The 288,358-nt window shown below is 43.2% G+C and overlaps 2 protein-coding genes and 1 pseudogene across 4 annotated transcripts; all 3 read right to left on the reverse strand.

Annotated features, from left to right (window-relative positions):
- Positions 1-29,547: 29,547 nt before the first annotated feature.
- On the reverse strand, positions 29,548-226,355 carry BCL2 (BCL2 apoptosis regulator). Of its 3 annotated transcripts, XM_003914452.4 has the most exons (3): positions 225,489-226,355; positions 224,400-225,267; positions 29,548-34,966 (listed from the first exon to the last, which is right to left on the reverse strand). In XM_003914452.4, the coding sequence occupies exons 2-3, from the start codon at positions 224,979-224,981 to the stop codon at positions 34,832-34,834; spliced, it is 717 nt and encodes a 238-aa protein (XP_003914501.1). In that variant the 5' UTR covers positions 224,982-225,267; positions 225,489-226,355; the 3' UTR covers positions 29,548-34,831. The 3 variants fall into 3 exon arrangements, with proteins under 3 accessions (XP_003914501.1, XP_031514749.1, XP_017807318.1); XM_031658889.1 differs by lacking the exons at positions 29,548-34,966; positions 225,489-226,355 and adding an exon at positions 46,557-55,010 and having other exon boundaries at positions 224,400-225,072; XM_017951829.3 differs by lacking the exon at positions 29,548-34,966 and having other exon boundaries at positions 220,104-225,267; positions 225,489-225,697.
- On the reverse strand, positions 99,584-99,662 carry LOC116271553 (annotated as a pseudogene).
- Positions 226,356-236,857: 10,502 nt separating the features above from the next.
- KDSR (3-ketodihydrosphingosine reductase) lies at positions 236,858-272,817 on the reverse strand. The gene is made up of 10 exons (XM_003914453.5): positions 272,551-272,817; positions 268,973-269,062; positions 265,969-266,025; positions 261,836-261,901; positions 261,542-261,637; positions 256,329-256,520; positions 249,907-249,990; positions 244,244-244,327; positions 240,320-240,421; positions 236,858-237,275 (listed from the first exon to the last, which is right to left on the reverse strand). Exons 1-10 carry the CDS (start codon positions 272,656-272,658, stop codon positions 237,156-237,158), a joined length of 999 nt encoding a protein of 332 aa, XP_003914502.1. The 5' UTR covers positions 272,659-272,817; the 3' UTR covers positions 236,858-237,155.
- Between the last annotated feature and the right edge of the window lie 15,541 nt (positions 272,818-288,358).

Consider the following 288,358-nt stretch of genomic DNA (forward strand, 5'->3'; position numbering starts at 1 on the left):
AAAAGACTCCCAAAAAAGTCTCCAGTGAAAGAGGTTATACCTATTTATTTTCATTCTGACACTTGCTGATTGAGAGAGCTCTTGACTGATGTTTGATAGCAGGAAACTGCCTACCCAGAAGAAAATAGGTTACCTGCTTGGGAAAAGAAAGCTCTAGAAAATCAAACGTTTTTAGTTCTTTTGGTTGTCTTTTGCTTTTTGTTGTTGTTGTTTGTTTTATAGCATTTCTAATCCAGTTTTTTATACTTCTTATAGAAGATTATTTTTCTTGATAGAAAATAATAGAAGTTCTGTTGTTGTTGTTGTTTGTGATGGAGTCTTTCTCTCTCACTCTGTCGCCCAGGCTGGAGTGCAGTGGTGCCAGTATCAGCTCACTGCAGCCTCCGCCTCCTGGGTTCAAGCCATTTTCCTGCCTCAGCTTCCCGGGTAGTTGGGATTGCAGGCACGTGCCACCATGCCCAGCTAATTTTTGTATTTTTAATAGAAACGGAGTTTCACCATGTTGACCAGTCTGTTCTCAAACTCCTGACCTCAGGCGATCTGCCCGCCTCGGCCTCCCAAAGTGTTAGAATTATAGGCGTGAGCCACCATGCCCGGCTATAGGAATCACTTTTAGAAAGAGAGAAAAACACATCAATTTAAAAGGAAGTGTATTGTCCATGTATCTCTACTTGTAATGGGTGAAGAGTTGGAAATTTGGTAAATAAGCCCAGGTTCCATGCAGCTTCTGTGACCAGTTGTCCCCTTTGACAGGCACCGGAACCCTTATTTGGATGTCATGGAGATGCGGCGAGAAGCTCATGGTTTATCTTTAACACCAGTGATTTACACTAAGAATTTACTTTGGGCATTTCAGTGATGTCTTGTGGAGCCTGAACCAGGCTATCAAAAATAAATATGTAACAGTATTTTCCTGCAAGGAATACTGACGTACTTAAAATAAGGCATCCTTGGCAGGCAGTGTGAAGTCAGAGAGCTCCTGCCTTCAGCCCATGGTTCCAATTAATACGCTTCCCATAGCATCATAGCTGCAACCTTGAGGATTTCTATCTCCCACCTGGACTAATAAATTGATCTCTTAGAAACAAGCTGTGAGCACAATTTTAAATTTAAATACTGTGTCTCTCAGATTGCTGTGCTTTCAGTCACGATATTAGCTCAAATGAAGGATGCACTGAATTGAATATCTGGATATGTTGGCGGAAGCCTTCAGCCTAATCAAAAAATTTATAGGCAGACAAATTTGCTCGGGAGCCAGACATCTTCTCTAAATCTAGACATGCAAGTCATTTAACCACTGATCTACAGTGTCCCTGAGCTTCCTCGAGGTCAATTAGAGGACCTTATCCATTTAGTTCAGCTTCATGACTTTAACAAATGATTTGCTGTTTTTTTTTTCTTGGTTACCAGAAGCTAATAAAAACTTCACGGAGATTTAGAGACAACTAATGACATCAGGAGCGTTGGCTGCCATGCCTACCTGCTCTAGTTCTCATTGGGAAATTCCCCATGCTCAGCTGTGAAAGAACAGAAAGGAAACCAATCAGGGGACGGGGATATTGATATCTAGCCTACACGGATGGAGAAGACATAGAAAGATATGGAGAATGACATCACAAAACCTTCAATGCCTTCCAGTCCACAGGCAGGCGGTCACTCACAGGTGCAATAACCTTTCGGGCTCTGCCTCTGAAAACATTCAGTGAAAACTGGTGACTTGGTTCATTTTTCAGGCAAAGAAATAAAGGCACAGGTTGAAAATAGACAGAGCTATAAAGCTTTAAGAGTGGCAGCTTTCTGTCCAAATTCCAACTAAAATAGTTATCCGATCTCTCTCTCTTTTTTTAAAGGCAGCAGGAGAACATAGATCCAAAATTCTGTGTAATCCACTCAACTAAGACTGCAACAACAACAAACAGTTTATGTTATTCTTGGCAGAGCTCAGATCTCAGGTGACATCAAAGGTGACTACATAGATATATATACAATGAAGTCAGCTTATAATTCACTTCTGTGAGATTTACAAATTTAAACTGCTTAGGGCTTACAGGTTTCTGAGAGACAGAGAATGCCACCAACAAGTGGATAGATGGCAGATGACACATGCAAGCCCCAAAGTGCTAATTTCCTGAATATACAAAGAGCACTTACAAGTTAATCAAAAGACAAATCAATGAAATAATGGGCTCTTGCCTATGTTACAAATATTTTCATCTGGTATGACATTTCCTCTTTGATTTCATTATTTTTGTGATTTTCATAGGCTTGTATTTTATGTGGTCAAATCTCTATGTCTTTCTATCGCTTGTATGTTTAGAAGGACGTTCCTCCTTCTGAAGTACACATATTTGATTTTGGATTTGAGAGGGCATTCATTTCTGATCCATCTATAAAGTTTTTGGTGTGTGGTTAATGGTAAAAATAGACTCACATTTTCCTAAATAATTAGCCAGTTGTTCCAGCTCCATTTATTGAGTGGTCCTTCCTTTCCCAACTGATGTGCGGTGTAACCTTTATCGTATATTAAATACTCACGTGTGCTAAAAATAAAAAGTCATTTCAGTTGAGTGCCGTGAGTTAATCCAAGGAGTTTGCAGAGGTGGCGTTTGCAGCATGAGGATGTCCTTCCTTTCCACTCCTCCCCAGAGACTGAAAACAGAGGGAAGGAAGCCAGGGAAACGTTAAACAAGGTCTGCTGCTCTGGATAATGTCTATGAGGGAAAAAAACGCCGGCTGAGATTTTATGATTTAAAGACTATTATGCTGCTTAAAGAACTAACTCTGCAAGAATAACAATAGCTGCTATTTATTGGGCGCTTGCTCTATGCCAGACACTGTTCCCAGCGGCCCCACCATGGCGTCACTCCATGCTTACGACCTAACCCTAACCCACGCTATGGACACTTTTATCATCGCCCCGATTTTGGACATGAGGAAACTGAGACGCTGAGACACCGTGTCCCTTACCCCACAGTCATTCAGAAGAACGGCCACCGCAAATGTGGCTAAGCCAGCCAGTCAACAAGAGCGCTGGGATTGTTACCTTCTTCAAAACAATACCTCTCAGCAAAGCCATCAGATGTCAGCCAACACACCAAGGAAGGTCCCTGCAGATGGAACACAGGGAGGCAGATGTTACCTCATGGGAGTGGCCCCAGAACGTAAAGGAGTCAAGCGCAGCAAATTCTAAGGTTCAGAGAAATGGACCACTGTCAATTTCCAGGAACTCATTTCGCCCTGTCTTTTCACATTCATGTTTCTCCTTTCCAGGAAAGCCAAGGAAAAGACTTTTCATCCAACTGGCTTAGGAGGCAAGACAGAAACCTTTTCCTCATAAGATCCTATCACAGCTGGGCTAATTCTGTACCTAAATCTTTGGAGATGAGTGGCCTCTGGGTGTTTTCATTATTTATAATTAATTGTTCATTTATCAGACATTTATGGAGTGTCTCAATGGGCAGCGAGGTGTGAGGCACGGGGATGTGGTAAAGCCCTCAAGCCTTCTGCCTTCACGCAGCATCCATTTGGGGGGATGCACCCCCACCCCAAGGCTGGGGTGTGTGCTGTGGTGTCACAGGAAGTGCTGCCTTTCTCGAATGGGGCTGTGTTTACACAGGGCCGGGAGAACCAGATGCTGAACTGGGGTCAGGCTTCAGGAGTCCTGGCTTTTGGGACCACCTTGACACTTCCTGTCTTCACAGCCATCATCCTATTTCAGGATTCTTATCCCCAAAACAGGAATATTAACACAGCTCCGCCTGTCTCTGCAGGTCATCACGAGCAAGCACCCAGTGCGTGTGAAAGCGTCTTGAGTGTGGGAGTTGCTGTATAGATGCAGAGTTTTACTACTGAAAGGAGGAATACTACTGTTGATTTGTTTTTGTTTCTCGGTTGTTGTGTGTGTGTTTTGTTGTTGTTGTTGTTGTTTTACCATCATGGTCCTACGTGGCTGGTTTGCCGGCCCAGCCTCAATGGCCAGTTGGCTCCAAGTCAGAAGACATGATCTCCTCCCCAGCTCTCCTTGCCATTGTTTAAAGCTCCTCCTGAGGAATGGGCTGCCTTGGTGTTTTGTCAGTTCAAACCACATCCTGCCTGTTTCCACTTTCCATAAGACAGCTCGCAACACCGGTGGTTTTCAGATGTGGCCAGCCTCTTGGTGAAGTGATAGCAGAGGCCTTGTTCACAGAAGTGAAAATAATTCCCCCCACGGTTAGCACATCAGGTGTGGGCATCGAGTGTACCCCGCCCCCCACTTGATCCCAATCCCTGGTTGGGTTTGGGAGTGGATGGCTGCCCAGCCTCCTGGTGCTGTCTTGACCCACAGCCTTCTCTGGGATGAGGACTAAGCCAGAGGCAGCAGGGACAGAGGTGTCTCAGGCTGTCCAGGCCTGGCCTGAATCCCACGACAGCAAGGGCGTGGCCTGCAGAGGTTGGAAACGACCACAGTGGCCTTCTAGTCACTTTACAGATGAGAAAACTGAGTCCAGGGAGAGCTGGTCAGTTGCAGGCGGTGCCTGGACTGGCACCTGGGTCTCTGGGCTCCAGGTTCAAGTTTATTCTAAGCAGACCGGTTGTACCCATCTCTGTAATTGAATGACTTGTTGGCATCAACAGAACTGGTAACTGGGTTTGGTCCTGGTGACCAAGGGGTACATCTCCCAGCTGGAAGCTGTTTGCTAAGAGCAAGGGTATGGCCCGCACTGGGCTACCAAACAACAGAGCAAGCCCACGCTCAGGGCGTCAGCAAGCAGGGATATGAAATAAAACAAACCTTTTGAAAGAATTCAACACTTGAAGGAGAAAAAGAGGAGGAGGTGAAGGAGGGCAGAAGGAAAGTCGGAAGCAGCAGCAGCGAGTCATCATGAGAAAATCAGAGCTTTGTGGGATTTTAAAACTTGTGGTTTGGAAACATTTTTATTATTTAGTTGTACGAGGGCAGACACCACCATCTTTTAAATGTTCACAGGAGGCCAAAGTATGCGAGAGCCGCGGCCTAAAGCGGGGCTGTGGGCAGAGCCAGACCTGGGCCTTCAGAGTCCGGGGGAAGGGCTCAGGACCGGGCTGGGCAGCACGTGTCCCGAGTGTGTCACCCATGGCCCCACGATGTCCAGTGGGCAGACCAGGTCAGCAGGCACATGGCCCTCTATCTCTACTCCCTTCTGGGACGGTCTGGGAGGCTAAGGTAGCCCTGACCATAGAAAACATGGATTTTCTAAAACTTCTTCCCTGGTGACTTCTGCCCTTGAACAATGCTTATCTATCACAAGGTTGAAGGCTCTCCTTATCTTTCAAGGGTATGAGGTGGCCTGTAAATGCTTCACTTATTAACTCAGCTCTGATTCTCCCTGGGAAGCTAAGGGCTGAGTGAAACTCTAACGAGGGCATGTGGACAGCTTGTGGTGCCCTGTAGCTCCGCACCGTGGGCCTGCAGGTGCACGGCCAGTCCCATGGCCTCCAGAGGAGCAGCGCAAACCCTTAGCCTGGGTGGGGAAGGAGCACAACGCCAACAGAACTACTGCTGGAACGGGCCCCTGTGAATCAGCAGCACCTGGAAGCGCCCCATCCCAGGCCTGTCCCAGCCCGGCGTCTGAGCTAATTACAGCTCCGTTGTGGGGAGAGTCACCCGTGTCAGTTTAACTGACAGCCCAGATAAGAGGTACTGGGCTGAGTCTCACAGGTTGCACAACAAACCACTCTGCCAACTGAGGGCAGAGACAAGACTTTTTCAGTCCCTACGGTCAGAAACGAATTTCCTGGATGGCTGTCTTCTCCATCTCCTCTCCACGTCTTATTTTTAGTTTTCAAGTTGGTCTGAATTAGTCTTTGACTTGTTGGGGGTGGGGTGGGGGGACGATGATGGGTGATTTTCTCCCTCACTCATTTAAGCATCAGCCTGGTATCTGGTATCTGGCCGGTGCCTTCCTTTCGTGGTTCAAGATGTGTCCAGGGCTGTTGTATCTCATTGACCAGGGTTGGGCGCCCATAAAGCCAAGGCCACCAGCTCCACTGTGATGAGCAGATGAGCTTGGCCATGTGGCAAACTGAATTTAGTGCTGCAGCATGTTCAGTGGATTCATGAAGCCTTCTGCTCATTCAAGAAGGGATGTTCTCCCTGACTGCTACATCCCCAAACTCACACCAAACAGCTTGCCAATCGGGTGCCCCCAGCCCCGCACTACGAAGTTCTCCCCATAGAAGATCAATCAGCCTTCCTCTCCTTTGGGCTCCACCTGCACCCCTCACTCCAACACCATCTGCCCATGCCGTCCTGTGCAGTTGCTGTCCATTTATTCCATCTCCATTATAGTGTCTGCCTGAACAGCAAATATGAGGCTTCACAGAAGCATCGAAGATCTAAAAAGCATTTGTAACTGACTATAAGCGAATTCACATGAGGCCTCGGGTGGCACACGAGCCTCTGGCACTTTCGTCTCACCCATGGAGGCATTGTAGATCTCAAGGCAGCATCAGGACCATCCAGGGCAGGTGGCAACAATTTTCTTTCAAAATTCCAGGGTAGCTTAAACCAAGGCTGTAAGTGAATTGATAAGCCTCAGGTTCAAGACCAGAAAAAAAGAATAGGAGAGGAAAGTGACCCTCAAATGTCCAAGAAAATGAGAGAAGGCAAGAGAGAGAAGAGGGAGGGGAGGGTGGCAGGCCACCCACAGTTTGCACAGGTGCCATCTCCAGAGCCATGGTGTGCTGTACCCGAGGATGCAGCTCCTGGGCACAGCAGACCCGACCCTCCTGAACCAGGGGATCAGCAGCACGGGCCACCGAAGTGCAGCTCTCTCCAAGCTCTGGGCTTGAGGGCACTGAGTGGAGGGGAATGACTAGCTCGGAGGACCCGAGGCTTCCGGCTCTCTGCTCCTCCAGGCTCAGCTGTGAGTGCAGACACAAGCTCTGGGAGGCCGAGGACTTCATGACTGGGCTTACTCCCAGCAGGGCAAGCAGGGTCCTGGGGCCTGAGCCCCTGGCAATCTGCCACTGCTGTCTTAGACACCATGAAGGAAGCTCCACGAAACACCAAGTCCCTAACAAAATGGGATTTGACGATTCTGTGGCACATTCAAGGCGTTAAAGCTCCAACCTGAATAAAGGCTGTGCAACCACATAATGCTGCCAACAGAGCCTCTGTGAAGCGCATGGGTGTGTGAGCTTAGCTCCGAACCCACATTCTCCTGGCGTGGTGGAGGGTCTCATCCTACCTCCCAGTCCCTCCTGGGGGACCCCCAGGAGCTAACCAGTGTCTGGAACGGCCTGGCTTTGGGTCTTCATCACGGCTATAACCTCTCTCCCTGGACCATCTGATTCCTGTTCTGAGCTGAGCTTCCAGCCCTAAGGGGTGGGGAGGCGGAGCTCACCCTTTTTTCCCTCCCGGTGAAGCCGCCTTCCTGCGTGCTAATGTTTTACCCTGGCTGAATTTAAACAGATGTGGTCAAGGATGGCGGGTCCCCAACGTGACCTCCCTGGCTCTGCTATGCATGCCTAATCCCCGTCCCCCAATCGATCACTCCCTGGTCTCCCCGCTTCTCCCCTCTCCTGTGCGACCACCAGTTGCTCACCAATAATTCGAAACTGCCTTTTTGACAGAGAAAATGAGCGTCAGCTGTTTACCTACCGTGCCTGATTCTAAGAATTAAAGTGAAAAAAAAGTTAAGAGACTGAATGTTGATCACGACAGAGTTCACTGGGAACGAAATGAGATTCCTGGAAATGTACTCTTCACCCTGGAGCTGGTTAGGAAGGAGATCGAGACCATCCTGGCTAACATGGTGAAACCCCGTCTCTACTAAAAGTACAAAAAAAAAATCAGCCGGGCGTGGTGGCGGCGCCTGTAGCCCCAGCTCCTCGGGAGGCTGAGGCAGGAGAATGACGTGAACCCGGGAGGCGGAGCTTGCAGTGAGGCCACATCGTGCCACTGCACTCCAGCCTGGGCGATGGAGCAGAGACTCCATCTCAGAAAGGAAGAAAAAGAAAACAAACACAGGCCAGGCGCAGTGGCTGACACCTGTAATCCCAGCACTTTGGGAGGCCGAGGCCGGCGGATCACTTGAGGTCGGGAGTTCGAGACCAGCCTGGCCAACACAGTGAAACCCCGTCTCTACTAAAAATGCAAAAATTAGCCGGGAGTGGTGACAAACGCCTGTAATCCCAGCTACTCAGGAGGTTGAGGCATGAGAATTGCTTGAACCCAGGATGTGGAGGTTGCAATGAGCTGAGATCATGCCACTGCACTCCAGACTGGGTGACAGAGCAAGACTCTGTCTCCAAAAAAGAAAAAAAAAGAAAAGAAAAAGAAAACAAACATTTCTCCTGGTCTGCTTCTCCATCCTCCATCATGGCTCTGAGGCTCCCAGGTCACCAGTGGGAGCTTTCCCAGTTGGGCCTGCCTGGGAATCCACAGCCATTGTCATTTGCTGCCAGCGAGTAGATGAACATCTGCTGAGTAAGAAGCTCCTCCTGGGACGTGGAGGTGGAGGCAGGGAATCCCCTCCTTGCTAAGGAGCTGAGCCATAATGAAGAGGTGCTGATGGACAGACAGGAATCCCCACCCTTCTTGGTTCAGCACTCCAACGTGAAGAGGTTGAAAGGAGGATGGTGTCACAGATTGAAATGGAAACTTGGTAGGGGACATGTGATGTGTGTGGTATGATGTGTGTGGTGTGTGTGTGTGGTGTGTGTGTGTGGTGTGATGTGTGGTGGTGTGTGTGTGTGATGTGTGGTGTGTGGTGTGATGTGTGGTGTGTGTGTGGTGTGATTTGTGGTATGATGTGTGGTGTGGTGTGTGTGTGTGGTGCGTGTGTGATGTGTGGGGTGTGGTATGATGTGTGGTGTGATGTGTAGTGTGTGTGTGATGTGTGGTGTGTGGTACGATGTGTGTGTGGTGTGATGTGTGGTGTGTGTGTGTGATGAGTGGTGTGTGGTATGATGTGTGTGTGGTATGATGTGTGTGTGGTATGATGTGTGGTGTGTGTGATGTGTGGTGTGTGGTGTGATGTGTGGTGTGTGTGCAGTTGTGTGGTGTGGTTTATAGTGTGGCGTGTAGTGGGGTGTGTGTGTGGTGTGTGTGGTATGATGTGTGGTGTGGTGTGGTGTGGTGTGCGTGTGGTGTGATGTGTGGTTTGGTGTGTGTGTGGCGTGATGTGTGGTGTGTGGGTGTGTGGTGTAGGGCGTGGTGTGCGGTGCATGTGTGATGGGGTGTGTGCGCGTGTGTGTGTGTGTGGTGTGATGTATCGTGTCAGGTGTAGTAGGTGTGGTGTCTGTGTGTGTGTGGTGTGTATGGTGTGTTGTGGTGTGGTGTGTGTGTGGTGTGTGGTGGTGTCTGTGTGTGTGTGTGTGGTGTGTGGTGTGTGTGTGTGGTGTGTGGTGTGTGTGTGGTGTTTGTGTGATGTGGCGTATGTGTGTGTATGGTGTGTGTGTGTGTGTTGTGTTGTGGTGTGTGATGTGATGTGTGTGTGGTGCGGTGTCTGTATGATGTGTGTGGTGTGGTGTAGTGTGATGTGGGTTGTGGTGTGTTGCGGTGTGGTGGTGTGTGTGTGGTTTGTTGTGGTGTGCTGTGTGTGTTGTGTGTGTGTATGGGAGTGTGTATGAGTGTGGTGTGGTTGGTGTTTTGTGGTGTGGTCTGTGTGTGTAGTGGCATGGTATGTGTGATTCGTGTGGTGTGTGGTGTGTGTGTGTGGTTTGTGATGTGGTGTGTGTGTGTGTGGTGTGGTGTGATGTGTGTATGGTGTGTGTGATGTGGTATGTTGTGTGTGTGGTGTGGCGTGTGTGTGTATGGTGTGTTGTGTGTGTGGTGTGGCGTGTGTGTGTGTATGGTGTGTTGTGTGTGTGTGGTGTGGCGTGTGTGTGTATGGTGTGTTGTGTGTGTGTGTTGTGTGTGGTGTGGCGTGTGTGTAAGGTGTGTTGTGGTGTGTTGTGATGTATATGTGTGGTGTGTTGTGGTATGGGGTGTGTGTGTGCAGTGCATGTGGTGTGTTTGTGTGTGTGTGTGGTGTGTGGAGTTGTGTATGGGGGTGTGTGTGGGGATGTGTGTGTATATGTGTGGGTGTGTGTGTGGTGTGTGCATGGGCTGGAAAAGACAAGATTCCTGACATGAAGACTGGGGAAGCCTCTGGCTGCTGTGACCGACCCTCAGCTGGGGGCAGCCTTCTCTGCTGCAGGGCGGAGGGAGGTAGGCAAGGATGCCGAGGCTCAGCTTCAAAAGGGGAGGATTCCCTGGAGTTGCGGACGCCTTTAGTTGGGAGAAGCAGGTGGAATGTGGGGGTCACTCCTTGCTTTCTGGAAACCCCAGATGTCCCCTGGGGTGGGCTTTCTGGAAAGCTTCCCCTGGCTGTTTTCTCTCCACACACCTCCCCTGCTGCTGTCTCCTTCTCCCCACAGCTGTAGCGGAGCAGGCTGAGTGCTTATTTCAGTCCCCTGTACCTGGCTCCTACAGTTAAGGGCCCTTCCAGAACAGGTTTTTCCCAAAGTCCCAGAGAAAGTGCTCACCAAGTGCGTGTTGATGATGAACTCCCAAATCAACGTGTGGAGTTTCCTTCTGGTATTTGGGATTTTTTTTTTTAAAAAAGAGCACATCTTTGAGTTTTTCTCTCTTCTCTATAATATGCCACAAGGTGAGGTTTCAAAGGTTATAGCAAATTGAGAACTAAAAATGTTTGAAGGAGCCAAGAGGAAAAGACTCCAGGTTCATCCTAATGTGAATATACAAGCAGGCCTCGTCTCATCTGAATAGAGCACAGACCTATGGGACCACGCAGAGTGAGGGGATGAGACCCCTGCACTCAAGACTTTGCAGTCCTATTGGGGACCAGATGGAAAACGTTATGGAACATGTGGAGACAGAGGAAAACCAAGCCCATGCCTGCAGGAGAAGTGCAGGCCAGGGGAGAGCTGCGCCGGGATTTTCAGGGAAGGATTCGTGCGGGCAGTGGGAACGAGTTGGGCCCCAGAGGATGAGTGAGGCCTAGGTAGGGGGGAAGAAATCCTGGAAGCTGGTATGAGTGTGCGTCTGAAGCGGGGTTTGCCGGAGATGTTTGGCTCTGAAGGAGAAGGATGGCCACTTGTTGAGCTTCCCATGTGACAGGCCCTGCAATGATGTGTGTTAACCCGCCCCACGCTTACCACAGCCCTGAGTCGGGTCCCATCATGTTCATTTTGCAGATGATAAAACCAAGGTTCAGAAAGGCTTGAGTCATGCGGTCCAGAAGGAAAAGCAATGGGACTCAAATTCATGTTGGCTTCCAAAGCCCCTGCTCTCAGTCCTACCTCTCAGGACCCACCTGGGGGAAGACGGGAGTGTGGTGTTGAGTGGAAACAATATGGCTGCCCAGAGAGGGTGAAGTGTCAATATGGGAGATACAAGAGAGGGCAGAAAATTCCATCCTTACCTCAGGAGGCCGTAGAGAGTCGTGGTAGGTCTTTGGCTATGGGAGGGATGTGGAGAAAGGGGTGTTTGGAACAAATGAGTTGGTCTGGGTTTCCCGGAAGATGCCAGAGGGCAGGGAAACCACCCAGCAGTGGGCAACATGGCCCTGGCTCAAGGTGGGGGACGGCAGGAGAGGAGAGAATGGAGCAGACAGACATCTGCCTGAGTGGTCCATAGTACGTTAGTCAGTGTCCCATAAAAAAGAAGGCCTACGGGTGGTGAAATTTGGAGTGTTCCGGGTTGAACAGAGTAATAGAGTCATTGCTCTATTGTGGAACTACTACTTCTTCTTCTTCTTCTTCTTCTTCTTCTTCTTCTTCTTCTTCTTCTTCTTCCTCCTCCTCCTCCTCCTCCTCCTCCTTCTTCTCCTTCTTCTTCTCCTCCTTCTTCTCCTTCTTATTCTTCTTCCTCTTCTTCTTCTTCTTCTTTTTTTTTTTTTTTTAAGATGGAGTTTCGCTCTTGTTGCCCAGGCTGGAGTGCAATGGTGTGATCTCGGCTCACTGCAAGCTCCGCCTCTCAGGTTCAAGCAATTCTCCTGCCTCAGTCTCCCGGGTAGCTAGGACTACAGGCGCGTGCCACCACACCCGGCTAATTTTTGTGTATTTTTAGTAGATATGGAGTTTCACCATGTTGGCCAGGCTGGTCTTAGACTCCTGACCTCAAGCAATCTGCCTGCCTTGGCCTCCCAAAGTGCTGGGATTACAGGCGTGAGCCACCATGCCTGGCCTACTGTGGAACTTTTCATAGCCTTTGATATGCTGATACGACTGCAGGGAGGAAATGTAATCTGCAGTGTTTCTCAGACTCATTTGACCATGAAACCCAGTTTCTGCCAAGTGCCCCCTGCAGTTGGCGTTCCACACAACACTCTTTGAGAAACACTGTGGTGTCTGGTTGCCCTTATGTCACCGGTAATGTGGGTGATACGCTAACTTGGAACTTTGGGTACAGAGCCCAGGCTCTTGTTTCACTGACCTACTGAGTTTTCTTGCTTGCTTTGTTTTCTGAACCTTGCTTTAACCTTCCCCAGCAACTGGGATCTCTTCCCCAGAGTGTGCTGCTGAGGGGACCTTGGAACAACGCACCTGCTCGCATTGTGCCAGGCCTGCAGGCAGGAGTGGACTCAGCTTGCCAATGGCCCTTCTCTATCCTTGCTGAGGACAGTGATGGGCTTATCCTGCTTGGCAGCTCTGGCCAGGCCTGGAAGACCTACACTCAAGTATGGGTAGTTACAACTCAGCCATCCAGAATGCCTGAAGAACATTCTGTCCCAGGGAAGACACCAACAGGGACATCGGAACAGCCTGGGGGTCATGGCCAGATCACAGTAAAAATGACAACGTGACTGGCTTGCTACAGAAAGGAATTGAGAATAAGAGGTCTCTCGGACTCCATCCAGGGGGTGTTAGTTACAAAGAAACCAGAAGAACCACCTTAGAAGGTTTCACTGGTGGGGCAGTTTTGAGCCCTCAGGGACTGCCAGATGGTAAGAGTGGAGAGTGTTTAGGAAGAAACTCTTATCTGTCGGCGTAGCTACCAGCTACATGCATGTCTCCACTGAGGACACAAGGACCAGACTCCAGAGACAATTCAGCAGGTTGGGAGTCTAGAGACCAGAACTTCTACAACCAGCCCAGACACCAATGGGCTGGCTGACCTCAGGGCAAATCACTTTATGTGGTTTCCTCCTTTGGGGGGGGGGAAAAAAAAAAGAGAGAGAGAGAGACAGAGAAAGAGAGAGAGATAAAATCTGATCTACCTCTTAGAGGTTCAGGGTGGTTTCTGTTTTGCTTTTTGTGAGGAGCAACTCATAAAAATGATACCAAACTCCTCTGAAAATAAATACAGGCTCTATGCATTTCTAGCAATAATAGCAAGTATTCTCCTTGGGATTGTGGCTCAATTTACCATGATAAAATCACTGGTAAATTTCTAAAAAGTCACCTCTTTGTGCACATACCTGCTCTTAGAAAATGGTTTTCTGTTAGGGAGAAATTAAAGGACACTCGGAGTTACTCATTCGGGAGTTTATGTTTTTCCTTCCCCCCACTGAATAGCTCTCTGGAGAGGTTTCCATTTTGGTCATATTTCAGAAATGACTGAATGTCAGATTCTGTACTCTCACTCACTGAGAACGAATTTAGAAAAAATAATGAGATTAGCAGATAAGTAAACAAACATATTAATTGAGGCTCAAATTGTAGAAGTACTTCGGGCAGTATGGAATTACATGTTTCCATATTCTTTGTGAGTCTGCGTGAAACCAAAACCCAGCAGGTTATATTAAACATAATCACCTAACTCCATGGGGCCCGGGAGGAATTTTTAATGTGGCAATTGAAAGGCGTGTGATTGTGCAAAACACAATGGCACAAATGAGTGTTCCTGTTGCTTTCATTTCTTTCAGAAAGGGAATTAGCTCTGGAGGAGCGCAGAAGAGTACCACATTTCAGACCTCCCTCCCACCCCAAACAGGAGAACCACCCTGTTGGACCTCACTGATCCATTGAAGGTGGATATGAGTCCTATCTGGAATGAGGTCTTAGTACAGGTTTTATGTTGTGAGAACCCAGCCCCTGGCTCCCAGGAGTGCTTCTACGTTAAAAACTTCATTGCATTCATTTTTTTGTTGGTGGTGGTGTTTGATACATATTTCGTAGACTCCCATCTTAAAAGCTTTCTGATTGATTGGCGGCAGAGAGCCAGTTCCCTTATCTAACAGGACTAAGTCCCCGCTTTCTCCGTAGGGGCCAAGTCATCGATGTCTGCAGCTATCTGCAGTTAGACCAAGAACATCCAAAAAGGCTGAACAGAAGGTGGAAGAGGCTGCTCTGTTCTTTCTGGTCTGATGTCATGCCTTTAGTTAGTTGCGCCTGATAAGTGCTTCAGCCTTTCTCCTTTGGAGCCTAAGTGGTCTTGCAGGTGTGTGGTTTACCGGGTACTGCAGCCTTCCCTTCTGCATCCAGCTGGCAGTGTCTGAGAGGAGTAGCTCTCCGCAGTAGGATAACTATACACCGGGATCCCAAGGCCTGCTCAGCCCTAGGGTATTCACCTCTACCTCTCCATTGTATTTATATTGACAAGGAACCCCTTGGAGTTGTCCCGTCCAATACATAGCCACTAGCCACACGTGGCTATTTAAATTTAGATTGAGTTAAATTAATTTTTTTCTCAGTCATTTCAGCCACATTTCAAGTACTCAATAGCCACACTGTTTTAGGTGGCTACTGTATCAGAGAGTGAAGGTGCAGAATACTGCTGTCATTGCAGAAGTTCTATTGGATGGTGCTGCTTCAGAGATCACCCAGCCAATGCCTTGATTTTTCTAGAATTTTAAGAAACGGAGACCCGTAAAGGTTAAATGACTTTTCCAAGAATATCCAGGAATGTATAATAATATGTTTCCTGGCCATTTTGGAATTCTTGTAGGAGGAAGATGTTCTTTATTTAAGTCTTGATTTTTGAAAGAAATGTTCCACTTCAAATATAATTTAATTTTTACAAGTAAGATAATGTAATATAGCAATGGTCTTGAACTATAAAAACACTGGATCCATTTTGGAGAGGTTCACCATGGTATATTCAATACTATCTAAGCGATTTTCTTATCTTTAGTGGCCAATGAAAATTTACAAGAGCGAAGTCTAGATTAGTTTTTGGAGACCAAGAAACATTGGTGTACTTACTCCCTACCTGGGAGTGTGCTATTAGTACAGTTATTCTCCTAAAGACTCTTGGAAACCTGAGATCAGTTATACAAGAAAGCCAAAGGGCCAGCTGTGCCCTGGAGGCATAGGAATCGTTATTATAACGTCCACAGTCAGTTGGCAGCATTGGTCAGATGCAGGGTGAGAGGACAGTGATACAGGCTCAGCACGACATGTGTTTCCAGAACATACTTCATAAACACTGAGCCTCCCTTACAGCCAAGACAGACAATAAGTGTCTCTGTCACTCAACTGTGTCCAGGATTTACACAGTGCCTCATGCAAGGTCTCACTGCGGGCCAGAACTCACAGAGGTTGGGAGGGCTGAAGCCTTGCTCCATTGCAGAAATCAAGCACAAAGAGCCACTGAGTGTTAAAGTTGGGGGAATTCAGCACTTGAGGACTCAAAAAAGGTCCTCCCATAGAAGGGGCCCAAAAAGTTCCTCTGAGAGTCACATTTCTTGCTAAACTTCTTTGTATACAATTTGTCGCTATGGAGAGAGATCAAAGGGAATTCTAGGCAATTGTTTTCAGTTACTAACTAAATGAAATTGATCTGCAATTATTCTAACAGGTAACTGAACCATGGTACAGAGAGAACATAAAAGAAAGAATCTGGGCTTGCTGTGGTCTTTATTAATTTCATCTTTATTATGAATACCTCTGCTATGTTCTTCTAAGCCCCCACCCCCACCATATGCGATAAGGAGATAGAAAAGAGAGCAGCATAGTGTCTACCATTGGCACAATGGGTTGTGTTTCTCTGACTTTGGGGCCTTGACTTGTTGGAGAGGACATCACGAAATACTTGTGTCCACCATGGATGTGAATTTATTGAACAGACCCTGGGAACTGGGGCAGCAGAAGAAGCTCTGGTGACTGTTTGGGGTAAATTTTGTGACAGGAGGCTAGCATGCCAGAATAGGAAACCAACTTGTAAGGATGCAGAAGACAAGACACTAGGTCCAGACGAGTCAGGGAGTCAGGGAGCACCAATCAAATGACACACATCTGGGCGAGTCAAATTCAGGGCCCAGAAGATCAGAAAATTAGCAAACTCAACACTGGTATGCTGCTCTCTTTTGTAATTCTACCCCATATGAGTAAGCAACAGCTCCTTGAATTTTCTGACAGTCAAGAGGGAGGGTTGTGGAAGGACAGAAGATGGGCTTCATAGTGGTTCCAAGAATATCTTCCACCTCTTGGGATGGGCCTTTCTCCCACCTGGGACTCAGCCTGGAGATGTGTGTGCAGCTTCCTTGATGGGGCTGCTGATTCACAGAACCCTAACCATTCAGGGACTGGTAAATTTCCCTTTCTTGGGAATAATTCTTGGTCAAACCAGGTATTCTTCCTTACTCTTGACCTATTTGAGGAGGAAATGGGGACAGGAACATGCAGCAGGTATTATCCCTGTATATTTGAGAAGAGAGCTAGGGAAGAATTTTGAGAGATTCGGAGTGGGGGTGAGGGCAAGATGAAATGAGACTGGAGAAAATTGCTGAGCTGTGGCTGTGTAATTGGAGGAGGCTAAGCCTTGCAGAGAGGCACTTCTGGGCACCAGACCTTCTCTTCTGCAGATGACCATCTCCCTGAAGGCTGGAGCTTCTGGGTCAAGATGGCAAGGATGGCTGGGAGCTGCCTGCACCAGCTGTTGGTGGTGGGGATCCACATGCCTGGGTGATATGGTCTGGCTGTGCCCCCACGCAAATCTCATCTTGAATTATAATCCCCATGTGTCGCAGAAGGGACCCAGTGGGAGGTAATTGAATCATGGGAGTGGTTTCCCCCATGCTTTTCTCGTGATAGTGAGTTCTCTTGAGATCTGATGGTTTTATAATCATCTGGCATTACCCCTGCTGGCACTCATTCTGTCTCCTGCCACCCTGTGAAGAGGTGCCTTCTGCCATGATTGTAAGTTTCCTGAGGCCTCCCCAGCCATGTGGAACTGTAAGTCAATTAAACCTTCTCTCTTTATAAATTAGCAGCATTAATTTAGACAGACTAATACACTGGGGAAGGGTAGGGTGAAAGTTAGACTTTACCTACATGGCACCATGCTGAGTTTGGTTTCAAGGGCCAAACTGGTGAACTCAGAAAGGGAAGCCTGATGTAGCTGGAAAAGTCAAACCTCAACTCCACTACTACTAGCTATGAGGCTTTGTGAAAGTAAATTAACCACTCTGAACCTCAGTCTCTTTATCTGTGGTGGTAGGCTGAATAATGACTCCTCCAAAGATGTCCACATCCAAATGTTCTGAAGCTTGTGAATATGTTAACTTACATGGTGAAATAGACTTGGCAGATGTGATTTAGTTAAGGATCTTGAGATGGGGGGAGAATTATGGATTGTCTGGGTGGGCCCAACCTAATCATAGAGTTGTTGTAAGAGAGAGGCAGGAGCATCAGACTGAGAGTGAGAAAAGCAAAGGCTAGAGTGATGGGAGGAAGGGTCACCACCTAGGGAATGTTGGGGGGCCTTTAGAAGCTGGAAAAGGCAAGGATACAATTCACCCCTAGGGCTTCCAGAAGGGATGCAGCTCTGCCTGCAACTTGATTTTAGTCCAGTGCGACCTATCCAATGCAAAATCAAGGTACTCATCTCATAAGGCTGTTGCCACAGGTTAAAGGAGACAATGTATCTGAAGCACTTAGCATAGTGTCTGCCACACACTAGGTGCTGGGTAAAAGGTAGATGATTTTATACTTTGTTTTTAGAAATTATATGATCTGAGCCAGGGTTGGATCCCATCTGACATAAAGCCCAACCACTACATTATAGTCAAAACAACTTGTAGCGGTTGGAAGTAGATGCAGCTCTTCCAAAGAGTCTGTGGTAAGACATTTTAGGATTGCTGGAAGCCAAGGAGATGCTTCCAAATTCTTTATCTCAGAAAGCTTTTGGGACCCCAGCATCCCCTTTGGATAACCTGTTGCATCATCAGGCCTCCAGACATGAGGCCGAATTCCTGCATCCGAGTTCTGCACATCTTGGTGGCTTTTGCAGGACTGCATGTGCTCTTGAGGCACTCTCTCATATAATGTGGCAGTGGAGACAAAAAATGTCACCAAGGTGTGGCTATGGAGTGGGAGAGGAGGACTTAGAGGATGTCATTAGCAAATTGCTGGGTGGCTGCCAGGGTATTGCAGAAGTCTGGTGACTTCATCTGATAATTTGCTGATCATTCAAGTTTATTCCTTTCTAGGTTCCTGTCATCCTCACTGGCTTTGTTTTGCAGCTGAGAGACTGAATATACAAATGGGCAATGGCCAGATCAGATATAAAAATAGAATTCAGACCCACAGTCTACAGCACCCAGCCCAGGAAACCAGCTCATGACCTACTGTTACCAGCCCAGGAAGCAGGTCTGCTGCAGATCAGACTCGCACAAGTCAGATCACTGTCTATAGTAACAATCCACGAAGCCAGACAATAACCTCTGCACGATGCCCCCAAATGGCCAGGAGTTAATTAATAATGGACAGCTTCCTTGATTTTCTTCCCTGATTCCAATGTAGGACCAACCAGAGAAAGTCAAATATGCACCTCTAATTATTTATATAGGATGTCATGCTTCTAGTTAGCCCACCTCCATGTAGGTGCCTCCACCCTATGCCAACAACCTCCCATCAGGGTGAGCTTGAAGCCTTCCCTCTTTGCCATTTAAAGCTTTCCCACTTATCTGCCTGCCTTTGATTCTCTGCCAAAATGTAAAAGATAGTGGCTGACTCCCTTGGTGTATATATAGCAAGCTCTGAATAAATAGCCTTGGCTTCTCTCATTTGGTTGGTCTGCATTTATTTCCACATGCCATACAACTAGCACGTGTGAATTTGGAGGTAAGAACATGTTCTACACTCTTGGACCAAGACAAATTTCGTCTCACGTGATTGGATCAGAGGGACAACACTGTGGCCTCGTGAAGCCCCAAAGCCTTCTTGGTTCCTGTCTTTGTGGAGTGCGGGTGACTTCTCTAGGAGCAGGAGATGACTGTGATGAAATAGTGACTAAGTTCTATTTGAATTTGAATTAGTTATGGCACAAATGGGTGGAACAGAAAAGAAGTAATTAGTAAAGACAAATGGGAAAAGTCCAAAATTAGAATTTTGTTTTTAATAACTCTTGGGAGAGAACAAATTAGGAATGAAGACAACATATTTCCCCATTTTCTGGCACACAGATCTCATTTTAAAGAAAACAATGAGGGCGTAAGTTTTAAGTGGTGTCATAGGGAATGTTAGAAGCTAATGTTACTAATCTAAAAACTATTACTGCAAGGAAATATCCAGGTGGTTATGGGGCAAAGATATTGCAGGAACTCTCTGCAGACATCTCAAATTGTTGGGCTTTGAAAAAAAGGTCCACATGTGATGCTCTCTGTAGTGTCATTGTCAAGATCATAACTAAGTTTATTGCAAGCCATTATCAAGATGCATTCTCATGTTGTGTACCTGGCCCCAAGGACCACAGTTGATTATTATCTTGAGGGGTCGTTTATTATTCCCTCTTTCTTTGTAAATAAAAATGACAAGCCAAAGCTTGGTAGTGGCTGAGAAAATTGTTGACATGTAATTACAGGAATTTGCTTCTTTGATTCAGGTTCTTTCTTTGAATCTTTACACTGTCTGCGTAGCTATTGTGGATTTATTATTTTCTGTAGCTGCACAGAAAATAATGTTTTAATGGTTTTGCATAATACATCATATTATTTTCCATTCTATGCGGCATGAAAACTCTTTCACATTCATCTTTGATCTCCCTGACTCCACCATCCCATGAGGCTGGTAGAATATGGTGGGACAAGTGTCGCAACCCATTGAACTGTTGAGGATCAAAGATGCAAAGAGGCCACATGCTTTACCCAAAGTCTTACACTCAGCAAGCCAGAATTCGAACCCTGACCTGATATCAAGAGTTTACTCCCTGTCAAGAGGACTTGCAGTCCTTCCACTGGACACGTTTCAGATTTAGTTTCCCCTTTGAACTGATAACAACTGTTTCAAAAGTAAGAATCTTTCTGGATTAAGCTTGAAAAAGGAGAGTTGAGGGAGCTGGAGAAGATGTTTTCCTGTTTTAACAACTTAATTAGCAATTATGGGGTGAGGTGGGGAGCAGCAGGGCCTGAAGAGGAAGGCGTTTTGCAGACACATCACTTGTGCATGAGATGTCAAATATCTGTACACAGGGTCTGTTCCGGTGCTATGGTCCAGCATGGTGGCCACCAGCCACATGTGGCTCATGAGCACTTGAAATGTGACTCACTCACTCTGAGATGTGCGGCCACTGTCACATTCCATATTGACTTCAAAGCCTTAGTATGAAAAAAACCAAACAAATAGCCTATTGTGGTGTTATGATAGGGACTGGTTTTCCTCCATGGTTCCTGGCTTGTGACTTCCATAGCCCTTGTTACAGTATTTTGTTATGATGTTGGGTATGTTAAATCTGACATACTTCTGCCCCCTTTCACCTGCCCCAGGGCAGGACTCTACTGCTTTCCTGATTGAGGTTTAGTTTTTTGTTTTTTTTCCCAAGCTTAATTCACTTTATTTTTCTTGTACAGAAACCCTATGTTGTAGCCACAGCTGGAGCCTGGGTCCACTGCAAGGAGACTCCGTGCAGCTGATTGAGGTTCTTAAGACCTTCCCATGAGTCGTTCCTACCCTATGCCCTGGGGAAAGGAATGCCGACGTCATGAAGCTTCCATAAAATCCCAGTGCACAGGGTTCAAGGAGCCTCCAAACAGCTGAACATGCTAAGGTTGCTGGAGGGTGGCACCGAGGGAGGGCGTAGAAGCTCCACACCCTGTCCCCCATCCCTCAGCCCATGTGTCTCTTCATCTGTATCCTTTGCAATATCTTTTACAATAAACCAGTAAACAGAAGTAAGTATTTCCCTGAGCTCTGTGAGCTGCTCCAGCAAATTCACAGAAGCCAAAGAGGGGGCTCTGGGGACCCCAACTTGAAGCTTGTTGGTCAGCAGTTCCAAAGGCCTGGACTTCCGACTGCTGTGGTTGGGGGCAGTCTTGGGTACTGAGCCCTCAACCTGTGGGATCTGACACTGTCTCTGGTAGAGAGTGTTGGAACTGAATCAGAGGACACCGAGCTAGTGTCCCCTGCTTGGTGTGTGGGGAAAAATCCCCATACATTTGGTCACAGAAGTCTTCTGTGTTGATGATTGTTGCGGTATGACAGTAGAGGAAAGACACTGTTCGAGAGTTTTCCCCACATGCCTATCTCAAAATTTTTGTATTATATGTTAATATGATAAATTGGGTTTAATAAAATATATTTAACAAATAATTTCATGGGGTTATTGAAAAATTTTTTAAATGTGGCTACTAACAAATTAAAAATTACATACGCTGGCCAGGTACAATGGCTCATGCCTGTAATCCTAGCACTTTGGGAGGCTGAGGCAGACAGATTGCCTGAGTTCAGGGGTTCAAGACCACCTGGGTAACATGGTGAAACCCTGTCTCTACTAAATATACAAACACTATCCCAGCATGGTGGCATGCACCTGTAGTCCCAGCTACTTGGGAGGCTGAGGCAGGAGAATTGCTTGATCCCAGGAGGCAGAGGTTGCAGTGAGCCGAGATCATGCCACTGCACACCAGCCTGGGTGGCAGAGAGAGACTCCGTCTGAAAAAAAAAGGAAAATTACATATGTGGCTCACATCTGTGGCTCACCTTTAATTTCTGCTGTGTAGTGCTGTTCCAGAGGTTTACCCTTTGTATGTGACAGTCACTTGGTAGGTGAGGGTGAGGCCAGGAGTCCAGCTATGGCTCAAATAGGACAGAGACACTTGCAGTAGAGGGCGGAAAGAAAGACGCTCGTCCACCCTGCTTTCCCCTGGGAATGGGGTTCTCGTTATGCAAGAACATTAAAGAAGAGGCAAGAGCTCCATGTGGCAATTTCAGTGGAAGCATATTCACTTCTGAAACCTAGTTTCTTTCCTAAACTCCACCCAAGGCAAAATGGATTATTGCTTCCTGGAAATCGAACCAGGGGACTTTAAAGTGTTTCATATTAAAAACAGAAAAGCCCAAGAAGGAGAAAAATAATTACATTTCTAAAAGCTCTTAGAACAAATGCTTGCTTGTGAGAAATAACTTTTCTATAAATATTTTATTCCTCTTTTTTTCCCCTTTTGTCCTCCAGCTGAGAGGTTCCACATGGATATAGGAGATGATGTTCCCCTTGGGAGCGAAGATCAAAGCCCCCCCTGGGCTGCTTGCTGCTGAGTTTTTATTCAGAATAATCTTTGTGGCTTCTACCCCAACCCGCCTGCAGGGCTCTGCGATGAAGTGAGCTCAAAACTGTGGAAAAACAAAGAATATGGAGAAAAATCCATTGCTCCTTAGCATCCAAACTGGTGTTCCAAACACAAAGATCCAAGGCTTGGCTGGAGAAAGAGAGAAGGAGGGGGAGGGAGAGAGAGAGAGAGAGAGAGAGAGAGAGAGAGAGAGAGAAATGTTTATGGTTTACCCATGGGAACCCGGACTGGGTCTTAATAATTTATAAAGCCTAGAGCCCAGCTCACACCGACCCTCTGCATGAAGCTCAACATGTATTTGTCAAATGGCTGGATCCATTCATCAACCCACAAAATGAGCACTGCATGAGCTGAGGTGCCCACAGTGTTGAAGCTGGAAACCTGAGGAAATGATGATACCAGCAAGAGGAAGGGGAATCTGAGGAAGGACCTAGTCTTGGGAGTAGATTGTAAATTTGATTTGGCCCATAGTTGGCCTTAGATAATACGATAGTCAAGATCCAGTGTCCATGGACAGCAGGTGGCTGAAAAAGAGGACTTAAGGTTGACTGTGATGATCAGCAGCATAGAGTCCATTCTCGCCTAGGGAAACATGATTATATTTGGTGTTTTAAAGAGATGTTGCTATGTGAGATAGGTCCAAATGGAGGAACTAGGATGGTGTAGGGCTGACACTGTGGCTGGAACATTTGGCTTCATAGAGCAATGCCTATAAGGATATATTTTGCTGTCATTGCATTTGATGGCCTCACATGTAGCAGTAGTAGACTTGTCCTGTGTCACTGCTGATGGATAATTCTCCATGGATCTCTTATGTTTCTGTCCATGTTGTAAGTAAGGCGCCGATTGCTCTGTTCTGGACTCTTTTCAAAAATACATATATAGCGAACAGCCTTGGAACACAGAGATAATGTCTCCTTCCAGAACAAATGGCAGACATGCTTACTGCCCAATACAGAAGATTCAAGCTCCCTAAATTCACACTTCTCCTATATTATGACTCATTGTTTCTGTCCTATCCATATTTTCCTGAGAGAATTGGGGCTTGGGGACCCCACTTAAATATGATGATAACTCTGGCAACGGCAGTTACTGTGAGTAATCTGACCCCAGGAGCGTTACGTTTTCAACCAGCATCCATAAAATTGTGGCAGACCGACTTATTCACTTGCAAGTGGGGAAAAGCTCAGGCCTTTCAGAGTTTTTGACAGTCACCCTCTGAGATTCTTATTGTGGGGTCCATGGAGGAGCCATAGGAGATTCTGAAAGGAGTCTGTAATTAAAGTCAAGTCACCTGCTATACGCGGTGAGAGAAAAGAACAGGGCCTGACTGCTTTGGGCTGTGGCTTTGATTGTGGATGTGGGCTCAGATAGCTGTGATTCAGGATACAGACAGACAGACAGAAAAAAAACTAATGACAAGTATGGTAAGGTGTGCAATGAGCTGCCGTTTTTTAATGCAAAATAACAAAAAGGAATTTTTGCATATGTTTGCAACAAAAAGAATACAAATAGGCACAGATATTTACAGAAGATATAGAGAAAGAAGCCTCAGCTCTTCCTTTTGCCTTTATTCAGCAAATTATGAAGTGCAAAAAGATAAAAAGAAGACATTATAGTCTGTGTTTGATGGAGAGCTATTTGGAGAGCAGCACAGGGTTCTATTTTTGGCCTTGACCTGTTTTGTAATTTTATCAAGGACGTAGACAAAGGTGTAGAAGGCTGTCTTATCCGGTCTGTAGATGACACAAATTTGGAGGGCTAATGAGAGAGAGGTAAGAATCGAGACTCAGAATGTTCACCTGGCTTGGCATGCAGGGCAGAGACCAAGAAAATGAAATTTTACAGAGGTGTTAAGACTCAAGTTTGTGCTAAAAGAAATCAATTGTGTAAGTTTTCACAGGCATCCTAGTGATTCATGAAAAAAAAAAAAAAAGAGCTGGGGTTAATGTCAATCTCAGCGTAACAGACAACAATACAGAACACTGGCTAAAACATGAATGTGGCTCTGATCTGTATCACTAAGATGTGGCTTCCGGGCCAGGAAGGGAGTAGCCCCAAAGCACTTGGACAGGACAGTTGCTGACCAGGGAATTGTATTCATTTGGTGTCATCTTCAACATCTAAAGGGATGTTGAAAAATTAAGTGGGGGCAAGTAGGATGATGCAGGCTTGTAAATGGCTGGGACATAGAGTGTGAAGGAGCAAAACCCATTGGGAGATATTTGACTGTCTTTGCATTTGCTGTTTTGACAGCTTCAGGTGTTTGTGAACCGCCTGTCGAAGACGGTGGCATCACAAAATAGAAAGAGGCTGGATTCCCCAGTCACTTCCTGGATGAGAGGTGCTCAGGAAGAGTTTCCCAACCTACATCAGATTATGGCATGAGCATACATCTCTTTGTTGAGGTACTTATATTTGGAGGTTTATTTGTTATTGCAGCCTAATTAAGCCTACCTTAACTAATGTATCTCTCTTAGCCTCATTTTCTACATTGGTACAATGAGGATAATAACATCTACTTCATGAGATTCCTGTGAGATTCAAATAAGATGATGACACAATAATCATAATAGAAGGCTTGCTACTTCCTTAGACATCCTTCTCTTTTTAAATTTTTATTTATTTATTTATTTATTTTTGTAGAGATAGGGTCTAACTATGTTGCCCAGACTGGTCTCAAACTCCTGAGCTCAACTGATCCTCCCTCCTTGGCCCCCCAAAGTGCTGGGGTTACAGGCATGAGCCACCACACCCAGCCCTCTTTTTGTGCTGGTTCCTTTGTGAAAGTTCTGCTGTTGGAAGTGCTCCAGGACCCTACCCTCACCTGTTCTCTCCTTCCGCAGGAAACGTCATGCAAATTCATGTCTATATACTATCCATATGCTGATGACTGATCGAAGTTCTATATCGAGATTGAGACCCCTACTATCTATTCAAGAGGAGATGCTGAATATTCACTTAGACATGAGTTTAGCACTCAGGACAGATACAGGACAGAGTTATCAACTGACAAGAGTTTTCTCTTGATTCTCCTCCACCAGATCTGATCCTCACTCACCTCACTTTCTCAATCCTTTTCTAATTCAATAAATGACACCACTATCCACTCAGTTGTTTAGGCAAAAAACCCAGCAGTCATCCTTGAACTCACCAGGGCAGATGGACCATGCTTTTCCAAGGAAGGTCCCCTGAGAGTGGTGTTTGTAGCCAAAGAGACATATGTGGGAAAGTAGAGAAGCTAATCAACTTTAAACATTAAAAAATAGCACCTAAAATTAAAAGGGGGGAGAGGGGTAAAAAATGTAAATTTGTGGAGTAAAAGAAGCAATGTCAAATTTCTGTTACAAGAAAACTTGTTTCTGTGTTTTCTATGTAGATGGTGTTTGAGTGTTAAACCATTGTGAGACTTAGATTCCCATTGTATACATTTAGTTTGTACACATTTGCATACCATTGAATAGTTTTTTGTGTATGTATCTCTTCCAGAAAGAATTGCTGAATGGCCAAATTGGCCCAGAAATGGTCCTGTCTGGCAGATCCTCCATTCTCAGTATGAGGTTGCCAGGGACCTGAGACGCAGTCCTCCACTTGGTGGCAGTGTGTGGTGGGACACCAAAAAAGGGTCACTAAATCCATTACCTTCTCTCCTCTTCCAGTAAACGTGGGATTGTAGAGGGTTTTGAGGGTAGAGTCCTGGAGCACTTAAACAGCAGAACTTTCACAAAGGAAAGTTCTGGGCTTTCCTTTGGGCTTGTGGGCTGAGCGCAGTGGCTCATGCCTATGTTGATAGGAATCGCAACCAGATTTGTTTTATATCACTTTAAAAATGTATACAATGGACGCTAAGTACCACAATGGTTTGATAGCTGAAAACCATCTACATAAAAAATACAAGTTCTTTTTTAACACTTGGAAATTTGGCACTTTCACTTCTCAAATTCACATTTTCACCCCCATTTTATCCCAGATGAGATTTCTTAAAGTTAACATTTAAAATTGATTAGCTTTTCATACTTTTCTACAGCAAAGATTAAGCCTATGCATTTAAATGCATTTTAGTGACCTTAAGGCTTTACTTTTTGTTCCCAGATCGAGTAATTATTACAATTATTATTCTTATCCAATTACTTGTTTCCTTGGTGCTGACAGAAAGATTAATTTAAATAAAATACCCTGCCGGGTAGTATCTGCTTTTCAGTTTCCAGTGAAGTCCAGAGGAGTGCCTGAAGGGGCTTCCGGGAAGGGGTCTTCTGATGAATCAGCCGATGTGCCACCCCAACTTGACAGAAGACCCCCTTGTCAGCAGTTTGAAAGGTGTATACCATGCTTGCACATGTGTGATGGTTCATTTTTAAAATTTAAATAGTTGCTAAGGATATAATTTCCAAAGTACTGTTTAATAGTATAAGAAAGAAAATTGTTCCCAAACTGTCTGCGGCAGAACTTTTTCGCATGATGTCATTTGTAACCCCTTCCGCGAAGCAATTATGATTCCTGATAAAATGCTTGGGTAATTTCCGGATAGACTGTAATGGGATTAAGAACTGCTGAGAAGTCAGGGTCTCCACTCAGCTATCTTAAGCCATGTCAACCAGTCTTGAGCTGTTCTTCTGTTGTGGTGCCATTTCTTTTTTTTCCTGTTTGTGTCTCTTCCAAAAAAGAATCACTGAATTGGCTGGCTTGCTGGGAGCCTCTTCTTTTGAGGCCAGTCTGAAATAGAATTCTGACACATGCTAATAACAAGTTTGTCTGACAAGTTATTTTAAGAATTCACATTTTAAAAATAAATTTGTTACATCATTTTAAAATGATACCCATTAGAATTGAAATACCGTAGTGGCATGATACTCAATACCCTACATGAAAAATATAGGAGTTACTTTTTGACACTTGGACATTTTACATTTCATTATCTTCTCCTCAAATTCATAATTCTGCCTCTCATCTTATCCTAATATGATACTTCTTACAACTAAATTTACAACTTACAATTTCTTAAAATTGATTTACCTCGGAATCTTCTATAGCAAATCTATAAATTTTTGTGACCATAAGGCTTTTTGTGTTCCTGAGTTGAGTATACGGTTACCATTACCCAACTCATAAAAACGCACAAATATATTACAATTTTGACAAATAATTATTAAGTATAAAATTTAAATTTTATTGGAAATAAACCTCTTAAAAGAGATGGGACTAGTTTATTCCCTCTCTCCTCTATCCCCAGGAAGACACATACCCATAAATAAAAACTACATAATGCTAGAAAGTGAGTCTATTCTTGTTTTATATCTTTATGGATATAAGCTCTGAGGAGGGCTGTTCATATAACAACTACATGAGACTGGAAACAGTTTTGTTATAGTGACATTATTCAACTCTTTGAATTTCTGGTATATTCAAAAATCACATTAAAAAAATCTATCGGCTGTCTTCACTAGAAACTCTTTCAACTTTGTTGAAAGTAAAGAATTGGAAAACCAGTTTCCAAAAGGATTTGCTCCCCAGTCATTACAGTCCAATATAGTCCCAGGATTTCAAATAATGCCTTTTGGTAACCCAAGAATTCTAACACTCCAGGGCTATGCCCAGTAGTGTGTAGGTAAATTTACTCTCTTGGGAAAAAAGAAAAAGGCAAAGAAAAGAAAGCCCTGCTTTATAGCTTTTTTTCGTTTACATGGTGTAAAGGCTTCCACCACAGGCAATTTCTTTTTTTCTTTTCTTTTTCTTTTTTTTTTTTCTTTGAGTCCGAGTCTTGCTCTGTCACCCAGGCTGGAGTGCAATGGCGCGAACTTGGCTCACTACAATCTCTGCCTCCCGGGTTCAAGCAATTCTGCCTCAGTCTCCCAAGTAGCTGGGATTACAGGCGCCCACCATCACACCCTGCTAATTTTTGTATTTTTAGTAGAGACAGCGTTTCACCATGTTGGCCAGGCTGGTCTCAAACTCTTGGCCTCACGATCTGCCTGCCTTGGCCTCCCAAAGTGCTGGGATTACAGGCATGAGCCACCGCACCCGGCCACCACGGCCAATTTCAAGCCGCTAACCTGACCTCACTGACACATGCTTGGGAAGACAGGCGCACAGTCAGCTCTCAGGGCCAGTATGAGGCACTCACTACTGCAGGGTATCACAGTTAGGTTCAGACAGAGGGAGGAGTGTGCCCCTCTTCTGAGAAGTGTGACAGATGAGTGTGAAAGGGGAGAGTGAGGAGAGTTAGTCTGATCTCAGGGGTGTGCTCACAGAAATCGGTTTATGAAAGAGTACCCATAGGTGTTGAGAACATTGATTCTTCTAAACATCCCATGCCTGGGTACTCCTTGGGAAGGCTGTGCCACCATGGTTCCATGTGCAGCAATTTGGAAGCTACCGATTCAGAGGATGGAGTATGGACCTTGGAGTCAGCCACACCAGGGCTCAAATCCTGCCTCTGTAATTTATGATGATTGAGAACTTGGGCATGTTTTTTCAACGTCTTGAGTCTCAGTTATCTCCCACAAAACACAAGAGGCCAATACCTACCTTGCAAGGTTTGTGAGCAAAAGGTAGTATGCATACGGTGTTGTATCCAGCAGGTGCTCAACAGATGAATGTTACTATCAGAGTCCTTTTAACTGAGTCTAATTGATGAGACTTGAAGGGTTGAGGATTTGGGTATCAGAACCTGAACCCAGTGAGAAACATCAGATCCCTTGCCACTTAGGGTTTACGTGCTCCAAAGCAAGTAGCTGCTTTGGTTCCATCTAAAAATGTTGACTTCAAAATAGAACTTTCAGCTTGTTTCCCTCCTTTTCATACACATTTCATCTTATAAAATGCAGAGGCTGGGATCTTTGGTCTATATGGAAGAACACACTCAACAGCAACAGTAGCTCTCCCAGGGAGTAGAACTCAAGACTGGTCTATCTTGGACCTAACCAGGAGGGTTATTACCAAGAAACAAGAGTCTCCTTCTAAGGTGGTTTCGCCTGTAAGGCAATCCCTTAGCCTGGTCCCTGAGGGCTTCATTAGAGTGGGGTCCTGGTGATTTTACTGGCTTGTTAAGAAGGCTTTTCAAAGTCTTGTGTAATGATGATGAATGGCAGGGCGAAATCATGTTAACACATTATAAACAATTCCAGGGCACAACCAGTATCTCACACTGTACTTTATTTTTCTTCACAATATTAACTAGACAGACAAGGAAAGTTTAATGGCAATGTGACTTTTTCCAACAACACAAACAAAGTGCCATTATAGCTAATGGTGGCCAACTGGAGACTTACTTTACCTTAACCGTGTAAAGCATCCTTACCATATATTTTTGTGTGTACAGTGTTGCAGGAAATCAGCCACCCCTTAAAAGTATCAATCTTAAAAAGAGCCATGGAAGGTAAAAGTATGAAAATCTTGATAACAAAGGTTTTCAATACAAAAACACTTATTGTATACTTATTTTTATTTAAAACAAAAAGAACCCCAGTAACTCAAAACAAAAGCAAACCTTGGTTGAAAACTTAAGAAGGTATAATAAACAAAACCACCAAAAGAAAGCTTCCCCAAAAGAAATGCAATCCACTATCACTCTTGCAAATTCTACCTTGGAGGGAAAAACTTAATGAAATGAGCTATCTGGAGGGCCCACGGCAGATTTTCCAAAAGGTTTAGGTGCATGGAATTACTCAGTGTCTATACTACAGTCCTATTTATTAATAGTCTCAGAATTTTTTTGATTAAGCGAGCCTTTCCATCCTCCACCAGTGTTCCTGTCTTCTGTGCTGAGCTTGGTATGCAGAATAACCTTGTTGTCGATAGGATGTTGGCTTGAAGTTATTTTTCTCGGTCAGTCCAGATGAACTGGTACAGTACCATTCATGCTCCATCTGGTTTTCTTTGCATCCAGTGAGATGCATATTTCATGGTTGTCCAAGGTCATGGTTGTCCAAAGACATGGAACAGAATGATTCACTGGGTAAGACTAAAGGGCTTGTATTATCTCTTTCCAATTCAGTTTCACATTGCTTAATTTTATTAAAATTTTTTTCTGTATTGTACATAATAAACATTTAGAAACAGATGTCCCTACCAACCAGAAGGTTGTCATTAAATATCCTGTTAGTTAAAACTGCACATTTATTGTTTAAATACCCATTAGACATATCCAGCTTGAAATTTATACCATTGCACTGCCAAATGGAGCTGCACTTTGAGCCGTGCTGATGTCTCTGGAATCTAAATGTCGTACCACAAACTTCAAAATGTTTCTCATTTGTCACATAAGGTTCTTCGCAGAGGCATCACATCGACCCCAATACAGGTCCTTCATACCCCTAGCTCTGGTTATTCTGAAAACTTCCAACTCCCTGATCCAAACTTGGGAATGTTTTAGTCATTTAAAAATTCTTCCTCCTTCCCACCCCTCCAACAAATGTCCTTTGTCCCATAATAATTAAAAAAAAAAAATCCCTGAAAGATCCAAATTGAATAACAATAAAGATCTGATTGGAACCTTCATAAGCTTGACAATGTAGAATTGTATTTCTTAAAAAGTGTGTAACCACATTTGTCTGGGCTGCAAAAGACACCACAGAATAAGATCAGAATAGAATTTCAACTGACTCCCTAATTTCCTTAGAATGGCTTGTATTTCAAGCCTTTCCTGTTTTTCTCTGATAGACTAGGTGTACATTACTAACTATAAGTGATAAGAACGTCTAAAAACAGCCACTGCCTTAAAAGTACAATTGGAATGAGAGTTTAAGTTCACATTTATAAATTATTTGTCTTAGGGTAAGTTTAATTACAAATAGACACTATTTGCAATTCTGTTCACTCAATAGATCCTGGAGGTGAAAGCTAGACATGTGTCGGAACTGTCCTAGTTACTTACATTTAATCTTGATTATTATAACTCCTCTCAATTTATAATCACTTCCTAATTTTTCCCACTGGGTCAGAGCTACATCTTTAGATGATAAGCATTTACTAATAAAACAAAGATCACATATAAATGGAAGGCCACATCTGAACACAGAGAGGTAAGTGAGCTGTGGAGAGAATGGTGGCTTCTTGTTTGAACTAAATCAAGGTGCTTCCTTAATTCTGTGACTTTAATCCAAATCTTAAGCCTGCCATGCCCCTGCAAAATCTTCAGAGATGACCCGATGGCCATAGACCCTGTCAGCTGTCGTTCCGGCCTTTCTTTCGGAGTATTTGTGCAGCAAGGGACTGGGAGGGCCGAGGAGGTTCTCGGATGTTCTTCTCCTCTTGGGGCTTTTTTTAGAGCCCTTGACCCCAATTTGGAAAGTGCGTATATTCTATTTAACTCTGACCCTGGCCAGTGTAAAGAGGAGTACATAAAGAGGACTGCTTTTTCATTCATAAAGAGCAGTTAAGATGCAGATGTGAATCCCTCTTCAGCACAAAATAGGGATGGTTTTCTGTTGCCCGACTGCAAAATAATTAGATATAATGGAAAAAAAAAAAAAAAAAGACTAGTTGAGGCTTTTATATACATTCATTGCTTCTAACATGTTTTTAACAATAAGGAAAATGCAACATCAACTACTCTTAGAGCAAGTGCAGCCACAATACTGTACAGTTCTGGGGCCAAGCGGCTGGGTACATTTACTGTTAAACCAGGTCACAAAACTCCACAGCAAAAGGCAGCCAGCCAGCAATTAACCCCCATGACCTCTTAATATATATACATTTTTCAAATACTCTGTGAATCCCATTTGAACAACAATAAAAGACAAAAAAACAGGCTTTATATTAAAAAACGTCCATATTCTTCATTGTTACTTCTAAAGCAGCTTGGAGGATCTTACCACGTGGAGCATACTGCAAACTGACTCCATTAAAATGGTTTTGGCAGGATAGCAGCACAGGATTGGATATTCCATATTCATCACTTTGACAATGTAAACCTTTCATAAAATAATATTTTGCTTAAAAATTAGAATCATTCAAAGGTCTGATCATTCTGTTCCCTGAGGCCCGCCGGGGAGGTCTGGCTTCATACCACAGGTTTCCTGCTTTCTTGGTGGAGCGTAAGCACCACTGCATTTCAGGAAGACCCTGAAGGACAGCCACAAGACAGCCCCCACGGAAGGAGGGCAGGGCTCTGGGTGGGTCTGTGTTGAAACAGGCCACGTAAAGCAACTCTCTAAAGGTCAAACCACCATAGATTTTAATCCGCTGGTCATTCCCCATCTGGATTTTTAACTGAATGAATCTCAGGGGTTTAACCAAACATGCATGTAATCCTGAATAACATGAATTAAATGCGGAATTGCCCAGGGATGAATAAACCTTCAAGAAACAAGGTCAAAGGGACAACAGATATATCTGTCACAATAAACAATTCTGTTGACGTGGAAATGCACATGACTTGGTTGAAACAATGCTCCTCAGTGGCCAGTGACATCCAGGTTTTTCTTAGGTAGCTGAGACTCAGGGCTTCTCACCTTCTCAGAAACGCTTTTGAAGAATCAAGAGACAAAAATCCCAAACAGAAAATGATCACTTCTGCTCACAAATAGTGTATAGGCCATAACTAAATGCAATTTTTAAAAAAAATAAACGCTGAGATGCATGTATTTTTTTAAAGCAGCTTTCGAAATATCAACCACAGCATTAAACACTGAACAGAGTACATTCCAAAGTTAATACAGATAAATGATATATAATGCAATAATGCCACAGAGTTATTCCATCAATGTCTCAAGGCTGATTCTAAACTGGAAGAAAAAAACACAACAAACACTTTCTAGTTTATTTGCTGAAGATGTCACTTCTTTTGTTACTTCTTTATAGTTTCCCACCATTGATTGTTTTTAAGTGCCCCAGGATGTACAGATAATCCCCATATTCCACACCTGGAACTTTTTTTTTTTCTGTCAGGTTTTCAAATAAAACCAAACTACAGTGACAAGATAATGTTTTACATGTAATTCCATAGACATAGGTCAATGAATCCATGACACCTTACTTCAATGCTTCCTTTAGGATTTAAGACCCTCTCCAAAGTCATTTAAAGCCTTGCTTTAAACTGTACAGGTGGGCCACAGCCACACAGCCAACGTGCCATGTGCTACGGCCAAAATGGGCCATGGCCGTTGCCTCTCCTCACGTGCCCAGCCTTCACCGTGTCCCTCTGCTAGGAAGGGCCCAGGGCCTCTGTTCCTTCTCTCTACAGTGATACATGTCTTAAGAAGGGTTGTGGCTCCCATGCTCCACGTGAAAATGGGCCTAGCTGGAGGGCCCCAGGGTGACAGGCCCAGCCGCACCCCTCTATTGCTCTTTGTTGACAGTGGAATTCTGAGCTCCGTCAGCTTCCAGACATTCGGAGACGACACTGCCCTGTTGATCATCCCTGGAGGAGGCCAGTGAGGGCCCAGGCTCAGTTTCAGGACCAGGCCTCCAAGCTGGGATGCAGGCAGGTTCTGCGGACTTCGGTCTCCTAAAAGCAGGCACTTGTGGCGGCCTGATGCTCTGGGTAACTCTAGCCTTCCTGATGCCGAAGTCACCGAAATGTTTACTTCCTCAAGTTCCAGAGGATTATGTTCCTACTCAGACAGAGCCAGTATTGGGATCTGGGGGGTGCGTATCCAAAATATAAGAATATACACAATCAGGGCTTAAGGTACTGGATGATACTGTATAAATTGCTAAAATGCTTCTCGGCACAATTGGTAGCTTAAAAAAATACTTTCCTATGATTTAAGGGCATTTTTCCCATCGCTGTCCTTCGGTGTGGAAATCTCAGTGGGTACCAGGTCCATCTGAAGTTCCCAAATCTTTTCCTCCCACCAGGAATGCGTCATGTGAGTCATATGCAAAGAGTCTCTTCTTCAGACCAGGGAGGCATGGACTTCCCCCCAGGAACCCTCCCTCTGTTAATATCACAGCCCCCAGGGCAAAGACATACAAGTGAATGAGCACCTTCTTCCCAGCCTCCAGCAGCCAGAAAGCCAGCTTCCCCAACGATCAGGTCCTTTTTCCGTACATCTGCTCTTCAAATGGTGAGTTAGTCCGGCCAACAACACAGAAAGCGAATCTGTGTTTACAGGCACAGCACATCCAGGTGGAGCCGCACGAAGCAGTGCTTGGCAATTAGTGGTCGGATTTCCAAAGACAGGAGTTTTGATGGGACTGTCTTAAATAAATAAATCTTTTTTTCTTAATAATGTAAAAAATAAATGATATTTCCCTTTGGCAGTAAATAGCTGATTCGACATTTTGCCTGAAAATTGTTTTGTGTGTGTGTGTGTGTGTGTGTCTGTCTGTCTGTGTGTGTGTATGTTTATATGTGTGTTATTTTTTCTTAAACAGCCTGCAGCTTTGTTTCATGGTACATCATTGACAATGCATATCATTTCTACTGCTTTAGTGAACCTTTTGCATATTTGTTTGGGGCAGGCGTGTTGACTTCACTTGTGGCCCAGATAGGCACCCAGGGTGATGCAAGCTCCCACCAGGGCCAAACTGAGCAGAGTCTTCAGAGACAGCCAGGAGAAATCAAACAGAGGCCGCATGCTGGGGCCGTACAGTTCCACAAAGGCGTCCTGCAGTTGGGGTAGAGGAGGAAAGAAAAAGAAAGAGTATTAGAAAGAGAGCAGAGAATGCCACCCCACAGAAAAAAAGGTATCCTGCCAGGGCAGCCTGGGCACCTTCAGAAGGGCAAGAGGGGAAAAGGCAAACGCTCTTTGGAGGCCATGATTCAGAAACCACTGTTTTCATTAATTCAAGACATATTTATTGAGAACCTATTTACATGCCAGGCATCTTAGAGATACAGCAGTGCATAAAATAGACTAAAAGTTCCTACTTCACGAAGCTTCCATCTAGTGGAACAGTATAGACAGCAATCAATATAATTTATCACATGGTGTAGGAGAGAGTGCTAAGGGCCGAGGAGAAAAACAGCAGAGGCAGTTAGAAAATATTAGAGGTTCTGCAGTTTTAGCTAGCACGCCCATCCACAAAAGTAATAAAATGTAGCAATGATGATGACTGTCACACTCTTTGATTGAGTGTTGACGTCTTATCAAATGTCTGACATACATTATTTTAGTCTTCGTACCAAACTTTTTTTTTTTCTTTAAGAGCTAGAGTCTTGCTCTGTTGCCCAGGCTGCAGTGCAGTCGTGCAATCATGACCCACGGCAGTCTTGAACTGTTGGGCTCAAGAGCGATCCTCCTGCCTCTGCCTCCTGACTACCTAGGATTATAATGCTTGGCTAATTTTTAAAATTTTTTGTAGAGATGGGGTCTTACTATGCTTCCCAGGCTGGTCTTGAACTCCTGGGCTCCAGTGATTCTCCTGCCTCAGCCTCCCAAAGTTCTGGGATTAAAGTTGTGAGCTATCTGATCCAGCTAATTCTTTGTACCAATGTTACTAAGTTATTTTATTTGTTTCTGTCTAAAGACGAAAAAGCTGAGAATCACAGGGAATAAGAGACTTTTCTAACAAATGGCACAGCCAGGCTTTGAACCCAGATAGAAACCAGCACCCTTCTCTCTGCTGATGCCCTGGCATGGCTAACGGCAGCTCTGTGAGAGCATTTGGTCCACCGAGGGCTCAGTCGGTGGAGGGGCCAGGGCGGCCTCGACTGGTGCAGTGCCAGCCTCTAAGGTCAAGGTTCTCCCAGGGAAAGGGAGCCGTCGGAGGGTTTCTCTTGGGGGTGGCTAGACTGAACGACCACACTCAAATTGTGGATCTCACAAGGCATGAGATCAGGGGTGTGTCACTGGACGTGCAGGTCCGAGAGACAAAGAGGGTGTCTCCCTTCCATTCCTATCTCTCCATCTCAAGTCAGGTCTGTAGTGTTGTAGCAGAGTCCACCCTTTGGATCAGCTTGGATTGGGCAAATCACTGGTTGATCATTTCCTCGATTTGGGGGAGATTACGTTTCACATTTGGGTCCAATGAGTATTTGGACAACTTTCCGAATGAATATTTGAATATATACATCAGTAAAGGAATTCTTTTTAGTTCTGATTTATTCAGGTATGAAGAAAACAAGAATAGTTCCACATTATTCCCAACAACCCTGACTCAAAGCACCCAATTTTATTACAGGAAACAGTAACGTACCATGACCCTGGGCATCGCTGTTGGGAGGGGCTCCAACAGTGCACGGAGGGGTTCCCTTTCTCTGGGGCAAGGGCTGTAGTAGTGGGACCAGGGATTCTCTTTGTCTCCCCCGTGCTGGGCATGGTCTTGGTGCACTGTAGGTGCGTAGTAAATGTTTGTTCACTTAAGTTTTCTGAATACAATCATCAGTTTACATTCTGTCTTTGGCTTAATGCTTTGCCCAGATGCTTATTAATCTGTGTGGAATTACTCCTTCTATATGTAACGGCCTCAGAGAATCCTGAGGTAGTCTTGATGAGGGTTTAAGACATTGTTAGGGGAACTTTCTGCATTATTAAATATAGATTTATGCAATTATTTTCATGATATATAATATGTGCCATACTTTAAAAAATTCATTTTTACAGTGTTTAAAACTTTTGCTATTATAAACGATATCATGATATATTTTTGTACATCAATTCTTGTCTATTTGTTCAGTTGCTTTTTTGAAATAAACTCCTAGAAGTGACCTCAATTGACCAGTCATCAGTATTGCTTCCAGAAATCATGAAGGGCTTGCCTTGAGCCATCCTCACTCTCTCATGGGTTGCCCTCCAACCAATGCCACCTTTTACAAAAGGCAGGCACGGATTTAGGGCGCGGGTCACACTGAGGGTGATCCTGCCCCCCAGGGGACATTTGGCAATGTTTGGAAGCATTTTTAGTGGTCGTGATTTGGGGTGAGGGTGCTACTGGTATCTAGTGGGCAGAGGCCAGGGACGCTGTTCAACAGCCCACAACGCACAGGGCAGCCCCCCAGGGCTAACAGGGCCGAGGCTGAGAAACCCTAGTTGACAAGAGGCTCTCTAATCACAGACCATAGAAGAACAGATGACCCATCCAGTGTGTCAACAGTGTTGGTCAAATCAGCCCAATCAGCGAGCCCAGACCAGCGACTGCTCACCCAGCAGGCCTTCTGCATCTTTGGAGGTCCTTGGTTCACTTTTACCAGGAGAGGGCGCAAGGGCTTTCTTCTTCTTTTTAAATATCTATTGTTAAACGTTTCTAAATTTCAGTGTCAGAAAAGAGAGGCAATAGACGTACATAAAATGTGTAGTTAGAGCTCTTAGCACAGAGCTGAGGCACAATCATGATTGTCTGCCAAGATGCGCACCCCTCTCTATAAGCAGGGATCAGTGGGGCAGGAAGGAGTCAGGGCTTCTCCGCAAGCCAGAGAAACTCTGCCTCTTTCAGGGAGCAACCCAAGATGTCACAGACACGGCCTCAAATATCAACTAGTCTTCCCATCCATGCTTCTCTCTCTGAGGGATGGGTGGGCTGAAACCCGCAACACCACAGCCAAAAACACCCCGAATTTCTCAGGGCACTGGCAATAGGTTGTCTGCAATTGGGCCTGACATTGAGAAGGTCAGTGGCCGGAAACCCTTTAGTCACCAACAGAGTTTTGTGTGGCAAAATCTGAACCGGACTAAGCCCCTGATCATTTGTCCTCTCTGGACCTGAAACCATCCCGGGAAACCGGAGGATGCAGGGACACACTCCAGCTGGCATTTTCTCCCAGTTGGGCCTGGCACACAGTGCTGGAGAGCAGAAGAAATGCTGTCCCAAATATCCCCACCTCCTCAGAGCTGGAATAATTCCCTCTCACTACCCTCACCCCCACACAAATAACAGTGCTTCTCATGAACCTAACAGGCCATTTCTGACATGCATGACACAGAACAATGTCATTTCTAGAGTGAGATGAGCTAAACTAGCAGCTCTTGGCCCAAAGCCTCAGCACAGAGGTGCCGTTGCCATCCCAGGGGGTTAAGAAGGGCATGGGACTTGGAGGAGGAGTCTGGGTGAATCCTGGCTTTGATATTTTATTAGTTTATAACCTTGAGCAGATAACCCAACCCCGAGCCTCATTTACTTCATCCATAGCTGTAAAATTCATTATTGTGAAGATTAACGTAGGTCACTCAAAGCCATTTGTAAATTGGATACAGATTGTGAGCTCATGGAAGAACAAACACCTTGCTCTTGTCTGTCCTCTTGCAGACCTGCTCCGCACCTACTCAACCTGCCCTTCCCCCAGGAGGTTCTGCTGAGCCTGCCATTTTACAGAAGCAATTTCCTGGCACTCTCTTAGCTTTCAGATCTGAGGATAGTCCGTAATTTCTATAGGAATTATGAATTAAAATGTACACATCCCGTGTTCCGGTCGAAGATGGGAAGTGATAATACAACGCCTACCTATCTATCCTTCTTTATACATTATTAATCAGATTGTAGGGCTACAGGGCAAGTCATTTAACCCCCTGGAGGTTGGATCTGGCCTCTAAACTTTGCCCTTCTACAATTCCAAAGTGCAAAGGAGACCCTGTGGCTTTGGGACTAAATGTCCTGAAAGCTTCTTTCGTAGAAAGTCTTCTTGCTTTTTCAAACATTCTGATTAGGGCGATTTCCGAAGTCTGTTTGAACAGTCTGTCATTATTTGTTTAAGTATGAAAGCTGTTTTAAATAAACACATGCTCATTTTATGTATTAAAAGCAACAAAGAGGGAAAAAGAAAACCTGGGTCGTCATGTGATTCGGACAAAATCCCAGTCTATATATTTAGGAAGCTCTGTGTCCCTTGCTCATGTCAGGACTGGCAAGGGCTTACCCGACTTCACCGATCACAGGTTCACATGGAAAGGCTCGCACCGGCTCCTCCCATGAGGGGGAGGTGGGCAGGGCCTCAGCTCTGGTGGCTCTATGCACAACGGCTTCTCCATGAATTTCCAATTCAGAGGCCACAGAGGATCTGAGTTCCACCCAGGGCTGGCCCAAGGGGACAGGATGGCCAAACGCCCAGCCCCAACCTTGCTGCAGGGTTGAAACCAGGCCAGGTAGGTATGGATGGGAACAGACCAGGGTCAAGACTCCTAAACCCAGCAAAGTTGTCCTCGCCCCTCCAGGCCATGGAGCACTCCCACCTGGGAGGTAGCCACCCTCCAACATTTTCCTTTTCCCTTCAGAACCTTCAATAATTTCTTTTTTCTTTTTTTTTTTTTTTGAGATGGAGTCTAGCTCTGTCACTCAGGCGGGAGTGTAGTGGCTCCCAGATTCAAGCAATTCTTCCGCCTCAGCCTCCCGTGTAACTGGGACTACAGGCACCCTCCACTATGCCCAGCTAATTTTTGTATTTTTAGTAGAGAAAGGGTTTCATGTTGGCCAGGCTGGTCTCAAACTCCTGGACTCAAGTGATCCTCCTGCCTCCGCCTCGCAAAGTGCTGGGATTACAGGCGTGAGCCACTGTGCCCGGTCCACTTCAAGAAATTTCATGTAAACCTACTTCCAAAGAAAATGAGATTTATTATTATTATTTTTTTAAACATCAGATTGTGAAGAATGGAAGAGAATGTTAATTGTAAGTGCTGAAAAGAATGGCATGCAGTTGGGGATATGGGCGGGGGTCCCAAAACAACCCTTATGCCCAGGTAAAGGTAAACATGGAGACCTTTTGAATTCGGTAATGCATATTAAAAGGCTTTAAAAAAGCTTTTGTTAGTAATTTCACTTCCAGTTATTTCTTTTGGAAAAATAATAAAGTGCACAGATTATTTATAATAGCATAAACCTGGAAACAAATGTCTGAAAATAGATGACTGACAGCGTGCCCACGTGATGGAATGCTGTTCAGCACTAAAAGTCATACCCTATAGTTATTGGCAAGAAATTGTGTTCCTAACGTCATACCGAGTAGAGCAGGACAAAACGGTAAGCAAAACATGATTCCACTTCTGTAAAAACCTAACATATACATGTGTGTGTTTACATACAGAAAAAAATAATATAAAGGAAAACGCCAAGATGTTAACAGTGATTATCTCTGAAGGCAGAAGTAGGCACGAGGACATGGCATTTATGAGGCTATTCTGATTTTTTTCCTTAGCTGTCTTTTCTAATTCAATACAAACATGTTTATTACTATTTATGAAATATACTTTAATATATACTACATATAATAATGTTACATTCTAAGTGCTTGCTTAATCTGAAAAAAATTCCAGACTCCATAATTTGACAGACAAAAATGCTGGGAGATGATGCCTAGTAGTGGGGAGACATGGGCTCCCAGGCAGCAGCCATGACCTAGAACCATGCAACAGGCCCCCGGTTAAGTGAGGGCCTCCTTAGACCCTGGCCCAGAAGAACTCTCAAGAATTTTGCCCAGGAGACCAAAGCCTGCAATAATAGGTTCAGGCCCTGAGCTCAGTGTGTGTTCTTGCCTCTCTATATACTGGGGAAATTTAATATGGCTTGGCTGGCTATAAGCAAATTAGAAATTCAGCTACATTCTACAATCTTTGAGCTGACTATGCATGCAGACGTTATACAACCAAAGAGAATTCTAAGGGAGAAAAGCCATCCTGTCCCCAAAGAGCTTACACTCTAGAGAGAGGTAATGCCTCTATGTGCACATTTGAACTAAACTAAATCAATGGGTGCCGCCATTTTGTATCCTGCAGACTGCAGAGTCTCATCAGCAGTAAGAAGAAAGTAAAAAGAAAATCAGACCGTGCCAATGGGAAATCAAACACAGCTATCAAATGCCTTTGATATTTTCTATTTTTCATGACTTTATACTTTTGTCTCCACGGGGACTTCTAGGGATCTCTTCCCTCACGACAACTTTAGGGTTAGGGAGAAAAAAGGAAAGGGAGAATCACTGTAACAGAAGGCTTTGAGCTGGGAGGAACCTCCAAGTATGTTCAGGTTCCCTGAATTGGTTTAATAATGTCTAATAAGGATATTGGCTCTTTTTTTAAATAGGTGAGGTGAGTGAAATTTTGACAGGTAAAGCAAATTCCTTACAGTGTGTATTCATAAGGAAATTCGTGGTGGACAGGAGCATGAAGGCTGGGTTTCACCTGCCTCCTGCACTTCACAGGTTAGAACACTGGCAAGCAGCTAGTTCTTCTCTCTGCCCAGGGAACCTCCTCCCTGCCTCCCTCAACTTGCTTCCTCCCATCCCGACCTTCCTCTCTGCCCTAATTTGGACTCCAGCCCACAACAAGTCTCATTTGGGCTTCCAAGTGTTGCTGAAGAAAGTCACCCAACCTTGCAGGCAGGTGCTGCTGGAAATTGATGGTCTCTAAACTCAGTGAGTTCTGACACCACCTAGGAATTCTTTACTCTTTGTCAGATCTTTTCTGTTCCTTTTGATGACTGTTCCCAACAGCCACCACTTGTCTCACATGTCTTCCTCACCTTTTAGCAGCGAATGCCACCTTTTACTTCTCTGAGAAAATTGGGATCATTGGGCAAGAATTACCACAGCTTTCCACCCTGGCCCATGCACAAATGTCCATTTCTGCCTGTCCTTCCCTGCTCCTCTCCACCCTTCGCCCTGATTCTACCATCTCCCATTGCTTCAGGAACCTTCCTCTGTCAATTGTCCCTGCTCTCAACTACAATTTCAACCGCATCCTTCCTTTCTGGCCTCAGGTATCCTCAAAATGTCCGTGCTGATGTGTGCTCCACCCTAACCATTATCTTCTCTGTCTCTGCCCTCCTAGACAAGCTGCCAACCCACACTCATTGACTCACTTCCCACCCACATTTGAACTCACTCAGTCTGGCTTCTTCCTATATTGTGCCTCTGAAACCACCTCCACAAATACCACCAATACCCTCCATGTGGCTAAATTCACTGGTTGTGAGGTTGTATCTTACTAGGTGCTCTGATGCCCCAGACACCAAGACCACTGAGGGTCTTCTGTGACTCTGCTCTCTTTGGGCTTTCTCCTTCCTCCTGAAGAAATTCCTCTCTGTCTCCCTCATGGGCACCTCCGCCATGGCCTATTCTGATAAGTTCTCGGTGCTGCCCATCAGGCTTCTGTCTGGATATTTTCTTTTCTCTCTGTGGCCAATCTCTGTCACTCTCTTGGTCTTAATACCACCCCTATGATAATGTCCCTAACATCTTTATATCCAGTCTCACTTTCTCCCCTAACTGCCAAATACTTATTCCAATTGCTTTCTAAGACATCCCCTAAGGAGTTCGATCAACCTGCCCCAAACTGAAGCTATCATCACTCCCTCCATCAAGCCTCCCTCTCTTCCTGTCTTCAACCTGGCTATGGCATCAAGTAAACCTACAGCCTGAGAGTCTCCTAGATGTTTTTCTCTTCCTCATGCCCCACATTCATTCATCAGTAAATCCCATGGCCATAGGTTAAGTTCCCTCAGAAGCAGACCCTAAGACAAAGATTCGAGTTCAAGTGGTTTATTTGGGAGATGATGCTAGGAACTCTAAGGGGAGCAGGGAAGGGAGAGAAAAAAGGAAAAGACCCAAGCGTAAGTTACCTTATCAAGCAAGTTATTGCTACTGGCAAACAGAGCTTACTCCTGCCAGGGAAATCTGAGGGCTAGTGTAGACCATGCATCTCTTGTTAACCCATTGAAGGGCTAGGGAGCTGGGGTATTTATACACCAACTCCTGCTATTCATTGGTTGAAGGTTGCTCCTATGGAATGTCAATACCCCAGCACTCCTAGCTGGTCATGTCACAGGTGAAGTACCCATCAAGGAAATAGATGCAGATGCCATATCTCTTATAGCTGGAGGTCAAGTTAGTGAGCACTAAAGTGGTAAGGGCCAGGGGACAGGACAGAACAGGGCAGTAGATGCAATGCCGATTTTACCACCTGAACACTTCTCTCTCCCTTTACCTTCTCTCCCCAGGATCTCTGCTGTGATTTCCAATCTGATCTCTCTGCCTTGGTCTGAGTCTTGTGGTCTGCCTATAAACCTCTTCCATGTACTGCAGCCAGAGTGACCCATTCAGAATCAAGTCTGTTGCTTCCATGCTTAAGTCTAAGGTTCCCAATGCCCTGGCTCCAACCTAGTCCTCCTGCTCAGCTTGTCACTCTTAAGTCAACTTTGGTTCATTCAGAGATTCAGCTCAATCATTTTCTGCAAGCAACTTTCTCCAAATCCCTAGGTTGAACTAAATAATCCTTGGCTGTTCCCTGTTCACAGTATTATACGAAGATCATCTGTTTACATGTCTGCCTTCCCCATTCAACTATTAGCACCTGGAGGTGCAGGACCATGTTTTATTTATCTTTGGATCTCTGGAGAATGTGTCTGTCATATATTAGGAACTCAACAAATGTTTGTGGAGCTGAAATAAACTGATTGGTTTTACTATACGGCAGATTTTTCAAACATCCTAATAGATAATATTTTTTTTAAAAAGGGAGTATTCAGAGGCCTGATAAAGGACTGGCTTAGATAAAATTCAAGGTGTTTTTGTTTGTTTTTTTCCCCCCCAGCAGCAGCCTCTAGTGTCTTCCCCCCAGGGACTGATGTTTAGTCAGTTCCCAAGGACACAGAGGGATCTGATTGGTCAGTGCTGGTCAGTGACCCTGCTATATTGGTTACTAAAAATTATCACCCCCCACTTACAGGTGCTTGATTTTCCAAGAAAGGGAGTAGCATTTTCCAAACTCATTTGGCCACTAACTCCTCTGTCAGGGAGACTGCTGCTGTGTTTGGAGTATTAGGAAGACAAACTTTGACAAGTGCTGCCTAAGAGGGTGAAAGGACAATAGCAGGGCGCTGGCAAGAGGGGCAGCACTGGTGCCTGTGGTGCAGGGCAGGGGAGATGACCAGAGGTCAAAGGCTGTTTCTGGACATCTATGCAAACATAGAGACCACTGAGTGTGTCCTGATCCTAGATTCCACCAAGAGGGCTGGAGACTCACTGGCAATACTATCTGTGACTACTGCAGCCGCACAGAGTCTATGACATGCAACCGTCAGGTGAGAGAGGATGCCAGGAGAAAGAGAAAGGACATGAAGGAGGAAGTGGGGTAGACAGACACTCGTCTTGCAGAGAGAGACCTCTCCACAAAGTCAAGCAAGATTCTCCTGACACCAGAGTTGGCTCAGAGCAAAAGGGGGAGCAAGCCACCCTGGCCGCTGGGAGTGGTGGCCGGCAGAGCACACGCAAGGAAGTGAGGACTTTTTTCTACCTGAAAAAAGCAGCTGGTGAGGAAGTGACTCCATTTCCCCCCTTATCATAGGCTTGGCAGGATTTCCTCCACAGCTACATTGTGCTGAATGAGTCTAGAGGGTTCCGTCTGCAGAGCAGCGTGGCTTTGGCAGCTGCAGGCTTGCTTCTGTCCTCTGTGACTCTTCCTCCCGCACCCTCCCTTTACTCCCAAAATATTGTTTCCGGGTTTGAGGGAAAAGGAAGGGGAAAAAAATAACCCTTGAGCATATAACTGAAGGACACACAGCTGCCTGGGCCGGAGATGGCGAAGAGGCACGGGAGCGTGAGAAGCACAAGGATTTGCCTTCCTCTGGGCTGGCGGGCTGGCGAGGGCTACTCCCCAAAGCCATCTCCAGTGCCTGGGGGTTGATCTTGGAGGAACTCTGGGTCCAGGGGGAGGGGCTGGTTGAATCATGAGCCAATGACATACATGAAACCTAATCTCCGCGTCATTTGGATGTAACTAGAAACCTGCTGGAGACATGGCAGGAGATGAAAAACCCAAACAAAACAAAAACAAAACTTGCCCGCTTACCACAGTTGGTCCAGGGAAGTTCTGGTGTATTCTGTTATGCAAATTTAGCTAAGAATGCAAATCAGGCAGGGGCCCTCAGGAGTTGGGGAGGCTGAAAAATGAGAAGCGCAAATGGGTGCTTCCTTTCTCCAGCATTATTTTCACAGTTTGAAAATAATGTGCAAAGATGGCTTATGCCATGGGCCAGGGCAGAGGAAGCTTGGCCCCAACCACCTGCTAATGGAGACTTGAGCCGGAGCTAGCTATTCCAGAGATGGACCTCAGAGGATTCCTTAGTTTAATTACCTTCTGGGCTGGGGCAGAAGGTAGTATCTGAAGGGAAGCACAGAGCCAAGTTCCCTGCTGCCGTACTAGCTATGCAAATACGGCAGGGCACCTGTGGGCTCATGTCCCTCCTGCAAGAAGGTGTGGTCAGTCCAGTAATTCAAAAGACGTACTTCTGAAATGGGTGAAGAAATGCATTTATAGCAAAAAGTGCTAAAAATATGTTAATAGTTATGCTATTTGGTTCACCAGGTTCATGTAATAAATCATAACAAGAGAGACTAAAGGCCGTATCTATATGACCTTGAAATCTCATCTTCAGCGGGCTTATTCGTTCAGTAACCAAACATATTTTTGTAAGGTGTTGAATATTTAGCTTAAAGCTAAACAAGACACACACCCTGCCCTATAGTAACTGCTCGGTAATATTCCCAGTGGCTTCCATGGGCCTGAGAATTTTCTCAGTACTGAATTCAAAGCACTTTGTGTCTGTAGGCCCATTTGCCCAGCAGTGGCCTTGCCAGGAGAGAAGAGGCACATGCTCCTGTCCTCATTTTAAGGCACACCTGAAGAGGCTCTAAAGAAAGGGCCTATATACACACAGGCCTCAGTCACCTGCTTTCCAGTGTTTTGGCTTTAAAACAATGTTTCTTCATTTTTCTTCCTACCTTCCTCATTCCATTACCTTCTTTTGGCTGGAGCTTCTGAGGGCCCTGCCTATTTTGGTGCTCAGCCCTCTCTTGTTTTGGGCTTATGCTACTTCACTGTTTGCGGGGGAAGTGATACTTCCCCCCCAAACATAAAGTGACAAACTTAACACTTTATGACATTGTGTTGAACATGAAAATATGTCCAGCAAAAAACTTAATTATTATAACTCAACAATAAAAACCTAACTAGCTAAATTTTTAAAAAGGCCAAAGGATTCTGGTAGACATTTTACCAAAGAAGGTACACAAATGGCCAGTAAGTGCATGAAAAGATGCTCACTATCGTTAGTCATTAGGGAAATGCAAATCGAAACCACAAGGAGAGATCACTTCACATCCACTAGAGCAGCTCTAATTTTAAAAATAGATAATAACAAGTGTTGGCGAGGATGTTGAGAAATTGAAACCCTTGCACATTGCTGGTGGGAATGTAAAATGGTGCAGCCATTGTGGGAAAACAGTTTGCTGATTCCTCAAAAAGTTAAACAGAGTCACCACATGACCCAGCAATTCAACTCCTAGTACACCCAAAGGAATTGAAAGTGCATGTTCATAGAAAACTTGTACACAAATGTTCACATCAGCATTATTCATAATAGCCAAAAGTGGAAATGGCCCAAATATCCACTAACTGATGAACACATAAACAAAATGTGGTCTACCCACACAATGGAATCTTACAACTCAGCCAAAAAGAGGAGTGAAGCATTGACACATGCAACAACATGGATGACCCTCAAAAACATGAGGCCAAGTGAAGGATCCAGGCACAAAAGGCCACCCACCGTATGATTCCATTGATACGCGATGTCCAAAATAGGCAAGGCCATAAAGACAAAAAGTAGATTAGACGTTCCCAGGAGATGGGGAGTCTAGGGAGTCACTGCTAATGGGTACTGGGCCTCTTTTTGGAGTGATGGAAAAGTTCTGGAATTAGCTAATGGTGATGGTTATATAACCTTTTGAATATCAATGCGCTGATCACTTTAAATGGAATTTTATGGCATGTGAACTATATCCCAATAAAAGAACTTAATTATATTCCTTACACGACATGAAGAGGGACTAAACTATTTTTATACCATATGGAATCCCACAGAAGTACTGGCTTGTGATGGATCCTCTGCTCACAAGTGTATGAGGAATGGGAGTCTGCTGGTTAGAAAATGTGCACCACTGTCATTCTCCAAAAGAAAAAAAGGAAGAACTGTAGTAGGAGGTGGCGTGGCTTGTGTTCTGGATGAGAAGTTAGGGGTCGGATGTATGAGCAGCAATCAAGGCGCTCCTCCTTGTAAGGTGAGCAGCTCACGTCACCCCTGGGTCCTTCAATTTTCCTCATCTGAAAACTCCACCGTAGCGAACCTCTAAGAAGTCTCTCTCAGCTCTACCATCTGGGCTTACCTAGTTAGTGACCTTATTCTTCACCCTTTCCCGTGCATCCTTGAGGATGCGACTTGGGTTCTGTTGGTGCGTGCCAGAGCTATGTTACTGTAACTGTTGCCGAGGATCTCCTGCTTCCTCTCTGTGTGGTCCATCTCTTCCATCCGCCACTTCTCCACTGCTCTTCTCCCCACCTGGCCTCAGATCCTCCTGCTGTGAGTTAGGAGGAGGTCTTTCTTGGCATAGCAATCAATCTGCTGTGACCTCTGATGTGCCTCTGTGCTTCCAATCTCTTTGCTTTTATGAGCATAATCCAGGTTATTTGTCCCATACCCCAACCCCCATATGCCCACAAAGCCCTCTGCCTCTCATGCCAATTTTAATTAGAACTGGTGACATCAGTGTGGCTCAAAGTAGGGAGCAGGTGGGAAGCTCTGCTTATCCTCAATACCGAACAGGACTCTCCACTGCCTGATACGGGCTGGGGATTCCATGGGCAGACTGGCGTTTGGAATAGATCCACCAACTGTTCTTTCTTGGGATCTGGAGCCACAGGTGTGGCTCTCCTCCCCACCCCACGCCACTGTCCATACCTGTCTCTGTATGTGAGCAGAAAATAATCACCGTGGGCTCCACAGGGATTAGCCACAGGCAAATATGCTCTACTTGGAGGTTATGATTTGGGCCAAGTGTGCTGTGTCCCCTGTGCCTGCCATGTGACTCATGAACATGGGGCATGGCCCAGGCTGCCTCCCTCTATTTTTGTCACTGCAAGAGTTAATTCATGAAAATATGCCAAAAATGGGAACTGAAAGCAGATGCTTGTTAAGTTCTGCAGCTTGGCCTAATCGCTGTCATCAGGACGTCGCTGCTGGGGGCAGTGAGGGGAGGGAGTCCTTCATTTATTAAACGTGGAGGGCCAGAGTTGGGGGCCAAATGTTTGGTTCTCACTTGTTTAAATCAGTAAGTGTTGACTGAGGCTGGTGGTAGGGGGAGTACAAAGAACCTGCATGTCCTAATAGGAACTTGCTGAAAGTGGCCTCAGACCTGGAGGAGGGTACGTAGAAGAAAAAGAGCAAAGCAGACTAGGCTGGAGGAGGCGGCATCCTCAGCCAGCTGGGCACTGCCAGCCTCTAGCCCTGCCTTGTCTGGCGCTTGTTTTTCAGGACTGGTTAAGAAATCAGCCTGGGCATCTTTTTCTGGAAGCGCCACACTGCATTGGCTCCAGGCAGCCCTGATGACCAACCGCGGGCCCAGACATCTGTCGAGGACCAGATGCACCACGGGTGATGCTGGTTCTGTTGTTCTTGGTTTGGGGCAGGTAAGTCACAAATGGCTGAACCTTCACAGCCTGCTCACATCCCACTCAAAAGCACCCCAACGTATAATAGTCTTATTCGGATCCCAGCTCGCCAGTTCTGCTCAATGGGTCATTCTGTGACTGTCAAAGCGACTGCGATGATCCTCTGAGAAGCCCATGGGAGAGGCTTCTTATCCACACCATCAATCTACCGATCAGTAAGAGAAGAACAATTATATCCTCTGTGCTCTGGGGGACAAGGGGAGCTGACGGATGGTGGTGAACTCCTCAGTGAGCTCCATATGGGCATGCTAAGGAAAATCTGCTTTCATTTTGTAGTTTATGATTTAGTTCAGTTCACCTGGAAAGACTCAACATGAATAAAACCAGATGCATTTCAAGGAACACTGCTTGGCTCCTTGACAATCCTCTTCCTTCCTCATCAGACAGTCTTCCTGTGCCCAGGGAAGACAGCAGACCTCTCTATCACAAGGAAAATGCAGCCTCTGTCAGTGGTAGCAGCTGTTAGAACCAGGACAGGTAAACGGCGGGCCAGGTCAGCCTGTGGTTCTGGATCCTGGCTCATTAACACATGGACAAGACATGCCGGCGTGGCCTCTCGTATGAATAGCTGTTTACGGTGAAGGACCTCTGACAGTACGCTTTCTGTTGCAAGGATACTGCTGTATATAGAACTAGAGAGAGAAGCAAAAACAGAAACTCAGAGAGAGAAACGGGAGACACAGAGACCCAGAAAGACAAAGAGAAAGAGAAAAAGAGAAGCTGAAAGCAATCATGGATGAGTTTTCAGTGAGTGGAGGGGCTGAAACATCTTCCATCAGCACAACCTCCAGGGGCACAGTTGACAGCTGGCTGACCTGACCCAAGGACACGCTCTCACAGTGAAGCCAGTGAAGCCGGCCTGCTGGGGGCAGGAGCAAGGTCAGAACACTACACGTGCCCACTGTACAAGGCCTGTCAGCGTTGTCGGCAGTGGGCACTTAACACGAGAAAAGTCGTGCCCCTGGGAGATCCACTTTCAAGGCAACTGTCACTTCCTGTCAAACGCTCAGGACGGGTCACACACATTTGCAGCTTGCAGTGGTGAGCCTGGGGACCCTGCCTGCAGAAGGGATGCAAGTATGTGCTGGCTGGATTGCAAATGGGATTTGAACTGTGCTACGGGGCCTTCATACACTGACTATTCCTCAGGCAAAAGGGCAGAGCCAGAACATTCCAGGTGGGACTGGCAGCTGAGTGGTCAGTGGCCATGCCTACGCACGTGCAGCATCCGCAGAACCTTGCCGCCATTGCAGAAACCTTGGAGCGAGTTGGCTCAGGTTGCATTCAGGGATGCGAACATTTACTGGCCATCTGCGTTGCACCCAGTATTGTGCGGAGCGCTGCAAGGGAGATAGTGAGCTTGACTCTGCATGACAAAGAGCTCCTTAAGTTAGGAATGATGTCATACTCATCACTCAAATCAGGTACTCAGTAAAACCCTCTTCCAATGGGATGACTCAGAGATGTTCACACCTAACATCGTAAGAATAAGCTCAGGTTTGGGCTGGTGAAGGCTTCCAGAGAAATTTTAGGTCGAGCAAATTGCTATTTCCACTGAGGAAACCCCTTGGCCAATCTTGGATACATAGGCAACATGTTTTTCATAGTATAATTGGTGCTAACTTTGGATGGCTCTTTCTAGCTCTTTCTTTTCTCTAGCTTTGATCTATCCTTTGGACATATCTGAATTGAGCAATCCAACCATAGGCGAACCACTTTAAAAAGTATTTATTTAGCATCTACTTCTGGCCAGGCACTAAATCTGGGATGAGGAGAGATATTTAACCGTGGTGCCAAAGCCCATTAAGGTGACTTTTATAAACAACTCTAGACAGAAGAGACTGCCATCAGAAAGGTCACACAACTTGCTCAAAGTCACACAGCTCATTGCAGCAAAGCTGGGGTTCGAATCCGGGACTATGTGACTGCCAGGCATGTACCTTTTCAACTACATTTTGCTCCTCCCAAAGGAAGCAGAAAAGACATACAAGATCCAGCTCCGGCTCCCCCGAGCAATAAATATGAGAGGCAAAACAGGAAGTCCCGAGGAGTGACAGGGAAGGCTCAAGAAATGTACCAAGAGTTTTTAAGATGCGCTGGGAGGCGGACAGAAAGTGAGACAGGAGTTGAGCCCTCAGGACTTCGAATAAAAGCAAGAAAATCGAGGATGGTGTTTCAGGGCAAGGAAGTGGCGTGGGAGTTTGGGGCTACCCTGGCGGGTCCTAAAGCAAGCCGGTGTATGTGGGCAGGGGTGAATCAGAGTGAATGGGGCCGCATCAACAGAAAGAAGACCCTGTGACCATGGAGAAACCACCAGTCACAGGACCTTCCCCATCCCCCCCACCTCCACCCGCCCTGGGCACTGGGCAAGGCTGGATCCCATGGGAACGTGTGCGACACACTCTGGAAGCCCCTGACTGTGGTCCGGCCCTGTTGCTGGGGCTGCACGTGCCATCTCAAGAGTATTTTAAAATGTTGTATGATATAGACTCAAATCCCCAAAGAGAAATTCTTTCCATAATATTCAGGAAAAGCCCTCCTATTTACAGGGCTACTTCACAGGGAATTCTAGAATGTGAAAGAGAATAAAATTTCCTTGAGTCACAAAAACAAATCCAACTTGAGGCCTAATTTAGAATATTAAAATATGTGACCCCAGAGCTTCCACAGTGGCAACTGGATTTTGATCCTTTCAAGGGATCAGCTCAACTATTCTTGCTGGATCAAAAGCGGTTGTGTCTGCAACATGCATGAACAAGAGTGGCTCCCACACCATGGACAGAGCACAAGCCCTCAAAGAAGAGACCCAGGGGAATGGTGGGGGTGCTTCCCTGGTCACTAGCCCCACTGTCCAAGAGATCTAGGAGGATGGGGGGGCTTCCCTGGCCACTAGACCCACTGCCCAAGAGACCCAGGAGGATGGGGGGCCGCTTCCCTGGGCCACTAGACCCACTGCCCAAGAGACCCAGGAGGATGCGGGGGGCTTCCCTGGGCCACCTGCCCCACTGCCCTGATGCCTGCTCCTTGCATGGTCTCTCTCCTCCTGGAGGCACCCTTTGTGACTCCTAATGACTGGAAACAGTTTTTCTCTACTCACTTAAATTTTTAAAATTTTCATAATTTAACAAAGGCAGAGACCTTTAAATTCCTAGGAACCTACCCACCAAGTGTTTTACATGAACCTAGCTATGCTCACCAAGCATTTAATCCTTTAATGTTCGATGTGTTACTGGAAGGCCAGAAGTTTGTGAGGCGAGTTTGTGATTGTTGCAGTCAGATCCAACAAGCTAAACACTTTCTTTCAGCATTTTGGCAGTTGCATGCTGAGAGGGAATGTGGTCAGTGCAACATCTCTAATACACCACATTAAAGATGAACAAACAAAAAAGCAGAATCACACCATCCATCACGCACAGTGGCTATAAGCTCAGCTCTGTCCTCAGCAGACAGGATGCCCAAAACCTTGCTCAGACAGCGAGGAGTTGGTGGGAGACAAAAAAAAAGGCTGGACATGGCCCAGATCCCCGAGATCCCCCAAACCTGGCTCCCCTGCCTTCACTATAACTCAGACAGGACACCTGTCCTAGCTCCGAAATCCCTTTTCCCTGCCAAAATTCCCTTTATTTTTTTTCCTCCTTCTCTTTGTCCTTTGCTTTCCTGTTCCCTCCTTGTCTTACATTTTATCAGCTGAAGTTCATTCCTCAGCTCCGATCCCCACAACCCGTTCTCCATTTGCCTATTGAATTCTAGGACAGAAAACTCAGAGCCTGAGTTTCCTGGAAGACACTAATTCCCCACTCCCTCGGATACATAGAGAAATAAGTGTTGGCTGAGTGGAACAAGTGAGACCTCTGCAGCTGCGGCCAGGGCTTGGCCATAGTTGCGAGGGACCTTCCAGCCCGCCTTCTGGCGGAAGGACCCGGGTCGTGGACACTGATGTGGAAATGGGGGCTGTCCCTGAGCCCCCCAAGAAATGGAGCGAGGTAACTCGAGGCACTGTGGTTACCATTTAACTGTGGAAGTCTGACAGGACGCCAGGCCTGTGATCCACGCTGAAGTCAGCCAGGGGCCTGCTCCACAAGCCTCCTTTAACCCTTGTGGAGTTAAATGCTGGCATTGTGGTTATGGGACAACTGGAGAGGGATTTGTGTTGGATAAATGAGCAGAATAAAAACGTCTAAATTTCATCTTTTCTTTGTGTGTTTTCACCTCTGCCAAATTCTTGGAATTCTTATGTCTTACAACTTTATGTGCTTTTCATTTCCGTTTGAACCTGAAACATCATTTAAATGTCTTTGGAGGTAATCCTAACCTACTGAAACACCCTGAGAAACTGCGAAAAAAGTATTAGGATTATTCCACACACACGCCTGGTGGGTTTTAGGAAGTTTTTGATCCCCAGGCATAAGTTCATGGTTGATGGAATACAGATTCAAACAGGTTTGTTTTACTAACTCGGTACACCACTTGAAAAAGGTGATTTTATTAAGGGTAATTTTAAATGCGAAAAAAATAACTTCACTGCCATCACGTCTACAATACCTTTTGGCGAGAAAGCAAGAATTCGGAGGTTTTAATGTTTGGCAATGGAACACATCCTTTGGAGCGCAGGAGTCCCAGCAGAGCTCAACCCCTGGCTCTGAAGCTCATCACGTTATCCTAGATTTATAACCAGATAAGCTGGTCTGTTCTGATGTCTTTGGTTCTATCACAAGCCACACAATGGCAAGCTGTGGGGTCTGAGTGTCGACGCGCCCTTTCTCAGTTCCTCCACTTGTGGTCCAGGGATTCACCTCTCCTGGCTTTGAGAGCCTCATTTGTAACAGAAAAAGATGCCCCGTGGTCCTCTAAAGGCCCTTGGTGACACTCAAGTGACATCACTTTTAGATTCTGGGACTCCGTTTTATGTTTGTGCATCAAAAGCACGGAGGATGAAAAAGGTCTGATACAGTTGGGGCACTGGGAGAAACAGGTGCCTGCAGCCCTGCTGGCTTGCATTCAAAGTCGCAATGTGCCATCACATTTATTACCGGTGCAAATAGAGGCTTGAACCCTAGAGGGGGTTTTACTAGAAGAAGCCGGGACGTGACCTGCTGCAATATAGAAGCTAGGAATGTTCTTGATATTCTAGACATCAAAAGAAACACAAGCCAAAATCTTCATGGCACCAGACATTAGAATCCCAGGCAGGGTTTCTAAAGTCCCAACTATTCCTGCTTAAGAATCCACCCAATAGCTATTCCGACAGCTCAAATGGCATGAAAGCCATATTCCAATAACACTGAGATGATTTTATGAAAAATTAAGGGATGTCTTCTCTGGATGTGTCCTACTTCTCAGCCATAAACAATATCCATTATTTATGGTAACTTTTGATGATAAGTTAATACCCCAACTTAAGGAGTTTATGGTTTTCATCCCTATTCCTCGGGCAACGGAATCATACATCACGCAAGATGAGTGTGTTATTCCCTTTTGACGCCCCCAGGAGATATTTCTTATATCTCCCAGAATACCCTCTTGAACCAAAAGTTTCCACATTTAAGTCATTTCTCAGAATGTTTCCTTCTCCATGCCCGACCCCTCCCTGCTTGGAAAATGCACAGAAAATCCATCAGTCATTTTTGGGTTATCAGACTGTGACAAATTTGTTTTTCAAGCTTCAGAAGATTGCTAAACTGGGCTTTCCCCCCCACCATTTCAGATAACTCAAAACTGGTTTGGATCCGTGACATCAACCTTGGCATGTATGAAGAACGAGGAATGAGGACTTTGCCTTGTTTGGAACCAAAGAGAAGAATATCCATTTTCTCTCTCTCTCTCTTTTCCATTTTTATTAAGTCAGTATTTTTTCCTTTTAGCCAGATGATGTACACTTTTAACATTCCAGGAAAAAAAGTGTCAGTGATATGCAAGTCATAATAAAAGAAAATCAAAAGAAATGCAATTACAAAGGACAGGGAACTGTATCATTTTTAATATAAAATGCCCAGAGGAAAATCTAATTTAAAAAATTACCAGCACCATATAAATGAGAAGAGAATATAAGAAAACATTTGTTATTTTAAAAATTAGCTTAATCCTTAATGTTTCTGGCTCTTAGACGTTCATCTTTATTTTTAAAGGCCAAAAATGGTCTTTCGGTGCTGATCAGGAGTAAACCTCTCAATGATGCAATGAGATACTGTGAAGTGGCAACGAATTTCCGTGGCCTCTGGCCTGCTGCCTGGAATGTAATAGGGGGAAAAAAACCAAAACGGTTGTTAAATAAAAACAGTGAACAAACAGTGAGGATGAAATAATAACCTTCTCATTCTCATTATTATAGAGGTATCTATTACAAACAAAAACAAATATTCACATGGCACGCTGTTGTTAAGAAAGTGCTTCCGTATATATCATCTGGTGTGGTCCTCCCAATAAGCCACAGAGAAGTTATTAGTGCTGTCACCCCTCTTTCACAGATGATCAAGAATACGTAACTTTTCCAAGGACACCTAGTTAATCAATGATGAAACCAGAACTCAAACCCAGAATTCTGTCATAAAATATTCTGCCTTTCTACTCAATCACGTGACTCCCTAAATGTAGCTGCGACTCCCAGCTAAAGGGCCTTTCCGGAACCACTAAGTCATAAGTGTGCATGGAGCAGCGACGTGCTTATGCTGACACCTCTATCTCTTTGATAACGTTTACATGATGAGAAAAGAACCAAGCTCATTTATGTCAGAAGTCCACAATGTTTTTGGCACCAGAGATGTGTTTTGTGGAGGACAATTTTTCCACGAATGGGGTGGGGGATCATTTCAGGATGAAACTGTTCCAACACAGATTATCAGGCATTTGGTTTCCATAAGGAGCGCACAACCTAGATCCCTCGTGTGCACAGTTCACAATAGGGTTTGTGCTCCTAGGAAAACCTAATGTCGCCACTGGTCTGACAGGAGCCGGAGCTCAGGCAGTGATGCTCGTGAGCTGCTCACCTCCTGCTGTGCGGCCCGGTTCCTAACAGGCCACAGACCCATACCGGTCCCGGGCTGTACGTATAAGTTGTAACTGCTGGCTTGTGCCAGACAATTTTCGCTTGTTCTGTCTCTGTTTCTCTTCTAGCCCAGGGAGATGTCATTCTGCTACCCTCAACCCATGTGAGGGGAAGCTGAAACTATTCATGTATTTACAGGGAGAGTCCAAATAACCATGCAGTAACCCAGCCTTCCTTTCTAACTCTTTGCTTGATGGAATCACCAATTTTCATTTCAGGCCTGAAAAATAACACTGTTATGACAGTGACCGGCAGAGGATTAACAGTGAAGAAGAGAGGAGATGTCACCAATAATACTGATTTCTAACCCTTTCTCTAGTTTTTGCTTGGACCAAACACAGTGCTTAACTATACGGCTCTCTACAGAAAGGTTTCTCCTGACATGAGGCGTTTATTTATTTATTTATTTATTTTGAGACAGAGTCTCCCTCTGTCAGTTACCCAGGCTGGAGTGCAGTGGTGCCATCTTGGCTCACTGCAGCCTCTGCCTCCTGGGTTCAAGCAATTCTCCTGCCTCAGTCTTCCTGAATGGCTGGGATTATAGGCACCCACCACCACGCCTGGCTAATGTTTGTATTTTTTTGTAGAGATGGGGTTTCACCATGTTGGCCAGGCTGGCCTCAAACTCCTGACATCAAGTGATCCTCCTGACTCGGCCTCCCATAGTGCTAGGATTACAGGCGTGAGCCACCGCGCCCGGCCTGACATGAGGCTTTTAGGTACAGAAAGAGAAGTTTCCTTTGTCCAGATGCAATTTTCCCCCATTTTGCTTGGGTCAGCCTGAAAATGAAAGAGAGTGATCTGGTGGCAAGACGGCTAAGATTTCTCTTCTCTTCTTCAGCAACACCCAGCTCAAGAGTGGACACCAGTGAATGCATTCTGCTCCTATCATCAATCGCTGTGGGCCCAGGAGGGCTGGAAGAAAAGCAGAAAAATCACTTTTTTGCTCAGCGGGCATTGTGATGGTTTTTCTTCTTTTATTGCTATGTGTATCTTCTCCTGTTTTTCTTTCCCTCTGCATCTGAGGTTACCATTCCCCACTTTCTCTCCACATTTTCTGGGCTCCCTCCAGTTTTCTCTGGAGCGACATTCCCCTTCCTCTGTGAAACCATCACCTCTATGTATTTCCTGTGTCCCACGAGCCTGCCACAAGTTCTAGAATTAGACTCTGCTCAGCCTTCCCGTGAGCTGTTTTAGTCTGATATTCCAGCAGTCTCCACGTAGGAAAAAAGAAGTCGATTTAAATATGAATTCCTCTAAAGCTGAAGCTTAGCTAACACATTCTGGAGACCTTCTGGCAGAAAAATGTCCAGAAATATTGGACTGTAACATAAGATCTGACGCTTAAGAATGAGTTATCAGGTTTGGGGGTGAGAGGGGGTATTGGGTCTCCAACCTCCACTGGGCTGGTCCTGTCATATTTTTCTAGCATGACAGGCAACACTCTTCAAAGGTTACTAAACCGTGCCTCCACTGAGAAGGAAAATGGGGCTCTTCACACTGAGCTCTCTGTGTACCTTCAACAAATGACTTCTGAAGTCATCTTGGTCTCCTCTTCTACAATGCAATCAGGGGCATTCCCTGCTTCTCTTTAATCTCTCTAATTACTAAAAGAAAATTTTCCCCTCCTTGTGTTTTTTTTTTTCTATAAATTGGCCTCATAGATTGGTCAAATTTATCTGTCCAGATTTCCCCCCAAAATTCCCTTCTCCACACTGACTGCGGTGACCCTAAGCTGCTTTTTTGCCTATTGCCAGGCTACCTCCCCCAACACCAATCTACCCTGCAACTGACTAACATCTAACCCAGCAGAAATTACTGGGCATCTGTAACATGACTGGCATGATCAAAACCCTGGGGTGGATTCAGAGAAAAATGCAACTATTCCTCTCCTCTATGAGGTCAGGAGCAAGCAATACAAGCAAGAATGTCCTGGTGGCAGACGGGGTGGCCATGAGGGTTCAGAGGGTTCAGACAAGGGAGAGTTCACTCTGGCAAGCCCCCCATCACAGATGAGGGGCTGGGGGCGAGGGGAGGGAACAGCACAGGCTAGAGGGGGAGGATAAAGGTGTGCATAGGGAATGCTAATGGCTTGGCCTGACTTTGTGGGTTTCAAAACACAATCTCATGGAAAAGATAATTGAAATGAAAATCAGAGCTTATTAATTTTCTGTAGGCCCAACCCAATTTCTCATAGTTCTCAGTCATGTGGGTACATGCTAGTTTCCTTGGCAGCCTAAGATAAAGCTCTTAATGTGATGTGAGTCCCTTAGAGATTAGTATTATTATAAATATAAATGTTCAAACACAAGCAAGTTGAAACCAAATGCCCCCCAAACACTGGCTTTCTGTTATATGAAGGTTTCCAGTGGTGCACTGAACCCTTGGATAAATGAGCTAGAAAACAGAGTTAAATGGGCTCATTGGCTAAATCTCATGGCCAGCCTCCTTTGCTGGAGGGAAGAAGGAAACTTAGTAGCTGCTCCCTACCTATTTAATCTACAGCAGTTGGCAGGACAGTTTTGGATGACAATCAGAGAAATACTCTCAGAACTTCAAGTAGGGGATTGAGTCGGGGATCCAAGACCCTGATCAAAACAGAGGGTCTTTACTCAAAGCCAACCTGCAAACATCTTGTTCTTACTGCTTTGTATGACTTCCAAGAGACTCACTAACAACTAGTCATAAATAGACATCAAGGAGTTTGTTTATCTAACTAAGAGAAAACAATGTTTGAGTTCTTTAGAAACATGCATTTGACACCACACCAATGTGCTGCTCTGGGAGCAGAATCAGAGCCTGCTTCCTTGGGGCTGGTGTTTTGATGTGGTCATTATTTGCTCAGCAGAGCCTCTACTTGGCAACACCTCGTTTGCCCAATTCTAGGTATTTGAAATTTTAAAAACATATCTCTTTTAAGAAAATTCTAAAATGAAAGAGTTTTTTTAAAATTAATTTGTAAATACCTTCCCCAAAGTTATTCTAAAATGCCTGAGACTTTAAAGAACCATACCTAAGTCAAGTCTGGTGAGGGCAAACAGACATGACAATGACCAAATCTATTCTTTAATTTTCTAACATTTGTGTACAAAGCCAAACAATCAACATACATACCGAGTGCTACTCCGAAATCTTCTTGCAACTAAAAAATAAAGGGCCAACCAAGTATTCCCAGGAGGCAAAACAAGCACATGTGCTTGTCCTCAGTGCCTACTAGAGCCTCCTTTTCTCCTGGAAGACGTGATGGCTTGGGTTGGGTGAAATTTTACACCACCTATGATAGGATGCCGGGTTGATCAGGTGATAATGCTTCACCATATCTTCAATTTTTGTATTTTCCACCTATTTGATAATGGGTCCTTCAGCAGAGACGACAAGACGCGAGTATACCCACATAACCTCAGCTCAGATTTCTGACAGCCTCCAGCTTGCTTGCATGAATATCCACTGCCTGCCCACTCTCTCTCATCTGAGAAAACTATTTGACTCAGCCTTTGCCTCTGCCTCTCACTTTTCACCCTCTCCAGAATGCTCACATCTCACCCATGCTAGTAGCATTGGAGAGGAAAGAGCACAAACATTAGAATCAGACAGATCTGTGCTTGAACCATAACTCTGCAAATTACTAGCTTCGTCAGTGAGTTGAACGAGTTATCGGTTCTCCTCTCCTTCTCTGCAATGCTTAAATCTAACTCATGTTGGATGAGTTCTTTAACTTCTCTGAGCCTAAATTTATGAATTCATAAAACAGAGAAAATAAAAGGCTGTAGTTGTAGAGTGGTCAGGAGGATGAAATGACTTCTGTGAAGTGCCTGGCAGCAAAGGGGCTAAGATGCAGTCATGACTCCCTCTCATTCCTCTCTCAGTTTTTCATTGAACTGTCAGAGATGGCAATTTTCCTTTCCTAGGTACCTTCTTTATTTACAAGGAGCTTACAGGAAATGCATACATGAAAAAGAGTTGTGTGAAACCTTTGAAGCCAGTAAAGCCCTTTTTGCAGAGTCTATAATTTTTAATTTTAGGATCTTATTTTCTAACATTATTAGTCAAGGTAAGTTCTTAAAGAAAAAAATTCAAACGAAACTCAATACCTGTATACTATTAGCTATGGGCCTGGAAGTAGAGTTCTGGAGTTAGCAGAAGGGATTTCTTGAAATCACCAGGGCAGAGCGGCCAGCCAAATCCTGAGACTCATCAAGGCAGGATTTCCTACCCAACAGCAAGCACATCAGACCTTGTACTAAGCCATGAGGTCCCCACTTGGAATGCTCCATCCAGAATTCTCTACACAGACCCGGCTACTCCAAAAAGCCAATGGTGGGTCCAGAGGGGGGCAGCTGAAACAGGGCAAAGTAGGTTTCTAGAAGACAATGATGACTCTGGGAAGGGCAGGCCTGAATGTGGATTTTGGGACATTCATGAAGTCTTAATAGTATAGAAAGGATTAAGCTATAACCCTATTGTGGAGCCTTTAGGCTGATGATTCTTGAATCTCTTTCGAGCCTCAAACCCTAGTTTGCAACCAAATAGATCTGCATAGCCATCAGGTACATCAAACTCAACACAGCACAAAGGGAACTGATTACGCCTTCCCAAAATCTGCCTCTAAGGGTCCAATCAGCCCCCTTGACAGCCCTCAGCCTACATCCTAGCGGAAAAACTGGGGTGATCCTCAGCTCCTCCCTCTTCTCTTCCTATGGACACACCATCACTGTCATCCCCACCTTACATAAGTCTCTTAGGATGTCTCCTCTTTCCGATCTTACTGAAACCACTTCTGTTCACCCCACTGCATGGCTTACCTAGACAGTGGCAAGGAGCTCCGAACTGATCTTCCCTCATCTTGCCCCATTCGGCTTCCCTCTGGAGTATTCCCAGTGGGTCTGCTAGACCCACAAAGCAGTTGCATCCCTCTCTCTTATCCAAATGCCCTGAGTGGCTCCTGTTATCCACAGGATAACTCACACCTCCAGCCTCCCCTCTCCCCACACCCACCGCTTGCCTTGAACTCCATGTGATTACTGGCAGCATCAGCTACAGCCTCGTTCCTCTACAGATCCCGGCTCACATGCATCCTCAGGCTGGGATGCCACTCTGCCTCTTGCACACCTCTCCACACTCAGCTCAAATACCACCTCCTCTGTGAAGCCTTTCTTGACCAAGCCCCCACCTCCCCATCACGCCCTTTTCTTATTCTGCCCCCTCAAGGCTCACCAGTGAACTCACTGCCACGTGTCTCTCTCCTCCTTTGGGGCACTGGCTACCTTTTCTTCATCTCGGTTTTCCCAGGTTCTGATAGTGCCTGGCACCTCGTAAAAGCTCTGTGCATGTTTGCAGAATGAATGAATAAACACATGGAAATGAAAACTATTTAAACAGGTCCATAAAGATTGTGTCATGCTCAAGGAAGATGGATTCATTACACATCTCAAAAGAACCTCAGGACCTTCTGGGACTGGGATGGCAACACCGTGTGGGGTAAGGAGCCTAGAACGTTCAGTTATGTTCTCAAGTCTTCACAGCTTCACCTTGCCCAAGATACCTAACGTCTCTGAGCCTCTATTTATTCATCTGTAAAAATAAGAGGACGCTACAGCATCAACCACACAGGCTGGGGTGAGAATGACATGGGTTCATGATGCCAAATGTCCGGTGGAGGTCGGCACAGAGTGGGCAGAGGGGGCAAATAGCAGTGTCCTTTGTCCCCAATCAGCAGAACTGAGCTGAACATGAGACTCTGAGAAAGGCTCAGGACAGCAGGGCCACAGCAGATCTCCTGGCCTCCAGGGACAGTCAACTTGAGGAGGCGACAAATCCTCATTTGCAAAGGTGAGAAACTGTACAGCAAGTCAACAGTATCGGATGAGTCATGAGACAGGACGTGATTGATGTCAGGTGGGCGTGGAATGTGCTGTGCATTGAGTGGGGAGGGCCCTTAGTGGCAGGTGAGCTTGGTGGAAGAAGGAGGGTCTCAGAGGGTCCAGCTGCTGGGATGGAGGCCACAGGGGCCCAGGAGTGCAGGGGAGGCGTAGTGAAGCCTGGGGTTGTTGCCTTTAGGCCGCTCTGCTGCTCTCTGCTTCCCCCTGTTGGCATGGGAGGGAAGAGCAGGGTTGTTGGGCTGAGATGGACGTTAGAGCCAGCAGGTGAGAAGAGGCTGGGAGGAACTGGCAATGCAGCCACCAGGAAGGAGCAGGTGGTGGAGTGGGGAAGAGAGAGGGAGGGCTGCTTGGCCCGATGCCAGGCACTCTGCCAATTGCAGGCCCTGCAGATCTTGCCCCGAGCTCAGGGTCACCTTGAACCCTCTCCTCCTTTCTTTCTCCAGAGTGCTTGTCACACTCTCTCCCTTCCTGGGGCCCTCACGTTCTCCTTGGAGGTCAGAGGTGCATCCTCCCTCTCCCAGGACCCTCCCCCCACTCCCCAGGCCAGTGTGGACCATTGGCATGACCAAGGTGAGGGGCACTTGGTGTTCTTGGGACTCTTGTTCTTTTTCTTGCTTGAGGGCATTTCTCAAGTAAGACCAGAGACCATTTTAGCCCTGAGTGTCCCAGTTAATATTCATGAGGCTTGCTGAGAAGCGGGGGGAAAAAAAAAAAAGGCTTGGAGGGCATCAGACAGGGTGGCTGAGGGGTGGGGGGGTTCAAAGAGGAGAAGAAAGCAAGAGCCAACACAGAGTCTTACCCAGCAATAGCGTGGAAGGGAGTGGCAGCCCATTGTCCCTTAGGAAAATAAACTGCAAATAACTTTCCCCGTTTGTGTCAATCTAGTGCTTTCAACTTACAAACTATTAGTAGGCTTTAGAACTTAGATCACATTCTGGGTCAGGTAATTCTTTGTTGTGGGGAGGACGGGCTGCCCTGTGCACTCGAGGATGTTTAGCAGCTTCTCTGGACTCTGCCCACGACATGCCAGCGGAAACCCTTGTCTAGTGTGACAACCAGAAATGTCTCCAGACCGAGCCAAATATCCCCTGGAAGGCAAAGTTGTCCCCATGGAGAACCACTGCCACAGATTATTGTGAGGTGCTACCCAAATGCCCAACACTTGTACTGGCCCCCTCCAATCTCGCCCTCATCTGAGCACTGCAAGAACGGCCCAGGCTGGCGTCCACCTCCCCCGTCCACCTGATGTTTACGTAAACAGAAACAGAAGCTTCTTTCCGAAGCCAAGGAATCTCCTCCCAAGTCTAGACGTGATGGAGAGGGGAGGGCTGCCTCTTACTCTGCTCAGTAACTGCAACCCCATGGACTTCATAACGGCCAAGGGGACTCCACACCCAAAGCCCTCATTCCCCAGTTTCCTGGGCAACCAGGGATCCAGGTAGAAGCGCTTGCCCAGGAGGCGTCTCTCTGGTGGAGGAGTAAACCTTGGAGAATTTGCCCTCCATTTTCTTCCCTCACTGTCTTCTCCATTTGTTTCTCCCAGGAGCTGGCTGGTGAGTAGCCACCACAGCTACTCATGTGAACATGAATCTGGGGCCACCCTCTTTCAAATTTCAACAGCAAGTCCTAAACAAGAAAGCCTTTGCACAAATAAACAATTAAGTTAATTGTGGGTCTGACAAATATTTTGTTTTCCCGAGGAATTAAGTATGCATTTGGGGTTAGGCTTCCGGGCTGAGCCTCTGTCTAAAAAACCAGAAGGCAAGAAACTGAAGGAATATGGTCAAAGTCCCTTATTTTAAAATCAAGGACACTGAGTCCCGGAGAAGCGTTCCGGGCCTGTCAGCCCCGAAAACAGGACCAGCGTAATCATGGTACCTTGTTCCAAGTGAAGTTACCTAATGCTCCCTTCCCATCCAAGCAAGGATTTGGAATATGCCACCCAGGAAGGTGGTCCCGAAGGGGGTCCTCAGAGGATGCATCACTAAGTATTTCTGTACCCCAGGAGGTGGCTTATTTCATGGAAACCCGTTACCTGGGGCTGTTCATAGAACCGTGCACGCGGCAGTTGAAAAGGGGCACCTACGCCTTGCTCTGTGACATTGTTTTCAGTGAAAATTAGCGTTCGCTGTTTTCAGCGTTAACCTTAAAACTCCAGCTGGCTTTATCTCCTCTCACTTATTATAATTGTAACGCAGTACACTGTGTAAAGGTCACACCTGTGTTTATACGCCATATGCCATCAAAATACCATGAAGAGAACACTATGTGGTCTCTATCAGAAGATCAAAAAAGAAGGGGCGAAAAGCAGGCCTTCCTCCTAATTCAGGGCCTTTCAGTCCTTCCCAAACACTGAAATAGGCCCATGTGCACCACTGCTACCGCAGGAGTTTATGTCTAGGCCAAGTGCTTGCTGTTTATTGACAGAGAAACAAATACCGCCCAGCACCTGTCCGGTTTCAGAGTGACGAGGGAGTTTCCAATCTGGATCTGAGAAAACTTTTACACTGTACCCAAACATTCTTTTTCTTTTCTTTTCTTCTTTTTTTTTTTTTTTTTTTCTGAAGCCAAAATTAGAACAAAAACAAACATATACAGAGTTCAGCGTAGCAGGAAAAAGAAACTCAGCTCAAGACATTTCATAAGAAAAGTTCCAAGTCCACCTACACTCACCTGGCCTGGAACCCTGGGATTCATTTGATTGAGGAGGGTCACAAGCTGTACCCCAGAGGCTCAGGACGCACCACTCTCCTTAGGGGCACCCCCGGTAGGAAGACCCTCCTGGTTTCCCAAGCTGGAGGAGCAGACTGAAAGGATGTTTGGGGAGTGAGGAAGTAATAGGGGAGTGGATGGAGAAGGTATTTTGTTGTCTAACCTAGTGGTACCTTGAGGTGTATTAATGAGTAATATTCATGCACCTTCTCCTTCTGCCAAGGCAGAAATAACCGGATACTTTTTACCTGGTGGTCGAGTGACCCGGCCCTACCAGGGACTTCGCTAATTAGCATAGTCTGTCATAGCCTGGCCTTGGGACTGGCTGTCACATGCTCTCCTCCATATTAGCCGTCGGTTGCTCTGGACCCTCCGAGACCCCCAGGCAGCCTGCCAGCCAGTGAGCAGAAAAAGCTGCCTCCTCACTGGGGCCCCTTCCTCAGAGGCCCCTGGCGAAGCTGTGCTGGCCCTGTTTACGCAGTGGACACAAGCCTGTTCCAGCCCCAGAATCCAAGGTCTAAGTTGTCTTCAATAAGGTATCGCCTGAAACCACGTGGGATAAAAAGCTTCTTCCTTTAAAATAACCTTCAAGGAAGCCAGGCTATTACTGGAACTGATCATCTACAATGACACACAAAATGCCAATAGAAATTTATAGTGCCGCCCATCTACCCACCATTTAGGCACTGGTGAGTCATTAATTCATGTGAGGTGTATCAGTTTATAAAATATGCTAGATAAGTTAATTATTTAAAATCATGTGAGTATAGATTTATGCTCAGGTTATCTACTTTAAAAAAAGGATCTCTATTGGGCTGTTTTTCCAAAGCAGTGCAATTCACGTTACCCCCCGCCCATCCCACTGCCTCCAGCCCCTGCCCTAGAGAGCTGCTGAAGGATAGTGGGGCCTGACAAGAGGCAGGGCTGGGCACACTGAGTGTCACCAAAATCACAAAAACACAACTGAAAGAGAACTGTTCTTAAATACTCATGTACCATAAAAGGGGAATTTCCAGAAGTCTCTGATATTAGCAATTTGCCCTTCCATTCCCTTCCTCTCTAGTTTCAAGATGAGATGACGACAAAAAGACGACTAGTGAGAAAAAGCATGAAACTCCATCTACAAACATGCAAACCGACACAGAGCAAACGTGCAGGAATTTCCACACCCGGTCTTCTGATTTGCCTTGAAAAGGGGGAAAGAGAGAGAAAGGAAGCGTACCTTCGCCTCCACTAAGACATCAACACTAACTCTGTTTTCTTCATTTCATGTGAACATCACTGCATCTGGAGTCCATGTTTTATTTTTCCTGTTAGGCAAAAGCAATTTTTCCAAAGTAAAAGTTCTGAAACGGATGTTTCTTAGAAGCAGTGGTAACTGGGAATTTTCTCAAAACTAGTACAAGTATGAATGTTTCTCCTTTTACTTTCCATTTTTACAAATGCATTTAGGGCCAAATGCACTGGCTAATTTTGACAGAATGTTCCAGAGACAGGAGAAGCAGTCCATCTCAGTGAGTGAGTGGACATTTATTAGGCATTCACTGTTCACAGGCCTGGGATATTAGGTATCGTGGGGGTGTTGTATTCAGGAAATAGAAGTCAAAATCCAATTGAATAGGGAAATGAGCCAAACAGAAATGGACACAAAGACACCAAAAACACCTACAAAAATACAGACGAATGTGCAGAATCAGCTGGAGTTTCTCTGAGCTGAGCTGAATCTGCTCACCTTGCAAAGATTTCCCCGCACAGTGGGGGCTGCCCACGCACACACATTTCTTAGTTTCTGCTGGCCAACTCCAATCGTTTTCAGTGGGGTCATTTACATGGTGTCCACTTTTTCTGGTTCCCAGACTCAGCCCACTTTATTGTCTTAAGAGTTTTCATTCTCAGTATCATTTACATACAACAAAATGAATATATCACGTGTACAGTTTTAGGAATATTGACGAAGGCATACACCCCTTTAACTCACTCCCCTATTGAGATCTGCAGCATTTCCAACCTCCCAGAAAGAACCCTTGGAGCCACTTTGTTTTTAAATTATTTGCATCTGAATGTTTTTGAGTGGAGATTATCAAAGCCAAATGTGTGGGAAGAAAGCCTAATCATTAATCATCTACTACAAATACAGGTAGTGAAGGTTTTGAAGATGGTGCGTGAGCCTGCACAGACAAGTCTGCGGGTTGGGTCCTGCTACGAGATGCCAAAGGGGCTTTTTAGGGACAGGCACATGGGCCCCTCTCAGCAGCCCTGTCGGCACTTAGATATGCAACTAAGACCGAGCGGGTTTCTTTTCTGGTTTTGTTCTTTAGGCATCAGAGTTTACATGTTTAGAAAGAGGGAAGTTGAGGCTGAATAGTCAAATCCACCATATTCTCATAGGGGCAAATGCTCTCTGATTAGGAGGGCTCAACCACGGTGCAGAGTCCCGTCTTCCAAAATTCTGTTTCAACACGGAGAGGAGTTCACATGACCAGGCAAATTAGAGATTTTCTTAGCGTTTCCTGTTTCCCAGATTTCAGAGGAGCCCTTCAGGGAATGTCTGGCCCAGGGTAGCACATTCAGGATGAGGGAAAAATGGTTATTTTTGGGTCTCTCCAACCATCACATTCCTCCATGCCTCCACTTGGGCACTCTGTTGTTCTAGTGACCTGTGGGAGGGATGGGGTTGGGGCTGGGAGAAAAACATGGCCACATCGCTTCCTTTGGGGTGGGGGTAAGGGTACCCCTGCTCCAGGGGTCCTAAACTCCTCACTAGCCCTTCTGCCAGAGAGGGACCAGAGGTGGAAGACCTGCCGGAATGAGTGCCAGGCAGCTCTGGACTTCTGGGTATTCATTTCTCATAAAAGGCTGCAATATTTCCCGGACAGCATTCTATGTCTTCAAGGCAAAAACAATTCAAAATGTCCCAAAACATTATGGAGGAAGGAGTTTTTCATTTTTTTTTAAATCACTTTACCAAAATGGTACCCTGAGGTGATCCTGTCTTCAATCTCCCAGCAATCAAAACAATGTGGTTGAAAAGTTGACAGCTTTCAACCCTTGAAAAGGTCACCTCCCTGCCTCACACCCTCTTGTAAGTATTAAGAGCATAACGGATATTTTGAGTCACATGTATTGTTCTTTGTTCATTTGCATTTGGTGAAATCCCCCCTTGGACCAATTTAGTAAGCAGTGCCTTGGGCTTCCTTGGTGATTGTTCTCTTGTCTTCTGTATATTTTTTCCTGTGAAAAAAATTTAGACTCGACCAATGACATGAAGTTGCAGCCTCTGTCACTGATGCTTTCCTTTGCTCAGGTGATCTTTCCATTTTGCTTGGGACAGAATTCCTTTTCCTTTGCAATGAATGAAGACCTTCGAGGCTCAGCTGAGGCCCTTGTACTCCAAGGCTTTCTGAAAGCTCCCTTGCCCCTCCCCATCTGACCTTCTGTTGGACTGACATACTTCTCCATATTTCAGCCTCAGATGGCTTGGTGTTCACCACTGGACTGTGTTATTGAAAGACTAGCTAGACGGAAATGTATCCTAAACACCACCAAGCCCCAGCACAGGGGTTCCCATCAACAAAAAGCCTCACCTCCAAATACATTGCTCAGGACGCAGGGCCCCGTCTTCCCCCCTGACGCACTACACACCACGTCAGCTGTCATGGGAGGTCTGAGCGCTTTATGAAGCTGCCTGCTTTCTCTCTCACCTCCATGTGTAAGCCAAGCACTCTGGCTTTCAGAAACATATTTCTTTCTCTATGAGTAATTTAAAAGTGACTCATCCTCAGCCTCACCAGCCGGTCCACGTGACCTGCAGTGCTGGTTGAGTGTTATCTATAGATGTGTAAACCAAAGCAGTTCTTAGAACACAGACCCCCCCTCCCACGTGCTGTTCATTTCCCTTTGCTACACAGGGAGGGAACAATGTCAGACAGGAGTGGCCAGGGACTGCCCGCTCCACACTCAAACCTGGAACGTGTCCGTTAGAGGAAACAAAGGCCATCTCCCGGTGACAGAAAAGAAGAGATAGGCAAAAGGCCTAATATATTTATTTTAGTATTAGCAGACCATCAAGAAGCTCTGAGAAAACTCCACAAAAATTGAAGACGATGATGACCCATGCAAACGAAAAACTGCTCGAGGTTCTTTTTCTGAGCCAGTAGAAATTTAGACCTCGTGAAGCAGAGATGACACCCACACCCACCCCAACCAAAACCCCACCAAGACGTCTTCATTGCTCAATCAGAAACACATTCCTGGGATCTGCTGTGGTTTGCCTTGGTAACTCACATATATGAACATGTTTTATTTCTTCAACTTGCCTTTATTCCTCCATCACCAAAGAACGGTGTCAGGCCCAGCTCGGGGACACTGCTGTTGCAGGCAGGCACGCGGGTGATACAGCTGGCCAGCATTCTAGATCGTGTTTCTTACCTCTTTCTCACTTCCTATTTTCTATTAAACCAAATCTGAACTCATTTGCCTGCTTTGTAAAGACCTTCAGAATCCAGCCACTGTCGTCTGATTTTCTAGCACCGTCTATGCTCTTGGCACAATTTATCCTTGGCTACCACCAGGGCAGCATCCTCACTGCCCCTCCAAGGAAGACACTAACGCCTTCATTTCCATGCTTTCACCCTCCCCAACCCCCAAACTCTGCCTTCCTTCCTTCTTTCCTTCCCTCCTTCCTTCCTTCTTTTCGTCCCTCCTTCCTTCCCTGCCTCCTTCCCTCCTTCCTTCCTTTAAATTGAGATAGTTTTGCTCTGTCACTCAGGCTGGAGTGCAGTGGCAATCACGGTTCACTTCAGCCTTGAATTCCCAGGCTCAAGTGATCCTCTTGCCTCAACCTCCTGAGTAGCTGGGACTATAGGCATGTGCCACTAGGTCTGGCTAGTTTTTGTAGAGATGGGGTCTGGCTATGTTGCCAAGGCTGGTCTTGAACTCCTGGGTTCAAGTCATTGGTCCACCTTGGCCTCCCAAAGTGCTGGGATTACAGGTGTGAGTCACCATGTTTGGCCACCCTTCCTTACCATTCTCTATATCTTTGCCTTCTGGGAGCACTCTTACCTTCATCACCCAAATCTTAACCCATTCTTCCAGCTCGGCTCATCCTACCTGAAAACCTCCTTACCTTCCTCACCTGACCATTCAAACTGTCACTAATGTCTACATCTCCTAAACTTCTCCAATAGTTCATCATATCTGCTCTTCAGTTTTGTTTTGCTACCTAATATATCACTTCTTACATTTTCCAATATTGTTTGATTGCAAGTTCTTTTGGGAGGGGTATCACATATTTCACTCCTACTGGTCCCACAGTGCCAAGCCCTATAACAGCAGATGAAGCAACCTTCAGATTGAAACAAATATTATTTTATTATTGCCAAAAAGGTGTAATAGGCAAGGTCTTACTAAACTTTTGACCGGCTGTTAAATCTGATTGCATGTTACCTGAAAGAGAAACTTTACTTTTTATCCTAGTAGGAAGTTATGTGGAGAGGAACAATGTATTGGATATTCAACAAAATGGAAAAAACACACAATAATAGTCATTTATATAGCACTATGAAATATCCATTCATCTTAAACTTCATACTGACTTAAAAAAGTAGGCACTATTATTATACCCATTTCACACATGAGGAGATCAAATTATCGGAGGGAAGTTGTCCAAAGTCACATAGTGGCTAAGCTAGACTCAAACTCAGGCAATCTGGCTTCAGGGTCTGTGCTCTTAGTGGCCGTGCCATATTCCTGTTAATAGGTGTGTGCTTTTATATGGTCTTTTTCAATGAAGCAAAGAGGAGCTTATCTTCTGCACGGATACCATGTCACAGATATGTGTACTAAATCCATCATGACTTAAGTCCAGTGTAAAGAAAACTGATGGTGAGATGTCATCTTCCAGGGAAGCTTCAAAAAGAAGTATGGTGGATAAATAGAGTATGGAGCTGAATAAATAGAGTTTTTTTCGAAATGAATGAAGTAAAATCTTCCGGTCTGCCCTCAGGACCCTGTGATATGGTACCACCCTTCCATGCTCTGTAGAAATAACAGATTTGAACCTCTGGGCAATCTTTAGGCAGGTTTGCTCCAGAAAAATATTACTACATACCCAAGAGAATCTTCCCAAATCCTACTTTCTCAACGTAAACTCAATACAACTCAAATCACAGCTGCCATTAGATTTGCTTACAAATTTCAAGTATGATCTGGCAGCCCCACACATGGTATGCCTGAGAACTCCAGATTAGGTACAAGAAGAAAACCTCATCCTGGTGGTCAAATCACGGCAGGAAGTGATGCCACTGACAATTATTCCTGTATTAGCAGTTGCTTAAGTACCATGAGGCTTTTAGGGGGAAAGACTGGGAGGCAGTGGTTGGAAATGAAGCCCATTATTAATGTAGTCAAGCTCTTCAGCTGGATTCAATAAAACAAAAAGCCCTGCCCAGACCAGTGTCTGTAGTAGAAGATGCTAAAGAGCTGTTTTTTAAAAATCTGGTTTTATTGAATCCAGGCTTCATACACAGCACTCCTTCTTCCTGAATGGCTGAAAAATCATTCCATGCATTTGAAACCACTGGAGGAGAAATGGACTTAAGCCATGGCAAGAAAGCACCATTAGATTTAAGGAGTGAACTTCAGTGTTTAAGGTGATGGAAACCTTGGTAGCCCTGTAGATAGATTTTCAAGAAAGACTGTGAAATCCTCAACTCAATTAATAGAAGAATATTTCTATTAATTCAATTCAGGTTCAAAATTATTATTGGGCGCCTACCCTGTGCCAGCCCCCATGTGGTGCCCTGCAAGGCTCTGAGGATACCAAGATGAGTAAACACTACCACTGTTTAGGAGGAATTTACAACCCGAGGGAGGAAACAGGAGCTCAGGGCTGAGGAGCATGGGGGGGAAGTGTCTTGGTTTGGGTGAACCTCATTGGGTGTGACTCTTGGTCTCTGTCCCTCTGTCTTGGGCTTGCTGCTATCACTTTTCACGGCTCTGGCTCTGTCTTCATTGTTCTCCGACTGCCTTGTCTCCATCTTCCAGGCCCCTAGCTGCAGACCTCCTTGGTTTGGCGAGCCGCAGGCATCTTCCGTGTTTATCCCTCCAACCACATCCCTGGCCAACGGCTGCTTCTGCTTCCATATCCTGCTCAGCAGGCTCATCCACACTCATCAGGAATCCCGGAGAGACCTCTCCTATCCCAAACCTCTCTCAGGCTAAATGGCTGCACAATCGGAAGAGGAGCTGCGGAGAAATGGATTCCTTGGGGGTGAAAGCCTCAGGCCTAGGTGTTATACAGTCACCTGTGCAACAAACATTTATGGAACGCAAAGGGCCCAGACACTGGCGGGAGACAAAAAGAGATTGAGCAAGACTCTGTCCTTAAGGACCTTAGGATCTAGAGAAGGCAGGGTGGGGTGGGGGGTGGGGGTGGGGGGGAGATCTAAGCCAGAGGGGATGTCCAAATAACAAACAAACTATATGACAATGTTGAAAACAGAGTTCACTCCCAGGGTAGGTCTAATTGAGCCAGACAGTCATTGTCGAAAATCACATGCCCCAAAAGGGAAGAGTTCTTGTGCGGGATCGCTTTAAAGCTGTGCCGTCTGCCTTGAAGCAAGTCCACTGTAATTTTGTTAAACAAGGGTCCTTCATCCAATACTGGTTATGGTCAGGGTTGCAGGCCCACAGGACACAAAGCCCAGCCCTCAGTATGAGGACCAGCTGCTGGCACTGGCTTCCTCGGAGGGGGACTGTGGGCCTGGCGGGGACTCAGGGCTTTATAGACTGCCCAGTCCCATGCCCCAGAGAAAGGTGGTTGGCAGGGAGAAGAGTGACACCAGGAAGTGCTAAGGAGAAAGACAAGGCAGCTCCCAGAGCGGGCAGAAGGATCCACTGTGGAGGAGGAGAAACTGGACCAACCTTGGAATGGGCCTTGGAAGACGAGAGGATTTGGACTGGGGATGTAAGGCAGGGAGTCAAACCAGCTCCAGGACCCCAGACAGGGCAGGGACGGCGTCCCTGGACCCTGGATGGTGCGCATATCCTGACTGGGGAACGAGGATGCCTGCAAAAGCCACGCTGTCACTGGCTAGGAGGCCACCCTGCAGTTGACCGCGCCAGCTCTCACTGGCCAAGCCCCTATAATATCATGATCAGATCATGGAAAATGTATACATATTAACAGGGAACCCTGGTGAAATACATTTTTTGCAAATTATTTCGGAAACAAATAGTATAATAATGAACTGGTGTGCCTTAGAACAGTGTTAAATGGGAGTGAGTATTAACACATCTCTCAAACACTGGGCAGATGCTATCACTGTATTGACTTGGAGTGTGACAGCTTACCGAGGGGATATGGGGTATCACATAGGTTAAGTTTGGTTAGTAAAACATTAATGATTGCAGCATTAGAAATGATGCATTCCTGACAAGGGACACTATCGTCTTATACGGGTTTCTTTATCATATTGGTTGACTGGTATTACCTTCCTCACCTCCTTCTTTCCTTTTGTCCTTCCTTCCACGGAGCATTGACCAGGTGCTAGGCACTGGGCTAGACGCTGAGACTACACAGCAGAATGAGATGTAATCCCTGCCTTATGGTCTCACACTCCAGCCAGGGAGACCAACAGCTAACAAATTCTAATGTTGCAACATGAGAAGGTGCTGGAGTAGAGGGATGTGGAAAAGGTGATGGGAGCACGAAGGAAGGTGGCTTCTGTTTCGAGTGGGTTTTAACAGACCTCCTTTGGTGTATAATTCTATAATAAATATGTCTCATTGCTAGGGGGTTGGCTGTCTCTTACAGTCACCTATTTCCTCTCTTTCTCACCCTCCTTCATTCATCTATCTACCTCCCTTTCTCTTTCATCTATCTATTCATCTATCATGAATATCATCTATTCATTTACCTACTTCTTTTTCTCTTTCTCTCCACCCAACATCCATCATCCATCCATCTAGCCTTCCGGGACATTTTAAATATATTACTTTTCTCTCTAAGTCAGATTTCTCTTCTTGTTATAGGAAAAGCCTACCTACCAAGGATCATTTTGCTAAACTGAAGGCTAACAAAGGAGATTTAGAATTCCTTCTCTGGGCGCATTTAAAAACAGGACTGGGGCCAGGTGTGAGGGCTCATGACTATCATCCTAGTGCTTTGGGAGGCCGAGGCAGGAGGATCACTTGAGCCGAAGAGTTTGAAACCAGCCTGGGCAACATAGCAAGACCTCCATCTCCACAAAAATATTAAGAATTAGCCGAACGTTGGCTGGGTGTGGTGGTTCATGCCCATAATCCCAGCATTTGGGGAGGCCAAAGTGGATGGATTATAAGGTCAAGAGATCAAGACTATCCTGGCCAACATGGTGAAACCTTGTCTCTACTAAAAATACAAAAAATTAGCCGGGCGTGGTGGCAGGCGCCTGTAGTCCCGGCTACTCAGGAGGATGAGGCAGGAGAATCGTTTGAACCCGGGAGGTGGAGGTTGCAGTGAGCCGAGATCACGCCACTGCACTCCAGCCTGGGTGACAGAGTGAGAAAAGAAAAAAAAGAATTAGCAGGACTGAGGCAGGAGGATCACTTAAGCCCAGAAGTTTGTGGCTGCAGTGACCGATGATCATGCCACCACACTCCAGCCTGGACAAGAGAGTAGGGCCCTTTCTCTAAACAACAACAACAACAACAACAACAACAAAAACAACAACAAAAACATGATTGTTGTCATCTGGTTGGGATGGGCAGGTGGTTCGGGCCTACTGGAGAATGTGTCAAGAGTGCCCATGCCTCCTTGCTCCATCCATTGCCAATGTACTAAGGATCATTTTGCCAAAGTGAAGTCTGACAAAGGAGGTTTAGAATTCCTTCTCTGCACACATTTAAAAACAGGACTGGGGCCAGGTGTGATGGCTCATGGGCAGGAGGATCACTTGAGCCCATGAGCTTGAGACAAGCCTGGGCAACATAGCAAGACCTCCATGTCTACAAAACAATTAAAAATGTCCTAAGTCCCCTTGGACCACCAGCAGTTGCCACCTGTCAACACTGGAACTGACCGCCCAGGCCAAATGCTGAGGTGGGGATGGAGGCCCTGGAGAACACATGTCCATAGTCTCCAAGGTCACTCTTTGCTGGCTGCAGTTCTAACAGGGACTGATGACTCTGCATGGAGAGTCACAGGAGGCTTATCATCATCCATAGTTGACATCCACAGCCAGACATCCACAAGATGCTCAAACTCAGAATGTTATGCAGCTAGCATTTTCCAGTGCCTAATGCTTCTGAGCTGTTTCCAACTGGAGGGAAATGTGGACTGCTCTGTTTATTGGTATATCTGGCCTCTGTTGCCTAAATTTCCAAAGATTCCCTCATCTTCTGTGAAGTATAAAGTCCTCGTGGAATTCCAGGGCTTTTTAGGTGGTCTGCATGTTGTAGGAAGAGAAAAGGTAACCTGAGGGTGGGATCTAGAAACACTGCAATTTCCCTACTGGAATCCAAAGCGGGGAGCCATTCTCAACAACTAACTAGCAACATTACCCAATGTTTTCCTCAGTGACTTTAACAAGGACTCATGTCATCCAGAGCCATATTATGACTTGGGGTCTTAACTGTATTTGATGAAAGCTGCTTATTGGCCTAACGACATTGAATAAACAGGCAAAATTCCCAGGCTCTGGCTGACTCTCCTGAAGTATCTCCAGCCTTGATTCTGAGAATCTAACACGGGCTTCCCAGCACTACAGGCACAGGTGGTGACACTTATTCCCTAATCGATTCCATGGAGGGCTTCTTTTGGGCGGCCAGAAGCAACAGGCCCTTGTTTTCTAAATATAACATGCTTAAAACAGTGACGGGCACAGGGTATAAGTGTGAGCTCTCATACTAATGAATGAATAAATCATTGAACTAAGCAACACCAAGCAGACAAGGCAGCATCTAGAAACTTGTGTTTTCAATGTGCTACAATAATATAGCAATGAGCTTGGAATGGTGCCTTGTGCATAGTCAGTGTTCAACGTTAGCAACTCATAATATGGACATCTGGGCCCCACTTTTGCTTTGAACTGTTTTATATGACCTTGACTTAATCCATCCAAAGCTCAGCTACGTTACATTTTGCTTCCTTTCTTCTATCTTTGGTGCTCAAGGGGAAAAGACCCAACCCCAGGTCAGAGAAAGTCCTCCACTAACACCGGGAGATGCAAGTCATATTCAGTATATGACCAGTGGTTGGGCCCCACTTTGGAGTTCTTCTCCCATTTCATTGTCCTTCTGTAAAATATCCTTTTATCTCCTCTTTATATGTACTCAAGTCTTCAAATCATGGGGCCATCTGCGCTCTTTAAAACTTTCATTCAGTTGTACTTCTATTTTGCACATAAGGAAACACAAGTACAAATGATAATGTGCAAAGCAGGTATGAAATTAATCAGGCTTGTCATGGACCGTCACTGGGCTCACAAGCTGCAGGTCACACATGGGTGACTGTCAACAGTTGGCTGGACACTGATAGAGAGTGACACCAATTGAGTGTCTTCTTCCAAAAACTAAGAATCAGGTAGAAGCCAACGTTTTCTTAGGTATTCTTAGTAAATAGACATTTTTGAGCAGATTAGAAAAGGAATGATTTATTTTTGAAATAATGCTAGTAAAATGCATAAATTCAGCTTTTATGAGATTTTCTTACTGTTAGAATGTTTTCTTCTATTCTGAATTCAAAGTGAGCTTTTAAAATGTCTAAAACCCATGCTTTGCCTAAGTATTCAAGCCATGTGTGATACGTGTCCATCATTGGACAATGGTCAGAGTTTACCAGTATAATTTTCAAGTTTCAGTCCCTGTGCCAAGTTAATGGATTTAAGAAAAAAACAAAAACCAACACCTTAATTTCTAAGATCTGGCCTTTTAACCTTTTAGGAAATGAAAGGATATAAATAGCCTGCCGATATATCTCATAGTGTGTCTACCCTGCAATTCCACTAGCACGGTGTGAATGAGCCTGATTCACGGCTGCAGTGAGGGAGGTTAGGAGATCCTGATAAACTCAGATAACATGGAAAGAAAATGCTTAGCAACTGGTGGCCCAGGAGCATTCAGAAGGCTTGCAAGGGCAAAGCACTTATAATCATGAAATGAGAAGGGATGTTACTGACAATAACCAACTGATTGATAACGTCTAGTTATAATAGAGTCTAGTTAAGTGCATTCACAAAACAGCTATATGATGCAACAGGTAAAATGAAACTTTGAAAGAAAGCTAGTCCATATATGGTAAATATGCTCAAGCTCTAAGAGATAAAAATAATAAATATGGCCAGGCACATGGCTCATGCCTGTAATCCCAGCACTTGGGAGGCCAAAGCTGGAGGATCCCTTGAGCCTTGGGGTTTGAAACTAGCTTAGGTGACACAGCAAGACCTTGTCTCTACAAAAAATTAAAAGAAAAAAATTAGCTGGGTGTGGTGGCACAGGCCTATAGTCCCAGATACTCATGAGGCCCAGGCAGAAGAATCGCTTGAGCCCAGGGGCTTGAGGCTGCAGTGAACTATGATCACACCACTGCACTCCAGCCTGGGTGACAAAGCGAGACCCTATTTCTAATACATACATACATACATAAATACATACACAAATTAGATAGAATATCAAATACATTTATTATATATCAGACTTAGATTTCAACTCTGACCTGTAATTGGGCTAATCCCTATAAGGCACAGGATGATTCTGACTCCCACAATTCAGAGCATGTTGAGCTTAGCACGGTCTTATGTATTAATAGTTTAAAAACACAGTGAATGAACACGATCCTAATGAACTTCGCCTGGTAATTACTTTTCACATCCTTTCATTCACTTACTCACTTGCTGCACAGCTACTATCTGCTCACTGGTGAGTATTATTCCTCACTTATCTGTCTATTGAGCAAAAACAACGCAGACACTAAACACTCTGATGCTGCGTGGCCCTGAAGAACTGGCGAGATGGATCTGACTTTTTCATCAGAATATGATTATTTTCCCATTTGAGTCTTTGGGGACTCAACAATCATGCCCTGAGAGTAGGCATCAAAATGGTAAACAACAAATTCCCATCGAAATGACCAACTCTACCTGAAAATGTAAAAGGATTCAATGAGGTCATGAAGGCAGAAAAGTCATGGTGCACTAACGGATCTCAAGTCCGCATTCACTCCTCCTCTAGGTCAGCTTTTTCTTCACTTGCCCCCCATGGTCCGCATTCCCATTGACTGACTCTACACAGGATGTCTATAAATAGTAATTAAAAACTGAAAAAAGACATCATATTGTTTAACTTGAAATAACCTCTCACAAACACAAAATGTTTAGCTCCAATAGAGAAGCTGTGATCAATTCTCCTTTTTGTTTTATTCCAGAAAGAAACTGGCACATGTAAGATGAAGAAAAATTCTGTTTCCAACATATATTTTGCCAGACTCACCGTTAAAATACACACAAGCCAAAAACACCAACTCTACCTGAACATTCTGGGTGTTGTTTAAACATGTTTGTTTTCTTAGTGAAGCTAAAAATGTTTTTCCCTGGTGTTTTTGAAGAGACATTTAGACTAAAATAAAAATAAAAATAAATGACATGTTTAAAAAGTTATAGTCATCAGACCTGGAGCAGAATTCAGAAAGTGGATGGAGGAAGTGAATTTTAAGACCTGTGCAGCAGTTTTCCTATTTTGGTTGCTCTAAATAGACATGGAAAAACAAATCGAAAGAAAAAAGCCCGTCTCTCTCCACCCTGTACAAATGAGGAATAAAAAACTGATTCCTCATCTGGAGTTAAGCTTAGGAACAGATTAATGTATGTCCATGCAATATTTTTTCTGTTATTATAGATCAAATGCTATTACTATGAACTCTAACAGGACAAGACCTCTTGTTCGTATCAGACTTCTTATCATTTGGTATATTCTAGACATGACTAAGCTTAAAAATCTTAGTGGGATGGAAACCACAAAGAAATATTTATTGTAGAATACTGACTATAATCAAATTTGACTTGCAGTTTCCTTTTAAGTGAGAAAAACACAATAAGAATTTCAGTATAGAAAGGATTTCCTCACTTGGATAATTAGCAGGAGGCCCATGGCTTTGGAAAATCTCTGAAAATATTAGGCTAAGTGTCTTGTGTTTGTGAATTTTTCTGGAGAGAGGGTACATAGCTGTAATTTAATTATCAAAGGATGCACACACACATCTATAATACTATATGTATGTATGACTATATGTATGTAGGACTATATATCTATAATACTATATGTATGTATGACTATATATATATGTAGACACATATACATATATTTACTCATTTAATTCTTAAAACCTCTAAATGAGTACTCTTTTGTTCCTCCTTTTACAGATAATAAATAAACAAAGATTACCTGCTTCCTAGGTTAGCACTTGTTTCACTTAATGCAAAGGGACCCAGCCAAGACTATGAACCCAAAACATTACTCAGTGAGAAACACGATTGAAACTCAGACTTTCTAGTATGCGTGGATGGGTGGATGAATGGATAGTCTCGGGTCTTTTATTGTTTTTTTTTTTCTTCTCTGCTCTTTTTTTTCTGACATATGTGGATGGCTCTCCTGTCAATTTACGACCTAGTCTAACATTAAACACCAACTCATACTTGTCTTTTCTGAGACCCAAGTAAAAAACGGTACATTCATTTTCTGTTATGAAGAGCATAAAGAGGCCAGGGCACGGTGGCTCATGCCTGTAATCCCAGCACTTTGGGAGGCCAAGGTGGGTGTATCACCTGAGGTCAGGAGTTCGAGACCAGCCTGGCCAACATGGTGAAACTCTGTCTCTACTAAAAATACCAAAACTAGCCAGGTGTTATGGCAGGCGCCTATAATCCCAGCTACTTGGGGGTCTGAGGCAGGAGAATTGCTTGAACCCAGGAGGCGGAGGTTGCAATGAGCCGAGATCACACCATCGCACTCCAGCCTGGGGAACAAGAGCGAGACTTTGTCTCAAAAAAAAAAAAAAAAGAAAAAAAGAAGAGAAAAAAAATAAGCATAAAGAGGTTCTACAGTCTTCCCTAATCTCTCTGTCATCACCACCAAAACACTAAATTTTGTGGAATCCCATTAAGAACTATATAGCATACTCCTAAAAACACATTTCTGCCATTTTCACCTATGATGTCACACTGGCCCACAAATCCAAGTTGACGGGTATCTGTCTTGACATTGTTTAGAAGTCTACCACATTTTGTCAAAAATCACCTTCTTCAAATATTATCTTCATTCACAAGGCCCCACCCGAACAGCTCTTCAGTCCTTCTTCAAAGCTTGGATAAAGTTCATTCCCTGGAACTTTGAGCAACCAAATCACTAGCACTCATGAAAAAATACTGGAAAAGAAAGCTCGGCCCTAAACACTGAAGAACTTCTTTGTTGACCCTCAAAAGATACAGGCAGATTTGAAGATTGTTCATTTGTCAATTGATTTTAAAAATTATGAAACATAATTGAAGTTAAATTATGAAACATAATTGAAGTTAGATTTGGGAAATGGAACTAGCCAAATGCTATAGTCGAATTAGCTAACCATGTGTTGTACTGCCTAGAGACTTCCACATATATTATTTCCAAGAGTCATATTCAAAATATTTCACAACCAGCATAGTGTGCACCTAGGCCAATCAGACCAGGCTTCGGTCAGCTGTAAGCAGCCAGTACAGCTGTGCGGCACATCCCAGGTGAATTCCAGCTCTCTTAGTTCACATAAGGTCCCTATTGGTGCTAAACCTGTTTTACCAATGGATTTAAGAAGAAACCCAAAGCGTGAAAATTCAGGCTCCAGGAAGTTAAGGGGTGGCCTGGACCAATCAGCTGATAAATGATAGAGAGGAGATTCGAAGTCAGATTTCCCGACCCTTGCTCTCTCCTCCTCCCACTACACAGGTGCCCAAAAATAGTCTCAGGGAGACAAGGTTGTCTGGAGCTCCATGCCACATCACACAGCAAAGCTATTGGGACTACTCAGGAGACAATCTATTTAGACACCTTCTTAAGAGTATCAGGAGCCTACGGGACGGGCATCCTCTGATCTCCAGCTTTCTACAGGGCTCGCACCTCTCTCAATAGTTTCACTGTAATCTCTGCTGCCTGTGACATGGGAGGCAGTCACACTGGAGACGTGACTTGTTATGATGGAAGGATATGTGACTTGGGATGATGGGAAAGTGGGTGAAAATTGTGGCTGGCATTTTCAAGCAAAGGGGAATCTAAAACATGATCTCAGCTTGAACTCCCACAGCGTGGTCTGGTTGCCTGCTTCCCCAGACGAGCTGTTCTGTTTGCTCTGGTCAGTACTTGGCATGGTCTATTGAAAGAATTTTCCTTTATTAGCACGGGGAGCAGTGGCAGGATGGAAATGAGTGTTTTGAGAATGCTTGAGATAAAATCACTTGCAGACTATTCAGTATTTTCTATAATGATGAGACCTAACCTAAGAAATTGGTCTGTCTCTCATTCTCTGGCCACTCCTTTCTGACCCTAGAGACCCAATGGGCCTGGGGAGGGCAGCCTAGGACGCCGATGTGGGTGGTCAGGCACCTGGGGACCAGGGTTCCAAAACCTTCCTCCTGTCGGCTCCCAATAGGGTGTTTGTCTGCCTACAGCGTGTCCAGAGCAGAGTCAGTGCCTGTTCAGGGACTGCTTGCTGATGGAATGAGCGAGTGAATGAGTGAGAGAAAGAATGAATAAATGAAATAGTGAATAAGTCAGTGAATAAAAGAGTGAGTGGGTGGTAGTAGTGGGTAAATGGGCAAGGGCATTAATAGCCTTTTCTTTCTTTTTTTACAATTGATATATACATATTTATAGAGTACATGTGATATTTTGATACATGCATACAATACCTAACAAATCAGAGTGTTTAGGATACTCATCTCCTCAAACATTTATCATTTCTTTGTGTTGGGAACATTTAACATCTTCTCTTCCAGCTATTTTGAAATATATAATAAATTGCTAACTATAGTCAACTTACTGTGCTATCAAACACTAGAACTTCTTCCTTCATCTAACTGTAGGTTTGTTCCCATTAAGCAACCTCTCTTTATCACCTCCCAACCCTTCCCAAAGAACTTGATGTTTTTCTTCTTTTCTTTTTTTTTATTTTTTGAGACAGGGTCTCACTTCTGTCATCTGGGCTGGAGTGCAGTGGTACAATCACAGCTCACTGCAGCCTCGACTTCCTGGGCTCAGGTGATTCTCTCACCTCAGCCTCCCGAGTAGCTGGGACCACAGGTGCACACCCCCATGCCCAGGTAATTTTTGTATTTTTTAGTAGAGACAGGGTTTTGCCATGTTGACCAGGCTGGTCTCAAACTCTTGGGCTCAAGTAATTCACCGGCTTCCACAGGCAAGAGTCACTGCACCCTGACAACATTTTTCAAAAGTAAAAAATACATTAAAAAACAATAGTCTTTATTGGATTGCCGAGTCCCCTCTGACAGGATGTACCAAATGCGCTTTTCCTGGGGACAAGGCTCGAAGAGTTCACTATTCAGCCATACCTTTGCACATTTTACAAAATCCACCTCTACCAAGGATGCCTCTCCACAAAATGAGGAGTAGCACAAACACCACCTAAGAAACCAGGCCTGACCCAGGGCCTCTGATGCTGGGGCAGGTTCCTCGCGTGCTAATATCCCAGGGGGTCCTGTTGCAGTTCTCTGAAGACCGGCTGTGAACTTTCCAACTTCGGCTGAGCCCCAGCATCCTCCTCACACCACTTACCCTCCTTGCCCCTCCCTGGCGCGTTTAGACGACGGGAATCGTTGCTCACATTTTAAATGGGCTGGCTACTTCTCCAGTGTCGAGGCACCTACCACAAGGTGTGACACATCAATATTTCTTGATGAGTAGCAAAGTTATTCTGGCAAATTGGACTTTTCCCCTGAAATGTTTTGGCTTTTACATTTTTAGTGCTGGGTCAAGAAACAGCCCCCAAGAAGAAGGGATGGAGATAGGGGGTAGGACCCCGCCTGAAGCTTCCAAGCTGACTCTGTTTGTAGTCACTTAATTCACTGGGGAGGGCTGGATCTTCCTCCCTGTAGTGGACTCTCTGCTCCTCCAGAAAGTGCAGGGGTGGAGAATTAACTCAGCCCCCCTCCTCCCAACAAAAGCGCCACCAGGTCAGCCTGCTTGGGGGTACATGCACACCTCCAAAAGGACTGCTGCAGCCACTTCCCTAAGCTCACAATCCCAGTGTGAGCTCAGGGCCCAGACTCGTGGCCTCTGGTGTTCCAGTCGTGAGCCAAGTCCCCTGAGCAAGAGGCCTCACGATAAATCAGTCGGAGCCTGGGGGCCATGAAAGCATTGGTTATGGCAGAAACTACCAGCTCGTCACCGTTTATGCTGCTTTGCTTAAAAATGACACCGCGTAAGGGATTTTGCCAATTCCCAGCCTCGGGAGAACACCCACCACCTGGACGTGGTCCGCCGCCGAACAGGAAAGCACTCCGAGATGCCAAGAGACTAAAAGGCTCGTAACTGTTGTTTAGAAATGAAAATGGCCCTAAATTATAACCAGAGATGGAAACACGTCTCAGGGGAGGGCGGGGCACTCTGTAATCGAGCCTCCCATGCGCAAGGCGGATACAAACGGTTTATGGATGTGGGCGAAGGTTCTCAAAGCAAAGAATGTCCATTTCCATCAGATTAAAATACAGTTTGGGAAAACAATTACCTGCCTGAGATCCTGGGAAAGTAAAACTTCCTGGTTTCTTTGCCAGGAAGAACGACTGTAAAACAAGGGCTGAGAATCTTCCAAACAAGATTTTAGAATTTTATCCAAACAGCTGCAGTTCACCTTTGAGGAACCCCAGACCCACTTGGGTCTGATGGATGTTGCAACACCAAGTTTGAGGTCTCCCCAGCCTGGTGCCAAGAGTGGGCCCCAGGGGACAAACAGAGAACAGTTGCTCTCTTAATCGGAGCAGAAAACAAAACTCCCTCCCCTTCCCACCCCCAACCTCCCTGCTTTGTTGTGAAATTGTCACTGCGCCTTTGAGGAGTGATTAAAATCCCAGCCATGACCAATTTAAAGGGCAGGTTCCCAGGCGGGGAAGGGAAAGGGGTTCAAGGCAAAAAAAAAAAAAAAAAAAAAAAAAAAGTCAGTTGCAGTGCGTTTATGGAGGATTTGGGGATCACAAAAGTCATGGGACTTGACTCAATTAAAATTAATGGAAAAGCACCAACATGCAATTTAAAAAATAATAATAAAATAAAGCAGTAAGGATATTTCTGGCTTGTTCTTTACTTCCATTCTTGAGCCTGCTTGGGAATCTTGGAGCAGACTTCCTGAAGCACAGCATGGGTGCCCAATGGCTGTTTTTACCTATTTTCCTGCCCTTCACACACAAAGATTCTGCAGTGGAGAGTGGGAATGAATGGTCCACCCACCCCTGAACATTTCCTGTGAGTTGGGAATGTGCTCAGCAAGGCTGCTGGAGTGGAAGGAAAAGCAAAGGTGTCTGAGTTCTTTAGGCATGGGCAGAAAAGAAGAGAGAGTTTGAGACAGGCTGAGAGAAAGCTGCTCCTATTGGCAGCATTGCCAGATTCGCAGACACACCGTACATTCCATCTCTCGAAAAGGCCATCCTGGGTCCCTCCAGGGCCCCTGGGGCTCTCATCTCATCCCAAATATTTGGAACTGTCTGTGCCTGCCATAATACACGTGAGTCCCTTCCCATGTTTTCTCCCGGTGCTATTTGTAAAGGTGAGGAAAGGAAATGATACCAAAGGAGTTCTAATCCCATGGGCTTGGTTCCCAGAAAGCCCTGTATGTTGGGGTGCGGAAGGCAGGTAAGGAGGCGAAGGTTCCCAACTCCACTTAGGGGAGGGAGCACATCTCAGCAAAGGACTCGATCTTTACCCAGCCTGAATCTTACCTGCAGTCCTTGGATGGACACTCACATTGACGAAGTCAAGAGATTCTGATCAAGCCCTCTCATCCTCATTCCTACGATGGGGATGATAATAGCACCTAACTCGCCAGTTAGAGTTCTTATGAAGATGAAATGAGTTGCCAGGTATTAGAGTGTTTAGAGTGCAGCATAGCACACAGTAGTTCAACAGATGCTCAATTTCATTACTGTTGTAAGTGTCCTTATTCTCTGATTGATCATTCATTTAGCTTTCCCTTTTCTCATTCAATGAGACTTCTGCGGTATTGTGATGAATGTCTTATATCTATCCCTTCATTCATGAAAGACCTCAGAGCCCCCACTTACAGAAGCACACAGCCATCTATGCAATCGATCAATTAAACACCATGCTTCACCTGATCAGGAAACCCTTATATTTCGGCATCATTCCTTCTTCCCTTTCCTTTTTCTCCCTTCTTCTCCCTTCCAAATCCACTACACATTCCCAGCTGATATTTTATTAACCCCTGACGGGTTATGGAAAATGTGTTTTAGCCGTAGAAACATCGATGTCCTATAGTAAAGTTGCTTTTCTGAATCAGACATCAGCTCCCTAGCCAAATGGGGAAGAGCAGGGAAGGGAGATATTAAAATCCTTTGCCAAAGTAGAAGCTCTTGGTGTTGCTAGGAAGTCTTGTTCTTCAGCAAAAACTGCAGCAGGAATCCCTTCTCCTCCTTTGTGAAACGGAAAACAAACGGCTTGCTCTGACTCCCCGGCTCTATAGGGGCTGCTGGGCAGCACTGCTTCCCCTGGAGAGAGAAGGGGGAGGCAGAGGCTGTCCGCCCACCCCACCCCAGACTGCCTACCCCACCCCAGGCTTAATCTCCATGGCGTTTTCCACTTTCCCAGGCTGACCACGGCAACGTGAATGCTTTGCTGCCAGCCAGCTGAGTACTGCCCTTGGTGAGAACTCTGCCTCGGAGAAGCAGGGGGCACTGAAACTGCACTGTAGGATAGGGGGTCTCCAGTCAATGCTCCTAGACGCCCTGCTAGTGATGGGGCTCTCAAACCTCCCTCACCAAGGTCCCTTGGCCCTCCAGCTCCCAGGCCTCCCAGGGCTCCTATGGTAGCTGCTCCTATGGGCACACACATCCCTTTTCCTAATATAGTTACAACAAAAACAATAAGCAGTAAATCCACCAAGGGTCCTGTGGGCTCCCACAGACCAACATTCTCACAATGCCCAGTGGAAACGTGTCAGTGTGCAGACCCTTTGATTCATTGTGATCCAAGGGGCTTTTCATGCCTTTAAAAACAAATATGAATGCGGAGAAGGTGCTTTGTTTCACTATGCCCTCTCATGGCTCACGATGGAGGCCCCAAACGTAAAGATTTCAGGTCAAGCAAGTGCAACATGCAAGAGAGACCAGCCATTTTTACCTCTGCCACCAGAAATGAAAAAGCGTTTTCTCCTTGTTTGGCTGGAGGTTACTAATTTGGAGGATGCCAGTTTTAGAGTTTGTCTCAGTTTGACTTGTAAATGAAAGGTGGAACCTAGCCAAAATTACCCCCTTGTGGCTGCTGGCCCTGGCATGCCTCACACACCCCTGTTTTCTATGTTGAGTTGGGACAGTCACTGATATCATTAGAAAGAGCAACTGGGAGGTGTAAAACAAGCCTTGGAAGGCAGTAAAGCTCTGTCAGCAGCCCAGAATCTCTCTCTCTCAGCTTTGCGATTTGGCCCTTCACCTGTAGAGAGGATCCCAAGCATTGGTCATCAGAATCATCCAGGGCGCTTGGGAAAAATGCAGACGCCAGGGCCCGTCAGTGAGCCCGGACCTCTGGGTTTCTTATTAGCTCTCCTAAAACAACATTTCAGAACCACTGCCTTTCAGCACAGCAGAGAGAACGAAGTGATGGGAAGGGTTGGTAAAATTTTATTGAAATAGAGTTGTGGATTTCTTCTAAGGTCTATCATCATTTAAGCTTCCCTTGCAGAATGTCGGACATGGGTCCAACTTCACCATCATCCTATCAAATCCACATGACAACCTGCAAGTACAATTTGACGTCCTTGTTTTGTGGATGAAGAAACAGAAAGCTCAGAGACGCTCCAGTGAACTCTGAATCTGGAAATCCACGGCTAGGAAGCAGTCCATCTGATGGGAAGGGCAGATGCATGCAGGTTCCACAGAAGAAGCCCTGCCTCCTCTTCTGAGCCTCTCTTGGTTCCTCACGTCCAAGTCCAGGGTCAGGGATGGGGCAGGCACATGGTCCTTTTGCTGGAGATCTCCAGGCACCTGCTGGGGGCACCACCTTACTTCACCATTTCTGGCCAGCCCTTCATTTCTTCCTTCTCCCTGGTTCCATTCTTCTCCCCTTATCTTGCTCTGCCTTCCTCCTTCCTCCTTTCTCCTTTCCCAGAGAGCAGGCAGTTAGTCTCAATCTTGCAAACACAGAGAAATCACTTGGAGAGCACTGGGTCTTACCCTTAGGGAGTATGGTAGAATTGGTTTGGGGTGTGGCTTGGACACCAGAATTTTTAAATACTCCAGGCTGATTCTAGTGGACAGCCAAGGTTGGAAGCTGTTCCCTATTCAGAGCTGTCAGCCACAGCCTGCACAATCAGGAGATTCACCTGGACATGTTCAGGCTGAAGAGGGTCTGGCCACCAGCCCACAGTTTGAAACAGGGCCCTATGAAGAAGCCCCAGGTGGTCCCAGTGCCAGTCCAGCCACATCTGTGCTGAGAAAACACAGAGCTACCACCAGCTGACCGCATGGAGCGAGGATTCTAGCACCTGATGGACAAAGTACGACCTTGGCTGGCCTCTGCAGAGGAGGGACTGTGGAAAAACACATGCCGCTCCCTTGAGACCGGGGGATGTCCACGGGGTGGGTGACAGGAAGAAGAGAGAGCAGCTACCACAGCCACCCTGCATATTAAACAGCCTGAAACAAGGGGTGGCTGTGCAAACTCCATTCTCCTGCCATAAATTAGACCATAAAACAGGCTTCACTGGCCCATTCTGCAAATCAACTCTGCAGTTTTATTACACACACAAACATGCATACCACATGTAGGCCAAAAAAATTTTGCATAGAGCTCTGCTTTGCACCAATCTCTTTAAGGAAATTTTACAGACAGTAAATAAAACCTCATGTCCCTACCTGGGGTATTTGCCTGAAGATAAGAGCAACTCATTGCAAAAGGACTCCTGCTGTAAGACAGACTGTAGCCCATCGGGGAGAGCAGGATGGAAACAGAGGCTTCCTGAAATATGTGAAGGGTTCTGCCAACCGTTGAAGCCCCGGTACTACCTGGAGCCCTCAGCACTGAGCCGGGCATGCATAGGTCACTGATGAATCTCTGTCAATGCACAAATGAGCAAACGCATGTCACACTGGTGGTGGGGCTCAGACCCACCCCTTGCTACAGACAAGGAAGTGCTGGGGAAGGAAAACAAACACAAAACCTTCCACCTGAAGTCAGATCAGCCGGCAGATGAGCGTGCAGAAGGGGTAACAGCAGCTCATGGAAGGCAAGCCACCAGAGAGGGCAGGAAATGACCGCTCTGGACACCTCCCCCTTGGCTGTGGGCTAGCAGTGAGGGAGAGAAAGAAGAGGGCAGGGGTCTGCTCCCCCAGCGCCCCAGGTGAGGAAAATGCCCCCGACCCCCACCCAGGAGTGGGTGTTGTGGCTCACATCACAGAAGGCTTCACGGAAGCTGAGCTATTATGGCAAAGAGGGTGAGGTGGGGCACAGAACTGTTTGGGACACAGGGCTTGCTCTCCCCATGGGCATGGGACAGCTGTTCCTCAGGAGAGACAGCTGCAGATGGGGCCCCCACACTTGGCCATCAGCTTAGCTGTGCCCATGGGTACCTCAGAGGGCCAAAGCAGCCTCTAGACGAGAGAAAATTCAAAGACCACAAGAAGTAAACCAGCTCTGAAAAAGGCGACTGAAGACAAGGGCTGGCGATGGAATCATTCCATGTGTGGCAGGAGTTCAGAAGAAAGGAAACTCACGCCATCGCCTTCTGCGTGGGGCGGGGGCGGGGGGCTTGAACAGATGTGTCTGAGAATTGTATATGGACATCTGTAATCACACAGTTTCCATAGTAAACATTTGCCTGGAGAGAATTCTTTCGCTCTCTTCTTTTTCCCATCTCTTGTGTACATTAAACAGTGCAATTTATGTTAGCAAGAATAACCACACTCCTCTCTCACTGCCCTTCTTTGAGTGTATGTTAAGGCAGCACTCCATTCTGCTGTGGAAGGAGCCTGCATGGGGCCCTGCTCTCAAACATCCCATCCCCAGGACCACAGTGGCACAGACACATGACACAGCAGAAGAGAAAAAGGCCCCGCAAAGAAACAGAATGGTCCCAATCCTGAAATGTTTGATTACAACTCAACTGAGTACCTGCGGGAGACAGAGATACCAATCAGAGCAGGGACTCATCAGCTGCTGGTTGAGAGGCCAACGCTGGCCTTGGCCAAGGATAGACAGCCTTAACAAACTACCTGAGGAGACCTTGGGAATGCACGTGTGGCTTCAGTTTGACACCGACCCACTCTTCTAACTTCCTGTGTTCAGATTCTGCGCTCACCAAGCTGCCTCTGCAGCACATCTGGCTTCCTAGGAGAACCTGCCTGCAGAGAGAGCATGGGCTGGCCAGGAAAGCATGAATATTCATCTGAAATGTTCTCATTACAGATGAATACACTGGCATTCTTGTTTGAATACCTAGACAGTTGGTTTTTAATGGGTGTCAGCCCCTAAGAGATGGATCTGGCCTTTGAGGGGTGACCAGATCAGGTCTTCAAGCATGCCAGGAGGAAGTCAACAGAGCTCTGCTTTGCACCGCTCTCTTTAGGGAAATTTTGCAGACCGTAAATAAAACCTGGTATCCCCATCTGGGACCTTTGCCTGAAGATAAGTGCAACTCATTGCAAAAGGATTCCTGCTGTAATACAGACTGTAGCCCATCAGGGGAGAGCAGGATGGAAGCAGAGGCTTCCTGAAATATCTGAAGGCTTCTGCAAACTGTTGAAGCCCCCAGACCGGGATGAATTCAGCAAGTAATGCCATCCTTGAAGGCGCCTTGAGGGTCATACTCTTAGTCTTCCTCTGGTGACACCCCAATAAGTTGCTGAAAGTCTTCCTTGGCCACGTCTTGAATTTGTACCCTTCTTCTTGAATGTAGACTGTAGACTCAGAAACAACCCTGAGTTTTCCAGGGTTTGGATGTCTGAACATGATCAATGTGGCCCCAGAAGCAGTGGGCGTCTTGGCTCCACTCCTTGGTGACACTGCCAACTTCACAGCTGATAATCACTCCCAATCTGCTGAATCCTCTGGTCCTGCCCAATTCTGATCCAATCAGACTGAAAGCCAGGCAAGAAAGGCTAACCAGAGGGAGTTATGAGAGATGCTCGCTCTCAAACAACACAGGCTTTGGTTGGGGAGACATAACATATACATGAAATGGCCAAACATATTCAGTGTCACAAATGAAAATATAGTCCACACTGGTCAAGAAGTGAGTAGGCCAGAATTGGGTGGCATTAATCTTGAAAGGCTTTCTGAAGGAAATATTTCTATGGAAAAGCCGTGTCGCGATAAAAGGACAGGTCTTCAAGTCAAATCATTGGGTTCTAATGTCTGACTGTGATTTCACAAAGTATGGGCAAGGCTAGGTGAGTGGGGTAGGAACAAAGTGCTTGACACACAGAGATGCTACAAAAAAGTGTCCTTAAAAATATCCCTGCAAGGGAAAGGATGAGAAGAGACAGGAAGAAGAAAATCTTCAGCGGTTCCTTCAGGACTAGCTGCTTTCCATATGGTATCTCATTTGATTCTCCTCACAGTCACACTGTGAGATGTTTATTATCCTTTGCATCTTACAAAGAAGAAACCAAAGGTCAAGGTTAAGTAACTTATCTAAAGTCATTCTGCTGGTCTGTGGCAGAGTCTAGGTAGTAAACCCTCACTCTGTGTCAGGCATTATTCTAAATGTTTTATTTGTATTAATTATTTTGGCTTCACAACCCTACGAGGTAGGTACTATCCTTAACCCCACTTACTAATGAGGAAACTGAGGCACAGAGAGGTTAAGTAACTTGCCCATAGTCAACACAGCTAGTAAGTAACAGAGCCAGGACTTGAACCCAGGCAATCTGGGTCCTGAGTTTGGAAGCTAACCATTTTACTACCTTTTTCCATTACATATGCCATACTTCCTCTCTTTGAAGAATATTTATAAACAGACAAAACTGTCAAAACAGCTTGGAGCTTTAGGATGAATATTTTAAATATTATAAATCCCTCGCTCGTAGGGGAGTGGTTGTTTGATACGGTTTCTGCTGATCACTCAGTAATCTATCCAAGACACTGTTGTGCACAGACTATTTTGGTTTCAGTTAATATACAGCACCATATAAACATTGACTCAACTGGAGAGCCTGAACAATAAATTATCACTAGCTCAAGTGCTAAAATAGCACTTGCTTTTCTCTGTGCCTGAGCATGCTATCTATTTATACTTTGCTTACTTCTGTGGAGTCCAAACTGCTTTATGCACATTTCATCATTGCTATACTTACATGGATTTATTGTCTTTATTATACACATGTGACTAATGTACCACACAACGCTTAATATTTACTATAGGAATCTCAGTTTTCAACTAGCTTTTTAATCTATGGGTATTACTGCCTGCCTTTAATTTATAATTAGTGGAAGTTTGCTAACAATAAAAACCATAGCATTTTACTGTTTATATTTTAGCTCAATTCATTTTGTATATGATATGACCATTCTTGTTCTTGAGTATGAACCATATATTATTTTCTGGCCTTTCTTTACAATTCCATTTATGGCTGACCTTGAACCAGCATAGATCTGTGATTTTACTTTCCAGAGTCCAATACGTGTATTTTTCTTTTGTTCATGTTGATATCTGCATTGGCACACGTGAATTTCCAAATTTGGTCTTCACCTTTTCAGTTCTCATAGGCAAAAAATAAATTTGGGTGATGCAATAGTCAGTAAAGAACTCCAAAACAAAGCTTTTCTTGACTAGCTGGAGGATATATGGAAATCCCTAACTGTGGTGTATATAAACTGTAAACCCAAGTTTATACATTGTCAGGAGTTAATAGAACTTAAGACTTAGTAGCATGCTTTAGCACTAGATGCATAAAGAGAAATGAAGAAAAAATTGTCATTTGGTGTTTTCGTCTTGACAAATAAAAATAGCCAACTGCTTAGCCCACGGCTGGGGCATTCTGTTTTCCTTTGTCTTCTTTTCATGTGAATATCCATCTTCATTATTGAAAACAGAAACTCCAACCTTAAGCATTTCCCTGTTTTTGCAAAAAGGATATTTTACCAACAGTCCCTTTGAAGAACAGGAAGTTATCGTTTCATTCTACACAAGTCCCTACAGTTTTCATCTTGCCCTGATGTGTCATCTGCCAGTGTAACTTTAGGAAAGTGAGACAGATATGGCCAGATATGAGAGATTTTTAAAAGTCACAGTGTCAACAATGGTGTTATAGGGGGAGTGTTTAGTAACAGAGCCCTTTATTCTAGGAATGTTTTTGTACCCTGGTAATCCTGATATGATAAGGCTTTAACAAGGTCAACTAACTAACCTGTAGTCAATATCCTCATTCAAGAGAGGTCAGATGCTTGGAGACTCACAGCTGTACAGATGTACTGTGTGCCCTTTTATCTCTCCCTTCTGCACATGACGTTCTCTCTACCTAGATAAATGGGCACCTCTACCTCTATGATTTCTCTTTCAGGACTCCCGGTAGTTATCATTTCCTCTAAAAAGCCTACCCTAAAACCGAGTTGGATATCTGTTTTGTGGGCACAGCCCCCTACACCCACCCCACTTATCTTAATGGGTTGAAAATACCAGGACAAACTTCAGGTAAAGACCATGCCCCAGTAAATAGCTGAATAAAGAACAGGTGAAGGGAGTCAGAAAAGCAAGAAAGGGAGACAGAGGCTTGGAAGGGTCTTCCTAGTATTGTTGTTGTTACTTCAACATGGCCACCCTGGGGGTACCCGTGGAGCTGTGGAAATCTCTAAAATCGAAACCCGGCCAGGCTTAGAATTAGTTTGACGAATACAGATTACGTTACTTGAATGTTTTCAAATGCAGATTTTGCTTTTTCATTTTTCTTTGCTCTTTATCTCATTAAAATAAACAATGGTATGGCATTCCCATTTGAACCAGGTCCAGCCCTGAAAGCTGGAGCAGTCTTCAGATGGCATGCTCCACTTGGCCCCTGCTCACAGGGCTGGCGTTCAGACCATGGAAATATCAGCAGAATCGAATGCACTTGGGCAGTTTCCATACACTTTTTAAGCATACGATCAAAGTTAAGACAAATGGGAAACACAGAATAATTAATAACAATGGTGAGTGGAAAATGCTAGCAAGCCATAATAATCCAAAGCATGGTTTCTATCTCTTTTTAAACAGCTATCTGTTTTACCCACAAAAGACTTTCTGAAAAATGAATTCACCAGCACCATGTCTAAGGCAGAATGACATATGGAAATAGTACAGTCTTTGGCGTTAGACCTGAGTTTCAGTGCTAGCTCTGAAACTTAATTGCTGGCTGCATGGCTTTAGCAGGTTCCTTAATATGGCAGAACCTCTGCTTCCTCATCATCTTTCACAATTTTGTGAGGTTTCGAGAAAATATAAGCACAAGTGTTTAGCACATCATAGGGGTTCAATAATGGATGACTAGTGCCATCACCATTATCTTCAACACTACTGAAGAAACAGTAAAATCATCAGTTTGGAAATTATGAATGACCCTAAACTGAACTGGAGCTTAATTATATAGGTGATAGAAATAAAAGTTGGAATAAGCAAATTAGAACATAAACTGGAAAATATTTAACAAATGTAAGAAAGCAAACTTTTGAATAATTTAATTATACTCATTTTACTATAAATATGTATATATCAACAAATTTTAATTTGTATTACTTTGTAATAATTATTAATCTCAATTTATAATACTCATAATCGTTAAATTATATATTAGCTGAACGGTATATCATATATCCTTCCAGAAAGCTATGAATATACATGCATTTGTATGTGTATCTAATTTTTTTCTCATCAATAAAATCATATTATCCATACAGTCTTCCACCGTTTCCCTCTACAATAAATCTCAGACATTTTACAATGTGAGTTCATATATATCCATCACCTTTCTTAATAGCAACATTTCATAATATCAATTTACCAATTTAGCTAGTGCCCCCCACAGACATTTCTTTTTTTCCTCGTTTTTTTTTTTTTTTTTTTTGGCTGCAAAATTAAAATACATGATGCTGTAATCCTTATACATAGGTAGAAAGAACGTGTGGAAGTGGAATTACCGAGTCAAAGGCTATGTAAACTTAGCATTTTCAAAATTAAGGTCAAAGTGCTCTCCAAAAACTTTACAAGAATTTACCGTCTCATGAACAGCATATTTTAAAAAAAGAAAAGAAAAGAAAAACAGCCTAGGCTTTTTTACACTTGCTTCTCCCAACTCTCTCTGTCTAGCCTTGTCCCAGGGCAGAAGGTACAATCCAGTCATACTAATAACTGATTTAATGGGTCCCCATTCAGTATTTAGCCATAATTCATGAGAGTTCCTTGTAGTTATCTTCTGTTGTTGCTTAGTTTAAAAACATAAACAATGCTGGAAGTCAAAAAGTTCCTGCTTGTCCTAGGTTAGGAATATGAAGTTCCTCTAGTTGAAGGGTTCTTAACTATGTAGGAAGAGCTCCCCCACCCCTAAAAGAAAAAAGCAAAATAAAACAAACCAATCCCAGATAAACAGAGTCAAGTCATCTTGTATGTACTGAATGTTTTTCTGTGTTAGGCTCAGCACTAGGAAGCTTTTCATATATTATCTCATTTTAGGGTCTATGTATTTTTGAGGAAACCCCTCAGATGGCCGAATTATACCTGGGAAAACAAGAAGTGGTGTACCACCCCCGACCCACCGCATCCAATGAAGTGCTGCTTTCAATCAGCAAAAACAGGCCATCCCACCATCAGCCAGAAATCCCTACTAAGGGCCATTTCTGAAATCACTGACGTTCTCCGTGCGACTCTGAGGCTTGGTGAGATCTTTAAGTGTCTTCTAAGTCATTAGAAGAGATAAATATGGATTCAGTATAGTTGCGGTGTCAAGTATATTTTGTTGTATTTGAATTCTATAAAACTCTGTTGTGGAGAAGTGGCCTACTGGATACTCCCAGATTAAATAGAATGTTGAACTAACTAGAATACCTCACTCTTCTAACTGCCTGGGGTTTTACTGCACTTAAGATAAACTGGGATTTACCATAGTACTCAGTCCTGATCTTGGCATCCTAATTCTTTTCTTCACTTCACTGTCACTGTCACAATGAACGAAAGAATAGATGTCCCCTCTCCCAGGATTAAAAAAAAAAATGTGAAAAAGAATAATTTCCCCTCATTGTCCCTAAAAAGAATCCCACGTAAGACTGTTGAATCCACCCTAAATAATAATCTCCAAATTAACAATTACCACCCTGAGATGAGAGCAAAGAAAGAATTGGATTGGAATGCAGAGCTTAACAAAATGATCCCATGCCACAGGACATTCTCTGTGATTTGCTAATACAAATGATAGCCCATTCTTTATTTAAAACATATTTTCTAAAGTCAGGTTTTTGAAACTTAATCTACATCTTCTCTCTAAATTAGTAAGATCCCAAGTACAAAGGAATGTCCCAAGAAGTATCAGAAGCTGGACACCAATAGTATTGTGAGACGTAAGTCAACATTTGAAGTCCACATTTCACTTTCAGACGGCAGGAACACAACTGCCACCCAGCCCATGCTCCCTGCAAGGGAAGAAGGGATTCTCCTTTCTCCTTTCCTGAGGGTCAAGCCCCTAGAGATTGTTCTCAACCGTAGAAACCATGGGCCTTCCCCAGTAAGTAAAAGTCTTATTTTACTTTATTTATTTATTTTTTAAAATTTTACTTTAAGTTCTGGGATATGCGTGCAGAATGCACAGGTTTGTGACATAGGTAAACATGTGCCATGGTGGTTTACTGCACCTATCAACCCATCACCTAGGTATTAAGCCCCGCATGCATTGGCTATTTGTCCTGATGCTCTCCCTCCCCTCGTCCACCCTCAACGGGCCCCAGTGCGTTGTTCCCCTCCCTGTGTCCATGTGTTCTCATTGCTCAGCTCTCATTTATAAGTGAGAACATGCAGTGTTTGGTTTTCTGTTCCTGTGTTAGTTTGCTGAGGATGATGGCTTCCAGCTTCATCTATGTCCCTGCAAAGGACATGATTTTATTCCTTTTTATGGCTGCATAGTATTCCATGATGTACATGTACCACATTTTCTTTATCCAGTCTATCATTGATGGGCATTTGGGTTGGCTCCATGTCTTTGCTATTGTGAATAGTGCCGCAATAAACATACATGTACATGTATCTTTATAATAGAATGACTTATATGCCTTTGGGTATATACCCAGTAATGGGATTGATGGCTCAAATGGTATTTCTGGTTCTAGATCCTTGAGGAATCGCTATACTGTCTTCTACAATGGTTCAACTAATTTACATTCCCACCAACAGTGTAAAAGCGTTCCTATTTCTCCACAGCCTCGCCAGCATCTGCTGTTTTTTGAAAAAGTCTTTATTTTATTTATTTTTATTTTAGTAACTATACTAACTTGGTCTTCTAAGGACAGACCCATCTTCAACTGAATTCCACTTTTGAGGCAGAAAAAAGTTTGTGAGGTTCCAGTATATTCAAAAACAGGTCATTTGTATTCAATAGTGTCACTAACCTACTCATATGAAGAAACACTGTGTGTATGAAATACATCATACTTTATTTAAGTAGCTGAGGTGGATTTCTGGTGAAATCACTCATTGTGGGCATCCATGCATAAGCAGCTGCTTACTGCAGAAGTTAAGCCAGCCTTGGAGTTCAGGATAAGCCTTAAAGGTTTCTGATGTGTTAAGTGGAGATTCTGAAATCTGTGCCAGAGACTAGGTTTTAGGCTGGTGCATTTGCAAATCATTGGAAAAAGCAGTGCATGTGAATCCCCTCAGGACATACTGTTGTGTGTGATTAATTAATCTCTGACTAATCAGAAATAGCTAAGTGTTGAGGCTGAAATATGAAATTTAAAAAGAAAATTGGCCTAGTCTTCATTTCTTTTGCATTATTAAAAATAACCTACAAATACGTTTGTTATATTTAAATCACCTACAGCCGGAGTGCCTCCTTCCTTCATCTGACAAACTATTCATGGAACTACTACGTGCAGGATGCTCACCTAGGGCTTGGGAGCATTGTCGGGACTATGACAGGCATGGTCCCTGCTTTCATGGATCTGAAAGAACAAACAAGCACAGCATTGACTGTATAGAAATATTCAGAGAATTAAAGTAGGGTGATAGGAGAGGGAAGGATTGGGTGTTTCGGGGGAGCCTCTCGAAGGAAGTGACATTTAAGCTGAGATTTGAAAGGCAAGAAGGAGCCAGCCCTGGGAAAGTTAGGGGTAGTACAATGTAGGCAGAAGTCACAAGTAGTGGAAGATCCCAAGGAGGGAGCAACCTGATGTGTTTGGAGGATCAGGAAGTCAGTTTGAGTGGCCCATGAGCAATGGGGCAGTGTGCAATTGGTGAGAGCTGAGGCTTGAGAATCAGTGTGAAGGCAATGTAAGATTTTGGAAATCAGCTCGAGAGCCTGGATATTATTCTAGGATGACAGGAAGTATTTGGGGTGATAAGACAAGCTAAAAAGCATGGCCCATACAAGTCTTCCACAAAGACCCCAAACTAGAGAGATGGCCAACAAGATGGCAGGTGTCCTAAGGTGCACATCTATCCCTTGGTGCCCCTCACCCAAAGAGCCAGTTTCTGGAAAGCACTGATGGCAGCTGGTTGCTTAGAAAGACATCACCAGGGGATACCACGGCTGCAGCACCTGCCATTGCATCAGCACCAACCTGGTCAAGACCTACATCAGCAAGATCTCCTCCTTCACCCCTGCCCCAGCATCCAGACTTAATCCAGCTTCTCACTCCCCTCCTGAAATGCTTCCCTGTCTACTTCCGCATTTTCAATACACGAAAGGGTTTTGTCCCCAAGCACTGACAGATTCCATAATTCTGTGTAACTAATTTTGGTCACAAAAATGTTCAATATCTTTGAAATTCTGAATGCGTTTCATCAAGGAAACAAGGGTAATCAATTCTACAGCCATACTTGTTTCATGTATGAAGAGAAAAACTCCCAAATAACACCCCGTGATGAAATGTCACACTCAACCATTAAAGACCTATTTTTAGCAAAATCAACCACTAAGTTCTCAGCCAAATGAAAGGTCATGTGTTATCTGAGAAGCACATGTTACTGTAGTCATCAAATTGCTAATCTGGGGTCAGGTATTCCAGGGAAGATGCTTGTTATGAAACTAGAGTGTACTATAGTGATTACTGCTATTCAGAAATGTAGATAAATCTACATAAATGATAAGGAGAATATGAACTTAACAACTGCATTTCAAGTGATGTTTTAAACAAGTCCATTAAAGTGACATTTGTGTGTGCATGTGTGTGAGTGTGTGTGTTAAGAACACTTAACATGAGATTTGCTTATTCTTTATTATTTATTCCTGTTGAAGAGCAGCTCCCCATTTCTCTCTTCCCCTAGTCCCTGGCAACCACCACCGTGTTCTCAGCTTCTGTGAATTTGGCTACTGTAGATACTCATATAAGTGGAATCATGCAGTATTTGTCCTTCTGTGACTGGTTTATTTCACTGAGCATGATGTCCTCAAGACTCATCCATGTAGTTGCATATGAAAATATTCTTAAGGTGGAGTAATACATATGTGTGTGTGTATGTATGTGTATGTAATATATATATGTGTGTGTGTGTATATATGTATATATACACATATATGTCAGTCTTTTCAATACCATGCTAGATGTGATATCATTTTAGAACCATATATTTGATATATGGACCACCATACTGAAACCTCAGGGCACATTTTCACCCACTAATGATATATATCAAGGAGTGGCATTTCACAGATGAATGGATAAGGAAAATGTGGTGTGTATGTGTGTGTGTGTATATGTATATATGTGCATATATATGTATATGTATGTATATATGTGTATATATGTATATGTGTATGTGTATATATGTATATGTATGTGTGTATGTGTGTGTATATGTATATACATATATACATATATACACACACACACATACGCACCACATTTTCCTTATCCATTCATCTGTGAAATGCCATTCCTTGATATATATCATTAGTGGGCAAAATGCCCTGAGGTTTCAGTATGGTGGTCCATATATCAAATATATGGTTCTAAAATGATATCATCACATCTAGCATGGTATTGAAAAGACTGACATAGATTTATTTCCTCACTAGTATGACCTTAAGCAAGATATATTATATTCCTAAATCTAGGTTCTTCATCTGTAAAAAGTAAAAATAATCATATTCATCTTTCACAGGGTTGCTGCGATGATTCAATGAGATAAACCACACAACACAGCACATGACATAGTCACTGATACTCAATACATATGAGATCCCTTTTCCTTTAGCTCTCTGCTCCCACGGTAATCCAAATTTTGGGCAAGCTAACAGTTTTTCTTTTTTGATACAGTTATTAGCACCATCCAATCCCATATAAACCACAAACAGGCTGGAATTTTTGTCTATTTGTTTGATGCTGAAGCAGAAAAGGGTCTGCCAGATGGTAGGTGCTCAATAAATAGCCATTGAACGAAATGAATGAATGGGAAGTTACAGTGGAACGAGGCTGAATGTGAAGGTCAGTCAAATATCTTAGCGGAATTATTGGGTATGTTTTTAATGGAAGAGATACATTTTTAAATTTTCTTTTCTTTTCTTTTCTTTTTTTTTGCAATGGAGTCTCACTCTGTCATCCAGGCTGGAGTGCAGTGGCACGATCTCGGCTCACTGCAACCTCTGTCCCACAGGATTCAAGCAATTCTCCTGCCTCAGCCTCCCTAGTAGCTGAGATTACAGGTGTGCGCTACCATGCCCAGCTAATTTTTGTATTTTTAGTAGAGACGGGATTTCGCCATGTTGGCCAGGCTGTGATACTATAGTAATTACTATGGCATACTCTATACTATAGCACAGAGGTTGAGGTTGGCACATCTCACATATGACTGTGAATACCCAATCATTATGCTTATGAACTACAAAAAAAATCAGCAGATAACTTATAAGTGCAGCCATGTTACAAAATAATTAAGTATAAAAACTATCTGATAAAGAGAGCAGTGATCCCACTAAATACTGTGATATTTTAACCACAAACAAAGCATTAATGGGAAAAGTCTGATCCCAAGGGCTCCTGGATCAGCAGTAGGTCAGTGATACCCAGGAGAGCAGGAACCATGGTGTATAAGGCTTGCCTTGGACTCAGCTTCAGGCCATCTGAGAGTTGGCCTGGAGGTCCTGGTAACCTGCAAGGTCACCTCTACAGAAGAGCCATTAGTGACAGGTATCGCCTCTCCAGGTCTTCCAGCTTATTTTCCCATGATAGTGCAGTGATACATCATGTTAGAAGTATGATTCGAGAATTATGTAGTCACATGGAGGGGATGTACCCAACATCAGAGTGGATGGAAATCGACCAGAGTGACCCCAGAACATCAAGAAAACATCACAATGGGGACAGAAACCTCCCTTACTCAGAAACCTGGGGATTGGGAGCTAACTCTGCCACCAACAAGCTGTGTGGCTTTGGGTAAGTCACTGAATCTTTCTCCAGCAGGCCTTGGTTTCATCATCTGTCAGTCATCAGTACTGGCCTGTTTCATCTCTATCTCCTCACTTCAGAAGTCCCATGCCTGGACTATGGTGGCCCTGGCTGGTATCCCTTCCCATGCCTTGCTGTTTTGAAAAAGTCACATGTGTAGAAACCACAGATGGTAGTAGGGGGAGACAGTACGGAAGAAAAAGTCACTCCTTCACCTTCTTTTAAAGTACCATGGTCACAATTGTTCACATCTGGCATGCTTCAATAGCAATCACTTGCCGGGTTCAAAAACCTTGAACCATGAAAGTGAAAGAAGGAACTTTATCTTCAAAAGGAAAATTAAAGACCTGGAGAGGACCACTTGGGACCTTTCTATTACACCTAGATAATGGCAGGTATTATTACTCTATGCAACAGTATTATGAATAGACTAACACATACCCTTAGGCTGTAAAATAGTGCTTTAGGATATAACATGTTGATTCAGATACAAAATAAAATACTGTTTGTATTGTAGGCTTTTAATGAAAAGTCTAAAAACGCACCTATTTAACAAACCTCTATTTTTATAGGGCCTGCCTAAAAAAGCCTGCTTTTAAAAAAATCTAACTATGGGTGGTCTCGCACCTAGAAGTGGCACAAGAATCCTTTGTCAGACGATGTGTCTTAATTTTTGCTATGGAAAATGTGGTCACCATAATTATAGCCCAGAGAAAATAAAAGGTTTTTAAAATTCCGTGCAGGAGGGAAATAAGAGTTTGTTAGCATTCAATAAAACTATAATTTAACCAGCTTTTAGGTACAGAGGAATCAGCAGTTAAATTACAGCACTGGACAATTCTCTATTTTACCTTGTGGCTGTTTGTTGAAGTGTCTTATTTCCTCTTGGAGACCTAAGCTCCTTGGGAACAAACGCCAAGTTACCTATATCCCTGTAACCTCTACCAGACCTGGTACATAGTTTGTTTTTTTTGTGTTCAATGAACCACAAAGAATCTTTCAAGAAAAATCACTTGAGAAATATTTCAGAGTAAGAGGAAATCGATGTATAACTTGTTTAAGAACTATTTTCTTAGGCTTAAAGATATTTCAAATACACACTTTAAAAGGTTCATTTATGGAAAAAGTTCATTTGTGCAGGCTCCGAAATGAGATTTAGCCAAGAAAAGCATCAATACTAATTAAGTATTGATAAAGGAGGAGGGGGGAGTTTAGCTAGGTAACTTAGTCACTTGGTTACTAAAACCTTCTTCTCGATGGAAAGAAACCATTAGAGATTGAGCTACTCATATTGAAGGAGGAGCTATAATGTAATCGTTTCTCTCTATATATGGTCTTTTTTTTCTGGCTTTGAAATAATAGGATCAAAGGCAAATGAGCCTATTGAAAATTAATGCGAGCTGAACGCTGCGTGCTGTTAATATGCTCACTTAACTCAGGCAGCAGAAAGAACTGTGTGGCCCTTTATCATATGGGATAAAATACAAAAGCCTTTATATACAATTTTTGTTTGTCAATTAAAAATAAATAAAGGCCGGGCGTGGTGGCTCAAGCCTGTAATCCCAGCACTTTGGGAGGCCGAGACGGGCGGATCACGAGGTCAGGAGATCGAGACCATCCTGGCGAACACAGTGAAACCCCGTCTCTACTAAAAAAAAAATACAAAAAACTAGCCGGGCGTGGTGGCGGGCGCCTGTAGTCGCGGCTACTCGAGAGGCTGAGGCAGGAGAATGGCGTAAAACCGGGAGGCGGAGCTCACAGTGAGCTGAGATCCGGCCACTGCACTCCAGCCTGGGCGGCAGAGCGAGACTCCATCTCAAAAAAAAAACTAAATAAAAAATTTTAAAACTTTTTTTAATGAAAGCTTTCCAGGAAGGCTGGACGCAGAGAAGGACCTGAAGTTTCCTGCACCTGGAGGCATCATAGTTACGTTTTTCTCAGTTGGATTTCCTATATTTCTTAGATTTCTTAACTCCACCGTGCCACTGACTTTCCCTCTAACCATGAATATGCATCAGAGATTCCAATATTTTAGCATCTGAACTCCATCTTCCTAACGGCGTCTCACCACCAGAAGTGGACAAAAAAGGTCTTCTTCAAATCTGTCTTCTTCACATGTTTTGATTTCTTGAAACAGAAATAGGATGGTGATAAACACGGGTGAGAGAAAATAATGTTTTCCTGAAATAGGTAAGAAAGTTACGGCTTGTTGACATGTGGCTCCCAAACACACACGGGTGGAAATCCATTTGAATGTGCACCTAAGGGCTTGGGTTTGTGTAAGGATGCTGACATGTGTGGCCTTCAGAGTCCAACCCGGCTAAGCGCCCCCTGCCACTTCCTAGCTGTGTGACCACTGACAGATCGTTCACTTTCTTTGAGCTGCTGTCTCCTGGCCTGAAAATGGAGCAAATGCTCGTACCTTCTAGAGGTGTTCAGGGCTCAGACAGTGCAAGTCACAAGCTTATAGCAGCACCGTGTCTGTCATGTGGTAAGAACCCACTACGTGGTGGCTATTTCTGGTGTCATCTTCTGCAGCAATGTGTCCTGCTTGAATTGTGCAGAATGCAATCAAATGCCAGACTCTTCTTGCATTTTCAGTGACAATCCTCTGGTGACAGCTACCTCAGGGACGGTGTCTGCGAGGCACCAGTCACTCCTACAGTTGGCTCCCCCACGTCCACATCTGCTCAATCAGGGGGACGGTCACAACAGGAACAGAAAAGGGAAGGGAGAAAGGAAAGGAGGGAGGGAGGAAGGTAGAGAAGGGAGGAAGAAAGGAAGAAGGAAGGAAGTGAGGGAGGAGGAAGCCTTCATAAGATGATGTAATATTCAATTTCCCATCCTCATTCTTTGCCAATCATCACCAAATATTTTGAATTCAAATGAAAAGCATGTTAGTCAGACATTGAGGGGTGAACCCGCTCCCTGTGAGAGAGCAAATGGGAATAGAAAAGAAATATAAAACAAGCAGAGACTCCAGTTAAACTGGCCCATCTTCCTCAGTCTAGTGTGGGATTTTCTCCATTGAAAATTTCTGTTTTTTAATATTGTATCATAAGGTGGATTTTATTTGAGCTTTTCAGGTTATTTGGTCTTTCTTTTGTAATAAAGTAGTTTATTTGTTTTCACAACAAAGCAGAGTGGCTTCCGGTTGAGGAAGGAGAGAACCGTGAGGTGAAAAAAGATGGTTTTGCATGACTTTGCTATGCCCCTGTACAGATACAGAGATACACACACACAGACATACACACACACACACACACACAGAGACACACACACACACACAAAAGACATATGCAGACAGATACACACACACACAGAGACACACATACAAACACACGCTGACACAGAGACACACACAAACATACTGACACAGACACACACACTGAAAGAGACACACACACACAATATGCCAGACACAGAGGATACACACATTACATGACACAAGAGACAATAATAATATATACACATTGACACAGAGACACATACACAGGCACACACTGACACACACAGAGACAGACACACACAGGCATACACAGACACACACAGACACACAGACACACACACAGACATACGCGAGACAGACACACACAGAGGCACACATACAGACACACACTGACAAAAAGACACACACAAACACACACACACAGAGACACACATACACAGACACACACAGACACAGAGACACACACACAGGCACACACACTGACACACACACACACTGCATGTCATCACAGAGCACCTGACACACAGAAACAGAGACACACACAGAGACACACACTGACAGACACAGACACACACAAAACACACACACTACACAACACATGCACACATAGAGACACACAAATGCACACACACACAACATACACAGAGACCCATGCACAGGCACTACAGACACAGAGACACAGACACACATGAATTAGCCACATACTCACAATACTAATACTGTATCACACACAAATAATAATTTCACTAGCACAAACACATGCACACAGAGACACACAAATGCACACACACAACACACACAGACACATGCACAGACACACACAGAGACATGCACAGACATACAGTACACAACATGCACACACAAAGACACACAGGCATACAGACAGAGAGACACACAACACACACAGACACATGCACAGACACACACACACACACAGCTATAAACATACAAACACTACACAACATAGGCACACACACAGAGACACACACAGACAAAGTACACAGACACCAAGAGACACACACAGACACACACATGCACAGACCCAGACACACGGAGATAGCACACAACACATGCACAACACACACACAGATACATACAGACACAACATAGACACATGGCCAAATACTTATGCCACACAGACATACACCAGGCACACACATACACGCAGACACTTGTACACAGATCACACACATGCATACCATATGCACACATGACACTGGCACAGAAACACACGGAGATGACACGGACATAAACACACAGACGCACACGTGTACACCATAGCGGGGCTCATCCCACTTCTGTGCTGTGAATAGCAGAATCTCTTATCTCCTTTTTCAATCAAGAAACCCTGACATTTCCAACCACCACACATGGGGTAAATATGCTAGTACAGACCAAAACCATAACAAACAAAACAACGCACACACACGCGCACACACACGAAGGATCTTTTCAAGCAAGCTGGTCTCTCATGAACTTTTCAAGGCTCAGCTCGTAACCTTAGCTCCAGACGTACACCTCTGACTTTCCGACGTGTTCCTGTTTTGTTTGTTTGGGTTTATTTGCCTTCGTTCTGCAGGAAGCCTCACAGATATGACAGGGTGATTTAATTCTGCACAAACCTTGCCTCCCTCAATTCTTAGAATGAAGATAGATACCACTACCGGTATTCTTAGAGTTAGACTTAACACAGCCTCCCACACCAAACAGAGTGAAGCAGAACCCACATTTCATTGGAATCCTTACTTTTAGGTATTTGCAGGTTTTTCTTTATGACACAGGAAACCAAATATGAGGTACCACTGCAGATAGTCATAAATGGGCTTCGAAAATGTTCCCAGTGGCTGGCAGAACAATAATTGATTTCTATCCCAAAAGGGGCACTACATCTGACCCCTTACACTTTGTAAAGGAAAGGAAGATTCTAGACACTCTTTTGTCAGGTGTCAAAATTTATTCATGACAACAGATTGTCAAAGCCATCATTGGAGGGTCTGGCAAAAGTTTCTCCCTACACTTCCAGGTATAAGACAGTCAAGAGCCAAAACTGATAGAGTTGGCAGTGGGCCATGGGATGAGAAAACAAATCAAGCTTTATTTTTTGTTTTGTTTCCTTTTAGAGCCAGGGTCTTGCTCTGTCACTCAGGCTAGAGTGCAGTGGTGCAAGCACAGCTCAACACGGGTGGGAGAAAACTCGTCAACTCCTGGGAAAAGTGATTCTCCCACCTCAGTTTCCCAAATAGTTGGGACCACAGGCGTGTGCCAGCATGCCCGGTTAATTTTTTAATATTTTTATAGAGATGGGGTCTCACTAGGTTGCCTAACCTGGTCTTGAACTCCCGGGCCCAAGTGATCCTCCTACCTCAGCCTTCCAAAGTGCTGGGACACAGGCATGAGCCACTGTGCCTGGGCCAAACTGAGTTTTGAATGAAGGGGTGGCATTCCGATGGAGCTAATGAATCCGCTGCACCCTCAGCTCCAGCAGGCACGGGATGTTTGAAACAAGCCAGGCATTCCCTGCACCAAATGGGCAATGTGCAGGCAGCATTACAGAACAGAGGTCAAGTGACAGGCTGGGGGGTCCACTGTCTTGATGATTTCTGCTCCTGCCGCTACGCTGATATCCAGTTTACATAGAGACCACTCTCAACTGCAGGCTGAATTGTCCCCACCAAGCTATCTGCACCTTGAGCATATAACAAACCATTGTGAGAAAAGTCAAATTTTTTTCACCCAATTCTGACATTTAAGACTTTCTGTAAGTCGGCCAAAATGTCTTAAGACCCAAATTCCTGAAAGTCTTTCAAAAGAAGTTAGTCAATTCATCCTCATAACCCTCCCTTTTCCCACCGCCCCCAATAGAAGGTACCTGGGGAGAATCTCCTTTGGTTAATATATAAGTAAATTAAGGAGATGACTTTCCATGATTTTACGGAACCACTGACTCTTAAATAAATCTCTTTAAAAAAGAAATAAATGTGTCTTTATAGTAGAAGGATTTATGCACATGTATATTTATTTATTGCAGCACTATTCACAATAGCAATGACCTGGAACCAACCAAAATGTCCATCAGTAATAGACTGGATAAAGAAAACGTGGCACATATGCATCATGGAATACTATGCAGCCATAAAAAAGGATGAGTTCATGTCCTTTGCAGGGACATGGATGAAAATGGAAACCATCATTCTCAGCAAACTAACACAGGAACAGAAAACCACACACCACATGTTCTCACTCATAAGTAGGAGTTGAACAATGAGAACAACATGAACATAGGGAGGGGAACATCACACACTGTGACCTGTTGGGGGGTGGGGGGCTGGGGAGGGGTAATATTAGGAGAAATACCTAATGTATGTGATGGGTTGATGGGTGCGGCAAACCACCATGGCACGTGTATACCTACGTAACAAAACTGCACGTTCTGCACGTGTACCCCATAAATTAAAGTATAATAATAATAATAATAATAAATTATACAATGACAAAAGGGAAATAAATGTATTCCTTTGGCTAGGCACAGTGGCTCATGCCTGTAATCCCAGCACTTGGGGAGGCCAAAGCAGGCGGATCACTTGAGGTCAGGAGTTCGCGACCAGCCTGGCGAACATGATGAAACCCTGTCTCTACTAAAAATACAAAAATTAGCTAGGCATGGTGGCACACGCCTGTAATCCCAGCTACTTGGGTGGTTGCGGCAGGAGAATCACTTGAACTCGGGAGGCAGAGGTTGCAGTGAGACGAGATTGGGCCACTGCACTCCAGCCTGGGCGACAGAGCAAGACTTGGTCTCAAAAAAAAAAAAATTATTCCTACATTCACATATCACTTGTTAGAATACTGGCAGCACAATTTTATGACAACTACTTTACTAAGATTTAGAAGACCTGGTCTGACTCAGAACAACTGAGGCCACTTACCTGACCTGTCTGTACCTCTGTTAACTCATTCCTAAAATGGTGAGGCCTGGACAAGATGGTTTGTAAGATAATTTTCAGCTCTAGCATTTTGCGACTATATATTTATGCAGATTCTACTTGTAAAAGACACGCTGTTAGATGCCACAGAGACAAACATGCAAAGACATGATCTGCACCTCGTTCTGTTGACAGTGTCATTGCTTGGCTGTATTTCCAAACTTCCATCATAGGCTACTTTGATTAGGCATCAAATTTCTATCTTTCTTTAAATGTATGCCTCTCTTTGATGTTTAGAGGTTCTTAGACAGATGGGGATCAGTACCACATGCACAGGCTTTGCTTAAACATCTTTCTATTGACCTTCACTCTGTGTGTCTTGTGCGGCCATGGTGTTCTTGGCACCCAACACCATCACGGGCTCTCTCAACAAGGACTATGTTGGGCTGCCCTGCTATGTCTTGGGAATTCTGTAATATAGCTTAATTCTTGCCCCCCAAGTGGATTCCTTCTCCTCTCTTCTCCCTCAAGAACAAGCGTCCTGGCCCGCAGCCTGCAGCCTGGGGACTGGCGACCTGTTTGAAAATCTGTGCATGTCGGACCTGTCAGCATCCAGGCTGGGGAAAGCAGGCTGCCCTTGAGCAGAACAGCTTTGCTAATCAATCACGCTTCAGGAAAGTGGGTGGTTTGTATGTGAGGCCCACTTTGCCAGGACCAACCCCCTTACAAAAACGTCTGAGTGCGAATTAAAAGAAAGAAAACAGTCTACCTTCCACGTCCACTGCAGGAGGGCCAGACAAGGTTTTATTTAAAAACAACTCCTCTTTTCTGAAGTCTGAAAGCAAGACCCTGGGTTTAAAGAGAATTCCTCCGTCAAGATTTACTAGAGGCTATGATCAGGAGGCGGAGCTCTCAACCTGGACGCCAATGACATGTGTAAAACAAGAGAAAACTTCGGGGAGGTTCCCCACCTATTCAGAAATTAGAAATGAACTACTTACATATTTTTAAAAAGAGCCTTCTGAGATGATATCATATATGATTGTGATTGTGCTAGCAAAGCAATTAGCAAGTTGAGCAAATGTATATCATCTGAAGTTAGGCCAGATATAAGATACAAGTCCCTACTAGTAAGAGGCGATTAACAGGACGACGCCAAGTTTATTGTTACAGGGCTGGGTATATATTCTGGCTATTACTTATTAGTTGGGGCAAGATAGGTAACTTCTCTAAGCCTTTAAATACATTCATACACACACACACAAACACACACACACACATAATGGGGCCAATTATACTTTCAACTCATAGAATTCTTCTGAGAATTAAGTGAGATACTAATAGCAAACTAAGTGTTTCTATGCTGTAAACACAACAGAAATGTAAAGTATTGTTATAACAGGCATACTTGTATTTCTTCAAATAATGTACACATGTTACTTTACTCTAAATTATTTGATTGCTAGTCTAACTTTCATCTTTTTTGTTATTTTAGGAATGAGTTTCTAATTAATTCAGTTTATATGCATTTCCTATCTAAAATCTTTTCACATTTTCAAAGCTCCTGCACAAGTGACAGAAAAACACAAGCTTAAAATATCTAGAGAAACAGCACCACAGAAATAGAATAGATAGATAATTTAGAAGGCATTTGCCCTCTACCCAGCACCCCACTTCTGGTAGTTACCCTGCTCACATATGAACTGACTTAGATACAAGATTATCTATTGGAGCATTATCTGCAATACCAAAAGACTGGAAATAAACAGAAGTCCATCAACAGGGGCTGGTTAATTACTCCATGGGTAGTAAATAGTCACATAATGACATCCAATGAATTTCTCATCCTGAAATTCCTTCCACATTGACTCTGGGCTTGGCCCCATGACTTGCTTTTGCCAATGGAACATTAACCAATGGGATGCAAGTAGAAGCTTAATAAAACCTCCACAGCAGGGCCAACCCCTCTCTGTTTCTGGGACCCAGTCACCATATGAAGCAGCTGGGGCTAGTTTACTCCAGGCATACATTCCAACTGAGGTCAGACTCTCCCAACAACCTGCGAGTGAGGCCATCTTAGACCATCTAGCCCCAAATAATCACATCCATATGAGCAAATCCAGGCAAAAGCATCAGTAAAAAAACCCTTGGCAGATCCCAGGCCAAATAGTTCAACCATAGAGTTATGACGAATAAAGGGTTGTTGTTTTAAGCCACTATGTTATGGAGTAATTTGTTATGCAGCTAACTGATAATGGACACACCCTGCTATCTCCAAAACAATGCAATACTAGGAAGTATTATACTGCCTAGGAAAAAAGGAAAAGGATGCATTCTATGTACTGACATGGGGTGGTAAGATCTTAAGATATACTGCGAAATTAACAGGGCAAACAGTATGCTGCCTTTTGGGTAAGAAAGGCAAAATTTTAAAACGTGTATATATTTTATTGTGCATGGAGGGGCACTGGATATATACTCAAGAAATTAACAGACAATGGTTCCTTATTCCAATGGAGGAGCGAGTAGTGAATTGGGTAGATGTGGATGGAGGTGCTAGCGAGACTTACCAATAAACACCTTTCTAAACTATTTCAGTTTAGGAACCATGTGACTAATACCTATTCAAATAATCATTTTCAAAAAGGGAAAAATAAAGCTAATACAAGATAGAAATGACAAATCTTGAAAAAGTTGAATTTCAAACTGATGATTATAATTCTGCTATGCAACCATCCTTCATCAAGAACAGCCTTCCTTTGAACTGGAATAATCCTTTCTTTGTAACACATATGATTATTTGTACACCTGTTATCTTCCCTGCTAGATTGTAAGTGCTTTAAAAGCAGGGACCATATCTTATGCATCTTTGTCTCTTCAGCAAGTGGCAAGCATCTTGCCGGGCACAGAGGAAGACCTTGCTCAATAAGTGTGTGTTGAGTCAAAAAAATAAACAAAAACATTCAGACCTCACTAAAAGTGTCTATTGTTAATGCTGGTGAGTTCAATAAAATCTTCAACAGCCTAGCTTCCATCTGTACACATCCTCCGCACACCATCTTTCAGGAAAAGGGTGAGCATTCCTCATGATCTGGGCTCACGAATGTACTCTGAACTACTGCGGAGAGTATATACAAAAGCTAAATTCGAACGCTACGAAAAGAAAAATGCAAAACAGCCTCCTCTATTAAAAAACAACAACAACATTTGACTAGAGGGGATCTAGAAAAAGGAAAAGAAAAGAAGAAGGATCTTTTATTATTTCTCATAAGTAACACATTTGACTACTGTGGCTGGAATAAGAAACCCCGCTCCCACCCACTGCTTGCAAAGCAAACTAAGCCACCCGAATAAATGGATCATGGGGACACAGAGGCAGAAAACTCCCGGCCCCACCCCCAGGCCTCCGGAGAAATTGACACTCAAGCCATGGTGGAGAGATTTTCTGTTATGAGTTCAGCATTTCTAGGAAAGAGGAGACCACAGGCTTTCTCTGTAGCCCATTTCAAGAGTCTAACAGCTCTCACTGGAAATCTTCACTTCCTTTGAACTTATACCTTCCTGCTGTGCCTCAGGCCCCTCCCTCTTCTATGAGAGTTCTTGTCTCCACGTCTGATCCCCATGAAAGTGTAGGCATTTAAGGAGGAGGTCTGGGTCCCCTTCACGGTGGTGTCCACACCTCTCCCAGGGGGATGTGCTCGGTAAGTGTGCATGCAGCACCATCTCAGCCCTGTACATCCTGGACCGCACCAACAAACAGCACCACACAGCCTGGGGACCACGTCTGGATTCACAGGCAGACGATAAATGCCATGGGCAATACCCAAGCATTAAATAATTAAAGTTCCCTCCAAGGATACACATAAGTAAGAGTGGAAGCAAAGGAAGTGCACACGCTTGTCTCCAGAAAGACAGGGCATGCAGCCTTCTCCCCAGGATCTCTCCTCATCTTCGCTTCTCTTTCTCACATCAAATAATGCCAATTCTTTAACTTTCCTAGGTTCCATTTCCCCATGCTTTGATCAGTTTCACTGTCTTCTGCAAGGCTGCATTTCCCTAACTAGGGTGGTGGGAGATAATCCACATTTGGAGCCTCTGTGAGCCAGCTAAGGTGGAGAGCTGAGACTGACCCTCCAGAATCCAAGTGTGCCTTCACCACACAGAACAACAAGCATCGTCGATGCCCCTAGTAAGTGCCAGGTGTTGGGTTAGCTGCTGTTGGAGATATAAAAGGTGGAGACATCATCTCTGCCACTTAAGGAGAGTGACACTGATCGGACAGGATTTAAAGAAGAGGACTTTGGCGTGGGTGGGAAGAGCAGAGGGGGAGGGTTGGGGCAGGGGCACGACCTTGGGACCAGAGTAGGTGGAGGCAGTGGGGCGGGGAGGAGGAAAAGAAGGAAGGAAGAGGTTGGTCAGAGGAAGCCCAAAAGTGGATTCCAGGACACACAGTAAAAAGGGGAGGACAACTTAAAGACCAGATGTGGGGGTCTGGGGAGAAGGTAAGCTTGTACAGCTGCTGACAGAGGCTGACAGAGGCAGAGAGGGCTCGTGGTGAGCTGACTGAATTCAGGGTAAACTAGAGATTTCACGCTTCACCTCAGATGAGGAAATAGGACTGGGAATACAGTTTTATGATTGAAGCCATGACAGAAGAGCCTTTCCAAAGGAGCACGGCGGAGGAGAGGACTGGAGAAGAGGCGCGGAGGCCGCCAAGTGTTGCAGGTGCAGGCGGCAGGAGGGAGCCCAGGATGCAGGCAGAGCGAGCCTTGGTCCGTGAGCCCCAAGGCCGATGGGCACTGGGTCATCCAATTCATTTGTGTACAGATCCACAAAACTGTGCATGACTGTGGCCCTCAGTAAGTGCTATATAAATGCTTCATAAGTGTTTGTTGAAGAAAGTTGAAATATAGTAGTCAGAAGAGTGAGAGGGAAACCAGCAACAGAGCCTTGTAAGTCTAAGAAAAAGAATTCAAAGATAGTCAAGAGCTAATATTGCACAGGGAATTACAGCATTTCCTGAAGATCAAGGGCAACTCTGATTGTTCCAGACTGCCTGGGAGCACCAGAGGACTGGGTGGGGGCAGGAGTCAGTTCACCTAGAACTTCTGCCTCCAGTGTACTGGGTCCGCATGGACCACCAGGGCTGACACTGCCTTACTTAATATGGGGGTGGGGGAAGTCCCTGGGATACATAATGGTCTCAATTTAAATTCTGTGCTGTTTTTATTTTGGCTGTGTAATTTGGAAACTTCAAATAAAAGCCTGAAAGGAAACTTAGACTATTTAAGCTTACACAGACTCTATTAATGCTATATGGTTATTCTACCCTTGATTTTGGAAGAAGGAGAAACTGGCTTGGGAATACACTTTTCTAAAAAAAAAAATACTATTTAAAAATATGAAAGTTTATTTAACATCTAAGGAAAGGTACTTAATTAGAGGGACACTTAACAAGAAGAATTGAGGATCTAAGTAAACAGTCCCCATCTGCTCCTGGTCCTACCACCTGGAGATTACTTCCTCTTCTCCTCTGATAGATTTTAGCCAACCAATTTTGTTTTATTTGTGCAAGTTGAGAGGCCACCTGTTGTGGAATATACTTCCACATCAAACAAAGTGAACATTTTCTATTTCTGCGCTTCCCATATGATTTTTAAAACAAAAAGCACTCACTTTCACCTTACACAGATTTAAGAAATGCTGACTCTGATGAACAGGTATAAACAAGGCAATCTTTTGTTTAGGAAAATTGTTAAAGACCTACCCATAGAAAGACATGCCTTGCGCTGCACCCCCCACCCCCGCCCCCGCCCAGTTCCCTGACGCTGGGGAATTAATCTATCCACACGTTTTTGCTCATTTCCCTGGCTGTTACCAGCTGAAGTGAAGAAAAGACATTTTACAAGGGGACATGGTATATTTGTGCTAAAACAGGCACCACACAAATCCAGAGAAAGGAGTCAGCAGAGGGAACAGCGTGGATAAAGGCAAAGATGACAAGGGGGTAAGTGTTTCATGTTGGGGGATGGTGTATCTAGGGGCTGGGGGGAGTGGGGTACAGTGTATTGGGTTGAGGATTTATAGCCAGGAAAACTGGAAATAAAGAGGAAGGAGACTTTGTGAAGGGCTTTAACTGTCGGGCTAAGGAAAGCTGGATTGTTCCTAACAACTGGACACCAGTGGAAGTTCACAGTCAGGGAATATCATTGTCATAGAGGCGCTTTGGATATAATTGGAATAATACTGCGGCTGTAGGCAGCTCTGGGTCAGGGGTTGGGAGGGACAAGCCTCCAGGAATCCATTGCAGCAGTGTGGGCCCTGCCACGTTGTCCTGAACAAAGTGCCATGGGGATGGACGCAAACATGGAGCGAAAACTCCAGAGATCACCTGACCTCCATGTGCCGCTGCTCTGACTGCTGGACCACGGTGATGTTTGGGGTCTCCTGGAACTAGTGTCAGCTTAGAGCCAGTCACCAGCAGTCCCCAAAAGGTCTGATTATTTCCTTTTCCCCAGTTCATAGTCACCCTGGCAAAAGGCTATAGGTCCCTTTAGGGAAGGCTGGGAGAAAGAGCAACAGTATTAATTCTTGGCAGTGTGGTAGGGTCCTTCCTCAAGGAGACCTGCCTCCTGTTCATTCAAGGACTTCAGGGTCAGTAAATCAGTGCGAATGTGGGAATTGATTGAGGGGCCGTGACTCTCTGTTTTCAGGGAGCAAGTTGGGCTTTCGTTCCCTTCACCTAGAACTCCTCCGCTTATACAGACCAAGTAAGGATTGAGCAGATGTCCGCCTATGTCACTTCTAGGAACGTCATGAGGACAGGGTTGGAAATGGAGGAAATGAAGTGTTAGTCAGTGCATGGATACAAAGAAAGTGAGATGGATATAAAAGAAAGTGAGATGATGGAACCGATTACGACTAAGATGTGGGGGGCCAGGACTAGGGGTTCCCATTGGCAGGTGGTCTCCTAACTGGCAATGTTAGGGAGAGGTGTATAAATCCTCAATCCAATACACTGTTAGTGGGGAAGGAGGAGGCAGAGCTTGGTTTGAAATGGTGGGGGATTCTCCAAGGTGACATGGACATACGGAATGGAAATGGGAGACATGTCAGGCCTGGATTAAAACTGGAAGGATTAGAGAGAGTAGATGAGATCACCGAGACAGAGGAAACAGAGCGAGGAAGCTAAGCCCTAGGCTGGGGCAAATGTCTGAATTTATCGGAGTGGGGGAAGAGAGAGAAAAGCTGGCATGTTGGACAGAGACCGCTGGTCACCAAGACAGAAGGAAGAATCAGGATCAAGAGGGTCTAGTATTTAAAGAGAGACATTTCCAACTGCTACAGAAAAGTAAAATGTTACGGCTCCGGACATCTGCTGAAATTGGTGCATGATCCCCTCAAAGACAGTGTTTCCTTAAAAACCTGGGAACAGAAGAGCCCCTGGCGTGGTGGAGGGTGGCAGTAGGGACAGTCGGGAGTGAAGCTGTGAGGTCAGGAAGAAACCATCCAGCTTGAAGAAGCTAAAGACATGGGGAAGAGACACAGTGGCAGACCAAAGGAGCAGCCAAGTTAAAGCCAACCTTTTTCTAGGATTTGGGGGTCCTAAGCACACTTGTGGGCAGTGAACGTGTTGGAAGGGTCTGGACTGTTCAGGTGGAGAACAGGCGGTACAAGGGACAAAAAGTAAATGTCCAGATGGAGATTAGCAGAGGCCTTGGGGGTGAAAGACCTCAGGGATCACCCCTGTGGTTATCATCTTAGTGGGGGCTAGTGTGGACTTCAGGCCCAAGGAAGAATAATATTTTATTCTTTACAAAATAGTGCATGAGAGATTTGCTCTAAGTCTTTATAATCTTATTATTGGCTTCAAATTTCAATCCCATATTATACTTTCCAAGTATATTTTGTTAAAATTTTCTTAACTCATAATATTCCAATCAGCAATGAGTTTCTATCCACATGTCTATGAGCACATATATTAATTTAAAAATCTGCATTGCTCTTGTATGAATGAAATATAAAGAAACTGAACTTCTAACGAATGAAAGGCACTGAATGAAAAGATAATATTTTATCTGAGTTTCAGTTCAGTCATATGTCTGAGAATGAGCTTATCTAGCCCATAAGCCTTCTGCTTTCCTTTCAGTTCTTTTTTTCCACTGCCATTCATAGGTTTTTTAAAGATCTTTCCATTCACTTCTGCAGGACTCTGCTAAATAATGCTGGTTGCTTGCAGCTTAGCCCTACCCTGGAGATGTGGCTCCTCCTGGCATTCCTGGTGACCCACACTTTGGACTCCACTCACCACCTCATTGTTCTCTGACCCACTTCTGACTTCTCCAGCTCTTCTCTTTATTTCCTTTCACCTAAGCCCAAATAGCAAGTCTCATGCTCAAATGCTTCTTTGACTTCGCTTTCCACCCTGAATCTGTCCATTTGTCCTTTTGCAGCTTTTATTTCTTCACATCTTTTTTTTTTTTTTTTTTTTTTTTTTTTTTGAGACAGAGTCTCCCTCTGTCACCCAGGCTGGAGTGCAGTGGTGCAATCTCGGCTCACTGCAACCTCCACCTCCTGGGTTCCAGCGATTCTCATATATCAGTCTCCCGAGTAGCTGGGACTACAGGTGTGCACCACCACACTCAGCTAATTTTTGTATTTTCAGTAGGGATGGGGTTTCACTATGTTGGCCAGGCTGGTCTCAAACTCCTGACCTTAAGTGATCTGCCTGTCTCGGCCTCTCAAGGTGCTGGGATTCCAGGCGTGACCCACCGCGCCTGGCCATATTTCTTTCCATATTTCCAAAGCCTGCAGAAATCTGCCACTTGAAAGAGGTTGGTCTTGTTTTCTCCCGACTCAAATCTCCCCCTGGTTTTCTGAGCTCACAAAAATCTCTATGTGATATTTTTTTATTTGCAGTTTTAAGTTATCCATATATTTTTAAGTCTTCACCTTTAAACCTTCACTAAATTCCCTTTGCAGGTGCACTGTCATTTTGGTAACGCAATAATGTCTGCAGTTTATTTTGGTGCATGGGGGGCTCTGGCTTCAATTTAGTCCTTCAGACACATACAGTGAAATAAATGGGTACTTGACGATAGTATGTGTTGTTGCTATGTAGTTCTTTTGCTCCTGAATGGCAAATATCATTGCACTTGGCATTGTCCTACCGTAGCTGCAAACTCTGTCTCACCACAGCTAACGCCAGTGCAGAGGAGCCATGCAATGCAAAGGTCCCCTGTGGCAGCACCAGCATGAAGCTCCTCAATCATGAAAATCAGGGAACACGTCATTGATGACTGTCCTGGTCCCGGCACAGGTTTTATCAAAATGCAATCAGGTTTCACCAGAAATGCAAACATGTGACTCCTTTTTTCTCTGAGGGAGGATGGTGTTCACGGATGCAGTGGTAGCATATGACGTTTTCAGTTGCCCCTAACTATGTGGCCAAATACTCCATTTAGGCCGTGTGTGGTGGCTCACGCCTGTAATCCCAGCATTTTGGGAGGCTGAGGCAGGCGAATCACAAGGTCAGGAGTTCGAGACCATCCTGGCCAACATGGTGAAATCTCGTCTCTACTAAAAATACAAAAATTAGCCAGGTGTGGTGGTGCACACCTGTAGTCCCAGCTACTCAGGAGGCTGAGGCAGGAGAATTGCTTGAACCCAGGAGGCGGAGGTTGCAGTGAGCCGCGAGCATGCGACTGCACTCCAGCCTGGGCAACAGAGCGAGACTCCATCTCAAACAAACAGATAAACAAAACAACAACAACAACAAAAACTCCATTTAGTAGCTTTGAAAATTCCAAGTTTCCTTTAAAGAAAGGAGGTAAGGCAGGAAATTATGATGCATTTAACAGCCACATGAAGTAGACGGTCTCATTTTAGAGATCAGAAAACCAAGGGTAAAGAGTGAGTCTCACAATAGGTGGCCACAAGCCACAATGGGAACTTAGGGGGCTTAGGTCAGGATTCCAAGCTTTCTCAAATACAAGTTGCTACCCTGGCTGGGTGAGATGGCTCACAACTGTAATCCCAGCACTTTGGGAGGCCCAGGCAGGCGGATCACGAGGTCAGGAGTTCGAGACCAGCCTGGCCAACATGGTGAAATCCTGTCTCTACTAAAAATATAAAACATTAGCCAGGCAGAGTGGTGCACGCCTGTTGTCCCAGTTACTCAGGAGGCTAAGACAGGAGAATCACTTGAACCTGGAAGGTGGAGGTTGCAGTGAGCCGAGATCGCATGACTGCACTCCAGCCTGGGCAACGGAGTGGGACTCTGTTTCAAAAAAAAAAAAAAAAAAAGGTTGCTACCTTTACACAAAGGATGAAAAAGTAGGAAAGGGACTGCAGGAAAGGAATGTGAGAGAGGAAAACCACAAAGAAATTTCAAATTTGTGAATACACCTTTCCCCTAAGTCATGTGCTGTTCGTGATTAGGACTAAGTGCTGAATCCAGAAGGGACCTCAATTCTTAGGAGCAGAGGAGGACAGAGGCAGGCAGGTAGGCCGATTCCTGCGGGTTCTCTGTTACTTTTGCTCCGTGAACCTCCCATTTATAGGTTGGTTTCAGATTCTCCAATAAAAATATATGTTAAAACTGTAAAAACAATAAAACATGCAAATCTCTTCCATTTGCAGGGCAATTGTTACCATGCAGGTGTTCTTCTTGGCAAGTATTCAAACGTCACCAGCATCACATGCTTAGTATTATTTTAGTCAATATGATTTGTGTCAAAATTGCCTGAATTCGGTGATTGTTGGATCTCATTATCACCAATATAGGTCCTCACACCACACCCCTCACTGCTGATGAACTCACAAGAAAGACTTCATACTTTAAGAACTAGTATTTTCTTAGAAAAGGAAGAATAAAAGCAGTTCTCAGTAAAAGATAAACCACAGAGCAACTGGGTTCAGATGAGTTGTACACATTAAACCACACACACACACACACACACACACACACACACACACACTGAAAATGATGTTGAGGCTCTGTCTAATCCACAAATGTGAGTAAGTTCATAATTTAGGAGTTAAAACGAGAATCCTACTCATGACTTTTCCTGGCATGCATTGAAGAATGATGAAATCACACTCCAGATTACCCCATTTGTTCTCCTGACAGCTCTGTGGATCATTATCATATAGAGGCCCTTTGCTTGGGGAGACCATGACCACTGGACGTTCTTTCTCAGAGTGGGCTGGTCAGAGTTCTCTCTGTGGCAGAATCTATGGGGCCCACCTCAACGCACAGGGAAGCCCCAGGCCCTCAGGGACCTCTAGGTCCCAAAAGAGTGTCAGATAAAGAAATTAAAAGGGGACTGGGAGAAGCACTCTGTTAAATAGAAAGCCTATCCACAGAAAACTTAGGGATGAACAGAGCTACGACGGGCTGATGATCTTGAAGTTGCAGCCAAAATGATGAGGCCACGTGGGCTTGCTGGCCAAGAAATGCGATCTCAAGAGTGGGCCATGGCTGTGAAGCCCAAGCCTTTTTGTGACAAAGCTAAGAAATACAGGAGACATGGAAGGCAGAGGGGCCGGACAGACAAGGAAGACGGGAAGCAAGAAGGACAGGAAGTGCCAGCAGACACCAGCAGCAGGGACGACTGCAGAAAGTGTCAGACTGTCCCTGAATTGGAGGAGGGCTCCCAGTGAGGAGGGAAAAGGAACTGGACTATGCCACCGCCTCTGTAGGGGAGGTGAGACAAACGTCCCATGCAGCTCGGAAGATGGCCTGGAAGGCCCAACACTTCCACCTGCTTCCTGAATCCTGACACCGCCACACACACAGTTATTTTTAAAGTGTTTAAAATATAAACCACGTTCATGGGAACTTGAAGTCAGGTCTCACCTTGACATCCATCCATCTGCGTATTTTCAAGGTTGACTCAAATGTTGAAAAGTCACCGGTGATGTGTTGTACCATTTGAGCTTTTGACAAAAACTATAAAGACGCAAATTAAACCAAGAGGGAAATTTCTAGCTGCCACACTAACCAAGAACTGTCGGGTAATTAAAAAAAAAAAAAAGTCATCCTAAAAATAAAATTACATTTCAGGCCGTAAGGCTCATTTCTTTTCTTTTTTTGTTTTAATTTTTTTTTAAAAACCATACGCTCACTCTGTCACCCAGGCTGAAGTGGAGTGGCACGATCTTGGCTCATTGCAACCTCCGCCTCCCGGTTTCAAGTGATTCTCATGCCTCAGTCTCCCGAGTAGCTGGGACTACAGGCATGTGCCACCACACCCAGCTTATTTTTGTAGTTTTAGTAGAAACGGGGTTTCACCATGTTGGCCAGGCTGGTCTCAAACTCCTGACCTCAAGTGATCCACCCGCCTCTGCCTCCCAAAATGCTGGGATTACAGGCATGAGCCACTGTGCCTGGCCTCCTAAGGCTCATTTCTATAAATAATACTTCCCCAGAACCCAACTCTAGTAAGTGATAATCATCTCTTAATTAATTCTCTTTTATATATATTATTGTGATGGTCATATTATTGCCCTATATTTGTCTTGATGTTTTGGATTTCAAATGGACAAAGCATCCCATCCTCTCTTGCAATTGAGGCATCATCCCTTGGCAGGATACAGAAAGACTTGCTGGTAGAATTATGAATCGTCATGCCATTTAGAAAGCAATCTGGAAATGTCTATTCCAATCTAAAGATCTATTCTTTTCTTAATCAAGTCATCTCATGTCCCGTAAGCACAGGGATGTTTATTACAGCATTATTTGTCATAGCTACATTCAATAATTCATGCTACAGTCAATCAAGGAATAGTATGCAGTCATGAAAAAACAAAAGAGGGATTTCAACAATCTAACACCATTAAGGGAGAAAAAGAAAGAGGCATAAAGGGACATATGATATGATCTGATTTTTATAAAAACAATTACAACATATATCTGTGACTACAAAGCACTTGGCACAATCGTAGAAGCATAAAGTATGGAAGGACACAGACAAGGCTGATACCACTGGCAATCTGGAAGAGAGGAATTAGAGTGGAAGGAGGGAAGGGAACGAGAGGAAAAAAAATAAATAAGTGAAAAATGAAAGAAAGTGTCCATGATAAGAACTACATGGGTGCTCCTGTCTCATTTATGGGAAATCATGTGTGTGAAGGTGACATAAACACATGGTGGTGAGATGGTCCCCAAAATATCAACAGCTTTTATTTCAGGGTGGTGAGATTTTTTTTAACAGGGTGAAATGTTTTCAAAAATAATTTTTACTTTATTTTCCTTACAGGTATTATTGGAAATATGTACCCACATGAATTATTTACATAATCAGAAAAAAATTCATTGAGAGGGAAATATGAAAAGTCTTATGCCAGGCAATGTATGTCCCCAGAGGAGACGCAAGCAGGGAGATGAGGTTGTAAAGTTAATTTAGAACCTGACTAGGAAGGTTCTAAGTGCTAGGCAAAGACGGGAGCGTATCAACGTGTTAACAATAGGGCTGTGGTTTTGTTTGTTTGTTTTTGGTGGTGGGTTGTGAGTGATTTTTTTTTTCTTCTGTTCGCTTTTCTCTGTTTTCCGGATTTTTCTGCAAAAATCCTATCTTGCTTTTGTAACCAGAACAAAAGTATTATGTAAAAAAATAACGCAGTGGAAGTGGAAGTGGACAATCATCAAAGTGATGTTTTAGGATATTAATCTGCACTGACCCCCAGCAAAGGAAATGAAAATCCATTTATGAATCAGTAACGTCAGGTGAGTCAATAAGGGCCCCAAATAAAGAAGAAACAGTGAACACTGAAAGGAAAATAGGAGGCCTTAAATGTTTTCTGAAAAAAAAAAAAAAAAAAAGAATTGAGTGAAACTCTGCTTAGGAAGAACTGCTAAGGCTCAGTGGCCCTCTGTAAAGTTTATACTGATGTCGTAAAAACACACTCAACCAAATGTCAAAGCTGGTTGATAGGATCCAAAAATTACAGAGAACTATAATTGCTTTAGAGACTGGCTTATTTTTACCATCAAGTCCTTAAGTACAGCTACATCTTGGAACCCACATCAAGGAAAGGTACAATATCAAGGGAAAAGACAGTAGAAGTGGTAGAAAATACAGACGTGGAAGACAATGTGCTAAGATGATATGAAAAGTCTTCCTCTGCACAGGACAGATGTGCATCACTGAAAGCACTGCCTCAAAGAAACACTGGGATTTTGTACAAATAAAAAGATTCCAATGTGATTCTGGCTTGATTCATTTTGCAGTGTAGTCAACATAACAAATCTACAATCCATGTTAGGATAAATTAATTTAAGAGTTTCTATTCAATTGTGGTTTGCCTTCTTCTAACAGTTGGCACATTCTGAGAACTGCCTTTTGTTAGACACATTCGGGGGAGGATGGTGGCATCACGTTGAAGAAGGCAGCAGCAGGAGGCTTCCAAAAGAACCTCCCAGTTTCAAGATTCTCTGACTCAAGATGAGACGCCATGCCAACCACCAGATTTTATGCTTTCTCTCTCTCAGATGCTCCAACTGAGGTAGTTTACTAAATAAACTGTGTTTATGTTCTCTAGCGTTCCTGAAGCAGATGTAATATAACTGAAGGCAAACAATTTTAGTAATGCAATTCATGCATTGCCATCTAAACACCACGTCATCATGAAACTGAAATGTTTACCAAATAATCTAAGCCCAAGACAAAGAAACCGAAAGGCATTCTGTAAGGCAAAGTACCAGCCAGTACTTCCAATAAAAGAATTTATTGAGAGTTATCCTGGAGTGGCTTGTCAGAAAAAGTCAATGTAACTTGGTTTCTAATCACAAAAAGGACTGTCTTGCTGTTATTCCCAATGGTCAGGAAAAAAATGAGGAGAAATTGAGTTGGTTTTCATAGAGTAGTAGGGTTTTCCTAACAAGAGTTTCAGGATAGGCTGGTCAGAAGGTAAGCAATGTTCTCCTTCCAATGATCCCCAATAGTTCACCCACATTTCCCCAAAGCGTCCAATCTTGTCTTGACAACCTGGCAAGTGCTGACCACCAGATGACAGTCCTTCTCCTTATGATCCTGTGAAATAAAAGTGACTATCCTTTGAGTTCAGTCCCAGCTTTTCCACTAACTGGCCACATGTCTGTGGGCAAGTGGCTTCATCAGTGTTGAGCTTCAGTTTCCTTAAGTAAAATGCTAAGGTTAGACAAAGTGATCTTTAGAAACCTTTTGATCTCTGGCAATCCATGACCCTTTACAATCAATTCCAGGTTTTGTTTACTATGTTCTAGGTTTAACACAAAATCAGACATAAGTGTTCACTTTTAGCAAAATGGCAAACAACTGGTTGGTCCTACAGGTTCATTTGTACTACAAAGATGTGAAATTCCCAAGAAAATGTCACAGAGTTGAGTTCAGAAAAATAGAAGAATGAAAAAAAGGAAAGAAGGGAGGGATAGAGGGAGGGATAAAAAGATAGGCCCGAGAACATGCAGAAACCGCCTCCAAGGTCAGTCAGCATCCTTCTCTTTCTCTGCATGGGTGGTGTGTTTGCTTCTGTCTTCCTTCTTGCCTTCACAGCTTCTACTCCCATAATTCTCAGCAGGGCCTTTTCATCAACACAATTCTCTCTCTTTCTTCAAATGTGGCTCAAGCTCATGTCTTTTCTGTCTGACACCAGCAAGTTCTGATCTTCTATTCTTTCTGAGTCCTCTCTTGGTGTGCCAACTAACTAACAAGCAAGGCTATTGGTAGGAACAGCCCAGGAACAATGCCCACCGGATCTCCTAACACCCTCAATATCTCTCCCTATTAGGGTACAGTAGGGAGGTAGAGAAGGGAAAAGCTCCTTCTTCCCTTTCTTTTTTTTTTCTTTTGTTCCTTCCCTTTTTCTTTCAATTTGATGTTTACTGAATATTTTCTTTGTAAAAAAGCACTGTTCAAGTTCTTGCATATTATTTCATCTTGTCCTTCCCCCATTCCATTCCATCCATCCACTCCATCTATCCATCCATTCCATCCCCATCCATCCATCCATCCATCCATTCATTCCATCCATTCCATCCTTCCATCCATCTTCCATTCCATCCACTCATCCCCCATCCATCCATCCATCCTCCATTCCATCCTCCCTTCCATCCATCCATCCATTCCACCATCCATCCATCCCTCCATCCATCCATCTATCCATCCATCCCTCCCTCCTTCCATTCCACCCATCCATCCTCCATCCATCCATCCCATCCTTCCTCATCCATTCCATCTATCCACTCATCCATCCACTCATCCATCCTCCTCCACTGATCCAGCCCCGTCCCCATCCACCATCCATCCATTCCATCCATCCCTCATCCATCCATCCCTTCCCCATCCCCTCCATCCATCCTCCATCTCCACTCCATCCATCCACTCCATTCCATCCATCCATCCATCCATTCATCCATCCTCCACTCATCCCCATCCACTCATCCCCTTCCCTCATCCCCACTCTGTCCCTTGAGGTTGTGTTTGGTTGTTCTCTCCACCTTGGCCCTTCCTTCAATCAACTGCCAATTCTGAATCTCATTTCTGGCTCCTTTTTCTTCTCCTGCCTTTATATCTCTCCTGAACACCAAAGCCTGTTCTTAACCGGTCTCCCTGCAACCAGGTTCTCATTCTAAAGCATGAGTTGATTGATATCACTGCACTCATCCAACACTTTATGTGACTCCATTTTCTACATAACATAACCTGAGTTCTGTCATTTGACATTAAAGGACTTCTACCTTCCCCAACCCAACATCATTAAATCTTATCTTCTGAACATACCAGGCTTTTTCTGATTCTCCAAATATGCCATGCAATTTTACTCTTGCAGGTTTTTGTTTGTGCTGTTCCTACCATGCGGAACAGCCTTCTCTCACCTCAGTCCTAGAGAAAAATCTTATTTTTCAAACCTAGCTCAAGTGCTACCTCATTCCTCCAAGTCAAAAGTGATTGTCCTTTCTCCTGAACTCTCTAAATTTTAGGGTTTATGGTTCCAAAGTTGCCTGTAGGGCATAAAGTTCTGGAGGGCAGGGATCATCTCTATTTTTCTTTGCATTCCAACACCATGTATCTACCACAGCAGCACTTTTTTTTTTTTTTTTTTTGAGACGGAGCCTCGCTCTGTCGCCCAGGGTGAATACAGTGGCGCAATCTCAGCTCACTGCAACCTCTGCCTCCTGGGTTCAAGCGATTCTCCTGCCTCAGCCTCCTCACAGCAGCACTTTTTAAGCGTAAGCAGAAACGAAGTTGCTAACTCTGATAATTAATTTACCAGCCACCATTGTCTTCCAAGTGTGCCTTTGAATTTAACATCTACAAGCACTGATGAAGGGCCTACTATGTACAAAGCACTCTGGCAGGAGATGCGGAGGCAAGTGAGCTCAGGAGCAATGATGTTTATAATGAGCCATTTTAAAGACCTACCACACCTCACTATGCTAGGCCACCGAATATACCATTACCATGAACACACAGTCCAGTTTGGGGATCATCAATCTTTCACAAGCCTGCTTTCCTCACTGAATATACTAGCGGTAAAATCCATATGTTTCAAAGTGCATCCAAGAAAAGTAGGCTCAGAACTCCAGAAACTGGGGCCTCTATTTCCTTCCAGAAGACAGAGTGGTCCATAAAGAAGAATGAAGGCATTTGTTACTCAGCAGTTCTAATCTTCAAATCTACAATCTAGTTTAGCTTCAGTTATAACGAGCATTTGGAACCATGGAAGTAGCTGAGGAAACAAGAATGTCTGGAAAAACTAAAAATTTTATGACCGTAAAGTTGGGCTCGTGGATGAAAACGTTTGTAAGTGATGCTAATTTTTTGTTGGAAAGACTGGTATCAAGAGCAGCTGTGTAAATACTTCTGAAGAGCTCAAGGTGATCTAGAACATAAGGTGACCATCTGTCCCAGCATGTTAGGGAAAGTCCCAATTTACACCTGCTGTCCCTGCACAATTATTATCATTGCACCCTTTCACCCTTTCATTCCAGCTTGAATGAAAAATTTTACAACCACTGTATCAACGCTATTGTCAGACACCAGTAATTTCTCCATACAACACTGGTGGTTTGCATAGGTCTACCAGGGAGCAGAGAAATGGGGCAGAATCCAGGCTTCCTGACACCAAACTCAGGCTCTATCTAAACATACTTCCTCTAGGTTTTTTCATCATCAACTCATCCACAGGAAAACTCTTTGGAAAATGGTAAAGATATAAAAGTCATGGTTTCTGCAAGCTAGCACTTACAATCTTGGGGAGATAAAGCACATACATATTCAACAATTAAAGAGGATCAGATGAATTCATTATATGACGCTAAAGACATGGCTCAAATGACAATTTCAAAAGGAGCTAGAAAAGGTGAAAAAACCCTTTAAGAGCTTCAGACTGCAGGGAAGATTTCTGGTAAGTGATGGATCCTGAAAGAGGTCTGCAAGAAGAAAAAAAAAGGCATTTTTCTTTGAAAAAATAAAGGTAGAAAAACAAACAAAACCGGCACAGGAATAAGCCACTTAGATAATTCTCCAAGCATTATTACTCTCTATTCAAGAAGAGAAAAACAAAACAGCAAGTCAAGGCAAACACAAATGGTATATGTGGCTTTTCCAAACTGTCTCAGTGACTTAAGGCTCAATAAGCATCGGATCTTGGTGTCTTGACAGCCTGGCAAGTGCCAATTGCCAGATGTTCCTCCTTGTGATGCTGTGAGATAACAGTGACCACCCTTTGAGTTCAGTCCCACCTTTTCCACTAACTGGCCACGTGTCTGTGGGCAAGTGGTTTTATCACTGTTGAGCCTCAGTTTCCTTAAGTAAAATGCTAGGGTTGGACAAAGTGATCTTTAAATGCCTTTTGATCTCTGGCAATCCATGACCCTTTACAACCAATTCCAGGTTTGTTTAGTATGTTCTAGGTTTAACACAAAATTAGATGTGAGTGTTCATTTTCAGCAAAATGGCAAACAACAGGTTAATTCTATGGGTCCCTTCCCACTACAAGGATGTGAAATTCCCAAGAAAATATCACAGAGTTTGGGGGGAAGAAAGGGAAAAAAGGAAGGAAAAGGGGGATAGAGGGAGGGAGAGAAACAGCGGCCCCAGAAATAAAGAGAAACACTGAAGCCAGAGCTCTTATGAAAGGCTGACTCCACAGTGCCCGAGGAAGTTTCAGACTCTCGCAAATGCCCCTGAAGCCCTGGGAATAGCGGTGAGATTATAATGCCCATGCAGGGATATGACCTTGGTCTGGCATGAGGTAGTGGGGCCAGAACTGAGCCCCCTTCCTAAATCTCAAAGCCTCAAAAAGGGGGATTAAAGCACTCTGCCCACTGGCTCAGAGATAAAGGGCAGAAAATTCCCTTGTATCCCTAGCTCAGGACACCTTTGGGAAATCAGAACCTTAAGCACAAACCACTTTCAGTGGTAAGATTAGAATTTATACTACCTGTGTATCTGAGTAGGGGAATCCCATGACGACAAATTAATACAAACACAGTTCTAGGATCATTGAAAGTCCTTAGATCTCCAGAAAAGACAAACATATGTCCACTATGTAGAAACAATTTCACAACTCAAGACTCACAAGATTCCTATAGAAAAGAGGCCGGTGTGGTGGCACATGCCTATAATCCCAGCATTTTTGGAGGCTGAGGCAGGTGGATCATTTGAGGTCAGGAGTTCAAAACCAGCCTGGCCAACAAGGCGAAATCCCATTTTGATACAAAAATTAGCCAGGCATAGTGGCACGTGCCTGTAGTTTCAGCTACTAGGGAGACCGAGGCAGGAGTAATACCTGAACGTGGGAGGCAGAGGTTTCAGTGAGCTGAGATTGCGCCACTGCACTCCAACCTGGGCAACCAATTGAGACTCCACCTCAAAAAAAAAAAAAAAGAAAAAAAGAAAAAGGAAAAAGAAAGGAAGGAAGGAAGGAAGGAAGGAAGGAAGGAAGGAGAAAGAAAGGGAAAGAAATCTCTGAAGTTGAACTGCCAATACCACCGCCCAACACACACACAAATAAACTGCCATGAGGCGCACTGATAAAGGGGAAAAAAAAAAAACCACTTTAAATCCTAAGAACTGGAAAAATACAACAATCTCAAATGCAGTACAAAATAAGATTGTTTAAAAATATTATAGTGATAAAAGAAAGACTAAAAGCCACAAGGAGAAAATTAGGATTACATGAAAAAGAAGAGACTAAGCAGATTAGAAAAAGTAACGTAGAACTCCTAGTAATCACTCAATGGAAAGGTTAGCCAATAGAGTAACACAAAACAGGCCATCAGCGAACAGGAAGACAGCTTTGAGAAAATTAAACCAAAATGTAACACAGGACTTCCAAGCAAAAATGGAGAATTGAACACACTGTATCTAATAAGGCTTTCACCTGAAATGTCACTGTAACTAGGGAAGATGACCTTTTAAAAGACATAAACCCACCAGGAGAATAGGAGAGGAGATTTTAAACACCTTTTGATCTCTGGCAATCCATGACCCTTTACAACCAATTCCAGGTTTGTTTAGTATGTTGTAGGTTTAACAAGTAACAAGATTTTAGAAATAACAGTAATAAGATTTTAGAAGATGGAAAGCAGATGGACAAGCCATGATAGAATTAACAAAGGAAGCTGAATCCTCGGTGAGGAGCAGGAAAGTTAGGAACAGCCAGTGGTTCCTCAAAAGGCTCAGGAACGGATAGCACCGGTTGACCTGGAACTGTGAGGAAGGGAGACGAGTCACTAAAATAAGAATGGGGAAGGGCGCGGTGGCTCACGCCTGTAATCCCAGCACTTTGGGAAGCTGAGGCAGGCAGATCACGAGGTCAGGAGATCAAGACCATCCTGGCTAACTAACAAAAAATTAGCAGAGCGTGGTGGTGGGCGCCTGTGGTCCCAGCTACTCGGGAGGCTGAGGCACAGAAATGGCGTGAAGCTGGGAGGAGGAGCTTGCAGTGAGCCGAGATCGTGCCACTGCACTCCAGCCTGGGCGACAAAGTGAGACACTGTTAAAAAAAAAAAAAAAAAAGAAGAAGAAGAATGGGAGGGAAACTGTTTAAGAATCAGTTAGATCCCTGGATTCTTTCCTTGAATCCACCCTGCTAGGCAGCAACCTCAATCCCAACTGCTACTACTGGAGGTTTGAACTCTGGGAGAGGATTTTGGGATTGGGAGATGCCACACACCAAACAAAAGAAAACATGCATGCTGAAGGCTGAACCCTTCAGTCTCATTCCTCATCTCAGTTCCCAGCCTGGGACAGGCAGGGCCACATCTTGCAGGCGGGAGTTTGGAAGAGTGTTCTCTGGAGAATCTGACCATTCCCTGGTTTCCCCATTAGGAGACTTTAGGAGTTGGCATTAGGAGTTCTCCAGCCTATGGCAGAAACATTTTATTCTACAGTGATGCTCAGAGTTGACAAGTCCCTCACGCATCCTCAGAGCTGTCAATACATGTGTTATTCATTCTTAAATATGGTCAGTCAGGACTGCCCGACATGCAAGGGAAGTCTCTATGTGAAAGAGTTTAAAACAAACAGACTGAAAAAGACAACATGGAGGAGACAGAGACCATGAGAGGCAAAGACAATTTCAGAAAAGAAAAAAAAAAATACAGAAAACTAAGAGAATGACACACATCCTGAAAACAGAACAGAATGCTTAAAAAACTATTTATAGATGAAAAGAGGAAACTTGAAATGGTAACAGAAATGAACCCAATAGATGGGTTGGAAATTGAAGTTAAAGAAATTGTCCAAAAAGAGTGAAAAAAGATAAAGAGATGGAAAACAGGAGAGAAAAAAAATATGAGAAAATCACAAAACTGTCCAGGAAGTACAACACCCAAATAATAGAAGTTCTGGAAAGAAAGAGCAGCTTACAGAGAGAAGCACAGATTTGACAGATTGAAAGAACGCAATGATCACTGAGTACAACAGGTGAAAACAGACCCACAGTTGGAAGTCATTGTGAAATTCAGAATACAGGGGGACAGGAAAAATCATAGAGGTTCCAGGGGAAAAGATAAACAAGGTAAGGCACAGAACATCAAGAATCAGAACAGTGGCTGCTTTCTGACTGCAACATTGGGAGACTGCATGCAATAAAGCAATGTCTTCAAACTTCTGGGGAAAACTGATTGTTAACCTAGATTTTCCTGTACAAGACAGACAATTCATCAAGTGACACAGCAGAATGAAGACAATTTCAGACATGTGAAGTGTGAACGTGTCTCTCAGGGATCCATTTTCCATAGGCAACCGTAAGCTGGGAGCCACAGAAATGAGAGAGTGTAAAGGGAGTTTTATGAGAACCAACACAGGACCACAAGAGAGGGATGATGGCACTAAAGTGAGATACCCCAGAATAATGACTGGGTCAGCCACAGGAACCAGTCATCCAGACAGGACCAGCAGACCAAGAGCAACGCATATGAAGGCTGTCACCACTGCACCAGGTTTTAATTCTGGTGGCTGCTGGAGGGTGTGCTTCCTCAAACAATGGAGTAAAACAAGAGAGAGAATCCAACACAGAAGAAAAGGCAAAGGAAAGTTCTAGAATAACAGTGAAGACAAATCCCAGGATGTCAGCTATGTAGCAGGTCTAGAGAGAAGTCTAGATAGAAGGAAAATGTAAGTCTCCATTAGAGATGTCACCAAGAAAAGAAGGAGAACTGACAGATTACTAAGGTGATCAGCTTTGTGGAAAAAGGTACTATGAGCCTATGGAAGATAGAGGAAAAATCTGTATCAGGTACAAAGATCAATTAAGGACATGAAAAAAAAAAAAAAAGACAGATGTTAACTTCATTGTTGAAGGTTTAGCTGTTAGTACCATTTATTTTGACAAAATAGTGAAAACACTGGGGACTGATTTACCCCCAAATTGTAATATAACTACACTGGGAGAAAGAGGGGAGAGGAAGCAGTGGATATGATCATATCAGACAGCTAACTTTTTATCTACTATAATAGAAGGTTAAGATATACATAAAATTGATGAAACAAAAGATAACAGTATATACATTATTTAGAAATGTGGAGATATATATATGCTAGAAGAAAAAGCTAAAATATACAAAGTGATATTCTTTGAGAACAGGGACTGGGGGAAGTAAAGTGGCATTGAATTGGCTTCCACAGAAATTAAGGAACCAGCACATAAGTAAATATGCACAAGGATGTTTATGGCCACAATGTTTGCGGTGATGAAGCAGGATTATTTCCCTGACCCTTCATGGGTGGGAACTGGAATGCATGGGGGCTGGAACTTGCTGGCCACTCTGGCACTGGCAGAGGTAAACTCCACTCATGTAGACATGCGGCGCTCCACCCCTCACGGGAGGTGCAGCATGCAGGTGAGTAGATGCAGGAGCCAAGTGAGTGCTTTTTGGGTGCTGGCAGGAGCGAATTTCATACCAGCCCCACAGCAGCATCTGGAGCAGTGCCCGCAACCCCTGAAGCCCCAGAGGACATGTTACAGTACTCTTCTAGCTCTGCCATCCATGGATGGCTTAAGTGTTAACAGCTCGTTGGGGGGGTCAGTGTGACAGCCTTTTGCACCTGCACTTTGGCACCCAAGTTCTTGTCCAGTGTCCAGGAGAAATAAGGTCGCACGAACAAAATGAAGACAGTAAATGCAGAGAATTTCACTGCCAATGAAAGTGGCTCTCAGTAGGAAGGGGAGCTGAAAAGGGGATGGGGATGGAAGGTAATCTTCCCCTGAAGTCCAGCCATCCCTGGCCAAACTCCTCTCTGAAGCTTCACCGTCAAACTATCCCTCTGAACTCAAGCCACTTCTCTCCAGTGTCCAACTGTAGTCTTCAACATCCAGCTGCTTCTCCTCTCTGTGCCAGTGGAGCCAGGGATGTTTCATGGGCTCAGGATGGGAGGCAGGGCAGGCCGTGGGTGGTTTTGGAAAAGGTAACATTCGAGTGGGAAAACAGGGATGTAAGTTCTCACTTTGGACCATGGTATCAGGCTTTTCGGCTTGAGGGTGGGGCCCTCACCGGGACCCACCCTCTTCTGCCCAGAATTTCCCTGTCTCTTGTCCCTATCAGTGACATAAAACTGAAAACAATCTGAATGCTCATTCATAGGGAGAAGGTTGAATAAACTATAATATAGCCATATCATGGAATTTTACTTAGCTATTTTTAAAAATGAATTAAATTTGTATCCATTTATCTGGAGATTATTCTTCATATGCTATCAAGAGAGAAAAACAAGTTGTAAAAAATTACATGCTGTACGATTGGATTTTTTTTTTTTTTGCGAACAGTAACAAAACACCCTTATTTAATATATATGAATATATATGTGCATGTGTCTATATGAGCTTGGAGAAACATGTAGAAGAATGCATACCAAATGTTAACATTTGTTACCTTGGAGGTACAGGAATAAAAAAAGGTAGGGAGATGTTAAGGAAAAAAATAGAACACAAAAAAGAGACACATGAGAAATCTGAAAAACACATTAAGAGACATGAAAAAGAGAATAACAAGGTCCAATATACATATAAAAGAGGACTCAGATAAATAGAGGACTGAGGAGAGAAAATATTCAGAGACTAGGACAAAATTTTTCAGAATTGGTGAATGTTAGGAATTCTTACTCTTGAATCCCAAGCATGATTGTGATGAAAGTGCAGATCATCAAAGATAAAAACAAACAAACAAAAATTTTAAAGCAATATGGGGGGGAGAGAGAGAGAGAGAGAGAGAGAACCCTCTAAATAAATGACAGCCTGAAGCAGACTACACCTTATCAATTACAAAAATCAAAATGTAATGAAATAATATGCTCAAATGCTGTAGATATCTATGTAGAATTCTATTCTTAGAGAAATTATTATTCAAGACCAAGAGTGAATTAAAGATACTTTCAGTCAGAGACTGAGATACTTTAATATTCCCAAATCCTTAATGAAATAGCTACTCAAGGATGTACTTCAGTAAGAAGGAATTTGAACTGGGACTACAGGTGCATGCCATGCCTGGCTAATTTTTTGTAATTTTGGTAGAGATGTGGTTTCACCATATTGCCCAGGCCGGTCTCAAACTCCTGGACTCAAGCAATCTGCCTGCCTCTGCCTCTCAAAGTGCTCAGATTACAGGTGTTAGCCACCATGGCCAGCTCTCAAATATAATTTTTAATGTTTGAGGGTAACAACTGTCAAAACAATAGGACAAAATGTATACATTACAAATCAATGGAAAACAGTATTAGAAAAAGTCAAGTAATTCAGTGTGAGGCAGAAGAAGAAAAAACAAGTAAAGAAGTAGCATGGTATACAGAAAACATTCAGGCTCCTGGTGAATTCCAAATATATGAGTAATCATAATAAATAGAAATGACTTTAACCTGTTAAAAGACAGAAAACCTCACACTGGATTTTTTAAAACTCCAGCTCTTTACAAGAAAGAAGCCTAAAACATAATGTCACCACAAGGAATAACATAAAGAAGGAGAAAGCAATACCATAGGGAAATGCTCACAAGAACTTGGTACAGTCATTAGACTAATCAGCTTGGGCTGTCATACCAAAATGCCACAGACCAGGTGTCTTAAACAGCAGAATTTTATTTCGCACAGTCCTGGAGGCTGGTAAGTCCAAAATCAAGGTGCTGGCTGATTTCATTTCTGGTGAGGGCTCTCTTTTTGGCCTATAGATGGCCACCTTCTTGCTGTGTCCTCACATGGTCTTTCCTCAGGTGTACATACAGAAAGAGAAATCTCTTCCTTCTTTCTCTTAAAAGATCACTACTGCCATTGTGAGGGCCCTGCTGTTCTGACCTAATGACATGGGAAGAGAACACTCCACCCAACAAGTAGAGAATACACAGTAGAGAATGTAACTTTAATTACTTCCCAAAGGCCCCATCTCCAAATATTATCGCATTAGAGGTTGGAGCCTCTACGTATGAATTTTGGCGGGACACAAACATTCAGTTTATATACGTAATATAAATATCAGGTGGCTCCTTCAGGTCTCTGCTCAAGTGTCACCTAATCCAAGAGCTGCCCACGACTACATGATACAGAACAGCATAACTTTATACCTCCCAGCATAACTTTATCCACCTCACCTCGCCTTATTTTTCTTTATAGCACTATACCACCTGACAAATTATATATTTTGTTTGTTTATTGTGTGTGATCTCCAAATAAAATATAAGATCTGTCAGATCCAAGAGAGTAGGGACTTTCTCATTTGTTCACTACAGTATCTCCAGTGTTTAGGACATTCCTTAAAAACAATAAATGTTCAATAAATGCTTATTTTAATTGAATCGGTGAATGAATAAATGAATGGATCTGATAAAACAGATTTTACAGCCAAAAGCATTTTTTTTTTCTTTTTTGAGACAGAGTCTTGCTCTGTCACCTAGGCTCAAGTGCAGTGGCAAGATCTCCGCTTACTGCAACCTCTGCCTCCCGAGCTCAAGTAATTCTTGTGCTTCAGCCTCTCGAGTAACTGGGACTACAGGCGTGCGCCACCAGGCTCAACTAATTTTTTGTATTTTTAGTGGAGATGGGGTTTCATCATGTTGGTGAGGCTGGTCTCTAACTCCTGACCTTGAGTGATCTGCCCTCCTCGGCCTCCCAAAGTGCTGGGATTATAGGCATGAGCCACCGTGCCCGGCCTACAGCTAAAAGCATTTTGAGGGATGAAGAGGATCACTTGTTAATACGAAGATATATTCACGAGAATCCCTTTGTATGCCTCATGATGCAGTGTCAAATATTTACAGCAAAAATGGAATTAACTACAAGAAAGTAACAATTCAAAATTACAGTGGGAGATTTTATTTATTTATTTATATTTTACTTTTTTCATGTCTCTATTAAATTTAATACATTAAAAATAGAAAAAATCATTTTACATGTATTCAATTTATTATTCTAGAAATTGAGGTATTCAGTGAAAATGTCAAAAACATGCAAGAAAATAGAATACAGGAAAGTGGTATTTAGGTGGTGTGATTGTGTGCCTTTGCATTTAGAATGAAGTCCTCTGTTATTAACTGATACATTTGAGTATTTTTCCCCCAAAATCTCCTATTGAAATATAATCCCCAATGCTGAAGGAGGAAGTGACTGGATCATGGGTGTGGATTTCTCATGAATGGTTTAGCACTATCCACTTGGTGTTTTCTTTGTGGTAGTGAGTTCTCATGACAGCTAGTTGTTTCATAGTGTTTGGTACCTTCCCCCTCTCCTCTCTCTTACTCCTTCTCTGGCTACGTGATGTGCCTGCACCCACTTTGCCTTCTGCTATAAGAAAAGCTCCCTGAGGCTTTCCCAGAAGCTGAGCAGATTCTGGCATCATGATTGTACAGCCTGCAGAACCATAAGCCAATTAAACCTCTTTTCTTTATAAATTACCCAGTCTCAGGTGTTCCTCTACAGAAATGCAAGAATGGCCTAACACAGCAGGGCAGGGTAGTTCATGCCTGTAATCCCAGCACTTCGGGAGTCCGAGGCGGGTGGATCACCTGAGGTTAGGGGTTTGAGACCAGCCTGGCCAACATGATGAAACCCCATCTCTACTAAAAATACAAAACAATTTAGCCAGGCATGGTGGTGCACACCTGTAATCCCAGCTACTTGGGAGGCAGAGGCAGGAGAATCATTTGAACCCGGGAGGTGGAGGTTGTAGTGAGCCGAGATTGAACCATTGCACTCCAGCCTGGGCAACAAGAGTGAAACTCCATCTCAAAAAAAAAAAAGAATGACCTAACACATTGACAAAGTTCGCATGTTAAGCCTGGGTTTTACCACTTGCCTTTCACCCTCCTCTCGCCAGTAGGTTTTGGTCATGCAAAATGTTCTTCTTTTAATTTCTCTGCACCTTGCACCTATTTTTCCTCTGCTTAGCTGCACAATCCCCTGAACCCCTCCAGGTTTTCTTGGCCTACCTACTCCTGTTTAGCTAAAATGTCACATCCATGAGGGTCTTATTTATCCTCCTGCAAGGATGGGTGCCTTGGATATCCTATTTCACTTACCACATTTGTGATTTCTTAACACATATGATCTGCCAGAAGCATATAGTGGGAGATTTTAGTACACATCTCTATGAAATTGACAGTTCAAGTTTTTGTTTAAAAAAGGAAAAAGATTTAATATTGAAATAAGGCATTATACAAGCTTCAGCTAATGACATGGGAAGAGAATTCTCCACCCAATAAATAGAGAATGCACATGAAATGTTTATAAAAATTGAACAGGTTCCAGGCCACAGAACAAATAACAAATTTCAAAGAACTGCTATCACACAGACCACATTCTTCAACTAAAATACAATAAAAAAATTGAGATAGATAAAACCACAGTCCCTAAACCCAAGTACATTTTGAAATTTCAGAAGCACACTGCTAAATTATTAATATGAAATCAAAATGAAAGTAAAAAATATTTAGAACTGAACTGAAGCCCTAAATTTCAGTTGAAGAAAATGTTTAGCATTGAATTTAATATTAGTAAACAAGAAAAATTTTAAGAAAGTTAGAGAAAGGGCAAAAATGTAAACTCAAAAACAACAGAAGAAAATTCTTTTTCCACACATGGTTAAAGTAGTAGGAAGGCAATAATAAAGACAACAAATCAATAGAATCTAAACAGAAACAATAGTGAATAGAAACAAAATAGAGGCTGATTCTTTAAAAAGACTAATAAAATAGGTAAATATTTGATAAGATTGAGCAAGGAAAAAGAAAGAGCACAAATAAACACTATTAGGCATAAAATGGGTCATAACTAAATAGAGTAAAGATTTTAAAGCATGAGAATTCTTTTCTCTATTTTAAAGAAATAAATCTAAAAACAGATGAAATGGAAAACCTTTTAGAAAAACACGTTACCAAAGTTGACACACAAAAATATGGAAAAAAAACAAAGACTCCTGAATGTATTTTAGTTCAGTCTAAACCTACATTGTAGAAAAACACTAAGACAATACAAAAAAGGCAAGTATTGGTCAATCTCAGTTAAAGTATCAATGCAAAAAATCTAAAATAAAATATTAGCAAACATTCCCGCAGTATAGTGTGTGCACAAATATATAGTATTTCTTTAATATACATATTTGAGATTATATATATATCAAAATATCATAATTATCACACAATAAATACATGGAATGTGTGTGAGATGACCCTGTAGGTTTTGTTCCAGAAGCTCAAGTAAGAGTCAACGTTAGAAAATCTTAATGTAATTCCCTACATTGGCAAAGTAGGAAAGAAAAACCATATAATCATCTCAATAAATGCAGAAAAAGCATTTAATAAATTTAACCCCCACTCACAATTAAAAAAAAAATACCTAGCATTTTAAAGGAATATTTCCTTTAATATCAGCAACTAGATAAATATGTCTTCTCTCTCATCATTCCATTCATTATTGTATGAGATACCTTGCTGATGTAATAAAACAAGAAAAAGGAGTAAGAGAATCAGAATTAGAAATGAAGAGGGAATATGCGGCATTATTTGCAAATGATAAGATTGTCTACATAGAGAATCCATGAGAAACTGAACAATTACAAACAATAAGAGGGTTTGGCAGGGACACTGGAGACTGGAGACAAGATTAATATACAAACATCCATGGCATCAGTAACAACCAATTAGAAAATGTAATTTTCAGGGCCGGGTGCGGTGGCTCAAGCCTGTAATCCCAGCACTTTGGGAGGCCAAGACGGGCGGATCACGAGGTCAGGAGATCAAGACCATCCTGGCTAACACGGTGAAACTCCATCACTACTAAAAAATACAAAAAAACTAGCCAGGTGAGGTGGCAGGCGCCTGTAGTCCCAGCTACTCGGGAGGCTGAGGCAGGAGAATGGCCTAAACCCGGGAGGCAGAGCTTGCAGTGAGCTGAGATCTGGCCACTGCACTCCAGCCTGGGTGACAGAGCGAGACTCTGTCTCAAAAAAAAAAAAAAAAAGAAAAGAAAATGTAATTTTCATAAGATGTCATTAGCAATAGAGATCTTACACCCGTGTGGTACCTAGGAATAAATCTAAAGACAGAGGTGCAAGGCCTATATGAAAAAAAATTATAAAACTTCATTGAAAGTCATAAGACCTAAATAAACAGATATATCTCATGCTCAAGAGTGAGAAGATTCCACAATTTCAACATCAATTCCCCCAAAATTAATATATAAATTGAATGAAATTCATATAAAAATCCCAGAAAGGTTTTCTTCATGGATATTTGTAACTGGTTTTAAAATTGTGGTCCAAAAGCAGCCACGATAACTTTGAAAAAGAATAATATGGAGACTTGTCCTACCAGATATCAAGACATATACAGTATATTTAATCATGCCGTAAAATTAAGACACTATAGTATTGGTGTAAATATAGATAACTAGACTAATGCAATAGAGAGAGCCCCACACATGTGGGAATTTGGTATGTGACAGAGATAGCATTACAAACGATGGGGAAAAAACTAAACTAATAGGTGGTTTGGGGACAACTGTTATCCATATGAAGAAAAAAAAATAGATCACTAACTCACACTATATCCAAAAATGAATTCCAAGAGAATTACAGCTAACTTTAAAACATTTAGAAAAAAAATGTTTTTTAGACACTATTTTTATGGTCTTAAGCTAGGGACTGACAAAAAAATACAAATCGTAAAGTAAAAAAAAAAAAAAAAGAAAGAAAGAAAAGAAAAGAAGAAGAGAAAATTGAGAAATTTGATTTTAAACATTCTGTGATGAAGGATGCCAAAAAACAATGTTTAAAGGCAATAAATAGGCTTGGAGAGAGAAGATTTTTTTAAGTATTCATAATATTTAGTGAACACTTAGTACTCTATAAGGAAAAAACAATCCACTACAAAAAAATGAGCAAAGTCTAGAGTCAGGTAATACAAAGAGAGAAAGAAAAAAAAAAAAAACAAATGATGAAAACCCATAAGAAAAACCAACACTAAACACATAACCTCATAAGTAATCAGAGAATTATAAATCAAGACAATTAAATACCTTTTCAATCCATCAGATCAGCAAATTTTAAAAGCCTGATAATATCAAGAGTGGGAGAAGATGCAGAACAATAAGAATCGTACACATTGTTGCTGAAAGTGTAAACTGAGAGCAATTTGGTAACACCTACCAACCTTTATGATGTTTGTACCCCAAGACCCAGTAATTCCACTTCTGCTTCTGTGTCTTTGAAAAGCTCAACAAATCCACATGGAAACAAGTCCAGAGAGGGTCACAATAGAACTGTTTATAAAATGACAAACTGGAAACATTAGTTAGGGAGTGGATATATTATGATCTATTTATAGAAAGAAATTGGTTTATGTCTGAGTCTGTTCAGGCTGCTATAACACAAATACCATAGACTGGGTGACTTACGTAACATTTATCTTTCAGTTCTGAAGGATGGAATCCAAGATCAAGGAGCCAGCAGATGTGGTGGTGGGGACCCACTTCCTGATTCATAGAGGACCTTCTCACTGTGCCCTCATACAGGGAAGGGGTAAGAGAGCTCCGGGGGGGTCTCTTTTAGAAGGGCACTAACCCCACTCATGAGGACTCTACCCTTGTGACCTAATCACCTCCAAAATCCTACCTCCTAATAGCATCAATATTTGGGATTAGGATTTCAGCGTATGAATTTTGCAGGGAAAGAAACATTCAGCCTATAACAATATAACAGTTAAAGGAGCTAGCTCTACATACATTAATTAGGATAAAGCTCAGAAACATAACTTCGAGTGATAAAGCAAGTTGCAGAAAGAGGGGGTACTGATAACATTACCATTCGTTTTTTAAACCTGCAAAATGACACTAGTTATTGTTTATGACAGTGGTCCCCAACCTTTCTGGCACTCGTTTAATGGCAGACAGTTTTTCCACAGATGGGGGTGGGGGATGGTTTCAGGACGACTCAAGCACATTACATTTATCACTAGATTCTCATAAGGAGCAAGCAACCAAGATCCCTTGGGTGCACAGTTCACAATAGGGTTGCGCTCCTATGAGAATCTAATGCCATGGCTGATCTGACAGGAGGTGGGGCTCAGGTGGTCATGCTGGCTCTCCTGCAGTTCACCTCCTGGGGTGCTGCCAGGTTCCCAACAGGCCACGGACCTGTACCGGTCCATGGCCTGGGGGCTGGGGACCCCTGGCTTATGACACATAATCACATAGCAAAATGCGACAGAACAACGCAACTTCGAAAGAGTGTTTACTGCTGGGAAAGCTGTGGAAGAATGCAGTCAGTTTGGGGTCACAAAAGAGGCTTCAACTACAACATTTTCGGTTAAAAATATTTTTTAAATGTGGCTAATGTCACTATTTATTAAATCTGAGTTGTGGGTACCTGATTGTTTGCTATATTATTCTCTGTAATTTTTTGTATTTTAAATATTAAATAGTTCATAATTTTTTAAGTTATAGTTTAAAAGGGTATACATGATCTTTTTCTGCACATTTCCCCAACATTTTTTTCTTTTTCTTTTTAAATTTTATTTTATTTTATTTTAAGTTCTGGGATACATTTGTAGCACATGCAGGTTAGTAACATAGGTAAACGTGTGCCATGGTGGTTTGCTGCACCTATCAACCCATCACCTAGGTATTAAGCTCCGCATGTATTAGCTATTTATTCTGATACTCTCCCTCCTCCTGCCCCCTCCAACAGGCCCCAGTGTGTGCTGTTTCCCTCCCTGCATCCATGTGTTTTCATTGTTCAGCTCCCACTTGTAAGTGAAAACATGCGGTATTTGGTTTTCTGTTCCCGTGTTAGTTTGCTGAGGGTAATGGCTTCCAGTTCCATCCATGTCCCTGCAAAGGACATGATCTCATTCCTTTTAATGGCTGCATAGTATTCCATGGTGTATATGTATCACATTTCCTTTATCTAGTCTATCACTGATCACTTCCCCAACATTTCAATCTAGGTATACAGTTGTGTCAGCAGTCTGGGACTGGAGGAACAGTCCTTGTTCCAGCACTACCACACTGTGTGACTCTGAGCAAATCACTGAACCTCTCTGGAACTCAGCATGCTCATCTGTAAAATGGAGATGCTCACAGTAGCTATGTCTTAGAGGCAGTAGTTAATAGCATGGGCTCTGGAATTAGATCTGGACTTGATCCTCAGCTCTACTACTTACCAGCTGTGAGACTTTAGTCAATTTACGTAAACTTTCTAAGATGCATTATCCTCATCTAAAACTGTGAACAGAGATAGCATCTAGCTCACAGATCTGTTATGAGAATAAAAAAAAAAAAGGAATAATGAAAATCTCTTAGCAGACCATCATCAACAAAATAAAATTACAAAACCAAGAGAAGATATTTGCCATGTGTATAATGGACAAGGGAGTGGTGTCAAGCATACATTACATACTCCAATAAGTCAATAAAGAAACAATGGACCAATAGAAAAATGGGCCAAGGAAAGAAAGAGATAACTCATGGAGGAAATCCCGACTATTCAGTATGCAAATGAAAAGATGCCCAACCTCACTGGTAATCAGGAAATTGCAATCGAAACCTGAAACAACTATCAGATTGGCAAAGGAAAAAAAAAATTTAAATGACTCTAACAAGCATTGAAGAGAATACTGAGCATTAGGAATTCTCAGACCCTGCTCCTGAGAAGGGTCTTGCACTTTGGAGAGCAATTTGGCAACATCCAGGGAAGACGATGTGCTAATTCATCACTGTGCTACTGGCATATCCAAGAAAAACTACCAGGCATGGTGTGCAAAGAACATATCAAAAAGCTAGACACACCAGTAGCATTCTTCCAAAGGACATATTAAAAGTTAGAAATAACTTAAAGTCCTTCATCTGACACACTACAACACAGCATGGAAAATGTATAGAGGTACATGTTTTGCAACAGACAAATCTTACAAATATAATGTAGAACACAAACTCCATGATATCCTTTAGATAAAGTTTAAATGCATTTAAATGTGTATATATAGTTTAAGGATACACACATGTGAAAGATAAAACCATGCATGGTGATAATGAGCATCAAACATCACATTCAAATTGATGACTGTGATGTTCAGGGAAGGAAAAAGTGGGTGGAAATGGGGAAAATCTATCTCTTTTTTACAAAAAAGAACAAGGACATGACAAAATAGTGGTGAATGCACATTTGTACACAATTTCATTCTCTGCATTTTCTGTTTGCTTGAGATCTTCATAATAAAAAAAAATACTGTGCTTTGTACATTTATAAGATGATATGATTTGGCTGTGTCTCCACCCAAATCTCACCTTGAATTATAGCTCCCATAATCCCCATGTATCATGGGAGAGACCTGGTGGGAGGTAACTGAATCATGGAGGTGGGTTTTTCCCGTGTTGTTCTCGTGATATTGAATAAGTCTCATAAGATCTGATGGTTTTATAAAGGGGAGTTCCCCTGCACACGTTCTTTTACCTGCCGTCATGTAAGACGTGCTTTGCTCCTCCTTCACCTTCCACGGATTGTGAGGCCTCCCCAGCCATGTGGAATGTGAGTCCATTAAAACTTTTTCTTTACAAATTACCCAGTCTCGGGTATTTCTTCATAGCAGTATGAAAACAGACTAATGCATAACCTGTCAATAAATATTTGTTTTTAGGAGCCCCCTAAAGTAGGCAGGACAGTGTTAATATTATCATTTAACAGATAATAGAGGTGCAGGACAAAAAGCTGACAGAGTGGGCTCGCGGTCTATTGTCCCAGGGCTCAACGCCCTACCCTTGTCATTATGATGTTCATTCCACTCATTTAGTTATTTACTTAATACAGGGAACTGGAACTTGACGCAACTTAGGGCAGGCGGGTGAAGAAGACAACCTCTTCCTTTCTGGAACAAGCCACAGTTTGAGGAACGACAATGACAGAACTCGATAAAAAGGGAAGAAGCCAGACTGCTCCGGTCATCTGATGGCTCTTCAATGAATCTGTAATTCACTCATGGAGGACCTGACCATTCACTGTGCATCTGCCGAGGAGGAGGAAGGGGCCGGAGGAAGTGAGAACCACGGCCTCGGTTCCAGCATCATTTCGTCTTTCCAGCCCCCTATCCAAATTAAGAACGGGGCGCTGCACTGCGTTCAGGGGCATTAGCTCTGAGATCCTGTCCGAGACAGGTCCCTTTTCTGCTCTGGGCTCTTGTTTAAAACTGAGGAGTAGGCTCCCATCTCCAGGCCAGTGAAATTCTAGGCTCTCCTTTCTGTTTTTCAGGATTTTTTCTTTTCTTTTCTTTTAAAATCCGAAACGGGAGCTTCCGCATTTACTATTTGCACGTGGTTTTGAGGCTCACTCCTGGCCACATCACAGCTATGTTCTCTCTCCTCTGGTAAATACATAAAATACCTAGCAACAGTTCCTGGTGTATGCTGGTCCCCAGAAATGCCGCTGCCCGGCCCCCACCCCACCTCTGCACCACGTCCCCTCTTACAGCCTGGGGACTGTGGCATGGAGGCCGAGAGAGGGCCGTTTTAACGAAGAAGCAAGACACATGCGCCATCCCATCCAAGGAGTAAACATGCGAGGGGGAGGTGGGCGTGGCCTCGATCAATCACATCCCCTGAAGCGGCACCACTTGCACATTGTACGCTGGAAATAAGAAAGAATTTCCTGGCTGTAGGAATTGTTAAATAATAGGGCGGATGACCAAGGGAGGTTCCGGAATCTCCTCTAGAGATCTTTAAAAATGCGATACGAGATCGCATGTCTGAGATGATTTTTTGCAGTCCTGGCTAGAGACAGATGGACTAGGTGCCTTAACGGGCCTGACCCTCCTCCCAAGGCATATGATTCTGTCTTTTGCTTTCTCTTACCCTTAGCAATATCCTCTGTGCCTCCTTTATATGTTCATCCCCCGGTGAAGCTCACTTACTGCCATCCCTCAGGCTGGTTTTCACCCAATCCCTAGCCTCCTCACACCTTTCCTTGTTATTTTATGGAAAGCTGGTCAAAGGTCAGAGTTGCCCAACTCCCCACACATAGTTTGGTGGTAGCATCTAATACCTAGACAAAACACGGCAAGGATTCCAATTCCAGCATATTGAAGCTTAAACACCAAATCTGGATGGAAACAGAGAATTAGCTGTTGCTAACAACCCATTGTAAATGAAAATATGATCCCGGTAATTGATTTTAAATAGTTTTTTTTTTTTAAAGAATCCTTGGCCGCATTTCATCAAGAATACAGAGTTTCAAAAGCGTTCATTCCAGGGTTGGATTTTTTTTTTTTTTTTCCTCTTTCTTCTGGCTTAAACCCCAAATGGCCAAGATCCCAGTCTGAATAAACAGTGTGGGTGGTGACTTTTCTGTGAGGCCCAGTAGAGGATGCAATCACTTTCTTATTCAGTTCAGCATTAAATCATGTGAAACTAGCCTGATTACTCCACACAACTTTTACTCCGTAATGGAGGGTAACACAACATGTATTCTTTCTCTGCTTCTCAGGGAGAAAGAAATGAATTCTCCTAACTGCGAGTGTTTAATTATGTATAAAGTTCGTTGACCTCACAGGCGGCTGTCAGATGATCTTGCTAAGGCCTGTGAACGGCATCCCAGGAATGCAGTGATGTGGGCAGAAACCAAGTGAGTTCATGCCACCGAATGCTTTAAATGGGACCGAATCAGCAGCCGTCCAGAAAGACTCCAGCGAAAACAGAACTTTTGGATAATCAGTAATTTAATCTCACCTAAGCATTTTGAGGCCTTCAAAAGTGATTGTTATAAATCAGAAACTCAGGAAAAATCCCATAGGGATAGGGCCCATAACGATGGGGTGAAGTAATTTTGTTTGCTGGTTATTGCCACAGCTGGCTGGAAATGTATGTATTTGCAATGTTCTGTCCCCGTTTTAGAGGTAATGCTTTCTGACTTCCTGCTACTGACATTAAAAGAAAATGATGAAGCAATCCCATTCATAAATACACAGTGGGGCCTGAAGGAGTGTGCAGAGTCTAGGTTTATTTACACAGTTTTGATACAATGCAGCCTCCACATGTGTATGCAGTAACTATACCTACTTGTCAGTAAATGCCCTGAAATGTGTTCATCCTACGCAGAGGGCTGGGTTCTCCTCTTTGGGCTAAGGGAGTGGAAGGGTACCAGCAAGATGAGCTTATGGATTGCGTGTTCTCTTTTGTCTCTACCTGGAACATCCCCATCTGTCTATTGTGAAAGGACCAGGAAACGCTGGGAGACTGGCTGGTAAGGAGAGAGCAGAGCCCCTGGAGAGCTGTGGGATGGCTAACTGCAGGAACCCTGCTACTCCGGCCAGGGGAGAGGCGGGGCCACGTGAAATAGGTGGGCTTGGTGCTTCCCATAACATTTAAATTACCTGATTGGCAGTCCAATATTATGTTCCTTCAGTAGCTTTCTCACCAAACACACACTTTATCCATCCAAATATTATGCTTTCGGCTGGTAAAACTTCACAGGGTTGTATTCTAAAACAAAACTCTGCTGCATTCACGCTGGTACCTTTATTGTTATGAGTATAAAGAAAGGGAGGCTGGAATTTAGCCAATAACTTTGACACCCTGCTGGAAGCAAAATGGAAGGGGCCTCCCTTGAGCATCTCTTAGACTAACCTGAAAGTCTTGAATGTTTTTCCAAATCAGCCACCTAGGTTTTGAGTGCACGGTGTCTGTCTGCATCCAATTCGAGTTAATTCAATAGACATTTGGAAAACACAAATAATGGACAAGGCAATTCTGGTGACACAAAAATCAGGTCAGGTGCAGTGACTCATGCCTGTAATCACAGCCCTTTGGGAGGCCGAGGTAGGCGGATCACCTGAGGTCAGGAGTTCAAGACCAGCCTGGCCAACATGGTGAAACCCCATCTCTACAAAAATAAAAAATTAGCCAGGCATGGTGGCGCATACCTGTAATTCCAGCTACTTGGGAGGCTAAGGCAGGAGAATCCTTTGAATCTGAGAGGTGGAGGTTGCAGTGAGCTGAGATCATGCCATTGCACTCCAGCCTGGGAGACAGAGACTCCGTCTCAAAAAAAAAAAAAAAAAAAAATCAAAACGGCATGAACTCTTTATCAGGTCACATTAATCCCAACTGGGAGGAGCTGGGTAGTTTTCATGCATGGAATCTTCCCAGGGTTGGGGGCTAAACCCTTAAAGGGGTTCAACAGGCCAAAGGGAAACGGGAACTCACCAAAATCTCAGTTCACACTCTCATGCATTCTGGAGAAGAAGGAGATAGAATAGTCGCTGAGTCCTGCTATTTCATAGCTAGGGTTCTATAATTTTATCTTGATTTTTTTTGTTTGTTTGTTTTAAGACAGGGTCTCGCTGTGTCTCCCAGGCTGGAGTGCAGTGGCACAAACTTGGCTCACTACAATCTCTCCCTCCTGAGCTCAAGCAATCCTCCCACCTCAGACTCCCAAGTAGCTGGGACTACAGACGTGCCACCATGCTTGGTTAATTTTTGTATTTCTTGGTAGAGATGGGGTCTTGCCATCTTGCCCAGGCTGGTCTTGAATTCCTGGACTCAAGTGATCCATCCAACTTGGCCTCCCAAAGTGCTGGGATTACCGTTGTGAGCCACTGCACCCAGCCTATCTTGTTTTTATAGTCCACTTGATATTTGAGGGTTTCCCACAAGAGCCTTTCTTTAAGACCCATAGCATTTAATATTACACTGTGAAGTGAAAAATCAGTAAAAAAGAAAAGGAATTCCTTCTGTCTTCCCACCCTGAAAAAGGAAGCCTTCCTTCAAATCTTCAAAAATTTTCTGTAAATATGATCATCCCCATAGTTACAGGGGAAGTATGCTTCTAGATAAAGGAATCTGGACACAAAGTAATATCCTAAATCACTTCCACCCTTTGGATACTACAATTTATAAAATTCCATGAAGGAAATTAGCCTGATTTCTCATGAAGTTCCCTATTGGGAAATCACTGTGTGCCACAGTTACGGAAGCAATATCTTTGTGCATTTCCCAATTCCCTGCCTTTGTCGGAGGCTCTCATCATCTCTGAACTATCACAACAATTTAGCTATTTCGCGTCTGTAGTATGTGCTGCATTCTGCCTGGTCAGATGTAAAGATGAATACATTACTTGTCTCTGTTATTTGAGTACATAACTTGTCTCTGTTACATTATAAGTTCTTGGAAATTAGAGACTGATGTAGTTATCTTTACATACCCCAGTGTCATTAACAGGGTTGGTGTCCATTAAAAGAATGAACACATGAGTCAGTAAATAAATACCATGAAAATGTCTATAGCATGGGTTGGAAAATGTTTTCAGTGAAAAACCAGATAGTAAATATCTTAAGCCATATGGTCTCTATCATAATTACTCAACTCTGATGTTGCAGTGTGAAAGCAGACATAGACAATACATAGCAAATGGGCGTGGCTATGTTCCAATAAAACTTTATTTACAAAAGCACGTGGTGAGCAAGATTTGGCCCACAGGCCATAGCTTTCTAACTCCTGATCTTTGGTGATTATCTTTGCTGTAAACCTCAGTATATTCTTTATGCTTTTACATAGCACTTGTTATTTTCAATAATGAGATAAAGTACAGAAAACATAAATGTTAAAGGGTTGTTTTGGAACTCTATAGCAATAAATTCACTTAAAAACAAACCACAAAGCACGCATGGAAATTAGCTGTCCCATCAAGTATATTTCATGGTCACCTATTTTGTATATTGTATTCCTTTAAAAGAAAAAATTCTCATCCCAAGAAATAAGGGTAGTAGTTTTGCCATTTATGTCATCATGACTGAGATAACTTGATATGATAAGATCTCAGAGTTATTGAGTGAAGGGTCTGGTGCTAGGTCATGCTGAACTTGACACTCTCCTAGGAAAGGGGAAGAAATGTTCCCCCATCCTGCTGTCCAGCAGATCATCTGGTCTCTAATTTTACTGCTAAAATCCTTCCCAAGGTTATTAATGCAGAAGATACTCCTTTTTCTTGATAACCCTCTGGAAAATATCCAGCTAGAAAAGCACAACAGAATCTCAAAAGCTCAGCAAACACACAGAAAAGTCAAGAGTAACTACGAGTAACTACGAGAATTTGATGAAAACAAGATGTCCCAGCCTGCCACCGTGGCCTGATTTGAGGATGCCTCGCCCGTCATTACTCTTGCCTTGCTATCAGGTCACCTTTCATATAAAATACAATTTTAAAAAGGAGTTGGATTTGAATTGTGGTCGACACAAACAGGATGCAAAGTCCTAGGTCAATTGCTTGGTTTGGAACAAACTCAACTAGTCCTTTTCGCGGTATGAGAAAATATACAACAAACAATGTACCAATGGGCACCCCGGCTGACATTTTCTGAGATGGGTTACTCCGAGGTGTGGATCTTCAAACTACATCAGCCATCCACAGGTTGTGATGAAACAGTTCTACAGATTTCTTCTAAGAAGGGAAAAAAAATGAAATTTGAGTCTTTCCATTATGCCAAGCTTCTCCTCAACACCAGACCAAGTAATGGGATGAATTCTGTGCCTTAAGAAAATGAGAAAACTGGAAGGTGCCATGAGGCAGTCAAAAGATCTGAGCTCACATCTACCACATTCAACCCATGTGACACGAGGCAGATTATCTGACTTTAATGTCACTTGATGTCCTAATTTTCAATGCAGGGCTGGGATATACACATTATTGAGGAGAAATCAGAGAACACCTAATATAGAGCCCAATTTATTGCAACAAACCCTGAGACCCTATAGTGTGCCGGTGTTGCAGAGTGGAAAATGGCTGTCAGGGATTCTAAGCATAGAGTAGGTGAGCATTCCATGGGGAGACCATCGCATATTGCTTTTTTTGCAACACTCCAGTGCCCAACTATCCTGCGTTTCTCTCTTCTGTTTATTGAATTTCCTCCCCTGCCAGTTCACCACAATCCCTTATTACCAGTCCCTCCTCATTAAAACATCCCCCCTCCTCCCTGCCACAAAACAAGGAGGACATTCTCATCATTCTCCAGAACAGGGCTGTAGCAAACAACTTCATGTATGTAAAGTGGTACGATTTATACCAACTTAATTCATATTAGATAAAATTTCAAATTGCTGAAAATGCATGCGGCAATGGCACACAGGAATCTTACTGCAGTCTTGGTTTGGGGTAAGATGTATAAAAATAAAGACAAGAGTTTGAAAGAGGGATCAGGTGGAGAGGATAGTGAAAGGGAATGGAGAGGCACCGGAATATTGTGAAATGCCCCAAAAGGTTGTTTACAGTAATTTAGGACAAATTCCTACACCTCAGTTACGGTAGTCTTCAAGTAACATGGATTGAGTAAGGTATGTTCTTCAAGGTGAAAATCACTGAATATGAAGTGCAAATTCATCAGCATCTGCACTATTCACAATAGCAAAGACACAGAACCAACCTCAATGCCCATCAGTGATAGACTGGATAAAGAAAATTTGGTACATATACACCATGGAATGAATACTTACTATACAGCCATAAAAAAGAATGAGATCGTGTCTTTTGCAGGAACATGGATGGAGCTGGAGGCCATTATCCTGAGTAAACTAACATCAGGAACAGAAAACCAAATACTGCATACTCTTACTTATAAGTGGGAGGTAACTGATGAGAACATATGGACACATACAGGGGAAAAACACACACTGGGATCTATCAGAGTGTAAGGGTGGGAGGAGGGAGAGGATCAGGAAAAGTAACTAATGGGTACTGGGCTTAATACCTGGGTGACAAAATAATCTGTACAACAAAGCGGCAGGACACAAGTTTATCTATGTAACAAACCTGCACATGTGCCTCTGAACTTAAAATAAAAGTTAAATTTAAAAATAAAAATTAACATAAAAATGTTCACCAGCATCCCACTGTGAAGTCTGTGTAGGGAGGAGGGGTAATGTCCCAGGGTGAGGGCTGAAACTCTTTGCTCATAATCCGCTCCTGCTCCCACCCTGGGGAATCGAGCACGGCAATCTGTAGAGAACAGCTGATCTCCATTTTCTTTAAAATAGCCTCTTAAGCTGTGTTTACAGAACACAAACCAATGGCTCAAGAGAAAAAATATGAGTAGATCAAGGGACTAATATGACAAATTTTCAAATCAATCTACCATCGAGATAGATGCTCTTAATGTCCTCTGAGGCTTCATGAGAACAGTATCTGCTCCTCTCTGCTGGCTTTCAACTTCATTATTACTGAAAACTTCTACTTGAAATACAAAATATTGGAAGAGTCACTCTCAAGATTTCTAGAAGTTTCGTGGCCGGGTGCAGTGGCTCACGCCTGTAATCCCAACACTTTGAGAGACTGAGGCGGGTGGATCACTTGAGGTCAGGAGTTTGAGACCAGCCTGTCCAACATAGTGAGACCTTGTCTCTATTAAAAATACAAAAATTAGGCCGGGCACGGTGGCTCACACTTGTAATCCCAACACTTTGGGAGGCCGAGGTGGGTGGATCATGAGGGGAGGAATTCAAGATCAGCCTGGCCAAGATGGTGAAACCCAGTCTCTACTAAAAATACAAAAATTAGCTGGGCGCGGTGGCGGGCACCTGTAATCCCAGCTACTTGGGAAGCTGAGGCAGGAGAATCACTTGAACCCGGGAGGTGGAGGTTGCAGTGAGCCGAGATCACGCCACTGCACTGCAGCCTGGGCCACAGAGCAAGACTCCGTCTCAACAACAACAACAACAAATATAAAAATTAGCCAGGCATGGTGGCGGGCGCCTGTAATCCCTGCTACTCAGGAGGTTGAGGCAGGAGAATCACTTGAATCTAGGAGGCGGACGTTGCAGTGAGCCAAGATCATGCAGCTTCACTCCAGCCTGAGTGACAGAGCAAGACTGTCAAAAAAATTTTTTTTCCAGAAGTTTCGTTTGGCAGAGTAAATGGATTCCCCTTATCAGTGTGTCTAGAATAATCCAGGTAAAATGTTACTGCAACCAATTATTTTAAAGTTAACTTCTCTGGTGTGCTACTTCAGCATTGAGAAACAGGACCAGATGAGTTCATTTCATCCACCCTGGGCAGCATTCCGGGCAGAGCAAACAGAAAATCTCAAGGAAAGAAAGAAACTTTCAGACCCTGCTTTGGGCCTCTTTGGATTCCTTTTTTAAGCATTACAAGATTGGTCCTAGGCCACAGATGCAGTTTTTGGATGTCAGATCCACCAGACAGATGTTTTCCCTTAAAGCTGTTGTCTCTCTCTCAATCTGTTTATAGCGTGTTTCCATTTCAGCCTGCACCTTACTTAAGTTCTCACTGCTAACTGCATGTCCTAAAGGTTTCTTGCCTCCACACACAAAGGGCTATTTTTCTATCATGTGTTCTGTTTTCCATAAGGAATGCACCCACTCTTCAGGTAACCTGTTAACCCATTATTGGTGTATCTGCTTCCTGAGTTATCTGCGAGAAACGTGGCAAACGCTCCATATATATATTATTAATCTCCCAAGTTGTGTGGTGCCAGAAAGAGTTTTCTTCTTAGAAATAAACTATTCAGGCCACATGACTGGCCTTAGCTTCTTAAACCAATTGAGCATCCACTGATGGACTCTCAGAATGTGGTCAGGGTTACGTATTCAAACCTGTGTTTTTTGGTTCTGAGCTTGTAGACGGTCTTCATATAAGTCAGACCAAGGAACTCCATTTCTATATCAAATAAGCAGATTCTCAGTGCCAATAGATTTCAATAGATTTCAAAGACTCATCCACCTTCTCTCACTATAGATTTTTCCAGAATATGATTCAGACTAAAAGCAGGACAGCATCTGCTGCCATTTCTCATACATAAAAGTATAGGGAGACAAGGGAATTTCTTGGTAGGGATGGAATACCCCTGTGTCCCGATGGCGGTGGTGGTTACAGGAATCTGGACATGGGGTGAAATACACGCACACATACACACCAGTGAAGATAAACCATGGTGAAATCTGTATAAGGCCTGGACTAATACTAACGTCAGTTTCCTGGTATTGATAATGTAATGCTATGTACATGATACCATTTACTATTGTTATGCAAGATGTTACCATTCAGGAAGCTGGATGAAGAGTACATGGGCCCACTCTGTACTATTTTTGCAACTTCCTGCAAGTCTATAATTATTGCAAAATAAAAGTTTTTAAAGTTCTATGAGAAAGTTACTTTAGAAAGGCAGTAGCTTGCCCAACTTAGCCTGACTGAATTTGAAGCTCTAAACTGCTTCTCTCTTCTACTCACAGCATTTTTAAGTATTTTCCACAACTTTCCTCTAAGAAATGGAGTCTGCCGACTTTCTAATCTGTGAAAGGTAGCCTCTGTCAATATCAGAGCTCTAGAGAGTGGGTGGGGTGGGATCAACAGGTTTTTGAAAGGCTCACACTGGGTTCACCAGCATCCTGCATTACAACGAGCATTCTAACAAAACAGCATCTTTCAGCCGTTTTGTGGATGTTCCCAATGACCTAGAGATTTAAAGAGGCATCGGGTCATAGTCCCAAGTGGCAAACATATACATGAAGCCATTCAGTAAGGAACAGAAATGGGAGAGGAGTCCGTTTGTTCTTCCTTCTGTCTCCAAGTTTTTCCTCAGGACTTCTCAGGGCTGGCTCCTCATCTTACAGGTCTCAAGCCAAAGCAACAGGTCCCGCGAAACTCATATTTAAACTAGCCTTCCCGCTGTATTAGTCCGTGTTCACGCTGCTGGTAAAGATATACCCGAGACTGTGTAATTTACAAAGAAAATTGTAAATCACAATCATGGTGGAAGGCGAAAGACATGGCGGCAGACAAGAGAAAATAACAGAACTTGTGCAGGCAAACTCCCCTTTATAAAACCATCAGGTCTCATGAGACTTACTCATTATCGCGAGAACAGCCCAGGAAAGACTGGCCCCCATGATTCAATTACGTCCTACCTGGTCCCTCCCATGACACATGGGAATTGTGGGAGCTACAGTTCAAGATGAAATTTGGGTGAGGAGGCAGCCAAATCGTATCACTGCCCTCCCCAGTTACACCCTACATTATCCATTTTGTGGTCTGCCACATCCTTATTTTTCAGTTTTACTTATTTATTGCCCATGTGGCACCATGAGAAGTGTGTCCCTTTGCTCAAACTGTGTCCCCAGCACCTAGGAAAGTGTGCTATTTGTTGACTGAAAGACTGAAGAAATGAATGAAACATTCCTAAAGCCATGGCCCATTCTTAGACGATGGTGATTGTCAAACATGCAGGTCATTGTTAAATGACACACAGCCTCAATTAATGATCACCTAGGCTAGTTTATGTAGGTAATGATTATTTTTATGTTTGGCTAAGAGAATAAACAAGACAAATTTGAGTGATGTCTTCAACACTAGTAGCTGAGCTCAAGTGCTATGGGGAATCCCAATGAAAAACCATGATTCCTGTTGAATTTTCTGACTGGGCTAAAAAGAGATCAATAGGTAAGTAGATAAATGGGGAGATAGGAATGAACATATACTCAAGTACACATACACATGCACATTTTTTCCTCTTTGAAGATGCAACAGGATTTTTTTTTTTTTCTTTTTTGAGACGAAGTTTTACTCTGTTGCCCAGGCTGCAGTGCAGTGATGTGATCTTGGCTCACTGCAACCTCCACCTTCCAGGTTCAAGCAATTCTCCTGCCTAAGCCTCCGAGTAGCTGGGATTATAGGTGCCCGCCACCACGCCCAGCTAATTCTGTATTTCTAGTAGAGACAGGATTTTGCCATGTTGGCCAGGCTGGTCTTGAACTCCTGACCTCGGGTGATCCACCCACCTCGGCTTCCCAAAGTACTGGGATTACAAGTGTGAACCACTGTGCCCGGCCACAATAGGATCTTGGTACTTCCTTTATCCTTGCAAGTCAACCTGCAATAAATGGAAATCCTCTACTAGGGGAAGAACCAGAAAAACATCAGGGAGATAGGATTTCTGGGCATAGGTAGGCAGAGAACTAGGGAGAAGGAGCTCCCTGTTGTGGCTGGTGGAGAGTGTCCTGAATGGTGTCATCACCTCCACTGTCTGGACTCACAAGGTCGTGAGAGGTCAGGAGTGAGGGATACCCTGTCACCAAGCCACCATTCCAGTGCCAAACTGGCCTCCCCATCACATCACATCAATGTTTAAAAGAGGAGAGGCTTCAGATAATCTACCATGCCCAAAGTGTTGTAAGAAAACTTAGAGGGTTATGTTTGTAGACAAAGTGAAATATTTATTTTTAAATTACTAACCTTACATGCATCTGCTTTAGCAAGGAAAAAAAAATTCCCCCAAAAGACTCCTTCAAAATCACGGGAATAAGAAAAAAAGAGGCCAATGACCCCATAACTTTAAAAGTATGCATGGTGCCAAGCAGCCCAAAAGTTAGCCTTCTGATACCAGAGTCAGCATGTGCTGACTGACTCCCCTTCATTTCACGCTTCTCTTAAAAGAAAACAGGCTGGATTGTTTCAGTAAATAACAAAAGGTCAGAGAAATGCTACTCACAACATGAGCAAAATAACTGCTCAATCTGCCAAAATGTTTCCAAAGGCCTAACAGGCAGAAAAATCCAGTGGCGAAATAATCCACGGATCTGACCGGTGAGAAAAGGTCCTTCCCAGTAAAATCTGCCATCAGGTCTCTGGCTCGTCTTTCATCAATGAGAAATAAAAACAAACTACGTCGTCAGGTTCCACCAACATGGAGATGCCATGTCCTTCACAGTAAAGCAAGGTTGTCTACTACATAGTTTTTAGACTTCTTGCCTTAGATTATATTTTGACTTTAAGGCCAAGTGTAGAAATGGTGGTCAAATAACTATGTACTCAAAAACAAAGTCCGAAGAGTCCATTTTGTAAAATCTCCTCCTGAATGAAACTTCCTATTGGTTTACCTCCTATGTTTATTTCATCTGCAGAATTTCTCTGTGGTGAACTGGTTGCTAATACCATTATAAGAGCTTCAGAGAGAGACAGAGAATAAGCACATCCAAGACAGAAGTCAGAACTCTGCACCCTGGGGATACTGCCTCAACTGAATCTGCATCAATAATTCGGTGGGATGTTGTCTCCCCCAAGGCATCCCTGCTATTGGCCATGTAGACAATGCCACCACTAATGGCTTATTGCCAGCCTTGTTGCAGAGACGGGATCTTACCCATCTCTGCCCTCCACAGGACCTTGTGAGGTCAGTGCTCAGCACATTCATTGGGTTGAGTCAATGCCCCCATATCGTACCTCATTCTTGGTTTAAAACCACAGAGCAGCATTTCACAGAGTATTTTCCATGACATACTGGTCCTGTAAGATGCTACTTGGGTGCAACGTAATTCTGATTCCATGAAGAAATAAGCTTTAGAAATGCTTCCTACTATGACTACATTCCCCAGTTTCAGAATCATCATGCATATGGGCATATTAAAGAATCAGAGAAGTCCTGCAGGAAAGAAACCTGGTGAAGTTAGCATTTCCCAAATGCTTTTCAGAAACCTTTTTTTCAATTAACATCTATTCCCATCCTCAGCAACCAGTGTTTTGGAGAGAGCATCCTAGGGAACATTACCTCGAAATAGTTTCTAATTCATGTCTAATCATATTTAATGTGTCACTAAGTCCAACTGGTTCTTCCTTCACCATATATGATTGTGGTCAGTCCTGTCCATTTAACACCCTACTGTTAAGCTCCTAGTCTGTAACTTAATGCTTCATAGTATCATAGCATCACAGAAGGATAGATCTGGAAGTGCTTTAGAAATAATCATAAAGTAAAGGTCAACTGGCCAAGTGTGGTGGCTCACACCTATAATCCCAGCACTCTGGGAGGCCAAGGCAGGTGGATCACTTGAGGTCAGGAGTTCAAGACCAGCCTTGCCAACATGGTGAAACCCAGTCTCTACTAAAAATGCCAAAAACATTACCTGGGCATGGTGATGCGTGATGTAGCCCCAGCTACTTGGGAGGCTGAGGCAGGAGAATCGCTTGAACCCAGGACGCGGAGGTTGCAGTGAGCTGAGATGCACCACTGCACTCTAGCCTGGGTGATGGAGTAAGACTCCATCTCAAAAAAAAAAAAAAAAAAAAAAAAGTCAAGCTCTAAATTTAACAGAGGAGTTAACCAACACCCCCAAGGTGAAGGGACATGCCTAAGATATCACAACACGACATGTTTGATTCACTGAAAACAATGGTAGTTTCAGGCACTACTCTACCTCCCTGTCTACTCGGTGGACAGGAATCAGAGCAGCAGCCCTCCAGTGTGTGAGGAAAGGGAAGCCAGTGCTGTGGAGCACCCACCGAATGCCACACCGCACACTTGCACATACATCCTCTCACTTCAACTCAGCAACAACTCTGCAGGGCGGGTATTTTACAGACCAGGAAGCCCAAGACCACACAGTAAGCAAGTAGCTGTGCCAGGATCTGAGCCAAGAACAGTTTGACTCCAAAACATATACTCCTGCTAGTGTATTATAGTCCCTCTCGACAAGGAGGCCCTCGATAAAAGCACACTGAATCACACAGTAAACTAGGAACTGCACATCTGAAGTTGGTGGCTGCAACTACTACCGCTACTGCAAAGGAGAACATATAGTGAGTCTTTGGTTTTCCATCAAAATAGCCTATCATTTGTGAATGTAGGAAAGAGTGAATTTTTACCATTCATGAAAAATGAATTAAGTTAATGAAGTCAGAAAAACTAATTGAGAGTACTACTGAATACCACAAATAATATACCTGCAAACTTTTACAGGACCATTTAATGTTAAGGTTTGTTGGCTTCTCTGTCAAGTCATTTTTGATGGTTGGTTATTTTTCATAAAATCTACAATGGGCACAAGCCCAGTTAATATGATGACGATGATGATGGTTTCATTGTATACACAAGAACATACACTATTCAAAGCTGTTGAAGTATTAATGGAGAATGGAAACTTTCTCCAGGGATAGTCAATTGATAAACTCTAAGAGTACCCTTTTTCATATTCATCTTTCCATAATCCATATTTAAAAATTCAAACTTCTTTATTTGCATCTTTTGAGGTACTTTGAATACTGTTAAGTGATTTTTCTTCCCATTTACTAGGAGAATAGATGTCTTATGAAGAATTTCTGAAACAAACATGTGGTCCATAAGTCCAAGTAAAATATTTTAAAAAACAGCAACAAACAACCAATAAACAGCAAATAATAATGGTCACAAATCCATGAATAATCAAATTTAGTAAAATATTGACATGCAAGGATTTTTATTGCTTATCACAATCACTAACATGCAACCCAGCTTATGGATACCACGGAGTTCCAATATTGGTGGGTGGGGACATTTTTAATTTTAGTATTTAAAAGTTGTAGGGGAGAGAGAAATGGCTTCCCTCCACCACTCTGGGTTTCTTGGCTGGGCTATGAATTGACATAAGACAAAATAACAGAAGGAAACCCCATATTTAATAATGTAAGTGCACATGGGAGTCCCACAAAATACGAGACTTGAAGTAGGTTCAGATGGTTGAAGCTCATTTAGCATCCTGAGCTATGGAAAGGAATAGGGACTTGGGGCTTCTGGGGATGGTGGGGACACAAGCTGTGGGTTGATGAGGGGAGGCTCTGTATGGTGGGTCAAGGGTGTCTTGTTATGCAGAGAAAGTCCCTCAGGTACTAGAAATTATATTGGAACAGTACTCGGAAAAGGAGGTGATAGTCTGGGGTGGCATGTCCTGAGCCCCTACAAAGTCAACCATGACTGTGTAACCTTAAGAAAAAGAGTGACTAACACTAAGGAAGGTTATTTATTTTTTCTTTTTTTTTTAGACATAGTTTATCTCTTGTTGCCCAGGCTGGAGTGCAATGGCATGATCTTGGCTCACTATAAACTCCACCTTCCGGGTTCAAGCGATTCTCCTGCCTCAGCCTCCCGAGTAGCTGGGATTACAAGCTCCTGCCACCACGCCCAGCTAATGTTTGTGTTTTTAGTAGAGATGGGGTTTCACCATGTTGGCCAGGCTGGTCTCAAACTCCTGACCTCAGGTGATCTACCCATGTCAGCCTCCCAAAGTGCTGGGATTACAGGCGTGAGCCACTGCACCCAGCCCAAATATTATATCTGATTGCCAAGACAACATTTTTATTCAATCTTAAGTATGCAACTTTAGCATTAAAGTATGCAAAGAAGCCACAAGGATAGATTTATGCCTCTACCAATCTTTTAGTCCTCAAATATAAGTAATCCTAATATTCCTAATATCTTTAAAAAGACACTAATGATATCTTCATTCACTAAGATTATTAGATATAGTGAAGTGAATATTTACAAGAAAACAGAACCTGTTAAAACTTGAACATTCGTGTCACATCTTATTGACAGAAAATTCACTTTTGAAAGTCAATTAGAAACAGCACCTCTTGGAGTTTTCTTTCCTCACTTTCTGCATATATCCTCATATCTTAGTGGGAGAGCTCCTACCAAAAAATAGTATTTTACTTCTTTCCATACCTATTGATATGGTTTGGCTGTGTCCCCACCCAAATCTCATTTTGAATTGTAACTCCCACAATTCCCCATGTTGTGGGAGGAACCTGGTGGGAGGTGACTGAATTATGGGGGTGGGTCTTTCCACACTGTTCTCATGATAATGAATGAATCTCACAAGATGTGATGGTTTTAAAAATGGGAGTTCCCTGCACAAGTTCTCTCTTTGCCTGCCACCATCCACATAAGACGTGACTTGCTCCTCTTCTCTTGTCTGCCACCATGTGAGACGTGCCTTTCACCATCCACTGTGATTGTGAGGCCTCCCCAGCCATGTGGAACTGTATGTCCAATAAATCTCTTTCTTCTGTAAATTGTCCAGTCTCAGGTATGTCTTTATGAGCAGCGTGAAAACAGACTGATACACTATGTTAATTTGATGGGGTCAGTTCTGCATTGGTTGTGCATAGGAGCAACCCTGCACAGAGAAACAGATCAGGTCTGGAACTAGAATAGAGTAGGTAGCAAGCAGAAAGTAGAAGGAAGAGCAAGCAAAATAAATAGGTTCCTAGCATCTGCTATTTCCTGATTTTTAAAAAGTGAATGCACAGACAACAGACACCAACTCTGTACACAAAAACACACTTTAATGTTAACTAGAATTATTCCTCGGATGCACACAGTTTGCGTTTGTTTGTGCATGGTGTAGCTGCTGCTTACAGAGTGTTTATTACATACCTGGCACTGTTCTAAGCAGTTAACTCATAAACGCATTTAAAGTTCACAGCAGCCCTATGAGGAAAATGCTGTAATACGTGGCACTTAACAGATAAGCAGAAGGAGCTCCAGAAAAGCCTGGGTAGAAAAGGGCAGAGCAGAGGTTTGAATCCAGGCAGACCAGCGCCAGTCCATACTGCTCACACCTGACACTATACTGACCGCCTATGAAGTCTGCTGTGCTTACTCTGCTGACATGCTTGGAAAAGAAACATATTCTAAGTAGTTAATAATCAATCATTTCCCATATAAAAATATATTGCAGCATTCAGAAAAGGGTTAAAATATTCTGTAATCCTACCACTATATCACATAGCTGGGGTAGCCTAATCACCAGAGAGACTTTATGAAAGAGGTTTCTGAGTCCTATTTCAAAACATCAGTGACTAGGGCAAAACCCCTCCCTAAACCTAAGCCGTTTACAGTATAAATTTGGGAAGGAAACTATTTGAGATGGCCGTTGGAGATTTCTACTAGAACAATTTGATTATTTCTTTTACAGTCTACATATGAATAATTGAATCATTTAATTGCAGAAGTTAAAAGACTTGTCTGTGTTTAGAAAAATGAGATTTTTATTTGGGATTCCCCAGTATATTAGAAAGATGATTCTCAGTAAATTGTGGGCAAGAAGGAAATAATATACATATTTGTGGCTATGAGAGCTAACCAGAAAAAAAAAAAAAGAAAAAGAAAGAAAGAAACTCTCGGACTCGCACAGTTCCAAAAACTGCTGAATGTTTTCTTTTTGTTTTTTTTTTTTTCCCACCCTACTAAGCATTTCTCTCTTATCGAGGAGGACTCATTTCCCACCTGTGTCTTTTACGTTCTTGAAATACATATAAAGTTGGTGTTTATTTTCTACCCACTGAAATCTTGTTCAAGTTATTCTTTCTTTGGTCTCTACTTTCAGAATCACAACTTGTTTTGAAAACGTTAGCATGAGAGAAGGCTTCTTTTTATGTACCACAAACTCTCAACTATTTAGAATGTTTGCTCAGGAGGTAAAGAGATGCCTGGTGGCTTTCCTGCTTTATAACAATGGTCATGTATATAACATGACTGGACAAAACCAAAAATGTGCTTAGACAGAGTTCCTTCTTCCTGGACGGGCAAGGTGGCTCACGTCTGTAATCCCAACACTTTGGGAGGCTGAGGCGGGTGGAATACTTGAGGTCAGGAGTTTGAGACCAGCCTGGGTGGCATAGTGAAACCCCGTCGTTGCTAAAATACCAAAAAAAAAAAAAAAAGCTGGGGGTGATGGTGCACTCCTGTGATCTCAGCTACCTGGGAGGCTGAGGTGGGAGGATCGCTTGAACCAGGGAGGCAGAGGTTGCAGTGAGCCGAAATCGTGCCACTGCACTCAAGCCTGGGCAACAGAGCGAGACCTTGCGTTAAAAAAAAAAAAAAGAATTCCTTCTTCTTCTTCTGATGAGTGCTTCTCATCACAATTATCAATGCCAGTTTTTTATAGCCCAATGTTATTTGAAACGTCCAAATGCTTGTGTTATAAATTAATACATGTATTTAAAATATGGGTTACAGAAAAAATACCATATGTAGTGGTCCAGACCTTTGAGTTGTACTGTCCTTGTTCTTCACACGGAGTATTAGATTTCAACTGAAATGAAGATCATATCTTCAAGTAGATTGCCAGAAGGCACCATACTGGAAGCTCACGGGTAGTGCACTCCGTTCAATGAGGGCAGAAAGACAGTGACGTATGAGGTCTTCCAAAGGTGACATGGAATGCAGGCAGAGAAGAAATGTGGAGCAGAAAGAATGCAAAGCTGCAAAACACAGGCCCTGTCTGTACCTGGATCTGGTCCTTGGATTGCAGAGCCTGCTGTTGTGTGCGTAGACCTGGCAAGTGTATGGTTGCAAGTTTGATTCTGATGAAGGGCATTTAGAAGAATCAAAGGATGAAAGACAATAGAAAGGAGTTAACATCATGATGTCCATTTTACTGACGGCACGGCTGAGGTCCAAAAGAGTTAAGTGACACAGAGCTAGAGCAGAATAAGGCCAGCACTTGTCACCTTCTCTAGTTCCATAATTCATAACTTTTCTGTAGTATGTGTTCCTAGTCACCAGTAAAATGGGATGACAGTGTGGACAGCTTGATCCAAACCATTACTTCTGATAAACACGTCAAACTCAGGGATGCTGCTGGTTCAGAGCTGCTTCCTCCTCTCTGGGGACTGGCCTATGTCCCAGGGGCTCAAACGTATCACTACCTTTTTATCCTTACAATGAAACCTTGAGGGACACGACTGTCTACACTTCTAATTGGAAAGCATATCTGATTCATTCAAACGTTCAAAAATTGAAGTGGCCTAGAGTGGAATCCTAAAAGTTGAGAGTATGGACTCAGGGAGATGCCGTTCATTAGCCAGGATAAGCGATGTGGTTTGAAAGGACTGGACTTCCTTTTCTCACTTTGCAATTGACCTGCTGACTAAACTTGGGCTACTCACTTCTTAACCTCGGTGTGTCTTGGATTTCTCCTGTGCAAAAAACATGGGAAGACAATATCTACCCGCCTCTCAGGGAGGTTGTGAGGAGGACCTCATTGATGTTTTAAACCACATGGTCCTAGGAAGGTGCTATACATTGCTATCGTTAAAATCACCTGTGGTTGGCTGCAGCCACACCCACACAAACATTTCTTAACAAAAAAAAAAAAAAAAGGAAATTAATTTTCTTCTTATTTGAAAGGATTTCACAAAACTTCCTATTAAAGCATTAACATTTTGAAAACTGAATTCAATTCAATGTGACAAGGGTATGACTGATAATGGTGATAACCCAATCTTAATCCCAATCTCTTCTTCCTTAAGCAGAGAAAAGATTTTACCTAATGGTTGATTAATCAGATATAGTTGATGGGATACATATAGTCAATAATATACCATTTTAGACTTAGTTTAGTCAGAGAAGATTAGAAAAGTGGTGTTATTGTGCATTGGTTAAATGCTTAAGTTTTACCAGTTATATTACCTCAAGCTGGTAAAATATATATGGGCAGACAACTTTACGGAAATAAATTATTATTACTTGAGACCGAGGCTTGCTCTGTCACCCAGGCTCAAGTACAGTGGTGTGATCTCAGCTCACTGCAACCTCCACCTTCCGGATTCAAGCGATTCTTCTGCCACAGCTTCCTAAGTAACTGGGACTACAGATGTGTACCACCACACCCGGCTAATTTTTGTGTTTTTAGTACAGATGGGGTTCCACCATGTTGGCCAGGCAGGTCTCGAACTTCTGACCTTGAGTGATCCACCCACCTTGGCCTCCCAAAGTGCTGGGATTACAGGCATAAGCCACCATGCCCAGCCAACTTTATGGAAATAAATTAAGAGAATGAAAGTGTGACTTACTCAAGGGCTACATATATAAAGGTGACAGATCTATACGTATCTACTTAAATTCATGCCCAACACCGCACATGTTGAGCATGAATTTGTGAGCTAGCTCAGCTTACAAATGGCTAAGACTAGGGGCATGTAGCAAGGAGTCTGGGGGTCTACTTACAGTTTGTGGTCACAAAATAGGGCGATCCAACCCTCCCACTCCACACAAAGCCTGCCCGCTTCTCCTGCACATCTTCCATACCAGGTCCTAATGAATCAACCTAACCATCTACAGAGTAAGCAGAGTCATTAACAGTATGTTCTCCTCTATTAAAACCAGATACATGGCCACTAAACAAGGTTGATCTAGGACAACCTCCATCCAGAATGTTTTCACCAGTCTATGCCAACGGGAAAAATTAGGGAAAGTAATGAGTTCTTTGAAAGTTAAATTCATTCAAAATTTTTAAAATTGTGTAACTTATTCCAAGGTTATGTCCTTACTATTTTGTTTTTCATATTAAATGTTCTTATTTTACCAGGGAGAGTAAATAATAGCTGATTTATTAATATCCCATTCTGGCAAAATAAAAAGTTAGCATCTCTGTATTGGTCTTTAAAAAAAAAAGAAAAGAAAAGCATTGAAATCCAAAGGTTAGATAGCACTACCTTAGAATGACTTACCTGTTGCTAAAAACTCAGAGAGAGACCCATGTGGCTACTGTGTCATCTGATCGAACATTTCATAAGATGCAAAGCCTCATTTCAATATGCAATGCCAAAGGACATCAAGAAAAACGAATAAACGGTTTCCCAATTCAGAGCGAGCAAAGTATGCTGCCATCTAAAATCAAATAAATGTAGATTCTAAAGTACTATACAAACAGAAATTATGCTGTCATTTTTCAAATGGTAGGAAGTATTTTAATTAAAACCCAGAGGGCATGCAAAGGTATAATAATCCAGGAGTCACGATAACACGGAATGAAAACACTGCTTATTGGTTTTCAACTTTCAGATCCTATCAATACAAGCTGTAGCCAAATATCCATTCTTCATCTGAGGACAAATGACAGAGGATTTAACCATTCCGGGAACTGAAAAGAACACGGATGGCATCAAGCTTGGCTCTAGCTGACAGAGGCTCACAGGTAGAAGACAGGAGCCGAAAGAGTCAATGCTTTCATTTTTTAAATGAGTAATTAAGTGATGCTCTTTATGGTCAACAGAATGAGAAATGAGGTTTCCAAGAATTTGTTTGAGAATTAAACAGTGTCCTTTAAGCGGAGGGACGGAGCATGGAGAGGGAAGAGGTCTGAGAGAAGACACAGATGAGGCGCTGAATCAGGGAGAGAAACCCCATTGACTATAAAAGGAAGGCAATGATGTCAAATGTTTATAAACTGAGAAAGTGTAGTGTTACGGGTTGAATTATGTCCCCTCAAAAGATAGGTTCAAGTCCTCAGTACCTGTAAATGTGACTTAATTTGGAAACAGGGTCTTCGTAAATGTAATCAAGTTAAGAGGAGGTCATTAGGTTGGGCTCTAACCCAATAGGACTGTGTCCTTATAGGCAGAGGAAAATGCCATGTGAGGAGGGACACACAGGGACACAGAGGGCAAGCCAAGGACCGATGGCACCGCCAGGAGCTGGAAGAGGTGGGGGGGATCCTCCTGAGCCTTCAGAACGAGTGTGGCCATGCTGGCACCTTGATTACAGACTTCCAGCCCTCAGAACTGTGAGATAATAAATTTCTATTGTTTTAAGCCACCCAGTTTATGGCATTTTGGCATAGCAGCCCTAGAAAACTAGTACAAATGGTATGCATATATTATTTAAAGATATGGTCGTAACCACCCAAAGAACTTTCAACAAAGCTGGGAGCATTCAAAGGTGTTTCCTCTGGAAAGTGGGACCAAGGAAGGACAGGACCCAGGCAGGGCTGTTATTTTTTATTAATAGCCTTCCGTGTTATTTTGGTTTTTTAACCACACACGTGTCACTCTGATCATTTTTTTTTTAAAGTATAAAATAGCTATGTGATGTTATCAGAACAAAACCTGGCCAGCTTTCTTCATAGTGGATGACAAACTCTGAGGATTGATGGTCGCCTCCTCCACTTGTTCTCCGGCGTTGCCCTCTGGCCCCCCAGATCCCTAGACACAGTCTCCGGTTTCAGGGGGAGCAGAGCCGAGCTGAGAGGGCATCGGCCTGGACCTCAAAGTTGCCTAAATGTCTGGGCACGTGTATGCTCACGTGCCTACCATCTCCATCTCAAAATCAAACACAAATTATTTTTGGACTTTTTACGGGTTTGCATCATTGATGATGGTGATTTTCTCTATTGACTTGGATGATTAAGAACCGACTACAATGAAAACAGAGAACAGTGGTGAGCTTGTCACTGGCTTCCTTTGTAGATAAAAATGCAAAACAATGCCTGACAAAGATTTCAGTAATTAGGTTACACATGATCAGAAAACCTCACAATAGAGCTTCACCACAAACATTTGTTCATCACATTTTATTGAGCCCATAAAAAGAAATTCTAAGTGCTCCCCATGGCCCAGATGGAGGATCTTCGCTCTGTGGTGCAGGCTGTGACTTCCCTGGCCATCAGAAGTCCCATGCCCTTTGCTCACTCTAAGAAGAATGTTCACATTGAGCCCTGCAGCTTGTAATGTGGCAAAATGGTGCTGTCACCTCCCACATGAACAGGGCTATTGATGACTGTGGGGGCCTAGTGCAAAGGCACCAGCCCCCATCCCAGAAAGAATGCAGGGCAGCGTGTAAGCATCCCAAGCATGGCCCTGAGAGAAAAACAGAATGCAAAAGGCAAACACAGTTTGCATGCATGCAGGGCTTCACTGAGGTCTATTTGTACCCGGCTCCCCGTGGCAGCTGGGGAGCACCTTGCCGTTGGTTGGCACTGATGCAGTGCCAGGTGGGTGAAAACGGAATGAAATGTCTAACAGCTATCATGTGGATGAACACGCAGGAAGCAGAACAAAGGAGCAGCATTTTATCAGCAGCAGAATCCTGATTGCAGTCATTGCCCAAGGGGAAACCGTTTGCTTTTATTTTCATCCTGGCCTTCAGTTTCCCTGGGTAACACCTTCCAGCCATCCCAGTGGTTACCTTACCCACCTACGTGGTTATCAGACATCTAGACTCAGCCAGGTGTTTTCCCATTCCATATTGCAGCGGGCAAGGTCACCTCGGAATGGACTTCCAAAGGCAGGTAGGAATTACACCAATGAGAAAGCAAGTCACAATTCAAATACTCACTGTATGTGGGAATCTATATTGAATAGAAAGAATAAAGTGACTCCATTTTTATTCCGTGAACTCTCCCTTCCAGACCTCATACAGAAGAGAGTCGTGGATCCATTTAAGACTGACTACATTCAGTTGCACACATCTGCTTTCTAATTGTCTCAGTTACCATTCTCCACAGCTGGCCTTTTCTCCGTTTTTGCTTTTAAAACATCACCTCTCAACATATTGTGAGGAAGACCAAACCCTTAGACTCAGATGTTCCAGAAACCTGATCTATTAGTTGTGTTTTGAACACGTCTGGCTACTTTTCATCTACTTTTTTTTTTTTCTTGGTCACATGAACACTGCTGTAAACAAATTCTGTAGTTTGAATTATGATATCCATCAGAAAAGCCTAACAACATTATAGCCTTCACTACAATGCATAAGCACGAAATACCTAATTTTTCTCATTCCATACATACACACACATGCATGCACACGTACACGCACATAGAGAGCAATGTATCGTTTGAAAACGGAGGCAGAGTTCCCTAGTAACATAACCAAAAACATGGCAATACCTTTTGGATCTCCAAATTCTGGATTTATTATGTAAATTGTTTGAGGCTCATGATTGAAGGCTTCAAGATCTCATTTTATCAAAAAAGATCTTAGCAGTTACTGGTCCATACAACTTTCTCTGACAGCAGGGTACGTCTGCAAGGAGCTGCCCTGTCCATGAGCCAGGCACACCCTGGTCGGCAGGGGCAGATGATAGCACAGACAGCAAAGGACCAACCGGGCCAGAATGGTGCCTTAATCCCTAGGAATAAACATAACCCAACTTCTTAAGGGTCAGGTTCGTTACTAATGAGGCTCTGCGTTATGAAACAAACTCACGAGAGAAAGGTGATATCTGGCCAATTGATTTTAAAAATGAAAAAAAAAAAAAATAGACAAAGTGGCCCATGTCTTCTCTTATTCTCCTGGCAGATAATGGGGGTAGATGAAGTGGGAGAAGTAAGAGGAACAATAACTCCTTCAAAAAGTAGAAATAAAATGAAAAAGAAAAACAAACGAGCTGGATCAGGAAAAAAAATAGGGCAAAACAAGCCGAAACGATCTTTAGATAAGAACAGTATTACATAAAACAGCACCCACAACATGTTAAAGCCACCCTGCAGTACAAATCACTTCTCCACAAAGAATTAAAAGAAGAAGAACAAATACAAAAATCAATTAAGGCCCAGGGAAGGGCTCCATTCCTCCTCGAGGGGCTGCTTCTTAATCCAAACACTGGCTGATTCATGCAGGTACTGCCAGGCTGCCTCGGAGAGGGCATTTTTTATTTCTGCTTGACTTTGTCTGTCCATAGAGTGATTCTCCCATTTTACTTTGCAAGAAAAGGTTAAGTAGGAGGAGTAGGATGTTATTCCACTTAGAAAAGAATCCAACCCATCCCAGGCCCTCAGGCTCAGTGCTTCCCTTTGGTGAACCAGTTTTCCAAAAGCCAAGAACTAGCTGCTTGGTTGTGAGTGACATGAAACACTGCCCTTCCTCTCCTGTAGGAAGAAACCTGTAGCATCATTCCAACTGTTTCCGCTGGGAACAAGGCAGATAGGGAGAAGACCAGCACGACGCTTGATCCATAGGAGCATGAACTAGATATTCACTGAAGGAGTAAGGAGCAAGAAATAGAGCTCTGACCCAAAGTGATAAAACACCAAAGCCAACTGCTCATTTCATTAGCTGCAAGAGAGCCGTGCAGGGCAGCCTTGCCTCCCATAAGACAACTCAGTGGAGTTGCTGAATGAATAAGAAAAAAGGAGAGCTTTGAAACTCACATAGAAATAACAACAGTCTTAGGAGATAAATCATATTTATATTATACTACCTATGCCATTTAAGGAACATGGTGATACATTTTCTGAAAAATAAAATGTCCTACCCTGTCTTAAAAAACTGAATTTGTATAATATTGGGTTTGCCTAAAGATTAAAGCACATATACGAATTTTCTTTTTGTTGTTGTTGTATTTTTTCTTTTTTCTTCTTTTTTTATTTTGAGACAGAATCTCGGTCTCGAGTGCAGTGGCATGATCCCAGGTCACTGCAACCTCTACCTCCCAGGTTCAAGCAATTCTCTTGTCTCAGCTTCCCAAGTAGCTGGGACCAGAGGCTCCTGCCACCACACCCAGTTAATTTTTGTATTTCTAGTAGAGACAGGATTTTACTACGTTGGCCAGGCTGGTCTTGAACTCCCGACCTCAAGTGATCTGCCCGCTTCAGCCTCCCAAAGTGCTGGGATTACAGGCATGAGCCACTGCACCCAGCCAATTTTTTTGTATCTTTAGTATAGGCGGGGTTTCACCATGTTGTCCAGGCTGGTCTTGAACTCCTGGGTTCAAGTGATCCACCTTCCTCGGCTTCCCAAAGCACTGGGATTACAGGTGTGAGCCACTGTGCCTGGCCACATATACTAATTTTCTGCGGTGTAAAGGTACAAGTACATTCATTGTATAAGTACAGAATCCAGGAAAATCATCAGAAGAGCTTTGATGTAAAGAGTATTTGTTACCCATCAGTAGTTGGTAGTGTGGCTGATCATCTCCTTGAAATGTACAAATGCAGGTGGTAAAAAGAAAAGAATCGGAGGTAGGGAACTCATACCAGGGTCACAACTCCACCTCCTGTTCAGAGTAAGTGCTGGGTTACTGACCAAATTAGGTCTTCTTGGACCTCCGGAGCAGCCCTTCTGCATTTCCAGGAAGGAGGTGGACAAGTGGCTATTTTGGTCTGTCTGCCCATCTGGCTTGTTTGTGGCTGGCTAGTTCACCACCCAGCTCATGGTCAGGCCACAGCATTGAGTACCTTTGCTCCGACCAGTCAGACATCCCACTATGACACAGGCCACTCGCTGCAGACTAGAGGGACTTAACAGGAAAGTCCCACGGGGTAAGCAAATACCACCAGTACCCAAAGCAAAATTCCAGGCTAGGGGTCACTGGTGTCCTCATCATAGGAAAAGGGGAAAGTACATCAGAATTTGACAGAGTAACAAGTACCAAACTGCTGTCCCCAAATAAAGAACTTACATCAACAAGGAATATAAAAATGTTATTTAGGACTTCTGTTCTCAGACGTTTAATACAAAGGAGAGATTGTTGTGCCAGGGAACAAAGTGATCCAATATCCACAAAGCCAGAATTCTCCTACTGCACATTTTGTTTCCAAAACACTAAGGAATACAGCAAGATTTCAAGTTGGGGTAAAGAAGCTACTTCTGGAAACAAGAGAGAAGATAACTGAAGTCTTTCACAGAGGGGCTCAAATCCTGCCCAGAAAACTGCGCTCCTCAGGGAACATCAGCCTAGGGGGCATCGAGGGTGGATGGTGAACTGACCTGTCCCCAAACAAGTGGAATAGGTACAGGGCGGGGTGTAGAATGAAAGCTGGGAGTTGTTAAAGCTACGGAATATTCTAGTAGCATACCACGTGAACTCAGGAACCTCTAGTGTTTTTTAAAAATTAACCCCTTGGGCTCAGAGTTCCAGGCAGTCCAGTGTAGTTTTACTTCCACTGGGATTGTTGCCAGAAAGAAACAAGCAGTGCTCCTTGACTACAGATTTTTAAACCCTGTTTTGTTACATGCAGGTGTGCGAGATCGTAAGGAGACTTATTTTATTAAGGTGGGGGTTGGGGGAGCAGGAGGGCTGGTGAGTGGCCCTTCTCCCTTGAATGGCTACCACATTGGACTGTATTACAGAACAAAAACCCAAAAGCCCTAACCAGAAAGAAAACTCAAGGGTGTCAATCCGTTTCTCCCGTTTCTAGTTCATTACTTTTATTCTTCACTGGAAGCAGTCACATCACTGCCTCATCACTCTCTCTCCTTTACTGGACTGGGCATTTCCAGAGGGTAATACAATAGAGCCGAGGCCCTGGGGCTGGGAAACCAGGTCCCCTGGATCTAATCTTGGCTCCACTGTACAATGGGATCAATGGCAAGTTACTCCTCTTCAACTCAGTATCTTCACCCATACAATTGGAATAATGGGGTCTACCTTCTGGACTGCTGCAAATCTTTTTTTTTTTTTTTTTTGAGACGGAGTTTCACTCTCGTCACCCAGGCTGGAGTGCAATGGTGTGATCTCAGCTCACTGCAACCTCTGCTTCCCGCGTTCAAGCGATTCTTGTTTTCGTATTTTTGGTAGAGACTGGGCTTCACCATGTTGGCCAGGCTGGTTTCGAACGTCTGACCTCAGGTGATCCCCCTGCCTTGTCCTCCCACAGTGCTGGGATTACAGGCATGAGCCACCACGCCCAGCCTGCTGCGAATCTTAAATGGAATAGCGTAGGTAAAACGCTCAGCACGCAGGTGGCCCTGCCTTCGAGTCCGGGGACTGTGCCTTACCCATCTTCATATCCTCCATCATATTTGCTCATAGTACTGCCTCATGTCAAATTAAAAAAAAAAAAAACAAAAAAAAAAACAAAAAAAATTTTACTTCCTCTAGCTTATTTTGTTCCTGATAACGTGGCCCCTGCCTGTGCCCTAAACCTTCTCCCTGGCACTGGACTGGATGCTTCAGATTAGTTGTGATTAACATTTTATGCACCCCCTGGAAAACTCAACACTAGCACTCAAGCATTCTTTTAATTAATGGCCAGAGAGTGGCGAAATTAAATATGAGATGACCTACCTCACTGCTCCACTGCGTCTCCTACCCCTGGAATTTCAAGGGGCCTTTGTTAAAAGTGAGTGTACAAAGGAAACACAAACAGGCAAAGGAGAGGAGAAGGGAGCGGCAGAGACAGATAAAAGCCAGGAAATTACAGCCCAATTCCCAACGCTGTCTCCAAATTACTGGTGTCTTTGAACAGCTTGCATGATATTAAACATTTTTAAGAAGTTACAGTCTACGACAACAAAAACTGTAGTAAATATTAACAGGAACTGACATCGCAGAAATTTTTAAGGGGATCATCCACTAAAGAAATACATTATTTGGAATAATTCCTTCCTGTGTAATCAATGGGAAAGAAGAGATAGCCACGTGATTCATGGCTCTTCCAGTCAACATTAGACCCCAAACCTCTTACTTCTCTTAACTTCTTTGGTCAAAGATACTTACAGGGCACCTATGTGGGGAGTAGTATGTTCTCAAGTCCTCTCGGGATGAGAGAGACCAAGGTAAGGCACCACCCTTCTGAGACACAGCGACGGAGGTGATACAACTCTTGACATGACCAGAGCAGTGAAGTCCACAGGGCAGATGGAACAGAGGCCTGTGCGGCAAGGGGCTGCAGGGGGCCCAAAGGAAAGAACACGGACTCTCACCGGTGACCCATGGAAAGAAACCAAGTGCTAAGATCCGGTGAGGCGCCAGGGTCCTTAAGGGACTGGGACAACAGCTGCATGGCAAGTGGAGAAGCACCTGTGGCACTCCAGGTGGCTCCAGCCAGAACTCTGGGCCTCTCTGCCGCCAATCAAAATAAACAGTGAAGCAATCAAAGTGAGCACTCGAGTCCCATCAGCAGAGCACCACACTAAGGTCTTGCTGGCAGCACAGTCTGAGAAGGGGAAGGGCCACAATGGCAAGAGGAAAGCAAAAGAAAGAGAAGAAAGGGCTTTTGTTCTCGTGCAATTATTTATTAAATCTGGAGAAAATAACACAATAAAAACAGCTCTCAGTAATTTAATACAGGACACTTTCCTATATTGTGGTATTTGAGCTTCACAGTCACCTGTAACCCTGGGATATAGATATTACTAACCCATTAAACATTTCATCCAAGATTAAAGAAATAGAGATGAAACCAGGGCAGTTAGGTCAGTCTGACTCCAGAGTTGGTTTTCTCAGCGATCACACTCTATCAGTTCTTTATTTGAAACAACCTCACACACCCATGCATGCACAGAGAAGAGGATTTTATAATTTAGGCGTGGGGAAGGTCAGTCTTAACCATGACTCAAACCCCAGAGGCTATAAAAAAAAAAAAATCTGATAAATCTGATTTCATGAAAATAAAAATTTTCTGCATGGGGAAATAAACACCATCAACAAATGACAAACCCGGGACCTATTTGGAACACAGATCACAGACAAAGGATATATTTCTCTAATGTATAGGAAATGCCTATAAATAAATATGAAAAGAGCCAACAAAGACTAATTCAGCGAATAAAAAAAATCAAGATAGTTCATAAATACATTAAAAGATGCATAACGACTCATAACAAGAAAAAAGCTGGTTAAAAATATTAGAAGGGTGAATATCAAAACATTTTATTATATAGGCAAGGGTTAAGCTAGGGGGGAAGGGGCACTGTCATAAATTACTAATGAGAAAATAAATGAGTCCATCCGTTATGAGGGACAATCTGGCACTATCTATCAAAATTATAAATGCACCTGCCCTTTGACCACAAATTCCAGTTCCAGGATTTTATCCTGCAGATCAACTCATACGTGTGCAAAATGATGTCTGTAGGAAGCTAATCTCTGCAGCATTGTTTGTACTAGAAAATGTTTGAGAACAACCTAAACATCCAAAAAGGAGACTGATTAAATAAACTATGGTATATCCCTACAATGGGCTATTATGTAGACACTGAAGAGAAGAGGAAGCTCTTAACATGTTGATATGGAACAAGCCCCAAGGTATACTGTTAATCAAACAAAGCAAATTAAAAATCGCAAGCAGAATAGGCTGCCACAAATATAAAAGAAAATCACATAGTGCCTACATATATGTTTGTAAATATCCCTGGAAAGATACACAAGGCATGGGTGACAGGAGCTGCTTTTGGGGAGAAGTGGGAAGTAAAGTGAGGAGGGAGGCTCCTGTCACTGCATACTCTTTGTATTTTTTGAATTTTATAGTATGTGCTTCTATTGCCTATTCAATATAGATAATGTATTATATATTAAATTTATTATTATATATTATTATATATAATCTATTAATTTATTATATATTAAAATATATAAATATATAATTTATTATATATTTAAAAATATATAAATATATATAATTTATTATATATTAAATATACAAATGACAAATCCGGGACCAACTTGGAACATAACTCTCTCTCTCTCTCCTCTCTCTGTCTCTCTCTCTCACACACACACACACACACACAAATATATTTACACCACATACAAATCAAAATCAGGAGCCACAAAAAGGCAGAAGTAGCTTCTGGCCCACAAGGCTGTGTGACCTTAGGCAAGCTGCCTCACCATTCAAGCAAGGTCTCAGCTTCCTCATCCATAAAATGGGAACTGGAATCCTCCCTTCCTCCTAAAGGCTGGAGAAGTAAAGGAATGAATACATGTAAAGCCCTTCGATCAGTGCCTGGCACACAGCACATTTATGCAAGTGTTTGCTAAGTAAGTCTACTCAGTTGGTCAAGGAAGACATCTCTAGAAAGTGCCCTCAAAGTCAGATTAGAAAGCTCGGTAGGAGTTAGGCAAGGAGGAGGGAAGCCGGGGAAACAGAGGGTGCCCCTCAGAAGGAGGGGCTCGTCAAAGGTCACGAGAGGGGGAGATGCTCTGGTGCACTGAGGGAAGCCTGGGTGACTGGCATGGAGCCTGGGAGGGTAGAAAGGCTGAGGAAGTGAGAGCGTGGATCAGTCATGACAGTTTCTCTGTGGGTGCTGGGCAACCCATGGAGCATTTATACAGGGGGCATTGCATGCTTGGGTAGGTTTTCCTAGAAAAATTTCTCTGGCAGGAGTCAGGAGGGCAGGTTGGAGAGAGGCAAAAACTGGGTGGCAGAGAGGCCAGCTGGAGATCGTTGCAGCAACTCAAGAAGGAAAAGATGAGGCTGTGAACAAAGGCAGTGGCAGCAGGCAGAGGATGGAGTGGGGAAGACACAAAGGAGGTGCAGTCAGCTGGGCTGTTTGACCTAGATGGTAGCTGGAGGTGGGACAGAAGACAATATTGAGGATAATTACCAGAGTTCTGACCTCATCAGTTTGGAGGACTGGGATGCAACTCATTGAGATAAGAAGATCAAGCAAAGGAACCGGCCGGGGCAGTGGATAAGATGATGGGTTAAGTTCCAAATTTGTTGAGGTTCAAACATCTTATAGGTGATCTGTAGCTAGCTATAGGTGTCCAAATTTCAGATGAAGGACCTGCGGTAAATATATATCCTTGAGAGGTATCGGATAAGTGTTTAATACTGAAAGTTCTGGACTGTGGTTAAGGGAGCTGCCACCAACGGCCCTCTGGTCCACTCCGGAGACTTTGGAGAAGGTATGCTACCTGTAATGCAGGTAAATCCCTGCTCTCTCCCTCCTTCCCTCTCTCCTTCTCTTCCTCCCTCTCTCCCTTCTTCCTTCCCTTTCCTTCTCTGTTTTTCTCTTCCCTCTCTCTTCCTTCCTTCCTAAAAATATAATAAAAGTCTTTACAAGAGGTTTCCTTACATGCTTCACATGAAGTAACCCATCTCTGATCAGTCCCAGATAATCAGCGGCAATGCCTTTATTTTCTCTAACATTCCTGCATTCCTTTTGCATCTCTTTTCACACAAGGCAGAAGCCACTAGAAAGCTGTCACTGTTGTGTATGTGCAACTGCACACCACCATGAGCAGCCTAAAGACCTTCTTTTTCCAATAGGGGAGTAATTTACAGCCTACCAATGAAAAAGAGAGTGAGGGAACACCAAGTGTGTGCCTCATGGGTGCTGTCTAGATGTTTCTTAGAAAGAGCATTCTGTGGTTTTCTCTTCTGCTGAGTGTCTTCAACAAAACCAACTCCCAGTTGAGGATGACCTACCACACGGTTTTACTAAGAGACCTTAGAACTGATTTCTAAAAGGGCATACATTCTTCCACTACAAAAAAAAAAGTGTATTTAGGCGATTTCTGGAACAATTTAGCCAGAGTCTTGGTCTGGGGCCAAGACTCAAGGATGCCAGCTTTGTAACTCACTCGTTCACTCACTTGCTAACATGTTCCTAACTTTCCCTCAGCTTCAGTTTTTTTCACTTATAAAATTGAGATGAACTGCTGGACTATCTCCAAATCTCCTTCCGGCTCTAAAATTTTGTGAGTCTAGTTCTGAGCAAGGGTTTACGCTGGTTTCATGACAGTGTGGAATACTTTAACAACTCAAAATTGCCATTACACACTTAAGGCAACTTCATTTTGGAGGTTTGTTGATTTCATGACTGGGCAACAGAAATATTATTAACAAACTTCGTGGCAATGACAAATATATTTATCCCAAAGGTAAATCTCTACTATTATAATTCAGTAGATGGTCAGTTTTCAAATTTCATATTTGCCAAAGAAGCTTTCTTTTTATGATCTGAAGGAAACATAGGTAGCGGCTCACAGGGGAGGGAAAACAGTACCCAATCCATGAAAGTATTAAATATTACTTATTATTATATAATAATATTATTTAATATTAAAATAATAAAATTATTTTTATAAATAATAATATAATAATAAAATTATTGTTGTTATTACTATTATTCAGTCTTCTTTTTTCTTTTTCCATTTTTTTTAAAGACAGAGTCTTTCTCTGTTGCCCAGGCTGGAGTGCAGTGGTGTCATCATAGCTCACTGCAGCCTCAAATTCCCGGGCTCAAATGATCCTCCTGCATCAGCCTCCCAAGCAGCTAGGACTATAGGTGCGTACATACCACCATGCTCGGTAATTTTTTTAAAATTTTTATAGAGATGGGGTCTCGCTATGCTGCCCAGGCTGGTCTCAACCTCCTGGGCTCAATTAATCTTCCCACCTCAACCTCCCAAAATGCTGAGATTATAGGTATGAGCCACCACGCTTGGCCCATTGGTCTTTAGCTATGTAAAGTATGGGCTTATAGTTTTAAAATATAAAATAGAAAGCTCAGTGTGCCAAGAAGTGGGCAATTTATTTCCCCACTTGTAGAAGTCTCATTTCCCCACATGAGACTTTTGTGGGGACCCACCAAGAAATACGGACAAGGAAACCTAACACAAATAACAGACCCCTCACTTTTCTCTGTTGAGGGACATGGGATCATCTAGATGAATTCAGTTATTACATGCAAGAAATAGTCACTAAAATTTGCCACAAGGGATTTTCATCTAAATCTCAACCCATAGAAAAATGTCAAGGAGAAAGTGGCCATTTTTATCTAAAAGAACTTTGGTTTTTTCTTATTATGTCAGTCACTCGGTGATTTCTCCATAATCTGTGTGCTTTTGGTAAAAAGCAACATAAGTCAGAGTTTAATTGACTTAAAATATTGTATCTTAAAAGATATCATGTAACATGCCCTTACAAATCAAAACTTGATTCAATTAGTTTGAAATGTATTATTTTGAAAACTAATGTCAGTTGAAATCGGATTTCAGCAATATGTTTTTGGTAATCACGTGAAGGAGAATGGTAGGTATCTTCCAACATTTGCAGCATATTTACTGTTAATAACACATCATTATGGAAATTAGCTATCTAATTTACTAGAAATGAGGTATAATTTCCTAGTGTTTTGAGGGGGTAGAAGGGAAAATGTACAAACAGGTTTCTACCTTTGAAATGTATATATATACATCTAACTACAAAAATTTATCTTTGTACTTTAAAGTGCTCATTATACTCAGCATCACTCAAAATAAGTGAAAGAGCAAATTAAACCATAAGCTGGGATCATTATTTCACCTATTATTTTCACAAGTACGATAAAAGCTGAGGAGTATTCATAGTGCTGGTAGAACTGTTAACTGTTAACTTCTATGGAGGGCAATTTGACAAAATCGATCGAAATGGTAAATGTACTTACTTTCAGCTGCAACAATTCCATTTCTAGGATCTTTTTCCTAGAGATACACAAAATAATGTGATACAGAGCTATTCACTGCGTCACTGTTTCATCCCAGGAAAAACTGGAAACAGCCCAAATGTCTATCAGTCAGGAAGTAGTCAATAAGTCATCTTACAATAGTATAACGTAGCCTTAACAAAGAAAGAAGAAGCTCTTAATCTACTGAGAGGCACTACATTCCAAAATGCATTTAAAAGGTATATGCATAACAGCATATACATTTGCACCCTTTGCATAAAAAGAAGGAAAGTATTTACATATACATGTACCTATGCATATACTCATCTATACACATATGTGTATATATAAATACAAATACATACACACACAAGACCCTAACAACATAGATTCTGCAAAAAGGAAACCCTTTTCCCAGAACAGAAGTCTGGGGACAATGGAAGGAGAAAAGAAATCACTGCATACCTTTTGGGACCTTTTGAATTTTGAACCATGAAAACATGTTACTTATTCAGAAATAAGCTAACAAATTTGACTAATAAATTGTTCACTGATAAGCAGTAAATACATACTCATATGTATTATCATTTAATAAGAACTTGAAGGACATTTTTTTTGTTTTTTTGTTTTTTTTTTGGAGACAGAGTCTGGCTCTGTCGTCCATGCTGGAGTGCAGTGGCGCGATCTCAGTTCACTTTGACCTCCGCGTCTTGGGGTTCAAGCAATTCTCGTGCCTCAGCCTCCTGAGTAGCTGGAACTACAGGCATGTGGCCACCACACCTGGCTAATTTTTGTATTTTTTAGTAGAGATGGGGTTTCGCCATGTTGGCCAGAACGGTCTCGAACTCCTGGCCTCAAGTGATCCTTCCGCCTCGGCCTTCCAAAGTGCTGAGATTACAAGCGTGAGCCAACGTGCCCAGCCAAAGAACCACACTTTTAAAACACCAAAATAGTTAGGCCAAGATTGCTTTCTTTTAAAGCAAAAGAGATATACAGTTAAAACCCATGAAGAATAAAAATTAGGCACTCTTCCTCATCCCCAGTCTCTTGGAATTCTTATAAAATAATAAATTAAACCTAACAGTTTGGAGGAAAACCAATTAAAGGGACATAAATCATCATTAACCCCTTCTCCAGATGAATGACAAAGAGACACGTGTTCTAATTAACACCGAGTAACATTGTGTAAAGAGCAGTTTGCAGTGGAAATGAACAGATGGCAAACAAGCAAGAGGTACTGGAGAGCAAGAAAGAAAACTTGGTCTGATGCTGAAAACTTCAAGCGACTGAAAGAAATTATATCTCAATGAAAATAGCGCTAGAAGGATGGATGAACTCGCCTATTCAACTTTAGTTTTTAGGTACATCCAGTTTTGCTGCTTTCAATATTCAGCCCCCACAAGGCCAACACTATTCTAATCCCCATCCCACTTTCTGTATTTGCAAACAAACCCATACACCAGCCAACCAACCACCTCTTTACAACAGAAAGATTTTCTCTCCCTAGGCAATGAATGGCTCAGTTATTTCAAATCAAGCTAGCATTTCAGTTCAACAAAAGGTTTTGGACATCATCTTGGGGTCTGATGTAACAAGAGCTGACCTGGAGTTTTATGCTTTAACAACCATCCCCTTTCTTTCCTTTGAAACAGAGATTTATGACAGGAGGCAGAGAAGGGGGCAGAGATCCCAGGGTTGATGAACCCCTGGTATGATCCACCGTGCAGGTACGAAGAAGTTCCTCCTTCTGCTTCCCCCTTGCTCAAAGGCAAACTGGAGCTAAAGTCATGGGGAAGCCTAGCACCACTTCCTCTTGTTTTCAAGTTCGTCCTGTTTTTAGGCTCTTCTTGGTGGAAACAAGAGTGCCACAAGCAATCGAGTCTCATTAGCTGAACCCTCGGCAAAGAACCAGTGACTGGCTCCACATGCGGGAGACTTCAACCCAGCTGACAGATGCTATTTCTCTCTGTCCCTGCTGACCCAGGCTGGGGAGACAGCATATTTCAGACAGGATGCCCTCCCAAGAGTCGTGATGCAACCCTGGAAAAAATATCTGTTCAGAATCCCAAGCCAGGATCTGGTTTCTGCCAATTCAGAGTGACAGGGATCAGCGACTAAGACACTGGCCATTACAGGAGGTATGTTGAATTTACACATATTTAATAATAGCAGACACTTAACATTCTCGTGTCTTTTATTGTCTAACCTACATATAGCATTTTAAATTGTACATTCTGTAGTGCATAATGGTTGGAAAAAAAAACAAGAAAACTTTGGGTAAACATCTGAGACAATTCTTGCTTTCCACATAAAAAAACAGAAATGTTTCTTGTTTGTTTGATTTTTGAACTCTAAATAACCACTCAAAGAAAAAAGGGAGACAATTGGCCAATCAGGTTATCTTTGGCTATATCAACAACATTTAAGGCTGAGAATTATAAGTACAAATGATTTGTGCAATCTGAATATTCAGACTTAGACTGACACTTTAACTCATGTGTTTAGAGAGGAACATAGAGATACAGATCATAAATACACACACAGCAGGCTGCCGTATATATTTTATACAAAACAGACAGTTTCTACTAAATTACTTGAGGCATTAGGATTCAAACTCAATTCCCTTCTCTATCTGAGACAGCAGACTCCTCTGGTCTGAGGATATTTTTAAATATAAAAACTAATTATCCTATCTCACTGCCTATAAATTCAATTTCTATTTCTGAGGCTGCTTCTGTTGTAGATCTCTTGGTAGTCCATTCACATTATAGCTTGTTTACAACCCAGTCTAAAATCACAGCAAAGACAGAGATTGAAAAAAAACAAAGCTTTTTAACCTTTTAGGAAGATTTGATAATGCAGCAGGATTTTCATAACGATATAGATAATCAAGTCCATTTTCTATGAAACAAGAGTTTTTACGTGGCAGATTTTATAGACAAAATGTAGAAAGTATAAAATAGACTCATGAGTGGAGCTAACACCAGGGTCGGAACGCTTTCTCTTGGTTAGGTCTTCCAGCAAAACCAATCAACCAATACACATGCAAAATGCATCATACAAACTTTTCAGATCAGAGCCGGGGCTTTGGCTTGTGTCAGCCCACGAAGAACTCCCAAGGCCGTTCTGGATTGAATCTCAGCGTAGAGATATGTAATACGCCACCAACTCTCCTCCCTTCTACCGGCTCCTTTGAAAGAGTCCTTCACAAGCAGTTCAAGGAAAAAACACATTAACAATGACAATTTACACTTACCAGCTGGGGTGGTGAAGGTCAAAGGCAAACCAAAGTAAACTGACAATGATAAAGAACTTAAAAGCCTATGGTTTAAAAAAAATACTGAAATCTTGTCCTTCGGTTGCTAGGTCGGCCGATTAGCTGTACAACCCTTGGCAGTCTCTTGAACTCTTTGGACCTCATTTTGCGTGTCTACGAAATGAGAGTTGAACCCAGCGACTTTGAGGTTCCTCTCAGTTCTAACTGGCCATGGTTTATGATCAAAGGCTGTGACTACACCCCTGACCACCCACCCCTCACAAAGCCTCGCGCCTGACTCCTCCCTCTTAAGGCTCTGTCTACACTGTGTTGTCTGAATTCGCAGGTGATGGTGGCAAATGAAGGTGGCATGAGATCTTTTTGTTGCTTGGTCTTTACAAGCATCTCAAATCAAATTAATATTAAAGAGAGAAACAGACAAATGAACTAAGACTACTGAGATGATATTCTTCACAAAGGAATAAAAACATACATTCCTCAAAAAGGAGGGGGAAACCACTTTTGGAACCTCTCTGGGCTTTTTTTTTCCAGGAAGGGACCCAGGGAGCCATTCTTACATTCTACTTCCTCAATCCTCATTCTTGAGGCTCTAAATCTTCCTGTTTTCCATCTCCCTTGAGATTAGGAAGAAGGGAAAGATATTTTTTCTCTCTATCCTCTGAGTTGGCCAAATTTGGATGGCTCCTACATGCCTCTACAGTAATTTCCTATGCTAATTTCTGAGACTTGATGGTAAATCTTAATTAGGTCCATCTACCATGGGAGTCAAGCTTTTATAAAGATATTCTTTTTTTTTTTTTTTTTTTTTTTTGAGATGGAGTCTTGCTCTGTCACCCAGCCTGGACTGTAGTGGTGAGATCTTGGCTCACTGCAACCTCCGCCTCTTGGGTTCAAGTGATTCTCCTGTGCCTCAGCCTCCCGAGTAGCTGGGATTACAGGTGCCCGCTACTATGCCCAGCTAATTTTTGTATTTTTAGCACAGACAGGGTTTCACCATGTTGGCCAGGCTGGTCTCAAACCCCTGACCTCAAGTGATCTGCCCATCTCGGACTCCCAAAGTGCTGGGATGATAGGCATGAGCCACCATGTGCAGTCGCTTTTATAATGATACTCTAAATAACAGTTTTCCCACACTGAATATGCACAAAGATCAACTGGTGAACCCTTCCCACCCTTGTTTTTGAAGCAAACGGAATTGCAGGACAATAAGCTTTCCTTCCCCGTGCTGCGGAGGACCTAGTAAAACCCTGGGTGTGGGGTCTGCAGGGATTTCTGCTTCCAACCCCATCTTCCCCCAAATGAAGAAACTTTCAGGCATTTGGTTGAATCCAAGTATTTGCTGACCTGATGGGTAAATATAAATAAAAGCTTAATTTTTAAAACAAAAATTCTGAATCCAGCTGTGCACACACTGTAAAGTATAGCGCTGCTATTACATTTGGGTCCCACATTCACGGACCTAAACACTTATTGACCAACACATCTAAGGACAGAAATAGATTCCGCCTTCACAGTTTTGTGTGTGGCCCCTGCAGAAGTGTTTATTTGACCACTATGGTATACATATTCACTCTTTTGCTCTAATATCCTTTTATATTAAAAAAAAATCGAGGCCAGGTGCAGTGGCTCACGTCTGTAATCCCTGTACTTTGGGAGGCTGAGGCAGGAGGATCGCTTGAGGTTGCAGTGAGCCAATCATGCCACTGAACCACTCCAGCCTGGGTGACAGAGTCAGACCCTGTCTCAAAAAAAAAAAATTGGGGAAATAATTTTTGATCATCAAGGTTTATTTAACTTGAAGACCAGTGAGTTACTGGAGATCATGTTAAATGAGGTTAGATTTCATGAAAACACACTCAGCAGTAACAATGCCTTTCACTCCTGCCACACCTTCACTCAACAATAGCAAGTTAAAGTGGCCCTCCCCTTCCTGTCCTCCCCGGGACCCCTAAACCAAACCTCTTGGTGGCCAAAGGATGGAACACAACTTGGAATGGGCGTTTCCATTCTGGTGCTAAACACTACACAGCCGTGACCCTTTTCTTGAGCACATTTTGAGAGTGCCCCTGAGTGTCACGAATAATGAGCTTCATCACTGTCAAAAAACAAAAAATAAAAAGGATTTGCTTAAGTAGTTTCATATGTAAACTAACAGAGTAGTTTATTGTTTGTAATTTCCAGTTTAGGGTTTATCCAATTATCTCTCTACTGTCCGGAAGGCCAGGCATGGGGGATTCCAGTTACAGGAAAGGCATCTGCCATGGCCAACCCTTGCAGGCCAAGCCAACCCTGGTGCAGACTGCAGCAGATCCCAATGGGGTGCCCGCGTGGTGGAGGGGGTTCCCTTCGGAGAGGAAGGTCTCCTGGCAAAATAACCCTAGTGTGAGGCTTAACTTCCTAACTTCTTCTAACTACTATGCAAGAATCTGTTATTTATTGCAGGAAAGGGAGTCAAAATGAGCTGGGAGTGTATGTATGGCAGGAAGGGAGTGATGGTTGAAACCTGCTTGAGGTGACAGCCAACACCTGTTATTGTAAAGGGTTTAGGGCACAAAGGACACTATGGGGTACCCTCATAGAGGGAGGCCTCTGATGGGTGGTCTAGGTGGCTCTGGGGCAAAAAGACAGACTTCTGGGTGAGTCTAAGCTTGAGAGAAGACTGAGGTCAGCCTGGTACCTCGGCAGCTCACTCTTGGGGGCCAAGTCCTTGCTAAGTGACACTGAAACCTCAGCCTCCCCTTCATTCTTTTTATGGATGGCAGATCCCTTTAAAACCTACGTTGGATCATTTCACTTCCCTGATCCAAACTGTCTGCTGGCTTCTCATTACATGCAAACAAAACCCAAAATCCTTGAAAAGGCATTCTGGAAATCCATGGGGGCTGTTCTGGTAGTCACAGGACAATTGGGAGTCATTAGTGGCATTTAGGGAGTGGGGCCAGACAGGCTGGACAATGTGCAGCACATGGGATGGTCTAGCACAAGCCACAAATGTCCTATGTCCCCCAGAACTTTCCAGCCTCCCCTGGAAGGGCTGAAAAGTCTACGCCATTTTACCTGTCAACACAAGGGCTTCCTCCATGATTTTCATAAATGCTGGATTTCAATAGGGAATGATGTACTTTGCTTTGTTTAGAACTTTAGTAACACGTATTCGCCATTTCAGAAATATCACATCACTAAAGTCAACACCGATTATGTCATTTGAGTGGCCAATATAACACATCTGCAGCCATCTGGATTTATAGCTGCCACATTTGCCATGATCCTACAAGTGGGTGCAAAACATATGACCACACCATTATGTCTTCCAGTGTAGTCATGAAATACTTCTTAGTTCATGATACATTTCTCCCCTTTTGTACTTCCTTTCAATTACAGTTAAGGCATTGTATGGATGGTTTGTAATGATGTGGGTAGATAGATTATATTTTCTACAGATTTCATCATTGAAGAGTGAAAAGGGTGTTACTAAATATCTATCATAAGAAGTGAGGTTTGGGCCTGGCCAGGGCTGCCTTCCTCCATCTCATTTCCCGCCACCTGCCCTCCCTCCCGCTGCAACACCTCTTTCTCCCCTGTTGGCATGCCCAGCCTTTTCCTGGGCCCTCCACCTGCCCCCTGTCTGAAAGACTCTTCTCTCAGAGACCCACAGGGCTCCTTCGTCACTTCCCTTCCTCTGTCCCTAACTCTCCTTTTTCTTCCTATAGGATTTATCAGAGCCCAACATTACATTTTCTATTTAATCATTTCTCGACCGTCTCTAGTACTAGAATTAAGCTCTATGAGAGTGAGGATTTGCTCTATCTTGTTCCCCAGCACCAAGAATAGTGCCTGAGACATAAAAGGCACTTTTCGGCCGGGTGTGGCCGCTCCTGCCTGTAATCCCAATGCTTTGGGAAACCAAGGAAGGAAAAATCACTCGAGGTTAGGAGTTTGAGACCAGCCTGGTGAGACCTTGTCTCTATAAAAAAAAATTTGTTAATGAGCTAGTGCAGGGTCTCATGACTATAATCCCAGTGCTTTGGGAAGCTGAGGCAGGAGGGTCGCTTGCCTGGGTGACAGAAGGAGATCATGTCATTTTTTTTTTCAAGGTATTTATTAACCTTAGTAGATGACTAAAGGAAGAAACACACATACAAAAGTCTGTTCCTACCAATAGACTTAGCTTCCCCAGGAACCAGGAAATTTTACTCTCCCACCCCCATAACCACTGTTGCAAAATGGCTTTCTCTTCCACTTGACTATGTTTCTCATGCCCACCCTTTGCTAGGTAAACAGCAGTAAAAGGGAAAATGGCCAATGAAAAGGAGGGGGATACACTTTTTAAAAATAACTATATTTTCAGGACAGGCTCTGTGTGAGATACACTCTAATACGAGGACATGCCGTAGTCCTCAGTGGCCCCTGCCCATCCTCCCCACTCACTGTACAGAAACACACTATGGAGGCCAATATTTGATTCTAGAAGCCAGTGTCCCTCAACCCAACTTCTATAACTCCAACCCAACAAATGATGCTCAAAAACAAAAGCAGCTATTTTAAGATCACTAAACACTGGCTGGAGATGGCAAAACTGTGCCTTTCCTTATTATTTTCTTCATTTTTGCTTTTCATCAGGCCACTGCCCCTCCTACTTCCTTAAAATGAATTTTACTCAGAAATTATCAGGAAGAAAAACTATTCAAATCAAAATCTCAGTAGCTATTTTTGTAGATCTTGATAAACTTACTCTAAAAGTCACCTGGAAGCCCAAAAGGCCAAATACAGTCCAGATACACTTGAAGAAAAGAAAATGGGGTGAAGGTCGTATTCTACAGGATACTGACAAAGACTCTCCTAGATCAAACTCAGGTCAGGCTCACCGGAGCCTTCTCTTCCACTAGACCCTGACCTTGGGCTTCCTTTTTCTGTCTTGTACAATCCAGTTTAAGCAAGAATCCTACTAGTTTTAGTGAAAATTCTCTACTTTTGGTATCTGTCCTCACCCCTAACTCCTGATATCTTATCACCCTGGCCTGCCTTCAGCAAGAATTCTGTTGAATCGGTCTAGCAAGAATCCCCCTGTCTCTGATGTTTCCTCTTAGTTCCTCTTCCATCCACTGACCCCACCCTGCTCCTTGACTATAAATCCCCTTTTGTCCTTGTAGAAGTTAGACTGGAGCCCAGTCTCTCTCCCCACCATAGTAAGACCGCATTGCAGTGGTCCCTCTACCTATCACAATGTTCTCCTCCTTGAATAAAGTCTTCTCTGCCATTTTTAACAAATGTTACAAATATTTTTTTCTTTAACAGTATCAAGACTTATAGAGCTATAAGTAAGACAGTGTGGTATTGGCACAAGTGTAGGAAAACAGACCAGTGGAACAGAATAGACAGACTCATAAACAGACCCACACAGATACAGGCACCTAAGTTTTGAAAAATCTAACACTATCACGAATTAGAAAAAAGACATCTTCCCCCAATAAATGTGGCTGAGTTGACTGGATATCCATGTGGGAAAAAAGGGAAACATGCCTCTCCCAAATTCACAGCATTTATATAACTCAATCCAAGGTGCATTATGTAGATATAAATATAAAAGACAAATGATACAACTTTTAGAAGTTAATATAAGAGAAAATCTTCACAACTTTGGGATAGGCAACATTGTCAAACAAGACACAAAAAGTGCCAACCATGAAGGAAAAGAGTGATAAATGAGGTTACATAAAAATTAAGAAATTCTTTTAATCAAAAGATTCTGTTTTGAGACTAAAAAGACAAGTCACATAATGGAAGAAGATATTTGCAACACACAAAATTAATGAAGGATGCATCGCCAGAAGCTGCAAAGAACTCCTACAAATCCACAAGAAATAGACAACACAGTTGAAAAATGGGCAAGAGACTTGCATAGGCAAGTTCTAAAAGAAAATAAGCATATGAAAATATTATTAGTAATAAGTAATCAGGGAAATGCAAATTAAACACATAATGTGATACTACTGTGAACCTGCCAGAATGGCTAAAATTAAAGAGACTGACAGTTCTAAGTTTGGAGAGTATACAAAACAACAGGAATTCTCATACATGGCATTACATATACAATAATTTCACTACTTGGTGTGTTCCCAACAGAAATATATGCACAAGGTACCAAAGGACAGGTACAATAATGTCCATAGCAGCATTAGAGATGATAACTAAAACAACAGGATGGATAAATACAGTGGGTGAACTTTTACAATAAAATACAACAAGGAAAATGAACAAACTTTAGCTTCATGAAATCTCATAAACGTAACTATGAACAAACGAAGCCCAAAACACAAAATACACATACTATAATTTCATCTACATGAAGTTAAATAACAAGCACAACTAATTTATATCATTGAGGGTGACGTACTTAGGTGGTAAAAGTGTAAGGAAAGTAAGGAATTGGCTACCATAAAAGTTAACATAATTTCTACCTTTGGTGGAAGATGCAGGGCTATGATTGTCAGGGGACATGGCCTTATGGGGACTGGCAATGCCCTGTTTCTTTTACCTGGATGATGGTTACAAAGTGTTTACTTTAAAACAGTCCAGTGGGATATATATTTATATTTTATGTACATTTTGGTATATTTATTATACTTCTAAATAAAAGATTTTTTTAATGAAGGAAAATCATAAATCAAAAAGATAGAAGACTATCCACGTCAAACTGCATGAGATCATAGGCTTTGGAGTGAGACATACCTGTGATCCAATCCTACCTCTGCCACTTACTAATTGTATGATCTTGAATGAGTTATTTAAACTCTCAAAGCCTCAGTTGCCATATCTATTAAATGAGGGTGATAATATCTATTTCTCAGGGTTATAAAATGGATTAAGATCCTATATACAAAGCACCTAGTAGAACATCTGGCATACTGTAAACCTCAAGAAATGGTAGCATTGCAAATTGTATATCTGATCATGGATTAACGCCCAGAATATGTAAAGAATGCCTACAACTCAATAACAACAAAACAACCTGATTTTAAAAGATCAACAAATAACTTGAACAGACATTTCTCTAAAAACAAGATAAATGAATGGCCAATACACACATAAAAAAGATGCTCAACATCATTAATCACTGGGGAGATCCAAATCTAAACCACAATAAGTTAACCACTTCACACCCATTAAGAGGGCTATCTTCAAAAATCAGAAAATAAGAAATGCTGGTCAGGAAGTAGAGGAGCTGGAACCCTTGTACACTGCTGGTAGAAATGTAAAATGGTACAGCTTCTATGGAAAACAGTATGATGGTTTCTCAAAAAATTAAAAATAGAATTACCATAGGAATTGAAAGCAGGCAGTCAAACAGATATGTGTATATACCGTTCATAGCAGCATTATTCACATTAGCCCAAAAGGGGAAGCAGCTCAAGCATCCATCAATAAATGAATGGAGAAACAATATGTGGTAGATTCATGCAATGGAATATTATTCAGCCTTCAAAAGGAAAGCAGCTGTGACACAGGCCAAAACATGGATAAACCTTGAAGACATCATGCTTAGTGTAACAAGCCAGTCACAAGTGTGAGTCCACTTATGCGAGGTACCTAGAGTAGTCAAGTTCACAGAGGCAGACAGTAGTATGGTGGTTGCCAGGGCTGCAGGCATGCGAGAACAAGGCATTACTGTTGAACAGATCCCAAGTTTCTGTTTAAGAAGAAAAAAATAATCTGGTGATAAATGGGGGTGATGGATGTATGGCATTGTGAAGAAACTTCATGCCACTAAGCTGTACACCGAAAAATGGTTAAAATGATAAATTTTATGTTACACACATTTTACCACAATTAAAAAAATTTTTTTTAAATATTAATAATAGGCCAGGCGCGACAGCTCACATCTGTAATCCCAGCACTTTGGGAGGCTGAGGCGGGTGGATCAATTGAGCTCAGGAGTTTGAGACCAGCCTGAGTAACACAGTGAGACTGGTGTCTCTACAAAAAAATACAAAAATTAGTTGGACACAGTGGCATGTGCCTGTAGTCTCAGCTACTTGCGGGGCTGAGCCAGGAGGAGTCCTTGAACCCAGAAGGTTGAGGCTACAGTGAGACATGTTCATGCCACTGCACTTCACTCTGAGTGACAAATGGAGACCTTGTCAAAAAAAAGAAAGAGAGAGAGAGAGAGAAAGAAAGAAAAATAAAAAGAAAAGAAATAGTAGCAACTGTTATTGTAAGACACCTCCACACACCAGAGAAGTTAATTTTAACATGTTAAGAACAGAGAAGCCAACATGTCCACCTTAGGCTGATGGGTTGTTTTTTTGTGTTGTTGGTAGTTGGGTTTGTTATTTTTAAATTACCTTCTCCAATACTTCATTAACAATTTCACTAAGTTATTTCATCTTTCAACATAAATACACACAAGGATTTCTTCTGGTAAACACCAAACAAATATTAGTCCATAGTAGGAGCTAATACTATCACATTTACTAAGTATTCTATTTGCAATTTGACTATAGCCCAAAGCCTTTTGTTGGCTAAAGTGAGCCTAATGCTGATCAGGTAAATTAAAAATTATAGTCGATTAAAAGGACATTAATATTACCTGACTCAATAAGTCATTTCATTTAGGGCTGTTATCACAAGTTCTTGACGTGTAATTAAGAAAGCTAAGCTACGGGTCACCCTTTGATGATGTTTAAGCTGCAGTTCTGGTTATCGTTAAACTGCGATTCCAATCCAGGAGTTGTAACTAGTAGTTATTTCTCTCATGGACCAAAAGATCAGAATTTTCCCTGGAAGTTTATTAGAAATGCTTTCAAGTTTCAAAATACTTGCCTGTAGTATCCTATAGTGGCCTTGAAAACAATCTGTCCACATACCCAGTTTAACCCATGGTTTAAGTAATAAAGGAAGTTGACTTCATTTATTTGTCTTTTTTCCTTCCTAAATGGCAGTTTGATTTGTAAAGCATGGCAATGGAATGAAAATCTCATTTTTAAGGTTAGCTTTAACATGCATTCAATATCTCAAATGCCATTACAGATTTTACTTACTCAAAACACCAAAAAGTCATCCTCACGCCCCTTCCAAAATCTACTAATGACTTCTGTGAAAGGCACTGAATCTTTGTAATTAGCCAAAGTGAGACCATGTATGTCAAAATACAGGCCCTGGTTCACAGAAAATGCTTAATAAATGACAGTTTAAAAAAAATATATACATATATATATATCATAATAGCACAAGTTGAATGTGCAGGGTCCATGTAAGCTAAATTTATTATCCCATTTTAGCTGAACAGATTTTAGAACATTCAGTGATTCCATTCCATTTTGTAAATTACTGAGCTGTACCAATTCAAAAATTCTTCTGAAACTCAATTCCCAGGCATTTGGCTTTTGTTCCTGGGATTTCCACTGCTGTAGAGAATCCAGCTTTAATGGGCTCCTTTCTGAGAAATTCTCCATCGGTTCTGAGAAGTACTTCTATTGAATGCTCCATTTAATTTCATTTTGCAATTAATGAAATTTTCAAGACATATTTCCCCTCTTTTGAAAAATTTCTAGTTATTTTTTTCTTGCCTTTTGGGTAATTAGGAGCAGCAAACTCCTTCCACTAAGAACTAAAGGCAATAAGTACAGCAACAAAAATACCAAATGTCAAAACAAATGTCATTTTCAGAGTTCTGAAATGCTCATCTCTCAGAATTGAAAACATTCCATGTCACCTCTACGGGTCTTTGGTTGCTAGCTCTCAAATTGATTCAGTAAATTCAACCAATAGTAAAGCTTTTAGGGTTTTTAATCTTTCTTGACAAAAATACTTAACCTTCTCCAGCCTGGGAGGTACAGTCTTTTCCTGCCTGTGAATCTCTACCAGTTTGGTAATAAAACAAACCACTAATTTAGTTGTTTATTATTCTTAGCCTAAAGATGTTTGCGTGGCTAGCTGAGGACAAATGTACTGTATCTGCTCTTCTTCTTTTTAAAGTTTTAAACAAATAATCACTGAACAAAATCAGCCAGGAATGATCTTCTGCTCATGGGAACCGTATCCCAACTCAGAACCACACGCAGAAGACTGCAGGGCCTTGAGGTCTGTTATCTTACCAAATCACTCTGTGGCAAAAATACTGGTTAAATCACTTTCCCAGTGACCCCAGAATTTTCAGTTCAATTCTATCCCTCCTAAGTCACCAGGGCCTCTTTGGTAATGGATGAAACCATGAAGTTTGGTTCAGAGGAAGCAAAGATACATTCAAATGTGAGAATCAACTGCTCCCCAAGGATTCTTCCTGCTTCCTAGTTTTAGGTAGATCAAGAGCACTTTTAAAATAAACTTGGCATTTGTTTCCTGTTCCAGTGGAAAATCTGACTGCAGACTCCACAGCGACAGCAAAGAACCCTTACTTTTCTGGGCAATCAAAATCCGACTTTTGTCACTCTAACTGCAGCAGGTCAGCACACAGGGTACCAGTGTGTCCCTGAGCGCGCTGACGAATGACTGTGGTGCTGGCAGCCTTGACCTGGGGGCACTTCTGAGGAGCTTTAAAAAATACTAATTCCTGGGTTCCACTCTCCAGCCCAGATATTTTTATTAAATTGGTCTGAGATGTGGCCTGGGCGGCAGGATTTATAACCATTGCCTCGATGATGTTAATGGAAGCCTTTTGAGGTAGAAGAAGGTAGACAGGACTGACTCGGAGCGCGTCATCAACCACCTCTTCCTCCCCACTAAGAAGCCTAAGAATCCCCCAAAATGGGGGTGCAGTCGTTGAGGAGAAAAGAGAGGAAGTCATGTATACTTTTGCAGACTTTCACACAAGGACCCATGTGTGCTAAGCACAGTCCCCAAACAGGGGACCCCAGAAGTCCTATTCCTAAGATCCGAATTGCACCAAAGGTAGACAGACTCTTCTCGGGGTTATTCACAGCAAGGCAGGCTTTGCCTGGCATGTACGCGCCAGACTCAGCCTCTGCAGTGCCTATGTGGCAATGCTTAAGCAGTTCCCAGCATCCGACATGGTACTTTAAACCAGTTCATTAGTTTGAATTTTAAATCCAAAAAAAGCTACCTTCAAATCTGACTCAAGAGCATAAAATTTCAAAGCAGACACCACCACCAGGCTAGTAGGTGAAGCTTCTTATTTTTAAATGGCATGGGGGAACCTTGAGTAAATATTTGGTTGCAATGTATTCCAGGGGTGGGGGGTTTGGATGGAGAGGAACTGCTGGTTTTTATTCAAAATCCTCCTCCTGCTGGGTCCTGGTCAGGCCTACGCAGCTCTGGCTGCAGGCTGTGAGAATCCTGGAAGGCTCCAGGGGCTGGCTCCCACCATGCTCCACTCCAGCAAGGGCAGACGCCAGGAAAAAATGGAAAGGGGGAGTCAGGCATGGAAGGTTTCAGACTTGCTGCTGGCAAAAGGCTGCAGAGCATCCCCAGAGGGCAGAGGCCTCACAACCAGGCTCCCTACCTCGCTGTCCTTCAGGACCGCCCACAGCTCACTCACCTGCAGCTGCGTCACCCAAGAGACAGAGACAGGCCCACACGCAGCAGCTGGAGAGAAGGGGCTGGAACGAGGACTCTTTCTAAATGGAAAAATAAAGATCACTGGGGGAACTTCTTGCCCGTCCAGCAGTTGTGTGTACTCAGCTCCCCTGGCAGGGAATGAGGGCCCGTTGTTCCCTGCTGAAGACCATTGCCCTGGAGATGGGATGGGTGGGAAGAAAAATGTCAGTAGGGGCTCTGTCCTTGCCACCTTCTCTCTCTGGCTGACCTCTGGAATTCTCTCTCTGGCTGACCTCTGAGTTCCAGGAACGGAAGGGGCCCTCGTGATGCTCCCAACATCTCCCCAAGAATGCACGCCCTTAAGTGGAGCTGTAGCTAGGTAAGGAGGCAGCTGCAGCCTGCATCCTCCCCACAATCTTGTGACAGGGGAACATATGCAAATATGAGATGGGTCACTGCCGGGGAGGTACTGGATGGGGGACATGTTCAGGAGGCTTGTGCCAGCCATGGACTGAACATATGTCAGCCATGTGGTATGGCTCTTACACAAAAACAGAATCCTGAGCTTGGTTTCACAAATAGGCTCATCTCCTCTCATATCTGAGTGTGTAGGGGGAGAGGGCGCACCGTTTCCATGCAGGGCAAATGTGTCCGCATGGGGGTGGGGCTCCGCATCTTGCCATGGGTTTGGAAAGTACTAGAAGTGCTTCTCACTCAACTTGATTTAGCAAGCACGTCTTTGTCGTCCATGGCTTCTGTTGGCAACTTAAATTTGACAGCACACAAACTACGTGCTGGTGATGGAGGGGCAGGTATAGTAACATCCAGTTTCCCAGGGAGTTTGCCACCAGGTGGTGGCATTCTTCCTGTCCTTTCTGCAACAGCAGCCTGGGAGGTTTTCAATGTCCTTATTTCTCCTGGGTATATCTGAACTATGTCCTGCTCTTACATACATAAAAGGGTCACTTGAGGAGCTTTGGCCATGTGGCATCTGTTTGGAAACAGGCTGTCCGATGCATTGACAACCACAGGAAATCTGGAAGAGTAAAACCTGCCCCGAAGCTGGCATGCTACTTGTACATTAAAATGGGAGCATAATGTAAAAGAAAAGGCTTAACACTTCCTTCACTAGGTTCAAACTTGCTGTGATTATTTAGGAATTCATTTCATTTAACCAAATATGAATTGAGCACCTTTTACACAGTTGGGGTCAGGGGTGTCAAAACAGACATGAATAATGATGATACAAAACCTATTGTACACATACACAGAAGATGAAAGTAGACACAAAATTAATAAACATGAAATGAATGTAGACAAAGGATAGGTTAATTTTCATTGAAGGGGAGGCAGGAGGGTTCAACAAAGGAGTTGAATGTAGCTGGGACGTAAGATTAGGGCAGGAGTAGGGGCTAGGATTGGGAGCAGAAAGTAAGGAGGACAGACAGTGTTAGTGGGAGGTAGACTGGAAAGTGGGCTGGTGCCAGCCCTGAAGGTCAGCTGTACACCAAACTCTGTAGCTTGGTATACAGGGACCTCTGAGCCGACCTTCAAGGCTGGTACCCTGAAGGTCACTGAAGGGGAGGCAGGAAAATTTGGCTTGGGGCAGTTTCCAGGTGAGAGGCAAGAAGGAGAGAAGGCAGAGATGGCACAGAATGGTGGGAAGGGAGCCCTTGGTACCCAATCTCTGCCAGGCAGGGACCCATCTTGCTACCCCATGATCCCCTTCATGACAACTGCATGGAGTAGACGTCATTATCCCCATTGCAGATCTGGGTCTCCTGGGTCCTTCCTCAAAATAAGACCCATTCAAAAGACACCTCCCACAACATGGGTCTGAACTACAGGTCTCCCGAGGCCACTAGGGAAGGATACTAGCACATTCAACAGCAAAACTGTCCCGAAACATCTTCCGTAGACATCTGTCCCTCTTCAGCGTTTTGCTTCTTGTGGCCGTTGTTCTCTTTTCTCCCTCTCTCACTTCTCTCTCTACTACCCCCTTCTTGGATCCCTTTTTCACAAGAGCTCTAGGCCACCATTTCTTACTCAGAGTGACTTCCTGCTTCTCTGGTCTGCCCATCAGTCACCCCAGTTAGCAAGACGAAGAGTCCTCCTCAGGAACCAACCTCCTTAGAAAGTCTTAGAATTCTGTAGGCTCCTTATTCTATACTCTGGCTGGGTCACATTCTAACAAGGAAACGGAAGCTCAGAGAAATGAAGTGTTTCTCAAGGTGCTCAACAGAGATGTGTTTTAGGAGGATAAAAGGCATTGATGAAGAGGATGGATAGGCTGGGAACAGGTGCTGAAAAAGAGGGATACCAATTTATGACATTTTGGAAAACACAAAACTCTAGGGATATAGAAGAGAAGAGCCGTTGCTGGGGCTAAGGGTTGGGGGGTGGGGGTCAGTTTGAGTACAAACTCTCATGATGAAATATTTTTGGGGGTAACTGACTTGTTCTGTATCCTGATTAGAGTAGTGGTTACTTCTCTGTGCATCTATCAAAACTCACAAAGTTACACAAAAATGATGAATTTTACTGTAGGTAAATTTAAGAATAATTTTTTAAATGACAGAGAGACTGGCTAGGAGGTTACAGCATATGCAAGAAGGAATGAGAGGTCGAATGAGAGCAGCAGCAGCAGGATAAAAAAAAAAAAACAAAAAACTGAAAACCAGAGATCTAGGGAAGAGAGATTTTAGAAGCAGGATTCAGATATGTGGGGAGTACGAGTGAAGAACTCAGACACGCAGACTTTCAGGGCTGGAAAGCATCTTAAGAGATGATCCAGGAAAGCTCTGTCTCACAGATGAGAAAACGAAGTTGAAAATGATTTAAGAGTTTGGGGCTCTGTCTGGGTGGACGGTGATATCATTAACCAGACAGAAGAGACATAGATGAGCAGGCTAGAGGAGGAAGTTGATGAGTTCATTTTGGACATTTTGATTTTGGAACATTTTTGTCACCAGGATTTCTTTTTTTAGTTTTTAGGAATTTGAAAACAAAATTGTTGGGTTTTGGCACTGAGTGCAATATCTTTCCACAAATACTATTTCATTACAGCTACAATGAAAAAGAACTTTGAATACAGATCCCTACATAAAGATGACACATTAGCTTCTTCTGAGTTGTTTTTGTTTTGTGCCTTTCCTTCAGCATCACAAAGAGGGAATGATACTGACCCAATAAAGATTTTAGGCACATTCTCCATTAACGTACTTGCCATGAACACTATCATATTTTCATGTGTTTATACAACAAAGCTTTTCCTTCCTTATTAAAAACAATACAAACCAAGCTTTGAAAAGCAGTTGTTTTCCATTCTTACTGATGCTAGGCTATAATTCACTGCTGTTTTGTTTTCATTTTAGAATATTTAGCAAGCAACCAAGGGAAGATGGGCATTGACTTGCTATTAGTCAGTAGGCGCAGCCTAGTGAAAGTTTCCATGCTGCACATAGGGCTGAAATCAAGGAGTCTTTTGTCCGTATTTCAGAGCAATTTGGAAAATGACTTGGTTTAGTAGTCAAGGAGAGAAAAGAAGTAGAGTTTTCAACACTCTCACAGCCATTGGGATATGCAACCAATTTTAAGAATCAGAACTTCAAGTTGCAAACTACCAAGAAAGCATAATGTTCTTGGCAGCAAAGTCTAATCACAGGAGAACAAAATAAATATAAAGCTAATAACATTTAAAATAACTGCCTACTGTTTCTTCAAGAGCTGAGTACAGTGAATGTGAAGATGGTGAGTCTTACGAAGAATCTAGAATGCCGGCACATTTAGGCAGGAGTCTTGTTTTGCTTGCTGATAAACCTACATGCTTAGCACAGTGCCTGGCACATAATAGGCTCTCAATATATAATTGCTGAATGAATGAATGAATGAAGCTAGGAGAGAAGTGAACAAGTAAAGTAAGAGAGAGCAAAGCCACCATACTTCATTCATCCATTCAGCAAATGTTACTGAGCTCTTACTAAAGTGAGGCCTTTTTTTAAGGGATGGTGGTGGATATACGCAAGCCTAAAATAACAACTTAGAAAACAGCCCCAGGCCTCAACACGTTTATAACCTGGAAGAGGAAGAAGGAAAAGTATAGCAAACATTTGTATATCAAAGTAATATCAAAGAGCATGTGACAAGGCCTGAAAAATGGCACAAAAAAAGGCTGAAAAGATGGTAAAGATTTAGAAATCAGCAGCGTCACTCCCAACAGGGATAGTTTCATCCTGAAGGTGAGACCAGATCTGGGCCTTAAGGGATGGAGAATTCTGATGGGAACAGAATACTCTGGGATGTAAAAACAGCAGGAAAAAGGTCCCCAGAGCAGAGAAGGCAGGGGGGGGGGGTTCAGAGCAAAGCAATCTTGCTAAGGAGTAGCAGGGAATGATGAAGAAAATGTCACACAGGTTGAAATGAAAGATGGAGAGAGGAACGTGAACAGCTGGACAAAAGGAAATGAAGACCACCTAGGAGAAGAGGAGCCTTAAAAAAAAAAAAAAAGTAATGGTAGCTCATGCCTACAATCCCAGCACTCTGGGAGGCCACGGCAGGTGGATCGCTTGAGGTCAGGAGTTCCAAGACCAGCCTGGCCAACATGGTGAAACCCTGCCTCTACTAAAAATACAAAAATTAGGCAGGCGTGGTGGTGCATACTTGTAATCCTAACTACTTGAAAGGCTGAGGCAGGAGAATCGCTTGAGCCTGGGAGGCGGAGGTTGCAGTGAGCCAAGATGGCACTCAGTCTGGGTGACAGAGCGAGACTCCGCCTCAAAAAGAAAAACAATCAGGGAAGAATTTTAATTAAATCATCACAAAGTATAAGATAAACTGGAGTGAGGAGAAACTAGAGCAGGTGAATGAATTCCCCTACAGAAGAGTTAAGAAGGTGGTGGCAGCAAGACCAGTGTGGGAGAAATGGAGAGCAGAGAAGGATGCTGGGCTCAAAAACTTGAGCAGAAGCTGGAAGAATGCACCCTAGGTTTTGAGCCTGGGTGATCGGAATAGTGATGAGAGCAAGAAGAGAAACTGTTGAGTCCAAGAAAGGTTTTGGAGGGATGACGATGAGTTTAGTCCTGGATTAAATATTTTGATTATGTGTTTAATTTGAACTGCCAACAGGAAGTCCAGATAGAAAGGGTCATCAGGAAATGGTATATAAGCAGAACTGGAATTTGCAGAAATACCCATTTGAGAATCAGCTGCATACAGACGATAAGGAAGCTATGGGGATGAAAAAGGTCCCGCGCAAGAGAATCAGGACAAAAAAAGAAAAAAAAATTAGTGAGACAGTGAGTCAAGACAGACAGTATTAAAGGAACTTCCCAACCATTTGCTCACCATAAAAATGGAAATGAGGCGAGGTTTGTTCCCTTAGAACATGTTTTTCATAGCAAAGGAGAATTCATTCCTGAAACTGGTTTTTATCTTGAGCTAAAGAAAACACCTTAACATTTCATTCATAGTAAGGACCATCACAGTAATCCTGTGTGACAAAGCTCAGGATAAACGCCATGGCAGGAATTTCACTTGAATGAAATAGCAGGATGCAAGGAGGGAAACAGGAGCCCTTGCTTTGGGAAGATCTCCTTTCATGGACTCAGTTCAGGCTTCACTCAGCAGGAAAAAAATCTGCAAGGCTTAAATAAGTACTTCTATTTGGTAGAAGGCAATGGAAATGAATAACCTAATTCATTTAATCTGCAGTTGCCACAGATACAAAAACAAGAGAAGATATGAGCACTGTGTGGGCCGAATGTTTCTTTCCTACTCCCACCCTCATCCCACCCGGCCCTTTTTCCCAGGTCATTATCAACATATTTCAAAAGCCTCCGAGATGTTGATAAAGCAGCTCACCATCTGCAAACTCCTCCTCCACAGAAGAGTGATAGGTCTCAAGAACAAACCTTCCTACCTTAGCATGGAACAAAAGCCTGACTTCGACACCCGGCACCCACAGCTGTTTTCCACGAATAGAAAGAACACAGCCAACCCAACTGGCTCTTTGAAGGTACGCCATCCTTTTCCTGTGGCCTAATTTATGCTGCAGATTGAAAAGTGCAAAAAAGCAAAAAATGGATAAGGTTTTCACAAGTTACTTAGTAGACGCTGATTTTCTTCCTATATCAAATGCTTGAGGCGTATATGATTGGTTTGCATTTCTCTGTATTTGTCAAAAGAATCTCTAAATTGTTCCCCAAATGAATTATTATTTTGACTGGGGACACTGAAGTTCATGGTTATTTTTAAAAACTACATTTTGCCAAAAGTTATCACTCTTCTTACCAAGGATTCACAATACGGTGTTGATGAGAATGCGACCTAGTTGGACAGCTACCTTCAGATATGCCTCATGCCCTTCAACAGGTCATCATTTGCACTAGAAACCAATACTCATCAAGTGTCAACAGGTCCACAGCCCCATCCTGGGGATCATTCAGAGGAAGTTAAACACAAGAGTTTGCAATTTAAACCAAAGCGTACCATCCCAATCTGTAAAAGACTCAGGAACACATGAAAGAGTACAAAGATAAAGCAAACAGCCTTGAATTACTTAGTTTAGTTGGAACTATTTTTGTCACACTATCAACCAAGGCCCTGGAGTACTCATGAGTTATTTCTTTTTTTTTTTCTCAATAAAGTGGGAAAAAATGCTGAAAGAATTTTTTAGATATATTCCTTTCTCATGTTGGAAAGATAATCTTACTGAAACAAGCATGGAATCTAGCTTATGTCTCCTTTCCTATTCTTAGAATCCTAAACAAAGAAATGAATGTCTAGAAGGTGGTTTGGGTAAACAGTTAGAAGATTCCCATGGGAAGTAAGTTAAATTAGAGTCCAAGAAGGCTAGAACCCACTTTATATCTCCTGGGATCACAGGAGAGCTAGGTGATATGAGAAAGGGCCAGTGATGTGGACAGATCATGAAAGTGACAGCAAAGAGAGTCCAGGTAAGACCTAGTGAATGACTTAATAGATCAACTGGAGTGGTTTTAGTGGGTAGGTTTGCATGTTTCTAACGACACTGAAACCTACAAAATAGTTCATTGGCTTTCAGAAAAATACTGGAAGGATTTATCACAAACTCCTAGCCCCAGCCAACCTCAGTGCAAAAAAAAAAAAAAAAAAAAAGTCATGCCCAATCCTTCAAAAGATTCATATGTGCAGGGTTATTACTCTAGGCATCCGCTTGCCTGGGACCATCCTGGCCTACCCTATTGTCCCAGTATAATGATTAATAACAAGTGTCTCAGCTTGGATGAGACATTTTATGGTCATCCTAGATATGAAAGAATGGCAATCTAATAGGTTAATGAACATCAAGACAAAACACCTTTAGAAAGGCTTTCCTTTCTAATTGTGGTTCCAGACTATACAGCGCACTCACCCATACCATACTAGCTGGGACTTGCACTCTAGTAATAGAAAGGGAGGCTTGCACACAGAAGGAAATGGGTTCGTATGTGGCACCACCCAGGTGCTCAGCAAATGGACAGCAAAGAAACGGTCTTTGAAGAAAGGCAAAGAAAGAACCCTCTTCACCAATGTCTTGAATGAATGGTTCTTCAGCCATGACACATCGTACTGAGGAATGGCTTAACAGTTCTCCTTGATTTTGGGGGTGAAACAAGTATGGGGGTAAAGAGCATCAGGAAGGCTCCTGCTGCAGGAAACCCTGCGAAGAAAGTGCTGAAGAAAGCGCTCTCCCACCACGCATTAGGGAAGGAGCTCAGGAGCTGTCTGCCAACTGCAGCAGGCACAGGCCCAGAGACAGAAGATTTCTGTGGTCTGGGTACCCTTCCTCCCGCTGCAGGTTATGAGTAATAATAGCGACGGCTCTCATGTCACAACCTGGTGGCCGCTGGACCCTCACTTTGGTTGGAGGGTGCGTCCCCACAGGGGAAGTTCAGAAGAGCCAAGCTGGGCTCTGCGCTTCATGTAACGTGCAAGATGTGCACCAAGACGACCTCACCCCTGGCTGGACTCAGCCCCAGGACAACACTCCCACCCCGCAGAGCCCAGCCAGGTTCTCCGTGGCCCCAAGATAGCACACAAGCAGCTGGGATGGGAAAACAAGGTTTAGTAATATGAAACCAAAATACTCCTCCAGCCTGACTGCACTGCCCAGGATGAAATTCTCTCTAATTCCACTGAACATCTTAAACCAAAACATATTCAAAGCCTGAACATCAGCAGCGCTCGTACTTCTCTTTTTTGGGGCTGTGAAGGGAGGGTGGAGTGCTGCAACAGAATAACAATTTTCAGCATAGGAAAATCCCCAATATGCAGGTTGTCACCTGCTTGATCTATTTTCCTACCAACCAAGTTAAACAATCACCAACAGTTCTCTATAAGATATCTTCCACTGAGATTAAAGGAATGACCAGCAAGAAACTGCGTATGTGTTGAGGTAGCGTGAGTGTGGGTTTTCAAATGGGTACATTCCTGGAAGACGGGACAGCAGGTTCTGAGGAGGCAGCTTTGGGAAAGAGACTGGGGTGTCCAGAGGACCCTGCATATCCGTAATACTCACATATGAGTGCTTGTTCAGGGGCTGGGGGGAGAATAGTACATATAGAAATATCGTAACTAGTTTTCTCTAGTAAATACACCAAAACAAAGGAAAATGGGATCAAAGTATAGCCAGCAACGTGAAAAGTCTCATTTCAAAATCTAAAGTAAGATTTCAAAATAGAACATGGTTTAATAGAGTATGTAAATTTATGGAAACACTTCCTCACCCGGCTCCTGATCTTTCATGGGTACCTATCATGCAACAGTTCAGCTTTAAAGCTTTTTTAGGAACCAGCTGGCTACCAGAGATCTTCACTCCTGTGCTTTTCTCTCTGCCTCTCTCTTTTTTTTTTTGCAAACCTAGCATCTCCTTTCCATGTGATGCACTATGCTTGGAGCTGGCACAGCAAAAGCCTGTCATTCTTAAAACATGAAGAGAATAATTCAGCGCCTTATTTTGTGATCACAGAGAATGCAATTAATACTTTGGCTGCCTTGGTATGTAGACCAAACCTTCTGCCACAGTGTTTTACAGTGCTGTTGTCCAGGGCAGCTCTGCCAATCTTTTCATTCCAACAGAAACGATGCCAGACTTCTCGGTGCTAAGCAAAGTATAATGAGGCGGAAGAGGTGGCTGGAGCCCTCAGTGAGGGAATGTGCTCCTGGGGTGATTCTCTACAAAATACAAAGCTATCCCAAGATCCAACGGCTTTTGTCTCCCTGCATTTACGAAACCCAATTAAAATAAATTCTTTAAAAAGAAAAAGTAGTTAGGCTGGGCGGGGTGGCTCACACCTGTAACCCCTGCACTTTGGGAGGCCAAGGCTGGTGGATCATTTGAGGTAAGGAATTCAAGACTAGCCTGGCCAACATGGTGAAACCCTGTCTCTACTAAAAACACAAAAAATTAGCTGGGCATGGTGGCACACACCTGTAGTTCCAGCTACTCAGGAGGTTCAGGCAGGAGAATCACTTGAACCTGGGAGGTTGAGGTTGCAGTGAGCCGAGATCACACCACTGCACTCCAGCCTGGGCGACAGAGTGAGACGCAAAAGCAAAAAAAAAAAAAAAGGTAGTTAAATTCTTATGTCATTCATCCATGGTCCAAAAGCTTTTTAATTCATAGAAGGTATAAGACAGGGAAAATGGTTCTAAACCGAGAACACACAGTGATTTACTAAACCATATGAGCAATGTGGGAGAATAACTATCTGTGTAACACTAGACTCTGAAGACAGGAGATAAGAAATAATTATAATTCGGCTGGGTGCGGTGGCTCACACCTGTAATCCCAGAACTTTGGGAGGCTGAGGTGGGTGGATCATGAGGTCAAGACCAGCCTGGCCAAGATGGTAAAACTGCCATCTCTACTAAAAATAAAAAAATAATAATAATAAGCCGGGCATGGTGGTGAGTGCCTATAGTCCCAGCTACTCAGGAGGCTGGGGCAGAGAACTGCTTGAACCTGAGAGGCGGAGATTGCAGTAAGCAGAGATTGCGCCACTGCACTCCAGCCTGGGTGACAGAGCGAGACTCCGTCTCAAAAATAAAAAATAAAAAAATTCTAATTCATAGAAAGTGTAGGGACAAGGAGAACAGAGAGAACCAAGAAAGACAAGTAGGTATACACGTTTTTACATATTATACTACAATATGTAAAATATGTATGTATTGGCTGTAGTTGCAAAGAAATCCTAGACCCCACCTGTGTCTGTCAAGGGCCAAGTGAATGGTCCAGGCCAATGATCTCATTTACCATAGACCCCAGAGTCCCCAGCACATCAGACAGCAGAAAGAGCAGCAGTGAGAAGCAGAACTTTTATACCATCATTGATAGCTTATTAATACGATTCTTGCTGATTCTCTGGCCTTCGAAACTCATAGAATCACAAAATGTTAGTGAAGGACCCTCTAACTAAACTCCCCCATTTGCAGATGAAGAAATGAAAGCTCAGAAGAGTAGGACATGCCCAAACAGCAAGTGCCTGGTGGGTCAGAAGAATACAACGCAAGACCCCTTGCCCTAAATGCCCTACACAGCTCTCCCCCATATCCACCTCCTCTTTTTGATCATTTCTCTCTTCTTCCTTAGAACTGCACCTCCCCATCCTTTCTCCTAAGCCATCCCCAATGCTGGGTGACTCCCTGGGTCAGATCCCTTGCCTCTTTGGTCCAGGGTACCTGCCTTGTCCTTCCATCCCTCAAGGACTAAAGCCCAGTCTCAGGATTTTCTGACAGGTGGGATCCACCAACTTTGCTTCATGCTGCAAGGAATTTGCCCTAACAGTAGTGGACTCCCAACAGAAGAAAATGCCCCCTGCTTGTGACCCTGACCTTCCCCAGTAGGCCTCAAAATTCAGCAAGTCTTACCTTTACACTGAATATCCGCCACAGGCTTTGATTACTTTTATTAGCCAGCTGCAGGACATGTTTGTGTGTATTTACGTACACATGCACACAGAAATACTTCTAAGTGGGCTGTGTTCTATCCTCTTTGGTACAGAAATAAAAGTAAGTATTTCTGTGCATAAATTTTAGTATATTTCTAATAGGCACTGGAATAGAAGTCAAAAGTTCTATTTACAACCTTCCCAACCCAGCTGTAATGGGCCAGGCTGGCAAGAGTTAGAAACTACTGAAGTCCTTTTTTTGAGACAAGGTCTCACTCTGTCACCCGGGCTGGAATGGAATGGAGTGGCACAATCATGGCTCACTGCAGCCTCAACCTCCCATCTCAGCCTCAAGGGATCCTCCCATCTCAGACTCCCAAGCAGCTGAAACTACAGGCACACACCACCATGACTGGCTTAATTGTTTTGTGTTTTGTAGAGGCAGGGTTTTGCCAAGTTGCTCAAGCTAGTCTTGAACACCTGAGCTCAAGTGATCCTCCCGTCTTGGCCTCCGACAGTGCTGGGATTATAGGCATGAACCACCACGTCCACCCAGAAACTACTAAAATTTTATTCCTGGCTTAAATCTTAGGGCAGGCTGGCAACAGTGACCTCTTACACTTCACTATGCTCACCTGTAAAAGTATGGCGAGGCCTTCCCCGCCCAGCTCAGCAGACTGACAATGGGAGCCACAAGAACGTGAATATGAATGGACTTTAAAAAGGCTTACACAACTGTAGTTCATCTGCAGAAAAAACGAAAGGTCTTTCTATCCTCCTATACAGTAATATCCAACTATGGAAATAAAAAGGTAACCACATTGTGCAATAAATGGTTACCAATCTAGACCAGTGCTATACAAAAGAAATATAATGGGAATCAGCCGGGCGCAGTGGCTCATGCCTGTAATCCCAGCACTTTGGGAGGCCAAGGTGGGTGGATCATGAGGTCAGGAGATGGAGACCATCCTGGCTAATACGGTGAAACCCCGTCTCTACTAAAAATACAAAAAATTAGCTGGGTGTGGTAGCCGAGATTGCACCACTGCACTCCAGCCTGGGCGACAGAGCAAGACTCCGTCTCAAAAAAAAAAAAAAGAAAGAAATATAATGGGAACCACAAATGTAATTTTAAATTTTCTGGTGGTCATATTTAATATATTTTATTAAATTAATACAACCAAAATATTATCACTTCAACACAAAATTAATATAAAAATTACTGATAAAATATTTTGCATTCATTTATTCATCATACTACCTCTTTGAAATCTAGTAAACCTGGTGTGTATTTTACACTCCAATCGCATCTCAATTTAGATTAGCCACATTACATGAGCCTGGCAGCCACAGGTGGCCAGTGGCTGCCACAGCCACGGCACTGGAGAGGGCGGGAGTAGATTTTAGACACAATGTTATGGTGTCACACCTTGGTGGCACAGAGCAGCCTTTTCCCAGTGCCTAGCACAGTGCCTTTTAGTGACTAAACGACCAATCAATATGTGTGGGATGAGTAAATGTTTGGATATATACTGTGATCACAGAAAATCTGTGAGATAAGAGGAAGAATAAAGGACTTTTTGAAAAAGCATTAGTCTGTGTTGACCTTTTCCTGTTCCCAAAACACAGAAGTCTTGGCTCGCGGACTGCCAAAGGGAAAGCCGCTGCTCATAATGAAATTCCAGGCGTGGCATCAGCTGACGGGCTTCCTTTGCAAGCCACCTTGAACCTGCCTCTCTGTGGACTTTCCTGGCCTCTCAAGCGGCTGCTTCTAAAAGCCCAGGAACCCTGCTGAAAACAGATGAGCACGTGTCCCTGGGATCTGTATTCCTGTGAAATCATTTGCATTCTGTTAGGCAAATTTGCATAAAATTGAAGCCAAGAGAGCTTGGCTGGGTTTCCAAGCCGGCTCTCTCTCTCCGTGCTGCTATGGCCACCAGTATTTATCACCATTTACCAGGGTGGTCGAGCAAGACAGACCCCCAATTAGAATCGGCATACAAATGGAATCTCTTCCCTATGCTGACATGAAAATCAGCGTCCCCTGGGGTAAATGAGTGAAGGAACTCCGAGCTGTAATCTGGCTGCCGCATCCTTTGTTATGACAAGAGTTGATTTTACGCGACTCTGACCTATGGCTTGAAAACACAGCTTCAGTTGTGGATGTAATGATCCAGAACAGCACACACACCTGAATGCCAAGGAGCTCAGATTCTGGCCCATGGGCCATCTGGGAAACCAAACTCACCACCCTTCATTCCAGAAAGCCAAGGGCTTCGACTCCTAAAGCAAGGCTTACCCTTAAGGGCCTCTCCTCCTTTTAGCTAGCTATGTTGAGGGCAAACTCCAGGCAAGGTGCAAACAGCTACCCCTAAATGCACACACTCATCCCTTCCTTTGGGCCACAGGACAAAAGTCAAATCACAGTGACGCCCAACCTACCCATGGCCAAGGGAACAAGGTAAATTACACAACAGAGAAGGACAAAGGTGGAAGGAAAAATACACAGAAAACAATGCAATGCTATTTTATATTTTGTTATTTTTATCTCAACTGCCTCTCTCTTTCTAGGACTATTCCCCAGAGAAATTCCATTTTCATTACAAAACTAGTGTCTTATGCCAGGGAAAAGGCTGTGGAGCTGTTATCATTGCCATTGTTATTTCTACTAAGGTCATCTCAGATGGCATGTCTACGTGAGATAAATGGTTTCCTAAACAGGCTTCTCTGCATCCTGCCACCACTTAGGTTTGCCCCGAGTCATCACTTCTGGGGCCTTGAAAGCAGCAGCCTCCTGGAAGGCTCAAAAGCTGGGCAGCAGCAGAGCATCAGAATTAAGGGCACCAAGTACTCCGAAACTCTGGGTTCAAATTCCAGCCCAGCCACCCAAACAGCCATAATGCGTCCCGTCTGCAAGCCTCAGTGTTCTCATCTGCAAGACAAGGACAAAAACACCACCGCCTCCCAGTACTGTTGTAAGAAAGAAATGCACGAAGAGCGATAGAACGTTTAGAAAGCACTGGGCAAAGTACAGGCCATGTGAACCTCTGCTTTATCACTGTCATGAGTATAGCTGGGGTGTCACTTTAACACTTGCTAGTACTGCTCGTCATGTGTGCCCAGCTGCCCGTCCATTCATTCACTCAATCAATACTATTGAGCTTCTACTATGTGCTTGCCTTGTGCTAAGCACTGAGTATTCAGCGATGATCAACTGTGCACAATCTTGTTGATTCTACCTTAGAACACCTTTTCAGGTAGTCCCTTCCTGGCAGTTCCTACTGCCCATGCCTCGGGGCAGCTGCCCAGCACCTTCACTTGGGCACCTGACCCCACCTTCCCATCTGCCCTCCTTGCTGCCCTCACTGCCACCAACACACTGCTGCCAGCAGTGTTTTCATCAACAAAAAAATCCAGCCATGTCACTTACTATCCTGTTAGAAACCTTTACTGGCATTCCACTGCAGGAAAGATCTAATCAAACTCCTTAGTGGGGCACACAGAGCTTTGGAGAGCAAGCCTCCACTATCTTCCTGCTTCACCCCCTTCCATCCCATCCCCAACTGCCTCTCTTCTGGTCACTCTGGCCTTTTTGCCATTCCCAAGCTTGGCAGGCCCTTCAAATACTCTGCTTATTTGCATATGGTACCCTTTCACATTCTCCAGAGAGCAAGATCTCTTTTTTTTTTTTTGAACAAACTCTTACGTATCCTTCAAGCCCAGGCCAAATGGCACCTTCTCTGTGAAACCATCCTTAACTTTCCCAGGAAAAAAACTCACTGGACTGTAATAAATCTGTTTGTGTGTCTGTTTCCCCAGGAGACTGTCCCCCCCAAGGCCAGAGATCATGTCCAGAAACCCAGTAGGCACAAAGAATGTGGAACAAACAAATGACCACGTTTCATTGTACAGTGGTTTCAAAATGAAGTCAGGAGGCAGAGTTGAGGCTGCAAAGCAGCTCCTCACAAAAACCACTCTATGCATCCTGCAGCGGGGGAGCTGGCTCTTCTAAATATGTGTACCACTTAATTTATGCACAGACAGAATAATTTAGATGCAGTAAGGCAGCAAAAACTCCCCCCAGAAATTACATCCCTATCCACTTGAGTCAAGGTCCTAATTCTCTACTCTAGAAAGGGAGGTAGGAGATGAAAAAGAATGAAAGAAGTCAGCAAATGCCCCTGAAGGTCTCTTTGCCTATTGAACACACAGACACACACACACACACATATGTATATATTCACAGAGAAGGTGCCATTTGGCCTGGGCTTGAAGGATATGTAAGAGTTTGTTTAAAAAAAAAAAAAAAAGAAGAAGAAGAAAAAGAAAAAAAAAGAAAAAACAAAAAAGAAGGAGATCTTGTGCATTATCTCTCTCTCTCTCTCTCTCTCTCTCTATATATATATATATATATATATTTTTTTTTTTTTTTTTTTACTTTGATATTTCTGGGCTTCCTCTCTTTCACTACAGTCTGGACTGAATCATTTCACATAAGTAAATTTTTCAGATGACTGAAGCCTAAACTTTTAAAAAATTTTAACCATTTGGAACAGAGATATTTCTGCAACTTACTACCCACTTTCCCTGAACTCTTTGACTCTCCCTACAGAAAATAACTCTGTCTTGATGACTCAGTGGCATCATTAGGAATCACTAAGATCATCCTGTGCTACGATCCAGTGAGAACTCCAGGAGCCATAGCGATCTTTGTGACTGCCCCACACAGAAGAGCCTCAGAAACTCCTGAGCTGGTTTTAAAAGCATTTTTGTCTTCTTCCTTGCTGTCAGACTCTAAAATAATCCTTTGAATAATTTACAGGTTTCCATTACCTCCTCTGTCAGGTCAATTCTAATTTAATATATTTGCTGTTTCTATTGGCTGGCGGGGGCGGCGGGGTGGTAAATGATAACCAATTTTGTGAGAAAATTGACTTTTAAAAAAGCAAATGGTATGGAATATTATTCAGCCTTAAAAAGGAATGAAATTCTGACGCATGCCACGACATGGATGAACTCTGAAAATATGTTAGATAAAACAAGCTAGACACAAAAGGACAAATATTGTCTGATTCCACTTATGGGAAGAAGCAAATTCTTCCTCGAAGAGTCAAATTTATAGAGACAGAAAATAGAATAGTGGCTACCCAGGACTGGGGTGAAAAAGAAACAGGGAGTTAATAGTTTAATGGGTAGAGTTTCCATTTGGAATGATGAACAAGTGCTGGAAACAGATGGCAGTCATAGCTTACATAACAATGGTCTATGTAACCAAGTATATGTGCCGAAGGACACTGAACTATACATTTAAAATTGGTTGAAATGGTAAATTTTACGTATATTTTAACTCTCACACACACCACATACATACATACATATGCATATTTATACGGATGTATTTTTACATGAACTGGTTGAGAAGGGTGGCTGAGCTCTTACGAGCAATGGGTACAAACTTTAGCATATGAACTTCGTGACATCCCTCTGCACAGAAGGCGCTGAAATGACATCCTAGTTCCTAGTTGTGATTCACACCATCATCAAGAAACAATAATCTCTGAAGGTGCTAATGTATTTTGCAGTCATAAGGATCTTTTACTCACGAATTACAATACTGGTGACAAACAGGCACTCCAAGCTTCTGGGAGAACGTTATGAATAATCCCAAAGAGAACTGAGCTCCAGAAGGGGCGGGGCTTTGTCCTTTTCACACGGGAAACCAGTGCGCCTGTCCAGGGCACAGAGTCCAAATCTGCTCTTCCCTTCTCCTGAGATCAAACTCTAGAACTAAGAGGCCACATGTAAAGCTGTTAAAGTAACAAAAATACTGATTATCTGAATTCATTAGGATCTTAAGGATACGTAAAAACTACATAAAGTAGTCTTTTAAATATTACAATGTTGGGTTATGGCTTATAAATGAAACATTTTAGGTGATACTGGACCAGTATTTTTAAAGCAGTCTGGTCTATAAAAGAGAGGAGGCCAGGTGCGGTGGCTCACGCCTGTAATCTCAGCACTTTGCGGGGGAGGCCGAGGCGGGTAGATCATCTGAGGTCAGGAGTTCGAGGCCAGCCTGGCCAACATGATGAAATCCAGTCTCTACTAAAAAAAAAAATACAAAAATATTAGCCGGTGTGGTGGCGGGCGCCTGTCATCCCAGCTACTCAGGAGGCCGAGGCAGGAGAATCGCTTGAACCCGGGAGGCGGAGGTTGCAGTGAGCCTGGACTGCACCACTGCACTCCAGCCTGGGCAACAAGAGCGAAACTCCGTCTCAAAGAAAAAGAGAGAGAAAGAGAGAGAGGAAATAGTTGGTGGCTTGTTCAGTTCAACTAACACAGAGCCCGGGGTTTGGGGAGTCTGGTGGTGAACTCTGTCTTGCTTAATGAAAGGTCACTATTGTCCCTCTGCCCGAATAATCATTTCCCTTCCTTTTTGGCTTCCTTATGAAATAACATGAAGTTCTACTCTAAAAAGTCATAACATATTGTGCCCAGGGAAGATGCTGAATTGAAATTTTTTAATATGTGCTTTATTAAACAAACCACTTAAAACATTATTTTTGTCCTTCTGAAGAGTGACTTATTCTGCACATGAATTTAGAGTGAGTTAAATACTCAACTTGTGTGTGTTTCATAACACAAGAAACATATAAATAAATGAGAAAGCGGGGGGCGGGGGGTAGAGGTTTAGCAAGGATGCAGTAAGAGTTTCCTATCTTGTCAGAATTTCGCGTTCAAGTTTCTTTTAAGAAAATAGTTTCCTGGCCCATGCTGAAACTCCCTTAGCCCTGCAAATAACACAAGGGCATCCTGTTCAAATGTTATTATGGAAACACTATGCTGTTCTGGGCCAAATGTATCCAAATTGAACTGAGGGGGATGGAAATAACTCTCCCTTGATCCGCCCTGGCTGCTGAAGGTGGGTTTGTTTTTAAGCAGAATAAAATTTACAGCTGAATATAAAAACAGATACATCCTCATCTTGTAAACCTGAGTGACATGTCATTCCGCCGCCGGACTCTAGAAGAAAAAAAACACTAAGGTCATGCCTAAAATAAAAAGAGTGAAGGGATAAGGATCATACCAGAGGTAAAACCGCAGACTTTCCCCACCTTTTTATGAAGGTATTAGGCAGGTTACAATTTGACAGTGAGATCATTTCTCTGGAACCAGGAAGGCACTGTGGGTTTGTTTTTCCAACGCACGCTCTGACCCCGGTGACAGCTTCTGAATCAGGTGTCTGGTCTTGGTAGGAAGCAATGATTAGTACTTATTTTTCAAAGGCTATTTAAACAGACTCTAGGAGTCGAAAGGGAGACAGAAAAAAGAGTTGTTTCATTTACTTTTTAACTACGAAAGAACTTAAAATTCCATGTTGTAGGAAAGAGTTCACCTTCTAGTTATTAAACTAGAGATGAGTAACTGGCTTCCTAAAGAACCCAAAAAGTCACACGCATAAAGTTGTTCGTTTGTAATATGTTTCAGTTTAAATTTTTGTTTTAAAAATTTAAGTTCCGGAGGACATGAACATCACTTGGATTGCCTAAATAAAGGATGCTGGTTTTGCCTCTTACCAGGCAACGTCACTTGACTTTGCAGAACCTCTGTTTCCGCATCTATAAATCCACTTCCTGCCCTCAGGAAGAGGTTACTGAGGTTAAATAATCTCCTATCCCTAAAAGTGTTAAATCCAGGGTCTGGCACATATCGGGGTTCAATAAATATTCATTTCCTTCCTTCCTCCTGACTTTCAGTGACTGAGGCCAAGGACCAATGTTGTGATAAATGGAAATGGGGAAAATGAGGATGAGTAGGTAAGGAAAAGATTGCTCTAAACATTTTAGCCAAAAAAAGTCTCTTTAAGTTTATATTGTTCGTGGTAACTCATTTTAAACTGATGTAAGACCTATATTATACTAATACCTCTATTATTTTTAAGGTACAACACTGTTTTCAACTATTAATGAAGAAAAACCCATTAAATCTCCTCTGTGTAAACTGTAGTACTGCTAGAAAAATCTCAAGACCCAGGAGGAAGTTAATATTATCCCATCAGCACCCTTGCCTTGCATTGGCCTGTTTTCTTTACTTTGTGGCCCTTATGTTATATTGTTAATTTTTAAGTTGTTTACTCTTCTGACTTCCTCACAATGTGGGATTCCCAAGAGAGAGGAGAGTTCTTACCTGTCATGTTTTCTGTTATAGCTCCAGCCCCTAGAACAATGATTGGCACAGAGTAGGCTCTTTATAAATATTTGTTGATGGAATGAACTTGCAGTAACATGCCCTTTACCACTGTGGAAACCCTACTGATGGAGGCGCCACCATTTTTTTTTTTTTTTTTTTTTTTTTTTTGAGGCGGAGTCTCGCTCTGTCGCCCAGGCTGGAGTGCAGTGGCCGGATCTCAGCTCACTGCAAGTTCCGCCTCCCGGGTTCACGCCATTCTCCTGCCTCAGCCTCCCGAGTAGCTGGGACTACAGGCGCCCGCCACCTCGCCCGGCTAGTTTTTTGTATTTTTTAGTGGAGACGGGGTTTCACCAGGTTAGCCAGGATGGTCTCGATCTCCTGACCTCGTGATCCGCCCGTCTCGGCCTCCCAAAGTGCTGGGGATTACAGGCTTGAGCCACCGCGCCCGGCCGGCTCCACCATTTTTAACATTCAAGAAACATGTACCAAATATTTTTGGTCACCTAAAAAGAGGAACCCAATTTTATTTTTTAAATTTTATTTAGTTACTAAAGGAGACAGTGTCTCAGTCAGTGCTCTATGAGCAAATTTAAAGACTCTGAAGGGCTTTTTCATATTTATTAGTGTTTGTTCTTTTTATTTTTGTGTTTTATATCCTTTTTTAATTTTTTTAAACTTTTATTTTAAGTTCAGGGGTACCTGTACAGGTTTGTTACATAGGTAAACTTGTTGGGTTTTATTGTACAGATGATTTCATCCACCCAGGTATCAAGCCTAGTACCCATCATTGGACTGATGGTCCAATGTGGCATTTTCTTGGGAAAAGAAAAAAGAAAGATGGAAGAACAACATTTACAGGCCTATGCCTATGGGCACTTCTGATTAAAGCTAATTACAACCTTTGAAAATAGTAAATAAGGACTCTGGGGGATTCAAAGAAATAAAGGCAGCAAACAGCATGCCAATGTAACACCACTGCTAGTCAGGTGTCAACAAGCAAAAACAATCACACGTGTTCATCTAATTCCAATTGGCCCCTGTTGAAAGGGGTTGTTTTACCGGGCTGTCTCTTCAAGTGTTAGAGACCTTGCACATCAGTCCTCCTACACATCAGGACTACTACACTGTAGTCCTACTACATCAGTCCGACATCAGCTCATGTCCAAGCCTGCCTGGCTCACAAGCACATCGTCACAGGGTCTTGCGCTGATGTGCAGGCACCAAATGGAAGCAGCTAGATCCCCCTCTGCTGCAAGCATGAGAAACGCTGCAAAGGCTGAATCAAAGGAGGGAAAGTAACTAGAAACAAAAGATTGCATTCCAATTTCCCTGAATATTTTTGAGACAGAAAGCAGTAGATTATACTAGTGTTCAAAATGCAATATATTTCAGTCTCTACTAAGCAATCGTGTGTCCTTATGAACACATATCCAGAGAAGCAGCACAGGATAAAGAAATATTTACTGGATTCCCAAGCCAGGGAATGAATATCAGCTCCTCCTTTGCTTATTGGCTCTTACACACCTTTGTTGGCCAAACTTTCTTCTTTACATGGGAATAAGCAAATAACTAACAGTATGTGGGGGGAGGAAAGTAGGGAGAAGTTGGAATACAACACCTGCCTTGCTTAGGGTTGTTGTGAAGATCAAATGGGCCAACAGATATGGAATTTTTTTTTTTTTTTTTGGAAACTTTAAAATCCTACATAAAGGCAAGATACCACTGTCATTTTTTTTCCACCTGGAAAAAAATTCTACGAAAACTGCCTTTCATAATTGAATTATTTCCTCAAATATACTTTAATTAACTGATAGTTAATAAAGATTTATTACACGATGAATTCTAACAAAAATAGAGTTTTTAACCAGACAATATTTTTTAAAGTGAAATAAGAAAAAATACATATTTGTATAAGGTCAGGTGAGGTGACTCATGCCTGTAATCTCAGTACTTTGGGAGGCTGAGGCAGGAGGATTGCTTGAAGCCAGGAGTTTGTGAGCAGCCTGGGCAAGAAAGTGAGATCCTATCTCAACAAAAGATAAGACAAACATTATCCAGGTGTGGTGGCATGCACCGGTAGTCCCGGCTACTCAGGACACTGAGGTGGGAGGATCACTTGAGCCCAGGAGTTCGAGGCAGCAGTGAGCCAATATGGTGCCACTGCACTCCAGCGTGGGCAACACAGCAAGACCTCATCTCCAAAAACAAACAAATAAACAACAAACAAACAAACAAAACACAGAAAAAAGCATTTGTATATAACCAGAACAATGACCACATTCTTCTCAAATTATACAGAAAGACCAGCAAAGCTGAGGAAGAAATGAGCCATGTTCTGAAGCACTCAGTCGATCGTTACCTCTTCCAAAAAATCTCTCCACTCTAGTCCTAATCATTGCGCAAAGCTAGCAATTTCTTGCTGTTCCCACTACCATTCCTCTAGGTCAGGCACTTGATCTCTTGCCCGTTTGTTGAAAGAGCCTCCTATCTGGTCACTGATTTCTCCCCCGTCTCATTAACGGTCTGGAGTGGAGTCAGAGTGATATATCTGAAACAAGCTCTTCCAGGGTGGGCCACCTCTAGCATCATCTTTCTGACCCATCCACTTGCACTCTCCACTCCAGCCAGGCCGAAAACTCTTCAGTTCCTGCAGTCCACCCTGTGGCCGCTTGCCTCTGGCCTTTGTTCCCGAAGTTCTGCCTGGGGCCATACTTGGTTCCTCCCACCCACTTCACTACATTGATTCCTGCTCACGCTTCAGGCTTCAGTCCCCTTCCTGGGAAGACTTCCTAGGACTCCAATAAATGCCCGCACTGTTGCTGCAGCTCTTCTCATAGCTTTAAACATGCTCTCCTGCGGTTGCTGTTGAACAGTCTTCACTCCCCCAGACCAAGCTCGTCCAACCCATGGCGGGCAGATGGCTTTGAATACAGCCCAACACAAATTTGTAAACTTTCTTAAAATATTATGATTGTGTGTGTGTGTCTGTATTTTTTTTTTTTTTTTAGTTCATCAGCTATCATTCGCGTTAGTGTATTTTACGTGTGACCCAAGACAATTCTTCTTCTTCTTCCAATGTGGCCCAGGGAAGCCAAAAGATTGGAGACCCCTACCCCAGACTATCAGCCATCCCCCTCTTGCTCTCACTTCCCACTTCTCCAGGCCCTGGCTCGATTTTTTTTAAAGTATGGTACAAATGAATAACTGATCTCTTGTTCTGTCTGCTTTAATCATGTGACTAGGTGCAAAAACACAATTAGCCACTTAAAAACACAGAGATGCAAGCGGATCCTTCGCCATAACAGTGAGCCCACTCTATCAATGTCCTGTCAAGCCAAACAGGTAGAGAGGTTTTAAAGAAGAGTCAAGTATCCCAACTCATATTAAATCTCCCCATATCCTCCATATTTTAAAAGCACTGGCTTAGTCACGGGTCATGCCCTTTAAGTATTCCGTACAAAAGGTATTTTCAAATTCCAATGACATGTACTTTCATCGGTTAACTTTTAATTGAGCCAAATATTAAATGTTCACATTAACCAGACAAAGCATTTTTAGCTACTGATTTGCAGTGACAGCTTGTGTTATTCTCACACACAGGCCAAGCATGAAATAGAAAACTAATAACCCCTTAACTGTATTCTCAAAGTATCATTTATGGGAAAGAAAACTACATTCAAAGGAAACTTGTGCAATGGCTGTCATTTTTTTTCCCTGAGCCACAAGCTGTTACAAAGCAGGGGAGCTCATTTTCTCACAGATACGGACAAGCTCAAGAATCCCACTGTCACTGGATGTATTCATTAAGAAGGAATCTGGCAGCAGCACAGGGGACAGATACTTTGGAGAACAGGCCAATTATCTGGGTGTCCTTTATAATTTGAAGTTTCTGAATTCACTCATAGATAAGCCGCTTGAAGAGGGCCTGGCAGTGGGAACATAATGCGCAGATGGCCACTGAAGAAACAAGAGGGAGGAAGGGAGGCTGGAAGAGAGAAGGGAATTTGCTTGTGGTTTCATTCATGGGGACAAATCTACAAGCTGACACATTCATCTTTTTTAAAAGCCCCTGGAGAAGTATGGTCAAGCTTCACTACAAGTAAACAAATCAAAATCTTTCTCAAACAGATGACAACTGATGAGCAACAATGCTTTGAGTTTGCTTCATGCCAAGGGATGAGGGTTCTCAAAATACAAATTCCATCAGTTGTTAAAACCACAGATAGGCTGTGATGCTGGCTTGAACCAGAATAGAGAACTTAGCCAAAAGCTGCCAGGCCAGTCGTTTTATGTGAGACATCCCAGGCGGTCTTCTTGTTGAGCAGTGTCTTTAGAAATGAAATCTTAGGTTCTCTCGCCTCTGGGAATGCTGAACTGTACTGACTTCCACCTTCAACTGGCTGCTTGTTTTTATGGGAGAAGAACGAGGGGACCATTTATCCTTGTGACTTTTATGCTGCACTTCTTTTTGTATTTGAGCTACAACACTGACCAGAGTTAAAATCCACCTTGCCACCACTGCGAGAACCTTGGGCCAGCCCTGCCTTCTCTAATGATGGGGTGATGAATAATCTCAGCCTTCAAAACCTTTTCAGTATGGGTTAGGCTTGAGATATGAAACAAAAGGAATGAGAGCAACTAGGCATATGTACATAGACTGTGTGTCTACAACCTTTGTATAAACAGATAGAATGTGACAACCAACAGGCTGGTATCTATATTAGCCTTAAGGACCAATACATGTCAAATGTTTCATATAAAGCAAAATCCAGATTTCTCTTTAGGAATAAATGATATACTTTTTCAATTCAATGAAAAGGATGAAATCAAAACACTTAATAGGTATTTTTCTTCTTTCATTTCTTTTTTTTTTTTTTTTTTTTTGAGACGGAGTCTCGCTGTGTCTCCCAGGCTGGAGTGCAGTGGCCTGATCTCGGCTCACTGCAAGCTCCGCCTCCCGGGTTCATGCCATTCTCCCGCCTCAGCCTCCCAAGTAGCTGGGACTACAGGAGCCTGCCACCACGCCCGGCTAGTTTTTTGCATTTTCAGTAGAGACGGGGTTTCACCATGTTAGCCAGGATAGTCTCGATCGCCTGACCTCGTGATCCACCCGCCTCGGCCTCCCAAAGTGCTGGGATTACAGGCTTGAGCCACCGCGCCCGGCCTTCATTTCTCTTAAATATTAATGAACCTGTAGGATGGGACATTGCAGACACACACACAAACACACACTATAATAAAAGAAGTAGGAGAAAATTAGCTGCTTAGGATGAATTGCTCAAAATGCCTCTAACATAATCATTTTATTCCTTCATTCAATAAACAATCATTGTGTGTGCCTATCCTACCATGCCTGGTGCCAGGTTGAATTTAATAGAAGAAATATTTTATCAATAAGGAAGTCCCAGTGAGAAAGGACACCTTGATTTTGTAAGACCTAGAGTCACACATAGAGGATACTATTATAACATTTGGAACAATACTAATTTGATTAAAGTTGAAGGATTCATTAAGTTGGCAAACTGGTAGTGGGAAGCCAAGCTTTGACCAGTAAAGCTTCAAGTTAACCACCTTAACCCAATCCATGCAAGTGCAAGTCTACCGATTACCTTTGGGAAAAGGTGGGGTGCAAACAGCAGTTGCAAACGAAGACAGCATCAGCAGTAGCAGTTAGGACCACTTTGGGCAACCAAAGAAGGCAAAAGAGAAACCTACATGATTCGAGGGAAAGACATATTATGGTTCAGCCTCACTTTCTCTTGAGCGCCAGATCCTTATGTCTAAGCCTTACTGGGCATTTCCACTTGGATATCCTACCGGGAATGTCCAAAATGAAATTCATCACACGTACCCCACAAAGCAGTAACTGTTGTCATCTTTCCTTTCTCTCTGGCAGACCGTATCATTTTTTGAGCCAGCCAGGATGGCACTTGAGTCCTGATTCTTTCCCTCCATTATTCCTCACATTCAACCTGCTATCTGTCCTTTGATTCTACACCTGCAGTATGCCCACATCTGTCCTGTCCTTTCCATTCCAGGTGCTTCAGACTTCGCACCTGGTCTCCCCATCCAGCTTCAGTCACTGTCAATCTTCCTCAAACCCACACATCCTGCCTTGTCTCAGAACCTTTGCAACATCCTTTCAACATCGCTGGTACAGTTAAACACAGCCATCCCTCGGTAACCTCAGGGGATTGGCTCTGGGAACCCCCATTGGATACCAAAATCTGAAGATGCTCAAGTCCCTGATATTAAATGAGTAGTACTTCCATATGCACATCCTCCTACATACTTTATTTATTTATTTATTTATTTATTTATTTATTTATTTATTGAGACAGAGTCTTGCTCTGTCCCCCAGGTTGGAGTACAGTGGCAAGATCTCGGCTCACTGCAACCTCTGCCTCCCAGGTTCAAGCAATCATCCTGCCTCAGCCTCCCAAGTAGCTGGGATTACAGGCACCCACCACCACACCTGGCTGATTTTTTTTTATTTTTAGTAAAGGTGGGGTTTCACCATGTTGGCCAGGCTGGACTTGAACTCCTGACCTCAAGTGATCCACCCACCTTGGCCTCCCAAATTGCTGGGATTAAAGGCCTAAGCCACTGTGCCTGCCCTACCCCATATATTTTTGATCCACAGTTGGTTGAATCCATGGATGTGGAACCCAAAGATAGGGAGGGCTGTATGTACAAGTTTCACAGCTTAGTATGCAGTGGTAAGTTCTCAAGACTATGGAGTTATCTAAGGAGAGTTCACCATGTCCCAGTCAAATCAGAGTCTCCACAATTCCCCAAACACACCTCACACATTCATGCCTGCTTTGACACCTCCAGTTCCCACAACCCGGAAGACACTCTCCCCATATCACCAGCCTGTTCGCTAAAACTTGTCTCAAAATAATCTCCGGCATGAAACTCTTTACGTACCACTGTAGCTGGGTTGGGCCTCTCTGTCTACCACACATTGTCCAGGATTACAGTGATTTGCATCCTTGTCTTGGTCCCCTACTGATTGGTAAGTTCCTTGAAGGCAAAAGTTATCTTAGACATTTTTGCGCTTCACTAAATCACCTAGCATAGAGCGCTGCTTGGAGTAGGGTCTCAATAAGTGTTTTTTCAATGAAAAAAGTTAGTGTGCATGTTTTCCTACATAACCACATCCTGAAAACCCTCTCCATGACCATCGCTACCCTAGTTCCTGGGAACCCAGGGTTAAGTTTTGTGGACAACTGCTCATTTCCCTCAATTAGGACTTCTTCAAATCATTTTCTTCTTATACTATCACTTTAATGTTTAGTAAGTGGCTTTGTCTCCCTGTTCTTATAATTTTGTTATAAAATACCTCAAAACTTCTCTGTGTGTCTTCAGCGTGTGTATGTATGTGTGTGCTTAAAGATGCTGGCAGGAATCCATAAAGGAAATGGCTAGGAGATAGACCTGAAATTTTACATCCAAAAATGCCAGTGCTGCCATCCTTTATGGACTCGCTTTTTTTTTCCAAAAAGATAAATCTACATTTAAAGCTGATGAAATAATTTGTACTTAATTTTATCCCTATTTTAATTGTAAATCAGATATCAGTATATCTGAGATATAGCATTGAACTAAGAGGACTAAGTATGTGTCTTATGTTCTCTTAGAAAATTCTAATGCAGCTGAGAGGAATATTTGGCTGCAATTCAATTTCAGAGTTAATATAGAGATATAGCATTCATCATGTTGTAAAGCAGAAAAAAAAATCATCCCAGTTATCTGCTAAGGAGAGCTGGAAAAAGTCAAGAAAAGACAGCCTGCAACACTGATCCTTTGTTTGGTGCTTCAAGTATTAAAATTGGTAAACTCACCATATTCTGTTGCAGCTTAACTGTCTTTTCGACAGTTAAAAATAAAGAAATATAGTAACTGGATCTGTCACAAGAAAAGATGTATTGGTCTCAATGGAAAAAACCTCCCCTGAAAAATTAAAGCTTCACTTGACGCAGTGGGTTCTCGGGTTGTTTTTGGGAGACATGATAAAGGGCAGAGTGGAGTCAGTCATAAGTTTCTGACTCATTACATGGAAGCCCCAGAGAGCTGATTATTAACTAAAAATGGAATACGGTTCTATCCCTGAAGTTGTGGAGGCAAAACAAGAAGCAGAATGGAAACACAAATTTCCCCATTGACGCATGTGGCCCAAACACGATGCTCAAGGGCAGGTGTCTCCATAGTTAACCTGCTCATGGAATGTGGTTGATCGCCCGAGAAAATCACCCAAGTCACTCTCAGTATATTGCTACGAATGGTCATACCAGTATGTCAGGGAGATTCCCTTTCTCACATATTTAAAAGGGCATTTGGGGAAGTAGTCCTTACCCTAAGCTATTTTAGTTTAGTTAGTCAAACATTTATTGAAGGCTCACGTATAACCCCACTATAATCTTGCACTAGAGGAATCAAAGCAAGTACAAATTTTGCCAGCAGATACTATCTTTTCTCTGCACAGGTTAAAGTTTATAATCTCTGGAGGTAAAGGACAGTATCTGGTCACAGAATTTTGATCTGCCCAGCTGCCTGCAGCAAGTTTGGGGTGAGGGTTATCCTCTCACTTTGATTAGACTCCCCACTTCTGCTCCTTTTCACTAGTATTTAAGCGCATTATGGTTTTCTTCAGGTAAATCCTACCCTTCACTAATTGGAAGTTAACAAGGAGCTAACACCTGAGAGGTCCCTCTCCAGTGGAATGATAAGGCAGGTAGGGGATGGTCACGGGGGTAATGGCGCCTATAAGAAAGTCCCATGGTTTGGAAGAGAGAGGAATAATCATTCCTTATTCACACCAAAGGACAGATGGGTGTATCTTTTGTCTGGCAAATGGAGGGCAGAGAAATAATGCTATGGAATATATAGAATTGGGCATATATCAGAACAACAAGTGACAATCTATAAAAATATGTTTTTAAGTGAAAACAGCTTTGTTGGCATTTTGAAAGTTTTACAGTCTCCATTTAAAAGAACAGGACCACAAGCCCAAAAAGTCCGAAGGCAAATGCCAGTGTTACAACGGACTGTGAATTTCTGTAACTAGCATCATAGAAGCGTCTAGACAAATAGAATAGTAATATAACCTCAAACCAAAGGAAAACAGAAGCTTGTTTTTCCCCTCCTCAAAGGAACAGCCCCTATTCTGGTTCAAAACCTACTTATATTTTTTGGCATACAAGAGTTATTTAAGAAAGATAGTTCTTCAAATTACCCTGTTCCGGTCACTCTAATCAGAGCCTGGATTGTCTTTTACTTAAAAAGAATTAATGAAATGCTTTAGAAATTGTAGACTGGTGTTTATTAAGTCTTCTCAGTATGCATAAATAGTGCTTAGTGGGTTAATATTTAACAAGGGAACTCCCCCTGCCTTTCAGTTCTCTTAAGCATATGTCTATGTTATACAGTATTTCTAAAAGTATCTACATTTGGCCCTATTTAAATTAGGCCTAATGCACACATGGACAGTCATATAGTCAGAAATAACATTCTTAGACCAAGATCGAAGTACATGCAAAATAAGTTACAGTTATTTGCTTTTTCCCTCTAAGTCTCTGAGTCTAGGATCACGCTTATCAGGCTGTACAGTAACTACAAGTTTATTAAGACGCCTGCAACACTAGCCTGTGAGTTTATCCAGGGCAGAGGCAAAGCTCTTTTTCCCGTGCCTCCAACCTAACCCAGGGCAGGACTCATGTAAGACTGGCAATCACTTCTGTGGAATAACTGTCTCAGTCCTTGGATGATTTTCATCATTAATCCTGCTTAGACATCAAACATTAAGGTTGCTTAAGCCAAACCAAGAGGCATGAAAGAGAAACTTCATAGTGGGGTAAATTCACTGAGTAGTCTCCTATATGTAGTTGACAGAAAGGATGACCAGATTGAGAAGTTACTGTTATACCTGAATAAGGTGATATTAGATTACCTTAAAAAGGTTGAACAGAACCTTTGAATCTCAAATACAATATATCTCTGGGGGAAAAAGAAAACTTTCTACTTGTACACTACAAAGACAGTGTTGTTTTCTAGCACAAATGCACTTCTGCTGAGAAACTGCCTTGCTAAACTATCGCTGAGACATAATGAGTGACCTTAGAAAAGGGTGCGGAGGTATGTTGGGTGGGAAGCACCACGGTTAACATGCAGCACCCACACACTCGCTCAAGAGTGGGCTTCTCATCCCTTCAAACAGCGCAATAGGACTGGGAACAGAGATAAGAAAAAACTACAAGAATTTTGCTTGCCTTTTTTTTTTTTTTTTTTTTTTTTTTTTTAAATTTATGGCTGTTACCTGGTATGCTGTGTGGCCTGATGACATTTAAGTAATCTGAAATGTACCAGTTCAATCAAAGATTACTAAAAAGGGCAACCCATTCTCATTAGAAAGTACACCTGAAAGTAACAGAATGCCCAAAAGAAAGCCATGTTTTCAATGGACATTAAATAGCAACAAAGGCCCTAAAACAGAAAAGAGAACTCAGTTAACTATAAAATTTTATGAAGGTCCAGAAATAATTACACCACAGCACATGACTGAAAACTCTACGAGAAACAATGTGTTTTTTTCTACTAAATAAATTATTGAAAGGGTCATGTGATTCTTGCAGGCAGAAAGATGCACTTTCCCAGGAAAGTTCATCATGAAATATATTATTTAAGACTAGATCATCTTCAAGCTATTTTTAATCCTATCGTTTTGCTGCCAAAATTGGCCATAAGCAGCCAATCCTCAGACACTAGAAAAATGATGCTCTTTCGTGTAATTTGTACACTGGCGTGAGAATGGTATTGCTTCCCAGTTAATCAAATGTTTTGCTGGATGTAGACTGCATTGAGAAAGGAAAAACTGCTTGCTGACTAATCAAAAGGCAGCTGAACTCTACCAGTTGTGGAGAAGTTCCTATCTTCCTAAACCACCAACACCAAAAAATAAGTCGGATTACCATCTCGTCTATAGAATAAAGCGAATCTCCCACAATCTCTTGTCCAGATCATCTCATTCTTCTGGTGGTCCATATCTCACTCTCTTCTAAGACACGAAGCCGAACGTCACCACAGTTCTCAGTTTAGAGGGTCACTCACCATCATTTACCCAAAACTCAACCCCTTGCCTGCAAGAGTCTCTTTGTCTTAAAGAAGTTGCAAGGTCACTAAAGTCATTTACAGAATTTAAACTATGTTATGAGGGGATAACATAATAACTAACAGCTATTAAAAGAGCTAATTCTCTTGCCTTTAATTGAAGAAGAAAAGCTATCTTACTTTTTAATGGGACCAGTGATGCCAATATAAATTGTATAACTACTATGAAAAATATTCATGAGAAGACTGGGCTTATAGTTAATCTACCTGCTTGCTATCTCTCCTTCATCCCAGTTTATGTCTTCCTAAAGTCAGATCACAATAGGGGACATCTGGGAAATATTCAGTATTCCAAGTAACACTGTAGATCTTTAAGGCCACTGGAAGGGGACAATGCAGAATCCATCTCAGGTAGCAACTCTTCCTAAAAGATGCCACCAGGAACCAAGGATGGTAGCCAGCATCGCTAACTTTAACGTGCACACAAACCACATATTCTGACTCAGTAGCTCTGGGGTGGGAGCTGAGCTTTTGCATCTCTAAGAAGCTCCCGGGGATGCATGTGCTACTGTCTAGAAGCCACACTGAGCAACAAGGTATCCACGTTTTCTAGAATTGCTGCTCTCTCACTGCTTCCTCTGTCCTGCCTCTCTCTGGATGCCACATAATGCCTTATTCAGACTTAGGAATAAAGTCACACTCCACTCTACAGTCAATTACTTCTTTAGTCTTTATTTAATTTGTAGTCTTCTGGGACAATCTGTCAGAGGCTGATCGTTCCAAGGACCTGATTTCTCCATGTTACGGAACACAAAAGTCAAACAGATTGCCTCAGCCTCACAAGGTTCTGATCTTCTAGGAGCAGCAGCAAAGCAAAAGAAATGACTTGAAGTCTAAAGCCAGGAGTATTCAGTGTAGTATTCAGGAGATGGTCTGATCCACTGAGCCTTGGGGACACTGCAGATTATTGTCACACGTCAAGAAAATATGCTAGCTCTCTTCTGAAGCTTTACCATTAAGACTACTTTACACTATAAAATACAACATATTATTAGAGATGTAACCCCAATTGGCGTAAATTTGAAGAAAATCTGTCTGTGTGCCAAATGCCTTAAATGACTTTTAGATTAATAATGCACATTTGAAATGACAGGCCAATCATTTATCATTCTCAAACACTACCACTTTTATTCCAAAGTGTCCTATGAGTGCATTTCCTGGCATATATGTATTTTTTTCTCTAAATTCCGTTGTTTTCCAATATAGTCACCATCTATGCATTGTTCTGAAAGCTATTACATATTTTACCATCAACCATCTGTGCTTCTACATGATTTATTTTTACTAGAAGCAGTTTTGTCAAAACTTTTTTATCATGTTCTATGGTGTGTCCTTGTGGTCTAGCATCATAAAATGTAGCCTCTACATGTATCAACCTCAGATACCTGTTGACCACAAAGATAGGTCTACTACGAAAACTCTGTTTCAAAAAAAGAAAAAAGTGAGCCTTTACTTAAAAAGAAACTTCAGTTACATGAGATGGTAACACACTGAAATTCAGCAACAAGTACCAAGGTTGTATCTTAATTTCTATCATAAACATGTGTCTCTGTTTCCCACGTTTTTATTAACTTACTTGATAGATAGATACCAGTTACCACGTTGGATTTATTTCAACTAGAAAGAAAATTTTTAAATGTGAATTTTTCATAAAAATGTGAAATAGCAAAACTATTAAATCAGTTTTACTTTGGTTTAAAAGGATCCTTTTGGAGTCTGGAAGTCCCAACCCTTTTGGTTATAGTGATTAAAAATCAAACCACCTACTTAACCAAATATTTAACAAAAACATTCTTTTCACCCTTTAGTAAATTCTTCCAGAATTACTAAACATCTGATAATGTGAGATCTCAACAAACAATTCGAGAAGAGCATTTAAATTTTAGAAATTTAAATTTTAGAAATTTAAATTGGGGTATTTTAATTAATCTTACTTTTAAACACCGAACAGTGGCATCAATATTTTGTCAACTTTGGTCAAATAAGATCAGATGTTCACATCAATCATCTACTTTTCTTGGCCTTTTCTCTATTTGGCCTCTTAATATGAGCACACTTTGTAAAATGTAATAAAAACATGTAGTGTGCTTCTTGACATCTAATCCACTTGCAGTCATTTCTAGGCTTTTTGCTCCTGTTATGTCCTATAAAATAATGACATTAGTAATTCTCCCAAGAGGCTATAAGAGGAAGCACTGAATTGCATCCTGTTTTTCAAAGATAACTCTTCAGATTAAAACAAAAAGTGTAAAACAAAAAAAAAAAACAACTTCAGACAAGAATACTTTTTCATAAATTCATCATTTTAGATATGAGATATAGATCTCCATTACAATCCTTGACTCTTAGGAACTGCACCACCACCCCCCGCAAAGAATCTCAGAAAAGTCCAATTGTATGGTATAATGACGAAAGCTCTGTCTAGCACAGTACCAGAAAAAGATCATCTCACAAATGTTCTTCAAAGCCACAGGTATCAATCACTTCAACTAAAGTCAAGGCATGAGAATCCACAGCTAAGAATCAATTCTTCTACATTTTACATAGATACCTACATGCAAATTTTTTCAGGAGATCACCAAATTAGGTCGATTCTAGGTTGTGAAAAACAAAAGATTCTAGCATTCTAGCAAATTGGTAAATCACACACAAATTATAGAACACAAAGAATGCAGCCGATGCAAATTCTGTCACTGACGGTAGCAAAGCCATAGCCTAATACTCCTCAAGACACCTCATCACGCCCACTGGGAATATGGCACACACTGGAGATTCCAGTCCAAGGACTTTGGAATGTCAACTTAGCTCTTTATAAACACAACTAAGTTTTCCAGGGAAAAAGACTTACATTGGTTTTCCTCTTTCGGAAAATTTTACCGAGTGATGATGCCCTTGGTTTTCTGTGGAGTCTATTCTTCGAATTAGGTTGTTCTCAAATTTTAGTGTACAAGGGGCTTGTTTCAGAGGAGCTTGTTTGGGATGCAGACTGTCAAGACCCAACCTGGCATCTGGTTCATAAGCAGTCCCTGAAACCTCCCTCTGGTTCCAACAAGCTGCTCAAGCCAGGAAACGGTGGTCCTGGGGACTCCTGGACCTCCAGCTTGAGAAACACCGAAGGGGGTACCATTTACCACCACATCCCACTGGATTACAAACGCTGGCTCTTTGGATCTCCACGACTAGCAAGCAAGTTAAAGACTTAGATGGCAGGCGTTATCGGTCAGGTGGGGAGGGAACGCTTTATCCAGAGGAAGAGGTAGGGACGCCGGGAAGCAACAACCCTGATTTTATTTCGCCGGCTCCACAGCCTCCCCTTGCCCCAGGAGCCCACCCGCACTCCAACCCCCGCACCTCGAACCTGTGGCCCCAGCCCAGACTCACATCACCAAGTGCACCTACCCAGCCTCCGTTATCCTGGATCCAGGTGTGCAGGTGCCGGTTCAGGTACTCAGTCATCCACAGGGCGATGTTGTCCACCAGGGGCGACATCTCCCGGTTGACGCTCTCCACACACATGACCCCACCGAACTCAAAGAAGGCCACGATCCTCCCCCAGTTCACCCCGTCCCTGAAGAGCTCCTCCACCACCGTGGCAAAGCGTCCCCGCGCGGTGAAGGGCGTCAGGTGCAGCTGGCTGGACATCTCGGCGAAGTCGCGGCGGTAGCGGCGGGAGAAGTCGTCACCGGCCTGGCGGAGGGTCAGGTGGACCACAGGTGGCACCGGGCTGAGCGCAGGCCCCGCGGCGGCGGCGGGGGCAGCCGGGGTCGGCAGCGGCGAGGTCCTGGCGACCGGGTCCCGGGACGCGGCGGGATGGGGCGTGTGCCCGGGCTGGGAGGAGAAGATGCCCGGTGCGGGGGCGGCCCCAGGGGTCGCCGCGCCATCCCCCGCATCCCACTCGTAGCCCCTCTGCGACAGCTTATAGTGGATGTACTTCATCACTATCTCCCGGTTATCGTACCCTGTTCTCCCAGCGTGCGCCATCCTTCCCAGAGGAAATGCAGCAGGGGCCAACGGCACCTCTCGCCCCAGCTCCCACCCCACGGCCCCCAAAGAAAGAAGAGGAGTTATAATCCAGCTATTTTATTGGATGTGCTTTGCATTCTTGGACGAGGGGGTGTCTTCAGTCACGCGGAACACTTGATTCTGGTGTTTCCCCCTTGGCATGAGATGCAGGAAATTTTTATTTCAATTCCTTTCGGGTCTTTATTTCATGAGGCACGTTATTATTAGTAAGTATTGTTAATATCAGTCTACTTCCTCCGTGATGCTGAAAGGTTAAAGAAAAAACAAACTAATAAGTAAAAAATCAGGTGCATTTCCCTGTATACACAGAGTGAAAGCAGGGCATACACACTACAAGTAACACGGCTAAAAAGAATGTATTAAACTGCCTGGAAATTAAATTTACTCGAATGCACTCTAAGTAAAAAATCTCAAATGTTTCCATTGAAAGTTACATTAAACCAATTTCCTGTGCAGAGAACTTACTTGTATTTTTTAAGAACAGCATGATCCTCTGTCAAGTTTCCTTTTTTGTAAAACCAACACAAATGCATAAGGCAACGATCCCATCAATCCTCAGCACTCTTCGGTTATAGCTGCTTTGAAACTTCCCAATGAATCAGGAGTCGAGGGGGACAGGGAGTAAAAATTAGGAGGATTTCCAGATCGATTCCCAGACTTCTGCTTCACAGAAATGTCAATCCGCAGGAATCCCAACCGGAGATCTCAAGAGCTCGAGAAAAAAAGGCAGCGGCGGCGGCAGATGAATTACAATTTTCAGTCCAGTATTCGCAGAAGTCCTGTGATGTTTTCCCCTTCTCGGCAATTTACACGCGCGCACACACGCGCGGAAACAGGCATGAATCTCTATCCACGGGACCGCTTCACGCCTCCCCAGGAGAGAGACAGGGGAGGGGGAACGCTGAAGGAACCGAGAACGGGGGCAGGAATCCTCTTCTGATTAAACTCCGAACAGCAAATGCGTTTTCCGAAAAGCTGCTGGATAAATGAAGGCAGGACTCGCCTGGCCCGCCGGTGCCGAGCGCTAGAAGCCCGCGCTGTGTGTGGTGCTGCGAGGGGTGGGGAGAAGGAGGTGGTGGGGGAGGGTTTTATTTTTTCCCTCTTTTCCTAAAAAGGATGACTGCTACGAAGTTCTCCCCCCTGGACCCCCTCTTCCGCTGCACCCCACCGGCGCACCCCGCCTCCGGGCTGCGCACCCTTTCTCCTCCTCCTGCTCCTGCGCGGCGGCGCTGGCGGCGGCCGCCTCCCGGAGCTCCCGCCGCGCAGCCCGCTCCGAGCGCTGACGGCCGCGGGCGGGGAGGGCCCGGCGCCCCTGCACCTTCGCTGGCAGCGGCGGCGGCGGCAGCGCGGCGGGGCCACGGAGAGCGGCGGGCGGGAGCGCGGCGGGCGGGCGGACGGCGCGGAGGGGCGGGCGCGGGAGGAAGGGGGCGGGCGCGGGGCGGGGGTGCCTGTCCTCTTACTTCATTCTCTGCACAGCCCGACCGGTTTCCTGTGCGTAACGTCACACGGTTCATTCAAAAAAAGAAGAAAGAAAGAGCCCTCCTCTGAGCCACCCGACCGCCCCCTCCGCCCCGCTCCCTGGCCCGGGTTAAAGGCGCCGCGGCCGGCCCGGGAGTGGCGCGTCCAGCCGGGGGCACATGGCGCGCGGGGCCGCGGACGGGGAGGGCGCGCCCGGGCCGGCCACCCGCCCGCTCCGCTGCGCCCGCGGGGCCCGGCCGGTGGGTGGCGCGGACGGCGCAGGCCTCCCGCGCGGCCGCGGCGCGGTGGGTGTGCGCGGGGCCTTCTGCTCAGGCCTGCGGCGGGCGGGGCGCGGACTCGGTGGTCGCCGGGGTCCACGACGGGGTGGGGGCTCCCGGGGAACCGCACGCGGGCTGGCCGGGCGGGCGACGGAGCGCGGAGGGGGGCTGCTGGCGGGAGGGTGCGCCATGAAAACAAGGGCTGGAAAAGCGCCGGGAACCGCCTGGACCCTTCTTAGCCGTGTGTGTGGAGTGTGTGTCTGTGTGTGTGTCTGTGTGTGTGTGTGTGTCGCCTGGACCTTTTCTAGCCGTGTATGTGGGAGTGTGTGTGTCGCCTGGACCCTTTCTAGCCGTGTATAGTGTACACGCGCCTGCACACACACACACACACACGCCGTGTTACCAGCGCTCGGCCGCCTGGGGAAGACCCAGGCCAATGCCGCGCCCCGAGCAGTGGGACCTCAGCGCTGCCCTGCCGTGAAGAGAGGCGACTCTGCACATTTTAAGCAATGTCTAGGGAAGCCCCGAGCGTGGTGTTTACTTTCAAGTGGCTTCCTAGGTGTCCGCGCACTACACACGGGCGCGCATCCCCGCCCGTGCCCACCTGAACACTTAGTCCGTGGCCCAAGCCATGCAGAACTCAGCGCGCCAGGGAAGGGGTTTATCAAGGGCTTTACGATAGTTTAAGTCAATGATTTTCCTCTGTCCCTAACACGTTTTGCACTGCTTTAGTGCTACACGATGAGGAGTTCTACATAGTAACTTTCAGGCCCACCGTCCTAACGCTGGGGTGGGTGGGCTCCTAAAGGTCTCCACCTTTGCCTGGTAGCCAATCCTAGGTGGCCGCACTTTCTCAAATGAGGTACGTAGATACACACTTACACATCCACACTCGCAGACGTGTGTACTCCCAAGCAGACAGTTTTAAATTCATCAGCAGGAATAGCCCCTAGCAAAAAAGGACAAGAGGACAAACAAGTTGCACGTGTGTATTTTTATCTCCAAGAGTCTTTGACAAATAAAGCACCAAGAAAAGAAAGAAAAAGGTTTTCTAGAAGCACAGTGGCTTACTTAATAGGGTTTGAGTGCAAATATATAGGGACACGGAATTATTGTGGTCAAGAAAGATGACAAATGAGTACTATAATGTGTACAAATATGCTCTGACATCTCTTTTTTTTTTTTTTTTTTTTTTTTTTTTTAGACAGAGTCTTGCTCTGTCCCATCACCGAGGCTGGAGTGCAGTGGTGCGATCTCAGCTCACTGCAACCTCTGCCTCCCGGGCTCAAGCAATTCTGCCTCAGCCTCCTGAGTAGCTGGGATTACACATGCACATCACCACGCTCTTCTAATTTTTGTATTTTTAGTAGAGACGGGGTTTCACCATACTGGCCAGGCTGGTCTCGAACTCCTGACCTTGTGATCTGCCTGCCTCGGCGTCCCAAAGTGCTGGGATTATAGACATGAGCCACTGGCCTGACATCTTCTTTGTCTCATTCCTACTGTAAAATCAAAACATTCTTTAAAAAACCAAAAAAGCACACCAAATTCTTTAGTTTTTGTGTGTGTGTGGTTTTTTTCTTTTTTTTTTTTTTTTTTTTTTCTCTAAGAGATGGTTCTTGCTATATTGCCCAGGCTGGACTTGAACTCCTGGGCTCAAAGGATTCTCCCACCTCAGCCTCATGAATAGCTGGGACTATATGCTATATGCACTGCCATCTCTCTTGGGTATTTTTATTTTATTTCTTCATTTATTGTATCCCATCAGCCCAACTGCTCTCACATAGGAATGGATGCCTGGGTACAAATTTCTTATCCAGGCAAGAGGGGATGAAAAGAGATCCTCCTTCCTGTCCTTCTGATGGTTGGGACAGCGTCCCTTTTTGGCACGTGGGAGGTGTTCTGGTCTGGATAGGCACCGGGTATAGATTGACCTAGAGTATATGTTCTCACATAAATTCATGCCAGTTCCACAACATTATGGTTTAGAAATCTTGAAAGTGTATTTTAAAGCCCCAAAATTACCTAAGAGGAATTGAAAGGCTTCAGGCTCCTCATACTCAGCATATGAGTGAGGAAATGATAGGACAGACCTGCAAAAGAAACTGTACTTCTGCAAGTGGGCAGCCAGAAGGAAACGGATCCCCTATTCCCAGAGAAAGAAAAGCTTACTGATTTTGTCTTCCTTTGCTCCCATAGAGCCTCACTCTATGGATTTTCCCAGACTAATTCCTTATGTAGCATCTTGGCTATAATCAGTCTTGAGACGGATCTGTATTGCAGTCTTTGACTAGCGGTTATATATTCCCTGGGAATGTTCTAGATACTCTTTCAATTGAAAGAGTGAAATCATTCCTATGTTCAGATTCCATGTTTATTAGATTCCATTTTAAAGCATAAAGGCAAGTATTCCCAGGAAGTATGTGACATTGACTATTCGTCTTTGGACAATGCTGAGTCAGGTGGGGGAGCGAACACCACCCTGAAGCAGGAGTAACTGGATTTGAATCCCAGATCTGTGCCTGAGACCTTCCAACAACCTTACAAACATATGCACAGTGGACTTTTCACTTTCCAAGATGTTTTCCACTTGTAAGAGCCAGTGGATGACCCTTTTGGCAGCTTTGCCTGGTTGGATTCTACAAGTAGCGTGGCACCAGGAAGAGAAAAAAAACAAGATGCAGGGAATGGAGATTGTATCAAGAGTCTGAACCGCCTGTGTTTTTTTTCCGTCTTCATTCCCCAGGCCACCAAACAAAAAGCTTTTTATTGCCAGTTTTCGCCACCTACTGGTTGTTTCACAGCGTTGTTCTCTTCATCCATCCAAGAAAGTTCTTTCATTCATCATCAGAATAAATGTTCCCCTAGTTTATGAAATTCAAAAGGTACACTATTCTAACATGAACATACTAATGTTTAATATAGGGATGTAACGGCCAGATGTGGTGGCTCATGCCTGTAATCTCAGCACTTTGGGAGGCTGAGGTGGGTGGAATGCTTGAGGCCACGAGTTTGAGACCAGCCTGCACAACACGGCAAAAACCTATCTCCACAAAAAAATACAAATATTAGCCGGACATGGTGGTGTGTGCCTGTAGTCCCATCTACTCTGAAGGCTGAGATACGAGGACCACTTGAGCCCAGGAGGTGGAGGCTGTAGTGAGCTGTGATCACGCCACTGCACTGCAGCCTAGGTGACAGACCGATACCCTGTCTCCAAAAAAAAAAAAAAAAATTTTCAAAAAAAAAAAAAAAAACGTGTGTATCAAACCTTTCCAGCTATGAAACTTTTTATTGAAAATGTGGGTAGAATGAGACTATTAACTGAGGATACTGATAACTAATAGGTCAGATGGAAGAGTAAACCATGGCCCCAACCTGAAATGGAAATTAATCCATAAATAAAATGAGCTGACTAGAGACAGTAAAAACAAGTAGTCCATATAGTTTGCATAAAAGAAAAATGAGGCAGGGCGCAGTGGCTCACGGCTATATTCCCAGCACTTTGGGAAGCAGAGGTGGGCGGATCACCTGAGGTCAGGAGTTCAAGACCAGCCTGACCAATATGGTGAAACCCCGTCTCTATTAAAAATACAAAAACTAGCCAGGCGTGGTGGCAGGTGCCTGTAATACCAGCTACTCAGGAGGCTGAGGCAGGAGAATGGCTTGAACCCAGGAGGCAGAGATTGCAGTGAGCCAAGATCATGCCACTGCACTCTTGCATGGGTGGCACAGCGAGACTCCATCTAAAAAAAAAAAAAGAAAAGAAAAGAAAAAGAAAGAAAAAGAAAAATGAACTGCTTAAAAAATAACTTCTCAGCCAGGTGCGGTGGCTCACGCCTGTAATCCCAGCACTTTGGGAGGCCAAGGCGGGTGGATCACAAGGTCAGGAGATCAAGACCATCCTGGCCAACATGGTGAATCCCCGTCTTTACTAAAAATACAAAAGTTAGCTGGGCATGGTGGCAAGTGCCTGTGAATCTCAACTACTGGGGAGGCTAGGTAGGAGAATCACTTGAACTAGGGAGTCAGAGGTTGCAGTGAGCCAAGATCACGCCACTGCACTCCAGCCTCATCACTCCAGTCTCTGCTTCTGTCATGACCTGTGGGGTTCTGTTTTCTCCCATTCTTCTGAGGTCACCAGTCATAATATTGGATTCAGGCCCATCACAGTCACCTCATCTTAACTTGATTGCATCTGTACAGACCTGATTTCCAAATAAGGTCATATTCACAGGTACCGGGGGCTGAATTTAAATCTCTTTTGAGGTGACACAATTCAACCCATCTCAATATGTATCTAATATGACATTTTTAAAACTAATGAGGATTGCTGACTCCAAGGCCTAAAGACTCGGCAATATTAGAACTGAGTTTCAAGGGCTATCATGACCTCTCTAAAGCTAAAATCTGGTTATTTCATATTTCCACTCAAAGTTCTTGAAAACCTAAAAATCTTATATCCACTTTTTGTGGTTTCTGGAATACGCCAAGGTGTCTCATGTCTTTTGCCTTCACACATCTGCCGGTCTCCCTGAACTGTACCCAACTTTTTCACCTGGCAAATTCATTTCTCTAGTTTTGGCTGAAGAACTTCCTCCTCTGTAAAGCCATCCCTGCTGTTCCCGGGCCGTCTTAACATTCCTTCTGTGCCGCTAGAAGATGTTTAGTACAGGGGCTAGACGCCTAAAAATCAGAATCAAGATTCTCATCCTGGCTTCACCATTGAGTAGCTGTGACCTTGAGCCAAGTATTTAAACTTTCAGTGCCTGTTCCCTCATTTATAACATGGAAATATAAATAGTGCTACTGCTCCTGGGGTTAGCTTGTGATTTCATTGAGTTAATACATGTAAAGCACTCACAAGTGACTGGCACCTGTTTTCAGTGTTGGTTATAGTATCTTAATGGCCGCTATCCTCAGATCAGTGTAACCTCTGGCATATGTCCTTCTCACTAGATTATAAACTATTTGAGGACAGGGATCATATTTTTCCTTGGAACCTTTCCAGCTTAGAACAGTGCTTAGCATACAAATACTTGAAGCCTAAAATTCAGAGGCTCCAAGTCAAAGAAGAAAATGGGGAGTGGTTCCTCTTTATCTAAGAAACTTGTAAGGATATAGCAGAGTCATCCGAGGGATGAAGGAAGGGAGAAGGTGCAGAAACAAGAAATGTAATTGCCATGAGGAAGGAACAAATTGTTGATGTAGAATTGTATCCCCAGCACCTGGTATCAAGCTCATCATTGGTACCCAACAAATATATGATGGATGAGGCAAAATGGAGGTTATAAAATCAGGAGTGTAACAGAAATCAAAACATAAATTTGGGCCGGGTGCAGTGGCTCACGCCTGTAATCCCAGCACTTTGGGAGGCCGAGGCGGGCGGATCACGAGGTCAGGACTTCAAGACCATCCTGGCCAACATGGTGAAACCCCGTCTCTACTAAAAATACAAAGCTTAGCTGCAAGTGGTGGCACATGCCTGTAATCCTAGCTACTCGGGTGGCTGAAGCAGGAGAATTGCTTGAACCAGGGAGTCGGAGGTTGCAGTGAGCCGAGATCATGCCACTGCACTCCAGCCTGGTGACAGGGCGAGACTCCATCTCTAACAAACAAAACACATAATTTTGTCTTTTAAATATCCAAACAAAAATTACAGATATAATCACATGCCATTTATGTATATAAATTGCTCAGATGTAAAGAAAGGTTAAACTTGCAAACCACGATGTCCAAGAAATCTCTTCTCAATGTTCTAAAACCTTTCTATTTATGAACTGATAAATATCAAGGCATGTTCTTTTCCAGATTGGTCTTATATAATTTGCTGCCCGTCAGGATCTAGGAGATATTACATGGTTGGAATATCAGGTTTTAGTTTAAAGTATGAGAAATATATTTGTATTGAAAACTATTTAAGAAATTTTGCTAAATTCACATTTCTTAAACTTTTACTCATATATCCCACATCATAGTGACACAAACAGAACATACTTGAAACAAGGGCTCAGAATACCAAGTATTAACTCCACAAGTATTATTACTACCTAAATAATGATAAAAATCAGGCCTGGTGAAATGCTTAGGAGGCAAAGTCAGGATCACATTATAGAAAACATTTATGTTTTGCCCAAATGGTCTCTTAAAAAACACAAATTTCTAGAAAAGTAAATTTTCAAATCTGTAAGTCTTGTTCCCCATTTATTTTTTTTGTTGTGATTCAGAAATACAAGGTATGAAAATTAGGTTACAATTCTGCCACAAAAGCTTCTAAAGTAGCAAACACAACTTTTATTGTGTATCAAAATAGCCATGTGCACTTTTATCAATTAAAAAGTCTTCAGAGTTATCACATCAAGCAAGTGTAAAATATAATAGCAACTATCTCCCCTTCAAAATTGCAAATCCACAGTTACTGCACTGAAGTATAATCCAAACAACAAGATTTAGTCCAGAATATGGAAGGTTCTGGTTGGCAGGTACTTTTTAAAGCTGACTTACTAAGAACTAAAAGAAATGAGAAATATACAAAGCATCTTATGTCAAAGAGTATGAATATTTAAAAGTGGCCTCAAGTGAGTAACACATGTTTAAATTAGAACATGATGTAATTAAAAGTTTATATAATTTAGCAAAAAATATATATATAATTGCTTTCTTCTAGAAAGACATAAAATTCTTTGAACTGAAACAGTATTACCAAAATGTTTTCATCACCTAAATACTAGAAACAATATCTCAAAATTTCACTTGCAATGATCAGTAATACATGGTTTAACAGATCCAGATAAAGATTTTTTTTTTTTTTTTTTTGAGACAAGAGTCTCGCACTGTCACCTGGGTTGGAGTGCAGTGGCGCAATCTTGGCTCACTGCAACCTCTGCCTCCTGGGTTCAAGTGATTCTCCTGCCTCAGCCTCCTGAGTAGCTGGGACTATAGGCGCCCGCCACCACGTCCGGCTAATTTTTTGTATTTTCAGTAGAGACGGGGTTTCACCATATTGGCCAGGCTAGTCTTGAACTCGCGACCTGATAATTCACCCGTCTCAGCCTCCCAAAGTGCTGGGATTACAGGCATGAGCCACTGTGCCCGGCCCAGAGAAAGATTTATAACTAAATATATAGAAAAGAATAATTCCCATGATTTTATTTTTGTAAAAAGAAATATTGTTTTCTATATATTTTTCAATATGAAGTCCTTGAACATATTTGGGGATTTTTATGGCTGAATGTTAATTTTTTAATTTTTTAATATACTTACAAATACATTATAATAAAATAATACAACCAAATCAAAAAGCAGCCACTTGAAAACTGAAATTCACAAAATGAGCTGTTCTTGGCTACATACAGAAAACCAGCATTTAAACTGAATTATAATTAAACGTTTACTGCGACAGGTAATATTTACCCACTTCTGGGTCCAACAGAAGGTGTTGAATCAATGTGATCCTTTAAAAACAAAGTCACTAGTTTCCATAACAATCATACTCACGGTTGTTTTTTGTTTTGTTTTGTTTCTCTTCACCCAGCAGAAAAACAATTTGTTCAAGCATTGAACCAAAAAATAAAAAAATAGAATTTGCCTTGTAATATTTCCATGTTTTGGATGAAGTCAGCCCACTATGTGCGGCTGCTTAAATGCTTACAACACCTTATCCAAAACCCTTTGCGCTGGATGTGTTTTAGAATTCATAACCTTTGGGGTTTTAAAAAGGCAACATGGGCATATTTTGAATATTACAAAACACCTCCACAGCATCTAGGGGAATACCTAGAATCAAATCCATGGATATTTCTTCAGGGAAAATTAACAGTCACAATGGAGTAGCATTAAAAAAAAAGTACAATACTCTCACATCAGTTCAAGTCAGATTTTGCTGCCAAATGAATTACGGTATCAAATTCAGAAAAACACAAACCAACTTAGATTTCAAAGTTTTTTGGTAAGGGACTGTAGCCCTTTAACATCTCTGACAAGGAAATTTCTTCTCTGACATGATGGTCTCTACAAATCTGCTCTCATATTTCAATGGAAATTGGGATAGGGACAATTGTCTTCTACCCCAAAACAGGGGCTATTAACAGGCTCTCTTAAATTTATTTGGGTAGATTACTATCTCACTGGAAGCGACAGGTTCTATGAGGATAATTTGAAAAAATATATTGAAATAATTATTTAGTTAATGTTATTAAATCAGACACCTTCTTGGACTAGATTCTAATATAGATCAGCAGTAGAAGGTGCCAACGTTCGAGGAACATTTATGAGAAGAGAGTAAAACTGAGAAACATGCAGACATTAATGCAATTGCTTTCTGCAAATTATAAAAAGCTATGATTCCATTTTGAGCAGCTGCACAATGCAACTCAATATAATCTGCAAACTTCGGCTCTGTAAGACTGAAAGATTTATGAAACCATTTTGGCATCAACCTATCCTTATAAGCTGCAATGAAATCATTCCAAGCAATTAATACATTAAATAATAATTTCTTCTGTATCTATCAGTGTTTAAAATATGCTATTCTCAGATCTTAATAAAAAGATACCATGGGTTAAAGCCATCAAACATCTTATTTTTTAAAAAGTTAAGTCATTTAAAGTCAAGAGCTGCAAAAACTCAAGAGCAAAAAAAAAAAAAAAAGGTTTGCAATAATTTTTAGGTCTTCAATTTTTGTACAGAGTTTTTATGTTTTTTAAGTTTTATTTTACAATTTAAGAAAGTTTCCTCTTCAAAAACAGAGGTCTTTTCTCACCGAAGTGATCTGGAATGTCCTACCATATATGCAAGGAAGATGGGTTACAAGATCAAGGTGAAGGCAGCTCTCCTCAAGTCAGAGGAGTGCAAACACCCAGCAGGATGCAACGGGGAATGTTGGCTAAAACTCATCAGAGACACTTGCTGTCAAAATCCACTAATAAGCACAGATCCTATAACCTGGAAACAACATTCAGGGGCCAAGAGGGTTTCCAGGGCTACAGAGTTACGAGTCATGAGTGGGCTTCCTTAGCACGTGGTATGAAGATAATGTCTGCGGGCTCAGTGGGAGAGTCACATAAAGAACAGGTGATCATTTTATTTCAAAAGCAACTCTCTTCAAAATCAGCCTTGTCTTTTTTTCTTCATGAGTAAATTTTAAACCATCATCAGCCTTTCCTAAAAGCTACATATATGCTCCGAGAAAAATGTCACACTTTTTAATTTTTTCATTTGTTTTAATTAATTCATGAATTAAGTTAAAAAGTCAAGTCAAAAATTTTAGCTGGTCTTTTTTTCCCTTTTTTTTTTTTTTTTTTTTTTACAAAAATATTACAGCAGTATAAGCAAAATTGGAAAGGAAGAGATGGGAAGAACAAGTAGATGCTAAAATGGAATAGGTGAACTTCAGGTCATCATGGTTATTGAAGGAACTGTAAATTCTTAAGCTTCTAGATTTTACTGCTCTTCAGAAAACATTTAAGGAGGCTGCCTTCCCCCATGAATGAGAAATGAAACGTTCCCTAAGCATTTGAGTCTAAAGAAGACAAGAAAGCATTGCTTTTCCTACTGGAAAATATCTCTTTAGCTCCCATTGCACTGCCCTCTCCCGTCCCCCTCATAGCTTCCTGGGATCAAAGAGAGAGAGAAGCCATGCGTTTCCACCAGCAGCAGAGTGAGTCCTGAGCACAACACAGTGCTGTCAGTGACACTCAGACTCACTGGCAATGGGTCCAAGTCATCTTGAATAAAATACACCAAGGCAGGAAGGACGGAAGGACGGAAGGACGGAAGGACGGAAGGAAGGAAGGAAGGAAGGACGGGAGGAAGGAAGAAGGAAGGAAGGAAGGAAGGGAAGGAAAAGAGGAGAGAGAAGGGAAGGAAGGAAGGAAGGAAGGAAGGAAGTAAAAGGAAGGAAGGAAGGGAGGGAGGGAGGGAGGGAGGAGGGAGGGAGGGAGGGGAGGGAGGGAGGAGGGAGGGAAAGAAACCCAGAATTGTTTTTTATGGAAGGTTTAAACAAAGTCCTCAAGATTTCTTTATGTGCCATAAAGTACATTTCTGGACTTAATCTCTAGGGGGGCAAAAAAGAATAAATAGAAAACAATTTCATGATCATTCTGGAATCCTGTTCTTTACCTTGTTCACATGGTATTAATTCTCATACCTTCACTTCTCTACCTCAAAGCCTAGAAAATCAAATGGTCTCCTATTCCATATTTGCATAGTATTAATAATATTGTCAGGAGGTGAACTTCTAGCCCCTTGCTTGCAGCCACATTTCTGAAGAGCACTGGTCCAATCTGACACATTTGAAAACAATATATAAGTGTCTATAGGCCAAAAATTGGGTCCCATTTAGCAGCAAGCTGTTCAAATTATTTGGAAACAGTCTTCTTCCAAAGGGTGAGAAGAATTAGGCAGTTTTGTCTGCAATTTCAGATTTTTCTCTCTGCATCATGCAGCGACGAACTATGCTGTCAAAACTTCCAAGGTAAAACAAAGCAATAGTGCGGAACAGGCCCATGGTGACCACCTGCAAGATAAAGAGAGAGCTTCTAGTGCATCCAACGGTACAAGACTATTTCAAGGTACCTAGGTCTCTAATAAATAGTTTCTAAGACACATCTTCTAGTCTGCTCTAAGGATGAATATAATGAAAACTCTGTAAATGTCAGTAAGCTGTCAGAACAGAATGTGTGTGCTCTGCACCGCTGGACAGCCCAGATACATAATGAAATATTTGTTCAATTAATAAATTCAAACCACAAGCAGAACAAAATAGGTATTGCTCGCAGTCTTAGGGTTATAATAGCTTAAAAAGATCCACTCCAGCATCTCGAATAGCCAAACTACAATCAAGGCTTTTTTGGTTTGAGATTTATGTTCTGAGCGTGAAAGCAAGACCCTATACTAGATGCTGAGAACACTGTGGTGAGAGACACAGTCCTTGCCCTCAGTGAGCTTATTTTCAGGCTGGAAAAACAAGTAAAATTGAAACTACTGCCTCAGGGTTGAGAGCCGTGATTACTGATACCCTGTTGCTCAGGATGGAGTGCAGCGGCATGAACACGGCTCACTATAGCTTTGACCTCCTGAACTCAAGGGATCCTCCTGCCTCATCCTCCCAAGCAGCTGGGACCATAGGCATGAGCCCCCGTGCGTAAGAGAATAGAAAAATCACTGTTTTTTTTCCCTACACCCTCAGAGCACTGAACCCAGTTCTTGGATCTTCTGGAAGAAACAATGTTTAAGGTGAGACCTGAAGGAAGATTAGAAGTTGGCAGGACATAGAGAAGATTCCAGAAAGAAGAGGACGGGTAAAGAAAGAAAAAACCAGAGCCTGGAAAGGTAAGTGGGGTAGGAGATCAGGTGGCTTATGGTATGCGATGGAAATGTTTTTAATTTTTAAATTCTTTTGAGACAGGGTCTTGCTCTGTCACCCAGGCTGGAGTGCGGGAATATGATCATAGCTCACTGTAGCTTCAGACTTCCAGACTGAAGCAGAAGCTCCCCAGTTGCTAGGAATACAGGTACACACCACCACGCCGGGCTTGCTTATTCTTTTACATTTTTATGTAGAGACAGGGTCTCACTATGTTGCCCAGGCTGGTCTCAAACTCCTGAGCTCAAGCAATCCTCCCGACTCGGCCTCCCGAAGTGCTGAGATTATAGTCATGAGCCACCATACCCAGGTGCAATGGAATTTTTAAAGCTTTATCCTGATGGTATCAAGGAGCCACTGAATGTTTTCATGCAATGTATAGTAACTGGTGTGGAAAATGGGAGGGTGCACTCAAACGCATCCAGGGGGCCTGGGCAGGGGGTTGCAGACCATAGTGGTTGCAGGGACTGTGCTCCTCCCTCAGGAGCAGCTGCCACCTGTGCTTGCTGATGACTGCCAGGTGAGAATGCAGACTCTGTGCAGCTAAACGTTCCGATTTTCCAAGAAAAGTCTGAAATCTGGACCTTTTATATGAAACCTAATTTAAAAACTATTTTAAAATCTGAAACACACACACTCATACCAGATGGACCAAACAAAACTGCTTTACAGGCCCATGGGAATCATTTACAACCTCTGGCTCAAAAAGTGTATAAGTCAGGCAGGAGGCCTGCTGTGGCAACCCAGGCCTGGGCTCCAGAAGCACTGCCAGAACTGCAGAGAATAGAAGCATCTGAAGAACAGAGTGACAAGGGTGACAATGATCTCTGATGTGAGGGACAGAAGCAGGGAAGTCCGGGACAACACCCCAGGTGTGAGCCACCATGCCAGCCCAAAAATTAAAAAATAAAAGAATTCATGCATTCGTTCAGCTCAGGTATTCTGGAGTTCCTACTAAGTGCCAGGCACTGGCTGTTAGGCGCACAATGGCAAACAAGAGGCGTGGGCCCCGTCCTCAAAGAGCTTACATCTAACAGTGTCAGCATATCTAAGAGAATGGCAAGACAGTAGGTATATTACAGAGTGAAAAGAAAAGAGGGCTTCGGAAAGACCCTGAGGAAAACCAACAACTAAGTCATTTATATAAGTCTGAATGTGGTCAACTGCACAGAACTTAGTACTTGTTAACAACTATCCCATGGCTTTGTCTTTCCAGAACATTCCCTCTATTGTAATCCTTACTACATTACACTACACTACTATCATCTTTTATTTTTTATTTATTTATTTTTTTTTTTGAGACAGAGTTTTGCCCTCGTAGGCCAGGCTGGAGTGCGGTGGAGTGACCTCGGCTCACTGCAACCTCCACCTCCCGGGTTCAAGTAATTCTCCTACCTCAACCTCCCGAGTAGCTGGGATTACAGGCACCCGCCACCATGCCCAGCTAATTTTCATATTTTTAGTAGAAACAGAGTTTCACCGTGTTGGTCAGGCTGGTCTCGAACTCCTGATCTCAAGTGATCCACCCAGCTCAGCCTCCCAAAGTGCTGGGATTACAGGCGTGAGCCACCGCCCCGGACTACTATCACCTTTATGGTCAGTGCATTCCACTTGACTGTAAGCCCCCGAAGCTGGAGAGGTCGCCTTCCATCTGATTCCCCATGAGCAAGTACAGTACCTAGCACACCAATGAAACACTAACTGTGTATCTTGGACAAAATAATAAATTCCCATAAGCGCAGCAATTGTGTTTAATCCATGATTTGTATCTCACTAAATTTAGCTGTGTGTGACCTGATTCACCTAGAAAAGGTTTTCTGGTCTAATATCTCAGTACTTTTTAAGCAAGGCCACCCCTTACTCTAGGAATATTCCATTTTTCAAAACACATTGGAGCACTGGTTCTTAGGTGAAAAGCCAGGTTAACACCTCAACACAGAGACGGTGTTTTATTTCTCTATCTGCAAAGCCCAACACTGACGACTTCTTGCCAGTCTAAATTCCTGAAGTTATATCTTTAACCTATTTACTCATTCCCGGGGGGAGGAAGAGGGAAAGTTGATAGCTCAATAAAAATACATTCTCTAAATACAGTTACTCCGTTTTCCCTTAATCTCTTCTCATCAAGGTTTGATGAAAGGCAGTTTTTCTCTTGTCCGTCGGCCTATCTGACTGCTAGCCTGGGCAGAGCTTACCTGCTGGAGCCCCTCAGTAATAGAAGTTACTGGAGCCATCCCACAGGTCAGGGCCGAGAGCATGTACCCATCTGAGCCAAGGGAACTGTTGAAATTTCCTTGCTAAAAGAGAAGGAAAAGACGAGAAAAAGGGAATCCTAGTAATATAGACAGAAATCAATCCGACGCATCAGAAACAGTGGAGTGTGCTCGTTCACTTTAAGTGAGATAAAACGGTCACAATGCATTGATCAGTACTCAGAAATGGACGCAGGGCCTTGGCAGATGGGCAGTTCGCAACAAGTGAGTCCACGGAGCCCTGCGGGCCCCGGAGGACAAATGATTGTCCTAATAACACTAAGACATTCATTCTCTTTTCCACAGTGTGATGTATGGGAAATACAGTTTTGCCTCTGCCAAACTGCAGACACGGGCTAAAACCACAGTGTTCTGGCCAAACTGTACTAGGAGTCACTGTCATCGGTACTACCACACACACTCACAGTAATAAAGAATACACAAAGAAAATACAAGTTCTAAAATTCTTTTAAAAATCAAAAAGTGTCAGTTTTGCTTTAAAATCCTCTTGATAAAGCAGCAAAATTCATCATTTTGTTAAATGGCAACCCTCGAGGACATGTCTTCTTAATACTCTGTGTGACAAATGAGAACACGCCCAGTGCGCTCCCGCGGCACTGCATTCCAGAGGGGGACAACTGCCTGGAACAAAAGCCCTTAAGCAGCTGCTTACGTCGAGGGCTAAACTGCCACTTCTTTCATGGAGCGTCATTTTTATTTTTTCTTTATTTATTTTTGACAGAATCTCACTCCGTGGCCCAGGCTGGAGTGCAGTGGTGTGATCTCTGCTCACTACAACCTCTGCCTCCCAGGTTCAAGCGATTCCCCTGCCTCAGCCTCCCAAGTAGCTGGGATTACAGGCATGTGCCGCCACACCCGGATAATTTTTGTATTTTCTGTAGAGATGGGGTTTCACCATGTTGGCCAGGCTGGTCTCAAACCCCTGAGCTCAAGCGATCCACCTGCCTCGGCCCGCAAAAGTGCTGGGATTACAGGCGTGAGCCACCGTGCCTGGCTGGAGAGCATAATTTTTATATGAAAGACCATTGACAGGAAATCCATGGTTGTTCAGACTTAGGTATGTGGCAGATGTGCAGAAAACGACAAAAGCAAGCGTGTCACTTCAGGAAAAACAACTGGCCACATGTGTCATCAATGTTAAAATCTGAGCCTTCAAGAAAAAATTAAGATTTGGAAAAACTAGTATCTACCATCATGAGACTGTAAGCTGCATACTTTTATGATAAGATCAGCAGCAATATTGATGAAAGCAATTTTTCTGATCACTCAGTCAACCCATATTTTCCACATGACTAATGCATAGTGTTACGAAATCATGAATGGTTAAAAGATCCATTCAAAGTACAAGACGGACCAATGGAATTTAATGTAACAGAGTACAAAACGTTCATTGATGTAGTTTCCAATTCTATACTGCAACTAACCTTTAAGAAACTACCATTTGTTGAGTTTGAGTTTGATATAAAAAAAGAATGTCCATAATTATCTGAAAAGCCTAGTAAAATAGTCTTCCCTTTCCCAACTCCGCATCTGTCTAAGGCCAGATTTTCTTCATATCCTTCCATCAAAACAACATTATTACAACAGATGGAATGCAGAAGCAGCTATTTGAATCCAGCTGTTAATGCAGACCTTAAAGCAACTGGTGAAAATGTGAACCAATGCCACTGTCCTCACTGAACTTTTGTTTTGAAAATTTTTTGTAAATTTTGTTTAAAAAAAGTCACATTATAAAGCAATGGGCATATATATCTTTTATATTTTTAAAATATATATGTATATGTTTTTAAAAATATATGTGTATATATATTATATTTTATATATATATATATATATTTTTTTTTTTTTTTTTTTTTTTTGAGACGGAGTTTTGCTCTTGTTGCCCAGGCTGGAGCACAATGGCTTGATCTCAGCTCACTGCAGCCTCTGCCTCCCAGATTCAAGCAATTCTCCTGTCTCAGCCTCCCAAATAGCTGGAATTACAGGCGCATGTCACCACGCCTGGCTAATTTTTGTATGTTTAGTAGAGATGGGGTTTCATCATATTGGTCAGGCTGGTCTTGAACTCCTGACCTCAGGTGATCCACCCGCCTTGGCCTCCCAAAGTGCTAGGATTACAGGCATGAGTCACCGCGCCCAGCCATTTTTGTTATTTTTAATGAATTAATAAATATTATAAACAGCTTCCATTTCAAATATGGCAAATACCAATAAATACAGCCATGTAAATAAATGAAAGTTCTCTGGGGATGTTGACAATTTGTAAGAATATAAAGTGGTCAAGAGAAGAAAAGTTTGAAAACCACTAAACTAAATTAATACTGCCAAAATACTAAGAGCTATTTAGCATCATTAAAAACACTGAATGGGCCGGGCACGGGGCTCACGCCTGTAATCCCAGCACTTTGGCCAAGAGGTTGAGGCATGTGGATCACCTGAAATCAGGAGTTCGAGACCAGCCTGGCCAACATGGTGAAGCCCCATTTCTACTACAAATACAAAAAATTAGCCAGGTGTGGTTGTAGGACCCTGTAATCCCAGCTACTCAGAAGGCTGAGGCAGGAGAATCGCTTAAACCCAGGAGGCAGAGGTTGCAGCCAGCCGAGATCATGCCACTGCACTCCAGCCTAGGCAACAAGAGCGAAACTCCGTCTCAAAACAAACAAACAAACAAAACAACAACAACAACAAATACCAAATGCATTTCCTTTGACCTGAGATAAGCAGGAAAAATAAAGTCCCACTTGTGCCATCTTCCTGGGCCTTTTAAGGCACTCAGGGCAAAGTTGTTCACACGCGTATATATTTCAGCAGAATTCACTATGTCTTATTCTGCTCAGTTCAGTCTAATGTGACAGCACTTATGCTGCTTCAAGGCTGTCCACCATGTGCTGACACCCCTCATTCCAATGGTCCTAAAGATTTCCCAAATTCAGTGTGGGTCTGTGGTTTACAGACATCCCTCATAAATGTGTATTTTTCCGCATTAACAGAAATGTTGTCAAAAAGCATGAGGCACATATGTTGTTCTTCTACAACACAGCACATCGTTTCTTGAAATATTATTTTTGATTCTGAATAAAAAAGCACATCAACAGGGAAGACAGGAGGACGGGCCCACGGGGCTAGTGGCACTTTCTCGTTAGCTAACTTTTGGGAAAATGATACTGGGAAACAGGAATGGGAGAGAAGGCAGCCAGGTGTATACAGGGCATAGTATAAACTGTGGCTGGGTACGGTGGCTCACGCCTGTAATCCCAGCACTTTGGGAGGCTGAGGTGGGCAGATCATGAGGTCAGGAGATCGAGACCACGGTGAAACCCCGTCTCTACTAAAAACACAAAAAATTAGCCGGGTGCGGTGGCGGGTGCCTGTAGTCCCAGCTACTTGGGAAGCTGAGGCAGGAGAATGGCGTGAACCCGGGTGGTGGAGCTTGCAGTGAGCCGAGATCGCGCCACTACACTCCAGCCTGGAGTGACCGAGTGAGACACCATCTCAAAAAAAAAAAAAAAAAAAAAAAAGGACACAGTATATATTGTTTACACTGCCTAGGAAAGTCTCATTTTCTTTTTAAAGAACTGGTGTTTCCAGGTTTCCAGACATCCTTCTAGTAAACCTGTTCCTAAGGTTAAGGTATACAATCAGTTTTCAGGAGCCTACTCACTAATATGGACTCAATAAAGTGTCTAAAAGAAGAAAAGTCGAGTCCAATATTAGATATGATGAATCTAACAGACTAAAAAATTCTAATAATTGATGTTTTGAAGTTAAATCCTAGGACAAATATCTTTTCAGGAATATAGTACTGCAAATACAAATAGTACAGAAAACAAGGATTTTACTCACTATGGCATCTTTAACGATTTGTTTGGCCACCTGTTCGGGTTTGCACACAGATGTGGTCTCTGAAATAAGTCGAGTCTCCAAAGGCTAAAAGTGGAAAAAAAATGTACATAACAATATCATGATAACCCATTACATTCAAAATAAATTATTCTTACAGCCTCCTGATTTACAAATAATTCCAATTTTCTACCTTTGGGCAGATTCCTATTTTTAGAATAAGGCCCATCTGGATTCTAAATCAGTGTCTACCTAGTTACTATGTAAAATTCTACCCAGTAGCTGAAGCAAGACAAGGAGGCCTTTGCCATTCTCTGAGGACATATGAAATCTTGGCTCCAGTGAGGATCGTCAAAGCTATAGTTGAGAACACATTACCGGATACAAGTTCAGAAAGACCCTCTCTTTTGACACCTCAGTGCCGACCAGACACCTGAGTGACGGTGCTTCTGCAGAGGCTAGACCTGTGTCCAGAGCAAGCCTGCTCTCAAGGCCAGCAACTCTATTCTGACCATACTCCCAGGCCAGCAGAGGGCTGATCCCTGGGGATGAACCTGGCGCCCAAGGCAGACACAGTCGCAACCCAGCCCCTGTTCGAGAACTGCAGATGCTTCTTAAAGGATCTGCAGAGGAGGCAAACGCACAGGACACCGAAAGAGAAGGAGCCACTTAGGAGACAACCCTGAGTGGTCCCTAGATGGGCTGCATGCTAGTTACCAGGCTGGAGCTGCAGACCCCAAATCTTGGACTTTTCTTCCTCAAAAGGTCCATCTCAACTCTCACCTAGCTCAAAAAGCCTTCCCTAAATACCTAACTGGCAGTAACCTTTCTTTCTTCTGCGAACATTTCTGCTTTAATACACATTATAGCTACTTGCGAATTTGCATTTTACCTCTTAAGTTTCTTGTGGGCAGGGCCTTTTTTATAAGAAATCATTTATCTTTGGCTTTTCTTTGTGATGCCTTGCATATATGTGGTCAAAAATTAGTTCAATTAGTTCAATTAGTTTCAATTAGAAGTGTCAAAATAGTTTCAATTAGAAGCGTCAAATAATTTCAATTAGAAGTGTCAAACGAAAGCCTTAAACTGCATGAGACTGTAAACTTTACCATATAAGCTTGAAGGAATTAAAGAAAATAAAAACCAGATTATGTTTTCTTAAAACAGGAAGTAAAGTATTTCATAAATATCAAGTATTTCTTGTGAACCTGAATTAAGAGAAAAGTTGTTTTGAAGGTGCCACTATTCATTCTTCCAGACCCCCAGGCTGGCATAACCACACTAAATACACATAAGATTCTAAAGTACTATGGCGCCCCCTAAAGGGCCTACACATCAATGTAGAATTGTATTTACCCAAACAAGTCTGCCCAAAATTTTACTGAACGGGAAAAAAATCCCAACTTAATCAACATCAGAATCAAAGCTTAACAGGGAAATCACCACCCTTTGTCAGCTTTGGCTTCAAACTAAAAGACTGCATACCAAATGTTGCAAAGCTTATTCTAAGACAGGACATTTGGCTTAAATTTACTTCTTTGAAATAGCAGTAATTTTTAAAAAGGCAGAGCCAAAGAGAAAAGAATAAGGGGAAAAAAAACCTTCTAAATCACAAACATCTTTTTACAAATATACAGTCTAGGGAGTTTAAGTGCCAATTTTTATGCTGCAGAGTTTCACATTTACAAAGTATTGGTATAAAAGAGAAGAAAAAAATATAAAACTAAAATCAACCACAGTTCAAGGTGGTAAGTTCTGATTAATTCCTTTCTTCCCACCTCACCTATTCATTTGCTCAAAAAAGCAACTACTATGTGTCAAGGAAAAGGGAATATTCCATTGAAAACGTGTGAAGCTTATATTCAGCTCAGAACGACTGGCAGTCATTTTATATAAAAGATATGTCTGTTATAAGTGCTATGAGAAGTTTCTGATGTGATAAGTGCAATGGAGACTCAAATCATCAGACTCCAAATCATCTCTTCTAAAATGGCAGAAGATTAGCAGTTTACTAACCAGACTCTTAATTCTGGAACACCAGTCACCACTAAGAGTAGTTATAAGGCACCTTGCAGAAACAGAAAAATTAAGCAAAAGTTGGCACTTAGGTGGTGAGCTCCCCAGCCCTCTTGCCCTGCTTGGCTCCCACAACACAGACAGCAAGTGTTACTCTCCCAAAGGCAGGAGATGACATGATTCCTCACTAGGGAAATTGATCAAACCATGAGAAAAGTGAGCAGATGCTGGCATATGAAAGTCTTCTAATGAAGTGGCTGCATCCCCTCCTGATCATCCCATAGTAAACAGCTGAGAAGCTAGAGATTTACAATTGGCATTTTAGTGCCTCACTCTTAAATATGGACAATCAAGGATCACCAGACATTTGAGGAAGCCTTAAAAAACAACAACAGAGAAAAAGAAAGTAGGAGGAAATAAATATTACGAGACGTAGAAGAAATTTTCAAACAAAACAACAGCAACAAAAAAACAAAGCTAAACATCCAGAGTGAACATCCTCAGACACAAGAGAAAATATGAAATCCATGAAATAAGACGCTATTTTTAAAAACTGTTTTAAATATTCAGAGAAAAGAGATCTAAAGTAATTTTTATGTAAGCCAGCAGAAATAAAAATTTCAACAAAAAGGTTTAAGGATAAAGCTAATTAAAAAACTAGAAAGGAGAACAAAAGGCCAAAGAGATTTTTTTTAAAAATGAGAGAAAATAGAAGGAAATTAGAGGATTGGTCCAGAAAGTTCAAAAATCTGAATAATAAATGCTCCAGAAAGATGAACACTTGAAATACTTTGGGAAGAAAGAAGTGATAAAAGGAGTAATACAATAAAATGTCCCAGAACAAAAGTTGACAAAACAAAAGGGCTCCTTTTCGTGTCTAGCACATGAAGTGAGAAGATTCCATGCCAAAATCCATTAAGTAAGCATAAAAAGGGATACAAGGTTTCCAAAAATAAATGGAAAAACAGGTTCTATACAAAAGATTGAGAATCAAAATGGTATCGCATTCCACAGAAATTCTGGAAGCTAGAAATCAATAAATGCCCACAGAAATCTGAGGAAACATTATTTCCAAACTAGAAATCTGTACTTAATAAAACAATACATCAAGAATAAAAAAAAAATGGCCAGGCATGGTGGTCATGCCTGTAATCCCAGCACTTTGGGAGGTCAGGGTGGGCCAGGAGTTGGAAACGGGCCTGGCCAACATGGTGAAACTCCGTGTCTACTAAAAAAAAAAAAGACAAAAAATCAGCTGGGAATGGTGGCACGCACCTGTAACCCCAGCTACTCAGGAGGCTGAGGCACCGGAATCTCTTGAACCCAGGAGGCAGAGGTTGCAGCGAGCCAACATTGCACCATTGCACTCTAGCCTGGGTGACAGAGCAAGAGTCCATCTCAAAAAAAAAAAAAAGATTAAAATTAAAGCCATTTTCAGACATGTCGTTTCTAAAACAATATTACCTCTGATGTGCCCTTTCTCAGGAAATTGGTGGAAAATATTATAGCTCTGCCAAAATGAGCAGATAAACCAAAAAAGTTAGAGTCATGGGCTCCGTCAAAGGGAGAGGAGAAGGGAACGTGCAGTGTGAGGTGAAGACAAGTCCTTAGACCACCGCTGGGTGGCAGATCTAGAACAGACCAGGAATGGGGACGACCCCAGGAGAAACGTCTGAGGAAGAAAGAATGAAACAGAATGTCCAATGTGCTCACATGGATCAAAAGGAGAATCTCAGTTCTGTCTGAATCTGGGACTGAATTAGTTACAGATAATGACAAAGCTAAGTAAAATGAAAAGGCAAGAAAGGAAATGTCACTATAGAATGGTCCAAGTGTGCATAATATTTGCAGTCATATTAATATAAGCACTAAACCTGATTTAACTAAAGAGATGGGAGGAGTACACAGGGAATGGGGAACAGATATGAATCTTAATGTTTTTGTTTTGAAACAGGGTCTTACTCTGTTGCCCAGGCTGGAGTGCAGTGGCGCAATCTTGGCTCACTGTAGCCTCAACGTCCTGGGCTCAAACTATCTGATATGGTTTGGATCTGTGTCCCCACGCAAATCTCACGTCCAACTGCAATCCCTGATGTCGGAGGAGGGACCTGGTGGGAGGTCACTGGATCATGGAGGTGGATTTCCCTCTTGCTGTTCTCGTGATACTGAGTGAGCTCTCATGAGATCTGGTTGTTTAAAAGTGTGTGGCACCTCCCGTCTCTCGCCTCCTCCTGCTCCGACCACGTAAGACGTGCCTGCTTTCCCTTTACCTTTGGCCAAGATTGTAAGTTTCCTGAGGCCTCCCCAGAAGCAGCAGCCTGTACAGCCTGTGGAACTGTGAGCAAACTAAACCTCTTCTATGTGTCAATTACCCAGTCTCAGGTATTTATTTACAGTAATGCAAGAACAGACTAATACACTATCCTTCCACCTTAGCCTCCCGAGTAGGTGGAACTATTCTAATTTTGCTTATTTTTTTATAGGGATAGGGTCTCGCTATGTTGCCCAGGCTAGTCTTGAACTCCTGGGCTCAATCAATCCTCCTGCCATGGCCTCCCAAAGTACTGGGATTACTGGTGTGAGCCACCATGGCTGGCCTTACATTTTTACTGTTTTATTTTTAATTTTAATTTTTTTTTTTAGATATTGGTTCTCTCTCTGTCACCCAGGTCAAAATGCAGTAGTAAAATCCTGGCTCACTGCAGCCTCAACCTCCCTGGCTCAAATGATCCTCCCACTTCAGCCTCCTGAGTAGCTGGGACTACAAGCATGTGCCCCCATGCCTAGCTAATTTTTTAATTTTTTGTAGAGCCAGGGTTTCGTTATGTTGCCCAGGCTGGTCTTGAACTCCTGGTCTCAAGTGATCTTCTTGCCTTGGCCTCCCAAAGTGCTGGGATTACAGGTGTGAGCCACACTGTGCCTGGCCTGGTCTTAAATTTTATCTTCCACGGTAGAAAGTCAATAATTTCTAAATCTTAAAAAAAAAAAAAAAAACAGGCAGTATAAACATGTCAGTTAAAATAAATGGCTACCTCTAGGGACTAGGAATTGGGAATGGGAGAGATGAGGCAAAGGATTGATATTGGACTCTAAAACTGTGTGACATAGTTCTTTGATGAAAATGTGCTAGAAATGGCTGGGTGCAATGGCTATCATCTCAGCACCTTGGACGCTGAGGAGAGAGAATCACTTGCTTCTCTCAGGAGTTTGAGACCAGCCTGAGCGACATAATGAGACCCCATCTCTACAAAAAAATTAAAAATTAGCCAGGTTTGGTGGCACGCGCTTGTAGGCCCAGCTACTGAGGTGGCTGAGGCAGGAGGATTACTTGAGCCTGAGAGTTTGAGGATACAGTTAGCCATGACTGTACCACTGCACTCCAGCCTGGACGGCAGAGTGAGGCCCTGTTGCTATAGAGAAAAAAATCTGGTGGAAATTTAAATTAAACTTTAAGAAAAGGAAGTGAAGGAAAAGAGGAAGGAAAGAAGGAATATATGCCTGGAGAATCTCAAGGTCATCAGAAACCAGCCTGGCACTCTACCCAATAAACACTGTTGACTGGTGAAAACGAGTATGAGCTGAAGAGCAGAAAGAAAATCAGGAAAGCAGTAAACATTAGAGGTTCAAACTGGGACATGTAGGATACTGACCTTTGTTCTGTTTTCTTCAGCAAAGCCAGGTGTATCTGTGTCTGGTGGGTAAGCAACTGTGATGTAGACATTATATGGCTTCACCTGCATTTCAAAACAACACATGTACCGTCAGTAACCAAGACACACCGAGGTCCTACACTGCCAACCTGCACTGGCTGCCCTGATTCCCAAAAAGCGGTGAGAACAATGGGGTGATTCTGTACGCAGGGAACTACACCAACTGCATTGAGAAATCCCTCTCCATGAAGGAAGGCAAAGAGATCACCCTAACCTAGACCCGAGAAAACAGCTGGCCCTAAAGTATGGCAAGTCACCTCCTTTGCAGTGTCTTCCGCTCCTGCTGCCCAGGCAGAGGCCCTGAGAGACGTCCAATGAGGAGGGCGGTGTTTTAAAAACAGTCCAGTTCTCACACGCACTGCACAACATCCAAGCCCTTTATCAAGGCAATGGGACCGGTCCGCCCCTCCTATCTTCACCAGATTGCACATCTGTTTTCCATTCAGACTGCTTCTGACACTCTTGTGTTAATTTCACCACACAATACACTGGGGTCATTAAAATCTGCTGCCCTATCCCCTTCTTGTGCCCCACCCCAAACCCAGTCCAGAACTGTCCCTGAGAAGTCTGCTTATTCCAGAGCTCCCTGTACAATTGGCCTCTGCCCATTAGGAGGTCAAGAGTCACCTCCTCCACTGAACCAACAAGAAGAACCACTGGGTAGAACCTACAAGACAGACCAGCCAAGTACCTCCCCTGTGGACAACCTCAACCTGCATTCACATAGGGAAAGCCCTCCGCCTTATCTGAAACTCTGTGTGGCTCCTCTCAATCTGACACTTGGAGTAGGTTGTTACACTTGTGTGCCTCACCACCTCGCCTGCACACTTTGCGCTTCACACCCCCACTCACACACACAACCCCAACAATTCCAGCAGATTCTTCTGCTGTTGGCCAGGACACACCCTCCCACAGATTGCTCAGCCACAGCCCTGCTGCACACACACTTATCTCGCCCTGCCAATTAGCAACTCTAAGAGCAATGGTTCATACCATGAAAATCTCTTTGCCATGATTTTTATTTGGTATTGGCTCACTTTTTCATCCCTAGGAACACACCTAAGGGATCTGGAAGCAGAGAGGCAGCTGACAGATCAGCCGCTGCACATCTTCAGGAGGGTACCCTAGGCTGAAAATCAACACCACACTGCCTAATGTGACGGCCTTTAAGAGTAGCCCAGGGGCCGGGCACGGTGGCTCATGCCTATAATCCCAACATTTTGGGAGGCCAAGGCGGGCGGATCACCTGAGGTCAGGAGTTTGAGACCAGCCTGGCCAACATGGTGAAACCCTGTCTTTAGCAAAACTACAAAAATTAGTTGGGTTTGGTGGTGGGTGCCTGTAATCCCAGCTGCTCGGGAGGCTGAGGCAGAAGAATTGCTTGAGCCCGGGAGGCGCAGGTTGCAGTGAGTTGAGATCACACCACTGTACTCCAGCCTGGGTGACAAGAGGGAGACTCCATCTCAAAAAAAAAAAAAGAGTAGCCCAGAGTCTCATCTCATGCAGCCCTTTTCTTCCCTAGTTCCTTCAGTGAAGCAGTTTTGAGGGCTTTAAGGGAAGCTGCAAGGGGAAGGAGAAGCACGCACAGGCCTGCAAGCAGAAGATCCAGGCCAGCCATCCTGGAAAGTGCAGTCGTGAAAGTGAGATGTCTTTGTGGGTTCCATTCCAGCGCAATTAGGGCGTGGGACAGCCCATCCACTGGGCATCACCAGGGCATGCAGCTTCACAGCCCAGCCATGCTCATAAATAGCTCTGGACTGGGGCCAGGTAATGAAGCAGATGAGCCAGAAACTCGCTTCCACTTGTTTTTGAGATAGTGACTTAGGAAAACCTCGTCTCCCCAGCCTTGCCCTCCACTGTGCATAGACCAGAGAAAAACACCACAAAAATTCCAGCGAGTTGTCATTAGGCAGCCCACATCAAGACTGACACTGACTGGCCAGAAACTCACGATTGCGCTGCCCCTCTGCCTTCTCTCTCATGGTAAAGGAGGTGCTGGCTCCAAAGCCAATGGAAGACAGGATTACACAGCAGTGCTTCTCAAAATCAAGGTTATGGCTGCATTGCCAAAGGTTAAAACAGCTTTTCAGAGCAGCTTCTTCATGAGGTAGGAAGACAGATTGCTGGGCTTGGGAGAAACCAGTCCAATCGCTTCTAGATTGGTATTGTCGCTACGCCATCCAACCAAATGACTCTCCCAGTCTCTGGCTGGACACCTCCAGTGGCTAGTCACCTCACCATTTGCATATTCTTTTATTTATTCATGCAACAACGAGCACGTATTGAATTACTTCTACATGCCAGTATTGTTCTAAGAACAAAGCATAAGGTTAAGATTCTAGTTTCCTGAAAGTCTTGGTCAAATAACTTGCTAAAATCTGAATATACTAAACCACATCTACACCTTCTTTTAATCTACTGAGCTCATAACCCTGTCATAAACAAAAATGAGGGCAGTCTGGCTTTACTTGTTCTTATAAGGCAATGCTAGCTCCCTGAGATCACCACTCTAAGAACAGATGAGCCAGGTCCTCACTGAGTCCCCTGCTGCCTGGTCACTGCTTCTCCTCATCCCTGTTGCCTGACCATTCTCTGTGTCCCTCACTCGGCCCCACGCCCATCCTATTACTTCCTCCCTTCTCTCTGGCCTCAACCTCAAACAGAAAGACAACTGACCACTTGTTCAAAAACCGATTTGTGGGCCGGCTGCAGTGGCTCACACCTGTAATCCCAGCACTTTGGGAGGCCAAGGCGGGCAGATCACCTGAGTGTAAGATCAGCCTGGCCAATATGGTGAAACCCCATCTCTACCAAAAATACAAAAATTAGCCAGGCGTGGTGGTGGGCACCTGGAATCCCACCTACTTAGGAGGCTGAGCCAGGAGAATCGCTTGAACTAGGGAGGCAGAGGTTGCAGTGAACCAAGATCACGCCACCGCACTCCAGCCTGGGTGACAGAGTGAGACTCTGTCTCAAAAAAAAAACAAACAAACACAGATTTGTTATTAAAATAATCCACACAGGATGTGCTGTTCCCCATTCCATCAAAACAAAGACGGTGGGGGCTGGAAAGATTACGGCTGTGTACACGAAACTCCGGAATTTAAGCTTTAACTTACTTTCAGACCACAGAGGGAAGAGATGGGAGGAGAGGGGCATGATCAGGGTGGGAAAAGCAGAAAAGGGAGCATCAATTTTTTTTTTGTTTTTGGCTTGGTCTCTGCTACCGCATCTTTAGCTATAACACACCTCAGAAGTCTGTTTTCCAAAAGATGAACTTTTAAAATCTTTACATTTCTTCCTAAAAGACTGAGTAAAAAAGACCAAAAAGTGCCAACGATGCATTCTTTCAAAATTACTCATGGTACCCATAACAATGCCAGGGTCCTACCTTAGTTTGGGGGCAAAGGGAGGTGGACAGAGAGACTTCAAAGTTAATTAAACCCAAAGAATTGTTACAAATATTTAGAGGCCAGACGCAGTGGCTCACACCGCCTATAATCGAAGAACTTTGGGAGGCCAAGGTAGGTGGATCACCTGAGTCCAAGAGTTCAAGACCAGCCCGGGCCACATAGCGAGAACCCATGTCTACAAAAAAATTAAATAAAATAAGTAAAAAATAAACGAACAACAAAAAAAAAAACCAGCAAGGCATGGTAGGACACACTTGTAGTCCCAGCAACTTGAGAGGCTGAGGTGGGAGGACTGCTTGGGCCCAGGAGGTGGAGGCTACAGTGAGCCAAGATCAAACCACTGCATTCCATTCTGGGCAACAAAGCAAGACTATCTCCAGAAAATAAAAATTTAAAAAAAAAAAAGTATTTAGAGTTTGAGCAATTACATAAGATTTCATTGACAAAAAACACACCTACCTTGACCAAATTATCCAGGTTTCAAAAAAATGCGACTATAATTACTGTAGGGTCACAGTAATTGGTTTGATGCAAGTTCTACTACGAACAAACTAGATTTTGATGACTGCATTTCTTTTCCCCAGAACCTACTTTTTTATGGGATACGTTCATTTTATTTTCTTTTTTTAAGTGAGGGCATTTTTAATAGAGTCCAAATAAGGACAGAAGTCATGCAGACTTGAGTGTGCAGACCGGCTACTTGCAGTATGCAAATCACACTTGTCACAGAGATTGGGGGGCTCCGTCTATACCAGCAATCCACTTTCTTTTTCCTCTTTTTTAGCATCTCTGTTCTACTTGAAGTGAAACCAGGCCACCCCGATTGTACACTTTGCTCTAAATCAGTGAATGCTGACACAGCTCTGCAAAAAGTCCTAATGGGCAGATTCTTCATCCCGCAAACACCCCTTCACCTACACGGATCCTAAGACCAAAGTAAGGGGCCGAGGCAACCAGCCAGGTGAACCAACTAGCTGGACGCATCATCTGCTGCAAAAGGACAGCAGACCTGGAGTCAAGGCTTGGATTGTGTTATGATTTCTGTCACTAAGTATGTGACTTCAAGCAACACACTGAATGTATTGAAAATGGGGTTTTCCTCTCATTAGGTGGCATTACAACATCTCCCTCACATATTTTACAAAACTGTGATAAAAATAAAATGGTGGCTGGGTGTGCTGGTTCACACCTGTAATCCCAGCACTTTGGGAGGCTAAAGCCAGAAGATTGTTTGAGCTTAGGCGTTTGAGACCAGCTTTGGCAACACAGTGAGACCCCTTCTCTACAAAAAATTTTAAAAATTAGCCAGGCGTGGTGGTGTGCACCTGTGGTCTTAGCTACTTGGGAGGCTGAGACAGGAGGATCACTTGAGCCAAGGAGCTCAGGGTTACAGTGAGCTATGATTGGGCCACTGCACTCCAGCCTGGGTGACAGAGTGAGACGCTGTCTCTAAAAAAATAAAATAAAATAAAAATAAATAAAACAGGTATTCACAAAAGGACTTTTCAAATTTGAAAACTTCAAAAGAAATACCAGTATTCTTTTTTGAAATTTCACAGCCATCAGTCCTATTGGCTAAGCATATTATAACTATCTATTATTAAGAGTATTAGGCCAATTGATAACAACAAAATCTGTGGCTGGTTCCTTTGGTATGAGAATGGCATGGTCTATCAGTCCCTACGTGGCACATAGGGGCTGTCGCTGTCCCAGCAACTCATCTGTACTGCAACACTCGTCCCATACCTAACCAATGTGGTGCTCTATCACGCACCATCAAGGTCTCTTATGGGGGTCTTCTAAATAGGGGTCAGCAAACTATGGCCCATGAGCCAGATCTGGCCCTCTGCCTGTTTTTCATAAGTAAAGTTTTATTGGAACACAGTGACAACTGTTCATTTACACATCGTCTACTACCTGCTTTCCTGCTATCACAGCTGACTTAAGTAGCTGTATTAGGCACCATTCAGCCTTTAAAACCTAACATATGTACTGTCTGTTCTTTGGTGAAAGTTTTGTCAACCCCTGATCTAAATCATCAACCAGGATTCCCAAAAGCACACTCTTACTATAAGAGGGTTGGCCACAGTCAATACCCTTCTGGGCTCTTAACATTTTAGGCATCCACTGGAGGTCTTAGCTCACATCCCTTGTGGATAAGAGGGGACGACTGTACAAAGCAATGGAAAGAACTTTACCCTGCCTTTTTCAGCATGTGATTTTTGGGTAGATACGTATGTGATGCTCTCTAAGCATTCCTGTGTGACAATAATGTGGAAGTCGGCTTCATGCAGCTGAGATGCAAAGTTGCGCTCATCATGACAAACGCTATTTTGATGCAAATGCTAACTACATCCTTCTTCCACAAAATGTTCTATTAACTATATAAATAAAAAGCATTCATTTTCCCAATATTTCTTTAAGATATAAAAATATAAATACTGGGAGAGTCAAATTATTGCTTTATTCCAACCCTCCCATTTTACAGATGAGGAAACTGAGCGCAAGTTAAATGACTTGTCTAAAAGCTAAAAATTAGCAGCTGATTCAAGCTCTTCCCTCAAACATGTACTAATTTCATGTGTTATTCAGTCATAAGGACAATCTTTGTTAAAGAAAAATCTCTATAAAATAAAGTATCTGGTTAACCTTACTCACATTCACACAGTATTAGACCAATAACACTATGAAGATATTACTAGTATTTTGCGTATTAAATTAAACAAGCAAAAATCCCATTACCATTTTGCATCTGTTGTAACTATAATCTTCATGCAACGAAAAATGTTAACTGTAAAACTCAGGGTTGAGCCAATTCTCTTTCACTAATGTCAAATCTAAAAATCTCTAATTTAATACAACAGCAAATGTAAAGAAGCTACAAAACTAAAGTGGAATGTATATTGCTGAGCAGAGAGGAATAAATACAAAAACGAATACAACTTTTACCTCCATCTGCAAAGCTTCCGCCAATCCCCTTATGGCAAACTTGGATGCAGAGTAGGCTGTGAAACCGAATAATCCCAACTGTCCTGCCTGGGAGGACACAAACACAATCCTGCCCACCCGGCGCTCCTTCATGGTGGTGATCACGGCCCGGCTGGGGTACACGCTGCCCAGGTAATTGATGCTCATTAACCTCTGCAGGGAACAAAGAGGCCACATGAGGAGTGCATGAGGTCAAAAGCCTCAAGGCTATGCTCATGGAGAATTCAGTCTGCTTTCTGGATTTCAGTTCTTCAATGCATGCTCAACTGACTGGGAAGCTCAACAGGCTTACTGAATGAACGACTGATGACATTTTGCTATAAATGAAATGTGATTTGAGACCTACCATTATTTGAAGGCTCGGGACCTACCATTTGAAGCCTGTGTCAGTCTAGTCTTGCATTCTGACCATGACAGCAGTTACGTTTTTCCTGAAAACTGGTCAAAGTTAGTTTTCTCCTTATAAAAAGTATACTGCATGTTTGTGGGTAGTACTTTCTGAAAGACCTTTTTAGGAAAGAACTTCCAAGTATTTGTAGCCCTATTGTTTTAAGCAATAAGAAAAGCACAAACAGAGTAGGAGGGTGATTAAAAGTTTTGGTTTCAAGCCTTGGCTCTCCCACTTATTGCCTATTTGATGATGAAAAAGCAAGTCAGACATTCTACTCATTTTCTCAGCTGAAAACAAGGTTAATATGGGTATGACCGCATAGGGCTGTTGCAAGGATTAAAAGAAAAAACACAAGGTAAGCGCTAGCACAGCTCTGGGTCTCAAGAACCACTGGCTCTCCCATTATGATGGGTAAGAGTACTAGTAGTATATTTTCTCCTTAACTTAAGCTTTTAATTTTAATTTTTTTTTTTTTTTGCTTTATTACTATTTTTTACTATTTTTGCTTTTTTACTATTTTACCTCTGCCTCCCGGGTTCAAGCAATTCTCCTGCCTCAGCCTCCAGAGCAGCTGGGATTATAAGCACCCACCACTAAGCCTGGCTAATTTTTTGCATTTTTAGTAGAGACAGGGTTTTGCCATGTTGGGCAGGCTGGTCTCGAACTCCTGACCTCAGGTGATCCGCCCACCTCGGCCTCCCAAAGTGTTGGGATTACAGGTGTGAGCCACTGCGCCAGGCCTAGATAATTTTTTTAAATGATGACCAGAAACACTGGAAGTGACAGGAAAAATATCTATGCTATTTAAGTTTAAAAAGCAGAAGCCAGACTGTATGCATGCTGTAACTGTAATTACTTCAAAGGTTAAGTAAAAGTACATATGCTCAGAGGGAAGACCAAAGAAATACAGAAGATCATAACTGACTGAGTTAGGATGCTGGGATTCTCATTTTTTTCCAAAAATGTGTTTTAATAACGTAATATTGTTTTGATAATAAAAATATTCTAAGCTAAGCACAGTGGCTCATGCCTGTAATCCCAGCACTTTCGGGGGCCAAGGTAGGTGGATTACCTGAGGTCAGGAGTTCAAGACCAGCCTGACCAACTTGGTGAAAACCCGTCTGTACTACAAACACACACAAAAAAATTAGCCAGGCGTGGTGGTGGGCACCTGTAATCCCAGCTACTCGGGAGGCTGAGGCAGGAGAATTGCTTGAGCCTGAGAAGTGGAGGTTGCAGTGATCCACGATTGAGCCACTGCGCTCCCGCCTGGGTGACAGAGCGAGACTCCGTCTCCAAAAAAAAAAAAAAAAAAAAAGTTCTAAAAGAATATTTGGAAAACGATGGCACACTGAACACATGTGTTTACCTCAGCTCCCTTTAGAAACCTCGCTAAAATCTCAGCAAAGAGACTCTTTTTTTAAGGCAAGAACCCACAAGAACAAAGAAAACAGGAATAAAAATAACAGCAATAACCTTTTGGAAGTTGAAGAACAGACTGACGAGGGGTAACTAACTTAGCAGACCACAAAAAACTAAAACCTAAGCGGGGAGTGGAGAAACTAAAAAGCCAGATTCTACCACAGAACCCCAAAAGGCTCCAACCACAAGAGTCTCTAGGGTGGACGGAAAGGTGGGCCGGCATGGGGCTGAGACAGGAGTAGGGACTAAGAGTCTACTTAATAAGCAATCAGCTAGAAACAGCCCAAATGACCATTGACGATGACTAGCTAAACAGAATGTGGTCAATTCATACAACAGAATATTATCGCCCTATAAAAAGGAATGAAGTACCCATATATGCTACATGTGGGATGAGCCTCAAAAACATGATGCCAAGAGAAAGAGGCCACACATAGAAGGGCACGTATCATGATTCCAATCATACTAAATTACCAGAGACAGAATACACTTTGGTGGTTGTCAGAGATCGGGTGTGGGGATGAGCAGGGACGGGGAGCAACTGCTTACCAGGTGAGGGCTGCCCTGTGGGTGATGCGTTTGTTTCAGAAGTAGGCGGAGGTGGTGGTGGCACCACATTGTGAATGTGCTAAATGCCTCTGCACGGCTCACTTTAAAAATGGTTAATTTAATGTTATATGAATTTCACCTCAATTAAAAAAAAGAATGTAGGACAATGAAAAAAAAGGAGTTAGATCTTAGATGCCTTTCCCCTCTCCGCAGGGCAGATCTGTATCCCTCTTCCAGCCTGGCAGGAGACTGCAGGTTCCGTTTCTAGGGAAAGTAGGTCTGGATAAAGAGGTTTAAGAGAAAGTCTGCCTAGACAGTGCACACAAAGACAACACCACTCTCCCCAGCTTTATTGTCACAGGAGGCTAGAAGACACTCCTCAGGGCTTCTGACCAACCCAAGAGAAAAGATTTACAGATAATGACATTGAAACTATGGCCCACAGATATGACCACACAATCACCCTTCCAAAGGATCCATTGTCAAACAGGTCCACAAACAAGCAAAGAAGTCCCAGTCACCTTGTTAGGGCCTGATTCTGAAATGTGAAAACACAGCCAAGGGCCTCCAGACTCCCAGTGAACTCTCTCACACCAAAGACAGAGCCACTGGCCTCTGAGAGAAAGTAAACACATGTACAAAGCAGAGACAATGAAGGACAAACGAATTCTTAACATCTACAGGGAGATAAGAGGGGAGATAGCACCAAGAAACCACAAAGAAAAGCATGAAAAGGAAAATTAAGGGAAGAGTATTGGGATTCCCCAAGACCATGCCCAGGCTGATGATTCACTAGAAGGTGTAAGTTCTCAGCAGATGGTCCTGCTCAGGACTAAGACTTATTACAGGGAAAGGATGCAAAGCCAAATCAGCAAAGGGAAAAGACACAGAGAGAAAAGTCCAGAAGAAACCAGGTGCGAGTTCCAACAGTCGTTGCCCAGTGGAGTCACACAGGACGTGCTTAATTCTCACACATGCCAAAGTACTGTGTACAGGCATTTCATTGTATCTATTTATTTATTTTTTGAGACAAAGTCTCGCTCTGTTGCCCAGGCTGGAGTGCAGGGGCATGATCTCAGATCACTGCAACCTCCGTCTCCCAGGTTCAAGCGATTCTCCTGCCTCAGCCTCCCAAGCAGCTGGGACTATAGGTGCACACCACCACGTCCAGCTAATTTTTGTATTTTTAGTAGAGACGGGGTGTCACCATGCTGGCCAGGCTGGTCTCAAACTCCTGACCTCAAATGATCCACCCACCTCGGCCTCTGAAAGTGCTGGGATTACAGGCATGAGCCACCACGCCCAGCGTGTGTACAGGCATTTTACATGCAAGTGAACTTCAATTAAATTAAAAACTGAAAATAATAAAGCAAACATATAACTGAGATAGAATTCATTTGAAATAAAAATCATTTCCTATCATGAGAAAATGCACCAACTGTGAGTGCACTCAACAGGCTGAGTGTCCCTTATCGAAAATGCTTGGAACAAGAAGTGTTTTGGATTCGGGTTTTTTTGGATTTTGGAATATTGTATTGTACTTATTGGTTCAGCATCCCTAATCTGAAAATCTGAAACCCGAAATGCCGTAAGAGGCATTTCCTTTGAGCATTATGTTGGCACTCAAACAGTTTCAGATTTTGAGCTGGGTGTGGGGGCTCACTCCTGTAATCCCAGCGCTTTGGGAGGCCAAGGCAGATGGATCACAAGGACAGCAGTTCCAGACCAGCCTGGCCAACACAGTGAAACCCTGTCTCTACCAAAAATACAAAAATTAGCTGAGCATGGTGGTGGGTGCTTGTAGTCCCAGCTACTCGGGAGGCTGAGGCATGAGAATTGCTTGAGCCCGAGAGGCAGAGGTTGCAGTGTGCCAAGATTGCACCACTGTACTCCAGCCTCAGTGACAGAGCAAGACTCTGTCTCAAAAAAAAGAAAGAAAAGAAAAAGATTGTTGATGCACTAGCAACTAAAAAACGTTTTCCATTTTTAAAACATTCCAGGCCAGGTGTGGTGGCTCACGCCTGTACTCCCAGCCTTTGGGAGGCCGAGGTGGGCCAATCACTTGAGGTCAGGAGTTTGACACCTGCTGGGCCAACATGGCAAAAACCATCTCTACTAAAATAAAAAAAATTAGCTAGGTGTGCTGACATGTGCCTGTAATCCCAGCTACTAGGGAGGCTGAGGCAGGAGAATCACTTGAACTTGAGAGGTGGAGGTTGCAGTGAGCGGAGATCATGCCACTGCACTCCAGCCTGGGCAACAGAGCGAGACTCCATCTTGAAAAAAGAAAAAAAAAAAATTTCAAATCTAATGTTCATTTCTTTGGTGCTGAAATAAATAACCAAGAGAAGTTCCTTGGTAAACCTGATTAAAAATATAAACATCAATAAGATGCAGTATCTTTTTATATTGATTTGAGAACCCTAGTGAATCTGTTCTTCAACTTTTTTGGTTTCTCCTTGTTAATAATACTGATGTCTGACATGATCCAGCATCTCTCAGGTTACAAAGTACTCTCTTGAAAATATGACCTCACTGAATTGCTACAGTAATCTGTGTCAGATCAGAAGTTCCATTCCCATTTTTGCTGGTTTTCTCAGCTATAAAATGTCTAAACTCTTAAAGTTCAATGGTCATGACACTGGAACGAAAACCTTGCTCAGCTTCACCTTGTTCAGCCTTCCTCCAGAGTCTTCTAAAGCTTCCATGGACATCTGAATGCATTCATCTAATTGATTCTTAAAGCTTTTACCCGTGGCTTGCTCTGCTTTTAGTGTATGTGCTACTCCAGTGAGTACACATTTTTACTTACTTCAAAGGTACTAACTTCAAGATCTTCAAATTTTCCTGACATTGCCATTCCTGCACAATTTACAAGCATGTCCACTGGACCCAGTTTCTCCTGTGCCTAGAAAAATGTAGCAGAGCAGGCATTAAGAAACAGAGAAGAAAAACCACTCAGCAGCAAATCCATGCTGATAAATAAAATTTACAAAACTATTAAACCTATAGAGAAGTTGTGCCCATTCCAAGCCACATAGCAAAATGGCAAGAACAAATCAAAAGTCAAGCACATTGGTGAATTCCAATTAGCCCAACCTCTTACTTGTTTTATGACATTCTCTACTTGGTTATAGTCTTGAGATACGTCAACCGATATGCAAAGCACCACCTGTGAAAAAAGAAAAAAAGTGATCAAAGTTTTGCAGGTACCAAACTATTTTTTAAAGATATTTTTAAAGAAAAGATAATTCATTGAATACAGAAGGAAGCCAATATTGAATGAACAGATTTCAGTGTTTGCTGATGATGCAATTCGTAGAATCTAATTTTCTTGGCAATTTTTGGAGTTAAAACTCTGAAGAATCTTTTTAAAAATATATAAATGCTCCTCTTGAAACGCCACTAATCTATAGTGACAGAAGGCAGATCAGGGGTTGCCCACAGCCAGGCATGAGGGATGGAAGGAACTGTGAAAGGGCACAGGCCGACCCTGGGGAGTGATGGAAATATTCCATATCAGGGCCTCAGTGCTGATTCCTTCAAAGAGGAATCCTGTCCAAATGATCAAAATTCCTAAGAAAAGGAAACAGCCCTCCCTGCAAATATAACCTGCACATTCTAGTCTAGAGGGGTTGCCCTTGGTTGTAATGTATACTAGAGTGGATTTTCTCCCAACAACCTCAGATAGAAAACATTGTTTTAAAGGTAGTAGTAATTGGCTAGGCATGGTGGCTTACACCTGTAATCCCAGCACTTTGGGAGGCTGAGGCAGGTAGATCATTTGAGGTCAGGAGTTCGAGACCAGCCTGGCCAACATGGTGAAACCCCGCCTCTACTAAGAATACAAAAAATTAGCCTGGCGTGGTGGCGGGCACCTGTAATCCCAGCTACTGGGGAGACTGAGGCAGGAGAATTGCTTGAACCCGGAAGATAGAGGCTGCAGTCAGCCGAGATCGCGCCACTGCACACCAGCTTGGGTGACAGAGTGAGACTCTGTCTCAAAGAAAAAAAAAAAGGGCAGTAGTAATCATATGATTAATTTTAAAACATGCCTTTTCATACAGTATTAGACCAGTTACTATAAATAAAATCTATGCCACAGACAAGTGAAATTTCAAAACAAAAAAATGTTAACAAGTCACACACACACACACACACACAAAGGTCCCTAGAAGCCTGGCAGGGCATAAGAAGGATCAAGCTCATTCTCGCCTGCCCCAGCCTTATCTCCATCTCCCTTCCTTGATGTGAAAGATAAGTTTCCCACCTGACCTAAAGCCCTTTGGCAGATGAAGAGGTAGAAGGTGGCATGATGAGGAAGCCCAGAGCAGAGACAGTGTTGGCAGCAGGCGAGACTGGCCTAGGCCCTGAACACTAACTCCTGGCTTCACACCATACTCCTTCCTCTATCAGATATTACAGGAATACGGGAAAAAATGGGGCAATTTACAGAGCTGCTGTTTTTCCAACGCTTGTGGGCTTCAGAGAAGGGGGGTAAAGACCACAGTCCTAGAGGAAAAACTCATGTGTGCAGAAGATGTACACAAGGATTTTTACCTGCAGCACAGACTGCAATTGCAAAGATAAAAATACAAAATAAAATAAAAAGAATGGAAACAGCTCAATAGGAAGGAACTGATGGAACAAGCTCTGGTGTACTTCAATCCTAGGCAGGAGCAATTTAAGGCAAATTTACTTAACGCACGTGGAAAGATCTCTAACACTCTGGAGGGGAAAAAGTCAATGAACACCACAGTGAAATACTATTTAAAACTCATTAGAAAGGCAAAAAGTAAAAAGTCTGTCAATACCTAGTATTGGCAGGGATGTGGCACAACAGGAACCACAGTCCTACTTGTGGGAGCTTAACCACTTTGGTGAGGTTGAACAACTGCATACACTACAGCTCTGCAATTCCTTTTCTGGGTATGTACCATTCTTGCACGTGTGCACAAAGAGAATAGTGAAAGCTTTTCTAATAGTAAAAAACAAAACAAACTAACAAAAATACTGGGAACCACCTAAATATCCACCAGTTGCTGAACTGATGAACAAAATATGGTCTATACATACAATGGAATACTATATAGTAGTAAAAAAAAAATGAACTCCAACTTTATACAGCAACATAAATGAATTTTTCAAATTTTATTTATATATATATATAATTTTTTTTTTTTTGAGATGGAGTCTCCTTCTGTCACCCAAGGGGTACAGTGCTGCGATCTTTGCTCACCTCAAGCTTTGCCTCCCAGATTTAAGCGATTCTCCTGCCTCAGCCTCCCTCCTGAGTAGCTGGGATTACAGGCACAGCTATTTTTTATATTTTTAGTAGAGACACAGTTTCACCACATTGTCCAGGCTGATCTCAAAGACCTGATCTCAAGTGATCTGCCCGTCTCAGCCTCCCAAAATGTTGAGATTACAAGCATGAGCCCCTGCGCCTGGCCTTAAAAATAGTATTGAGTGGTCCGGGCGTGGTGGCTCACGCCTGTAAGCCCAGCACTTTCGGAGGCTAAGGCGGGCGGATCACAAGGTTGGGAGTTCGAGACCAGCCTGACCAACATGGTAAAACCCTGTCTCTACTAAAAATACAAAAATTAGCCAGGCGTAGTGGTGCACACCTGTAATCCCAGCTACTCAGGAAGCTAAGGCTTGAACCCGGGAGGCAGAGGTTGCAGTGAGCTGCGATCACGCCACTGCACTCCAGCCTGGGCAACAAGAACAAGACTCCATTTCAAAATAAATAAATAATATTGAGTGAAGAAATCAAGTTGCATAAGAAGCATAAAGAATGAAGTTATACAAATTTATAGAGAAAGAAAGTAGATGAGTGACTGCCTAGCTGAGAGGAGGCTGGGAGGAAATGGCAAGTGACTGCTAATACAGACGGAGATTCTTCATGGGGTGAGGAAAACGTTCCAAAATTGATTCTGGTGATAGTTGCGCAACTCTAGGAATATATTAAAAATCATTGAATCATATACTTTAAATGGGTCAACTGTATGGTATGTAAATTGTATTTCATAAAGCTGCTAAAAAATAAGAATGATATAATAAAAGAAGTAGAACTAAATATATTGGCCAGGCACGGTGGCTCACACCTATAATCTCAGTACTTTGGGAGGTCAAGGAAGGCAGATCACCTGAGGTTGGGAGTTCAATACTAGCCTGACAAACATGAAACCCATTCTAGTGGGGAATACAGCGCAACGGAAGCCAGGGCGCGGCGGACATGCACCTGTAATCCCAGCTTACTGGAGGCTGAGGCAGGACCCTTGAACCCAAGAGGTGGAGGTTGTGGTGAGCCAAGATGGCACCCAACTGTACCCAGCGTGCAGACAGAGAGACCCCATCTCAGAAAACAAAAAAAAAAAAGAACCAAAGAACAGATGACATAGAAAGAGTCATAAAAAAGAGCATGCTGGGACTAAAGAAAAGAGGGCACAGTGGCTCAACTTAAATCCTAAAAATTTTGGGCGCAGAGGCAGTAGGTAGAAAACCCGACTTAACAATTGGGAATACAATTAGCCATGCATGATGGCAGGCTTCATAATCCCAGCCATTGGGAGGCTGGAGTGGAGATCAAGGTTTATCCGGTGAGTGTAGAGGCTGCAGTGAGCCGAGCTCCACCCGCATCCCCAGCCTGATGACAGTGAGACACTGTCTCAAAAAAGAAAGAAAACAAGGCGACTAACGAAAATTAGTGCTTACATTGTCCCAGGAAATGAGAAAGAGGTAGACAAGGCTGTTGTGGGCATAGAGGTGGCTTTTATAATCTCGACTTTACTCTTGTGGGCTGGGTGATGGCCGGTGGACAAGCAATTTTGTTGGCCACGCTTTTGGCAACCGGGAAACATAAACATCATTGTATTCATCAAAAATTCCATAACCAGTTCAATGAATATTCTTTAAGCATTGTTCAAAAGTTCATTTAAATAAATAGCTCAGTTCAGAAAATTATCGCCAGTAAAACATCTCCTGGTTATTTCTCTGGACCATTTGGTGGATTGTTGAATTGCAAGGAGCCCATCCATTTTGTGTGTGTGTGCGGATATCTCCTGAGTACAGACAAATTCAAACAATTCCACCTTTTAAAAAACAGTACAATATGTTTTTAATTGGGAAAATCATGTATGCTTTCAATTAGCTATTCACAATTGAAGTAACCCTGTTTTTCCTTTATACAACTGTGCTGAGTTATACAGAAAATGCATTCTGAAGACAGAGATTTACCTGTTTATCATTAATAGAGTGCATTTCAATTTCTTTCTTTGCCTGCAGCAGCTTATCCTGAAAGCAATACAGAACAATTAGTCCTGGTGATTATCTATATGCATGCCTGTTTAATGTCAAGGAGAGAAAACAAGCAATTATTTCTATGTGTATGTATTAAATTCCAGAAAACACACTGAACAGTATCTACATTGCATAGACAGACTGGGCCACAGCCTATAAAAGAAAGAAGATGTGAAGTATGCTAAGCTATGAATAAGTGATAATAAGTTTGAAAATTAATTACAGAGAATAATAGAAAAACTGATAAACCTCAAAACCCCTGTTAACAGTACTCATTGCTGAGGCCGACTCTACAGTTCTAATAAATGTCTTATTATTTAGTTGTGATATAAGAAAAGAACAACTCTATTAATATGCAGTGCTCCCCAAAGTTGAGGGTATGTGTGACTCCCTGTCAACAGTGCTTTTTGTCCAATATTTTCTTCTATTATAAAACCAAACATAGTAAGAATCACTTTCTGGATAGACTGGGTAAACTAGGCCTGGCTACTATAAAATACTCTTAAGCAAGGTTACCCGTGTAATTGTGTAATTCTTCCAAGGTCCTAATTTTGTTTGTTTTACTTAATCACAAGAAAACAGGTATCAGATTATAGTTTCTTAATTTGCTGTAAAAAGTAACTTAAATAATATCATGCAATAGAGAGGAACCAAAGTGTAAGCGAAATCTTCCAAAAGGTAATGCAGGGTTTCTAAACCTGAATATGTCTATAATGAAATAATATTGTCCTACGACTAAAGATACATACAGCTTGACTTTGCAAAGACTGGAATTAAAAATTACATTAGAAAAGAAAGAATTTTTCAGCCACGCATGGTGGCTCACCCCTGTAATCCCAGCACTTTGGGAGGCCAAGGTGAGTGGATCACCTGAGCTCAGGAGTTTGAGACCAGCCTGGGCAACAGAGCGAAGCCCCGTCTCTACCAAAAATACAAAAACTTAGCCAAGCGTGGTGGCGAGCACCTGTGGTCCCCGATACTCAAGAGGGTGAAGTGAGAGGATTGCTTGAGCCTGGGAGGCAGAGGTTGCAGTAAGCCGAGATTGTGCTACTGCACTCCAGCCTGGGCGACAGAGTGAGACCAGGTACAGTGGCTCATGCCTGTAATCCCAACACTTTGGGAGGCCGAGGCAGGTGGATCACTTAAGGTAAGGAGTTTGAGACCAGCCTGGCCAACGTGGTAAAACCCCGTCTCTACTAAAAAAAGAAAAAATACATATATATATACACACACACACACACAAAAATTAGCCAGGTGTGCTCACACACACCTGTAATCCCAGGTGTTCTAGAGGCAGAGGGTACAGTGAGCCAAGATCGCGCCACTGGACTCCAGCCTGGGTTACAGAGCGAAACCGTGACTCAAAAAAAAAAAAGAATGAATTACTCAACACCACAGGTTCTTCATTCAGCTCATTCATTTCTAGCAATGCAAAGGCCCCATGTGAGCTCCTGAGGGCCTGAAATGCTGGCCTTCTTTGCCTCCACTTTTATTTACTTGCATCAAAACTGGTGTTTAAAACTCACAAAATGCCATTTCATTAAATTTGTGTTTTCATTTATGTAAAGTGGCTTCAATGCCAAAGCAAATTCATTGTTAGAAAAGTCAAGCTATAAATATAAGGTAGCTAATTTTGCCGTTCTTGGTTTGTAAAAGAAATTACAGACGTCCAGGCCAGGCGTAGTGGCTCACACCTGTAATCCCACCACTTTGGGAGGCCGAGGCGGGCGGATCACAAGGTCAGGAGTTCGAGACCAGTCTGGCCAATATGGTGAAACCCTGTCTCTACTAAAAATGTAAAAATTAGCCAGGTGTGGTGGTGTACGCCTATAGTCCAAGCTACTCAGGAGGCTGAGGCAGGAGAATCACTTGAACCTAGGAGGCAGAGGTTGCGGTGAGCCAAGATCATGCCACCGCACTCCAGCCTGGACAACAGAGTGACATGCTGTCTCAAAAAAAAAAAAAAAAAAAAAAAGAAAGAAAGAAAGAAATAATAGAGGTCCAAGCCTAAGTCTGCGACATTATTTAAATTTCCCCCCAAGGCCCTTCCTGGCCTGCCATTCTTACTGGGTCCTGTCCAGCCCTCCACCCACTTGAGCAGTTACCATACTATCACCCTCCTTGCACATGGGTGAGTCCAAGGTCCCCACAGAAGTATGCCATGCTGACATTCCCAGGCTCTCCATCATTCCTCCCTTCATTTCTTCATTCAACAAACATGTCTGAGCATGTGCTATGTGCCAAGCACTATGCCAGGCATAGAATTGCAGCAGCGGACGAGCCAGCTCTGAGGTCACTTTCCTCCAGTCCCCATATGGGGAGCAAGAGGACGTCATGACAGTTCACGTGCACACAGTGTCACTGCTTTGTGGTCTAAAAACAACTCTGGCAAGACAAAAACAAGCCCTGACAAAAAATAAAAACAGATTCTGTGTTGACTTGATACAGAAAAACACATTTTGCTAAACTTCTAGGGAGGGACGAGGTTCCTCTTTGGTGTCTAGATTTCACTAAAGATATCCATCATGTCTTAAGCAAATCATAGGGAAAAATTATAGAGAAACACCTACACACCTTCGGATATCAGCTCTAGAATCACTGCTTCCAGCACTTTAGGCCTGGCTGAGGGGCCCTCCCTGGCTTCCTATGGCCAGGTGTGCTCCTTAAACTAGACCTTGGCCTCTCCCACCTCAGGATCTGCAGTATCTATGACGTTGTCGCCTAATATGCCAATGGTACTAAATAAATACTTGTGGGGCCGACCTGATTTCAATAGAGAAGTGTTTGGCCTAAATACAAGAGAGAATCAGTAGTTCAAGAAACACATCTCACACCAAGGAAGAAGCGCTTTCTAGGTGAATGCTAAGACGTTTAGCACAGCCTCTTTGACTAATTTCGAGTTGAAGAAGTCAGTCAGTAATAATGAATCTAGAAGCCTCACCTCATTTCGTGCAACCAGAGTTATAAAGGCTCCTTGTTTATAGCACTCAATGGCAATGCACTTCCCGATGCCACTGGAACCTCCTGTAACCTAAAACAAAATCATAAAATATTCTTAGCACTTGAAATCTCCCCTCTGTAGGAAGTTTTTTTTATAAAAAACAACTATGACAGGCTCTTGAAATGAATCTACAAGAACTAAATGGTTAGCTGTTGTTAACTTCTTCACCCCAAACTTAATGACTGGAGTAAGTGTAAGCATGAAAGATACTATCACAAGGCCTGCTGCTCTGACTGTTTTCTTATTGAACCATAAATTGCACACCTATAATATTTTTCTGAGTTCACTGGTGGAAAAGTGTCCTATAAATCTAGCTCATAAATAATATATTAGTCTGCCTCTGATTCCAAATCCAAATGACTCTTATTTCCTTAATGCACCTTTATGCAAGATTAGCTCTACAACAGATGAAAAGAATGGCCACCTGCATATATATTTGAAATGACTGCTTAGTATAAAAGTAATATACAATCACAAGGAAACTCTGAAAAGTAAAGCTCTTCTTGCCCTATTGTACCCCTGTCTACAGTTCAGCTATACCGGCTGTCTTTCAATTCCATGCACCCTCCAACCACAGTATCTTTGCATATCCTACTTCCCTTGCAAAGAATGCTCTTCTCCCCACTTCATCTGACACCTACTCGCCCATCAAATCTCAGCTCGAATATCACTTCCTCAGGAAAGGCTTCACTGTCTCCCCTGCCCCCACACCGACACACTTTTCAGCACTATGTTTCTTCTTTATGACATGCACATAATAAACAGCGCTAGATTTGTGTGATTATCTGATTCCAACCATCTCTCCCATCACCTACCCATAAACTCCATTAAAAACACCAATGCTTTTCCTGTTCCCCACTACATTCCTAGCACTTAGCATGGGGAGGGCTCAATATATATTATATATTTCACTGAATAAGTGAACAATGCAACATTATCTGTCTTCCTTTCTTTTTTTTTTTTTTTTTTTTTTTTTTGAGAGAGCCTTGTTCAGTCACCCAGGTTGGAGTGCAGTGGCGCAATCTTGGCTCACTGCAACCTCCGCCTCCCGGGTTCAAGCGATTCTCCTGCCTCAGACACCCAAGTAGCAGGGATTACAGGCGTGCGCCACCACACCCAACTAATTTTTGTATTTTTAGTAGAGATGGGGTTTCACCATGTTGGCCAGGCTGGTCTCAAATTCCTGACCTCAAGTTATCCACTCTCCTTGACCTCCCAAAGTGCTGGGATTATAGGAGTGAGCCATCGCACCCAGTCATATCGTTCTAGTCACTGTCCCATGCAAATTACATAATATTGCATAGTATTGCGTCCTGTTTTTTAAAAATTATAACCTATTATGTCAAAAAACGAAAAGGTTTCACAATATTGCATCAAATAGCTAAATCAAAACTTAAACATTTCCCTATAATCAGACATTTAGATTATTCCTAGTATTCACTGTTATACATAAATCATGCTGGGAGGAAAATCTCTGACTCCATGTTAGGATTTTAACATCATTGGGAAGTGTCTCCCATGCAAATGCACCTATCTCTATGGGACTCATAGGCATCCCTTACTTCTTTTTAGCTTCAACCTGTCATCACTGAAGAGATTTACTTGGTGGATAATCAGCCAGTTATCAGCAGAAGATTACTGTAAAAATATAGCTGTTGTTGGCCGGGTGCAGTGGCTCGCGCCTGTAATCCCAGCACTTTGGGAGACTGAGGCGGGTGATTTTCTGCTTTTTTCCTGCAATTTTACTACTGTAACTAGATAGATAACACTACTATATAAAATTGTTCTAAAAATGAAACAATTGTTATAAGTTTGTTCTTAATTATGTACAGTCTAACCATCAGCCCCCTCTCCCAACAATACCGCCCAGTCAACTCCTAACAAATCTCAAGAACAATAATTACACTTTTCACTCTTCTTATGACATTAAAAAAGAAGACACATGGTGACACCATGCCAATTATTCATGTCATTCTCACATTATTTAGAGTCTGAAATAATAATCCTGCATATTAAAGCAGGATGGTAAAAATAAGAAATTCTTCTTGGTCCACCTGAACAGACACAGCATTTATTATTTCACCTACGACCTGCCGCAGGATGGGGTTGGAAGGACTGGAGCCAAGGCTCAGTGAAACTGTCTTACAAAGAAGGAATTCCAATTTTCATTCTGCGTTTAACTTTACTTTTTGCAAAGTTATGCTCTATAAACACAAGCTCTGAAAGGATCCAACGTTCAAAGCCATGCTTTTGAGGCAGCAGTTCTCTTGCGGATGTAAAACTTTCAGAATTTAGTGTGTCAAGTTTTGCCTTTCTCCTTATTTGTTTTTTGTAATGAATCCACACTCTTTCCCCCATTAGGAACAGGAGGTGTTGGAAAAAGCTAATAGCTTACAAAGGAGAAATTAAAGAGATACATTTTCGCATTCACAAACCCTTCTACAGATTTAAAGCACACTAAGAGAAATGACCATCTTATCTTACACCAGCTCAGCAGGGAGGCTCCGATCTCCGGTGCAGAGATAGGACAGGAAGAGGTGTGCGGCCAGCTTTGTAATCAACCCTCCTTATTCCTAACTCCCCGATTCACTATGCCTCGGGATTGGGAGATCCAAACAAGAAAGCTGGTGAGAAAGCCACTGCAAACGGGGAAGTGCTGGGCGCAGGTAACGAGGCATTCTCTCTGTTTAAGAAAGGTGCCACATTTGTACAACAGGGATCGCTGAATATGCGAGCTTCCGCGAAGAAACAAAAGACACCCATCCACCTCTCCTTCATTCTTCGCACACTAGCCCTGTCATTTAGCTCATCCTTCCCACTAGGAAACAGCAAAGGATTGCATTGGAGCAGCAATCAGCAGATGCCACGCTGAGCTCAGAGACAAGCAGTGTAGACGGGACAGGCGTCCCAATACCGCTAAGCCACCACCGCCAGCCCGCTGGGTTCTGAGCAGTTTCCCCAGGTGAGTCACTTCCTGGAATCCTCTGGCAGCGGCTCTTCCAGTCACTCGCACAGGCCATCTTCCAGTTCCGAGCTGCCTCGGCGGGTCCCGGTGGCTGGGACCCCACCTCCCCGCTGTTTGCCCCCGCCCGGGACCGTGCGCTGCACCCTGCGCACCACCGACCCCTGTGTTTTGGCAAAGTTTCTCAGCCTCTCTGTGCCTCAGTTGACTCATCGGAAAAACTGAGGACAAAACATCCACATCCCAGGGATGTTGCGTGGATTCACGAGCAGCCACCGAACCCCTGGGCCCCGGGAACCCTGCGGCTGGCGCGGTCCCCCGTCGCACGCTCTCCCGCCCTAGGAGGAGCCCGAGGCAGTGGAGGGCGGGTCCGCGAGGCCGGGTGCCGGGGCCGGGGCGAAAGCGCCGGGGTGGACGGCGGCAGGTGACCTTCCCCATTTGGCCATGCCTTCCTGGGGACCGCGGCCTGGAAAAAGGGACGCAGGCGGCGCGGCCTGGGCGGCAGAAAGGCCGCGCGGGCGGGGAGGTCGGGGCGCAGCAACAGGAGGCCACTCACCACCACATGCGCCCCGGGCAGGGCGAGGGGCTTGGGGCTGATGAGCGGAGACACCATGTAGAGCAGCAGCACGAAGGCCACGAGAAAGGCGGCAGCCAGCAGCAGCATCGCTCCGCGGGGCCCGGGGCCCGGAGCGGCCGGGCGGGGGGCGCCAGGCGGGGCGCGCAGGGCTGGGCGGCGGCGAAGCGAGAATCACGCGCGGTGGGCGGGCGACTGGAGTGTTTGGGTTTGCGGGCCGGGGCGGGCCGCTGCGGAGGGGAAGAGGAGGAGCCGGCGCGGGCACCACCCAGGCGGGGCGGTGCTTCCAGGGGACGCGTAGGCTGCCCCCGCCGCCACCTCCGGAATCGCCTCTGGGGGGTCGCCGGGTGTCTCCCACCACCACCCCTCGGGACGGGGCCCACAGTCCGCAGCCTCTCCCGTGGAAACCGGGCCTCCCGTCCCTGAGCGCTGCGAGCGGGCTCTGGGCATCGCCTAATGCGAGCGCTCCGGGAAAGGCTGCGAAGACTGGCTCTTCGGGGGCTCGAGTGGCTTCTTAGGACCCCGCAGGGCGGGGTTTCCAGGCCTGCCACGGCCTCCAGTGTGGGCGTGACAAGCGCTCCTCCCCGGAGTTCCGCCCTCGGCTTGGGACCACCCGCCGGGATGCTCGGAGGCCCTGGGGCATCGGAAAGGGCGGCTGGAGGCTCCCGGAGCCGGATCAGCCTGGAGCCCGGCGACTACGCTCTGAAATCCTGTGCTCCATTCCGTATTTTCTTGGCGTTCTTAGAAGATGGTCACAGCCCACTTTCGCTTTTCAGAGGACCTGAAAGCCTTAACTGGGAGTTCTGAGAAATCACCAAAGTAATTCAATTTCATTGAGTTCAGAGTTCATCTTTACCAAGCAGGTTCAAAACAAATAAACAACAAACGCAAACAACTCAGCTTTATTAAGGTCTCATTCACATACTATACCATACAATTCCCGATTTAAAGTGCATAATAGGCCGGGCGAGGTAGCTCAGGCCTGTAATCACCGCCCTTTGGGAGGCCAAGGTGGGCGGATCACTTAAGATCAGGAGTTCGAGACCAGCCTGGCCAACATGGTGAAACCCCGTCTCTACTAAAAATACAAAAATTAGCTGGGCATGGTGGCATACGCTTATAATCCCAACTACCTGGGAGGCTGAGGCAGGAGAATCACTTGAACCCGGGAGGCAGAGATTGCAGTGAGATCATGCCACTGCACTCCAGCTTGGGCGACAGAGCAAGACTCCGTCTCAAAAAACAAAAAATAAAAATAAAGCTCATAATAAATTGTTTTTAATATAGTCACAGTTGTGGACCCATCACTACCATAAATTTTAGAACATTTTTGTCACAACCCCCCAAAATCCTATACTTATTAGCAGTTACCACCCATTTCCTCCCAAGCCCTGCCCAAGCCTAAGCAATCCCTCATCCTTTCTGTCTCTATAAACTTGTCTATTCAGGATATTTCACATAAATGGAATCTCATAATGTGTAGCCATTTTCATCTTATCTTTCACTAACTGTAATGTTTTTAAGGTCCATCCATGATATGAACTACATGTTAATACTTCATTTCTTTTTATTGCCAAATAATACCCCATTGTATGACTATACCACATTTTAACTTTCCACTCATCAATTGAGGAATATTTAGGTTGTTTCCACTTTTTGACTATTAGAATTATGCTAACTGTAAATATTCATTTACAGGTTTTTGTGTGGGCATATGTTCCATTTCTCTTGGGTATATGCCTAGGAGGGGAATTGCTACATCTTATGGCAACTCTATGTTTAACTATTTGAGGAACTGCCAGAATGTTTTCCAAAGTGACTACAACATTTTGTGTTCCCACCAGCAGTGTATGTGGGTTCCAATTTCTCTACATCTTCACTAACACTTGTTATCATCCATCTTTCTGATTATAGCTTTTTTAGTTGGTGCGAAGTGTCATTGTGATTTTAATTTGCATAGAGGCACATATTTTTGTTTGCTTACTTGCTTTTCATTTTTGTTGTTGTTTCTAGAAATACTAGGGAGCTAAGGAGAAAAAAAGTTTTTGTTTTTCTTTTTTTCTTGACTTAAGCAGAGTTAGCCAAACTGCAAAATTTGAGGGCATAGTGTCCAAGACTTCTGATGTCAGTGCAAGTTTAGAGGTTACTGAACCACCCTCAGGTTTGATAATTCACTGGAAGAACTCACAGAACTCACCGAAAGCCATTATGCTCATAGTTATGGTTTGTTATGGGGAAAGAATACAGATCAAAATCAGCTAAGGAAAGAAATGCCTAAGGCAAAGTCTGGAGGGCTCCAAATGCAAAGCTTCTGTTGTCATCTCCCATGGAGTCAGGCTGTGTTACCTTCCCAGCATTGGTATGTGACAGTATGCTTGGAGTATTGCCAACCAGGGACACTTGCCTAAGCTTCTGTGTCCAGAGTTTTTATTGGGACTCCAGCACATAGGCTTGATCAATCGTCCACTTGGTTGAACTGAGACTCCAACTAGACTGATAGTGCATGACAAAAGCCCCCACCTAATTCACATGCTTGGTCTCTCTGGAATGCCCGGTCTCCACCCTAAAATCCAGTTTGCCCACTCCCCATCTAAACAAAGACACTCCTATCAGGTATGACATAGATAACCTCCCAGAAGCCAAGGGCAAAAGTCAACTCTTCTCTTTGGGTAAGACTGAATCCTTTACAACATGGCTGCCACCTGCTTTGGCCAAAGCTCTCTTACAGTAAAATGAACATGTCTGACATTTGAAGGAGCCAGTGTAGAGTAGGAGGCTTTTAACTCAATTTCTCAATAAATTTGGCCATCAGTGTTAATATTATAACCTCACTTACAGTCCCAGAGTTACACTGTTTATGATATGGTAGTAAACATAATTTGAAAAATTAGAGTCAAAAGCTAGTGGCAGATAGATACAAGAGTTCTACTCTGCCATCAACAAGTGCTCCAGTTCATCATCGTATTGTATGACCAAAATGTCTCCCAGAGAAATGCCACTCAGGTTTGAAGGTTCCCATTTGCTATCAGTTTCCAAAAACGGAAGTGGCCTTCACCCTTTCAGGTACCAGACTGTCTTTTTAACATGTTTTTGTCCACCAAGTATCCTATAGTTTTTAATATTAACAACTTCATGGGCTCAGCAATCTTACTGGTTCCCATTTAGCATGTCCAATCAATATTGTCTGAAGGGCAGATCCACCTGTCTTGTGTTTTACATTACTAGATAAAGGAAATTTTCCTCAGGCAATATCCATCCCCATAGTACATTCATGTAAAGGGGATGCAGCCACTCCAAATAGAGTCTGTTCAGACATTCCAGTTTTTATCCAAACTTTCGCATTAATCCCATCAAATGTATTTTCATCTTTCCAATCTAACTGTCGGCTTGGTTAGAATCTCACTAACAGAAAAACAGTGCATGGGGCTCCCATGTCAAAGAATTTTAGAAATGTTTCTTTTCCACCCCTGACTATTTACCCATTCACGTACATTTGGTCTTGAACCCCAGCCAGAGATTAGGCCAATGGGCCTAGGTTCTTTCTTCAGTTTTTGTTTGTTTTGTTTTGTGTGTTTGTGTGTGTGTGTATGTGACGGAGTCTCACTCTGTTGCCCAGGCTGGAGTGCAGTGGCGTGATCTTGGCTCACTTCAACCTCCGCCTCCTGGGTTCAGGCAATTCTCTTGCCTCAGCCTCCTGAGAAGCTGGAATTATAAGCATGCACCACCACGCCCGGCTAATTTTTGTATTTCAGTAGAGACGGGGTTTCACCATGTTGGCCAGGCTGGTCTCAAACTTCTGACTTCAGGTGATCCACCCACCTCAACCTCCCAAAGTGCTGGGATTACAGGCATGAGCTACCCACCCGGCCTTTCTTCAGTTCTTATCTTGACTACATTGTGTATCTTCCACCCCAGGTGATTGGAAGTCAGGTTTCTCATAGTCATCTTTGCTTTGCAGCTTTTAAAATTTATCCAAACTAGGTTGAACAAAGTGGATTTGTTGAGCGCCCTTCAATGTTGGGGGACTAGTAAGTAAGGGTTTCCATTTGTCCATCGAACTTCTGAGAGTGCTGCATTAAGACTTTTGTTTCAACACTACCAATGCCCACTTTATTTATGATGTTTCTTAATAACTCTTTTAAAATTTCTATCCATTCTCTCTCCCTTTTCTCTTTCCTTAGTCTCTTGGAATAAGTCTGCTCTCTGTTGTTTTAGCATAACTTTTCCCTTTGGAGATGGCCCTGAACTAGCGGCTGTGGCTCAATGGCTAGAATTCCAGCTTGGCCCAGCATCAGGTTCTGCCCCAACACTATCCCTATAATTCAGCTATTACAGATAATAACAATCAAGAGATTCTATGTTCAGCTTTCTGATGTCATTGTTCCTTTGCATTTATTTTGGCCTCCAATGAGTGAGACCCCGTGATTTCTAAATTCCATTGGTAAATCTTACTTCAAGTAAGATAAGTAAACCCCATGACTAGCTGGGGTTTATTTCAAGGATGCAAGACTGTTTCAATATTTAAAATTCAATATTTGAAATTCAATCAGTATAATCTATCATATTAACAGGTGAAAGAAGGAAGATCACATATCAATCAATGTAGAAAAGGCATTTGACAAAATTTGACACCCATTCATAATTAAAATTCTCAGAAATATAAGAATATAGAGGAACTGCCTCAGCTTTATGAAGAACATCTGTAGAAAAACCTACAGCTAACGGTGAAATATTGAATGCTTCCTCCATAAGATCAAGGACAAAGCTAAGAAACTTGTTCTCATCACTCTCATTCAACAGTCCTGGAAGTTCTAGCCAGATCAATAAGGCAAGAAAAGGAAGTAAACATAATACAGATAAGAAAGGAATAAGTAAAACGACTCCTACTTGCAGATGGCATGATTGATGATGCAGAAAATCCCTAAGAATCTTGAAAAAAGAAAAAAACCTAGTAGAATTAAGCATCTCCAGCAAATTTGCATAATACAAAAATAAAATGCATTGTTATATACTAGCCATGAACTTGTGGACACTGCAATTAAAAATATGATTTCATTTATAATTTCTGAAAGAAATGAAATAGATGTAATGTAACAAAACATGTACAGGACTTGCATGTTGAAAACTGCACAATGCTGATGAAAGAAATCAAAGATCGAAATAAACTGACATACTATGTTCATGAATTAGAAGACTCTGTAAAGATGTCAATTTTTTTCCAAACTGATGTACTATTTTAATGCACTGCCTATTCAAACTATAGCAATATTTTTGTAAACATAGACAGGAATGCTCTAAAATTTATATGTAAAGGCAAAGAAATTAAAATAGTGAAAATATTTTTTAAAAGAAGAATAAAGTGGAAGGAATCAATCTACCTGATTTCATGAGTGATTATATAGCTACACTAATGAAAACTGTATGGTATTGGCAGAAGGGCAGACACATAGATCAATAGGCCCCAGAAATAAACCCATGAAAATACACCTGATTTTTGACAAAAGTGCAAAAGCAATTTAATGGAGGAAAGATACACTTTTCAAGAAATAGGACTGCCAGGCTAGGCGCAATGGCTCACGCGTGAATCCCAGCACTTTGGGAGGTCAAGGAGAGTGGATAACTTGAGGTCAGGTGTTCGAGACCAGCCTGGCCAACATGGTGAAACCCCATCTCTACTAAAACTACAAAAATTAGCTGGGTGTGGTTGTGCGAGCCTGTAATCCCAGCTACTCGGGAGGCCAAGGCATGAGAAACACTTGAACCCGGAGGCGGAAGTTGCAGTGAGCCGACATCACACTGTTGCACTCCAGCCTGGGCAAAAAGAGCGAAACTCTGTCTCAAAAAAAAAAAAAAGGAAAGAAAAGAAATGGGACTGCCACAACTGGACCTCCATAGACAAAGAAAAACAAACAAATAGAAAAAAAAATACCTCAACCAAAAGTTTATACCATTTGCAAAAAATAAGAAGGTGTGATGGTTAATTTTGTGTGTCAACTTCATTGAGCCATGTGGTGCCCTGATATTCAGTCAAACATTATTCTGGGTGTTTCTGTGAGGGTATTTTGGATGAGATTTATCATTTAACCTAGAAGACTGAGTAAAGCAGATTGTACCTCCTACTGTGGGTAGACCTCATACAGTCAGTTGAAGGCCTGAATAGAACAAAAAGGCAGATCCTTCCTTTTAGTAAGAGAGAATTCTTCCTGCCCGATGATCTTTAGACTAGGACATTGGCTTCTTCCTCTGCCTTTGGCTTTAACTGAAACATTAGCTCTCCTGGGTCTCTAGCTTGCCAACTCACCCTGCAAATCTTGGGGTTTTCCAGCCTCTATAATTGCATAAGCCAATTTCTCATAATAAATCTATTTGTTTATGTGTACATCCCATTCATTCTATTTCTCAGGAGTACCCCAAATAATACAGAGAGGCTCATGGACTGAAATCTAAAACTACAAAATGTTAGGAAAAAGCACACTTTGAGAGCTAGGATTAGGTAAAGACTTCCTAGATCTGGCACCAAAAGCACAGTCCCTAAAAGAAAACATTGATAAATTGGGCTTCATCAAAATTTAACATTTTGACTCTGCAAAATACCCTGATAAAAGGAAAAAAAGGTAAGCTGCCAACTGGGAGAAAATATTAGCAAACCACGTATCTGACAAAGGACTAGTATCCAGGATATGCAAATAATTCTCAAAACTCAACAATTAAAAAATTGAAACCATCAGGTGCAAAGACTCGTGCCTGTAATGCCAGCACTTTGGGAGGCTGAGGCAGTGTATCACTTGAAGTCAGGAGTTCGAGACCAGCCTGGCCAACATGGTGAAACCCCATCTCTATTAGAAATACACAAAAAACTAGCTGGGCATGGTGGTGGGCGCCTATAATCCCAGCTCCTCGGGAGGCTGAGGCAAGAGAACCTGGGAGGAAGAGGTTGCAGTGAGCTGAGATCACGCCATTGCACTCCAGCCTGAGCAACAAGAGCAAAACTTCATCTCAAAAATAATAATAAAACCAATTGCAACATGGGAAATTTACATGAGATATTTCAGTGAGGAAGATATACAGATAGGAAATAAGCACATGAAGAAATATGTTCAACATCATTTGCCATTAGAGAAATACAAATTAAAACCATAAAGGTGGGGCGTAGTGACTTACGCCTCTAATCCCAGCACTTGGCGAGACCAAGGGAGGTGGATCACCTGAAATCAAGAGTTTGAGAGCAGCCTGGCCAACATGGTGAAAACCCGTCTCTACTAAAAATACAAAAATTAGCTGGGCATGGTGGCACGTCCTTGTAATCCCAGCCACTCAGAAGGGTGAGGCAGAAGAATCACTTGAACCCGGGAGGCGAAGGTTGCAGTGAGCCGAGATCGTGCCACTGCACTTCATCCTGGGTGACAGAGTGAGACTTTGTCTCAAAAAATATATATAAAATAAAATAAAACCACAATGAAGTATCAGTATATGTTGATAAAAATGGCTAAAACAAAAAATAGTGACAACACCAAATGTTGGTGAGGATGTGGAGAAACTAGATTACTCATACATTGCTGATGGGAATGTAAAAAATGGCACAGCCTTTCTGAAAAACAGTCTGGCAGTTTGTTGAAAAAAAGAAAAGCAAAAACTGAGCCTGCAACTACTATGTGACCCAGCAATCACATTCCTGGGCATTTATCCCAGAGAAATGAAGACTTATGTTCACACAAAAACATGTATATAAATGTTTATAGCAACTTCATCCAAAATAGTGAAAAACTGGAAGCAATTCAGATGTCCTTCAACAAGTGAATGGTTAAACAAACTGTGGTACATATGTACCGTGGAACTCGACAATACTCAACAGTACCATGCTACTTGACAACAAAAAAGAACGGATGGCAAGTGCAGTGGCTCATGCCTGTAATCCCAGCACTTTGGGAGGCCCAGTCAGGTGGATCACTTGAGTCCAGGAGTTTGAGACCAGCCTAGGTAACATGGCAAAACACCGTCTCTACAAAAATACAAAAATTAGCTGGACGTGGTGGCATGTGCCTGTAGTCCCAGCTACTCAGGAGGCTGAGGCACAAGAATAGCTTGAACCTGGGAGACAGAGGCTTCCGTGAGCCAAGATTGTGCCACTGCACCCCAGCCTGGGCAACAGAGCAAGACCCTGTCTCAAAAGAAAAAGGGGGGGGGGTTATTGATACACCCAGCAACCTGGATGAATTATGCTAAGGGAAAAAAGTCAATCCCAAAAAGTTGACAAAAAAGTCAATCCCATATAGTTACATACTATGTGATTCCATTTATATAACACTCTTGAAAGGGCAATATCATAAATAAAGAACAGGCTGGGTGCGGTGGCTCACACCTGTAATCCCAACACTTTGGGAAGCTGAGGCCGACAGATCACTTGAACTCAGGAGTTCAAGACCAACCTGGGTGACATGGTGAAACCCTGTCTGTACCAAAGGTACAAAAACATAGCTGGGCATGGTGTCCTGCATCTGTAGTCCTAGCCACTTGGAAGGCTGGAGGTAGAAGAATTGCTTGGGGGTGGGTGGGGGAATGGGAGGTAGAAGTTATGGTGAGCTGAGATTGCACCACTGCATTCCAGCCTGGGTGACAGAGCGAGACTGTCCCCCCGCAAAAAAAAAAAAAAAAAAAAAAATTTAAAAACTAACATCATTTGCCAGGCGTGGTGGCTCACGCCTGTAATTCAGCACTTTGGGAGGCCGAGGTAGATGGATCACCTGAGGTCAGGAGTTCAAGACCAGCCTGATCAACATGGTGAAACTCTGTCTCTACTAAAAGTACAAAATTAGCTGGGTGTGGTGGTGCATGCCTGTAATCCCAGCTACTTGGGAGGCTGAGGCAGGAGACTGGCTTGAACCCAGGAGGCGGAGGTTGTAGTGAGCCAAGATCGTGCCATTGCACTCCAGCCTGGGCGACAAGAGTGAAACTCCATCTCAAACAAAACAAAACAAAACAAAACAAAAAATCAAAAACTAACATCATTTCTAGGGGTTAAGGAGGAAGTGGAACAGGAGGGGAGCAGGTGTATAAAAGGGGAGTATGTGATAATGAGAATGTTCTGTATCTTGACTATATCCATGTCAATACCCTGGTTGTAATATAGTGGTATAATTTTACAAGATGTTACCACTGGGGGAAAGTGGGTACAGGGGATCTCTGTTTTGTTCCTTACAACTACATGTGCATCTACAATTATGTCAAAGTAAAAAGTTTAATAAAAACAAAGAAAATTAAAGTGAAAGACGACAGCAGGAGAGTGGGTGGGTGAGATGCAACAAAGCAAGAAGAGGCAGGAGAGATCTTAAGCACAACTGGGACTCAACCCGCCATTTTTGGCTTTGAAAGTGGAGGACAGGGGCCACAAGCCAAGGAATGTAGGTGGCCTCTAGAAAGTGGGAACAGCCCTCAGCTGATAGCCAGCAAGAACATGGGACCTCAGTCCTACACCCACAAGTAATTGAATACTGCCCACAACCTGAATGACCAAGGAAACTAATTCTTCCCGCGGCTGGAGTACAGTGGTGCAATCATAACCCAGTCTGGAGTGCAGTGGTGTGATTACAGCTCACTGCAGCCTCGAACTCCTGGTCTCAAGCAATCCTCCCACCTCAGTTTCCTGAGTAGATGGGAATACAGGCATGCAACACTATGTCTGACTGGCATCCTGATTTTAGCCCAATGAGACCTGTACTGGACTTCTGACTGACAGAACTGTAAGCTAATGCATCTGCATTGGCTTAAGCCACTAACTTTTGGTAATTTGTTACAATGGCATTACAAAACTAATACAAGTTCCTCTTGCCGACTCAGATTCACACATACCAAAAACACAGAATGCATATAACCTAAATTCTGGCCACAACCTACTCACCATCCATGAAAAACCTGCAAAATACAAACTCAGAAGTACTATGTTGGGTGACTGATTGGCTCCCAGTCCCTCAGAACCCAGCTGACAATGCAGGTTCTTCTTGATATTTTTATCATCCTGGTGATACTGTGTCTTACAGAAAGGATTTTTTTGGTCTCTAAGTATGGCATTATACCCAAATTTTCCTGTATTGGTCAACCTAATGCAGTTCATCAGCAATGTCTTTTTTTCTAAAAGTTCCTCACTCTACCTTCTGTCTTGTGAGCTTTATTTATCAAGATTGATTTCAAATGTGTCAGTGGCTCGGTGAGGTTTTCCCAAGCAATCTAAGAAGAGTATTTTTTCTCTAATCCACATTTTCCACATTTTAATTATAACATATATCACATTGTATTTGAAAGTAGTCACATGACTTATAACTCTTTGAATCAGAAGATTCTTCCATAGTGCCTTGCTGAATTCTGGACACCTAAGCAGGTGTCCAATAATTTATTGTTAAATTGACTGATGATTTGGTCCTCAACAAACTTGGGGTTAAATAAATGCATGAGTTATGACAAAGCAGAAATCTAAATAACTCCCTTCCCTCCCCTTCCCCTTCCCCTTCCTTCCTTCTGTTAATTCCAGGTCTTTATATAATAACTCTTTCAACCAGTTGCCAATCAGAAAATCTTGGAATTTGCCTGTAACCTCCCAACTCGCAGTTGTTCCACCTTTCTGGACCAAACCAATGTACGTCTTACATGTATTGATTGATGTCTCATGTCTCCGTAAGATGTATAAACCAAGCTGCAGCCCAACCACCATGGGCACATGTTCTCAGGATCTTCCGGGCCTGTGTCATGGGCCATTGTTCACTCATATTTGGCTCAGTATAAATCTCTTCAAATGTTTTAGAGTTTGACTCTTTTGGTTGACATGAAAAAGTTCAAAGCAGGAAATAAACAATGAGAACCATTAGGTTTATTTCTAATCTTATCTGATAATTAAAAAAAAATTTTTTTTTATCTTGTTGAGACCATTAAAAAAGATATTTTGGATTACCTTAGAATAGTAATATTGGCATTCTTACTCTTCTTACATTCTTAAAGATGAACAAAATATAAAACATTAAAAACAATTTTTTTTGAGACGGAGTCTCCATCTGTCACCCAGGCTGGGGTGTGGCACGATCTCAGCTCACTGTAACCTCTGCCTCCCGAGTTCAAGTGACTCTCCTGCCTCAGCCTCCAGAGTAGCTGGGATTACAAGCATGTGCCCCTATGTCTGGCTAATTTTTGTATTTTTAGTAGAAACAGGTTTCACCACGTTGGCCAGGCTGGTCTTGAACTCCTGAACTCAGGGGATCTGCCTGCCTCAGTTTCCCAAAGTGCTAGGATTACAGGCGTGAGCCACCCTGCCCAGCCTGAAAGATACATAGTTTCTTTCTTTTCTTTTCTTTTTTTTGAGACAGAGTTTTGCTCTTGTCACCCAGTCTGGAGTGCAATGGTACAATCTTGGCTCACTGCAACCTCTGCCTCCTGGGTTCAAGTGATTCCCCTGCTTCAGCCTCCTGAGTAGCTGGGATTACAGGCACCTGCCACCATGCCTGGCTAATTTTTGTGTTTTTAGTAGACATGGGGTTTTCACCATGTTGGCCAGGCTGGTCTCGAACTCCTGACCTCAGGTGATCTGCCTGCCTCGACCTTCCAAATGCTGGGATTACAGGTATGATGCACAGTGCTCGACCTGAAAGCTAAGTAATTTATTTTGAAAGGAACTGGCACAATCCTGATACAAAGATATTATAAGGGAAAAAAATGGGGGAAGAGCAGTGAAGAGCAGAAATATTCCTCAATAGATCTACACTCAGGGAAAAAGACAAAACAAAACAAAAAATCTTTTATTTGGATACTTACATATTTCACCAGGATTTAAAACATTTGGTGAAGCAGTTATTTTATGAAGGAAGACTACCAATGCAAGGACTCAGGGAAGAATGAGGAAACGAGGAGATAAAAGTTACACTGGCAGAAATCAGGAAAGAAGTAAAAGTGAAAATCATCCTAGAAATGAAAATGAGGCCGGGCACGGTGGCTCACGCCTGTAATCCCAGCGCTTTGGGAGCCCGAGGTGGGCGGATCACGAGGTCAGGAGATCGAGACCATCCTGGCTAACACGGTGAAACCCCGTCTCTACTAAAAATACAAAAACATTACCTGGGCGCGGTGGCGGGTGCCTGTAGTCCCAGCTACTCGGGAGGCTGAGGCAGGAGAATGGCGTGAACCCGGGAGGCGGAGCTTGCAGTGAGCCAAGATGGTGCCACCGCACTCCAGCCTGGGCGACAGAGCAAGACTCCGTCTCAAAAAGAAAAAAAAAAAAGAAAAGAAAAGAAATGAAAGTGAACGCAGTAGGAGAATAGAGTGAAAAACACAGTAAGGAATAGAAAGGAGGGAATGAGTAAAGCAAACAAAATGAAATGAAAAAAAAGAATTTAAAAGACAGAAAAAAGATAGGAAAACAAAGGATTTGAGTCAACATATGTACAACAGGACTGCCTGAAGAAAAAAAACAAGACATGAGAAATATTTTTTAAAATTTCAAATACACTTTCCTAAAATACTAAGGCATTTGAACATTTATATGTGTGTGTACACACACACACACACACACACACGATATATTACACCAGGGAAAATAGACTGAAAATAATCAACATTGAGTCATTCTCTAGTAAGTACTGGATTTTAAAAGAATGAAGACTTTGGTCAGTTAGACAAAATCATCAGGTCACTTGTTTTAAAAGGAGATCAGGCTAGTTTCAGGTTTCTCCAGAGTGACATTCAACATGACAGAGCAATGCAACATCTATCAGATCCTCAAGCAAGGAATGTTGTGTCAAGGTTGCACATTCAGCGAATCCGTATTTCACCCATAAAAGTTACAGACAAATAATTTTGAACATATAATAACCAAGGAAATATTTTTCCCCTAAGCAGTTCTTGAGGAAATTATTAAGACTACAGGATGACTCAGCCAGCCAATAGCTGACTGGGAAAAGCATAGTAAAAGAACAGTCTTTTGAAAATTGAATCTATTTAACAGTACACCAAAGCCTAAAGCAAATGGGAGATGTAGGGTAAAGAATAATATGTGTGTACATGTTACATGCAAAAATAATACAAGGGACAAATTTTGGGAGAGGAAGGAGAAAAACGTGAAAGATGTGTGGGAAGCATTATTGAAGATCAGTTAGTCATTGATTTTTTTTTTTTTTTTTTTTTTTTTTTTGAGACAGAGTCTTGCTCTGTTGCCCTGGCTGGAGTGCAGTGGCACGATCCCCGCTCACTGCAACCTCCACCTCCCGGGTTCAAGTGATTCTCATGCCTTAGCCTCCCGAATAGCTGGGATTACAGGCTCCTGCCACCTCACTTGGCTAATTTTTGTATTTTTAGTAGAGACGGGGTTTCACCATGTTGGCCAGGATGGTCTCAAACTCCTGACCTCAAGTGATCCACCCGCCTCAGCCTCCCAAAGTGCTGGGATTACAGGCATGAGCCACCGCGCCTGGCAGTTAGTCATAGATTCTGTCACTAGATATTTTTTAAACTCCAGAAACGATTCTTTATCCTTCAGTGTTCTTTATTTATTTAGACATGTTTGCTTCATGTAGGTGTTTTGGTGCATGTGTGAGTTCTTTTTTCTGAACAATTTCAAAGTAATTTATAGACATCATGGCACTTCCTCTGCATCCCTCTATGAGCACACTTAAGCATATGTCTTCTAAAGTGAAGGGTACAATGCATGCCCCCCAGTTTTTTTTTTTTAGGGATGGGATTTCACCATGTTGGGCAGACTGGTCTTGAACTCCTAGCCTCAAGTGATCCACCTGCCCTGACCACTCAAAATGCTGGGATTGCAGGCGTGAGCCACTGCGTCCAGCTCAAATGGTCTTTTATAGCTTTTTTTCCCCAAACTAGGATCTAAGCAAGGTTCACATATTACATTGAGTTATATATCTCCAACTTTTTTAAATCTAGAAGAATAGAAGAATCTTCCAACCTTTTTAGAAAAATGACATTAACTTTTTTGAAGAGACTGGGTCAGTTGTCTTGTAGAAGACCCTGCATTCTCTCCTGACTGATTGATTTCTTCTGGTGTTATTTCTCTCTCCAGTGAATTTTCTGTAACCTGGCATTAGGTCTACGGTTTCAGACTACACATTTTTTAATAAGAATACTTCGTAAGTGGTTTTCATGTTGCATCTTACCAGGTGGCACATGATGTCAGGTTGCCATTGTTAATGATGCTCAATTTGATTTCCTTGGCAAGGTGGTGACAGCCATGGCTCTCCATTTTAAAGCCAGTGTTCCCCTTGGCAGTGAGCAAGTAATCTGAGAGGACACTTCTGAATGTGGGCGTGTCATCACCAACAGTTCCTCCCTTTTCTATCTGCGTATGCTAGTCCTCCCATGAAGAAGCAGAATTTATTTTTCATGCCGTGAATCTTGGCTGGTCTTCTAACTTGTTTATTTCTTGGTCTGGGCCTTAAGAGGCATTGAAGCTTCCGGGATTGGGAGTAACCTGCGATGGAAAGAAACTCAGGCTGGACTACTGCCTGAAGAGATCACACGAAAGAGAACAGTCCAGCCAGCCCAACTTGAGGCACGAGACATGGGATGGAGCCATCCTGGATTCCTCACCCCAGCCAACACCATGTGGAGCAGAGGTAAGCCCTCTCGGTGGAGTTCTGCCTGAATTGCAGACTTGTGAAAAATAATAAATGGCCATTTTAAGCCATTAAGATTTTGAGCGGTTTATTATACACTCATAGACCATGTAAACATCATCTCACTCAATAGTTTTAGCATCCATCAATGATCTTTGCCTGAATCATTTCATTGGGCTTGGCAAAGGGTATTTTAAATTCTGCTGTCCACTTCACCTTTATTAGCTAGCATTCTTCTGGACAGAGAGCGAGAGCTTTCCCTCATCATCTAGGTATCAACTCCTATTCCCCTTAAAGAGGAAGAGCAAATGTTCAATGTCTCCCATAATTCCTAGCTTTCAGACTAAGAAGTTGAGTGATATTCACCACCAGTGGCGGCAAATGAGGCTTTCCCCCTTCACTTTTTCCCCTGGTCTTTAGCTGTTCCCCTTCAGTGGCTGCGTGGTGCGCTTTGCACATCTGTCCTTGATCTCAGAGTGTTGCACTACAATCATTGATTCACTTGACTATCCTTTTAACTGGACTGTAAGTCTCTTGAGGCCAGGGACATTATAGGCTCAAGGCCAGTATACATAAAGTTCTGACATCTAGATAGATGGTACTAGATTTCTACCATACTTCTTTTAGTTTCTTTTTTTGTTTTGGACATATATTTTACATAGCTTAGATAATACGTACAATTTTTTTAATTCTGCAATTCTTTTTTTCTTAGAAGTGATCTTGATACTTTAGTTTTTATTTTATTTTATTTTTTTTTATTTTTATTTTTTGAGATGGAGCCTTACCCTGTCACCCTGGCTAGAGTGCAATGGCACCATCTCAGCTCACTGCAGCCTCCCCCTCCTGGGTTCTAGCGATTCTCCTGCCTCAGCCTCCCGAGTAGCTGGGATTACAGGTGCCTGCCACCACACCTGGCTAATTTTTTTGTATCTTTAGTAGAGATAGGGTTTCACCATATTGGCCAGGCTGATCTCGAACTCCTGACCTCGTGATCCACCCGCCTCAGCCTCTCAAAGTGTTGGGATTACAGGCGTGAGCCACCGTGCCCAGCCATTTTATTTTTTAATCAAAAGAATAGCTGTGTGTGGACATAAAAGTAACAGTACAGTGGGCTAAGATGTAACTTCACAGTTCCCTACCCTCAAACCCTCCTCAGCCCTGATTCCACTCCCCAGGGGCAATCACTT

The sequence above is a fragment of the Papio anubis genome, chromosome 19 (assembly GCF_008728515.1).
Source record: "Papio anubis isolate 15944 chromosome 19, Panubis1.0, whole genome shotgun sequence".
NCBI classification, from domain to species: Eukaryota; Metazoa; Chordata; class Mammalia; order Primates; family Cercopithecidae; genus Papio; species Papio anubis.

Coding starts and splice junctions, on each gene's coding strand:
- BCL2 (XM_017951829.3), bottom strand. CDS start 224,981: ATGGCGCACGCTGGGAGAACAGGGTACGATAACCGGGAGATAGTGATG.
- KDSR (XM_003914453.5), bottom strand. CDS start 272,658: ATGCTGCTGCTGGCTGCCGCCTTTCTCGTGGCCTTCGTGCTGCTGCTC. Junction 261,902..265,968: donor ACTCTATTAATGATAAACAG/GTAAATCTCTGT, acceptor CTTTTTTCACAG/GTGGTGCTTTGCATATCGGT. Junction 256,521..261,541: donor TTGAAGTTAGTACCTTTGAA/GTAAGTAAAAAT, acceptor TGTTCCCTGCAG/AGGTTAATGAGCATCAATTA.